The sequence below is a fragment of the Felis catus genome, chromosome B3 (assembly GCF_018350175.1).
Source record: "Felis catus isolate Fca126 chromosome B3, F.catus_Fca126_mat1.0, whole genome shotgun sequence".
NCBI classification, from domain to species: domain Eukaryota; kingdom Metazoa; phylum Chordata; class Mammalia; order Carnivora; family Felidae; genus Felis; species Felis catus.
Window position 1 is genome coordinate 45,301,812 of NC_058373.1, and position 245,346 is coordinate 45,547,157.

Below are 245,346 nucleotides of genomic sequence, written 5' to 3' on the forward strand. Positions count from 1 at the left end.
TCACGCTCTCTCTATAAAAACAAAACAAAACAAAACAACCACAACAACAAAACAAAACAAAACAAAAAATGTTTCAGAAAAGCAGCCCCATGTCATGGCTGGGCATTGTTCCTGGCTGTGCTCCAGAGCCTGGTCTATGGTCCTTCCAGAGATTCTATAAGCTACTGAATGTCCCTTAGGAAATCCATTTCTGCTTAAAACCAAATCTTTGGTACTGAAAATGTTGAGTACAAGAAATACAAGAGAATGGTTCTGAATAGGGACCAACTCCCGCTCAAGGACAGCTAAACACTTCTCAGTCTTCTTAGTATTCCTGTTGCTGCCATAAAAAAATAATAATAACCATGAATTTGGTGGCTTAAAATGGCACCATTTATTATCTTACAGTTCTGTGGTCCAGAGGTCCGATATTGGCCTCATGGGTCTTAAATGAAGATACTGGGAGAGGTACGTTCCTTTTTGGTGCCTCAGAAAAGGCTCCTTTCCCTTTTCTTCTCCAGCTATTTATTAGATGCTGCCTGAAGTCTTTGGCATGTGGCCCCTTCCTCCATCTTCAAAGGCAGCAACAGTGGATCAAGTCCTATTCAGATGGCATCTCTCTGATATTCTCTCTGCCTTCCTCTGCCGCCTCTAAGGACTGTTGTGCTTAGATTGGCCCCCTCTCAAGATCTCCTGATTAGCAAACTTAATGGCATCTGCACTCGTAATCCCCCTTTGCCATGTGCTATGACAGTCACAAGTTCCAGGGGCAGGATGTGGACATCTTTGGGAAAGCCACTGTTCTACCTGTCAGAGCCTTACAGCTGTTGACCCCCATCTCTCCCTTCTCTACGTAATGGAAACTCCTGGGCGGAAGCTGTTTGCAGGACATTTCCTGAGAAGTGGAGACTGCTGTCTACCAATGGCTCAAACAAGAACTCTTTTTTTTTCTTCTGAGAGACAGACAGCACGAGAGGGGGAGAGGGGCAGAGGGAGAGAGAGAGAGAGATAGAGAAAGAGAGAGGGAGAGAGAATCTTAGGCTCCACGCTCAGCACGGAGCCCAATGCAGGGCTCAAACTCACGACCACGAGATCATGACCTGAGCTGAAATGAAGAGTCAGAAGCCCGACCGATTGAGCCACCCAGGCACCCCAACAAGAAATCTTGCATGCAAATAAAGAACGGCTAGCAATGGCTTAGAACTCCGCCAATTTAGGCTTCAGTGGAGAGACTTTTATACGTTCCCACGTTTATGTCCCCTAAAATAAGGAAATGAGGTATTCATCCCAGGTTCACAAGGTGTAATATAGGTCTTTAAAATGTCGTCTTGGGGCGCCTGGGTGGCGCAGTCGGTTAAGCGTCCAACTTCAGCCAGGTCACGATCTCGCGGTCCGTGGGTTCGAGCCCCGCGTCAGGCTCTGGGCTGATGGCTCGGAGCCTGGAGCCTGTTTCCGATTCTGTGTCTCCCTCTCTCTCTGCCCCTCCCCCGTTCATGCGCTGTCTCTCTCTGTCCCAAAAATAAATAAACGTTGAAAAAAAATTTTTTTAAATAAAATAAAATAAAATAAAATAAAATGTCATCTTGACTCAGTTTGAGTGCCTGGCTAGAGGCCAATCAGTCCCCCTTCGTGAGCAGACAATTAAATCCATACCTCAATCACCTCCCTTATTGGACTCTTACACCCAGCCTCTGTCTACCCTCCCTAATCTCCTCAGGGCCAGGTACCAGCCAAGGAGGGACAGCCCCTATGCCCCAGAGCTGCCTGAAATTATCCAAATTAACCAGTCCTAACCTTCTTACCCTCCTCAGCTGTCCCTTCCTGCGGAAACCACAAGGTGCCTGCCTACCGTTCCCCCTGCCTCATGACTGACCCTGGTGCTTCCCCCTGAGTGGCCCTGGGAGACAGGCTGTTTCTCCCTAGGGAGCTCTGGGTGTAACAAAACTGTAACACTCTTTCCGGTTGCTCTCTCTTGATCTGAATCTACCTCACCCAAGGTAATATGGTTCAAACAGAGGGTAGGAATGTTTGAGTTTTCTTACTTTTTAATTTTTGATTGACTTTTCTCTCTGCAAGGGGCGTAGGGAAGGACCTTCTCAACAGGTTCAAGGCTAATTTTAATGCTAGACAGAGGAAAGTCCAGAAAGGCCCAAGGTGATTCTGCTGAGTGCACCCCTTGGATGCCTAGAGACTCCCCTCAGGCCACTCTGGAGCAGATGGCAGCAGAGAAAGTTCAGAGAAGGGTAACCGTAACACTGTGTTTTTGGAACTGTCTCTTGATGGGTCTGGAGACCAGCCTCAGGGATAGGAACCTGAATTCAGACCAGAAGAAACAGCTTCCCCTTCACAAATACCCCTAAACTGCTTCTCAGATCCATGATGCTCCAGCCAGTCTTTTCTGTTTCCAACAAAACGAAATCTCCTTCTCCATCATAAATGCGAAACCATCTGCCCTGAACTTCCAACCTTACCTCTTCATATTACAAACTGCAACCCCCTTTCCACTCAGGAGCCCTGACTTTCTCCAGCACACTCCCCACACTCAGGGAGGAGCAGAGAAGCTCGATTCAAGTACACATCTGGGCAACTAACCCACGGATTGGAAGTTCTCCCCCTCCCAGTTCCCCTCTACCCCTCCTACCTCTCTCTTCCCCATTCTTCCCCTTTCTTATCATCAGGATGGTCTCTCTTTCCCCTATTTGCTTCCTGCTCACTGGATGGAGGGCTGCAGTAGATTCCACTCAGAGGCATGGATGGAGGAGAGATACAGAGACAGCACTGGATTCCTCTGGTGGATGGAGGTCATCTCCTCTCTGTGTGGGATAGAGGGCAGCAACTTGGGCTATACCTGTGCTTGTCCCCTGCTCTGAAGGAGTAATTGTAACCTGGGTGCAGGGGTGCAAGAGAACCTGGCTACGGGGGCCCCCAACAGACCAGGTCTGGCCCACTGGCTGTGGACAACATCCAAAGGCAGAGAGACGAGGGGTGGGGAAACAAGAAAGGAATTTATTTCAGAGGCCAACACCAGAAGACAGCGGACTAACTTCTCAAAGACTGTTTCCAAAGTTCTGAAAACACTTCCGGATTTATGCAAGGAGAATGTGGGACAGAGGCTGGTGGGGACATGCAGGTAGGCTGTACAGGTCAGGTGGACCATCGCCTATAGGCGTCAGTCTTGCAGGGTCTTCCTGGCTCAGGACAGTCGTTATTGCTTGAGGGGGTAATTTCTGTTCCCCTCTTGGCTTGTTTATCAATTAGAAAGTACAGTCAGAGGTCAAAATGGAGTAGTTGAGGTCCTCTTTCAAAGCAGTGCGGTTGTGTTGAGTCTGTTGAATTTGAGGACTGCTGTAGAAGTTCCCGTTAGTACTCTGAGTAATCTCCTCCTGCAGTCATGCTCCTGGCTGAGTGGTTTGTACACTTTCCTCAGTGGGCGCTCCACTGGTCTCTGCTTGGAAGATGTGCACATGCCACTCTGTTTCTGCTGCCGACCGAGGTCCATCCTGTGTCTCCTTCTAGCTCTTGGAGTCCAGCTCTGGGCTCCCCACAGCCTCACCTGGGAAGAACCTCCCTCTGGATGTCTGCAACCCCGGCGATGGTGCCCAAAGCAAATCTCAGCCTGTGCTCTGTGCCGGACCCATGCTCCTCCCTGACCTATGGGAATGAGATCTGAGCTCATTCATCGAGCAAAACTCAAAAATAAAGTAACTGTAAAGCTAATATAATTCACATCACTGTCAAAAGCAAAATGAATATGTATGAATTGAATATGAATATTTGTATGAATGTAGTGTAGAATATAAATGTAAAATATGAATGAAGTGTAAAATCTATACTCAAGAAACCCCTGTTGCTTGAGCTTGAATGCAACATTGTTTCAACTCATTTCTTTTTTAAAAACACTTATGTTTGTTTGTTTGTTTGTTTGTTTATTATTTGAGAGAGAGCGAGCACAAGCAGGGAGGGGCAGAGAGAGAGGGAGAGAGAGAATCCCAAGCAGGCCTGCTATCAGCGTGGGGCTCTGTCCCATGTACCATGAGACCGTGACCAGAACTGAAACCGAGAGTTGGACGCCCAGCCTACCAAGCCACCTAGGCGCCCTAGTTCCAACTCATTTCTAACTTTTCTCCCTTTCTTTTCCTCCCGCCCCCAAGTAATCTCTATGCCCAACGTGGGGCTTAAACTCACAACCCTGAGATCAAGAGTTGCCTGCTCTACCAACTGAACCAGCCCCGGGCCCCTCATTCCTGCCTTGTAAAATGGTTTCTTTCTTCCTAACACAGGACGGTGGGACCATTTCCCAGGTGAATTAGTTACCCATTTCCCTGTTGGTTCCAGTCACCAGAATGTGCCAGGAGCTCTTTCTTCTCCAGTCTGTATGATTGTTTCTCCAGGGCCCCCCTCACCCTCCCACACTCATGCCTGCCCAGGAGGGAAGTTCAGGCCATGAGAGTGAGGACTGACTCATAGTTAAGAGTTAAGAACTCAGCTAGCCCCACCGCTAACTCAGTAAGCTTAGGGGAGTTTGCCTAACCTCCCTAAGCTCAGTTTTCTGAAAAAGGGAGCTAATAGTAATAGTATGATGCTATTTTCTGTGCTAATAATCTCTATACTATAAGAATAGTACTGGTATCATGTTTGTGCTTGTAATTTCTGAATCATAATAGTAATTCATTTCTGTACTACAATAATTGTACTGAAACTAATTTCCGTACTAATAATTTCTATATTATAATAATAGTATGATACTACTTCTCTACTAATTTCTGTACTACAGAAACAATAATTTCTGCACAAAATAGTAGTACTTACACTATTTTCTTTACTAATAATTTCTACATGTCAATAATTTCTTTTTTTTTAATTTTTTTAAATTTTATTTATTTTTGAGACAGAGAGAGACAGAGCATGAACAGGGGAGGGGCAGAGACAGAGGCAGACACAGAATCTGAAACAGGCTCCATGCTCTGAGCTGTCAGCACAGAGCCCATCACGGGGCTCGAACTCACGGAGCGTGAGATCATGACCTGAGCCGAAGTCGGACGCTTAACCAACCGAACCACCCAGGCGCCCTACATGTCAATAATTTCTATGCTAATAATAGTTACAATAAAAATTCTGTGCTGCTATGAGGCACCTGGGTGGCTCAGTCGGTTAAGCGTCCGACTTCGGCCCAGGTCATGATCGTGTGGTTCATGAGTTCGAGCCCCGCATCGGGGTCTGTGATGACAGCTCAGAGCCTGGAGCCTTCTTTGGAATCTGTGACTCCCTCTCTCGCTGCCCCTCCTCTGCTAATGCTCTGTCTCTGTCTCTCAAAAAAAAAAAATAAATGTTAAAAATTTTTTTTAAAAACTCTGTGCTGCTAATAATTTAATGATACTAATTCCGTAAAACTCCTATGCTAATAATATCTGCATTAATAATAATATAAATAAACTAATAAAATAGTTTTCTGTAAAATGAGGCTAATAATAATGTTGATCTTATAGAGTTATTCTGAGCATTATAGGACAAAAGAACAGATAAAGCATACAGAATACACAGTCTGTGCTTAATAAATGTGAGTTATTATTATTGTTATTGCTGCTGCTGTTGTTGTTAAGCTTCTAGTCAGTCTCTTCCTCGCCACACCCAACCCTTGCACAAGAGGAATTTGTAAATAAAACTGAAAACTGGCTTGTTGGTTTTTTATTGTTTATTTATTTATTTATTTATAAAGTATTTATTTATTTATTTATTTATTTATTTATTTATTTATATTTATAAAGTATATATAAAGTATATAAAGTATATCCCCAGCGTTGGACTTGAATTCAGGATCCCAAGATTGAGAGTCACAAGCTTTACCGACTGAGCCTGCCAGGCGCTCCCAAACTGGCTTGTTTTCAGGTTTCTCTTGATAAAGAAAAGAGCCCCTGAGAGCAATGTGACCAGTCTGACCTGTGGGGAAGGGAAAGCATTGCCTTGCCCTGGGGCCTCTTCCTGAGCCTTCTGCTGCCTCCCTCCTCGCTCCCCACCCCCCTTGGCAGCTATTTGTTCCTGGTAAGAAGAGAAAGAGGTGTGAGGGGGCTGGAATGGACCACAGGGTCATGAAGTAAGGGTTTTGTTACCTCTCCAGGCAGAATAGTAATTTCATTCAGAGGAACAGGAATGATAGTCGGGAGGAAGGAAGGGGTTCAGCTCCCTCATTTGTCTCTCCACCTCCAGGAGGTAACTTCAGCCTTTGTCCCAAAGAAAGGTGACTGGGGAGTGATGGAGAGTCCAGAGGCAGGACAGCAAGATCCCTGGAATATCAACTGCACTGGCCGCAGGTCCAGGGCAGAAATGAGAAGTTCAAGCCTTGCAGGGCGATCATGGGTGGTATGTTGGCTGGAGGGGGGGGGGGGCGGGCAGAGGGAAAAGGAGGTGCCCTTTTTGCTATTGTCTTCCTCATTTCCCCTCCCAAGGAGGACCTTCCTCACTGGATAGCAGTGGGCTGATGTGGCTTTAGGTTGGCCCTTTCTTTGGATTACATATTTTGAATTGGATTTGTAGAGCTTCATTTTGTTCTCTATGTTTTACTTAAAACGGAACCATTTCAGTAAGTCACAGGGATGAAAATTAATAAAATGGAGCCCTTCCTGCAACTATTTGGATTAGAAGCCCATGAATTAAGATGAACTATTTCACGAGGCACCTGGGTGGCTCAGTCAGTTAAGGGGCCGGTTCTTGATTTCAACTCAGGTCATGATCCCACAGTCGTGCGATCGAGCCCTGCATTGGACTCTGCACTGAAAGTGGAGCCTCCTTAAGATTCTCTCTCTCTCTCTCTCTCTCTCTCTCTCTCTCCCTCTGCCCCTCTCCCCAGCTGTCTCTCTCTCTCTACAAAAAAACAAAAACAAAAACACCCCAATTTCACATGTTTTAAGAAGTAAAAGAACAGAAAAATCAACATGTATGATTCCCCCACCTTGATTCTTCACTTCCAGACTGACAGTGCCCAGGTCTGTGTCCTCAGAATAGTGAACTCACAAGCAAAAACTTTCCCTCCAGGCCTCTTGCATAAATGGAGGTATGATCCCTTTTTCGAGAGCACACCTCTGAACTGCATGTGGAGGACTGAGCTAACCAGTCTTCACAAAACAAGTGTGATTTTTCGTAACATGAAAGATAATGCAGATGATTTCATTTACAGAGGCAGAAAATAGATCAGTGGTTGCCTAGGACTAAGGGTGGGAGGGGGATTAATTGCAAATGGGCATGAGGAAACATTTTGGGGTAGTGGAAATGTTCTAAAAGTGGATTGCGGTGATGGTTGCACAACTCTACAAGTTTACTAAAATCATTGCATTACACACTTAGAGTGGGTGAATTTTATGGTATGTAAATTATGCCTCAATAAAGCTGTTTTTGGAAGAAAAAAAAAAAGCCAGTGTAGGTGACTGGTTTAATTTGATGTGCCGAACCACATAGGAGTTAGTACCTACATTATGTCATGGCAGCTTGCACACACCACGTGAATGGGAGACAAGCGTACCACGTTTCTCACCCCCAATCTCCCCCTTTATCCAGTGGGGGATGATACCGCAGATCTCTAAAACAGAATGCCAATTAAATGAGATAAACTGGGACAAAGCCACTGCTTCCTCAAGTATTAAATGTTATCTTAGAGCTAGGAATGTGGGCATGCCCTGCAGGGCGGTGTGAGTGTTGATCATTCTTGACTTGGGGAGGAAAGTTCATTCTGGATTTTTCAATGAAAATGACCTGGAAAGAACATGCTGTAGCAATGTTTCCTGCCTCTCAGGCTCACCAATGTCCCTGTGTCCAGTGGTTCCACGGTTGGACCCTTCCTTTCCAGGGGTCTCTGGACATTGACGTTCACCTCCCCATGGGTCAAGTCTGTGAGGATACAAGGAGTGAGATTTGTTACCAAGCACATGAAAAGAGTGGAGGGGACAGGTGCTCCAGGCCCCTTGGTGACCGTCCCAGGCTGGCTGCCCTAGGAGATGCTCTAAGGTAGATATGATCTGGGCAATTAGATGTGCACACAGGTTCCTGTTGCCTGAGAGATGCCCAGGTGAGCCCAGAAAAGTCCAGTCTGACTGTGGGAGCAAAATGGGATTACTGGAGGTGCCTCTAGAAAGAGGCCATGTGGAAGGAAGGGGATGATCCCAAGACCCATTGGGAGGGCTTGTGTGTGTGTGGGGGGGGGAGGGGGACACTTTACTCTGAAGTTTGCAGAAACCAGGGATGGACAGAATGAAGTAGCAGTCATCCAGGGAGGAAAGAGGCATATAGTTGCATACTTCACACCCTCACAAACCCCATTTCCACTCTGTCCTTGGCAGGCTGACCTGCTCATTCAGTCATCCAACCTATGTCTATAGAACTCCCGCCATATTCCAGGGCTGTTCTAGACAAGGTACCTTGCTCTCAGAGACCTTATATTCTAGTGGGAGACACAGACAATGAGCAAGGAATGAAATGGATTTATATCGAAATGCTAGCAAAGGTAGCGTATGCAGGAGGCAGGGTGACTGGTTCAGATTAGGTGGTCAGGGAAGACCTCTCTGAGGAAGTGACAATTTAGCAGAGTCCTGAGAGATCAAAAGAAGGAAAGGTCTAAAAGAGGGCATTCTGGCAGAGGGAAAAGAATGTGCAAAGGCCCTGTGGTAGACATGAGTTCTGTGCCCTCAAGGAGCAGAAAGAAACCAGTGTAGCTGGAGTACTGACTAAAATTCATTTCTTGCATTTGACATCACAGATCTTAAAGACAAAACTGGGGGCTAGAGACCTGCCAGAGGAGCAAGGAACCCCAATATTTGAGCCCACCCCTGAGAATAGTGTTCCATTGGCTCAAGAGACCCAGCACAGAAGCCTTCATCATCTGACTAGGGTTAGGGATGTAGAAGGAGAATTGGTCTGAAGTCTCTTTCTAGGTGTCTTTTTTTCTTTTTTTTAATATTTATTTATTTTTGAGAAAGAGCACAAGTAGGGGAAGGAGATAGAGAGGGAGACACAGAATCCAAAGCAAACTTCGAGTTCTGTACCGATGGGCCTCAAACTCATAGACTGCGAGATTAGGACCTGAGCCCAAGTCGGATGCTCAACTGACTGAGCCCACCAGGCGCCCCCCATGCATCTTTCTTAAAAGCAGCAGACTTCTTTAGGTTTTTTAGGTCTACCTCTGTCTTTTAAATATTAAATTCCCTCTAGTGCCTCTCAAGTATTTCCATTTTTCATTATGGTACAAATTGAAACATAGGAAACATAGGTGGTGCAGAGCACAGTGAGTCCTGCTTCCCTTGTCCTGAGCTTATGCTTGTGCTTCTGGTTCTCTATAGAGCACAGGAACCTGTGGACCCCACGGGTGATCAAGAAAGGGAGACGTTAATCAAATCACAGTGAAAGTGAATTCACAAGGTAACATGTGCACTAAAGGAAGGAAACATGGGCAACGTGCAAACAGGATTCCTAGCTGACTGGGAGCTTCAGAATGACCTCCCCGGGGACAGCGGTGGGAACTGAGAGCAGAGAGAGGACTGGCACTTACTGGGGGAAGGAGGAGCATTGCAGCTTGCAGGAAAGCCCTGGATCAAGGGAGTGAAGAGCGTTGGCAGAGCTGAAAGTTGACCAAGGTGGCTGGATTGAGGGGAGAATGGGAGACAATGACACCTGCTTCCAGCTTCATAGCCGGAGAAGCATGGACTGGACAACTCAGTGCTGTAGAGGCACAGAAAGCAAGCCTCTTGGGTGGTGAGGGAGGGGGCTCACGATCATCTTGTGCTGGGAAATGGTGACACTGACTGTGGCATGATCACATAGTGAAGGGGTCTGAGCGGGTTCAAGGCAGCCGAAATGGCAACCACAGCCTCAAGTCAGGAGAGAGAGTAGTAGCTTGGGGGCTGTGGTGATGGTGTGGACGAGGCAGATGTGAGAGCTATGGAGGAGGTACAGTCACTAGAGGTGTGAGGGGTAGAATGAGAGGCAAGGGAGAGGGAGATACTCGACTAACCCTTGGCCTTCTCATTTGAGCATTGGGATGGGTGGAGGTGCACTCAGGAGGCAAGGAAAGCTGGATGAGGAATGCATTGGGGGTCAGCGCATGAGCCAGTCTTGGCCAAGTTGACTTGGAGGTGCCTTTGCATCTCCTGGTGACCCCTGGTCTCCCAGTTCACAGATTCCCACCTATAAAGGTTGCCATGGTAATGGACGGAAGCTATCTCCCAGGCATGAAGGGGCAGAAGAGAGCCTCTCAGTGATGGTCTCCCTCCACCCTCTACCGACCCTGTAGCTTCTCCAAAAAGTCCTCCGAAGATGCTTTGTTTTTCCTTCTGGTTGGAAAAGAAACTCAGTTCTCCTATTCTGGGAACAAAAGTAGAGGGCCTCCTTACAAAGATATGGTGTTCTACCTGTTCTCCCCTTCCTAAACTTTAAACTTGGAGAATCAGATAAAACAAGAGACAAGGGAGACCAGAGCACCAGACCCTTGAGAACATCACTGGAGAATGAGAACTGGCCTGAGCCCAGTGTAGGGAGTGAATCCTCCTGCCCCCAATCTATAATTCGGCCAGAACGAGCATCTTTTAGTTTCTCCAACATGTCTCGCTTCCTTCCTCTCTCTTATGGCCTCACATGTGCTGCCCCCTCCCTTGAAGCACTCTTTCCTTCCTCCTCTCCTACATCCCTTTCATCTGGACAGGTCTCTAATCATATTTCCGTCTGAGCTCAGACATCATTTCCTTCAGGAGGCCTTTTCTGATGTTCATGGCTGGGTCCAGTGTCTGTGGCAGGGACTGCTAACAACAGACACCCAATGCCCATTCTCTCCTTTCTTTCTTGGTACCAGAACCCCTAATTTTTAGCTCAGCTTAAGGTGCTGGCAATAAAGACTACATTTCCCAGCACCTTTTGCAGTTAGGCATGGACATTTGGCTAAATTCTGGCCATGATATGATAGTGGAAATGTTTGGAACTTCTGTGATATAATCTTCTCGGGGGAGGACATGGCTTTCTTCTCCTTCTTCCATTTGAATATGATGGCTGAGCCACCAACTTGGACCATGAAGACACAGGCCAAACCTTGGGGACAGAAAAGCCTTTAACTGGAAAAAGATTGGGTTCGCTTCCTAGTGACCTCACGGAGCTACTATGCATTCTGCACTGCCTATCTCCAGCCTTTATTTACATAAGAGAGAAATAAACCCCCATCCTGTGCAAGGTATGGATATTCCGGGGTTTTGGTCTCATGCAGCCAAATCGAACCCTCATTTATCCAACGTCTCTCCCATGCGTTTATTCCTATGGAAACACACCCTGCTGTTACTTAACAGAATGAAACAAAATCTGCCCTGCCAGAGTTTATTATACCTTATGCAGAGGGCTCCAGAGTTGCTCTCATTTAACACAGTCAATCACTCATACAACTGCAAGTGTAACCGGAAAGCCAGCCCGGTATCCAAAGGCAAAACGTGGAACCACTCCAAATGCTGCTTTACTGTCTCAGGGTTCACGGCCTGTAGGTGATGCCATGGTTAAGACCATGCCCATCTCTCCTCCAGTGCAATTTCTCTGTCTTGCACTGCACAGTCAAATAATACCACCAGTAAACCCACAGAAAACAAGGCCAACACACACACACACACACACACACACACACACACGCACGCGCGCACACACACACACACACACACACACACACACAATGTCTTGAAACTGGCCTCTTCTAGTCTACATGTCCTGATGTTGTGGTATTTGGCCAATCAAAAGTAATTTTCAAAACTCTGACGGTTTGGCATTTGGAATAGTGAAAGCAATCTGGAAAATCCTGATAGCCAGCATTTGTGTCACCATCACTAGCTGCAGAAACAGATTTCAGGGTGAATTTCAGTAGGATCAGAGGAGTGAGTGTATCTGGGCAGATCAGCTCATCTGTAGCAGTTTTGGTGATACACTCTTTAACAGACTCTAGCAGTGAGTCTATGCTGATTAATTCACCGCTTTTTCTCTCAGAGCCTTTCAAGAGGTCAAACACTGGGTGATGGTGCTTTAAACCTTTACACCAACAGTTTCCGGCTTTAATTGGCTCACCCGTACTCGATAAAGGCTTCAAACTATAAGCAAAAGTAATAATGGCCATGAGATCGATAAAAGCACAAAACTTGGACAATATCTGAGAAATCTAAAGTAAAAATAATTGCATATTATCAGTAGAATAATGTCCAAATGTCTGGACAAATCTGATAGTCTTACAGGGTTAAGGTCCCAGTTATGCTGGATTTTTGGACTTTCACGGTGTTAAACCAGCAGAAGCTTTAATAATACCTCTTTATTGGAGAAACAATGTTTAATAATTAAAATGACTAGTTAATTCACCGGGCAATATTCCATCTGATTCTCCTTTTCCAGCTCCAAACCCACAGTCACATGCCACAGCTTGGAACAAGAAAGAATCCCTTGTCCAGAGTTCCTGCCAAAGGAACTCCACAAAGTAGCCTCACTCCCGAGAGGATGTCCACGAGGGTTTGCGCAAGTTAGCCTCTACTGCAGAGGTCAGAGGATCCGACTTGGAAGCATCTATTCATGTCCAGTCATCAGATAATTCGTGTAAATAAATGAAAGTCAAAGTAACAATGCTGCAGGAGTCCCAATCAAATTACTTCCCTCCCTTACGTTATGTAAAAGCTTCTCTTTCCCTTGCCACTGAGGGCTCACATATTACTCAGATTTTGAACCTTCTACCCACCTGGCTCCAGGAGTTCCATTGTGGCCCATGTGGCAGGGCTCTCCTTTAAACACGGACTCCAGGCAGGGAAGGGCTATACCTAAGGGGGGATCCCAGCAGGGACTCGTGTCACTCAAGGTCCTCATACGTTCAGTTAATGTTGAGCGTGTATTTTGGGGGGAGCTTACTATGTGCCAGGCATTATGGTAGCTACTAGGGGTACAGTATGAAGAAAAATATGGGGTTTGTGCTCTCAGGGAATTGAAGCCCACTAGATGATAATGGCTGGTGCTGACTGACCAGCTGCTGTATGCTTCATATACTGTATGCTCATTCAATCTTCAGCCTTAGGAGGCAGAAGGCTATTCTCATCCCCATTTTACAGATGAGGAAGTCGAGGCAGAGAAACGGCTGAGGGCCAAAGTTTATATGCAAACGTGTGTCAGAGCTGGGTTTGATCCCAGGAGGCTGATCTGCACCCTTAACTGTCATCCTCAGCCTCCTCTCCACTGCCTTCTGATGTGTTGACTCTGGAAGCAGAGGGAGAGAGGGCCTGGGCAGTGAATCCACAAGACAGCCCCGGCAAAGCAGAACTACCTTTTGAAGACAGAGACAGGAATGAGGTGAGAGAAACGTTTTTCTAGGAGAAGAAGTTAGTAGAAGACAAAGGGCTTTTGAGATGTTGGGAATTTTTTTCCCTTTCCTGGAGGGAATTTATATTGCATAGGCTGATAAGGAGAAAGTGGGAGGGTGGAAGTTTTGTGCTCATTCCTCCACTTGTCTCTCCAACCTTGAGCTTGCATCTGAGGCAATGGGGCAGGCACATGCTCAAAAAAGGATCTGTGGCATCAGCACCATTGGACAGAAACCAGATTTGCCATATTGGTGGGAGGCCAGACTTGCTTACTTGACTGGCTGGAAGTTTCTCTAAGAATGTGGTCAGCAAAGTCCAAGTGCTTCCTGGAGGTAAAATTGAGAAAGTTTTTGCCGAGGCTGTTTTTCTGGCTCTGTGTCAGCTTCTGGGAGTAATTTGCATGAAACTTGTAAAAAGTGTATTTTCAAGGCCTGAAAACACAAAATTGCCAGATTTAAGGTAGGGACTCTGGTTCACCAGAGATCTGCCTGCTAAGGCTTTACCACGCATCATCTTCCAAGAACCAATAAGCCAGCTCCAAGATTAACATTTTGGGAGGCAAAAGGATCTGCAAATGCATTCAGCAATGTGAAACAGGAGGACTGGGAACACAATGTCAGGACCCAGTGGGTGGAGAGGCAGGATCAAAAGCAGCATTGGCTAATAGATGAGTCAGTGTTTGGGAATCAGCAGACCAAGAATGAATGAGTTTCTTCATCTTTAAATGGAGTTAATGAGAACACTGACCAATTGGAAGAGGCAGTGGTGATCACTGAATGAGTTCATGAATATAGCATGCTCTGTGCATGGGCTGGCACATAGTATATTCTCAACAAACGTTAGCTGTCTTCACCATCACCACCATTATCATCATTGTCATCACCATCATCCTGCTTTTCCACTTTCCACGTATGTGACCTAGAACAAGTTTTGTTTTTTTGTTTTTTTCTAACATCTCTAGGTTTCAGATTCCTCAGCTCTACACTGAAGATAAAAAATAGTTATCTTCAAGGGGATAGTGAGGATGAAACAAGATGGCACACGTAAGTACCTAACACAATGCTTGGCAAATAGCAGGTGCTCATTGACCGGGAGTTATTACTTATTGGTTCTAAGAGCGTTCCTTTTTTGATTGGTAATCAAAATGGGTATTCTGACAAAGATACGTATGATGATGAAGGCAGACACCAAAGTCTACTCAACAGGTAAAGTCTGCCTAAGAGATACTCTAGTTTTCAGTGGGAGTTTTTCTTTTCATTCTGCATAGCCCTATATGATAGCTCTCTAATACTTCAATTGTTTTTGGATTTTCAGTCTCACACATTAAAGAACGTTAGCTATTGATGAAATCAGAGAAGGTTGAAGATTTGGAGACTCACGGATGGAGGGCTGCCAGATTTAGCAAAAACAAAGATGTCCTATATATTATCCGGCAATCCTACGTGGATGCCAATTTACATTCTTGTAAAACCCAAGCTAGGGGTCTACTTGTGTTTTTGTGACTTTCTGTGAGATCACAAAAACCCATGTTTCGGATTTTTTTTCAGAGAGAGATGTTACAGAAGTTGCATATGCTTTCTCAGGGTTGATGGTCATCAGGGGGATCTTTTACCATGAATCATGTTGGGCATACACAGAAGCAAAATGGATCCTGGAGGTTATGACTCCAGTACAAAAGTCCTGAGATAACTTACTCAAGACTTCTGTTGATTATTATTTCCTATCCCTAATCGGTAGCCCCTCCCATTTCCCCTTTCCTACCATCCACTGTTCTCTGCCTCACTAATGGAAACACTGCAAGTTCTCCACAATGTAAGGCATAGAGTGAACTGTCTTCCTAACGATGATATTATGACGACCCAACGCAAGCCTGGCCTCCTGGGCTCCAGTCTGTTCAGCCCATAGTAATCAGGAGTTATACCATCTCTCTGCAAAATTCAGTGGTGCTTCCCAGTGACTTTACTTTGAAAGGAAAATGGAAGTGGCAGAGCAAGTATCAAGTTAATGACATTTAGCTCAAAACCAAGATAGTGTACTTCCTTCTAAGTGGGTTTTGTTGGTGTTTTGTTTTGTTTTGTTTTGTTTTGTTTTGTTTTGGTGGGGATTAGAAGAGTAGATTCAGAGAAAGGTCAAGCTTTATGGACTCTCTGTGACACCTCACCAACTACCCTACCCTAAAACATTTTCTTCTGCAAGGTATGCCTTGATTTAAGGATCAAGGTGTGTCTATATAAATCCCTCTCTAGAATTTTTGTGTCCAGTCCTTATTCCATTACTGGCTGAGATCACATGAAACACACAGCTGAGTCAGGGATATAGAATTGACTGTAGCAGCACATGCAGCCCCAGAGCATCCTACTCAGCTTCTAGGCCCCTGTTCCATCCCTTCCTATTCTGATGTTCTGAACTGGCCAAAGGACACTAGGGTTGCGGGGTAGACCATGGTCTACTGAGCTCCCTCATACTCTGTTGAGCAGAGGAGTCTAAGGCAGCATATAAAACCTTTAGAAGTCATGGAATCTACCCCCTGCCTCCTAGCAGCACTGGTAGTTAATACACAGTAACCTTGACTTTGAATTTTCCCAAGTCATCTAGAGAAGGACCTACAGAAATTATGAGTTAGGCATGGACTGTTTGGTATCACTTCAGTTTTTTGAATAATGCATGGGGTCCCAGAATTTTGTGTCCAACATTACCAAGCTTGCCTGCAAGCCAGAGAAGACATTTCCTAGGTCAGTCCTTTCTTTTTTATTTTTAAAAAACTTATTTTTTTAAATTTTTTTTCAATGTTTATTTATTTTTGGGACAGAGAGAGACAGAGCATGAACGGGGGAGGGGCAGAGAGAGAGGGAGACACAGAATCGGAAGCAGGCTCCAGGCTCTGAGCCATCAGCCCAGAGCCTGACGCGGGGCTCGAACTCACAGACCGCGAGATCGTGACCTGGCTGAAGTCGGACGCTTAACCGACTGCGCCACCCAGGCGCCCCTATTTTTTTTAATTTTAGAGAGACAGAGTGGGAGAGGGGCAGAGAGAGAGAGAGAGAGAGAGAGAGAGAGAGAGAGAGAGAGAGAATCCCAAGCAGGCTCCATACTCAGTGTGGAGCCCAACGTGGGCTCAACCCCACAAGCCTGGGATCATGACCTGAGCCAAAAATAGGGAGTCAGATGCTCAACTGACTGAGTCACCCAGGAGCCCCTAATAATAAGTAGAAAGAATAGTGGGCATCCATTTCTCTTTCCCCGGAGCTGACTGTGTAAAGGCTTCTGGGGAGATGAGCAAACATCTGAGACTGAAATACAGAGTAGCCACAGAAGGCACACTCAGGGCTTCCTGGAATATGAACTGAGAGATGAGCTGCATGCTTGGCCTCGGTCCACCAAAATCTCTGCTTTTAAATATGTGCTTTGGTTGTTTTTCTTTTCTGTTTTTACTATAAAAATAATCCATGCTCATTAAATCAAATTTGGGAAGTATAGAAAAAGTTAAAGGAAAAGAGAAACCATCCATGGTCCTACCATCTGAATCTCATCAATGTAAACATTTGTTATATTTCCTTCAAGGCTTTTTTTGTTCTTTGCATAAATGGTGTGTGTGTGTGTGTGTGTGTGTGTGTGTGTGTGTGTGTGAGAGAGAGAGAGAGAGAGAGAGAGAGAGAGAGAGAGAGAGAGAAAGAGAGAGATTTTTACAAAATTAGATCCACTTCCCTAAAGCCCTGTTTTCAAGGCAACAGGATTAATGTGATTTTAAAGTACTAAAATGAGTCATTTTAGGATTATTGAGCAACTTCAAGAGGTTGGTAAAAACAAAGTTTACTTTCCATTATCCTGTCATCAGGAATCACCTACTCTAATATTCAGCTGCTTTTCTTGTGGTCCATGTTCAGTGGAAAGGATAACAAGATACAAACGGAGAGATACAAAGATAAATACAAGTAAGGCACATTCTCTTATGACTTCACTATTTTAAGGAAATTACTATACAATCTTTTTTTTTAGTCTTTTTAAAAAATGTTTATTTATTTTTTAGAGAGAGAGAGAGAGAGAGAGAGAGAGAGAGAGAGGGAGGGAGGGGATGGGGGAGGGGCAGTTAGAGAGGGAGACAGAATTCAAAGCAAGCTCCATGCTATCAGTGCAAAGCCCTACATGGGGCTCGAACCCACACACAGTGAGATCATGACCTGAGCCAAAGTTGGATGCTCAACCAACTGAGCCACCCAGGCGCACCAGTAAATCACTACACAATCTTGATTCCCTTCATCACAATAGACCTATGTTTAGCTAAGCTTAAAGACGTTAAAGATCAAGTTTAATTATTTGGATTTTCCCTTAAATCCTGTCCCAAAAGGGATTAGGATTCAATTTTCATGGCATAAGTAACTTCACATTTACTTGATCACTTTTCTCAAAGATGAGCAATGGAGGAGATCTGACATATCTGAGGATGGGGTATTAACAGTATATAAGAAGCATCATGAGTTATATTTTACGTTGTGCAAAGACTGAAAAACCAGACTCATTTTGCAACAGCCCCAAAGAGAGCTCCTCTCAGCTCTATTTTCTCAATGAGTTTGAGAAAGTGGCTTGGGAAGAAATGTTTCCCATCACCCCAAGGCTTTTGCTTATAGGGATCCTAACACCTAGCCAATCTTATGCTAATTATCTACCTTTCTAGATTGATCTTTAAGAACAGCCAGCTCATATACCACCACTCCAAGAAGCCCTCCTTATGCTTTCAAAATCTGTTTATCTCACTATTCAGCCTTTGTATTATTCTGCCCTATGTAACAATGTATTCTGCAAAGCAGAAAAGCAAATGTTTCTGAGCAAAGTGTTTACAATGGTTGAAAAATCAAACATTAGAAAACCTATTTAGTGTACGGCCTATCCCTTCTCCCACATCTGACACTTTTTGTGTTTGAGTTTTGTGTCTTTTCCAAAGCTTCTTCATGCAAACATAAATACAAATCTATTGTTTTCCCATCCCTATTTTCTGACACAAAAGGTACCTTGATATACATACTACTCTTGAAATACATACTATTGTTTGATATACGTATTATTCTGTATTTTGCTCTTTTTTATTTAAACAGAGTAATACATCTCAGAAGTTTAGCTGAGATGTTTTTCCATATCAGTTCAGAGAGAAATTCCCCATTCTGTTTTAAAAGCTCTTCAAAATTAAAAACAATTTTTTCTATTATATGTTGTCATCTAATATATTTAGCCAGTTCCACTAATGATGGGCATTTGGGTTGTTTCCAATCTCTTGCTATGCCAATGATGCTTTGTAGACATATGTTAATTTGCATTGTGTATGTATATCTTTGGATAAATTCCAGAAAGCAGAAGGGCTGGGTCAGAGAGTGCACAATTCTGTAATGTTGCTAGATAGTGTCAAATTGCCATAGGGTTTCTACCTATTTATATTTCCATACAAAATACAGATGAAATCTGTCTCCTCACAGCCTTGCCAAGAGAGAGGTAAGGAGGGAGAGAAGGTTTAGGAAGGAGTGGTCGGTACCAGGAACAATAAGGGGACAAATGGATACAGGCTTACGGGGGCAAGGACAGTGTCAAATCTGACTGACATCTTGCTGAGGTGCAGCCAGCCTCTCCCCACGGTGTCTGGGACCTCTGGTGGCTCCGACTGAGCACATCTAACGTGGAGCTCACTGAACCTGGAGCCTCCTCTCAGTTTCTCATTTTCTACTAATGGAATCACAATTTTCTCACATTCAAAATCTGGTAGGAGAGAGTGTGGGCAGGTAGACATTCACTTTTCATTTTACAAACTCTAAATTCGTAAGCTTTATAACAAGAAGCGTATAGTTCTTTTGCAAGTTAAAACCAGTAATAATGTACTACAAGAAAAAGTGGAGGCCTAGTCATTTTTTTTTGTTTTTTATTTATTCATTCAACCACTTTCTATTCTGTGAGCTGTTTTTCTCTTTCTTTCATTTCTTTCTTTTCTTTTTTCTTCCTTCCTTCCTTCCTTCCTTCCTTCCTTCCTTCCTTCCTTCCTTCCTTTCTTTCTTTCTTTCTTTCTTTCTTTCTTTCTTTCTTTCTTTCTTTCTTTCTTTCTTTCTTTCTGCCAGGTGCCCAGGGGAATGGTTTTCAATCACTTAGCTTTATAGGAAAATTGATGAAGAAAAAACATTAATTCTAGTACTTTACACATTATTACCAAGCATTGCCACCACTCTCAGACCCACTCCCAGTTTTTTTTAAGTTTTATTTTTATTTAAGTAATCTCTATACCCAACATGAGGCTGAAACTCACAACCTCAAGATCAAGAGTCACATGCTCCACCGACCAAGCCAGCCAGGTGCCCCACCACTTCCAGTTTTTTGAGTGAAAAGAAATTAAGAAAAAAACTCTTAATGAAATGTTTAATTAATAGTTATAGGAGCTGGGATATTACCTCAGGGAAAATCTACATAGTAAGGATTTATGATATTTGTGTGGTATTTTTATGTGCCATAATGCAGTATGCATTATGCATAATGCATAATGCAGCATAATCCAGACATCCCTTATATAAGTACACACTTATATCCATTTTATTTATTTATTTATTTATTTATTTATTTATTTATTTATTTAAATTTTATTTTTTAAAATTTGCATCCAAATTAGTTAGCATATAGTGAAACAATGATTTGGGGAGTAGATTCCTTAGTGCCGCTTACCCATTTAGCCCATCCCCCCCTCCCACAACCCCTCCAGCAACCCTCAGTTTGTTCCCCATATTTATGAGTCTCTTCTGTTTTGTCCCCCTTCCTGTTTTTATATCATTTTTGTTTCCCTTCCCTTATGTTCATCTGTTTTGTCTCTTAAAGTCATCATATGAGTGAAGTTATATGATTTTTGTCTTTCTCTGACTAATTTCACTTAGCATAATACCCTCCAGTTCCATCCATGTAGTTGGAAATGGCAAGATTTCATTCTTTTTGATTGCAGAGTAATACTCCATTGTGTGTGTGTGTGTGTGTGTGTGTGTGTGTGTGTGTGTGTGTATATATATATATATATATATATATATATATATATATACACCACATTTTCTTTATCCATTCATCCATCGATGGACATTTGGGCTCTTTCCATACTTTGGCTATTGTTGATAGTGCTGCTATAAACATGGGGGTGCATGTGTCCCTTTGAAACAGTATCCATGTATCCCATGGGTTTATCCAGTATCCCATGGATAAATGCCTAGTAGTGAATTGCTGAGTCGTAGGGTAGTTCTATTTTTAGTTTTTTGAGGAACCTCCATACTGTTTTCCAGAATGGCTGCACCAGCTTGCATTCCCACCAGCAATGCAAAAGAGATCCTCTTTCTCCACATCCTTGCCAACATCTGTTGTCTGAGTTGTTAATGTTAGCCATTCTGACAGGTGTAAGGTGGTATCTCATTGTGGTTTTGATTTGTATTTCCCTGATGATGAGTGATGTTGAGCATTTTTTCATGTGTCAGTTGGCCATCTGGATGTCTTCCTTAGAGAAGTGTCTATTCATGTCTTTTGCCCATTTCTTCACTGGATTGTTTTTTGGGTGTTGAGTTTGATAAGTTCTTTATAGATTTTGGATATTAACCCTTTATCTGATATGTCATTTGCAAATATCTTCTCCCATTCCGTCGGTTGCCTTTTAGTTTTGCTGATTGTTTCCTTCACTGTGCAGAAGCTTTTTATTTTGAAGAGGTCCCAGTAGTTCATTTTTGCTTTTGTTTCCCTTGCCTCCGGAGACATGTTGAGTAAGAAGTTGCTGTGGCCAAGATCAAAGAGGTTTTTGCCTGCTTTCTCCTTGAGGATTTTGATGGCTTCCTGTCTTACATTGAGGTCTTTCATCCATTTTGAGTTTATTTTTGTGTATGGTGTAAGAAAGTGGTCCAGGTTCATTCTTCCGCATGTCTAGTTTTCCCAGCACCACTTGCTGAAGAGACTGTCTTTATTCCATTGGATATTCTTTCTTGCTTTGTCAAAGATTAGTTGGCCATACGTTTGTGGGTCCATTTCTGTGTTCTCTATTCTGTTCCATTGATCTGAGAGTCTGTTCTTGCGCCAGTACCATACTGTCTTGATGATTATAGCTTTGTAGTATAGCTTGACGTCTGGGATTATTTATTTATTTTCATTTGAGAGAGAGAGAGAGTGTGTGTGTAAGTGAGAGAGGGGGGATGCAGAGGGAACAAGATAGACAGAGAGACAGATAGAGAGACAGAGAGAGAATCTCAAGCAGGCCCCACATTTGGTGTGCAGCCCTATGCAGGGCTCAATCCCATGACACTGGGATCACGACCTGAGCCGAAATAAAGAGTTGGATGTTCAACCAACTGAGCCACCCAGGTGCCCCACATTTACATCTGTTTTATACCATTTGGAGAAAAACTGTAGTGGAATTGTACTACCTGAAGTTATAGAAGCTTGTAACTATCCTAGCTGCTTTTAGAATCCCATTCTTGGTGAAATATATCATTCATTTCTAATAATGCCTTATCAAAGCATCCTTTTATGGGAAATTATCATCAAGTTTATCATGTTTGGCCTTACTTTGGGATTTCCAGGAATTTAATATAGTGAAGAGAGGGGCCATCTCCTGGTGCTCTTGGTCTTTGTACATTCACTTTCACACAGATAAGGTCATTAGGCATTCATGCACCTGAGCCATCTTTCCATATGGCATCTGGCAATAAGCCAGGTAACAAAGGCACACTTTGATCCATCTCATGAGGGTGCTGTCTGATGACTCAGCTCACAGTTCAGTTCCATCAGTGTCACCATCTCTGTCAACCCAGTCGCATTTATTCAACTATGTTTCTACTACATTGCATTTAGCCTTGTTGCTTTATCAAAATTAGTGAAATATGGGAAAATATAAAAACAAACACCAGTGAACGGTAGTGTAGTTCTCACAAACTTAGAACAATTGAGACAGAGGAAATCCTAAGGTAGTCAATCTTTAGGCTCAATAATGACAACTCGTACTGAGAATTCTCTATGCATCAGTCACTATTCTAATCACTTTATATGACTTAATTCACTGAATTCCCACAGTTCTATATAAGAAATAAATGAGGTATTATTATTATCTCTGTCTTTACAGATAAGGAAAACTATTCATGATTTGTAGAGATGTAAGTAACCTGACTCAAATTGGAAAACTGCCTTCCTTTTAGACTTTAGATGGTCAACTCTGCTCAGCTGGGATAAGGAAGTCCAAATTTCAAGAATATTTATTGGGACACCTGGCTGGCTGAGTTGGTAGAGCATGAAACTCTTGATCTCAGATTCATGAATTCAAGCCCCACACTGGGTGGTAGAGCTTACTTAAAAGAAAAAGGGGGGCAGTGCCTGGGTGGCTCAGTCAGTTAAGCATCCAGCTCTTGATTTCGGCTCAGGTCATGATCTCATGGATCATGAGATTGAGCCCCACATTGGGCTCTGCACTGACAGTGTGGAGCCTGCTTGGGATTCTCTCTCTCCTTCTGTCTCTGCCCTCCCCCACTCGTGCGTGCATGTGCACCCAAGCACACGTGTGCACGCATGCGCACACACACACACACACACACACACAGGCATGCCTTCTCAAAAATAAATAAATAAACCTAAAATGAACATTTACTAAATTCTGGAATTATAGCCTAAGACGAGATCTAAGAGACAAGGCACGATTAGGGATTTTACACTACATTTTAGCCCTCTGGAAAGAGAGCCTTCTCCTTAAAAAGCACAATTCTGTTTTTGAATTTCATACATCTAGCATTGGTGTGTATTTTCAAAAACATGTTGTATATGAAAGTAGGAAGCCCTTGTGTTATTGTATATGTTTTTGATGTACATGGAAAAACGTGAATCCTTTGGGGACAGGGCATTTGTCTTATACTTCTCCAGTGCCTACAGCAGTGTTGAGCAAATGTTTCTTCTGGTGAGTGAAAACAGTAGTGGTTTGGAAACCATGCTGCCAACCTGCAAGGCACCAACACCAAGAAACACTCAATTCAAAGTAAATCCCCCTATTGATAATGGGAGAGGCTATGCAGGTGTGGGAACAGAAGGTATATAGAAATCTCTGTATCTTCCCCTCAATTGTACTGTGACCCCAAAACCGCTCTAAAAAATAGATATAAAAATATATTAATAAAACAAGTAAATTCCCCAAGTGTTTTTTACCAATATCTTGAAAAATATGTCATCCTAAGTACACATGCACACACATCAATGTGTATACACAAATATTTATAGTCAGGTCTATAAACACACATTTATAAGTGCATGACAATAAAGTCAGAACATATGTTACATCTTAAATATATAAATACATTTAGAGGTGCATGCTGATGCGTTGAAATGATGATTGTTGCAAAACCCACTCATTTTGTCCTGTTGAAGAGATGAATGGAACCGCCCTCATGGCCTCACCAAGATAATTGTGTATAAATTAAGGCAGCAGACAGACGAAGTAGGCAAACCACTGTGTGCTCCAAATTTCAAGTGCCTCCCATGTCCCTTCCTCAGAGACTCTGTCCCCACTCTCTATCTTTCCTTGATGGGGCAGTAGCTTTAGGGCACCACCCCTGTGACAACATCTGCTTGGAATGCAGCTGTACAGACACCTGGTCCAAGCAGAGCCTCGGATAGGCTTGCCAGTGACCTACGGCCGGGGTGGCATGGTTTGAAACGCTGAGCTGTGTGAGTCAGATTCTCTCTCTTTCTCTTCCTCCCTTTCTCTCTCTGGAACTTGAACCAAGAGACCAAGAGGAAAGTTTCCAGTTAGCTGTGGGCACGGTGGCTGAAAGATCGTCTGGGGGCCTGAGTCAGGATGATGACAAACTGAGGACATTTTGCAAGCTGAAATTATGGGAGGAGGAGCAACGAGGAGGGAGTTGCTTGAAGTAGGAAAGGCTTGACGAGACAGAGAACACCCATCCACATCCAGAAGCTGGAGAGCTAGAGGACAGACAGCTGCACAGCCCCACCTTCATTTGTGTTCTGTTTTCCCTGGCTCCTGGACATGTATGCCTTTAAACATTTTTTTCTCATGAGGTGAGATATCGTCTCAGATCATGATCTCATGGTCATGAGTTCGAACCCTGTGTCAGGCTCTGCACTAGGATTCTCTTTCTGCCCCTTACCTGCTCATGCATGTGCTTTCTCCCTCTCTCTCAAAATAAATAAACTTTAATATCCATATATTTAAAAAAAATTTTTTAAAGCTTTCTCATGAAGCAACCCATGTGCTTTTTTTCACCTTCTTGTCACTAAGAGACTACATTAGAACAGCAGATTGTCTCTGACAATGGAGGATATAAACTTAAAAAAAAAAATCAAGAGACACAAAATGAAAAAGAAAGAACTGTACAGGCACAGCGATACAGGACCATGAAGACTAGTGACAAACAGTCATTCCATTCAATCGTCCCCAAGGACCTCAGCTTGGTACAACCCTGTGTGATTAGTATTTATAGTGATGACCTTGAGCCTTCAGGCACAAGCTGCTTGACATTCAGCATATTTTCAAAAGCCAATGAAGCATGCAGTTTACCATAGAAAAAATTTCCTTCAAGTTACACAAAGTTTTGGTTCCTTAAAAAGGCAAGGTTCGTGCAGTTATTTGTTATGTTTTAGTTTCTAAAATATGTATATTTATTTATACATGCCTTGCCTTGTTCAAGCAAAGATTAAAGATGACTGACAAGAATACACAAAACCCAAGAAGGCAGTATAATTGACAGGAAAGAGGAAGAAGCAGCAACATCAGGGTGTGGACACAAAGCTGTTCCAGGAGATTCGGTTATCTGCAAAGCTCGCTTCTATGGAATACCTCACTCCTTGATAGATCATGGAACATCATAACTAGTATTACTCACTATTGAATCATTTTTAAATCTGGAAGAAGGTCAGGGTTTATATTCTGAATGTAAAAGTCAAATTGAAACTGGGAAAAAGGAAAAAAAAGAAAATATTGGCTTAAATCATAGAAAATATAATAATAAAAATGAATAATTAAAAAAATGTTTGTTTGCTTGCTTGCTTATTTATTTATTTATTTATTTATTTATCTATCTATTTATTTATTTATTTATTTATTTATTTATTTATTTTGAGAGGGAGAGAGAGAATCCCAAGCAGGCTCTGTGTTGACAGCTCAGGAGGTCATGACCGGAGCCAAAATCAAGAGTCAGATGCTTAACTGTCTGAGCCACCCAGTCGCCCCAACAAAAATGCATTTAATAAGCTGTTAATTTAAACATACGTTTAAATATTTTCTCTTCCTTTATTTTGGTAAAAATCATTCCTTTATTTCAGTAAAATAATTGTTACGTGATAACAAAACTTTTTAAAAAAAGTTTTATTAATTTAAGTAATCTCTATACCCAACTTGGAGCTTGAACTCATGACTCCAAGATGAAGAATCACAAGTTTTTCCGACTGAGCCAGCCAGGTCTCCTGCACTACTTTTTAAATGTTAATCACAAGTAGCATCACATTATGTTACCCAACTGTTGAAATTCTGCAATGTCCTTTGTACGAAGGAATATTAACATATTAAGGAAAAAAGATGTTTAAAGTTGAGTTAAACTCTGCATACAAAATGTAATTTTCTTATACAAATGTGAATTTTAGGCTGCATAAAAAAGCAAGAATTTTTCCAGGAGCACTGCCCTGGTTTGCAGAGGCTCCCAGGATTTTAATTAAGGTGTTCCGACTCATATTGGGCCTGCCTCAGGGAAAACTTCTGAAATTTGTAGTAGGACATTCATACTATGGAGTTACTGCTCATAGGGTAAGAGTTGGGGCTTCAGAGTCAGGCAAATATACAGATTTGATGCATAACAGCTGAGTGATAGCTTGGGCAAGTTACTTCAAACTCAGCTTAGTTTGTTTCTTCTTTTTTTTTTTTTTGGCAGTTTTATAACTTTATTTGGAATCAGAAGTTAGTTCTCAACCATATCAACTGTCTGTAGATTTTTTTAAAGTTTATTTACGTATTTTGAGAGAGAGAGAGAGAGAGAGAAAGAGAATGAGCAGGGAAAGGGCAGGGAGACAGGGGGAGAGAAAATCCCAAGCAGGCTCTGCACTGTCACTGATGCAGTTCTCGAACCCAGGAACCGTGAGATCATGACCTGAGCCAAAACCAATAGGGACACCCGGAATCTCCTGCCTGTAGATTTTTGGAAGTGGTGACAGGTACCTAGGTAACCTGAACTCGTTTGGTGAATCTTCATCCTCATTACATTTTCTGGACAACTGTATACAGATATGGTATGGGACATTCCTTATTCTTTTAGCCCAGACAGCTTTGTTGAGTCTGGTATCTAGGCACACATCTGAAGTTCCCACTTTCCTCATGGCAAATTTCTGGATCTCTTTGGGCACCCAAGGAGCACACTTCCATGGATGCACTTGTAAACGGTGATGGCGTCCTCTCTGGTCACTACCTTGTTGGTGGCATCATGGCCCTTCTTTTTCTTGCCACTCTTCTTTGTGGGAGCTGGTCTGTGGCCCAGGTTGCAAAGCTCAGCTTCGTTTCTTAATTGCAAATGAAGTTAATAGGGTTGTATGGAAGATTAGATATTATACGGTAAGCATTCAGCTCATAGCTGATACCTACTGAACCTAATAAATGCCTGTGACGGTAGAAGCAGTGATTGCCCAGAACATTCCACATTGATGTGACACAAGTCTCTGTTTCACTAGTGCTTTGTCAAAGATTTCTGGCCTAATTTTCCCATCAACAAATTTTTCTTTAATTGTATTGCTGCGAATACAGTTTGATGTTAGGGTTCTGACATGGAAACTAGTTTCGTTGCCTTCTATTATCTTCTTATTGTTTTCCAAAATGAATAAGCAGTGATTTTTTTTCCACTGAGATTTTTTCTTTGTTCATTTTCATTCAAGTCCAGATAAAACTGCATTTTTAATCATGCCCATGGATGTGTAGTCTCATCTGACTAGCTCCATCATGTGTCTATAATGAGTTTTACAATTTTAAAAGTTGTTTTCATTTCATTGCTACTATGACCTCGAATAACGATGACTATCTGGTAATATATTGGTGAGCCCTCTTAAAAATAGGTGTAAACCAAGAAAACTGGAAAACTTCATAAAGTGAGGATTTTTGAGGGGGGTGAGATTTGGTCCCAGATTCAGGGTCATCATAATCTATCATTCAAACTATCAGGGTGTTTTGGGAATGCAAGAGGGGTGCAATTAATAATTTCACTGAGATAAAAGCATAAACCAGGACTCTCCCAGGTAAACCAGGGCAGAAGACTGACAAGCCCAAACTGACAACGTATCTTCTTGAGATGAGTATGGGGCAGGGCAGGGCTTGAAGGATTCTTCGTGAAATTACAGGCTCCCTATCACGTGCTTATACTCTATATTCTATGTTTGAGCTGTGCGTTAGTGGGTTCTGCTTTGACAATCCAAGCTCTGCCCTTAGAGTATCGGACTCCATTCAAATCCCTATATCTCAAGAAAAATGCAATGACAAAGTCAAAGACCCAGAAAGACATAACTAATATGATCAAGAGCTGTGGGTCTTCATGTTTTAGCAGTTATGGCATCTTTGGGAATTTGGGATGAAAGCTATTAACTCTCTGAAGAAAAAGGCACGTGCAAAAGCCCCCATGATTTTGGCACTACAATTCAGAGGGCCACGATCTGTGTGATCGCACCCAGGGACCCAGATATGAATCCCTAAGCTAGAACACATGGTATAGGTGGCAGGGAAAAGGAACCAATATTTCTTGGCCATCTTTACACATATTTCATTTCATATTCACATCAATCTATTTTCTAGATAAGGGAGCTAAAGCTCAGAGAAATCAAGATCTCACAGCTAGACTTCAAATTCAGCTTTATGTGTCACTAAATCTTATAATCTAAGTACTGCTTAGATATAAAAATTAATACATATATTTACACTTCATTCTGGAAAATAATTATACTACAAAATATAGTTACAAAATGAACACAAGCATTTATGTCCATTTGAGTCGCACCTACTGGAATTAACACTTGAAACCGGAAAGAGGTTATGAGGGACAATAAAAGTAAGTATTAAAAAAAAAAACAACCTCAAATGTTAATATAATCAACAATTAGTGTCAAGATAGTTATAGATGAATCCAAGATCGATAAGTTGTTGATGAATTATTAAAAGATTTTTCAGTGTCTCATTGTATCCCTGGTTTAACCTTGGGGAAAACAACTACATCTTTGTCTGTATCCCGTGAAGCCCAAGTCAATCCGTGATTGGGATGGTGGCTTAGGCAACGTGTCATTTCCAACATAAGTAGTGTTTCTGGTATAACTGATAAACTCCAATATTCCCTTTGGTAACCTCTGTTCATTAATTCCTAAAATACCTGATCATATTCTGTCATGCCCCTGAAACATCAGATCTGTTTCTCTGAGAATTTGGTGGAAGATGTCTTGCTGTTTCCTTTCCAGTTCATGCTATCGATTGCTGCCATATGACTTCTCTACCCTAAACCATAGCTCCAAATATGGCAGTTCCTTGCACAAAACTACTGCCACTTCTCATTACATTTATACCTTTCCCATAAGTATCTTCTGTCTTCCTCCTTCTAAAATTGTAAGCTTGGTGAGGGCAGAAAGCAGTGTACTCACAGTTGACCTATAGTAGGCATTCAGTTATATCTATTGTCTCACTGTGTGGATGATTACTACAAGAATTTAGTCAATTTGATTTTCTTTCCATTTTTCAAACGGAGATACAATTTACATATCCTTCTAAAACATACAATTTAGTGGCTTTCAGTATATTCACAAAGTTGTGCAACCATCACGACTAATTACTATCTAATTCCAGAATATTTTCATCAGCCCAATAAGAAAACGCATACCCATTAATAAATTATTCCCCCCCCCCCTTCACCTGGGCCCTGGCCATCAATAATATACTTTCCCCTATAGATTTCCCCATTATGTACTTTTATGTAAATGGAATCATATGATATGTGGTCTTTGTGCCTAGCTTCTTTCGCTTAATATGTTTTCAAGGTTCATCCATGTTGTGGCACACGTCAGCACTTCCCTCCTTTTTAAAGGCTGAATAGTATCCCATTGTGTGAATATACCACATTTTGTGTACCTGTTCTAGACAAGATCATTTTTAACATCCATACAACTCTAGGATCCTATACATATGTGAAGGGCCACCGCCAAAATTCATAAGTAAATCACAATAAATCATTATGCTTCATACTTAATCCAGGCCCTGAAGTTTTCAAATCTTACCTAACACAGATTCCTGGCAGGATAATCCTGTTGTAACCAAGTTTACTTGCTAAACTCTTAAGAAACAATAAAACCAGAGCCCCTGCCTTTATTTCTGGATTCTCCCCCCACCTCCAATCTCGGCCTCACTGCCCACCCCCAGTCTTGAAAGTCCACACTCTGAAATAATATACGTGCGTCGCGACGGTTTCACTAATTGTTCTCAACAGACAGGGTTCACAGAGGTTGGAGAGTGCTTTCTTCCCAGTTATTTCTCCCGTCTCTCTGCTCACTGCAGTGCAACTTCTCCACCACCCAAAAGTCCAAAAGAAAAAAAAAGAAAAAAAAAAAAAAAAGCCTTCCTTTGTTTTCCAAGGAAATTCAGGTAAAAGGAGGGGTAGGGGAAACGATATTTTTGACTTTCCTCACAATCCAGACGTTGGAAAGAAAAAGGATTTCCTTTGGGTTGCTGCCACGACTCTGATCTTTGATGCTGATAAAATATTTCCTTCTTAAAAAAAAAAAAGTTATGGGAAAATCATACCACTTCAGCTTGGAAGCCACACCTACTGTAACTTACGCGTTTAAAAAAAAAAAAAAAAAAAAAAAGAGAGGCTTACCTCTCTTTCAGGGAGGGTTTTGTTCCCAACAGTTCAGGTCTTGCACTGCGGAGCGAGCCGGGTCAGCAGCGCTCTTTGGAGGCTAGCGTGGAGGACTACAGGATCCAGAGGTCTTTGGAAACTCCAGCAGCTCCAAGCTTGTTGGCTACCACGGTTTCCCTGAGGAGTGACGCTGTGAAAACAAACCCTGATTGGTCAGGCCTGAGCTGAATTCTCCATTTATGGACAGATTGCCCAGCCCGAGCCGAGGCTCTGCCGGAGGAGTACAGAGTTAGTGGCCGAAGAAAGAGGAGCGAGGCTGGGCAGCCAGGCAGACGCGCGGAGAGCATCGGGCTCACCTAGGCGGGGAGGGGGGCGAGCGCCTGGTCCGAGTGGACCCCTGCCCTCTGCAGCATGCGCCCCGCCTGCTGAGTCTCCTCCTTCTCGCCCTCACCTAGCGCCGCCGATCCCGCCTGGATGGAGTCCCCCCAGGGTTCCCATTGGCTCCTGTGAGTGCTTGGGTGTCGAGAGCCCGTTTTTGGCGAAGGGGACCAACTTTTGAAGTTCTCCCAGGAGCCTGCGTTCCAGCCCCAGCTCCCCGGCAGCCGGCGCCGGCAGAGGCGCGACCGCGGCGCGAGTCACCATGGTGAGTTGGCCGCACGGCGTCCCGGGACCGCCTGACCCTGGGACCGGGCAGGAAGCGTCGGCGCGGGGCACCCACCTTGGGCGCGCAGCCGAGGCCAGGGGTGGAGAAGGTGGACGCGGGAGTCGGCACGTCGCGAGCTCTGATTGCCTGCTGCTTTCCGTAAACCCTGGCTGGGGGAGAGGGAGCGAGGGGCCAAGGAAAACTTTCTTTCAAGCCGCTTTGGGCGCCGCGAAACTTTTTGTGGCCGGGTTGCTATGGCTGCCAGCTGTCGGAAGCCAGCGTGGGGGCAGCTCTGCGCTCGGGGGCACGGCCCTCGGAGGGGACCCCTCTCTTTCCGCGGGGACGGTGGGGGCAGCGCCGGTGGCCCCGCGGTCCTGCCCGCGGCGGCGGGGAGCGCGACACCGAGGCGCAGGAGCCGGCTCGCCGCGCCCCCTCCCCTGCGCGCGCCCCGCGCCCCCCTCCCCGCCGGCGGGCACGGGCGCCGGCCGCCTCCCCGCCTCCCCGCCTCTCCGCCCCCCGCGCCGCCAGCAGCTGTCCCGCCTGGCAGCCACACGCCGGCGGGGGCGGCGCGGGCCGCACAAAGGCCGGCGGGGGCGCCAGGTAGGGCGAGCACCTGGCGCTGGGCGGGCGGCTGAGAGCGAAAGTGACCGGGCGCAGCCGGCAGCCTCGCGGCTGGTTGGGTCTCCGCGCCCGCGAGGCCGAGTAAACACCCCCAACCCCCACCCCCTCCCCGAGGGCGAGGTGACTGGCGCTTTTCGGGTGTACCGCGAACGGGTCGCACGGGAGGAAGTCGAGTGTTTTGTTCTTTTTCCGTTGGCACTTTGGGAATACAGGGAAGTGGCCGACTTTTTCTCCCTCGGCTCTGACTTTCCCCCTACCCGCCCCCCAGCAACCCACTCCGCCCCATTAACCTGAGCCGCATCCCCCTGGGTTTGGGTATGGTGTTCGTTTCTATCCAAAGCACAAAGGCAAGGACTCGATTTTGAAGAGATTGACAGTCCATCCGAGAAAGAAAGAAAAAAAAAAAAAAGTGCTACTACGAGGCTTCATAGTTTCCACACTTGCTTCTTTTCAAAGAACCCTGCCTGGGTGGATGACCTGATCCTCTTCTGGTTTGTTTTGTTAAGTTTTAATGACTGTGAATGGGGAGCTAAGTCAAAATGGTAATTGGTACAGCGCTGATTTAAAAATCTATGCCGCAAGACCAGCCTGAGAAATGTAGCCAAGGCCCATGTGAACCTGTATACAAAACTCAAAAGCAACTCTAAGACCCAGTGAGTGCTGTGTTTATTCAAAAGAAGGCTTAAAAACAAAACAGTCTTTAAAAGGGCATCTTTGACAGAAGCTTTTTCTTTTTACCTAGTCCAGAGTTGTGTCACCTCTGCCCCTCCTTAAGAGGACACTTGATCTGTAAACAAATTTCCTCTTTAAGTTTCAGGGTTTAAGGAGTCAGTCTGCTCCACGTTATTTTTGGAGCCCCTGTGAGAGGACCATTTACTTACACTGATGTGTGGTGGGTGGATGAGCTACCTAATTGGGCCACTACCTAATCGGCCACTTGAATTTCAGCAATGTGATAGTCCTAGTACTTTAGAACGGCTATAATTATTTTCCATGGTTCAATATTTCTAAAAACAAAACAAAATCAATGTGTTTATGTCAAGAGCTTAAAGAAACTTACTGAATTCAAATACTTGAGCGCTACCTTGAGAAAGTTAACTTTGCCTCAGTGAATTCATTTTTCATGCCGGACACACTGCAAAAGTAGTCTCTGATGCCTGTTCTGGAGACCTCGGAAATAACGTGCTCAGTTCGGCCACATTGCTTTTGAAGTAGATGGTTGATCGAATGGATGCAGAGGAGGCATGTTCTAAGGAAGAGAATTGTTTCCAGAGTTGCGTGGTATGTCTGTCGGAGGACAGGGTGTGACTTACCTATTGATGGGTTCCCTGCCAGCAGCACAGATGGCGGTGTTGTGGCCAGCCAGGCGGCTCTCAGTGCATCAGAAAAAAGTTAAAGCAGCTGCTGCCCTGAAACAGGACATGCGCCATCGTTCCGTCTACTAGAGGTAGAGTAACGTGGCCAAAATTAAATGAATCATTTCTTCACTGGCTTGAGAAATTGTTCATTAGCTAGGTGAAGTTGTCTTAGAGCATCCCCCGTCCTAAGTCGTCTTCGGCAACCTCAGAATGTTTACTGTTGATATACGACCCTTTCAAGCCAAATGAGGCTTCATTTTGTGTTTCATTCACATCTGTGTGGGTCTGCCCAGCTGCATCCTTCAGCTGCTTAGAACAGGAAGAGAAGGGGCATTGCCTTCAGTGGGTGTGGCTGAGGTTAGCATGGAGAAGAGAATCTGTGCGGCCCTTGGCTGGGCTGTAGGGAGAGCTCCTGTATTGTTGTGTGTTTGCCTGTTTGTGTGTGTGATCTCTTAGGAAGTCTGGTAGCACACGAGGAAGACTCTCAACCTGTCCCTAAGGCCTTGCCAAGACTCATTCAGTTGTGACTCATGAGGAAGATTGTCATTTTCTGATTCATGAGCACAATGTCCAGTGTAGAGTTCACCTCCTATCTTTTTCCTGAAAGCTCACTTTGGGACACTTTTCTCCATCTTTGGAGAAGCAACAACTATGTTTGGAGACTTGACGAACTGAAAAAAAAAAAATCTCTGCATGTCTTTATAATTTAGTGCACCTTGGTTAGGATGGACCCACAATCTCCTTTGACTTTGATTAATACTCATAGCCTACTAAGATTTCCCGTGTCGAATTTGGCTTTATCGTCTACAAAGGGAGTTCTGTTTTAGTGGGCATGACAGCTTGGACTGTCCAATGGACTGGAACCCATGTCTGTAGCTCTGCTATCTATATATGTCAGGTGCAGAAATTATTATTCATAGGGCTTCTCTGACTTAAATATACTGAACTATTTGAGTAAATCTGAATTGGCCATCACCTCAGACGATGGTCAGGATATGCCCCTTTCCCTCACTTGCATATTATTTGTGACTAAATACAGATGTTATTTATAAAAAATACACAGGAATAGACTTATGTACTTAGAAATCTGTCAGACAGCTGACTACGAGGTAGGTAAGTTCCTTTGGGTGAAGGCATGGCACGTATTTAGAAAGTCTGGAATCCATTTCAAGTATGTTTTCTGGGAAGGTAACCTAGTCCACTTCCACTGATTAGTTTATCAGATTGCTAATAGTTTCCTGGCCAAAACGACATAGTACAAAGCCAAACCGAAACAAAAATGGGTTGAAGCACAGAAAAGTTTTGATGGAGGCAGAGGGGTTAGGGAAGGATATGGAATTCAGGACATTATCTAGGGGCAAGCTTGGGTTGGCCAGCCTCATGGGGAAAGTTTGGTCGGCCCAGGGCACAAAGGGAAGCCCGTGGAGCAGCAGATAGAAAGGGATGGAGAAGTGGAGGAAGCAGACAGTAGCAGAAGGAGTGAAAGTCGCCTCCTTCACACTCCTGCGGGGGATTTCAGCTTTGTCCGTGGTTGCAAACTCCAATGTCTGCAGAGGCCAGGATACATACAATTTTTGATGGGGTGAGGCTGTCCTCTAGAGAGTAAATATACCCCTCTAAAGAAGCACCATTACTTCACCTTAGGCCATGGTTCGTGACAACTACCACATTACCATGGTTACATTGATCCTATTACATATTTCAAGGGAAGCTGGAAATCCAAATTTTTGTGCCAGACCAGTTAATTCTTAAAAGTGTTCTGATCATTGCTGCAAGGCCAAACACCTGCAGGTCAGCTGTTTGTAGCCACTCTATTGTAAATCTCAAAGTGGTGTCCCTGAGAACCACATGCTTTCTTCCATTCGCTCACCAGCAGGAATGTCTCAACTTTAACCATATACCAGTAATGGTGTTTCACTGATACATCCACACCTTCCCACTGGGTTTCCTTTAAGAGAGGGAGTTCCCTGGTATTTTCAGCCTATGGAATCACCAGGCTATTAACAAGGAAAATCTGCATCCAAATCTGGAGCAATCTAAACACCAGTGTAGATGTGTAAGTTGTATGAGTGGTGAGACTGTGAACTGAACTTCTCTTTCTTAACCCATCACACCTGCCTCTCCACCCCCCCACCCCACCCCACCCCCGCCTCTTCTGGGGAAAATCCCCACCCCCCACAACCCCTTTATTGCATGCTAGACCTCTTTTATTACTCTTCTAGTTGAATCTCCTGGATTTGAGGTCTGTCTCAGGAGTTACCTTTGGGCCTAGATAATGAGCATTTTGGTAAATATTGACTTGGGGTATGACTTTTTGCTCCTGTACTCAGTGTTAATGTCATGAGCTCATGTGAGACTAAATGAAAGAGAGAACATGTAATACTTTGCATTTCCTAATGAGAAACGATTGGGTCTCATTACTTGGTCAGAACTTGTGACAGCTATTTTCATTGGGTTCAAAAAGCAGAAATAGTTTGAAACCTGTATACCAATGCAAAGTATTATGAGCTTCATTATGGAATATATAGAAATTATGTACAGTCATGATTTTCCAAGCCTGAGTCATCTACTATTTTTTTTTCACAAAGATACAGCAATTGTGTTTTCATCAATATGTTATTAAAATGGTGAGGTTTTAATATTTTTATTTTATTATTTTTTTTTACCTTGCTGGGACTTAATATTTACAGAGCAATAAGGGGTTAAAGGTTAAATGCCAAAGGTACTAAAAATAAACATCTTGGCCCTACAAGCACATTCTGTAATAATGGTAAACAAATTGTGTCTTGAATTTCAGCTTCACAGTTTATTTTGGCAGAGACAAAAGGTTTTTGGGCATCGTAGCAACGTATTTTTTTTAACCTATCTTTATGACAGCCACACTTGAGCAAAGTAGAACAGTCAGAGTGCTCCCTAAAATCGAGGGATTGGCTTTGACCAGCCCTGGAACTTTGCACTGTACGTCCCAGGGAGGTCAGCCCGCCCTTCTGAGTTGCCACCAGGGAACAATGTCATTGAAGTACGAAGTACCTCTGAGTGGCCATTTAAGAAAATCTGTTTGTTTTTTTTTACTTTTTTTGACCTAAAACTTTAGTGTTCAGCTTGATCGCCCATCTTACTCATACCAAGTCCCTTTCCGCTGTTTCCAGAAGTTACATTCTGCCCCAAAGAAGAAATTGGCCCTTCTGAAGATGAGAAATATCATACGATAGGCTTTGGAGGACAAAGAGGAGGTGGCTTTTTCCAGGAATAAATACAAGAAACTGCTCTGAAGGGGGCCATGGTCTCTCCCCTGTTTTGAGTTCTGATGTGTTTGTTAAAAGTTCATTCATGGGACTTATAGTGATACGCTACATTGTAGAAAGTAAAACATACTACATTGTAGAATGCCCAGAAGAGATTTAAAAATTCTATCCTAGGGGCACCTGGCTGGCTGGGTCCCTGGAACATATGACTCTTGATCTCCAGGTTATGAGTTCAAGCCCCATGTTGGGTGTAGAGGTTACTAAAAAAAAAAAAAAAAAAATCTTAAAGAATTCTATCCTAAATCCTTTTGCTGGATTTCACAGAAGAGTGTAGATGGGTTGACTTCTGAAGCCTCAGAAGTAGGATTTGACTGAACTGGTGCCAGGATTCATTTTCTGATCCCAATCAAATAAGGCTTTTCCCACCAAACCATAGTGTTGGATTAGGGTCTGTTTCCTTAGAGTCTAGACGTGACCGCGTAGTTTTCTTTCTTTCCTTCAGAAAAGCCTACTTGGAGATGGAAGGTCATTTATTTTTGATTTATTACTGTTTCAATTTTTGAAATAAATTTGGAGGATTCACCTGTAATGTCACTACCCTAATACTAATTATTTTCATGCTTTTGGGTTCCCTTCTAATCTGTCCAAATGCACACCCTTTTTATGTAGTTGTAATTATGGGCTAAATGTACAATTTGGGCTCTTGTATTTTTCTACCTACTTTATAAAACCTTTTCCTGGTAAGCATATTTATCACATTTTGGTGGTGGTATAGTAATTCCACGTAACCTGCTTACCCAGCCTGTCATAACTGTGCAGAGACTTTGCCTCTAGAGCTACGTACCAGGGAGACCCTCCCTGTCATTGATGAGCTGCTCAACTTCCTGTTGCTTTTGAGACATGTAGACCCCTCTCTAGTGCAGAATGTGAAGCAACACAGGCAGGCTTGGGGGACACTCCAAACTCCTAAGTCCTGCTTTGGGTGTTCTCCCTAGTTTATGGCGTTGGCACTCAAATGTGTAACACCAGTGGGTGCTCAGGCCTCTGACTGTAACTTGACAAGTATGAATGGTCTTATCAGAGAACGCAGGTAGTTGGAGGTGGGGAGCTTTGAACCCTAAAGTGGAAAAGACAACAGCAGTTACGAAAGATGTTATAGCGTACATGCTTATTGCTAGGTAGGAATCCTTACCAAATATGGCGGCAACCATTGGGAAATCAAAGATAAATTAAGCACTGCCTCTGGGAGGAGCTCATGTCTAATGGAGGAATGGTAACAAACAGCTTTCGTATAGGTGGATTCACTTCTTCCTGCACCAATGATGGTTTTTGTTGCCATTTTATAGGTAAGAAACCAAAGTGTAACGAGGGAAAGAGAACTGTTCAGGGGGCATACAACTTGTGTGTAAGGAAGCAGGTCTTTTAACTTTATGCTCTTCCACAAGCAATTGAATACATGATTTCTAATTTGAAGTTTCTGAATCCAAGCATCCGTATATCGCTTAATCATTTCACCTACTTTTGAAGGAAGACAAGGTTGGTTAAAAAATAATCTGTTTTGGGGCGCCTGGGTGGCGCAGTCGGTTGAGCGTCCGACTTCAGCCAGGTCACGATCTCGCGCTCCGTGAGTTCGAGCCCCGCATCAGGCTCTGGGCTGATGGCTCGGAGCCTGGAGCCTGTTTCCGATTCTGTGTCTCCCTCTCTCTCTGCCCCTCCCCCGTTCATGCTCTGTCTCTCTCTCTGTCCCAAAAATAAATAAACATTGAAAAAAAAAATCTAAAAAAAAAATAATCTGTTTTAGCTAATTTTACTCAATAGTGCCAGGGTGGGATAATTTAGACCTAAGAACATTGTCTGTCATGGGTAGTAAGGATCTTGGCTTTAATTTCCTTGTTTCGGAGACTTTGCATATCATAAAGTTTGGGTACTGGGTGATATCACACTGGGAATAAGGGTAAAATAAAAGTCATGCTAGAAAATGCTCTGATCACAATTAGGTTAAAAAAGTAGAAAATAAGGGAAACAAGATAACCACAAGAAACCTAGCCCATTAGTCCTCCTACATGAAAGAAAACAAATAAAAAATTAGGACCACATCATTAGTGGCTTAGTAATTTAATCGGCGTGACCAGCATTTGATGTCGACAGCAACTTAGCGTAGTATTTTTTGGTAACAGAATGATGTAGACATTGTCATTGTCTGATTGTAGGAATTTTCAGCAACAACAACAAAAATAAGGTTGCTTTTGGTGCCCCAAGTAGATGCAGACCTTTGTTATAGAAAATTTTGAAATTAAATGTAGAAGCATCTATTAAGCTATTTTAGAGTATGAATAAAGATGGCTTCCTCAAGACTTGGGAACACTTGAATACAGAAATATGTCTACAAAATCATAAGAATTCAACTTACCCCATCAGCTTGTCAAACAGAGACTCCTATTATTTGGGGGGTATCCTGAGGTCCTCTGAAAATATGTTGGAATCTATCGACCTGTGTCCCAACAGTGTTTGTAATAGTAAAAACAAAAATGAACCAGAACAATCTAAATGTCTGTTAGTAGAGAAATGCATAAATACATGCAACTTATTGGTAACCAAGTATCAGTATGGATAGATCTCACAAAAGTAGTGTTTGGTGAAGAAGCAAGTTGTAGAAAGATACATATAATAAAAACTAAGAAAAATTAAAAAAAAACTATACACAGTATATTGTTTGGGGATATGTATTCATACATATATATTTATGCGTATATTCTTTTAAAAATACAAATCAGTGGACTGGAAAGATACCAAATTCAATCTGCTAAAGAGGGAAGGAGGGGCAGGCCTGGCTGGGTCAGTTGGTGGAGTGTCCGACTCTTGATCCCAAGGTTGTGAGTTTGAGCCTCACCTTTGGCTTAGAGATCACTTAAAAAAAAAAAATAAATAAGAGGCATGGAGAAAAGGGAGAAGACTGGGGTCAGCTGACGAATTTTAACACTTGGTAGTGTTTCATTTACTTTATAGATTAGAAAATCCAAAGCAAATATAATAAAATAGTATCATTAATTCTGGCCAGTGTGTGTACATACATATTTATTTTATTCTCCATACTTTTAACATCTTTTTCCAATTAAACACATAAACAGACAATTCTTCATATAATCTTAAGAAGTTCATAAACCTCTGAAGCCCATATGATTTCATTCCAAGGGTTATAGCAAACATTGTGTTGAGATGAATATTAAGGTGTATGGTCAGTTGTGGATCTTTGCCTGATTATTCTGATGACAGTTGACATACAATCAAATCATTAGTAAGTCTCATTGAGTGTTATGTAAAAGAGTCATTAGGGATTGCATCCCAGGATGTTCAGTGTATTAGTCACCTTTTCTTGCCCTATTGTGTCTGCTGGCTTTTAGTATAATAAACCACCCCAGACTTGGTGGTTTAAGTAATAAACGTTTATTATTTCTCATGATTTTGTGAATTGGCTGGGCAGTTGTGGGCTGGGTGGACTGGCTCCTCAGATCCCTGTGGTCAGCTGGTGGCTTGGCTAGGGATAGATGATCTGGGATGTCCTCACTCCCATGTCAGATAGCTGGCACAATTTCAGTTGGGGCAGTGGAGATGACTTTGCCGTATATCTCTTGCCACAACAGGCTAGTCCTGGCTTATTTACATAGCAGTGGTCACAGGGTTCCCAAGAACAGCAAAAGAGAAAGCAAGCCCAGCACACACATTTTGTTAAACCTCTGCTTGCATCGTGCTTGTTCTTGTCCCACTGGCCAAAGCAAGTCTCATGGCCAAAGCCCAGAGTCAGTGTGGGAGCGGACTCCCCGAGGGCCGAGCTACGGGTCCCCAGCCTCAACCTTTCCTTTCAGCTTGCGGTGATTGGGTGGATACCCTGAGGCAGGAATAGATTCAGTGGCAGCTTCCGTTTTTCCCTGGCTGACCCTCTGAACCTCTGTGTTTGACAGAAGCCCCCAGGTCTATTATACATCCACTGCTGTTTTCCCAAAGCAATTCCCAAAGGAAATGGAACGGCAGTTCTTTTGCATTGTGGGCACTCAGGATGATCTTCAAAATTGCTGTTTTTTTGTTGGAGAAAAAAGTAAAAGCAGAAACTAACAACCAGAAGAAAAGTAATTTTCTATCTGTTAAAGGGAGCTTTGTGAAAGTACCAAGTGTTTTACAAAGAAGTCCAAACTGAGAGTGCAGTGAATCCTGCCAAACCAGACTGGGCTGGATGGCCTGTTGGACATGAGGGTGGAATAATCCTGTTGGGAACAGGTGGGGACAGTACTGCTCACTGCCTGATTCTGCCTTTCCAGCCAACCCTGAGCCATGATGTGGACAAAGCCTTTCTTCACACACACAAAAATACTTGTTTGTCTTGGTTGAAAGTCCTATCTTTTGGATTATTCCCCAAACAACCCCATGTCAATTCCATATTCTGTGAGCCACAGACTGTGTGCTATCTGTGGGCTCCTCAACAAGATGTGAATTGAGGACGAACTTAGCTTTAAACACAGTTCTCAAAAATGCATTAACCCATGGGTCTTTCACTTTGACTTCCTCTCTTTCTCCCTCTCTCTTTTTAAATGGAAAAATTTGAACTACACAAATGGGGAGAAAACTTATTCCCCAGCTTCAACAGTTGACAATTCATGGCCCAGCTTGTTTTCTCTGTTTTGTTAATGGGGTGTATCAATCACATTGATTAACTTGTTGACATTGAGCCATCCCTGAATCCCTGGAATAAATCCCACTTGATCTTGGGGTACGACCCTTTTGATGAATTATTGAATTTGGTTCGCTAGTATTTTGTTGAGGATTTTTGCATCTATGTTCACCAGGGATATTGGCCTGTAATTTTCTAGTAGTGTTCTTGTCTGGTTTTGGTATCAGGGTAATTCTGGTCTTGTAAAATGAGTTTGGAAGGGTTCTTTACTCTTCTTTTTTTGAGTTTGAGAATGAGCATTAATGCTTCTTTAAATATTTGGTAGAACTTACCAGTGAAGTCATCTGGTCCTAGACTTATCTTTGTTAGGATGTTTTTGATTACTTATTTAATCTCCTTACTAATAATTTAGATTTTCTATTTCTTCCTGATTTGGTGTTGGTAAGTTGTAAGTTTCTAGGAATTTATTTATTTCTTCTAGATTATCTAACTTATTGGCATATAGTTGTTCCAATCCTTACTGTATTCTCACCTTCCTTTGGTTTATTTGTTTATTTTGAAAATGTTTACTTATTTTGAGAGAGAAAGAGAGAGACAGACAGACAGGGCATGAGCAGGGGAGGGGCAGAGAGGGAAACACAGAATCCAAAGCAGGCTCCAGGCTCTGAGCTCTCAGCACAGAGCCCGATGCAAGGTTCAAACTCATGAACCATGATGTCATGACCTGACATCGGTCAGGTCATGAAGTCGGATGTGCAACCGACTGAGCCATCCAGGCACCCCTCCCTTGGTTTATTTTGGAACAAATCGTAGATGTCATTTTATCCTATCTCTGTATTAGGTTGGCTTTTACATAAGCTAAACTCAGCTCTTGGCACTAACTACTCTTTTGGTCTCCCTTTGCCTTTTAACAGTAGAGACTGTTTTACAGAATGATGTAGACATCTCCAGTCACTGGGCAGTCTTCTTGATACTTGTCCTGGTCCCATATCTAGGTATACATTGTCTTGGTATGTAGGACAGCGGTGGGTCCCCACTCTACATTCCTAGCCATACTCAGTCAGGCACTACCTTTAGGTAGGATTGGTAGAACCAGCTTGTGGTTATTGGTCTCTTCATTCCTTCTTACACAAGCCTGCCTCACGGTGATGGCTCTATAAATAATACTTGTTTCTTCCAATGATCAGATGCATTTAAATGTAGACTGTCAGGGTGCCTGGGTGGCTTAGTCAATTAAGTGTCCGACTTCAGCTCCGGTCATGATCTCACGGTTTGTGGGTTCTAGCCGTGTGTCAGGCTCTGTGCTGACAGCTCTGAGCCTGGAACCTGCTTCTGATTCTGAGTCTCCCTCTCTCTCTGTCCCTCCTCTGCTCACACTCTGTCTTTCTCTGTCTCTCAAAAATAAATAAATGTAAAAATAAATAAATAAATAAATAAATAAATAAATAAATAAGTAAGTAAGTAAGTAAGTAAATAAATGTATGTATGTATGTAGAATGTCAGGATAAGTAATATCCTGGAGACTACTTGGGGATTTCTATGAAGTTGTTTGCTAAAGTTTGTGTCTGTGTTCATATGTGCATTTTTTCTGGGAAGAAGATTCATAAATCCCCAAAGTGGTCCATGGCTTCCCCAGATGACCTTTGAGGGTCCAAAGAATTTAAATAGCCTGACCAAGTTCACTTGGCAAATTAATAGAAGAGGTGGCCTTAGAATTACAAGTCTTTTGACCCATAGTCCAGGCATCTTGGTCCTAAATCTGCCTTTACTAGAAAAGTTTAAAAATCAAACATAACAGGGGCGCCTGGGTGGCTCAGTCGGTTGAATGTATGACTTCAGCTCAGGTCATGATCTCACGCTTTGTGAGTTTGAGCCCCACCTCAGGCTCTGTGCTGACAGTTCAGAGCCTGGAGCCTGCTTTGGATTCTCTGTCTCCCTCTCTTTCTGCCCCTCCCCTGCTCACACTGTATCTCTCTCTCAAAAAATAAATAAACATTAAAAAAAATAATAAAAAATAATTAAAAAAAAAAGAAAATCAAACATAATAAAAGCACTAGGGAGAAAGGAGGTGGAAAGTGGTAAGTTAAATTTTTTTGTAAGATTCCCATGGAACTAAACCAATTTAAGTTACCATTACCATTACCAATGAAGTAATGGTGGGTATTATCTGTTGGAAACTAACTTAATTTTTCAGAATAATAATAAAGCATGAAAACAGAGTCGCAGTGTTGGCCTCGTATTTATTATGTTTTTAAATTCTCCACTGATCACAAAGAGAAGTCTGTACCTCTAGTACAGACTTCAAATATAAATCAAGGACCTAAGGTTTTGACTTTAAGTAAATAATTGAAAGCTCATTATTTTCCTGGTAGGGATTTATTATTATTAATTATAAAATTAATATTTATTAATTGAGGGTACATAATGAGAAGGAAATTACTGGACTCCAACCACTGGACTCTGTGCTCTGTGCTCTGTTTCTATCATCTAGGATTAAGGCTTGGGGTATAGAAAAAAAAAAAAGGAAGTCGGATAGCCTCTTCCTTCTAGCTCTTTCTCTCCCCTGCCTCTAAGCCCCCCCTGCATCCTCCATCTGTCTAGCATCCTGTTCTTTCCTCCTAAGGTTCTTGCCCTTCTAGATGGGGGAGCGATGAGGAGGAGGGTTGGAGAATGCAGGAAACAGAGTTTGCACTTGCTCAGAAGTGAGACACATAATTAAGTCCACCACAGGAAGGGCAACTCGCTCCTCCCACCTCGGTCGGATCCCTCTTTCTCATCCTGGGTGGAGCCTGCCTAGCACAGCCTCTCCAGTGACTGTGGAGTGCCAATGTGCCCAGCATTGTCTGGTCTACGGAGACAATAGACACTGTCATCATTGTTTGGGGCAATGAATCAGTCTTCAGTTTGCAGGAGCAGTTGTATGTAGGTGTCAGGTGGCAAAGGTGTTTTTTATGTAATCTAAATATAAGATGTAGCTAACTGAAAGATTCCATCGGTTGCCGAGTCCTATGGATTCGACTTCTGCAGTGTGGCTTCAGTTTACCTTTTCGCTTTGCCTCTCACCTGGATCTCCTGGCCACGTCTAGCTACCCGCTGTGCCTCTTACAGGCAGATGTTTGGCTACAGTCAATCCCCATGGTCTAATTCTGCTTTTAGGCCAGTCCTAATTCCACCTTCTTGAGTCTCAGAGTTGGAAGTTATCTTCAAAAAACCCATGGCTGTCGGTCTGCAGAGATTCCATGATTCGTTATGCGCGTTTAATCTTCTCTTCTGGTCAGTTACTTTTCAGGGAGAGCCCTTGTTTGTCTTTGTACCCCACCTCATTTTGTGATTTGTCCTGCTAGGTATACAGTGCTATTTTTATTTTTATTTATTTATCTCTTAAAAAATTTGTTTAATGTTTATTTATATTTGAGAGAGAGAGAGAGAGACAGAGAAAGAGAGAGAGAGAGAGAGAGAGAGAGAGAGAGGCAGAACTTGAGCAGGGGAGGAGCAGAGTGATATAGACAGAATCTGAAGCAGGCTCCAGGCTCTGAGCTGTGAGCTGTCAGCACAGAGCATGACGTGGGGCTCAAACCCATAAGCAGTGAGATCATGAAACCCATAAGCAGTGAGATCATGACCTGAGCTGAAGTTGGAAGCTTAACCTACTGAGCCACCCAGTCACCCCTATAGTTCTATTTTTTTTTTTAACATTTATTTATTTTTGAGACAGAGAGAGACAGGGCATGAATGGGGGAGGGTCAGAGAGAGAGGGAGACACAGAATCTGAAACAGGCTCCAGTCTCTGAGCCGTTAGCACAAAGCCCGACGCGGGGCTCGAACTCACGGATCGCAAGATCATGACCTGAGCTGAAGTCAGACGCTTAACCGACTGAGCCACCCAGGCGCCCCCCTATAGTTCTATTTTTAAACGTATTGGGGGAAAATGCTTGCGTTTCCTTCTGCAATGTGTGACTACAGTCTTTAAAACACACCGGTTTTAAAGACTTGGTCTTTACTTGGAGTAGACAGAGGGCAGAACTGCCCACACAGTGCAGCACTCCCCAAGTCCACACCAGAAAACTGCTGCTCTTGGTGACTCAGCTAATGGAGTGAAACAGGGAGGGGTGAATCAGGGAAAGCGCCCCGCGATTCAAATGTCACCGGAGCCTTTGATTTTAGTGGGGATGATGCAGTTGTCTGACGTGGGTGTCACCCCTCACTTCATTCAGCTCGCCTCTGGAGGGAGAGAAGAAGAATAAAGATACTTAAAAGGGCACCTGAAAGCCGAGCCGCTCATTCACCGAAGGCAGGAGAATCACTCTGCCCACGGGCACCTGTCCTCACTCGCCAGCCAGCTATGTAATGTTGAAACCAGGGCAGACACCCTTCCGCCCCTGCTGTTTCCGAATCTGTGAAGAAAGACAGCGCTCCCAGAAACTGGAATCTGTTGTATCCATTGCCAGTGATCTTTGCTAGTATGGGGGTTTCAGGAACAGGCAGAGATACAGATGGATGAAGGGACTGAAAGAATCGAAAGTGGGATTTTGAAGCAGACAGTATGCTTTTTTAATTGTGGTTTTGGAGGACAGGTTGACTTCAGATGTTTAAAATTCACAGGTAATCCAAATACTGGTAAATTCAGACTGTCCTCATGAGATCTGTGTGCGGGACCTCCACACCTAACACAGTGGGCAGATTTGTACTTTTTGAGCTTTTTGGAGTATGTTTTCCACACTCAGCTCCAGGTGGAAGGGATAAGGTATTCTAAGCTCTCCAGAGTGTGAAAGCAACGGCCTCCAAAGTGAGGCGGGAGGAAACCGACGTCCAGGTGACTGGTGGAGTCTGGAAAGATACGTATGATCACCAGTTAGAACATTCTGAATGATATTTTGAGTGGCTGTACACCAGGCATGGCAGAGTTGAGACAGGCCAGGTCAGTTGGGGCCCTCCTGCCGATGGGAGGTTTGGAGTGATACTAATTCATTAAATATTTGTTTATTGTTCTCTCCTGCTAGGCTGTAAACTCCTTAAGGGGGATACAGAGTCACATTCGTTTTTGAGTTTCCGTCACCTGGTGAAATGTCTGGCACGTGGTAGAATCAGCAACTTTGTGGAATTGAGCCCAGCTGTTCCCCTACTAGACCAAAAATGCATGGAGAGCTGAAGACCTTTCACTGCAACTCTGCAGTGATGTTGTAGCCTCCAACAGAAGAGTGATTGATGAGAGCCGGTGGATTAACCTAGACAGTTAACTAACTGTAAACTGGAAATGTTTTTCAAAGATAAAAATAGCCCCTTCAGATAAATCCAGTAGAGCTTCCTTTTGAGTGTTCTTTTAATAGAACAGGATATTAGCAACTCTCGAGCTCAGCTCCTGGAAGGCAGAGACTGGAGGGAAGCTGGTGGGCTGGAATGGCTTCTGTATAGGACTCTCTCACTCTGTTGATTACAACCCTTCTACCGTTGAGACCTGGAGAGGTTCTGGGATTGCCCAAGGCCACACAACCAGTCCCAGCTTGTCCCCCTCCAGGAGTAATGCTGCTCTTTCCAAACAGACAAGGAAACAAAATTCACCCAGGCCCCCGATGAACGTTCTCAACTGCAGGGGCGCCTGGGTGGCTCAGTTGGTTAAGCGTCCAACTTCGGCTCGGGATGTGATCTTGCGTTTCTTGGGTTCGAGGCCCACGTTGGGCTCTGTACTGACAGCTCGGAGTCTCGAGCCTGCTTCAGAATCTGTCTCTCTCCTCTCTCTGCCCCTTCCCTGCTCATGCTCGCTCTCTGTCTCTCAAAAATAAATAAACATTAAAAAAAAATTTTTTTTAAAGTTCCCAACTGTAAAGGGAAGCATTCTCAATCAGGTGTAACCCGTGACCTCGCTCTCAGGCCTTTCACTGCTGGAGGTTGTGCCAGGCTGTGGCCTATCACTACCAGATAGGATAAGAAGGTTTTCCTCATTCAGCTCTGTGGACCATCAGAATGTAAAATTACCTGACCAAGTTTAGATCTGTTCTGGTTTAAAGAGAATTCGCTGCCTTTGTTTTTCCTTAGCGAACTAACAACTCACCTGCCCAACTGGGATCTCAGTTTTGCCCTCTTCCCAAGGCCAGTTTGTCTCCAAAGAGACATGCTAATGGCTTAATTGTTTTGTTTATTCTGCTCCTCATAAATTCTGGTAGCTTCTTTTGCATTGAGAGTAGAACTTTTTTTTGAGTGTCTTGGCATTTCCTTTTGTTTTGAATGGCTCTTAACGTTTGCTCCTAAATGTTTGTTTGAAAGGTTGGTCAGCTCTTAGTGATAGGTGTGGCTTTCTCTAAATAGGAGGTTTTTCTGGGTGTGGAATGGAGAAAGTGAAAAGGGAGGGATTTTAGAAAGAAATCCTATGCACTATATCTATATGACAAACATCATTTTGGAGCCTGATATTTATGCACTTATGTTCGCTTGGCTCACATACTTGAGTTTTGGGGGTTAAAAGATTAATGCATGCAAAGGAATGTTGATATTTAGCCTGACAAAAACTGCATTTACAGAGCTGTGGTTTGCTTTTCAAAATGTAGAAATGTAGAGGTTTACTTCTTCACCTCTGACAAAGAATTTCAAGTATGAGACTCTTCTGGCTCATGTAGTAAATGCATTTTTATAAGTTTCATGTAAATGACACATTCTGGATCAAGAAACTTGATAATGCACTAGGAGAATAATTCTCAATGCAGGGTGGAATCTGACTTTGGTGAAGGGAAGACTCTTGCAAGGGAAGGTTGAAGAAGGTTAAATACACTGAGGTCGGTTAAATCGGGTATCCTGGCCCCTTGGAATAGAAATACTTTCTCTCCTACCAAGTGGAGTTTGGAAATTTCAGAGCTGGGAAATAATGTATTAGATTTTGATGTGCTAAATCACTTGAACAAGTAATGAAACTAATATTATACTATAACTTAACTAATTGGAATTGTAAATAAAAAACTTACAAAAATAAATCATTCTGACAAGTACATGATCACGCTATTTTTGGATGTGTCTGTAATTATGCAGGGTTACATGATGATAAAATTTTCAGTGGCTTTTCCAGTTTCTGAAGGTATTCTATCCTTTGCATTCTCAGTCAGTCCGCCTGGAGACCTTAGTTTTTTTGTGGGAGTATGGGTCTATAAATTTAACAGCTTTTCACACCCCCCAAGAGAAGAGAAATCTGCTATTGGAATGAACAATTACTGGGGTGTCTGGGTGGCTAAGCTGGTTAAGTGGCTGCCTTTAGCTCAGGTCATGATCTCATGGTTCATGGGTTCAAGCCCCACATCAGGTTCTCTGCTGTCAGCACAGAGCCCTCTTTGGATCCCCTGTCCCACTGTGTCTGTGCCCCTGACCCACTTGTGTGCTCTCTCTCTCTCTCTCTCAAAGTAAATTAAAATAAACTAAAAAAAAAAAAAAAAAAAAAAGGAATGAGCAGTTACTGAGGACCCACTCCGTATTGCTCTGCTTTTGTACCTCCTTTGAGGTAGGTATTCGTTTTCCGCCTACAGACGAGGAAACAAAATACCATCTGAAAAGTGGCAGAGGATGGATTTAAATTCAGCATCATCTGAATCTGCTGTGGAGAGGAGCTGTCTATTCCTAGACACGTGCACATTCAAGTTGTGGGGTCTATGGGCCAGCAGCATGGGCACCAACTGGGCTGTTGAAAGAACTGCAGAACTTCAGGCCCCACCCCAGACCTCCTGATTCTGGGTCTTCATTTAAATGAGACCCCAGGTGAGAAAGCACTAGTGCGCAGGAAACCTGCGGTCTAAGCACGGTGACATGACTCGAAACAGGTGCCCCGTGGAAGCCTGGTGTTGTCCTCCAGGATGCCGTCTTACAAGGACAGGGATGCAAACAGTCAATCATCTCTTATCTTGCTGAAGCAGAAGTGACATGGCAATGCTCAGGAGCGGGGTGGACGGAAAGTTTTCTCCATCTGAGGCAGTTCTGGAGTCAGACGCCTGGAATCAGGGGCTGCCTACAGCGTGATTGGAAAGCCCTCCACCCAGAATGACTCCTCCGAGGCTCCTGTCAATGCCGAGCTTTGCCATTACCGGTTGCTCTGAGCTGCTGCATCATTCTTGATAAAATGTTGGTTGGTTAATAACATCTCGCTGTAAACTAATCTATCAAACCTTCTAAAGCTGCCCAAGAACAGATTCTGTCAGGCTGGAGAGACAGAGAGAGAGATCCAGACTTGGGAATATCAATAGCGAAAAGAGTCCAGCCTCCAGAACCCTTCCAACCCTGGGGCTACAGAAAGTGTCCTTTGCCTTCTCTTCCTAATTCGTACAGCTAGACTGGAGACATCAGGGGCCTTTTCTGTCCCTCTCCTCCTTTCAGGACTCCTGCTGGTCCCAAACCTTGTGAAGGTGTCCTCCTTTGCTCAGCTGTCACCCTGGTTTGAATCTGCCTTGTCTTACGCTGGGACCATCACAAGGGTTGCCTAAGTGATCTTCCCTGTCTTCCCCCTTTAATTTACAGAAAGAGCAGTGCCAGAATCATTTTCCTGGTCATATGGCTTTACACCTGTCACTCTTACTCAAAAAACTCTCAGCTCTTACAGAGAAGAGGCTAAAGGCCAAAATGTGGATCCGTCTCAAATCTATTCCAGGCTGCCCCTGTCCAACTCTTATTTTCCAGTAGTCCTTCTGGAATATGTAAACTCCATGGGGCAGCCTGAATGCCTTGTCCCTGCTCTTAGCTCCTAGCATAGTGCCTGCACACCATAGGTTTTCAATAAATATTGATTGAACGGATGAATGCACAAGCTGATTCTCATGTTTTATAGTCTGGCTAGAATTCACTCCCTGGTCAGGCTGTTCTTAATGACTGGCCTTCCATTCCCTTTCTTGCCATTTGTCAGAATCCTCTGAGGCCCACATAAAGGCTCATTTCCTGGAAACTTTTGATTTAGCTCACTGAGTTCATTTCTTCTTCAAGTCGTAACCCTTGTCATGGAGTTATTTGTTTGGTGCTCAATTATATGTAATCTCACATTGCTATCTGTGTGTGAGTCACATTGTATAGATAGACTCTAAACCCCCTGAGGTCAGAAACAATTTGCATTTCTTTATACTTTTCAGGGTTTATCCTCTTTCCCTTTGGCCTTTTCTCATTTTCCTGCCTCCCCTCCTTGTTCCCAGGTCATTGGCCGCTCTTTGACCACACTTGTGTTGGGTATTCCCCTTGGTTGTGGATCAGGCACCCCTCCCCCCTTGAATGTGTGGGGTCCCCGGGGACAGGTACTGCGTCACCTGGTTTCTCCCTCTGTGAATGATGGATGCTATAAGCTTTGTCCTTCTGAATTTTCTGTCCCTCCTTTTCGTTCCGCCCAGTTCCTGGAACTCCTGTTTTTCCACTAATACAAATACGATCATAGTGAGTAAAAGTCAGTGCCCTTGTGACTCAGTGTAGTTTCCAGCTACAGTGTGAAGGTGTCTTAGAAGCCACCGGAGACAGCAGTAGTGGATCTGTTTCACTCTGAGGGGGAGGCAGGAGCCTGCCTGGGGATCAGGAAAGAGGTTTGTTTCCCCTTACGTTACCTGGAACAAAGTAGAACAAATTATTTAGCTCTGTACTTCAATTTCATTTTTTTAAAAAAGCAAGTAAGAGTGGTTTGCATTCTTTTTTCTAGTAGGTGCTGCATTGAGTATCAATAAGAACATAAAGTGCTTTGAGTCCAGTCCTTGTGACATGCACAGCACCATAGCCCTACCCCGGCTGAAGCTCTCTACTACGTGCCCCTCCTTTCTGGCTCTTCTGCCTCCCCCCAAATCTGGAGGCGACTGTTCCTAGTACATTAGCATTTTTCTTTTTTCTTTTTTTGTTTATTTATTGATTTCAAGGGAGACAGCAGGAGTGAGGGAAAGGCAGAGAGAGAGAGGAAGATGGAGAATCCCAGGCAGGCTCTGCACTAGCAGTGTAGAGCCCGATGGGGGGCTCGAACCAAGGAAACCTCAAGATCGTGACCTGAGCTGAAACCAAGAGTTGGATGCCTAACTGACCAAGCCACCCAGGCTCCCCGCATTAGCATTTTTCTAATAAACTTGTGCAGTCTGGCTTACTAAACTTTACGGAAGTTATTGCCAGTCTTTTCTTTGAAAGAGTTTCATGTTACTTGATAAGGAAATACATCAAAATTGGAATCAATTGAGTAAGGTTAGAAATGTTTGAAGACCATTCGCAACCACGTGGATGGAACTAGAGGTTATTGTGCTAAGCGAAATTAGTCAGAGAAAGACAAATATCATATGACTTCACTCATATGAGGACTTTAAGATAAAAAACAGATGAACATAATATAAAAACAGGGAAGAGGACAAAACATAAGAGACTCTTAAATATGGAGAATAACAGAGGGTTACTGGAGGGGTTGTGGGATGGGATGAGCTAAATGGGTTAGGGGCATTAAGGAATCTATTCCTGAAATCGTTGCACCGTATGCCAACTAACTTGGATGTAAATTAAAAAAATAAATAAAAACCCTGACAGGATTAAAAAAAAAAAAAAAAGTGTTTCAAGAAAAGAGACACATCTCTGACCTGCTCAGCTTCTAATTTTCACATCTTACTAGCTTGGGGAGCACCGTATGCCAACTAACTTGGATGTAAATTAAAAAAATAAATAAAAACCCTGACAGGATTAAAAAAAAAAAAAAAAAGTGTTTCAAGAAAAGAGACACATCTCTGACCTGCTCAGCTTCTAATTTTCACATCTTACTAGCTTGGGGAGGGATGAATGGCAGAGAAGAGAAATCACAGGATGAAATGAGTCAGTAATGAATTCATTGAATTTGGGCAGGGTAGCTTGCCTATTTGAAAAATTCTTGGCAAAATTTCTCATCACCCTCCTCCATAATTGGCTGGGTATTTTAAAGAAGACTTATTGCATTTGAATTTTCTGAATAGAGAGAGTTCAGCTCAGCCTTTTGTATATGGTAGGTTGTACAAAGTGCATTACTGGAAGTGGGGAAAGACACCGTTTTTTTCTTTATTCCTGGGCTGGAGGAGGGAAAGCCTGGTATAGAAGCACCCTAAACGCATGATTATATCCTTTTCATAAACATGACAGAATCTTCTGTTAGAAAATTATAACTGCAAGTAGAAATAATGAAAGAGCCATATATACATACTTAGATGTTCACTTGAGAAGTTATGGTGGAAAATAATTAATTACTAGCCAAAATAAGGTTTCTAATGATCCTTCCCCCCCCCCCCCCGCCTGGGTGCCCCCACTCCGTGCCCAATTCTTACCTACACTCAACAAAATCCCATCCCCTGAAGCCTTCTCAGACAGACCCCTTCCACTTCCATGTGTCCATGGCACGTGTTTAAATCGTCTTCCCCTCACATATCATGGTCTACCTGGTGTTAGAATAACTAAGGTTCTGTGTCTCACTAAGATGTGGAACTCTGGAAAGCAGGGGTTGTATTTGGACATTAGCCAGTGGTCTCCATCTAGTTTAGAAGCACCTGTGGACCTTTTAAAAATGTCAATCCCTGGGGGTGCCTGGGTTGCTCGGTCGGTTAAGTGTTGGGCTCTTGATTTTGGCTCAGGTCGTGATCCCAGGGTTGTGGGATCAAACTCACATTGGGCTCCGTGCTGAGCATTGAGGCTGCTTGGGATTCTCTCTCTCTCCCCGCCTCTGCCCTTCTCCCCTGCTCGCTCGCTCTTACTCTCTCTCTCTCTCTCTCTCTCTCTCTCTCTCACACACACACACACACACACACACACACACACACACAAAGTCAATCCTTGGACTCCATCCTAGACCAGTTGAAATCAGAGTTCCTGGGATGCCCTCAACTGTCTTCTTACCTTTCAAAGTTTCCTGGGTGATTCCTAAAACAAGCCAGGGTTGTGATTCAGTGTTAGTAGAAGATATTTAAGTATCGTTGACTCTGCCATAATTTGGTGCAACATCAAATTCAAACCAATCAGGAGATATATTTGCCATGCCGCAGCAAACCACTGAACTTACAGGAGATTTTTTTTTTTTTTTTTTTTTTTTTTTTTTTGGTGAGAGAATGGAGGGAAGGGATGGGGAGTATATTTGTTTAATGACTCTGACTTCTGTAAAAGGGAGACTAGTTCGCAGGGAACCTTATAAAAGAGGAACCTCTGTGTGAACAACACTTGGCATGACCCTGGCAGCCTTCTGCCTCTTCCCCACTGTGGTCATGTACCCTTGAGCAGAGACCTCCAGAACATGGCAGGGTATCAGGAGAGATGGTTTTCAGTAGGTTTGGGATGAGGTTCAGGCATCTGTTTTTCACAAGGGTTCCAGATGATTCCTGAGAGCTTGAGAACCACTGTTCTATAGGACCGTGGAACTGAAAACAATGTGGGTGTTGTATCATAAGCACTGGGTCTTTGAGAGGTGGAGGGGTTGGTTTTTCTTACCCCCTAATTGCACAATCATATACATATTTTGTCTAGAACTTTTGTGTAGTTTTATTTTTTAAGTATTTATTTATTTATTTATTTATCTATCTATCTATCTATCTATCTAATAATCTCTGCACCCAACATGGGGCTCGAACTCATGACCCTGAGATCAAGAGTCATGTGCTCCTCCGACTGAGTCAGCCAGGCGCCCCTAGAACTTTAATGTAGTTTTAAAGTTTAGCTTCTTACATGATCTGACATTTACTTTTCTGGTGTGAGAGACTATACCCCATAGATCCTTTTCCAAATGGATATTTAAATAATGATTCTGGTTTCTCTTCAGATTGTATAAATCTTTCGCGTTTAATAAATAATGATTCTAAAAATAATTTGTTAAAGAACACATTCTTCATCTTCTGTTTTTTTTTCCCATTTTTTAATGTTTATTTATTTTTGAGAGAGAGAGAGAGAGAGAGAGAGAGTGAGTGCCGGGGAGGGGCAGAGAGAAATGGAGAGAGAGAGAATCCCAAGCAGGCTCTGTGCCGACAGTGACGAGCCTGACCCAGGGCTCAAACTCAGGAACCATGAGCTGAAATCAAGAGTTGGGCACTTAGCCAACTGAACCACTCAGGTGCCCCTGTGTTTTCTTTTCTTGATTAAAAAAAAAAAAAGAAAAGCAAACAATTTCTCTCAAATGTCCTAACGTACTCTGTGTAGGTCCGTTTCTTCATTACTGAAACAGCTTGGACCATCAGGTCCTCATTCTGAAGACTCACGGCGGCCGTGTGGCCCATGACTTGCAGAAGCAAAAGGTGGACTAAATGCTTGGGTAGCAGGACACACCCTGCAGCTGTGCTTCTGAATAGATCCCTGATAGTGGCCAGATGTTCAGGGACGCATCTCTTCCTAAAGGTCAAGAAAGCACAGTTAAAAGTGAAAAGAAGACAGAAGTGTTTTCGTCGTGTTTAGAAGAATGAGGGATTCAGAAGTGGGAGTCAGGCTTTTTGGAATCTCAGTAGGAAAACAAAAGAATGATTCCAGGAATCAAATAATTCTAAGAACTAATTATATAAAACATTTTGCAAACCATAAAGTGATATTCAAATATATTAGGGAGTCCTAACTCCATGTGTTCTAGCTACATTTGAAAGACTTCCAGAAAATAACAATGTCATTGCTGAGTAAAACTTGGTCCGTCGACCCTAGGATTCTTGTTGTGGCTGAAAGGAAGTTTTACGAGAAAGCAGAGGAAACTGTAAAATAACACTTTAATTCAGGTACCTGTCTATAGCATGAACGACACCTAGAAAGCCTTCGGGATTCTGGTAATTGGTTGAATGTGCTATCTATTCTAAGTGTGCAGGCTAAATACCTATTCATTCCCCAAGTGAGGACATGGGATAATAATGTTCCATTACTAGCAATTAATTAATGATGTCCTATTCCTGGTGCCTCTCTCTTTGCATTTCCCTGTCTTTCCTCAGTCATCTTGTGTCACAGGGAATGCAAAAAGTAGTTGGCCAATTCTGTTTTCTGGCATTAAGATAAAAGCCAAGTTAAAGACAAATGCTTAACCGTTGGGTAATAACAGCTAGTGAATTGAGAGTTTCCTGTACAAAGGGATAAGTAGTCTGGATACCCAAGACATCAAATTACTCTTCTCATTTTCATATTTTCACATTATGTTCTGCCATGTGAAATAAGTAGATGTGAGATTTTTTTGGAATGTTCTAGTGGTTACAGGTTGGAGACGGTTGAGATGCCCTTTCCCTGGTCAGTCGGCCAAGTGGTCATCAGCCCCAACCCTCCTGAGAGCCCAAAGAGACAGTCCAGGTGGGAGTGGGATATGACTTGAGGAGCAGAGTTGGCTCAGTATCTCGTGGAATGATCTTAGCGGGAGGTGGTCTGAAACCACAGAGGAAACAACTCTTTGTGTACAACTTCCCACTTTATACTTTAGCAGACAGTGTGCCTTCATGGACTGATAGCGTAATCCTCTGTGACCAATGGGTTGAAAAAGAAAGTTTGCTGGACACAAACTGGGAGTCAGGAAAGTACTGCTTGCCGAGTAAGGCATTTAGACTCCTCTTTGACGCAAAAGGAAAGTCTTAACACTGACCTAGTTTAAGGGGTTATTGTTACTTGGGGGGGAAAAAATCCTGTTCGTGAAAATAGACATTTGGACAGAAATAAAAGAGGCTACCAAATTCCTAGGTCATCTATTAATTTTTTTTTCAAACTTAATTGCATTTTCTTGGCCTCACAGTGCAATTGTTGCTGTGGGCCCACTTTAGTTACACCTAGTAGCTGAATCTGCAAATACCACAAAGCTTTACTTCCGTCAGAAGGATTTCGTTTGATTAATTTACACTCTTGGGTGACATTTCTTAGTTGTGTAGGAGGGAAAAAACTAGCTTAATTTAACCACATTAGCCACATCATGGATGGGGAAATGTAGGGAGTGTGTAAGTGATTTATTTGCCTTATTACTTAAGTGAAGATGTTTCTGGCTTAGGTTTTTACCTTGTCCTTTAAGAGCTTTACGAGCAAGATATTTTAGGCTATGGTAATTTGAATGTTCTTTTAACTCCGGCACTGCAGGCTAAGGCTCTAATTTCTGCCAAATGTGAAATAGTGGAACAGAATAAAACCATGTGCTTTACATTATAAAAGTTATATCTGATGGATGTCCATGTTTAGAAAAATCACAATCAAGCTCACCATTTGTAGATATGGATAACACAACTCCTTTGCCAAACAAAGTTGGTTTCATCCTAATTGCTTACCTTTATGTGTTTTATTTTCGTATCTAGTAAAATAGATTTGTTTATACTTAAAAACCGTTCAGTGGAAATTTGTAGTGTGGAGCCTGGTTTGTTTGAGTCCTGGCTCTTGTAATTTTAGAGCCATATCTTTGATTTGTTCATAATATTCATAGTAATAAATCACCTCCCAGAGTTGTTATAAGGATCAAATCAAATCTAGTTATCTGGAAGTGTGTTGTAAATTATAAATAATTTAATAATTGTAAGGAAGTGTTATGTAAACATTGATTTGCTTTAAAACTAGGGGTACCTAGGGGCGCCTGGGTGGCTCGGTCGGTTAAGCATCCGACTTCGGCTCAGGTCATGATCTCACGGTCTGTGAGTTCGAGCCCCGCGTCGGGCTCTGTGCTGACCGCTCAGAACCTGGAGCCTATTTCAGATTCTGTGTCTCCCTCTCTCTCTGCCCCTCCCCTGTTCATGCTCTGTCTCTCTCTGCCTCAAAAATAAATAAGCGTTAAAAAAAAAATTAAAAAAAAAACTGGGGGTACCTAGGTGTATGCTGTATGACTTGCTGAAGGTACCAGAGAATTTTCCGGATGGTCCAACATGTGTCCAAAACTCAAGTCCTATTAAAGACACGTATTTTAAAGATAAAAGACATTTGTCACAGCATTCTGAGATCTAGATTTTAAAAGACATAAATTAACATTGAAGGATTTTTTTTAAATCCAGGAGAAAGTTTCAAGAATTTCTTTCGCTTTAGGTATTGGCTGGGTGTAATTGGGAAGAGGAGTAGCAAATAGGGAGCACCAAGGGACTGGTCCTCTGACATCACCAGAGAGATGCCCACATCACACAACCAGGATCTTATCATGTGAGAAGGGCATCAGAAGCATGTGTGCAAATGGTGCTGCATGTATTTTTTTTTCTTTTTTCCGAGAGAGTGCAAGTGGGGAGGGGGGTGGAGGGGGAGGGAGAATCTTAAGCAGGCTCCATGCTCAGTGTGGGGCTCGATCCCATGACCCTGGGACCATGACCTGGGTGGAAATCAAGAGTCAGATGCTCAACTGGCTGAGCCACCCAGGCGTCCCGGTGTATATTCTCAATGACATTTGTAACACCTTCTACATAAACTAGGGCAATCAACAGTTTCAAACGATAAAGGTTCTTTTGCACCATCCTCAAAGGGTGTCATTTGAATTTATTGGGTTTTTTTGTTACCCCATCGTGCCTGCCAAAGTTTATTGGTAAATAAATACTCAGGCTGCTTAGCAGTGGCTGTTCTCTAGGGCGTGGAGTATAATACACTTTAAGTGCAAGTCTGTCCTAGCCTCTAGCCTCTGAGTAGCTGGGAAAAACAGGTGCTGGACTTCAGAGAGATCTGGAAGTGAGCCTGGTCCGGCCTCTTGCAGCCCTGATCGTCATGTGGCATGTGCATGGGACAACAGTAAAACGCAGCCCTTGCTGCAGAACCAAGCAGTTTTTTTTTTTATTATTATTCATATTCAGCACAGATCTGTTGATGCAAAAAACATGCTCTCCTGATGTGGCCACTGAATCATCACTTGCTTCTTTCAAAATCCCCGAAATCTTGTATTCTGATGGTATTTGGCACATCGCATCTCATCCTGCAGCAGCCTATGCTTGCCAGCAAAGTGTCTGAGACTGGTTTCAAGTAATTTGAACAAACTCTTTGATGATAGTCCACCTTTTAGTACGTACCGAGAATAGTACATATACCCACACGGTTGTGCCAAATCTTGTTCCTTTTTCTTTTTTAAATTTTAACATCAGATTTGTGCTTTGTTTAATAATAAAAGTATAAGGCTGGGAGCTATGCAAGGAATGAGTAGAGATTATTCCTGGTGGGCTCGGGTCCCACGTGAATGCCCTTGTTTTTCTCTTTCACAGTTGGACCCATCATGGTGTGAATATTCTCTTTGATACAGTCTTCAATTGCATTACATTTTTCTTATAAGAGCTACTAAAGACTGTTAACACATTTATTTAAAACTTCCTCAGTCATATTCACAGCAAGGAGGGGTTGGTGGATGTGTCTTTTGTGAATAAATTCCCTTTGTCTGCCTAGTAATTTGCTTCCAGGTTTCTGAACGTGTAACCCATAAATGACACGTATGGGTGAATGGAGCAAAATGGAGGAGACATTTATGCCAGTCTGAGAAGTTAATAATTTTGATCATCAATGTTAACGAGTTGGCAAGTTTTTCTCAGATCCCCTACTATTTTTTGACTCTGCCGTCTGAACCCAAAGACCTGGCAGTGTGGCGAGAAGGGGCTGGTGAGCCCAGCCAAGTAATTTCTGGGTAATCATCTTATGGAGACTTCACAGACTTTGGCGAATATTTGGATGGAGTCGGTGGCGGTTTTATTGCTACCATCTGATTCTGCTTTGGGCCTGTAGCAATTTCTGCCACTTTGTCACCAATGGGGGAAAATGCTGTTACTAGAGTGGAAAAAGATGACATTCAGTAGCAGTGTCTTATATTCTGCTCAGAATTTGTCCAAAACGGTCCTGTGTTAAAGAGCAAAGCGTCCAGCTGCTGTCGGTTGGGTCAGACACTGATAATTTATCTTAACTTGAAATTATATTGTGCATCCTGAGAATGAGTAAGATGAAATAACAGAAGATAGCAGTGGGGATATGTTGGGGCCCCCATTGCCCCATCTTCCTTTTTGGTCTTCTGGTCTCACAAGCCTATGGGCCCCAGGGAAGCGAAGCTCTGTCTTGTTCACCACTGTTTTGCCAGGACTTAGTGCAGTGCCTGGCATAGAGTCGGAGCTCAGTTTGTTGAATGAATTAATTGGGTGAGTGCATAAAAAACCAAGTAGAACAGGAGTTCCTCGGAGCAGCTGCAAAAATAAGCAATTCCCACAAACCTTTGAATTTTGTGTGGGGTTTGTTTGTTTGGTGGGTTAGTTGGTTGGTTGGTTGGTTGGTTTACAAAGACCAACAATAGGGAAAATCCACTAGACTCCAGTCTTCATATGGTTATTATTTGTTGATGATGTGGTGGATGGAATGAAGGTGTTCTTTTCCCATCCTTAGCACACACACCTCTTGTGTTGGATCTTGAGTGTCACCATCAACCATCACTTTGTCCCCCAGTTGCTGCTGTTCTCTGCTATTCAGAGCTCATCAATGTTGGTGGGCAATTAGATTATTTCCATTTTTGTTAAACACTCCTGCTAATATTCCGTTAAGTAGATTCTGTGCAGCAGGATTGTTGATTCATAGGGTATATGCCTGTGACATTTTGAGAGGAACTCCATTAATTGGCTTCCAGAAAGGATTTGTCTATTTATGTGCTCACTGAGGGCATTAATGAGTAGAGAATTATGAAAATAAGGTAACATTTAAGATTACTGGAGGATAATTTCAAGTAACTGAAAACTAACTGCCTGTAAGCTCGCAAAATTTTTGAGAATAAGAAATTCTTTATATTTCTTTTATATCCTGCACCACATAGTAAACTGATTAATGTAATTGATCTTTACTGTCACGAAGTCTCTTACCTTTCATACTCTTCCCCATTACCTGGGCATATTTCCAGGGGTCTCTTAGGGAGAAAAGCTAACCCTTTCCCATGAGGATGTGCTCGTTCCAAAGTTTTATTTAGCTATGTAGTAGAAACTCAAAAGGTATTTATTGAACTCATTCTCATGGTTCAGCTTTCACCTATAAACATTATAGGAATAGAGGAAAAAAAGGAAGAAAAAACAGAGGCTAAAATCAAGGCAGGAAGAGAGTCGATTTAGAAGGAGAAAGTGGGGAATTAGTTTGCTCAGAGGAAGAAAGATATACCAGCAATGGGAAATAGGTCTACTGTGTGTGGTGGGGTATGGGTGGTAGCAGGAAGTCTTGGATTTTTTTTTTAAAGATTTCATTTTTAAGTAATCTTTACACCCAACATAGGGCTTGAACTCACAACCCTGAGATCAAGAGTTGCATGCTCTAATGATTGAGCCAGCCAGGGCCCCCAGTGACAGAAAGGCTTACAATGTATGTAGAACATTGGTAAGTGGATAGGCTATATTAGAAGTAGATTGAAATGAAGCTGGATAGTTACAACAGAAACTTGGAAAGCAAGACATGGAATAGGAATATAGAATTTCAGAATTTAGAAGAAATGTGACATTTCTTAGTAGAATTATACTTAGGTTGTGTTTATTAAGCAACAGCAGCTAGCAAGGTTACTATGCATGCCAGTACAGATAAATAAGACCATCAAGTCTTCATGGAAAGGAAAGAAGAATTTGTCACTCATATGTCTTCCCAGCTCAACTCCTTTTTTGAGGTATAGGGGGTATAGTTGGAGATGGGGCGGGGGGAGGAGGGTGCTGTTAGGTTTGTCTACATAATGGGAAACACCTGATTAAAAAACAATATGGAGCCAGTCTTGACAATCAAATTGGCTGCATCCAATAGAATGCCAGCTAAGTCAATTCCTAAAATCTCTTCTGTTAAATAGTGACATAAAGGTGACCTAAGTGGTGGGGAAATTTAGTTTATGTGGCTTTAGCATGAGACGGATCAATGACAATTCTCCTGTGGATTTATAGAACTGGGAGTACTATAACTAGAAATACCTGTCACCATAGACTCCTGGTATTATTTGGGGTAATCTATATTATAATGAAGGTGAACATCACTTCTCTAGTGACAACCAAATAATGGAAGCCCTGGATCAGTTGTTCTGGTCTGTGGTCATATTGGAAATAGTGGGTTTGCTTTTGATTTTAGAAGGTAAATGTGTTTGTGAGAGCTGTAGGAAAGCCCAGAACTCACTTCCATTAAAGTGACACTGTAATGCCATCATGCACTTTGTCTCACAAGAGAAGTAGCACCAATTAGCAGACCTTGAATACTTAACCCGTGACATTGAGCAGGTGATTTAACTTCTCTGAGAACACAGTTCCTCATCTGCAAAATGGAAATAGTGTCTACTCCCAGTCACAGGGTGGTTTGAGGGCTCAAAATGGTAAAGAAGAGAAAAGCCAAAGTACTGCAAAATTGTAGTGTACTTTTTGCTTTTAAATCACTTTGTATACTTACGCGTCAATTTTTATCTAGGGCCTAGATTCAAGACTAAGAAAGAGAGCTCTCAGCCTTCATTTCACTTGAATTAGCCCCACTTTATCTTTACTTTAAAATTAGTCCATTTACTTCCATCTCTTTTGAACATCACCCTAACCTTCAATAATAAAGGAGAACTGCAAGTAGTAAAATCAAACTGTGAAATTATAGAATTGTAAAGCCAGAGCTTCCTACAGGTAAAGAGAAAAGCAGTCTGATTGAAGTCACTCTTGTCAAGGTGAAAATGACTGACTGCTATGCCTCTAATAGGATTGTGTACATTTTTTAAGAGATGTGCTTCTGTTAATCTATGTAAATTTCAAATTGTGGAAGATACGGTGTACTGATAGTGTGGGACACAAATTTATTTCCAGCTCAATATTTTGGGGGGTAGGAGACTGATGTGTCTGTATAATTTCCCATGAAGACACAATCTGGGGCTGTGGTGCCTGGGTTGGCTCAGTCACTGGAGCACCTGACTGTTGATTTTGGCTCAGGTCATGTTCTCACAGTTCGTGGGATTGGGATTGAGCCCTGCAAGTGGTCTCTGTGCTGACAGTGAAGAGACTGCTTGGGATTCTCTCTCCTTCTCTCTCTCTGCCCCGCCCCCCTCGCCCCACCCCCCCCGCCCTGACCCCACAACTCTGTCTCTCAAAATAAATAAACATTTTTTTGTAAAGAAACAATTTGGGGCCGAGGTTGACAATCAAATTGATTGCAATCCATAGAAGAGGGATTCTGTCCCATCTTTTTCTTGCCTCCTCCATCTCATCCTAAAATATGGAGCAATTACTCAGTTCTAAAGTGTCCCTCCTCTGACATCTTGCTGACCTCTTAATTCCACATATCAGTGTGCTTTTTTTTTTTTTAGTTTATTTATTTTATTTTTGAGAGAGAGACTGCAAACAAGGGAGCAGCAGAGAAAGAGGGAGACAGAGAATCCCAAGCAGACTTGGCCCTGGCATCACAGAGCCTGTCACGGGCCTTGAACTCACTAAGCGTGAGATCACGACCTGAGCTGAAATCAAGAGTCCGATGCTTAACCGACTGAGCCACCAAGTGCCCGAAGGTTGTCCTTCTTTTCATTGTTGATTGCAATCTAAAAGAAAAAGGGGTTGTGATTTAAAAGGAGTTGTCACCTCTCCAGATAGTTCAGTCTGTACACAGTGTTTCCACAATATAATGAGCACAACTGTGAACTGTGCAGTGCTGCTCTAATACCTTTAGTGATTTTCCTCAATTTGTTCTTCTGCATCAAGTCAGCAATTTATGTAAAGGGTCATCTGGTAAATATTTTAGTAGACCATATGGTCTCTGTTTAGTTCCTTAATGGTGCCATTGTACGTGAATATAGTCACAGAGAATGTGTAAATGAATGGGCATGGCTGTGTTCCAATAAAACTTTACTTATAAAAACAAGCGGTGGGCCAGATTTGGCCCACAGGCCATAGTTTGCTGATGTCTATTCTACGTCATTTCCATAAAGACAGGACAGATGCACTTACAATGTTAAATGGGATACATTTAGTTAATTTAGGGATTAATTTGTAAATACCCTAAAGTTGAATCAAAGATCAATTTTTCAGTTTGCTTAGGAATTTGCCTACAGAAGACCGTGTTGTCACAATTTTCCATTCTTCTTTACACTGTGTACCTATAGATTGGAAAAGGCTAAGGCCTGGCAACAACAGGCTTGGGGAATATTTCCTTTTCTCAAGTGTTTACTTTTTCTCAAATAGTTTCTCAAGTATTTACTTTCCTACATACTTAGTCTGCCATTTTTCATACTGCACTGTCATTTTAGATTAATGCCACTGACCTAATGCCAACTCTATACCACTCTTAGAGCTGGAAACTAAGAGAGAGAGCAAGGAAAGACCAGGAGAGGAAACTTACCTTAAATGATCCTTGAGGTCAACATCAGATACCTTGAGAAGCCATTGCTGCTTGATTTTTAAGATCTTCAATTACAGTACTTTGATTTTTAACCTTAAGAAAATTCTCCTTCAACCATTTCAAGCCATGTGGAATATCTATTACTGCTCAGGAATTTACTGTGGTTTTTCATTGATCGCGGCCCCAGACTCTGGAATATGTATTAATTTATTTGGGCAGAGAGTGCAGGAATCCACATGCAGAATAAAGTAAACTTTATGTTGAAGCAGAATATTGAAGCTGGGAATGATTAATTCTTAAAAAATGAACCATCAGCATTAATAAATATTGAATTCTAAGAAGGTTATTTTGCAGTTTGCTTTTTAAAGGACTGAGGTAATCTGACTGACTTCCCATTTAAAAGCGAAGGCTTTTTTTTTCCCCCTATGAACAATATTTGTTTAGAGTCATTGGTAAATTATTAATCTGCGTTCCAGTGTTTCATGTTTGAAATACCAGTCCTCCCTGTCCATGGGGGATTTGATCTCGCTGTAATCAGCAGAGGGTTCTGGGAAGTGGGAATGGCTGTGGTTTGCTCTTTGAAAGACTTTAAGAGAGAATCAAAAAGCTGAGGTTATACAGGAAGCAGCCCTGCCCAGTGTTTGACAGCTGGCAGTTTCCATATGGAGTTATAGGGTGCCGTGAACTTGGAAGGAACACTGAATTGTGGGAACGTTTGGGTGGGCTTCCCCACCCCCCCCCCCCCCCGCCCCCGACTTGCAGAGGTCCCTAGAGTATCCTTTAAAGTATTCTTGCAGCTCCTTTGAACAGATGTCAAAATCTCTTTCGGTTTGGAGCTACTCCCAAATGTTTATATTCTGAGTCTCTGGTCCATTTTCCTCCCAACACTGCACATTGAAGGTCACTATTGGGGTATTTAATGAACTGGACTGGTCATATGATTCTAGTGAGTTCTGGCCCTAGTTCCACCCCACTTGTTAGCTCTGGCACATTAGGTAAGTCACTTAACCCCTCTGATTTCTTTACTGAATGGGGGTTATGTTAGTGTATCCAACATAGTGTTGCTTGAGGATTAGGAGGAATAACTCATGGGACCTAGCATGGGATCTCCTCCATGAAAATGCAAGCTCCATGGGGAAGCTGTATTTCCAGTGTCCATAGGAGTGCCTGGCACATAGTAGGAGCTCAATAAAATTTTAATTAACAAGTTAACTCCAAGCACTCAGTAGATATTAGTTATTATTGTCATTATTAATATTATTCCTATATTTATTATTGCTTATGTTACCCTCCCACTCAAGTTTCATTTTGAGTCCCTCTCCTTACCTTCTGCTGGTGACAGTCATCTTTATGAAGCTGTGGTATCAACAGAGTGCTGGGTTCAAATTCTGATCTACCCTGGTTAGCCATGAATCTTTGAGCTAGTTTCCTCATCAGTAATTGGGATAATAGTGCCCGCTCGCAGAGTGTAAGTGGACACTGCATCTTTGCGTTAGTTTTCTCAAGAATATATGGATACAAACAACCCTGGTACCTAGTCCTTTCCCCATTTCTTGGTTTGTCACATTCCCTAACGGCGTAACCCTGGAGGTGCTGTGTGCTCCCCACCAGAGCGCGTTGCAGATGGCTCCACGTCTGGAGGTCTGGTGAAGTCCTCTCCCCAGGGAACGAACAACCACATTGCTCCAAACGTGTGTGTTTTGATCAGGCTCATTTGTGAACAGCCAGAATAGTCCCTGTCCTTTAAGTTTCCATGGTTTGTCTTTACAAAAGACGACTACTACCACCACCACTACCGCTACTGCTTTGTGTCATGTGAATTGGAAAGATACCACCACCACCACCACCATGTGTTGGGAGGGGTTCACAGAGGCTGTAAGATGAACGTTCTGACACCCTCCCTTCACCCCTTGGGTTCAGTGTCTAGTTTGAGTCTGAAAATGGATCAGGTTCTCTCTCTTCCCACAGAGTCTGCCTTGCAGTCCACTCTAGGAAGTAGCACAGGTCCAAGGAAGAGCCACTTCCCTGGTGCAAGAAAGCAGACGGGTCTGCTCCCACCTCCTATTTTTGGCTTGAGCAAGGACCACACTCTCCCGGGGCTTCTGCTGCCAGTTAATCCCCAGGGGTGAACTTTCTCTTTCTCTGACTTTCTCTGCTAATACCTCTGACAGCTGGCCGTGTGCCCACTGAGTATAGTGCAAAGGATTCGGGAACTGTCACCACCCCAGTTACAGCTGATCTTGCTGGTACGAGCCCCACCATCTCCATCCCATCGCCCAACGTCATCTCTTCGGAAGTGGGAACCTCTGTGAGGCTTTATATTCTCCTCCTCTGCCTCCTTTCAGCAAGGGGCGAGCCCCCACACCTCCTGCCTGGGCTCTTGGACCCATCGCCTTCTGTCTCAAGACAGCACCCACAGTGCTGGGAAGAGAGGGGTGTGACAGGGTCTGTGTGGCTAACGTTCCTTTGCCCACTGACGGGGAGACACAGCCTTGCCTGGGATATGTCTGGAAATGCCTCCCAACCTGGCCTTTCCTTGACTTCATTCTTTCCCTCACCCCACCCCCCCCACATCCCAGCCAGAATGTCTTGTCATTTCTACTTATGAAGATAATGGAATCTGATAGCTTGACATCGCTCCACAGCTGCCACCCTCATTCAGCGACCACCACTTCTCACCTAGGAAGCTGTAGGATATTCCTCACGGTCTCTCTGTTTCCACACTCGCCCTCCTGCATTCTCCACAGAGTGGTGCTGTTTTTAAAGTAAATCAATGCATACATTTATATAATACTACATCTGCCAGCATATAAAGTGATACTTCAAGGACGAGATTTCCTGAAGATGTTCCCCCAAATGGTATAGATATAGGAAAAGGTGAGCATGTATCGAGTCTAGGCAGTGCCCAGTGGTGACTTGGGATAGCACCTGTGATGGGTGCATGTGGATGAGAGGCAATGCCTTGTCCCCCACAAGGTGGAGGACCAGATTGGAGATTCCTGCATAGAGGTGTGTGATTGAAAAGTCAAATGGGAAAATACTTCCCCCATGAGTCATTTTCCAATGTCCCTTCTACTATATTGACCAAGGGAGGAATCTATGTAGCTATTACATCATCTTTAATTAAAGCATAGCTCTAAAATAAGCAAGTTACAATGTATATTTTAACACAAAAGGAAGGTCCACAGACAAAAAAAAAAAAAAAGAATGATAAAATCATAAAAATCTAAATCCGTTGTATAGGAGCCATTTAGGCTGAAAGGATTATTTGTTTATACATTTTTGAAAGCTTTATTTACTTAAGTAACTTCTACACCCCACATGGGGCTCAGACTCCATGACCCCGAGATCAAGAGTTGCATGCTCTTCTGACTGAGCCAGGCAGGATTTTAAATAAAGGATTGTTTAAATTTTTTTTTTCAACGTTTATTTATTTTTGGGACAGAGAGAGACAGAGCATGAGCAGGGGAGGGGCAGAGAGAGAGGGAGACACAGAATCGGAAACAGGCTCCAGGCTCTGAGCCATCAGCCCAGAGCCCGACGCGGGGCTCGAACTCACGGACCGCGAGATCGTGACCTGGCTGAAGTCGGACGCTTAACCGACTGCGCCACCCAGGCGCCCCAATAAAGGATTATTTAAAAGCCAACAGACGTCACCAGCTGATAGGACCTTGAGAAACACCTTGTGATTTTAAATTGGGAGGTGGGTTCAGGCTGACCACCCACCTAATTCTAACCGCAGTTTTCTAGAGGAAGTGAGAATTATTCATGTATTGACAGAAATATATAGCTGTCTGGGGTTTTTTTTTTTTTTAGCTTTTTATTTTTATTTTTTCCATGCAAGCACCTGATAATAAAAACCGTACCCAATAAAGAGGAACTGAACCTTTGAGTTTGTTTAGAGTTTGGTCTCTAAAGTATCCAAGGCCATGGGGAATGTGTGGTGACTTTCCCGTTCCCATTCTTTTGAAAGTTCCAGTTGCTGTCTCTTGTGCTAACACCTCCACTTTGTGATTCACAGGTCACAGAATTCAGAACCAGAAGGGGCTGTGGGGGTCAATCCTTGTCCCCCATCTGACAGGCGAGAAAATCAAGTCCAGATATCGAGAGTACAAAGACTTCCCTAAACTGTAACATAGGGTCGCTATAGGTGCGGTGGAAATAACACCTGCTTCTACGCCCATCAGCTTTCCCTAGTCTGGATCCATCAGTTTAAGAAGAAAATGCTGGTTTCATTTTAATGAATTTAATTAATTTTAAAAACATAAGGAGGAAATGTTAAGTTAGTGTTTAAAAATAGCTATTAATATGCCTTCATGGAAAAAAGCTAACAAAGCTATTGGATGTATATTTTAGTACTTGTGTTTTAAAGGATATATTAGGGGATTGCACCGTCAAACTCCAGAAAACCCGGAGCTGGAATATGTAAATCATCTCAAGCACCAGTTTATGGTGGAGCTGTATGTGGGTCAGCTGACCTCACACCCTGCTGCCTGGGACTCATACAGGAATTTAAAGCCTTCTGTCAAGCTGTGATCATTTCTACAAAATCCCTGGTTATGTAATTAGGCAATTTTTTTTTTCCCTATTAGAAAAGGAAAATTGGATGCATTTACACTGTGAAATCCAGCTGAAGGGGAATATGGTTCCCCAGACTAAAGTCATTTCTTTCCAAAAAGCCTTAGAATGCTAAAAATAAAAACAAATCCAACTATTATTTTAACTTTGTAACTTGCAGTTGAGATAATCTGGATTCTTCTCTTTGCTTCATTACTCGGTTAGAAGTAAGGCCCTTAGAAGTCATTTAACATCTTTAGGCCATAAGACCCCATTTTACTACTGAAGTTCATTTAACTGTCAAGAGAAGTGGGTGCAACCTTTGGGCATTCTTTCAGCCAGAAATTGTGAGGGTCTGCTGTGTGCTGCTTTCTGGGCCTGGTGTTTGGATAGGGATAAACACAGGTTCTTTCCTACCTGGGCTTCGGGGACAGGAATGTTCAACTTGAACTGGGTGGCTCTGTCTGTCTGAGTCGCTTCTTCCCTACCCGTTCTCACCTTGAACAACCCAGACTCTCCGGCACCCTCATCACTCCTCCAAACCTGCCCAGTTCCCAAGACAGCCTGATTTTCTTGTGTTCTTTTTTTTAAAAAAAAATTTAAAGTTTATTTATGTATTTATTTATTTTGAGAGAGAGAGAGAGCACATGCAAGCAGGGGAGGGGCAGAGAGAGAGAATCCCAAGCAGGCTCTGCACTGATCCACAGGGGGCTGGAATGCCGAACCCATTGGGCCACCTAGGTGCCCCTCTTTTTTTTTTTTTAATTTAAAAAACAAACTATTCTGTTTTATGTAATTCAGGATTTCACTGATTTGATCAACATTTGCACTTTTGTTGTTGTCCACATAGGTATATGTGCTTGTCTGACTTCATGCTATGCTCTTTGACCTCAGAAAATCTAGTTACCCTTCCTTCTTCTGGCTAAGCTTTCTTTCCCTATTTATGATTTGTGGCCAAAGTGGATCCTGCCCTTTAGGACTGAGGGCATGTGGAAAGATGCCACAGTTCATTCAGATATACAGCTGGAGCTACAAAAAACAAAGCACACACACACACACACACACACACACAACCCATAACCAAAACAAACAAATATACAGCCAGGGTGAAAGGAGGTTCTCTCCTCCACCCCACTTAGATCCTGAACCTCAGGTATCTCTAGGATTCTGTTTTCATCCCGCTTTTTGAGGCTTCCTCTGTCTCCAGGCAGCTTGGAAGTCACAGTGGGCATTTCAAGGGACTTTGTAGCTCTGAAGTAAGGACACTAGAGCCCCAGAAGCTTTAGTAGTAATAGAAGGTGACAACTCCCAGGGCACCTGGCTGGCTTAGTTAGTTAAGCATCCAACTTCAACTCAGGTCATGATCTCACGGTTCATGAGCTCAAGCCCCATGTCTGGCTCTGGGCGGACAGCTCAGAGCCTGGAGCCTGCTTCAGATTCAGTGTCTCCCTCTCTCTCTCTCTGCACCTCCCCTGCTTGTACTCTGTCTCTCTCTCTCTAAAAAATGAATAAACATTAAAAAAAAAAAAAAAGAAGAAGGTGACAGCTCTCCAGATGCTTTTATGGGCCAGTCAGACTCCAGCCTGCTGCTTTTCCTTAACCGTGAGTCCCCCTCTCCCTCCAGCATGGCAGGGCCCCGTAAACACACACTAGTGCCCATACAGTCATCAGACTAGTGCATGGAGCCATTCTCCATATCGTCCCTAATTCTTAAGTTTGAATTTTATTTTATTTTACCTTTCAAGATTTTATTTGAAGTAATCTCCACATCCAGCGTGGGGCTTGAACTCACAACCCTGAGATCAAGGGTCATAGGCTCTACCGCTTAAACCTGAATTTTAATTCTCACGTGGAAATTGTTTCTTTATGCATCTTGTTTGGAAATTACCATATGTCGTTAAAACTAAGACTCCATTGGCTTATTTGTTTACGTTTCTAAGAAACTGATATTTACTTTCTGCCTTATTTCCATTTTCTATTGCCATTGATTTTTAAGAAGCACCATTTTTTATGTACCTTTAAGATAAGAAAGCCATGGGGCACATGGGTGGCTCAATTGGTTAAGCGTCCAACTTCAGCTCAGGTCATGATCTCGTGGTTCACACGTTTGAACCTCACGTGGGGCTCTGTGCTGACAGCTCAGAGCCTGGAGCCTGCTTCGATTCTGCGTCTCCCTCCCTCTCTGCCCCTTCACCGCTCGTGCACTCTCTCTCTCAAAAATAAATAAACATAAAAAAAAATGATAAGAAAAATGCTGTTAATCAAATGGAAACATGTCATGGGTTATAACATAGAGTCTGATTTCAGATATGTTAAAATGTAAAAATAAAACAGTGTGTCCCCCCTCCCACCCCCACCCTGCATTTGCCTCTTAGAATCAATAAGGCCTGGGTCAGGACTTGATCAGATTTCACCTTTCCTCTGACAGAGTTACTGATGTTTTTAGAATAGCCAGGTAAGCAGGACAGTTTCCTTTCAGCCTTTTGCTGTCGCTGGGTTTCATTCTCACCCATGCTCAAGGTAAGCAGTTGGAACCTGAAAAGTACTTGACTCTGTTCTCAAATGGTCTGGATTGCTTAACCACAAAGGGTTAGGGCTTCGATATCTAAAACTATGCCATAGACTTCTTTTTCCTTTTAATTTCACGTTTCAAAACTAATTTGTCAAAGCAATTTGTAGGTATAGATACAGCTTCACTGTGACGGCTTCTTTAAAACGTTAAGGTGACACGAGACACCCTTTCTCCGTAGAGTCTAACATCATCCTGTGAGAAGGGTAACACTGAGAAGTGACCGGTGAAGGAAAAACGAGGCGAGAAGGATCCTCCAGTTGAGAGATAGGTATCTCAGTGTTCTTATGTGACAACATTGCCTTGTCCAGAAATTCTTCTGACGGTTTCTGACAGCATTCTTGAATATTTCCAGTGAGTAAGAGCTCGTGTCTCAGAAGGGAGCCTGTTTATTTTTGAGTAGCTAAACTCATTAGAAATGTGAAACCAATTGTGTTTCTTTCATTTCTCTCTTTAAAAAGAATTTTATTTAATCCATTTACTTTTGAAATCAGAATAAATACAGGTTACCACAGAAACTTCATGTTTGAGCTAAAATTTAATTTTTTTTTTGTGGCACTTATCCATTTATGCTAGTTCTGCTTCTCTGGAATTCCCCAGCCATGCAAATCTTTAACCCATTATCATGTCTTCTGTTTCCTCTGAGACTTATAGGAAATGCCCAGCTTCTTATGAGACATGAAGTTACACATGTCCATCCGTTCAGCTCAAATTCAGCTCTGCAATTTACGCACTGTGTGATCTCAGGGAACTTACTCCATTGCCTCATTTTTAAAATGTGGATAATGGGGCTCCTGGGTGGCTCAGTCAGTTATGCATCCGACTCTTGACTTCAGCTCAGGTCATGATCTCACAGTTTGTGGGATCAAACTCTGCGTTGCGCTCTGCGCTAACAGTGCAGAGCCTGCTTGGGATTCTCGCTCTCCCTCTCTGCCCCACCCCTCTGCTCATGCTCTCTCTGTCTCTCTCAAAATAAATAAATAAACTTAAAAAAAATAAAACGTAGGGGTGCCTGGGTGGCTCAGTCAGTTGAGCGTCCGACTTCGGCTCAGGTCATGATCTCGCAGCTTGTGAGTTCGAGCCCTACGTCAGGCTGTGTGCTGACAGCTCAGAGCCTGGAGCCCGCTTCAGATTCTGTGTGTGTGTGTGTGTGTGTGTGTGTGTGTGTGTGTGTGTGTGTCTCTCTCTCTGCCCCTCGTGTTCTGTCTCTCTGTCTCTCAAGGATGAATAAATGTTAAAAAAATAAAATAAAATAAAATAAAATAAAAAATAAAATAAAATAAAATAAAATAAAATGTGGATAATGAAGAGTTTTGTGAGAAATAACTTAGTTGGCACATGTAATGCCCTTAGTACAGTGCCTGGAAAATGGTAAGTGCTCAATAAAGTTAGTACTCTTAGTCACCATTCTGGAAGTCTGCTCCTACTACATCCTACCTCCCAAACTCAAGTGAAATAATCTTGAAATCCTGATCTTGTTTCTTTGTTTCTCTTCTATTCTTTCCTTTCTTTTTTCTTTTCTTTTCCTTTCTTTTTTCTTTTTTCTTTTCTTTCTTTTTTTTTTCTTCAATCTTTCCCTTGATTTCAGTGTCCAGTCAGTCATCAGGTCCCCCACCCAGCCCTTCCTCTAATTCTCCTGATGAGTCATTTTGACAGTTTAAAAAAATCTACTGCTTGGTTTCCTCGCCTCAAGCCTTTCTAGGACACTGTGGTAGGAATAGCAGGGACTTTAATGGTAGCCTCACCTGGGTTCAAAATCTGATTCCACCATGTACAGGAATGAATGTGCAAGTTACTGAACCATCTTGAGACTTAGTTCCGGTATCAAAATGGAAAGCTGCCTCTTCTGGAGTGATTGTTAGATAATGAGGTAGAATTATAAGATAATGTCTGAAGAGGTCTGGGCACACCTGAGGCATTCATTAAATGCCAGTTGCCTTCCCCTTTCCCCTCCAGATCCTTCTCCGCTCAGTGACTACATGAATTCCAAAATCAATGTTTTAATTACGTGGTATCTTGCTTAAAAATCCTCTGTGACTTCTCATTTTTCACCAAGACATGTCTGAAATCTTTGACACGCATTTAATATGAAACAAAGGTTTTAGAGCCAGACTAGGTATGCTTGAATCCTGGTGGCATGACTTACTAACAACCTTGGGCAAGTTTTATAACCTTTCCACCTCAGTTTTCTCATTTGTAGAATGGGAGTGATAATAGTAGCCCCTGCTTTATAGGGTTATCCTTAGAGTTAGTTAGCCTGTGTCCAGGATTTGCAAAAGTCCTGACTGTAACTATCCTACACTTTCTCCTATGCCCCACGAGCTCTCTTTCCTGGCATAGCTGTCATTGCTTTTCTTAGGATTCCAGGCTCCTAGCAAGCCAGACAATTTGTTCTCCTAAGTGTCCATCACTTCTCCCTCCCCCTCTTGATGGTCTCTGTCGCTGCTCTCCTCCCAAATTATTTATTCTGTTGGTTTGCTTTGGTGATCGTGAGTTTAGAATTTGTCCCCAGAATCTTGACTGTTTCCATGACTTGACATCAGATTAAGTTCTTGTAGGCTGTTGTTCCAAGCTTCTCTAGGGAGGAGAAAGAGGAGAAGGGTGTGTCTTAGCATACATGACTCTTATCAAACTGTTGGAATTGTGTGTTAACCTGACTCTTTGTCTTATCGGGCTGTAAGCTGTATGGAGGCAGGCAAAATACCTGTGTTCACCAACTCCTGGCAAAGTGCCTGGCACATAAGAAGCCCTCAGTAAATATTTATTGACTGGATGGTTGGATAGAGCAAGATTGGAAAGTATAATGCCCCCTTTGGATTACCACATTGCGAAAACATCAGATGCACTTTCTTATCTGCCTAGGGAGGAAACCAGTTCTATCAAGAATGCAAGCTCCAAAATACTCTTGGGCCCTGGAGGTTATTTTGGGGCTCTGCTACTGATAGAGCTGTGGGAAGTTAGTTGTTAGCATTTATGAGTGATAGCTTAATAATATCAACTTTCACCAGTCCTTGGACTGAATCCAGATTTGTTTTTCCTAGCATAGTTTCAATTTTTAGTATGCATTATTTGCTTTGTATGACCTTCCTTACATAACACAGTGCTTTCACAGAAATAATAAAACAATTGCTAACGAACCCAGAAGAGTCACAGAAATCCTCTGTGAGGTTGGCTATTGAAAGCTACAGAACCAATATCCAGTCCATACACGATGAAATGATTTTGCCATTGAAAGACCCGTTTATATTGGCAAAAAGTGATCAGAAGTGAGGTAGGAAGGGCAAATGTGAAAAACCACGTGTGATCGTGTGATGTTAATATCAGAATTCTTTCTGGATTCTCTTCACTTCCATTCCATTTCTCTCTTCTTTCTATTATACTGCTAGAAGGAGAGAGTACTACCCGCAAATTTTTTTGGCAGACTTGGGTATTAGTGAATTAGCATTTTGGCCTCCAGTCTGGAGAGCAGACCCCATTCTCTTTGTAATGGGTGTTGTCAAGGAAGTTTTTCAAAGGCAGAGGGAAAAAATGGCACCCACTCCACTGTCAAGGATTTTTATGAGGGTCAAGTAGCCTTGGCAAGAGTTCAGGCCAGAGTGACTTGGCTGCAGCAAAGAATGCCACAGCCCTTGTGACAGGTTGGATTTGCCATAAACCTGAATTCACTAAATTCTTAAGATGGTGAGAGATTGTTGCACTCCGGCCCAAGAATTTCTTGTATACTTTTTTTTTTCTCTTTATGCAAGTGGTGGTTGGATGGTATGACCGTTACCCTCTCCTTGCTCACTGTCTCTCCTGCTGTTCATGCCCCTTCTCACAAGCCCCATAAGCCAAATCACCCTGGTGCTCGTTGGTCCACCATACATCAACACACAAAATATTCTTTGGCATCCGCAACGTGTTCCAAAAATGTGTCTAAGTAACTGATGAGACATGGCTTATTTGTCCTGGGAAAGTGATTTAATGTTCAAGTTCCACCCTGTGTGAGTTTTTAGGCTCAGCCTCAAACAAATATTAGCATCCATCTTGATCTACGTGTGCTGGTCTCATTATTTATTTTAACAGCGGCAGTAGCATTGGAGCATTATTTCCGAAGGCTAAGGATTCAAGAAGGAGGTTAAGGTGATATATGAACTTACTCAATCTTCCTAACAGCCTGAAGATGTATTCTTATTATTACCCAAGTTTACAAATGAGGAAACTGAGGCTCAGAGAGGTTAAGTAACATGTCAAATATTTTTCCTGGCATGTCAGGAATAGCCCTTTTCCAGGGTCTCTTCCAACCCTAAGGGATTGAAATTCTTACTTAGGTGGAGGTGGCACATCAGGTCAAAGACGTAGCTGAAGAAGTGAATGTGTGAGAGAGAGGGGCAGGGGTGTGCCCTAAAGAAGGCTTTTGGTGTGCACGGGACCTCCTGGGCTATGTCAGAAATCCCACGAAGTGGAGGGAAGAGCTAGTAAGCTTCCAGGGGTCCAAGTAAACGAGGATTTGGATCTTGTCTCCAGATCAGAGGTTGTAAACTCCCTGCCCCCACCCCCAGCCTCCATGAGGCCTGGAGATGTATTTATTTGGCCCATATGTTTCAAAAAGTTCGAGCCAGCATTTAAAAAGCAGATTTCAGGGGGCGCCTGGGTGGCTCAGTCGGTGAAGCATCCGGTTTCGGCTCAGGTCATGATCTCGTGGTCGGTGAATTAGAGCCCCGAGTCAGGCTCTGTGCTGGCAGCTCAGAGCCTGGAGCCTGCTTCAGATTCTGTGCCTCCCTCTCTCTCTGCCCCTCCCCTGCTCTCACTCTGTCTCTCACTCTCTTCCTCAAAAATAAACATTAAAAATTTTAAAAAGGAAACAAAGTTTTTAAAAGTCAGATTTCGCTTGAAAATCCAGTTTTCCAGCTTCTCTAGAAACCAGGACTTGAGGTTTCCCCTTGATAACAACTATTGGTAACAACTGGCTGGAGCCCTCCAGAAGAATCAGACCCTCCATTGCCCGTCAGCCCACTTCCCCACTGCCTGAATCATCCCTCCTTTTATCTGCCTGGCCCCTGGGGCCATTTGCCTTGTGGCCACTTTGCCAGTGCAGGGCTTCTCGGGCTTGATACTACTGACGTTTGGGGCCAGATAATTCTTTGTCATGAGAGGCTGTCCTGTTCTTTGGAGGACATTTAGCAGCACCCCTGGTCTCTACCGTCTGGATGCTAATAGTGCTCCCTCTTCATCGTGACAGCCAGGAATGAATCCAGACATCACCAAGTGCCCCCCGGGGAGTAAAAGTGCCCCTGCTAGCAACCACTAGTGTAGTCTCCCCCATAAATTCCCGGGAATGATAATCTCATTGGTCTGGCTTGGGTCAGGGGGGGGGTCTTCTACTGGGGCCAGGTGGCGAGGTCTTGGTCATCATGGCTGCCACCTCCCACAGGAAGGGAAGCAGGGCGGGCAGCCCCGTAGGCATCCACCGTAAGAAGAGGGGTGCAAAAAGAGACTAGAAGAAAACCAGAGTCCAGGATGACTCCCAATAGTATAACAATCTTAACTTCCCCGAGGATGTTCTTTGCACCTTTTTCCTTATTTGTTTTCTCCTATTCTATGAAATAACCAAGGCACATATAGCATGCCTTTCTCTTTCAGCAGAGGAGGAAACAGAGAGAAAAGTTAAGATTGCTGCCGGAGTGCATATAGCCACTGGAGAGAAAAGACTTTTCTAGAGAAAAGACTAGAACCCAGGCTTTCTGGAGCCCACCCCCTGCCCCTCTAGTTACCCCTGAGCCAGGAGCCCTCTGTAACATACCACCTTGTCTACTCCGGGGAGATCGAGGGGGAAAAGCCAAGCCGGTCATCACCAGACCCAGCCCGGCCCTGACAACACCAACGGGGCCGTCAGTCATGTTTGCAGGTTCCATTGGCAGGAGGCCGCCCCGTCTAACTCCTGCTCCAGTCGGTCTGGGTGTAACCCAGCCATTATGGTCTCTCTCGGGTTTCAGATGCACAGGAACAATGAAGTCATTCTCATAATTTCATGTGGTACAGAAAGTCCCAAGCCAAAAATACCATCCTTGCTTCCTACTTTTAGATTTCCAGGGAACTTCCCCCTCCTTCCCTCCCTACAATTCACTTTGATTCCCTTCTATTTTTCTCTTCTCGAATGCATTGGCCAGACGCGGAGTCCTAGTTTACTTAACGAGGAGCTGCAGACCCAACACAAATCAAAATAAACCCAACCTTCATCTGGCTGGAGTGGTGGATGTAGGGAATTGTCAACGGTCCTCAAATACAGAAGCTCAAAACCCAAAAGTGTGTGCGGGTCTTATCCCTGGTGTGTGCACATAGGAGAACTGGCCACCAGATGATCACAGAACGATGACAGGGTGACAAGGAAGGTAGCTGTATCTATGCTCTCATTATTATTTCTGGGGCCTCGGTAAGCACAGTAAATCACTTTCTTCATCTTTAGTATATAAAATTTCTTGTTCCACAGGACTGTGACATCAGGCCTGTGCTGTTTCCTTAAATAATTAATTTTTCTAGATGTTTCTCAGATGTATATTAGTTACTTCCTGGCGGTCAGAGGGCTGTCTTTGTGCACACACCTATTCCCGTGTGCACACTGGTGTCTCTGCCTTGTGCTTGGCACATGCCACAGCTCTGCCATTTAGGTTCTATCAAAACTCAATGGAATGAATTAAAAGTTAGGGGCCATTGGAAAGTTTCTTCTATAGGAATATATATCATACATTTATTTATAGCAAGTCCTCTGCCGAGAGCAGTGGTTCTCAAAAACTTTAGCTTTCGGGGGTGCCTGGGTGGCTCAGACGGTTAAGCGTCCCACTTCGGCTCACTGGTCCTGATCTTGAGGCTTGTGAGTTTGAGCCCGGTGTCGGGCTCTGTGCTGGTAGTGCGGAGCCTGCTTGGGATTCTCTGTCTCTCCCTTCCCCAGTTGCACTTTCTCAAAATAAATAAACTTGTTATGTAGCCTGCGTTGGAATCACCTGGAGAGTGCATTGGACTCGCACAGATTCTGGGGCCCCACCCCCACGCCCAGAGCCCCTCATTCAACTAGGTTGGGGGGCAGGGCCGAGACTTGGCATTTCTGAGGAGTTTCCAAGTGTTGCTGAAATTGCTGATCTGGAGGCCCCTTTTGTGAACTAGACTAATCAAGAATGGTGCTTTGAAAACTAGGTTTCACCAGTAGTAGTGATGTCTGCTCCTTCTGCTTTTATACCTTCATTTGTGTTGTCCCTCTAAAGTCTCCCTCCTCTCATTGGCCAAGTAAGTCCTCGGCATCTGCTGGGCCCAGACTCGGTTCCCATTCTTCCACCTACTCTTTCCTGATTGCTCTAGTCCACTGAGGTCACTTCCCGTCTCAGAACTCTTCCAGTTTTGAAATTAAACCCCAGAATTGAATCTGCTACCTTGCGTCATATGCGCGTTGCATGTTAGTCCTTTCCCCAGTTAGAGCCAACTGATTGGATTAATGAGCTTGACACACCTCATACACTCTTCTTTGTGTCCTTGCACTGAGTGCAGGGCTAAGTGCATTGTAGATAACTCAATAATTTATTGATTGATGAAGGTTCAAAATGAATTCAGAGAGGAAATAGAATGTTGCATATACCATCAAGTGGTATTGCCTGATATATATGCACCAAATTATGCCTCTGATATGGCAAACCCCTCTGCCTTCTGTGCCCAAAGCCACAAATCTTTCTTCCTGATTCAGCATCGCTCTGCTTTTGGTCTTCTAGAGAAAGGGCATCATGGGCTTGCTCAGTATGGTGGACACCCAGGCCCACTTTCAGGGCCACCCTGGACAGTTGCCTTCACCGTGCCTGTTGTCTACTGTACATGAGAATCAGTCACTGGACTCTGGGGCAGTGTGATGGCTGGTGGTCAACATGGAGGGAGGGAAGTTAGGGTGGAAAGATGCAGGTTGGGATCAGACTGTGAAGGCCCTACATGGCATAATAGGGGCTTAGACTTTGTCTTATAGAAAATGGGAGGCTTTTTAAAAAAGAGAATGACATAATCAATTATGTTCTTTAGAATCATAATTCTGGAGGTCACTGGCTTCTGACGGAGCAGATAAGACACTAACAGAGGCATACATATGAAGGAGCTTTAACTTGGAAGGTTCTTTCTTGATGGTCAACTCTTCTCACCTTTTTAAAGATACTGTGTTAGTGTCCAATGGCTACATTAACAAATGACCACCAACTAGGGGTTTAAGACCAGAGAAATTTATTCATTTACACTTTTAGAGGCTATCATCTAAACTCAAGCTTTCAGTCGGACCATGCGCTCTCTGAAGGCATGAGAATCTGTCCCATGTCTTTTTCTTGGCTTCCGGTGTTGTGCAATTCTTGGTTTCTAGATGTATCACTCCCATCTCTGCCTCTGTCATCACATGGCTTCTCTGTATGCCTGTCTTTTCTTATAAGGACATCAGTCATACTGGATTGAGGCCCACCCTAATGACCTCATCTTGACTTTATTACATCGACATAGGCCCTATTTCCAAATAAAGTCACATTCACAACTATTGGAGGTTGGTAATTCAGCATACCTTTTTTTGGAGGAGGACATAGTTCAACCCGTGACAGACATTCGCTTTGCTACTTCTTATCGTTTTAGGGCTTAAGATAGCAATGGGCTTGCTGCTATATGCAGCTAGTCAACTCTTCTGTGAAATGTGCCCTTGAGGAGTTAAGAAGCTGCCTTCACCTTGAGTAATAAAGCAGCTCACGTAAGTAATTATGAAGGAAGGGAACACAGGACCAAAGCAACAGGAGGTCGGCCACTGACCCAAAGACCAATTAGGATGCTATTGCAGGTGAGAAATAATGAGACCCTAAGTAAGGCAGTGAAAATAGAGGCCTGAAAATAGAGGAGGGGTAGAGTTGAGGATATAACCAATAGGTTTGGGTGTCGGGGGAGGAAGGGCTCAAGGGCAAGTCTTAGCCTGTGGAAAAATGTGCATGTGAGTTTGTGTAAGTGTATAGGTATATAATAACTATCTAGATGTTATGTATATATTTGTTTCTTGAAGATAAACAAGTCTTTATGGACAAGCTTCTCCTTCTTTGTCCTTCCTAACTACCTCCAATTACGCTTTATTGTCCTGGAAAGGAGAGTAATAAAGAGGAAATCATATGGAAGAAAGTAAGGAGCCATCTTGGAAATCAATGGGAATAAAGATTATTGAACTAAAAGTGGACAAAAGACGCAAATTTTGGCCCGCAATCTCCTAAGAAGATTCTTGTAAATGCAGTGTGACTGTCTAGGGAGGTGGCGGCCACAAACCTGCTAAGTGCAGCCCTGCAGCCCTTTGTTCAAGTCTGTTCCCAGCCATCCTCGAACCTGACTGGCTGACCTGCAGGGAGATTCAGACCTTCTTGGAGAGCATAAGTTGCAGGGTCCTGGCATTGCCATCAGAATATGCTCTCACTCTCCAGTAGCTAGTTTTTGTATTCATTATCTCATTTGTTTTTCACAACTGTAGAACCATGGAAAATCCCTTGCAGGGCAGAAGGCTTGTTGTTGTTTTTCCTGTGTGGGGGTTAGCATTTGGACAAGTCTCTTAACTTCTCCAAGCTCCATTTCTCATCAGTAATGGACCAACAGCACCATACTTACAAGATGATGGTGAGGACAGATATCAGTTAATGTGTGTTAAGTGACGGCTCAGAGCTGGCACAACACGCTGTTCTTTCCCTTTCCATTCCTTTTCAATGTCCCTTCTCTGTTTTCTTCCAGGCCTTTCTGACTCTTAGGGCCAGGGCTCTTTCTGCCATTCTATCCCTCAGGAAATAAAACATAAATAAATAAAGAGAAATAAATTATAAACAGATTCCTATAGGGAATTTGCTTTAAACTCATTGGAATCATTACTGATTGCATACTCTCACCCAAAGGGCTGAATAGGGGACTTGAAGTATATGTAGCAAACCGTGGGAGTGAAGGTAAGAAGGAAATGTCAGAATTCTCATTGGCATTAACGGAGATCCAGTTTGAGAAGCAGAATCTGGTGCTCATTCTGTCCCGTTCCTTCACTGCTGGGACCCCTGCTTCCTCTTTGTCAATAGAGAACTCTGCAGGACCTCATCCTTCCGGGACCTCAGGTGTTGAGGCAGCTACTGGTACACCTGTTGGACTAACCCATCCTTAGGTGCTACCTGAGACGCTGGAGAGGGCCTGCTGCCCAGGTCATCCTGCAGCTCCTCTGGGTGACACGCACCTGGACTTAGTTTCGCTCTGAAGTCAGAAAGCAGCGGCCCACACTTGCAGCTAAATAAAGCTGGGAATGATGATCTGCTCAGGCCTGCCTCCTTGACTTCATTTCCCCGCCAGGAATGTTTTCCCAGTGCTCTCTCTACCTACTCGACATCCCATCCTCAAATCCTAGACCAGAGGTTCCACATGAGACTTCATCCCACAGAAATGTTAGCCCAAGGGGCAAAAATACAGGTATGAGAAGGCTTCCTGCAACATTGCTCATAGTGGGGAAACCAGGAATGTAACCCAACGGGCCATTTACACAATTTTTTTTTAGATGAATGGCACCGTGAGCAAGTGACTCACCATCTCAGAGCTTCTAGCTTCTTGTTTGTAACATATAAATTACTAATATCCAGCCCGACTACAAGGACTATGCGACGATAAGTATGAAAGCACTTTGTAAATTGCAAATGGTTTTACAAATGTAAGGGATAGGATGACTCAACGGTGAAAAAAGTCCTTTGAGGCCTTTTACAAATAAAGGCATTTTATACATTTAAACTCTTGGCACTCAAAGATTTCACATTTGAAGCTTTGCCAACCTGGGGAGCAATCCCATAGCAATTTGCAGTTTAGCTGGGGTAGATGTTTTCATCCATCCATGAACGTGAATATCTCACATGAGATGAGAAGAGGTGAATAGCTGAAGTAGTAGACGTTAAGATATAATTGCATTAAGGAGTCTTTAAAGGCTCATTAAGATAGACGTTTGTTCAGTCCCTTTATGCCCCATCCGTGGGCTCTGTGTTATTGGGAAAGAGTGAGACAAAAAGGTAAAAATTAGAAATATATTATGTAATTAGATAAAACATAAATATACTCATTAAATGGTGAGTATGGCAATATACAGCAATGTCATACGCAGGTTTTATTTACCTGTATTGTGCAATACTGAGGAGAGATGGGAGATTTCTACTGTATGGTGCCTTACTGAGGACAGGACTAACACAAAGCAAAGGGATTCAAGCAGGGAAGATCTGTGGAAGCTTGGAGCTATAGAAGAACTTCTGAGATTACCTTTAATTTTCCCACATTCAAATGGAAAAAATTTCCACCTGAGAATATGCAGCAGCAATTACAAGTGAATTTATTTTTTTTTACTTATTAATTTATTATTGAAGTATAGAGGACTTGAGTGAGGTTTTTTTTTTTTTTTTTTTTTTTTTATTACTGTGGCGTGTGTGTTTATTTTTCTCCCACTTAACGTCCCAGACGTAGGCAGTGCTGTGTTGGTACGAAGCACTGCCGTTGGCTGGGGTGCAGGCTACTTCCTGTTTTCTGCTCTGCCACCCTAGGGTGTGGCACTGGTCTTTATGGGCCCACAGGGAACTTTGGCTACCACCTGCCAGTTTTGAGCAAGGGTGGAGTAAGGAGGTCATGCTCCCTCCCCGACTCTGTGAGATGCCCTAGAGCTTGCACACTCTTCTTCCACTTACATCACCGGCCACGCCTAGCTGCACAAGAATCCCGGAATGAATTCTTTTTTTTTTTTTTTTTTCATTTATTTTTGAGAGACAGAGAGAGCACAAGGGGGAGGGGTAGAGAGAGAAGGAGACAGAATCCAAACAGGCTCCAGGCTCTGAGCTGTCAGCACAGAGCCCGACATGGGGCTCGAACTCACAAACTGTGAGATCATGACCTGAGCCGAAGTCGGATGCTTAACCGACTGAGCCACCCAGGCGCCCCACCGGAATGAATTCTTTATTCTGAGGAGCCATGTGCCCAACTAAAACCCAGAGATCGTATTACTGAAGGAAAGGAAGCATAGATGTTGGGAGACAACTTGGGGGTGCTACCACTGTTCAACCCCTCTCTGTGCCCATGAACCCGTTGTTCAGACAGGAGGGAATCTGAATGGAAGAGGAGACAAGACCATGCAAGAAGATTGTGACTCAAGGCTTATTGCATCTGTGAGGGAGTTCCCGGGGCAATTGAATGCTGGTTGTGTTTTTGGTTTCACAAAACAAAGGTTTCATTTAAATTAAATTATTAGTGAATGATCTTCCTTGACTTTTTGTTAGATATAAAGGTCGCTCAGAGGAAGTTGCACTCGCAGCTAGGCCATGTTCTCTGTTGGATACGCGCAAACACACACCGCACTAGCCTCAGACAAGCCCCCTCTTAAACCATGGTCAAGTGAGACCAAATACTGTGTGATTTTGTCTAAGCAAGACTAAAACAAGGCTCCTTTACAACCCATTAAATACCTGCCAAACACTCCCCGGCCTGGCTAAAAGGAGTGTTCACTCTTGCTTTTCCATTTCACTGCTCTCTGCCCTCCGGTCAGCTCCCTACAGATAACATTTATTGAGATGCACAGTCACTGAGCGCCCATCTAGAGCAAACCCTTGCCTCTTTAGACCTCCCCACAATCTACCCCCCACCCCCACCTCCCAGCTCAAATCCTGTAACAGGTTGTAATACCCTCTTACTGAGGAGGTCCATGCAGCTCCATGGTCGTACTCTCTGGTACTTCGGTGAATAATGAGTGCAGCTGTGCAGCTACAAGTGAGTTCCTGGTGGTCTTTGGCTGGAAGACATTGGCATGTTGCATAGTGGAAGGGGAAGTCCTGACCTATAAATTCAGAAAATCTTGGTTCGCTTAGAGGAGACCTCAGTGCAACGTTGGGCCAGTTTCTTAACCTTTAAAAGCTTCGGTTTCCTGATCGTGGATAGTGGATAGTGATCTCAACCTCACAAGGTTGTGAAGATTAAATTCTAGGGATGAAAGTGCTTTTGAGAATTACAATGCACTCAGTTTTGACTCGGATGGGGAAAATAATGGCAAATTCTATGTTTCTAAGATTTTCTTTGAGCTGAGGTTAGTGAATAGCTCAATGTAGAGCTTCATTTACATCAGTAAGTAAGTTTGCATTAATAGTCCCCACTTTTTCTGTACTTGGAAAGGAAATTTGAATCAACCACCTGACCCCTGGGCATTTCTACCCAAACCAGAGCGGTTTCAACAGAGCCTTCTTGAAAGAAAAGTTCCATTTCATTTGAATGGAGAAAACAAAAAAAGGCAAAAAGTCACATTATGACTTCTGTAGTGTCATACCTAAATAGCACTTTTCCCCAAGAGCCTCTGTGAAGCCCATCTTTTCAATGGGCTTCAGAGGTCTAAAGGAATACTCTAGAACCAAGACCTATTTCAGCTCTAGCTATTTCCCATGGTCACAATCACCCACTCTTACCATTTGTGAAGAGATGAAAAGAAGCTACCTGAAGCAGCTGAGTAAGAATCCAGCTCTGCCTTTCACTTAACGCGTGATCTTGGCCAAGTTCCTGACCACCACCTTCCTTGTTTTGAAAATACAGATAGGGATGGCTGCCTTAGAACTACATCAGGCATCACTGTCCAACTGTGAAGTGCCATATATTCAGGAAAGGAACCATTACATTCCTGGTGTTGTTATTTTATTAGGAGAGGGTCCTTCTTGGTTTAGGATAATAAGCAGTTTCTGAACACCGATTTTGTTTCACTAACCACTCTTTCAAGCTATGTAGGGGGCCAAATTAGAGATGTTTATATCTCAGGGCTGCTGCTTGCAGACATGAACCTAGCTGTGGTGTTATAGTTCCCACTCCAAGGGGTAACCCAAAAGGCACCATTGCCTCTTGCTTTTGTGTTTCAGTCAATAGATTTTATCAAGTTGGAAGCTGCTTCTACCAATGAGATTTAGATTCTACCGGGGTCTGGAAGTGAAGGCTTTATTTGCGGCATGGAGCTTACCTGTCAAGCTGGATGGTGTCTAGAAAAACAATCCAGGGCATCATACTTTTATGTGGAAATCAGTTGAGATGGTAGGTAGTTTGGAGTGATGCTAAGGGATATTCTCCACAGACAACACCTGAGATTCCTTTCTCCATTCTAGAGATGCCCTAGCCTAGCAGACCAATTTCATGGGTGTCCTGGTCACAATGTCACACTTTATCCTGGGCAGAAGAGAGACCCTCACCAGTCTTTACCTTCCAAATACCATTTTCATATTTTAAATTGGCAACTGTCCTTTGGTTGCTTTCAAACCTTACCTTCATATGATTTACAGACCTTTATATTCAGTTTATAATGCACTTACACCTAGCTGTTTATAAATTTAATAAAGTTGATCAAGCCCTGAGGAGTGCCAAGCACTGAGCTGGGCAGACTAGGAATTCAGACAAAAAGGGACAGATGTCCCTGTTCACAGGGCACTCATGGTCTAGTCAGAGAACCAGTTGTATTCATGTCTAATCAGTGGCAAGACAGCCTGTCAAACCTAACAATTGAGATGGGTCCCAAGTATAGCACATTTGTCTCAATGGCCCTGTGAGTTTGGTTGTGACAACCTTTTCAAGGATATAGAACATAAGACCAAGTTGGCCTTAAGTGGCTGCTGTGGTCACCCAACCAGGGTGTCTGACTTGTAAGCACTGGCCTTCTCCACCCCAGCGTGCCTCTCCATCTCTCTTGCTTTGTCAGTATTCCTTCACGGCAGGTTGCCATCTCAAGATGACAGACTCATTCCTGAGAATTATATAGAAGCTATTTTTTTGGGTTGACTGTTCTCTGCAGCCATTTAGAAAGTGCCTTAGGTATCTGGACATGTCTGTCCCCAAATCTTCCTTTAGCAGCCAACTGATCTCCTCCTTGGCATGCTGGTTTCTGTTAGCTACAAGATGTACCGTTTTAACCTTTTCTTGCCTCACCTTTTCCCACATCTGAAGCTCATCCTGCCCAGGACATTACTGGAGTTTTAGCCAGATCCCCTCCTCTGTTATTACCTGCAGGGGAGGCTCTACGTCTGGCAGGCAGAGCACAAATTTACTTTCATTTAGGTGTTCTTGCATTTTTTTTTTTTTTTTTTTTTTTTGGAAACAGGTTTGAGGATGGGGGAAGGTAAGTTCTGCAAAGTATATCACAAATTAGTATAAGGGCATAAGTTAGGAGAAACTAACAAATTAAATTGTATCCTCATTCTATCTTGGTGTTATCAAAATAACACATTTATATGGCACCATAAGATTTGCAAGGACTTTCCTGCCCTTGGTCTGACTGGTCTCTCACCAACAACTCTGAGAGGTTAGAAACAAGAGAGTTCAAGTGAATCCCTCAGGCCACCCAGCCAGTACGGGGCAGAAGAGGAAATTGGAGTCTGTTCTTCAGGCTTCAGTCTTGGGCCTTTGCTCTCTGCCAGGTCAGGGCAGAATACGGACTTTGTGATAATAAAGTTGGCTCAAGTACTCAGAGTGGTTGTTACTTTATTCCTCCCAGCATCCAAGAGAAACTTCTCAATTATGAATTAGAGCCTTCAGGATTAGCCCTGGAGACACTAAGTGCTTTCACCATTGAGGCTCCTCCTGTTAGTAAAGAGGGGACTGAGTGCATCACAAAGGAAGGCTAGCTTTCAGGATTATAACATATGGGTAAGATTTCCTAGGAATGAGGCTAGTTCTGAGGGAAGAGAGGGTGAACCCTGGTGACAAGTTGTCATAATATAAATGGGGAATTTTTCTATTTTAAAGTACTTGGATGTAAATATACACTCTAATTTGGAGTCCAGATTTTCCTCCCGTGGATGCTTCCTGGGCTGTGGATACATTAACGAATGTAGGTCATTAACTAGGGAGACATTTTAAACAAATTCTGAGGAGTCGTGCGCTTTTACTGCTGAAATTTTAAAAAGGTACAAACAAACCCATTCAAAGAGTTTTTTTTTTTCTTTTTCCTATTACTCTTGTTATTAGGATTTTATCATTTGGATATTCTCTTAGAGCTCGTCTATAAGCCCTTGAAGAAAGCCTGACAAAATTCTTCAGAGCCATACCTCCAACCAAAGAGAGGTGTTTGGGAAATGTCTTTCTAAAATTTTTTGTTTGTTTACTTTTTTGAGACAGAGGGAGAGCAAACCGAGTGGGGGGAGGGGCAGAGAGAGAGAAGAGAGAGAATCCCAAGTAGGCTCTGTGCTGAGCATGACATGGACCTGATCTTGACCTCACGAACTATGAGATCATGACCTGCGCCAAAACCGAGAGTCTGACGCTCAACCGACTGAGCCACCCAGGCGCCCTGGGAAATGTCTTTCTAAATTAGAACCCTGGAAGATTTATAACTGGAAGGCAATCACAGGTTTCTAGACCAGTGTAGCGACTCATTGCCTTCCACCAATGTTTAACTTCCTTTTACATCATGGGACTCACTTCCAGATTTCAAAAATTATGATAGCATCAAGGGTAGATTCACTTCCTCTCTTGATGAAGTTGACAGTGAGGGGGCGGGTGGGAAGGATGGGTGGCTGAGAATGGTGGTAGATTTTGTTAAATGGGTCTAAGTGCTTGGTAGTATCTTTTGCCATTAAAGGTGTTGGAAAGGGAAGAGGCCTCAGCGTGGGCCGGCAGGCAGAGCCCTGGGAACAGGAAATCCCAGTCCACCCTCAGCCTTGCTCCGAGGACTGAGGAGCTCCGAGGTCCTGCCCGACCTACTGGCTGGGAGGAGCTGTCCTAGATTCTCCTCTAGAAGAGATTCAAGAGAATCCAAAACCTGGCATTTAACACTTAGTGCTTTACCTGGTGATAAATTATGGAGTAGCTAACGGGTCTGTAGTAAACAGTTGCTCAAATGCCTTTTCAACTTCTTTTTCAGCTTCTTTTCGGTGGCGACAAAGTATATCTGACAGAGATCTAACATCGCATTAAAGATTTAGGGACTTCAGTTAGGATATTTAAAATCTCCTGCCAGAGGGGAGATAGTATAGCATACCTCGCACCAAATTTCTGAGTCTCGTGGTTGGGCATTGAAATTTTTTAAAAAAAACAATGTTTGAGGTGGAAAAAAACCAACTTTTTTTTTTAAGTTTATTTTTATTTATCTTGAGAGAGAGAGATGGAGAGCAAGCGGGGGAGTGGCAGAGAGAGAGGGAGATACAATCCCAAGCAGGTTCTGTGCTGTCAGTGCAGGGCCCGATGTAGGGCTCAAACTCACGAAATGTGAGGTCATGACCTGAGCCAAAAACAAGAGTCAGATGCTGAACCGAACTGACTGAGCCATCCAGGCATTCCCCCCCACCCCGCAAAAAAACCCCACCAATTTTTAGGGAAAATCTAACCAACTTAATTGAAATGAAGTACATGATGTCTCACTAATCATTGTCTGACAGAACTTGGGCTGGTGTTTCTAAAATGAAATTAACTACAGCGTTCTTAAAATGGGGTCATTCAGGTTGGAATTCACTTGTCAACGAAGATCAAGATCAATGCATTGTGTGAACTCATGTCTTCTCAGCTTACCTGGCAGCCAGGGTAATATGTTGCAATTAGGTGTGAACTGCACGGACATTCTTCCTAGGAGTCATCAGCTCATTCAGTATCTTTATGTGAAGAAAGAACGGAATCTTATGTCAACACAAGTCATTCTTCATGCTAGGACTACAACTGCAGACTTAAGTAATTAAGTTGTAAGCCTCTGTATCTCTTATATCCCCAGGGGCTGGCACAGTCCCCAGCACAGATGTTGTTGCCTGGGTTAAATGACTGAATCAGTAAAATCATAGGATATGGTTGAAGAAAAAGACCACAGAGTAGAGTTGTTATTAAAAGAATGCCATCCCTGGGGCGCCTGGGTGGCTCAGTCGCTTAAGCGCCCAACTTCAGCTCAGGTCATGATCTCGCAGTCTGTGAGTTTGAGCCCCACGTCGGGCTCTGTGCTGACAGCTCAGAAGCTGGAGCCTGCTTCGGATTCTGTGTCTCCCGCTCTCTGCTCCTCTCTTGCTCTCTCTCTCTCTCTCTCTCTCTCTCTCGAAAATAAACATTAACAAAATAATAATAAAATGAAATTACTATCATTGTTGCCAATTCTTCTTTATGTTTATGAACGCTTCAGAATTCCAGAGTATGCTAGCAATACTTTATATCTCATTATTCTAGCTAGGAGAGTAGATATGAACTTTTTACCTGGAAAGCATAAGGCTTATTTTTCTAGTGTTGGTTCAGCAGCAGCTGTTAAAATCACTAACTTACACATACCTTTCAGGAATGGGCACCAGGCTATAATAGTGACAGGGCAAGGAGAATCTTTGGTCTGCAGATAAGCTCACTGGTCTGTATGTCTGTGATAATTTGCCATACAGAGTGCTCAGGGCTTCTTTCCGAGGCTCTGTCTCAGCTCTGGTTGTGGAAGTGGCCATCTACTGGTGGCTCTTATATAACAAAGTCCTCTGAGGTAATAGTTCCACACAGTAGTTATTAGCAAAAAGAAAATGTTTGAGGACTATCCCAGGTGGTAGCAGATTCCCTTGTGGGAACAAGAATGTCTGGAATTTAAGGTCGGTCATAAAGGTCTTCCTTCTTTGTGGCTGAGGAACAATTGTTGGCAGCCTCTTTGAACTGACTGGTTGGACTTCATCCTTTTTACTCACGTTGTTCTTTACCCCCAACCCACTTGTCTCTCCCTGGCTTCAAGCTTTCTGGTCCAAAAGAACTTCCTCCAAGTCCACCATCCAAGTAGACAGATACTCATTCGACAACATTGGAGCTAAAGAGAGGAGGGTTGGGATTGGGGGTGGGGTGGGCGTGGAGGGGGGAGCAGGCTCATAGGCACACTGATAAAGGAAACCAGAGATAAACATCCCTCATGTAATAGCATTGCATATGGGCAGACCTGATTTCCTTGTACACCTCTTTGCATGGTGCTGTCTGGGCCATTAACAATCAGCTTGACTCATACTTCTGGTTTTCAGTTCAGCTTCTAGGAATGCATTATTTCATGTCCTGTGGAGGTGTAACTTGTCACAGAGGAGGAGCACAGCCACCCAGCAACCTCAGCCTACCTGGAACCCAGCAGGTGTGAGGAAACCAGCTACCGTGTCTCTGAGAAGCCCACATAGATGCTCCATAGACCTTGTCTGTCTGTGAAATACTCAGTACATGAGAGTAATGCATTCTCCCTGAATGCCAAGTAACTGGGTTTAAAATTTTAGTTCCATTGGGGGTGCTTGGGTGGCTTAGTCCGTTGGGCATCTGACTGGCTCAGATCGTGATCTCATGGTTCGTGATCTCATGATTCCAGCCCCCACATCGGGCTTGCTGATGTCAGCACAAAGCCCTCTTCATATCCTCTGTCCCCCTCTCTGTCTCTGCCCTTGCTCTCCACGCACGTGTGCGCGCACTCTCTCTCTCAAAAATAAATAAACATAAAAAATTGTTTTAATTCCCTCGAAGTTGGTTGTCGGAAGTTTGATAAGGAACAGGATATTTATATCGTCTCAAAGTATCTTCCCACATGTTGCTTGGCACTCACAACAGGAAAAATAGCAGTTATGCAGTGGGGAAATGGGACAGTGCTTAACCAAGTGATAAACACGAATATCACCAACAAACATCAACAAACATCATGTACCTTCAGACGTGATACCCTGAGAGGGACGCAGAATCACTTGACCAGAATTCTAGCAAAAAAAGCAAAAGCTGAATCTAATTATGAGGAAACATCAGACAAACCCAAACTGAGGGAAATTCTATAAAATATCTGGCCGGATTTCTTTTTTTTGTTTGTTTTTATTGAATTTATTTTTTTAAATTTACATCCAAGTTAGTTAGCATATAGTGCAACAATGATTTCAGGAATAGATTCCTTAATGCCCCTTACCCATTTAGCCCACCCCTTTCCCACAACCCCTCCAGTAACCCTTGTTTGTTCCCCATTTTGAAGAGTCTCTTTTGTTTTGTCCCCTCCCTGTTTTTATATTATTTTTGCTTCCCTTATGTTCATCTGTTTTGTATCTTAAATTCCTCATATGAGTGAAGTCATATGATATTTGTCTTTCTCTATTTTCGCTTAGCATAATACCCTCTAGTTCCATTCACGTAGTTGCAAATGGCAAGATTTCATTCTTTTTGATTGCTGAGTAAAACTCCATTGTGTGTGTGTGTGTGTGTGTGTGTACATCACACCACATCTTATTTATATACACGACACCACATCTTCTTTATTCATTCTCTGTCGATGGACATTTGGGCTCTTTCCATACTTCGGCTGTTGTTGATAGTGCTGCTAAAAACATTGGGGTGCATGTGCCCCTGCGAAACAGCACACCTGTATCCCTTGGATAAATACATAGTAGTGCTATTGCTGGGTCATAGGGTAGTTCTATTTTTAATTTTTTGAAGAACCTCCATACTATTTTCCAGAGTGGCTGCCCCAGTGGCTGCTGGTGGGTTTACATTCCCACCAGCATGCAAAAGAGATCCTCTTTCTCTGCATCCTCACCAACATCTGTTGTTGTTAGCCATTCTGAAAGGAGTGAGGTGGTATCTCATTGTGGTTTTGATTTGTATTTCCCTGATGATGAGTGATGTGGAGCATTTTTTCATGTGTCGGTTGGCCATCTGGATGTCTTCTTTGGAGGAAGTGTCTATTCATGTCTTTTGCCCATTTCTTCCCTGGATTATTTGTTTTTTGGGTGTTGAGTTTGAGAAGTTCTTTATAGATTTTGGATACTAACCCTTTATCTGATATGTCATTTGCAAATATCTTCTCCCATTCTGTCGGTTGCCTTTTAGTTTTGCTGATTGTTTCCTTCGCTGTGCAGAAGCTTTTTATTATGATGAGGTCCCAATAGTTGATTTTTGCTTTTGTTTCTCTTGCTCTGGAGACGTGTTGAGTAAGAAGTTGCTGCTATCTGGCCTGATTTCTTAAATATGTCAGTATTATAAAGGATGAAGGAAAGCTGAAGAGCTGTTAGAAATTAAAGGAGACTAGAGAAATATTAAAACTAAATGCAATACATGATTATCTGGCACCAAACAAAAAAAAAAATCTTGTCATGGGACATTATTGGAATCATTGATGAAACTGGAATATTGACTTGGATAAAAAGTATGGTATCAATGTTACATTTCCTGAGGTTGTTTACTTTGGTTATATAAGAAAATTCCTTTCCTAGGAAATACAGATTGAAGTATTAAGGAACAATAGGACATGATGTGTACAAGCTATTTTCAACGGTTTATATTTTTTAAAAATCCACATATATAGAGAGAGGGAGAGAGAGAGAAAGGAAGCAAGGGAGGCAAAATGTTACAAATTGGTGACAAGTAGAAGAATCCTTTGTGTGTTTTTTGGTAACTTTTCTGAAATGGCAAAATTATTTTTAAAAAAGTTTTTCGAAAAACCATACTTCTGTGTGGTGCCTGGGTGGCTCAGGCCGGTTAAGCATCCAAGTCATGAACTCGCAGTTGGTGAGTTCAATGCCTGCATCCGGCCCTGTGCTGACAGCTCAGAAACTGGAGCCTGCTTCGGATTTTGTGTCTCCCTCTCTCCCTATTCCTCCCCTCTTTGCACTCTCTCTCTCTCTCCCCATGATAAATAAAGATTTAAAAAAAAACAACAACATACTTTTGTTATTCTATGATCATAAACAAAATGAACAGAAAATCCAGTGGTCCCTCTATGCTGGGATGGGTCAGCAATGTGCCGAAAGGGCAGGAAAGATATTTTTGTCCCCTTTCTGCCCCCCATCCTGACTCCTGAATCAAATCCTCCCAACCAGATGTGGACGATTCCTGTGGAGACCGCATCCAGCAGGTCCCAACTCTGTTTCAAGGGCAATCAGCCTGGGGAGCTGCTAGGCAAGCTGGCTCTTCTAGAAACCCCATCTTGCCCCCCAGAGAGCTGTGTGTTCTCTCAGCACCAGTAATGGTGGTCGCAAATTGGACAGTAAGAAACCAGATCGGTTTTGGGTTGTAATGTTGCACATAATGCAATGAGTGAACAGAAAAGAATGTAGCCCAGTGAAAGGGCGGCCTGTGAACTCTGGGTCTGGTTCTGAATATCCTTATGATGCCCAGCATAGAAAACAGGAAACATCGGTTAAAACGGGAAATCACTGTGGGCTGAATTACTGTAATTCCTCATTTCACTTAGAAGTTGGCATGGAGCAGGGCCTTCATCCACAGCCTGAAGTCTCCTTCTTCTCCGTGCCTTGATAATTTTGCCCTTTCTCTAGGGGGGTGTATTACCAAGCTCAGAGGCTTTTAGGCTGGAATTGCTACCTTTAAGTAAGCTTAGAAATCGTGTTTTTAAAGAGCTGCTTGTTTTCTCCCTGTCTCTAGGTTTAAAAGCAGTCTAGCTCTGCTGCTGTTCTGGTTCCCTCCTCCTGCCCCCTCTTTATTTCTAAGTAGGCGAGACACAGCACACGGAGACACTCACAGCCCAGCTTAATAATATCCCACGATGGGTGACATAGCCATTATCATGCTAGACGGAGAACACAGAGGCTGTTCCCCAAGGCTGATGAGCCCAACTGGAAATTAGCTCTTCTGCCCTCCCTGCATCTTTACCACTCCCCCTAAAGTACCAGGAAAGGTTTACCAGTCTGTCCAGGCTGAGATCCTTATGCTGCTCCCTGCCTGCCTCCTAGAGTTACTTTAGGACTCACCTGGGATGATAAACAGCCAAGGAACAAGACTGGAAGCAATAGACACAGTAGAGGGGGCGTTATTTCTCTTATCGGATGGGGACCCGACTACAGTCGTTGGGCCTGTTTCCTTTGGAAGGCGGATGGTTTTTCTGTGTGACCCGGGCTGCACCCTCTGATGGGGATTCCATCTTGGCTGCCTGTTTCCTGTCTCTGGTGCCAAGTACTCAGCCTTGCCCCTCTGGCCTTCCTTGGTGGCTTCTATTTTTTCTTCCTGTCTATTCTCATGATTTTCTGCCTCACCAATGAAAGTATGCTTGATGAAAATAGGAGCCTCGTCTGTGTAAGTCTGCAGGTGTTATCCCTGCACCTGGAACAGTGCTTGGCTCCTAGTAGGCACAGAACTGTTGGAATGAATGAATGAATCGGTGGACAAACACACAAACAAATGGATGAAATGCTTCCTATCCTTGGTTTTCTTATCTCCTGCTTGCTTCCTGTTTTGCGCAATCTCACGCATGCCTTATGGCAACAGCTTTTATAGCCAATGAAGGACTCTTAAATTGATGTTCCTGGCCCATTTCTTGCTCCCAAGCTCCAGAGTTCCAGATTTGAACACCCAATGCCTGATGTGGACAAGTTCAATAAAAAAGAGATTATGAGTATAGGTTCTGGCAGGAGAATACTCACTGGTATTGATATAACTTCTTTGTTCTTGGGGTTTCTCATCCTTAAAATGGGGGTTTGGGGCACCTGGGTGGCTCAGTTGGTTAAGCATCTGACTTCAGCTCAGGTCATGATCTCATGGTTTGTGGGTTCAAGCCCCATGTCGGGCTCTGTGCTGACAGCTAGAGCCTGGAGCCTGCTTTGGATTCTGTCTCTCTCTCTCTCTCTCTCTCTCTCTCTCTGCTCCTCTCTTGTTCACTCTCTCTCTCTCTCTCTCTCTCAAAAATAAATAAACATTTAAAAAAAATGGGGGTTAATAATAATGCTGACTTTACAGGCTTGTTGGGTCAATTAGGTAAGTTAATATATGTAAATAGCTTAGAATGTTGCTTGCTACATAGTGAGCCATCCATAGAGTTTACTGGACAGGCGTTTCACTCCAGCTTAGTATGTCTGGTAAATTGAGGTGATTGCTTTCTGCCTTTTTTCCCTGAAGGAATAAAAGGGGCACTGCTGAATCCTGAATTGGTTTTCCAAACAAAGTGTAGACTTATTCTTTGCTTGTAGCATTTGGACCATGGATACCCATGCCTCCCTGCTCAGCACCAGAAAAGTGGCTCTCCTAACCCAGCAACCACGTGGTTGAAGTCGCTCATGCACCGTGAGGCCCCTGCCTTGGTCTGCACACTCCTGGTTTCCCACCGCTTGCACACCAACGGGAGGGATCCTCCATTATGGTTTACAGGTTCACTTCTCCGACTTCTAGAAATTCAGTCCCTTCTTTGGCTCTGTGGATGACTCAGGCAGCAGATAGCGGGTTATGTTCAGATAAGAGAAGACCCTCTAAATGGGTAGGCCCATGCTCATTTTGCAGTCTTGTTTGTAACTATAGTAATGTCACAATTCAGTTGAGATTTTCATCCCACTGGTGAGGAAATTCATAGTGAAGGTTACTACAGCAACCTTAACTCTGCTGGGGGAAAGCATATCCCTTACAATGGGGCCTTTCAGAGGCTGGGCCCCAAAGCTGGGCAGTGATTCAGTCTATTCAAAACACAATGGGGCAAAACAGAATAGAGAGGAACGACACATTGTTTTAGACCTCACATCGCCATCTCTAACACTGTGCATGCTTGTCCATCCTGGTGCCTAGCTTCAGTTTTATTCCTCCTGAATACGCTTTTAATTTCACACCTCACATGCCTGCCAGTTGAAGTGCATTTTATGGAAGTTTAAATAATAATGACAGTTCTACAGACAGAAAGTGTACAAACTCCTAGCCAGAAAGTGCTGCAGAAATACTTTTAAGAAAAGGTGATACAGACTTCTATTTGCAGACCGGGGAAACGCCAATTGAATATGTTTGAAACTATTCAAACCGCTCTTCAAAACTGAGTCCTGGGGGCGCCTGGGTGACTCAGTCGGTTAAGCATCTGACTCTTGGTTTCAGCTCAGCTCACGATCTCACGGTTTCGTGAGTTCGAGCCCGATATCCAGCTCTGTGCTGACAGCACAGAGCCTGCTTGGGATTCTCTGTCTCCTCTCTTCCTGCCACTCCCCCACTAGCACTGTCTCTGTCTCTCTCAAAATAAATAAATAAACTTAAAAAAAAAAAAACTGAATCCTGTAAAACCACCATGGGGTTTTTGTTTTTTGTTTTTTGTTTTTTAAGGATAAAAATTTTAAATTACAAAAAGATTTTTTTAATTTTTTTAAATTAAATTTATTTTATTTTTTGTTTATTTATTTTTTGAGAGAGAATGCAAGTGGTGAAGGGGCAGAGAGAGACAGAGAGACAGAGGATCCGAAGCAGTCTCCACTCTTTCAGCAGAGAGCCCGATATAGGGCTCAAACCCACAAACCTTGAGATCATGACCTGAGCCGAAGTTGGACATTTAACTGACTGAGCCTTCCAAAATTTTTAAATAAAATCACCCTTGCCTTTATTCACACCCACTCAAAACAAAGCCACCCACCAAACAAAATTTACCCACCGACAGGCAACGATTGGTTCACTTACTGGTTTTTTAACTAGAGAATGTTACATAGGCTTTTCAAAGCTGAATATAGCCGTCTGGCGTGTGAACTGTAGTTGTATCAAACAAAAAAACTGTGGTTTTCCTAGAATGGAAGTCGGAAGGAAACTTTTTTCTTAATTTTTTTTCCTTTAGAGCGTTTGTAGTATTTTATTTATTCACACGCTTGCCCGATGATCAAACAACTATTCTTAAGTTGTATATTTAGATCTCTAGGGTTGTCTTATGTCTTTTTCTTCTTTAATGTTTCCCGCATGTTTAATTTAAATCATTTTCCTTTTATCTTTCCCAGGATTTCAAGCTATTTCTCTTGCCTAACCTTGTGCTCTTGCTCCACTGAATTGAAAAAAAAAAAATTCAAAATGAGCTTTTCTTGTATATGCAAAACCAGCAGCTACTTCTGAACCTTAAAGCCAAATTTCATCAAACAAACCATGAAATGTTTTGCTTTTGGTTCCAGTGAACCGTAATTGATAGTGTGGTCACTTCCAGGTATCTTAGGGTATCAGCTATTTGACCAGTAAGTAATACTGTGCTTTTGGCCCAACTCCCAGGAAGTGAAGGGGTCACAGCCAGGGAGAGCATATTGGGACCACTGGTGCTACTTGTCCTCATATTTTGGGTCTGGGACTCAGGTAGAAAGGGATTTTTGTGCCCTTGGGAGCAGAGTGTAGACAAATCTTCTCAGCATTTTTGCAACCAGAAACCATGCAAATGTGTTTGCAAATCCACTTGGGGTCTGGCTGGCAGTTTTTGAGCACAACCCTCTTTGTGAGGTGGTAATGTTGATCTCCATTGTCCATTCACTGCCCTGCCCAAAACTGAGTGCACTGTTCTCTCCATAACTGGGTGGGCACTCTCTACCTAACACAGAGAGCAGCTCTCACTTGGTCTCACTTCCTTGTCTAAAGTGATTTCTTAGTAATACTGCTTTGGGATCATTTGGGTGTCAGTCCCAGCCCCCTTGACTCCCATTCCTGTCCACACTATAAACAAGATCAGAGTTTGCTGTCCGCTCTTGACTTTGCAGGGCTGAAGGTGGCATGCCGTTAGACCTGGGAAGCTCTCTAGTATGTTCCTCCCGCGGCTCCCTACTGGTGACTGTTTTGGCAATTAGCATTTGTCTTGGCTGTTTTGTCTCAGAGAGAATTTCTGTGGGGTTATTTTTAACATGTTTGAATGTCTTCATTGTGGTAAAAAGCACCTTTGCCATAGAAGGAGACCAGCATCTATTCCCCAAAGAACAGTGAGTGAGAAGCCTGCCCTTACTAAGACCCAGGTGTGGGGCTCTGTGTTTGAAGCAGGCTATGAGGAGTACTTTGAAGGAGAGGGGGCAGAGGCAGAGGCCCAGTGTCGCAAGGTAGCTCCCACCCTCTGGCCTCCCAGCTCCACTGAGGCTTCTCACAGCACCCGTTATCCTTCTACACGTCAGTCCTATCAGTGTGCCTAAAATGCCCCTAAAATGTGTAGAGTGGCGATCTCTGTTCCACAGCCAAGGTGATCCTTCAGCCAACTTGCCGTGTGAGATCTAAGGGCAGTGTTCGGTGCTGCACCTGAAACCTTGCCGTCGGGTGATGGGTCTCCCTGGAGGGATTTTCACAGTGTGGAAATCTTCTTTTGTCTTCCACCATAGCCTCGATGGAAGCTCCTGTGGGTTCCTAAACCCACCAAACCTGAGAACAGATCTGGACTCCATGACTCTCTCTCTGGCCAAGTCTTTCATCTGTTACCTGGGGATCAGAGTACCTCACTGGTTCTACAGTCCTTTGGAGTCGAAGTGAAAGAAAGCACCTAACATAGTATTTAACACATAGTAGGTGATCAAGAAAAGCAATGCCCGTTCCCTGTTCCCGAAGCTTTGTGGATCACACCTTTTGATGGCATGGGTTGCCTTTTGGATGCTATATTACATTTTGCAGAATACAGTAAGCAATGGGATTTCTTGGATTTTCTATGGTGTTGTGAACGGTGAACTGCTGTGACCCACCCATGCCCCACAATCACATCAGACATGGTTAGGTTGTGTTTTGTTTTCAATTTTAGTGATTCCGGCAGCAAAAATTCCTACTGGAAGGGGCACCATAGAATTCTACAGCCAGAGATCGCTAGTTAGATTATAGCTTTCCAATTTCTGCTGACATTTCCCTCCCATATTCTGGAGAGTGCCTTTCTCCTTTACCTACTTGCCTCTGAGTTTTAAGCCAATGCCAGGACTTCCCCTCCCCACTCCCAGCCCTCCCCACTGCCCATAAACAGAGGCCTGTGGAAGGCAAGGGGTCCCAGGAAAGTGGTCCTCAAACTGTGCGATCTCTGTACTTTTGCATGCATGATAAGCCCCCTGGAAGGCAAATTTAAAACTTCTATTTATGGGGCGCCTGGGTGGCGCAGTTGGTTAAGCGTCCGACTTCAGCCAGGTCACGATCTCGCGGTCTGTGAGTTCGAGCCCCGCGTCAGGCTCTGGGCTGATGGTTCAGAGCCTGGAGCCTGCTTCCGATTCTGTGTCTCCCTCTCTCTCTGCCCCTCCCCCGTTCATGCTCTCTCTCTCTGTCCCCAAAATAAATAAAAGTTGAAAAAAAATTTTTTTAAACTTCTATTTATGTTTATCTTAATTTTTCAAATATTTAATATCTGGATGGACACAAGTGACCCTCATACAGTCTGTTTGCCAGAGGGTCAAGGTTCACAAATGCTAATGTTTATTATTTGAGAAATTTCAAATATTTACATGCCTAGACTTATTTGTTCTTTCCAGAACCTCTGTGGGTGATAAAAACCTTTGCTACAGGTTTGCTCAAGAGTGGTTGGCAGCAGAGGGCTGCAAAGTGCTGCACGGAGGCTGGAGGACCCAAGTTCTAGCCCTGGTTCTACAACTAAGTAGCTGGAACCACGGGCACGAATCACCTCCCCAGGCCTCAGATTCCTCATCGGTACAGGAAAAGCTTGGACTGGTTGACAGATAGGCGAGGCCCCTTCTAGCTCTAAAATTGTAGGATTTGGAATGTGAATATAGAAGCATTCTGCCTGTTCCTGACCTTTTTTTCCTTTGTAGTTGGTTTAAACACCTTTACTTTTTTCCCATAAGGTACCAATCTGTTACTCAAATGGTCCTTACTATACTTCTTCATTATAGGCTTCCTTTTTAGTTAGCCTGTTAAATCCCCTATTTGCCTTCTCTGGCACCAGCTGTCTTTCTTCTTCTCCTTTTTTTAAATTAAAAAAAAATTTTTTTTTAATGTTTATTTGTTTATGAGAGAGAGAGAGCGCACCAGACAGAGTGTGAGCGGGGGAGGGGCAGAGAGAGAGGGAGACATAGAATCTGAAGCAGGCTCCAGGAACCGGCAGCACAGAGCCCAACGCGGGGCTCGAACTCACAGACCATGAGATCATGCTCTGAGCCACGCGCCCCAGGGCAACAACTGTCTTCTGTTCTGCTGCAGTAGATTCCTATTCTCAGAATCTGGGTTCAGACCATTCACATATCATGCAATTACACTTCACTTGAGTATCACGAAACTTTAAAAATTCTGTATTTCATGGGGCGCCTGGGTGGCGCAGTCGGTTAAGCGTCCGACTTCAGCCAGGTCATGATCTTGCGGTCCGTGAGTTCGAGCCCCGCATCAGGCTCTGGGCTTATGGCTTGGAGCCTGCTTCCGATTCTGTGTCTCCCTCTCTCTCTGCCCCTCCCCCGTTCATGCTCTGTCTCTCTCTGTCCCAAAAATAAATAAACGTTGAAAAAAAAATTCTGTATTTCATTATTGAATCCTGTCTCTGCTATTATCTTATCAGCCCAATGAGACGACAGTTTTCCAGTTTTCTTGGAACATCAGATATCCAGTCAGAGCACTATTCCTGGCTCCCAGTGTTCACTTGCTACTGGTGACAACTTACTATTATTAACAACTTAGCACTTGTGTTGGGCCAGACAGTGTAATATGAATTCTCCATGCATTATCTTACTTAATGCCCTCAAAAGCCCCCAGGAGTAGCTACTGTTATTATCCCCATTTTATAGAAAAAGAAACTGAGGCTTAAAGATTGGTAGGCTTACAGTGCTGCTTTTACTAAATATCCTTGAAACACTTAACTTCTTTAAAAGTCCTCTTAGGCCTAAATGTCCATCAACTGATGAATGGATAAAAAAATTGTGGTTTATATACACAATGGAATATTACGTGGCAATGAGAAAAAATGAAATATGGCCTTTTGTAGCAACGTGGATGGAACTGGAGAGTGTGATGCTAAGTGAAATAAGCCATACAGAGAAAGACAGATACCATATGGTTTCACTCTTATGCGGATCCTGAGAAACTTGACAGAAACCCATGGGGGAGGGGAAGGGAAAAAAAATGAGGTTAGAGTGGGAGAGAGCAAAAGCATAAGAGACTCTTAAAAACTGAGAACAAACTGAGGGTTGATGGGGGGTGGGAGGGAGGGGAGGGTGGGTGATGGGTATTGAGGAGGGCACCTTTTGGGATGAGCACTGGGTGTTGTATGGAAACCAACTTGACAATAAACTTCATATATTGAAAAATAAAATAAAATAAAATAAATAAAGTCCTCTTAGTAGTAGGGGGTACTAAGACCTCTATTCTGTTAGAATGTCTTCCCCTCAGAAAGTCGGTTTTCTCTTTCTCTCTGCCTTTCTTTACCTCCTCAATTTCTGTAGTTTTAAAAATCTGAAGAAGGGGTCTGGGTGGCTCAGTCAGTTAAGTGTCAGACTCTTGATCTCAGCGCAGGTCTTGATCTCAGGGTCATGAGTTCAAATCCCACATTGGGCTCCACGCTGGGCATGAAGCCTACTCAAAAAAACATAAATAAAGATCTGAAGAAAAAGAAACTTGTATTTGCTTGCAGTCGAGCCTTTAGTAAGGATTTTAGGTGATCAGAGGAGGACAAAGTCCTCCACCTGTGGGTGGCCTCCCCCAAACCTGGAAGGACACCATAACCAGGGTCCGGATAAGCTCAGAGTGAAGCTGTATTGATCTCCCAGATTGGTTTTATTGCAAATTCATCCCCATGACTTGCTTACCGAACTGACAGTGAGGGTGCACAGCAGGTAGGTGGTAAGCCCCTTGGAAATTCTGGGGACAAGGGACACATAAATACAAGATGAAATCTGTCTCTGCTTCTCCTTGCTGCACAGACACCCACACCCTTGTGCTGGCCTTGGACAGTCCCGGGTGTGGCTTCTGAGAGGTAAGCTGATAACAGAGCTTCAGGAGACCACAGCCTGCTTTGCTGTTTACGCTGGGGCTTTTAATTCTCCTCACCCCCTCCTAAATTCCATCAGCCCAGCCCCATTGATCCTTTCCTGAAGTCCAAGGTGTGGGTCTTGAAAAGAAATGGCAGGGTGAGTTATATGTCCTCTGCCAAGTGATGAAATGGAGCGAGACACGGGACTGAGTATTTTACCTTCACACCTGGAGCTGTTCCGAGCCTTCAGCACCCTTGATGACGCTGATCCTTGATGTTGATCATGTCTGCTCAGGAGGCCCACAGAACCCTCCTCTCCTATCAGCCTGCTTCTCTGTAGCCTGAGATCTCTCTGGATCTAGTAAACATGCCTTGTTTATACCCGAAAAGCTGCTAGAGCAATGCCTTTTGACTACATTTTGCCCTAGAGCAACATGGCATCAGTGTGCCATAGATCAGGCAAGCAGAGGGTCCAGTTGTGCCCATGCCAAAAACAGAACATTCTTGGAAGGCACTTCTCACTTCTGTACTTTGTTGTTTAGTGTTGGCTTGTGACTGTGGTGCTCAGGGGGTGCCCATCCCCCTGACCTCAACTTCTGGACTTAGTAGTCCCATGGCTAATCCATGCCAAAGGCTGCCCATGCCCCTGAGACACCCCTGATCACATTCCAGATCCTTCTCTTAGCACATCCTGAAACAGCAGCCCTAAGTAGAAGATGACATATTAACACCTTACCTGTTGTACCTCCGCTTAAAATCCTACTCATTATACCCTTTTGGTGTTTCCACACGGACTTTAAAAACATATAGGTAGGGACACCTGGATGGCTCAGTCGGTTCACTGTCTGACTCTTGATTTGGGCTCAGGTCATGATCCCAGGGTCAGGGGCTTGAGCCCTGCATCTAGCTCTGTGCTGAGCATGGAGCCTGCTTAAGATTCTCTCTCTTCTCTCCTCTCTCTCTCTCTCTCTCTCTCCCTCTCTCTCTCTCTCTCTCTCTCTCTCTCTCTCTCTGTGTGTGTGTGTGTGTCTCTCTGTCTCTCTCTCTCTCTCTCTGCCCCTCTCCCTCATTCACACACGCTCTCTCTCCAAAATAAAAAAAAAAAAAATGTATACATATATGTAAGAAAAGAATTCCCTCAACCTTTTTGTAAATTGAATTTTCCCATTCAGATATGCCCAAACAGTTCATTTTCCAGAAAATTAAATAATATTAAAACATAAAATCAGTTATCTTAGGTTGTCATACCACCACCATTTTGTGTGAAATAAATAATGCATCTTTTGCAATCAGTATAGAAAGATGCTGTAAACGATAGTGAGTTCTGGGAGACTATTTTTAATCCGAATGATATCAACTCTGCTATAGTCTGCTGGTAAGTGTCTGCATATTTATTTTTCCTCAGATCAACACTTAAATTAGGATTTCTTTCTTTCATGGTACAGAGCAATAGTTCATTTTATGTGTCAAGAGATTGTTCAGTTGCCCCCCCCCCTTTTTATTTCCATAATTTTCAGACCCAAAATCAGGACACCTAGTCTGATAAGATTTTTTCTTGGTTTATTAATGAAAACCCTGTCTGTAGAGGTACAAACCCTAGATGATGTTTAGGTATTGAATAGATGGCCTTAATTGTGGAGAATAAAATTCCAAGAAACTGACCTTGCCCAAGGTCACAGAGGTAGAGCTTGTCCTTAAGCTCAAGTCTGTCGATTCTAATCAACGGCTGAATTACTGAGAGGAATTGCATTCCCCAACCTTTGTACTCGAAAACGGAGTGTTGACACCAAGGTCCCAGAAAGGACTGGTAAGTGCTTGAGGATGTTGTCAAGCTGGCAGACCCACAGCTGCAAAGAAAGACTGACATCAGTGTGAATCTTTATCGTTTGTTTGATTGAAGTATAGTGACAGAAGTCATACCAGCATTTGTCTTATGAAGGGATTTCAACCTTTTGATTCATTTTATTCTGTAGCATGAAATGTACTCATCCTGTGGTCAAGATTAGCCTTTCTTCCCTTGCTGGATGACAACGGACAATTAAGGAGAGCTGTCTTTAGGGGCAACTTCTCTTCCCTTTGATCACCAAGGTGGGGGCAATAGGAAAGCTTTGGAAACTTCTTTCTTCCTTGGGGCAGACTCTGGTCTCAGAACCCCTATGCCCCCACTGATAGTCGCCACAGTGACATACACCTAGTCCTGAGATGAGCCACCAGGCACTGCCCTACATGCTGGGGACGTGGCAGGGAACAGATGGGCTCCCAACGCTGATTCCATGGCACTGAGCTTTCTCTGACTTGTGCAGGGCCCTGTTAGAGCCAGGCTGCTTGCTCTGCGGGCTCCCAGATGCTGGGCTTTGCACAAGGTGTCCTCCATACCAGTTATAGGTGTCTGCTTCACGTGCAGCTGAAAGAGACTGTTGCAGCATGGACAGTAATAAAGCAATTACTGTTTCCAACAGCCGCTTACCTTATTATAAGAAGCAGTAGGTATGATGGTTAAACGCAAAGAATCGAGAGCCTGATGGCCTGGGATTGAAGCCCAGCTGTTGCAGCTGGGCAAGATACTTAACCTCTCTGTGCTTCAGTTTCCCTGCCTGGTAAGGTGGTGGGGATCAAATAAATGATCATGTATAAAATATTCAAAACAGTGCTGGTAGGTAATGAGAAGTAACGGTGGTGTGAGAAGAAAAATGTTCTCCCAAAGCAGAGAGAGCCACCATTCTAGATTTCCTAGAGGCTGAGAGGCAAAAAGAGCAGTGCTGGTAATACTAGGAAGTGCTTCCCTAAAGAGAAAGGATAAATTGCAGGTGCCCAAGAGAGAATTACCTCCTCCACCTCACGATGAGCCCTCACCCTGGGGGACCACTAAAATGTCCCACGTGTGGTTTGGAGGGTTTTCTGAGGAAAGGAGACTGGAGGAGGGGTCTTAGGACCCCTGATGAAAAGTGCAGGACATTCGGTAGAGTAGTTTCTACTTGTGAAAACAAAACCTAAGCTCTCACCTACTATCCAAAAGGGAATCTGGTCTTGCCATTGGAGATTTTCCACAACAGAGAACAATACATCTGGGAAATAGAAGGGCAGCCATTTAAATTCTGTTTGGCTAGACTTAAAATTAGTGGGAGAGGATCCAGAGAGAATGGCAGCCAGCTCCCCATGTATGGAACATGGCACCATGATAAACGATGAGATGGGTATGGACAACCCCACGGTGTGAATTTTATTTTATTTTTAAGTTTATTTGTTTATTTTGGGAGAGAGAGAGACAGAGAGAGAGAGAGGTAGTGAGTGCAAGGGAGGGGCAGAGAGGGGGAGGGAGGGAGAGAATCCCTAGCAGTCTCTGCACTGTTAGGGCAGAGCCCAACGTGGGGCTTGAACTCACAAACCGGGAGATCATGACCTGAAACTTAACCTTGAGAGTCTTAACCCACTGAGCCACCCAGGTGCGCCCCAAAGTGTGTATTTTATTTTATTTTATTTTATTTTTTTAATTTTTTTTTTCAACGTTTATTTATTTTTGGGACAGAGAGAGACAGAGCATGAACGGGGGAGGGACAGAGAGAGAGGGAGACACAGAATCGGAAACAGGCTCCAGGCTCTGAGCCATCAGCCCAGAGCCTGATGCGGGGCTCGAACTCACGGACCGCGAGATCGTGACCTGGCTGAAGTCGGACGCTTAACCGACTACGCCACCCAGGCGCCCCTCAAAGTGTGTATTTTAAATTGAACGTCTTCGTTATTATTTTAACACATACAGAAGAAATAAAGCTAGCACCCCAAACTAGTGATTTTATGGAGATGATTGTTTAGGATTTAGTCAAATTAAAAAGGGTAGTTCATAGAAAAATTTGAAGCATGGTTCTGGTGGAACTTGGGTAATGAAAAGTTGTGAAAGTAGTTAAGGGTTTAGGAAGCCCTGGAGTATAGCATCTGTGAATAAAGGTCACAACTCATTGTAATCCCTCCAAGGTCGATGTATGGGGGTGGGGCGGGAGAGGGGCAGGGACCTTCCTGCTTCAAATGGTCTTAACACTGAAAGAATGTTAGGTTGAAAGAGATATAAATCAGAACATGCCTTTATAAATCGAAGAGGAAATTACCTTGCTGTTGCAAACATTTTCATAGCAAAGCCTCTAGAACTGGGCAGTCATCAACCCACTAGTAAAACTACCATGTAGTTCCTGAAATGACATTGATACATGGTATGATGCTTCCAGAATGATCTAAATCTTTATAATATTTTATATCTTTGGCGGTATTAAACAGTGACTTAATATTTGTAAAGGGCATAGGATGGTGACTGGCCCCTTACAAGTTTTACGTGCCATAAGTCATCAAGCCAAAAGATGCTACTGGTTGAAACAGAGTCATCATTATTTTATTTTTCCACTTTAAAAGAACCCAGAAAACAATGGAACACCTGGGTGGCTCAGATAGTTAAGTTTTGGACTCTTGATTTCAGCTCAGGTTATGATCTTGTCGTTCGTGGGACTGAGCCCCGCGTTGGGCTCCGGGCTGACAGAGCAGGGCCTGCTTGGGATTCTCTCTCTCTCTCTCTCTCTCTCTCTCTCTCTCTCTCTCTCTCTCTTTCTCTGCCCCTCCCCAACTCTTGTGCACGTATCACGTGCACCCGCACACTGTCTCTTTCAAAATAAACATTTAAAAAAATAAATAAAAATTAAAATTTAAAACCCAGAAGATAAAACCCACGGCCAGTTAAGCTGTGACATGATGCTGATTATAAAGACACATCCTGGGGCACCTAGCTGGCTCAGCTGGTCAAGCGCGAGACTGTTGATCTTGGGGTCGTGTGTTAGAACCCCAGGTTGAGGATAAAGATTACCTAAAAATAAAGAGACACATCCTAATTTCAGAGTATTAGACTATGAAAAAATGCATCTTGGAATTGATGAACTGTATTAACTATTCATTTAAAACATCTTCGATTGTTCCTTGATAAGAAAATAGTCCTTTGGAAGCAACATTTCAGGCCGACTAAATAAAAGAAAGGCCATTTCTTTTCCTGCTGGCGGCCTATTGCTGTTTAATGAAGAGTTGGGGTGTTGGCAGCTCAGAGAAGCGTGCGCCTCTTGATCTCAAGCCCCAAACTGGGTGTAGAGATTACTAATAAACAAACAAACAAACTTTAATAAAAATAAAGAAGAGTTTACTATGGCTGCAACATGGAGTAGATGGCAAGAATTGGAGGTCTGAGCTGGCATGGAATAACAAAACTATGGAACACAGTGTCGTGTGTGTGTGTGTGTGTGTGTGTGTGTGTGTGTGTGTGTATTTCATTTCACTTCACAAAGTGCTTTCATATCCCTTATTTGATATTTTTTCACTAAAAACATATGTGTGTGTGTGTGTGTACATTTTATAAATATATGTTCAGTGGAAAAATAAAGCCATACAGAAAGGACACTTAGAAATATAACACCTGCAGCATTTTAACAACCATATTTCTGTACAGAGATATTTTATATAAAAATATCACATATACATTTAAAACAGAATTTAGGCACTTTACCAACTCTTATTTTTTTTACAAACCTTTTTCCCCTCCCCCACTCAATGTTGTCTGCCTGGTGTGCACCATCCACAATTTGCCCCCTGATCACGTCATCATGTAAAACCAACTCTACCTAGAGGCATTGGGGGTTGGTGTCATTGTCAGTCTTATTTGATCTTCGAGATCTTCATGGCAACCCCTGCGGGCAGTGTAATGTCAGGAACCTCCTTCTATTGAGCAGGCAGCTCTGAGGCCCAAGAGGCTGAGCGATTCATGAGAGATATGTGGGTAAGTAGCACAGGATACTGGCTGGGAGGGCTTGTCTTTGAAGGCTGCCCATGACTTTTCTGAGATCAAGTTGGTCACAGATACAGCCATGCAACCCGAGACAGACCCAGTTCATGCCTCATGTTCCAGCTTTATTATTAACAACACTCCCTTCTGCACTCAGAGTGGCCCCGTTTGGATGATAAATTATGTCTGCTCTAGTCACTTCCAGAAGGTTGACTCAGGCCAACCCTGGCTAGAGACCACTGGACCTAGTGATCCTGGAGCCAGCATCTATCGACATTTGACCTTGACGACGGTATTGGAAGTGAATTGTGGTGTAGCAGAAAGAACAAAGAAAAGGAAGTCAGCCCTGGCGCTTTGTCACAGAGATTAACTGATACCATGTATGTGGAAATGTTATACAAATTCTGAACTCTTGGTTAGGTCACATATACTTAATATGAATGAAACCAATGAGCATATCTTCTGTACTCTTTGAGGGCTGCCCATACTTTATGTCCCAAACCCCCAGTGTACCGTCCCTTCACCCCTCCAAGCAACTTGGTACATTATAATCCTAGGACTCACTTTACCACTTGTAAAATACTGACAAGGGATTATAGTGTTCATGACAGCAGGGCTGTGAGAATTAAACGAGATCATGTGAGAATATCACGTCTTTATGTGTTCAGTAAATGTAAGTTCCACTTACCCCAAGCGTTGAGGGAATGAGATTATTTGTTGGCTATAGACTGCCTCAGCCCCACCCCACCCCCCACTCTTCCAGAAACACTTCTTTGCACTCTGTTGACTGCAGTTCAACATACCCACACTTGCTTGCTTCAAACATACATGTTCACATTACTAAAATAGTGGTGAGGGGGGGTCTAAATTCCATGAAGTTGAAACCAATTGCAAGCCCAGTGTGGGTTTACAGTGCCCAGCTCAGAGGAAAAAATATTTAAGGTCGATGTTTTTTCCACCATTTGCAATGGAAGTGTTTCATTCCAGTCAAATAGCAGAACTGCAAAAGGTAGAAATCCTAAACAGTCAATTAAAAGATTAAAGTACAACAGAGAGCTCTGTTCCTTTCCTGTTATGACTCACTAGGACAGAAAAATCCCATTAAAAAAACAAGTCCCGGGGCGCCTGGGTGGCGCAGTCGGTTAAGCGTCCGACTTCAGCCAGGTCACGATCTCGCGGTCCGTGAGTTCGAGCCCCGCGTCAGGCTCTGGGCTGATGGCTCAGAGCCTGGAGCCTGTTTCCGATTCTGTCTCTCCCTCTCTCTCTGCCCCTCCCCCGTTCATGCTCTGTCTCTCTCTGTCCCAAAAATAAATAAACGTTGGAAAAAAAAACAAAAAACAAAAAACAAGTCCCATTGAACAACAGGCCAGAGCATTACCCATTGTCCATTGTGCACAATAAGAATATGGTTTATCTGCTGGTTAGGGTGACACACTTGAAACATTGGGGGTATTCGAGTCCCAGGTTTTTTTTGGAAATCAGATCTGCTGTCCTGTTGTGCTCATGGACCAGCTAACCATCACAGATGTGATAATATCTTGTCATCCAGGCAACATCTCTCAACCTACTTTTCAAATCTGGAAGCAGCACAGAACCCAGGCTTACAATGATGATCCCAGTTTGGGGAGAGCCCTGTCAACACCCAACCCCACCTCCAGAAAATTCTCGAATATAGTGGCATCATTTTCCACATTTCTATTCATTTTGTTATTTTACCAACACATGCATATAGGGTTAAAAAAACAAAACAAAACTGAACTGCAGAAAATTTTAAAATGGAAAGTAGAAGTCACCCTTGTCCCAAAAACCCGAGGCTTTCTTCCCAATGGAAACTTGTGTATTTTTCAAGAAAAGAAACACAAGTCTTTTAAAAAATTTAGGCAGATGCGGTCATTCTGTACTTCAATCCACATATAGGTTGCTATTTAAATGAAAGTGGGTATTTGAAGATCTATGTCACCATGAGCAGATTCCTTTTGTTTTATTTTATTTTATTAAAAAGATTTTAATGTTTACTTATTTTTGAGAGAGAGAGAGAGAGAGGCAGAGTGTGAGCAGGGGAGGGGCAGAGAGAGGAGACACAGAATCTGAAGCAGGCTCCAGGCTCTGAGCTGTCAGCATAGAGCCTGACGTGGGGCTCGAACCCATGAACCATGAGGTCATGACCTGAGCCAAAGTTAGATGCTTAACCGACTGAGCCACCCAGGCACCCCAGCAGATTCCTTTTCATGACTGCCAGAACTCCTTTGTAGGGGCTGCCATATTCTCTTCCGGCCCCGAATCATGTGCCCACTTTCTCCATCACGGACTTTGCGACTTTGCGACAGCAAGCAGGCCTGTACGTACATCATGGCATACATACTTGGTATATCTTGAGGTAAATTCCTAAAAATAATTGCTGGAACGAACAGAGTGTGAGTTTTATTTTTATTTAAGTCACTGTTTATATATTGGTCTGTGTGACTAGAATTTTGATACCTGTTCCCACATTGCTCTCTAAAAATACTGTGCAGGATACTCTTCCTGGAAGAGTAGAAGGTATTTATGATCACCCCCTCCCAGCCAGGCCCTGCCCAACACTAGGCCTATTGTATTTACACAGCACATTTAATGGCCTCCCTTTTCTGGGTGTCTGAAGAAGGGAGTTGCAGACTGTAGTTACCCAGCATATGGTCTCCTTCTCTCTCCTGGATGAACCAAAGAAGAAAAATGCTCACTGACACACTGGTGAGAAGGTCTGCAGCACCGTGGCTGTGGCAGGCAAGGGCTACCCCGGGGCTGACTGAAGGTAGGGTTTCAGGCTGGAATAATCCCTGCCTTTGTGACCTGCCTTACCTTTGCTCTTCCTGGTCTCCACCCTGGTAAACACACACCAGTTAGTGACACTCCACATTTTACAGAGAGTCAGAGAGTCAGCGAGCAGGCTTCTTCCTCTGGGTGAGGGACTCCTATGTCTTGGTGCCGCGTCCTAAATGTGAGGAACAAACCAGGCCATCATGTGAACGTGGATATAGTCCACTTCCTAGAACTTGTGTGTGAATCCACTGCTTTTTTTTTTTTAATTATTTTGAGAGAGAGAGAGAGAGAGCGCGCGCATGCGTGAATGTGAGCAGGGGCAGGGGCACAGGAAAAGGGAAAGAATCCCAAGCAGGCTCCATGTTGTCAGCGCGGAATCATGAGATCATGTCATGAACTGTGAGATCATGACCTGAGCCGAAATCAAAAGTTGGATGTTTAAACAACTGAGCCACCCAGGCTCCCCTCCATTGCTTTTTAATAAACTGAATCATCATTAGAAACCAAATATGGGCCCAAGAAAGTCTGCGCTCAATCCTTATCTAATGGGAAATATCTCACTCATAATTTATAATAATTGTCAGGGCAAACAGTAACTTTTATCATCATCATCATCATCATCATTATTTTCATTTTTATTTCCTAGCTGGCATATCAGCAGCTACATTCCTTCCTTTGTACAATGACACCACACTCTGCAAGGACTGTTGCAAGTGTAATTGCTAGGTACCCCTACTTGTTTAAAATGTTCCTGTTTTTAGTACGGGAACAAAAAGAAGTTGCCCACCCAAAAAGAAGCCAACAGAAGAGAAGGAAGCTGACTCTTGTTGAGGGCATATCCTGACAAGCCAGGAGTTTGCCATCTGAGGAAAATGGCCCTCCTCAAACAGATAGGGAAGCCCCCATCGCTGTGCTTCCTCCTCCCAGCACACATGAGAGCCAGTCCTGCCCATTCCCTCCCAGTCAGGAGTGGGAGGAAGAAGCAAAGGGGTCAAGGTTATTTGCGCCAGAAACACAATTCATGGTCTTGCAATCATAGCTCCGTAGTTTGTGGTCTGAAGGTCACTTTCAGCCTCTGCTTCTGGGAACATTGTCTAGGATTGTAAAATGATAATCATTTCCCACTGTGTTCCCCACTTGTTCCCTGTCCACAGCTATGTTCCAAGAAAGACATCTAGAAAAGTCATGCTATGATCAAACTCTGATGTCCCTGTAGATAAACAGAAAACAGTTTTCTGTTCCACTGTGGGGAACTTTCAATCTTCCCTGGGGTAGGGTGAGAGCCCATGCATCCATGTTTGGTTTCCAGTTTCCCTGATAAAGTTCTCACCCTGTGTTAGAACTGCCCAGACCGGCCCTACCCCAGCCCTAGCCCAACCCTAGCACAGCTTTCATTTACCTATCAGGTGCGTTCTGGTCTTGTCCTTGACAACCCAAGCAGGTCAGTTGTTCCCCAAAGGTTCTGATTGCTCCCACCCTTTCCAGCTACCATTCCTCCCTCCCTCTACCTCCTCTGAATTTTTTTTTGGGGGGGTAGGGCAGGGAGGCAGTTATGGGGGAAGAGGAAGGAGAAAGGCATAGTAAGGTGGGGGGTGTTAAAGACCGAAAAGTTACAGTTAGAGACCTTGGGCAATTTACAGTTTTTTCATCAGTAAAATAGAGATGATAATATACAGTATGGGAGATGATTGTGAAAGTTAAATGGGTTCACATATCATTGCCTGGGGGAAGAAGGGACACAGAGGTGAAGAGGGGAAAAGGTATTTGTGACCAAATGGATATAGGAAATACATCAAATAAAAAATAATTTGAGTGTTTTAGTCTTTGATACTAAGAGAAAGTCGTCATTAGCAAAGATTATAGGTCTTTTTAATGATGAAATCAGTTTTGGAGACAGTCTATCCTTCTGTGGCCATCTTAAACTTAACAGGTGGAAATATCCAGTCGAGTCACTGGGGAGGCCATGTGGAGAAACCGTGATGTCTGAATGAGTTCATAATCATAGAGAGTTGGGTTCACTCATTGCCTTTACTGTAAACTAATTGGGAAGTCAGTTTGCGTCTACATAGCATGGGAATGTCAACCCCTCTCTCGTAGAGTTGATTGCAATAGTAAGAGGAGCGGCCACCACAAATCAGATGGCTGATTGCTTTGCTTCTGGTAACTGCCCAGTCTCATTGTTGGTTCCTTACCCTTTTATAGGTAGAGGTCTGGAGACCCAGACATGGGACTCTTCAGTGTCAAGGGATGTTTGAGACTATGAGAGTCAATGAACTCCACAAGGAGCCCTGTTTTACTGAGGAATAACTGCCATCAGAAGGAGGACACTGCCTCTGAAATGGGACAGATCTAGCCATCTATCACTCTGCAGTGAGACAGAAAAGACAGTTGGATTGGATACAAAGGCCAACTTGGGTCACCTTGAGAAGGCAGTTTCTGTGGAACAGTACCAACACATACACTATGACACAGAACCCGTCCACTTCTTGTCCTTTGCAGAAGTTAAATAACAGCTTGTTACTACCCCTTCTGTATTATTAAACTGTGCTTACATTTTTCAAAAAGAAAATAAAATTTTTGGCCTCTTTTAAGTAGGTGAATATTTATTGGGGTTAAAAGGAAACAAACATACCTAACAGTTAGTTACTCTGAGGCCTTAGTTTTCTATGCAGAATAATTTTTGTGAGTGCCCAGAAGAATGATCAAGAAAAGAAGGGAGGGCAGAGGCAGGGCAGGAGTGGCCGGGAATCTTCATGTGGTTGGAAGTAGACTGTGGCCATTTGATTGAGATCCAGTGAGTCATGCTGCAGCCAGTGCCTTTTGTCTCTTTCTGCTTTGCCACAAGGGGAAGAAGGTGTGGTGAGGTCCGTGGTAGTTTTGTAGAACTGATGCTGCATGTGGTTCTGCAAAAGCCAAATATATCCTATAAACAGTCCCTCTGTAAGGCAGCATGGATGCTAAGGCTTCCAGAGGTCTTTTCTGGAGCTTGAGCCCATGGCACTGGTACACCTTTCCTATGGTAGGTCTTTCCTGGCTGGTTTTCAAAACTGCTTTTGCCGGAGCCTCTTAGAATTGCTCTTATGAAGGACCCATGACTCCTACAGAGAAAACGTTAAACGATTTTTATTTATTTTTTAATGTTTATTTATTTTTGAGGGAGAGAGAGAGAACACAAGCGAGGAGGAGCAGAGAGAGGGAAATGGAGAATCCCAGGCAGGCTCAGCACTGCCAGCACAGAGACTGATGTGGGGCTCACGCTCACGAGTTGTGAGATCCTGAACTGAACAGAAATCAAGAGTCAGACGTTTAACTGACTGAGCCACCCAGGTGCCCCAAATTATACAATTTTTAAAAGTGAAATTTAAAATGGTATTTATCTGGTTTCCTTCCACCTCCCTTCTCTTGAAGGACCTTTTCTCATTCCAGTTTTGACATCTGAACATGTGGCCTTTCTAGATAACCCTTATTCAGAATTTTTCTCTCCTTTATCTAAACTCCCCAAAAAGCGAACTCCCAGGAAGGGGGCAGGAACTGTCTCACTCAGGTCAATGCTCACCACACTTGTGCAGCACATGACATCTTCAGTAGGATGCATGAAGGTTGTGAAGGGAAGGAAGGATCTTCTAGTATCTTGTCATGTATCATTTGCCATTATCTCATATGTATTAGATTCTTGCCCTAGTGAATGTAGATTATAATGGATAGCCCTCCTTGTCTCGTCTTCTCTGGCAATTCAACATATTTTAGATCCACTACCAATGGCACCTTCTCCAGGAAATTATTTCTGTCTTTCCTCGGACCAAAAAGTCTTCCACCTTCCTGAAACACCCATTTGACATGTGTTTACATATTGACTGTTGTGTGAATTACTTCTGTCAATTGCTAGGTGTCCTTCAATGGACATGAGGTTCCCAAGTGCAACCACTGTGGTGCTCCCATCTGCAAGACTTGGCACATAGCTAAACATGTGGGGGATCCCACTACAGAAGTGCCGAGTGAAAGAAGTCCTGCAGGCCACAGAGTGTTCAGAGGCCACCCCTGGTGTTAGGTTGTAAACCCAGTAAACCTACAAGGACTATAGCTTCATCTCTCCAAGGAGGCCACGGGGCTGGATGAGGTCCTCCTGTCCACAGCACGTTCTATAATCACGTTCAGGCTGTCTTATCCATTTCCTTGTTTATATAGCAGTGATCAGCCATCAAAACGTAGCTTATCTAGGGGGGCCCGAGTGACTCAGTTAGTTGAGTGTTCAGCTCAGGTCATGATCTCACAGTTCATAGGTTTGAGCCCCGCATCTAGCTCTGTGCTGAAGCTTGGAGCCTGGAGCCTGGAGCCTGCTTCAGATTCTGTGTCTCCCTCTCTCTCTGCCCCTCCCCCTGCTGGTGCGCTTGCTCTCTCTCTTTCACTCAAAAATAAATGAACATTAAAAAAAATTTTTTTTTTAATGTAGCTTATCTTCTGAATCTTGAGGCCAATATTACATTGACAGTGATAAGTTTTTGGAAGGAGAATGATTTAGATGATTTGAGAAATTACGACAATATGACCTAGCCATTGTGTGATACATATTGCTTCTGCTTCTGAGCTCTGTCATATAATTTGCAAAATAAATCCAGAAAGTTTCTCTTCCATTTCTTATTTTATTTTATTTTATTTTTCAACGTTTATTTATTTTTGGGACAGAGAGAGACAGAGCATGAACGGGGGAGGGGCAGAGAGAGAGGGAGACACAGAATCGGAAACAGGCTCCAGGCTCTGAGCCATCATCAGCCCAGAGCCCGACGCGGGGCTCGAACTCCCGGACCGCGAGATCGTGACCTGGCTGAAATCGGACGCTTAACTGACTGCGCCACCCAGGCGCCCCACCATTGCTTATTTTATTGTTACTTCTACAAAACGATAAGGTTGAGGAATTATTGGAGACCATTGAATCACTTATTGTGTTATACTCTAGATACTCTTCGGCACTTGATGTGTGTTTTTTTTATTCTATCCTTACAGCAACTCTATGGAGTGGGTCTTAATTTCTCCCATTTTACAAATGAGAAAAGAGAAGCTTCCGTGATACAGTGAGCCTAGATGACTTTTCCGCACTTCTCTTAGTTTGTAGGTGGCCAACCTGCAATGTGAATCCAGAGCTATTGCTAAAAAATCTTTGTTCTGCTCGTTCTGCTTCATTTGATATGAAGAAGATACGGGAACTTAGTGATTTTTTTTTTTTACACTGGGAGAAAATAAACCATCCTAAGAACTGTGTGTTTTATGTTCACAGGGAAGCAAAGGTGCCTACCGGTACCACTGGCAGAGCCACAATGTTAAGCACAGTGGTGTGGATGACATGGTCCTGCTCTCCAAGATCACAGAGAATGCCATCGTGGAGAATCTAAAGAAGAGATACATGGATGACTACATTTTTGTATCCTTTATGAGCTTCTTTGGGCTTTTCTGAGTAAGATGACCATATCCCCAGGAAAAGGTGGCTGGTTCCTAGGGTGAGAAGATCCATCTGAAATTCTGAATGGACAAGAGGTCCTCGAGTCATTTTCACCATTTCAGAACGCGGTTTTGTTCTTTTCTGCCCCTTCGTTGAGGTTGTGGGAAGGGCACAGGTGATGCTAAATCATCTTCCTGACATTTCACAAAATAAAGATGCAGCCAGTATTCGTCTGTTTCAATCGATGGCACTGTACCTTTGACGTGCTTTAGCCAGGCACGTGGCATCTAAAACCTCTGCCGTTCCTAGGGAAAGTCCAGGTCTGCAGAGAATTCTGTCCATAGATCTCCTTAATTGCAAAGCAGACAGTTCAGTCCGGACCTAAAAGGTTTTAAAAAGATTGCCTCATGCAAAAAATATGCAATTTTGCCAGTTTTTCTGCATTCTTATGTTTACTAATGGAAACATGAGATGGGAAGATCAACTATTGAAAATGCCTGACATTCTTGCGTTGTTCTTTATGTTTCAATTTTAGCTTGCCAGATGCCATTTTTTATAGGGCTTTAAAAAATTCAGAATGGAAATTTGATTTAAATGTGTGTTGGCTTCATTATACACAGAGAACTGTGATATTTGCCTAAGTTCCTACAGGATTCGATGTTGTTTGGTGCAACTGTACAAACATCTCTTCATGAAACGTTTGGAGAGTTGGTTGTAGATGTGTAAAGATCGGTGGAAATCTATATGACAGCACCAGAAGGTTCAACTGTGGTGCACTTGGTGACTTCTGAAGCCATGGTGTTACGGAGGACCAGTGATGGGGGAGTGTTTACGACTGCTGTTGCATACATTTTAGATTTTAACCCCCAAAACTTGAGGAGGTATAGATTTCTGTAGCTTCTGTTTGTTACTTATACCACTCGTGTGACTATTAGTTAAAAACATCCATACATATGCAACAATACTTTTGCAGGGATTGCTTGTCTCCTCATCGGTGAGTGGGGAGTTCAACGCACCAGGTCTTTAACCAGCAGTACTAATGAACAAAACTATTCCGAGACACTTGGATGGCTCTGACCGATACTGGGCCATTTCTTATTCACCATAGGAAATCTTACCAAATGTCTGGATCGTTAAAACCCTAAACCCCTGCTTTTTAAGCATTAGCAGATATATTTGGATTCGTTAGCCACGTTAATAATAGCATCTTGACGGGAGAGGCAGCCTACCGCCTGCAAATGAAATCTGCCCACTGCCCATTTTGTAACAGAGGTCTTCTTGGAATGTAGCCGCGCTCATGCTTTTACTTATTGTCTGTGCCTGCTTTCGTGCTACAAAGGCAGAGGCGAGCGGTTGCACCAGGACCATATGACCTAAAATAATTACTTTCTGGCCCTTTAGAGAAAACAGTTTGCTGACTGCTAGACATCTCTGCAGAGTTTGCTCTAATTGTATGGAAGCAGTTGTATTCAGTGGGAAGTTTTCATTTTATTTGGTCAAAAAATTGACATATGCTGACTTTAATCTGGGCTTATCATCATGATAACACTTCTGTGTGCAAGTCCCGTGCCCCCTGAGAACTGGCAGGTGATTAAGAGTTGGGTGCAGGACGTGGTTCTGGACTGCCTGGCTTCGAACCTTACTCCGCATGGGCCCGGTGACCTGATGCGAGTTTTGGGATCTGTGTGCCTTGATTTCCTCACCTGTGAAATGGGGGTGGTAATGAAATCTCCCACCTGAGCATAATGAAATCTCCCAGATGAGCCTATTGTAGGGCTAAATGAAATAATGAACGCAGTAAGTAACAGAAAGCATTAGTTATTACCATATACTAAGGCAAGTGTGTATGTTCCTTCCGTATTTCTGAGTTATGTTCCAAAAATTCAACTTTAAAGTTGCTTATTGAAAATTCAAACGCATTTTACCATAGAAAGTGTTTTAAATGGGAGATTGGTTTATCGACAAGCCCATTAAAGGAGAATTTCCACTGAATATAGTTGAGCAAATTATTTTCCATGTGCTTAGTACATGAGCTTAGCTTATTATGTTATTTACATAGAAACATGGTTTTTTGAAAAGCTGAGTAAGAAAAAAAATGATGTTAGTGGTTATCAGCAGCCAGTCCATCGTCAAACTGGACAGACTCACCCTTCTCCGTGTAAAGATCATTTACCCCTAAAACACCAGAAACTCTTTGAGGATGGGAATTTTGTTTCATGTATCTTCTTAAAAATAAAAACAAAGACTCTTTAAAGCAATACGTTCATTTAATATGACTTATAAAATGCAGTCAACCAGAAAGGAGATTGTCATCTATAATCCCACCATAACCTCTTGGTGTATAATTTTCAACTTAACATATATATTAACATATATCTGCATGTCTAACGTATAAACGTTTGTGTGTGTGTATGCATGCTTTCTTGTTAATTTTAACAGAAATAGCATCATCTTGCCTCATATATTTCTTAGTTTCCTGCATAATTCTTGGCATGGTGCATTGTATTAAGTATTCATTGAAAATCTGTTAACTATCAAGACTTGCTTTTTATATTCAGACAGCAGAATTTTTAAATGACTCACACAGAGGGGGCTGATTACAAGCCTTTGAATTGATGTCTTTGAATCAATGGCTGACTAATCGTGTGTTCTACCAAGGAAATGAGTTAGTTGACCATTAATGGCTTCGTGTTTTAGAAATCTCTACCCACTCAATACACGAGAAACAGCATCCGTGTGCTTTCCATCAAGAGCACAGAGCAGCTTTCGACTTTGAGGAAGCTTGAGGATTCTTTTGGATGTTTATGACGTCATAGCGAGTGTCTAACTGCAGATCTTTTCCTCTGTTAAGTGATAAAAGCATCCTTTATCAGTTCAGTGCTATGGGAATATTATTATGATAGAGTAACATTATTTTAAATAAGAGGATTTCTTCCCTCTCTCTCCTAAGCTTAATAGTTAAGGCAAGAAGAGATTCAATTTCATGTTAAGTTATAACATTGCTTCTTTTGCCTCCTCTACATCTAATACCAGCACATTGTTTTGTATTGAAGGTCAGCGTTTGGAACAATCAATCGTTAATGCATTCAGGCTGAATGCACATTTCTTTGTTCTACATTAGGAAAAAAAATCTACTTAGAAAATGCAAACACTGTTTTCCAATAAAACCCCATAATTTTCAGCTATTTGTCCTAAGGAAGGTTTAATTTACCATCCGTTTTTTTCCTGAATGTTGCCACACTTCTTAAAATTACATTCTAAAATATATGAGGAAAACACCGCAGTATTCGTTCTTGTGCTTGGCGAGACATCATTTATAGCCACTTCGCTGATGAAAATAGTTCCTGTGCAAAGCGCTCCCCGCTCATTTGCTCCAACTTTCTCCCAACTTGTTTTTACTCAAAGACCACACTCAAGTGTGTTTGGCATTTTCAGCCCTTGAATTGGTTGAGACTTTTGTGTCAGAGCAACTGGAGCCCAAGGCAGTGCAGTAGTTCCGAGGTTTGGCCCTTGGCAGTCAGCTCACACGGAGGGGGCTGCGTGCTGCGGTGACAGCCTGCTGCGGTGACAGCCTGCTGCGGTGACAGCGTGCTGCGGTGACAGCGTGCTGCGGTGACATGGATGTTGGTCTGGTGGCCGGAGCCAGGGGCTCAAGTTCCACGTATGTGGCTTCAGGAAGTCACCTCACCTCCCTGTTCTCTTCAGTGATACATCCAGGGAAGTCAACTAGATCAGTGTGGGTGGTTTTGCAAATTCACTTGCTATTAAAAAAAAATTTTTTTTTTAAGTTAAAACTCAACTTTGCCTATAAGACCCTTAAAAACAAACTTACAGAACCTGTGCTATCATCACATTTCATAAAAGAAAGAATATTTTAGGGGGCACCTGGCTGTCTCAGCCAGTAAGACATGTGACCCTTGATCCCAAGGTCATGAGTTTGAACCCCATGTTGGGTATAGAGATTACTTAAAAATAAAGTTAATAATAATAAAAAAGAATGTTTTAACACCCCAGAAGTAGAAAGGAAATTATCTACAAGTAAAAAACAGTCCTATATAGTCAATGTATTGAGCTTCATGAAAGATTCAAGGCGTGTTTGTCTTTCTGTTATCCTTGCTGCAGAACAGTGAAAACTCATGGATCCACAATAAGTGTTTGGAAACCAATCAATTAAAGATCTATTGGGTCTCATCTGTCTTGTACATTCTGTTGGATAAGAGGATGTTTATTTTATTTTTGTCTGGTTAGTATGTGTGTGTATATAGTGTCATAGCCTCATGTCTCCATACATTTTGAAAATTAACCTTGGGCCACACCTTCACAACCATAAATTATGTGGGTGGAGACAGGTTACATTCTGATTCTGCTGAGCAGCTTTTTCCAAAGGCACACCTGAATTATGTAGTAGAGAGTGGGAGTGAGTATTTGAGTTGTCTGGGAAAGGGCCCCACCTAGTAGGAGACCTGGGATCTCAGAGAAGCAGCTGGGGTCTCTGCAGACCAGGTGAAAAGCAGGGCAGGCCATCAGATAAACAAATTAGGCCAAATTCACACCTGGAATAACTAAATTATGTTTGTTTTCTTCAAATACTAAATTCATTCTCTTCTCTTAATTCTTTTGATTTAGTTAAGTCTGTAGCTACTTAGCCAGGCCTGACCTGCATTATTCATCTCAAACCAAACTTTATTTTTCAGGAATCCTCCCAAATAATATTGACCTTGAGAGCCCTACTGGAAGAGTGAGGGAATAGCTATAGTTTTCCCTCTTCTACTGCGTCACTGATGCAGGATTGGCCTAGAATGATCCGAAAGAGGGTTTTTTTGTGTGTCTTCTTCTTCTTCTTTTTTTATGTTTTATCTATTTTTGAGAGAGAGAGACAGTGCGAGCAGGGGAGAGGCAGAGAGACAAGGAGACACAGACTCTGAATTAGGCTCCAGGCTCTGAGCTGTCAGCACAGAGCCCAACATGGGGCTCAAACCCACAAACTGTGAGATCATGACCTGAGCTGAAGTTGGTCACTTAACCAACTGAGCCATCCTGGCACCCCTTTCTGTGTCTTCGTACCAGAATTTATGTACACTACTAAGTGAAAATCAAGACATTCTAGGATGTCTTTTCACATAGCTTATTATTGAGAGTAAAAAAAGTATTGGTTCCTATAGGAGCTCTCATGCAGCCCAATACATGTTTATCAGATGGCCAAGGGCTTGGGTAGGAAGGGGTTGGTGGGGAGCTGATATTTTTAGCTTATGTCCTCAGGCTGCTCTTTCTTCTTTGTGTGTGGTGCCGATCTGTCCAGGACAGGTTGCATTCACAGCATTCCCTTTACAACTAAGGGAAGGCTCACCTTCCGCCATGCACAGATCGTACATACTTGGTCAAGTTTGTTTTCACCTTGAGTTAAATGTAGATCTAGACATCTCCTCTTCTGAAATGAGGATGGTTGTAGCAGTGCTGTATTTCTTGAAAATTGGGTTTACCATAAGGATTACTGTATTTTGGGGGCACCTGGGTGGCTCAGTCGGTTAGTCCTCTGACTCTTGATTTCAGCTGAGGTTGTGGTCTCACAGTTCATGGGTTTGTGGGTTCGAGCTACACTGGTGGTGCAGAGCCTGCTTGGGTTTCTCTCTCTCTCTCTCTCTCTCTCTCTCTCTCTCTCTCTCTCTCTGTCTCTGCTTCTCTCCCCCCCACCCCAGATAAATAAACTTAAAAAAAAAAAAGAATTACTATATTTGTTTAGCATGAGACTCAGAATGAGGGCCAAACCACATTCACTGAGTTTTGATTTAGTTCCTACAATGTGGAAAGGATATTTAAAAAAAAAAAAAAATCAACTAAGGGTTATATAATTTCAAGTCCCCAAAGAATCACAGAATCTAAGTTATAAGAGACCATAGAGCCCTCTAACTGAACCCCCATCCATCCTGCATGAAATTCTTGTGCTGTCAACTTAGGATTGCCAGATAAAATACAGGATGTATGGTTAAACTTGAGTTTGAGATAAATAACAAATTACTTTTTAGTATAAATGTGTCTGAAGCACTGTTCAGTTCATCGTGTATCTATTTGTTAAATGAGTAAGTAAATACATTTTTAGTATACCTAAGAGATATGAAAGTTCCAGGAAAAAATGCTATTCGAGAAAAGTAATGATACTTGCTTTCACTTCTAGGTCACTTCTGTTTTGTTTGTTTTGTTTTGTTTTGTTTTGTTTTGCTTCCTAGCCATACCCGTCCCCTGTCTTAAAAGGATGTGCTTCAATTCATTTAAAATAATGGTTTCTTTTAGTAGCACCTTGGTAATTTATCTCATTACTCTTCCTGGAGAGGATCAGCACCTGAGCTAGTTGGTAATTGCTTTTGTCTTTATTTGTAATCTTTTGGAAAACAGGTATTTGAGCTTTTTGTTTGGACAGTCATTATGAATTCCTGATAACATCTGGTTACTTAATTTGAAAAGTGTGTAGCTGTGAAGATTAATGCTGGACCTTAACTGGATATAAATTCAGACATATATAGGATCCGTATTAATCTCAGTCAACCCTTTCAAGCAGATGCCATATTTTGGGGAAAAGGAAATTGAAATGTACCAAGGAGCGGTAAGTAACATGCCACATAAATTACTGTAGTGTTTGGGGCTTTTATGACGCATGGGTAGTTTTTCTTGAAGTTGGTAATACATTTGCATTTTCTTATTATGAATTATTTATTGGGGAAGCTCAAGTAGGTGACATTGTTTGTTTTTTAATGTGCTGCTGGTTAGAATGCAGCTCAAAAAAGCGTAGGGCTATCTAATATAGTACTATTATATACAAAACTAGTCAAATAGGATGTAGGACCTACAGCGTGTGTCGGGGGCAGCAGGGGGGAATTCCTCTTTCCACACAGGCCACAAAATTCTAAGGACTAAAAAATCAGTAATGGGTAAAAAATAAATAGGGCGCTGAGAACCAGTCTCTCCAAATCAGAACCTTAGTTAAGCTGTGGCTATGAATGGAACATGAAAAATGAATCTTTTCATTATTTCTTTATTAATGTGACTCTGGTCCCTATTCAGATCCAGCTCCATAGCCATTTTCGTTGTGTGTGATGAAAATAGAAACTGTAATTCTAATTAATATATTTCCTTACGGGATTCAGTATTTCCCCAGGCCTCTCCTTCTCTGCATCTTTTTCCTTCCTTCTTTCCTCCGCAGCAGAAGCACGAGAGCGTTCATTAATCCTGACCCCTGGAAAACAAACAAAAGAGAGCCCACACAAATTCATCAGTTGAAGTGGAAGGCAATTTACCCAGAGCAAGAGCCCACCCCATTGTTGCCAGATGAATGGTACTGGTAGCTGGAGCCCAAGGAGGCTGCCACGCGAAAGACCTTTGATAATGCTGCCTTTATGGGAGCCCAGCACAAGGGAAACACTGTCAACAGAGGCTAGCCCTGCCCTGGCGCCCTGATCAGCGGGGCCCCGGGGGCAGCAGGCACGGAGCTGGCTTGGCATTCTCAATCCTGGCCAAGGCCAAGGCGGGGCGGGTGCAAGTGCTGTGCATTCACGTTGTTTCTTTCCAGTTCTCGGAAAAGCATTGCTACATGAGTCCCTCTTAGACCATTTATCTTTTAAAGAGTTCTCTTTAAAGAAATGCCCTAGAATTGTAAAAAGTGTATTTATTTTTAACTGCGAATGGTCAGAGGTTGTAAAATTGGTATTTGCTGAATGCCGGGTACTGTGGTAGCTGCAGCAATAATAAAACACCCCCCGGGTGCTGACTGTGTATCACTGTCCAACCCCATTTCACAGATGAGCAATCCTCTTTCACAGATGAAGAAACTAAGGCTCAGAGAAGTTAAGTACTCAGATCTGTTGACTATTGGACAATATTATCCCTACTTTAGAGATGGGACCAGTGAGGGGTAAGACAGAGTCTAAATGTCTTCTCACTGGATCTGCCATGCTCACTGTTGGATGTTAGATGGTCTTAAATGCAAGGAAAATTCTTCAGCTTTGTACCACATGAAGTATTTTCCTTTTTAGTAATATTTGAGGTAGTGGTGTTAAACTCCAATGAAACTGAAGAAAGTGGGGCTGAAGTTGTCCTGACACCATGAATTTCTTGGTGAATTTGTATTTCTGCATAGCTAAGCTAGCCCAGGAGAGGAAAGCAGAGTACCCCGGGGAGGAAATATCGAGATGTGGTAGGATTGTTTTCATCCATTGAGATGAAACAGACTGGTCAAACCGGTTCATCCCTTTAAAGGACTATACCTCTTGCCCTTTCATGGGAAATGTTAGGTTCTCTCCTCATTCAGAGATAGTTTCACTTAATTTCGTCTAGGGTTCCAGAGTCTCTGCCTTACCTCTTAGAAGAAAAATTATGTAGGGATTTAGAATTCTAGTAAAAGTCAGATCCAGGTTTTTAGTAGGCCTCTCTTGAGACCTGTGGCCCAGGTGTCTTCAGAAACATTTAGAAATAGAAGGTCGTCTGCAGAGGCGTGTCAGGTGGAAGGGTGTGGTGCTGGGCATCTGAAGACGTGGTTCACTTCTGAAGGCTGAGTCACACACTTTGGAGACAGAAGAGTCCTTCCCAAGCCCATCTCCATTTTGTTAGGTGTAACTCCTGATGACCTAGGCAAGCTTAGGAATTCTTGTGTTATGCAACCCTTAAGACTGGAACTTTACAGTGGCGAATTCATTTCTGAGACCGGGAAAAGAAACGCTAATGTGTTGCTCTATCTGACCATGGTTTTGTTTCCGTTTTGTTTTTGCTTCTCTAGGCTCAGTATGAAAACCCACCACATATCTATGCTCTCGCAGATAATATGTACAGAAACATGATCATTGACAGAGAGAACCAGTGTGTCATCATCAGGTATGGGAAAGAACCTTATGAGGGCGTGAGATCATGCCGAAGTTAGCATTCTGTCAAGGAACAGTGCTTTTTCAATAGCTGCTGGGGTCAGAGGCTGGTTTAGGTACCTGGGTAACAAGCAGGCGATCTGCTTTGTGTTGGTTTATTTTATAACTCCACATCATAAAAGCTTCGTGTTTTCAGGGGATTGTGGTTCATACTTCGGTTGCTTAAGGCGTTAAGGCTTTAGGACACGTGGTTCTAACCTGACCTCTCTCTGATTGTCACTGGGCTCTGAGCTAACATCATAAAATATCTCCCCTCCCATTTGGCTGCCTTCCCTCTGTATTGGAGACCCTTTATGTTGTCGGTACAATAAGCGTGTTTCACTATTTTGTCGGCTGGAGTCCCTACGTCCCTCTTTTTCTTTTCCTTAGTAACTGAGTAGTTCACATTTGAACTTGTTTTAGTATCCTTTGTCATCGACTTTTAATCTTCTGAGGGCATCACTGGCAAACACCAGCTTTAAGTGTCTGTGGCTCCATTTCAAAATCCTTTCAACCTTTTAGCCAATTCTGTGTCTTCGCTGGGTTGAAGTGCTTTTACCATTTTGTTTACTATTATGAACATTTTCAAACATATGGAGAATGTAAGCATCCATGTTCCCATCACTTAAAACTTGACAGTTGTTAACATTTTGTCATATTTGCCTTCATCTTTTTAGAATTTTATGTATATTTTTTTAATCAAAAAAAATTTTTTAACGTTTACTTAGTTTTGAGAGGCAGAGAGATTCAGAGGATGAGCAGGGGAGGGGCAGAGAGAGAGGGAGACACAGAATCTGAAGCAGGCTCCAGGCTCTGAGCCGACAGCACAGAGCCCAATGTGGGGCATCAAGTCACCAACCATGAGATCATGGCCTGAGCCAAAGTCGGACGCTTAACTGACTGAGCCACCCAGGCGCCCCCTATATATATTCATTTTTGAGAGACAGAGAGAGATAGAGAGAGGGACAGAGAGAGAGAATACGAACAGGGGAAGGACAGAGAAAGAGGGAGACCCAGAGTCTAAAACAGGCTCCAGGGCTCTGAACTGTCAGCACCAGAGTCCAACGCAGGGCTCAAACTCACAAGCTGTGAGATCATAACCTGAGCCCAAGTCAGACACTTAACCAACTGAGCCACCCAGGTGCCCCAGTTCTTCTATTTTTTTAACCGAAGCACTTTGAAAAATTTTTGAGGTCTGAATATTTACAAACATAGACAAAATGAGAACGAGTATTATAATATAATAATTTCCTGTGGATCTATCACCCAGCTCATACAGATGTTCCTATATGGCTAATCCTCTTTACCTTGTCCTTCATCCTGCCCTCACTTGGTTATTGAAAGCATATTATTTCACTTGTCACTGATTTAAGATGTGCCTCTAAACCATCGTTCTTATCATACTTGATAAATGAATGATTCTTTTAATATATCTAATATAACCAGTATTCCAATTCCATGTCTGTCTTACAAATTCTCTTTTTTAGTTGGTTTATTTTTACTCAGGTTCCAAACAAGGCTCACACATGGCACTGGGTTATATGTGTCTCAAGTCTCCTAATCATTAACGGTTTTCTCTTATTCTTTTTGTTTTCTTGGCATTTACTTGTTAAAGAAAACATTGCTCCCCTGCAGAATTTTCCACAGTCTGGGATTAGCTGGTTGTATACCATGACGTTCCTCTGTCCCCAATATTTCATGTAAATCTCCATTTAGATCTAAAAGCTTGATCAGGTTCAGATTTAATGTTTTGGCAAAAATGTTTCATCCATGATGCCATGCCCTTAATGCTTGTTGGTCTCTCTTCATGTGACGTTCAGATTACCAGTGGGTCCATCCATTATGAATTCTCATTTCACATCATGGTTTCATTTGTGGTTGAAAAGCAGTTATTTTCTAATTCTGTTATTCCTTCCACATTTATTGCTGGAATTATTTAGTTACCCTAAAATACAATTTATGTGGGGAAACTAGATACAAAGCTTGATTTGTTGTCTTTATTTACCGATTTTCTTTTTTTTTTTTTTTTAATATTTATTTATTTATTTATTTTTAAATTTTTTTTTTTCAACGTTTATTTATTTTTTTTGGGACAGAGAGAGACAGAGCATGAACCGGGGGAGGGGCAGAGAGAGAGGGAGACACAGAATCGGAAACAGGCTCCAGGCTCTGAGCCATCAGCCCAGAGCCCGACATGGGGCTCGAACTCACGGACCGCGAGATCGTGACCTGGCTGAAGTCGGATGCTTAACCGACTGCACCACCCAGGCGCCCCTATTTACCGATTTTCAAAGCAATGAGTTGATGCCCTAGCAACCTCCCAGGATAAAGTGTTATTTTCAGTATCATTCCAAACTAGTAGATTTTAAATATCTTGTCTGTTTACTTACATTGCAGTTTTTCTTTGGGGCTCAAATGGTCCTGTTTTTGGCCATAGGGAGCCCTTTGTATTGGCTCCTGTGTCCTTTGACATGACCCCAGTTGTCTTTGATAGTTTTCTTATCCAAGACATCAGGCTCTCAGGGCTCCTGGCTGGCTTAGTTGGTGGAGTGTGCGACTCTTGATCTCAGGGTTGTAAGTTCAAGCCCCATGTTGGCTGCAGAGATTACTAAAAATAAAATCTTAAAAAAAAAAAAAAAATGATGTCAGGCTCTCTTGTACGTTTTCTCCTGATCCCTAGAGTCAACCGTTTCACCAAAAAGTCCTGGTTCATTTTACTGGAAGATGGTACTTAGAGACCATCAATCTAGTCATTAAGAGTGCTAACAGGCAAAGAAAAAGAACATTTTTAAGAAAAACAATGAAACATGAGTTCATACTGATAATTTCCAGTTCATTTTTAAGATTATAGGATTTTTACTTCTCTGGTTTTTATATTTGTACCCCATTTTTTCTTATGCTGAAAATCTTGGTTCCTGGTGACATTATCACAATTATTTGCTTTATACTGTGTATGTAAAAAGTATAAATATAAATGAGTAAACATATATAATGGATAAAACACATAAGTAGTTTTGTTAATGCTTTAAAATAACTACCAATATTATTAATAGCAAAACTGAGTTCACTTTAAAATTTGTTTGTTACTCTTTTTGTCCTTCAGATGTACAGGCAAAATATTGAGTTTTAAAAGTCACTTAAAAGAATCTATTTCTGTGTCTTTTGTGCCAGTCTAACCTAACAGTTAGGTTCATTTATTTTATTTCGGATTTTAGTGGTTTAAAAATTTTAATTTTGGGGCGCCTGGGTGGCACAGTCGGTTAAGCGTCCGACTTCAGCCAGGTCACGATCTTGTGGTCCGTGAGTTCGAGCCCCGCGTCAGGCTCTGGGCTGATGGCTCAGAGCCTGGAGCCTGTTTCTGATTCTGTGTCTCCCTCTCTCTCTGCCCCTCGCCCGTTCATGCTTTGTCTCTCTCTGTCCCAAAAATAAAAAAAATAAACGTTGAAAAAAAAAATTTTTAATTTTAATTTTGTTTTATAATTGCACAAAACATTTACATGATTCTGAAGTGAAAACTATAAAGCAAAAACACTGAAGCCTTTCAAGGGTAAATACAGGCTTCAAGTATTTCAAGGTAAATACAGACTTCATGACATTTTGCCTCTAAATATTTCCATATATATCTCTGGAAAATAAAAAACGCTTTCTTTTTTTGTACCAGGATCATTATCACAACTAAATAATTAATAATAATTTCATATCATCTAAAATTAAACAGGTCCACATTCAAATTTCTCTGTTACAAACATGTCCTTACCCACAGATTTATGTAAATCAAGGAATACTGGTTGCATTTTGTCATGACTATTCTTTTTTTTTTTTCTTATTCTACCATAGTTCTCCTCCTGCCCCCATTATTTTTTCATGCCATTGACTTGGTGAAAAGAGCAACCTCATTTCCTGATAGGCACCTTGTAGATTTGTCTAATTGCTCCCTCATGGTCTAATTACACTGAGTCCTTCAACTGGACTTTCTGTAAATCGGAAGTTAGATCTAAATACTTAATTAGATGCAGTTAAGCTCCTTTGGAAGGGGATACTTGGATGATGATAGTTGTTGCTTAGCAGAAAATGCTTCTGTTTGACCCCAAGTGGAGCTCACTGGCCAATAGATAATAGATAGGAGGCGTTTCCTTGCCTGGCATTACGTTAGAGAGTATTGGGTGGGTTTTCAGACACACTCCCTTGCCCTTTGTCCTTCCTCCCGGGACTCTAGTGAGATGAGAAAGAAGGGACTGGTCTTGTTGCCTGAGCTTCACAAGTCTGGAAACTGCTTCAGTGACCCAGCCCTCCTGTCTCCCACTCTCACCTCCCCCTCATCCATCCCTGCAGGTGCACGGGCACTGGAGCAGGACCTGTGTTCTTTAGGATCCTTCTCCCCGCTGTTCAGGTGGCAAAGACTTGAACACCCTGCTCTAAGGATTTCTGTTGCAGTGGCTATGCTATAATTCAGGTGATGGTGGAGCAAGGATCTGCTTTGGCTTCTGACACTACCCAGAGTTAGGGCACCCTTCACAGGCTAAGGGACAGTCCTTCACAAGACTGCTTGCCCTTTGGACGCCAGCTGCAAGTTTGGGGGTTTCAGGTCACCCTCACTTCTGCCCAGCTAGATAAAAATTCAGGGGTTCCCAGCACCGTTGGGTCCAATAATTTACCAGAATAGCTCACAGAACTCATAGAAGTGCTGTGCTTACAATTATAGTTGTATTATAGCAAAAGGATACAAATCAGAACCACACAAAAGAAGGTCTGGAAGGGGTCCAAATGTGAAGCTTCTGCTCGTCCACTCCCCCTGGAGTCATGGATGGTGTTACCTCCTTCCATTCATGTGTGAGTTGGTGGTAGCGTTGCCAACCTGGAGTATGGCCAACCGGGAAAGTTTACACAAAATTTGTTGTCCAGAGTTTTAATTTGGGCTCAGTCACACACGGCCTGCATGGCTGACTTTAGTGTCCAGCCCCCCATGAGGCTTCGCGCTAACACCTATAGTCTCTAGTTCCTCCAGGGGTCAGTACTTATGTGATGCTTCCCAAAGCCCTTATCATAAATCATTGTCCAGTTCCAAAGCCCCCAGGCAAACAGAGACACTCTGTGAGGCAGGATATTCCAGGGCCCTAGGGATTACCTCCTGAGACAGAAGGCAAAAACCTGACCTCTCTTTACTACCTAAGAGCCATAGTTCATCTGCTTTGAGAAAGTAGATTTGCTATCTGCGTGATGCTGTGGCTCACTCTCACCAGCTCTGTGATCCTGGGTAGCAAACCTAACACTTGTCTGGGCCTTGGTTTCTTCATCTGTGGGTGGACGGATCTCCCAGTTTGGGAACTGTCTTCCAAATAACACTAGAGGAAAGCGAAGGCAGGGAAATGCCATTTGGAGTAGAGAGGCCCAAGTTTGCAGCCACTGACACTGGGAGAGCTGTGTGCTTGTTCACTTGGGGCTGAGTCAGATGCTGTTGGCCTGAATGCATTTGGGAAGAGAAAACAACCTAATTTTCCTGGGGGCTGGAAGGGAAGCCTTGTCCTTATGCTAAGGGCTTCTGCCATAGCTGGTCAGACTAGGAATTTTTAGTATCATTTAATTAGGAAGTACAGAATTAATGACCTAATCTCTCCCATGTTCTTTTAAGAGACTTCACCGCCCAATTTCCCACCAGGTGTCACTTTGTCTACAGGATGAAATGCACACTTCACATGGGATGGATGATGGCAGCACACAGAGGCAGTATTATCAGTTTCCTCCCAGATTTACTCATATTTTCATAAGACATGGATATGGTGACAGGATGGACAGATGGCTGACCATTGCAGGACAAGAAATCAGTGTAACAAATTGAATTTAAAAAGAAAGAACTCAAGGAAGAAGACAGGCTGCTTTCTCAAGTATAGGCCTCCATCAAAGTCTTGGTCCTGAGTTTTGCAACTGTCTACAGACTTGATTTGTGAAAATAGCTGGGGTTGAGCAGGATCAGGTAGACTGACGCTGGCCAACCACACTCATGAATGAGTATGGATTAGACTTTAATTCATGATTTTATAAGGAGAATTCTGCCCTGGATGGTCAGTTAATTGTTTCCCAGGAACACAGTCCACGAGGAGAGCCAGATTCCCGTTTCCAGTTTGACTTCAGAGCAGATGGTTGAGCATCTTGGTGAATGTCCTCAGATCATGGCCCCCATAACTATGTGGAGACAGGGAAGGATATTGCTCTACTCCTGAGAAGTCTACTTACCTGGGGAAAACCCATAATTTCTGGTGTTTATTTTCCTGTCCCGACTCCCTGGTAGGTTAGGCCCCTTTCAGTAACCTACATTGTCCTGCCAACCCCTGCCATCCGTCAGGTTAAGTCTTAGGAATAAACACCCAGGATTTGCCTTAGGTGTTCCCCCAAGTCTTCCTCAATAGCTCACTGGCAGAAAGGCTGGAAAAGTGGCTGCTGTAGATGCTAATTTCATCCACCGTGCCTTGCATTCTCCAATTTAACTTTCCAGGGATAAAGATTTCCAATTCCCGAACTGCCTTTATTAGTTCAGCGCCTATAAAGAAATCTAGACTCCGCATCTAGAAATCCTGTTTCAACTGATTTATGGTGGGCCCAGAACATCAATATCGTTTTTTTTCAAGCTCTCCAATTTTTCTAGTTGAGAACCAAGACCAAGGCAACTGGAATCCTAATTCCCAGTCCTCTTGTCCACTAGTGCAGGTGGATGCACTTCCTGAATGGCTGCCCTCTGCTGGGCGCTCTCCGCAACAGGATGTTTTCCCATCAGCCTCACAGCCACTCTGGGTGTCGGCATTATTGTTTCCCAAGGTTTCATCCAGGAACGGAGGCTTAAGAGAATTCTAAGATCCTCAAATTAGTAAATGGCAGAGTCTCTATTTGAACTTAGCCCTAGCCTGACTTTAAACCTCATGCACTTTCAATACACGCTACTGTATTTGAGCTAAGTGCTCAAATGTCCCACGTTTCAGTGGAGGTGTTAAAGCTACCATCTACTATGAGGTGAGGTTTGTTATCCAGGACTTGAGCTCCTAGGGTAAAAGTCTCCCCGCCCCCCACCCAAGCACAGATGTTTGTTTTAACCTAATCCTTTATAGGTTGTTGGCCATGCAACCCAGGCAGCTGATGATTATGCTTTGTCATCAGTAGAGGACAGACAGATGGACTTAATGAAAGATCATGACCTTACTAATATGTTAATCTCAGTTTCTTAACAAGAATGCATATATAAGTAGGTGACCATACCTGGGTCATTTCTTTATCTTGATTGACTTGTTATCCCGGGGCATGTGTGAGGGGATTATGGATGTATATTGATGCATGCATTTGGTGTGTTCTGTTAAAGAAGCCCTTCATCAGTGGAGGAAGCCAGCAGGCCAGCTTTACAGATAACCCTGCTTTTCACCCCGCATTATGTTCCATTCGAGCCATGTAGTTTGAAGTGTGTACGTTTATCATTTGTATTGTTTTTAATGTTTATTTTTTGAGAGAGCAAGAGACAGAGTGTGAGCAGGGGCTGGGGGGCAAAGAGAGAGGGAGACACAGAATCCGAAGCAGGCTCCAGGCTCTGAGCTGTCAGCACAGAGCCCAACACGGGGCTCGAACTCATGGACCACAAGTCATAAGACCTGAGCCAAAGTCAGACACTTAACTGACCGAGCCACCCAGTCACCCCTAAATGTATGCACTTATCAAAGATACCCTGATGTGCTACTGAAAACTATGCCTATTTGGCACATAAAAATAAAACAACTGTGTATTATAAAGTGGACCTTTTTGAAATAATAGAATTCTTATATTAAGTAAGCATTGAATAAATATTCATTTTGTTCACACTTTCAGACTTTAGGAAATCTTGATGATGTACATGGTTAATATCTGTTTAAGAAGCTATCTTAAGTTTCAATGGATACGTTCATTTGATCAATTTATAAGGAGATGTATTTCAGTTATTTGAGTTCTTCTCAACTAAAAGTTGGGATCATTCTTTATCACATGGGCATTAACACTGTCATATTACAAGAAAACGTGAGAAGGTACTCCAACTGTGAGAAGCAAGAGAGCCTGTATCTCCAGTGCTGGGCTTTCTCCTAAACGGTGGGTTCAAAAACTGTGGCCCAGGGGCGCCTGGGTGGCGCAGTCGGTTAAGTGTCCGACTTCAGCCAGGTCACGATCTCGCGGTCCGTGAGTTCGAGCCCCGCGTCAGGCTCTGGGCTGATGGCTCAGAGCCTGGAGCCTGTTTCCATTCTGTGTCTCCCTCTCTCTCTGCCCCTCCCCCGTTCATGCTCTGTCTCTCTCTGTCCCAAAAATAAATAAACGTTGAAAAAACTGTGGCCCATTGTTGTCAAAGTTTGATCGGAACAAAGCTACGTCCATTTGTTTCACATTATCTCTGATTGTTTCTGTGCTTCAGTGGCACAGTTGAGTAGTGACAGAGAACATACCTGGGCCTGTACAGGAAAAGTTTACCAACTCCTGCCTGAAGCACAAATGTATCATCGTAATAGTCTCCTTTGTGTGACATACCAGTGTCTCAAATTGCACAAGTTCATAATGGTTCTTTTTTCATTTTACCCCAAAACTTACACCTCCACAACTCTCTTCCAAACATGTTTGCCAGATAAATGCTCCTATTTTATCATTTATTTAATTTTTTTAATGTTTATTTATTTTTGAGAGAGAGACAGAGCACAAGTAGGGAAGGGCCAGAGAGAAAGAGGAGACACAGAATCCGAAGCAGGCTCCAGATGCCCCCGAAATTATTATATCATTTAAACTATGTTGCACTTCTGCTAAAACATCTCAGTGGCTCTCCATTGCCTAGCAGAGTCCAAAGTCCCTAGCTTGAGACACCTCTCACTCTATTTCCTGCTACTCTAACCAAATTGCTCTACTCTTTTCCCTCCAGTGGGTCAGGTTCACTTCCATCTCCAAAGCCTTGCCTGGGTTGTTCTCTCCGCCCCCCACCCAAACCTTTCTCATCAACCTCAACCCAGTGATCTCTCTACTTTCTGAATTTCAGTAGCAACTCATATAGTCCTCACTTTCACCACCTATTTAATAATATTATTATTTGATTTGCATGTGCTCATTTTAAGTCGTTTTTCAATCTTTGATGACTAGAAACTGTTGTTAGGCTTCTGGGTTTCTCTGGTACACACAATAAATGTTTATTTACTGATACTTTTGAAGCTGAAACACTTGAAGTGAGCTCTAAGTACAATTTGCATTTAGATAAGGGGGAGATCACTTTGGACTACAACAGTCAGCAAAGGGGTCACAGAGATGTTGGGTCTTGATTTGACTCTCCCCCCACCACACCCCACCGCCAACCGAATGTGTAGAACGAAGAAAACATGAATGGCCTGGGATCTTCTGGAACCCATACTGTGTGATGGGGAGAGAGCGGGGAGGATGTCATTGTGGTTGTTAAAAGTTTCTGCTGACAAACTGTCCTTGTAAATTACCTGTGGGCCAGAACTGGGCCTTCCACTTCTGTTTCTATATTATAGCCACATTGCTTTAGTGCCGGACTGGTCGATTTGGGGAGGTAAGTGTGGTTGGGTGACAGGTCCCTCTTTGAATGACAGGCCGGGTGATCTGAGACAACCCTGCAGACCTTGGCAATGTCTTGCAGGTCTCTGAGCAGAGACACGATGCACAAAAGTCTGGTTTGCAAAATCGAGTCTGCTGGTAGAAAAGACATGGGACCTTGAGAGGATACAGATAGCGAGTGAGGTTATGAGGGCCTGACCTGAGCTGGACAGGCAAAGGGGAGACTGATGTGTGACATTCAGTAAGCCTGTGAAGCACTAAGAGAATAGGAGGTAAACATGGACTCTGGAGAGTGCCAACAGAAAAAAACACAACGGCTCTGGCTGCATTAGTATCATTGACATCGATGAGCTCCTGAAGACTCGAGCAGACACCTGCGATTCCAGTGAATGAGCAACCCGTAGCTGCTTAGCTCATTCATCTTCTGTGCTACAAAATCCAGAATTCAAATTTGTGTTCTAGAATTACATAGTGTTACCTTCGGCTCTCTCAGAGGCATCATTGCCAATCTATGTAACAAAATAATCATGGTGTGATAAAAGAGAAAGGAAGACCAGCAAGTTTTTCGCGTATTCGTTATCATCTCTATATTACCTTCTTGGCAGTATGGCCAGAGGCATTGCTAGAGCCTTTGCTAACTGACCTCTGTGGGGACTTACGGGGCCATGGAGAACATTGATGTGGCAGTTTTATTGCTGCCATCAAAGGTGAATTCCTACCACTTTTGGCCCACGTCAGCTCTTGCCATCCAAGCTTGTTTTAAAGATGTGTTGTCAGTTGGAAAGCATCACGTTGGGTGCAAGTTCCTAATTTTATTTTTTGCTGGAACTATTCGGATGCAATTGTTTTCTACAGAAGAGGGCATTCCGTCCTTGATGGATCCAGCACTAGTTTGCAAAGTCTTCATAGGTGGCATCCTGAGTAGGTGCCGAATAAATATTGTTTCAGGATTAAATAAAGGGATGAGAGGGATTTTGAAGGTACATCAATAGCATTTGGTGACTGAATATGAAAATTTTCATAGAGGAAAAGGAGATGGGTGTCACTATTGGGTCTCAGATTTCTCAATTGTCTGCTTCAAAAGACATCTTGGATTTGGACCCCTAAGGTTTGCAGTAGTAAAGGTTAAAGATTAAAAGATTTGGGGGCACCTGGGTGGCTCAGTCGGTGGAGCGTCCGACGTCAGCTCAAGTCATGATCTCGCGGTCTTGTGAGTTCGAGCCCCGCGTCGGGCTCTGTGCTGACAGCTCAGAGCCTGGAGTCTGCTCCTGATTCTGTGTCTCCTCCTCTCTCTGCCCCTCCCCCACCTGTGCTCTGTCTCTCTTTCTGTCAAAATAAATAAACATAAAAAAAAATTTTTTTTAAAGATTAAAAGATTTCAAAAACTCAGAGCACCTCTAATATTTGGCTTATACCCCGTCTCTGCTCTCTGCTTGTGCACCTTCAAATGTCTCAGGGATTCTCAGGCTGCCTTCCTGTCTTTGATGTATTTCAGGAACCTTTTATGATTAGCATTGGAACTCTTCTGTGTCTGTTGGTCCACTCCACTTCTTGTTTATCCCAGCGGCGTTGGCCTTCGAGGCTCCCTGTCCCTCCAGCCTGGCTTTGGGAGGCCCTGTCAACCCACACCCCTGGCTGGGGTCGGCATGAGGACTGCCCTCTGGCTGTGGGCTTGAAGAGCAGGGCCTCAAATCTACCCTTGCCCCCCCGCAAGCTTGCTGCAACTCTTACCTTCCAGCTGGTGTGATTGTTGAAACTCCTTTATCACCAAAGAATGTTGTTCAGGAAGGCTGACTCACTAGCTAATTAATATATTATCCCAAACCATAAGAGTAGCTTTTTTTTTTTTTTTGAGGATGTGCTTTGAGTCTCAACATCTTTCACTGTCCCCCTTTACGCGTTTCAAGAAATTGAGTCTCGGACGTAAGGAGCCGTGTTAAACACCTCACATTTGAAATGTGGCAAAGCCGCACTCCAAGCCCGGGCTACCTGGCTCCATTATTATAGTCTTTCCACTTCTCCCTGATGCTGTGAGCCAGCAGGTGTCAGATTGTCTGGGCGATAATCCGTGAGCACCCACTGTCTTGTGGTGTAGTGGAAAGAAAGACCTGAGGGCTCGAGGCACAGGGTGGACTCTATTCTGTTCTGTATAAACTGTGTGGAGTGTGCAAGCTTCAGTCACTTCACCTACAAAATGAGGATCAGTGCCTTAAAGGGAAAGCTGAATAGGAAATACCCATAAAAATGTTTTTAAACTGTTAAGACGTGATGTAAAATATTTGCTAATAACATTGAAAAGAATTTCAAAGCTAGTAAGTAGCTGAGCTGGGGTTCAAACTTGGGTTTCAGACTAAACATTGGGTTCTTGCTATCACATCAGTCTGGGCCAACAAGAGCGTGGCTGTGAGGCTGTTTTCTTGGCAGACTAGAGGGGAGATTTTGGTCCGCTTGACAATAAAAATTGATTGGGAAGAAATAAGAGCTCTTTGTCTCGTTCACGCTTTCCTCATTATGTGAAAGAATGAATTTTTATCATTTACTCAGTAGCTTTGGCAAGTCTGTTTAATTTTGTATTTTACATTCTTAGCCATTGCATGTACTTGAGGATTTATTTTTCGATGTCTTGACGGTACCTGACAGGTGACCCCTTTCTCCTCAGCCCCGGAATCCCCCAGGTGGGCAACAGAGATGCTTCACCTCAGACTTCCTTCTTTCCCAGATCCAGGAGGGCTGCCAGGAAGGGAACGTGTGAATTGAATCTTTGAAGACAGCTGTCCAGAACCTTCTTTGATGTGTTTCTCGTTTTTTTGTTTGTTTTTGTTTTTGTTTTTGTTTTTTTTTTAAGACAGAGAGAGTGACAGGCATGAACAGAGGAGGGGCAGAGAAAGAGGGAGACACAGAATTTGAAGCAGGCTCCAGGCTCTGAGCTGTCAGCACAGAGCACGATGTGGGGCTCAAACTCGTGAATTGCAAGATTGTGACCTGAGCCAAAGTCAGACGCTTAACCAACTGAGCCACCTGGGCTCCTCTGTTTCTTGTTCTTGATCACATCTTGTCATGTGATCACAGGGATGCAGGCTATTATTTGTTAGTTCCCTCTGTGTGTGAGAGATAATGAATGTTTTTGGCAGAAGCCTTCAAGAAGTGTCTATCAGCAAAGACTCAGGTGTAGGTAAAAATTTGACTATGCTATGAACTGTGCTATTCACGGAGTTACTTTGTGGAACACTGTTGATTTTAATTGACGGGGAAACCCATATGAGGATTTAAAATATATGTCCACATTTGAAAGCAGTAGAGCTCAGGCATTGCCAGCAATGCCACTCACTAGCTATGTGTCCTGAGCAAGTTGCTTAGCCTGTCTCATCAAAGAATGGGGATAAGAATAGCACCTACCTCACTGGGCTATATCACTCAGATCAAATGACTGATATATGTGAAGCCCATACAACAGTCTCTGACGTGCCTTAGCTGCCCACTGGACAGTGCTATAATTATCACCTCCACTAGTTTGCTCCTTTCAAATCGCCTATGGAATCGATGTTATTTCTCACCTTCTGGATTATTCTTCAAACCCAAATATGTTCATCCTTTGAACTCTAGAATTAGAGAAAAATATATTTTGTTTTAGCTATCCCTGTATTTGTTATCCTTAGGTTATACCTTTTGAAATAAGAGTCAAGTTCAATACTAATAAGCCCCTCTCTCAAGGAAGTAGGGTTTGAGAGAATCGGTCCCAGTGGGAATTTTTCAGAACTTCATTCTCTTATGAATCTCCCTGCCCTGTTGACACCATTGACCTCCAGCTCCCTTGGCTTCCGTGATGATTCGTCCCCCTGCTTCCCCTCGTGCCTCTTCATCCTTTCCATCTTGGGCAGTCTTGAAATGTCAGTGTCATTTAACATGCTTTCAGCTGCCAACAACAGAAAATCTACCTCAAACTGGCTTAGAATTTAAGGAAATGTATTATCCCACATAACAAAACATGCAGAGGTTGTACAGACCTCAGGGCTGGTTGCTCAGTGGTCCATTGATGTCATCAAGGACTCAGGTCTTTTCCACCTCTCTGCTTCACAGTCTAGACATCCTAAGATTGGTTCTGGTTCTCCTTGGTGGTTCCAGGTGGCAGCCAGTGGCAATTAGAGTGATATATTTCCTTCTTTACCTCCTAGAAGAGAGAGAAGCCTCTCCCATTAGTCCTTCCCTTCAGTCTAATTAGGTGACTTTGTTGATATGGACTCTTGAGTTGCTGGGGGTGGGGGGCAGGTCAGGTGCAGATGGGTTTCGCTGAGCATGGGACCAGCTTCTCTAATGCCCTATGCCTGGTGTGCCAGGCAAGATACCTGAACCAAGTCAGGAAATTGTCAGGGAAGGGGGGGATGGAGGAAAGAGCTTGAGTGGGACCCAACAGTGGCCACTATGGTCCCAGTGTGGCCGGTGCTCAGTCACGCTTCTCCTTGGTAGTCTGACTTACTCTCACTCATATCATAGTATTTATTTTCATCCAGAACATTTCCCTTGCTTCAGACTCACATTTTTAACTATCTGCTAGCCATCTCTATCAGCCACTGATCCAGACAACTTAAAAGGGATATATATATATATTCACATGTACACAAGTGAACAGATATTCTGTTTACTTTCTCCCCCCATCCTCAGACTTGCAACTTTGCCTGTTAACACTCTTTTAAATGATTTATTTTGAAGTAATCCTAGTTGTACAGAAAAATGGCCAGAATAGTTCAGATAACTCTTATATCTTCTTTACCTAGCCTCCCCTAACATTTTACCACATTTAGGCTCTCTCCCCCCACTTCCCCCTCCATACACACACGTACTCATAATTATTGATATTACCAATGATATTACTTATTTTTCTCAATCTTTTAAGATCAAGCTTCAGACGTGATAACTCATCACCCCTAAACTCTCCAGTGTGTATTTCTTAAAAACAAGAAGCTTTCGTACATAACCAGTTATAATACTCCAAATCAGGACGTTGATAATGGTACAGTGCTACCTAACCCATAGGCCCCATTTACCTGTTACCAGTTCTCCAGGTATCTCACTTTCCCTTTTCCTCCAGGCGTCTTTCCAGGAATACAGTATCTCTTCAGACTGTCATTTTGGAACATTTCCTCAGATTGCAGGTGACACATTGTGGGGTTTACTCAATACCTGTCAATGTTTCTGCTCTTTGTAGTTTTAAATAAGAGTTCAGGCATTTAATTTGGTCGGGTGGCCTCAGCTTGGATCTGTCTGGTGATTCCTGCTGAGCAGGACTTCAAATCAACACTGTGCTCTTGATCAGCTGGTTGGGCCTATACATGTCTACAATGTTTCTTCTGATTAAGTTTACCGTATTTTCTTTTAAGACATGTTAGCGTTTTGTGGGCATATTCTGAGATTATGGCAGCACCCTGCTCCTCATCAAACCATGTATGGACTATACATCATCCAGTATTAGCAATATCTCGATCCGTGCAAACCCTTTCATACTGGCCCTTGTGTGCTTGACGTGTCCACATCAGTCTCTGTACTTTTTTACTCATTGACACAGTGACGTGTTCCAGGCTCAGCTTGCGTTTCCCCTGGGCCAGCCCTGGAACTGGCCATTTCTTCCCTTTAATTTGTTTATTATAATATATATATATATATGGGGCGCCTGGGTGGCGCAGTCGGTTAAGCGTCCGACTTCAGCCAGGTCACGATCTCGCGGTCTGTGAGTTCGAGCCCCGCATCAGGCTCTGGGCTGATGGCTCAGAGCCTGGAGCCTGTTTCCGATTCTGTGTCTCCCTCTCTCTCTGCCCCTCCCCCGTTCATGCTCTGTCTCTGTCCCAAAAATAAATAAACGTTGAAAAAAGAAAATTAAAAATATATATATATTATATATATACATATATAATATATATATATATTTATAATTATATATATAATTAATATATATACCACACACACCACTCACATACTTATGACTATTTCTGTGTGTGTATGTACTGATACTTTTCATTCCAACAGTTAAAATGGATGCCTTTCTTTTTATGTTTATTTATTTTGAGAGAGAGAGAGAGAATGAGAAGAGGGCAGAGAGAAAGGGAGAGAGAGAGAGAGAGAGCGAGAGAATCCCAACGCAGGGCTCAAACTCACGAACCATGAGATCATGACCTGAGCTAAAATCTAGAGTCAGACGCTTAACCCACTGAGCCACCCAGGCGTGCCAAAATGGATGCCTTTAATACCAATCCAACCCCTCGGGGTCTTTACTCTTTTCAAATCTATTAATACTTTCTCTGACAATCAGAGTCTTGTTTTGCCTTATTTTCAATGTATTCATCAATTGCTCGATCTAATTTGTTTGCTCAGTCTGATTAGTCCCCTGATCACCGGCCATCTCTTCCATTCATTATCTCTATGCTCCCCTCACCACCCCCCCTCACGGCTCTGAGTCCCGGCCCACCAAGCCCACTGGCCCTCACCTCTAGGTGGCCCCTCAAATGCCCTTCACTACTCTGCATCCTTAGTCTCTGGGCTCCTACGACCACATGATTTCGCATCCCTGGCCTGGGGGTTATTTAAACTCTTATCTGAGTGATATGGCATCCACCAGCTCCCGAGGCCCCAAACTGAGATGTCACTCTTGATTCCTTCTTATCCGTCTTCTGCCGTACTCCATCCCTTGCTAAATTCTGCCAGTTGTACTTCTAATAGGGCAGGAGTTTACTCCCTCCCATCTCTTGACACCCCTTCATCTCCTTCACCTGGCCCCTGCACACCCTTTGAACCTGGCTGTCTCCTTCCAGTTCAGCCTCCATGCTCCACACGTGCTTCCCATTAATGACTGCAGCACTTCCCAACTGTGCTGAGCACCGCTGGGGTGTGCGAGCTGGCTGCAGGTGGCCCACTGCTGGGCATACATAATATTAAAGAATGTACGGAGGATGATCCCATGTTTAGTTTTATTTCAGTGTTCCTGCTTCAGTCAGAGAGTAAGTCTGTTCTGTGCTCGTATGTTTGTTTTTTTTTTTAATTTTTTTTTTCAAGGTTTATTTATTTTTGGGACAGAGAGAGACAGAGCATGAACGGGGGAGGGGCAGAGAGAGAGGGAGACACAGAATGGGAAACAGGCTCCAGGCTCTGAGCCATCAGCCCAGAGCCTGACGCGGGGCTCGAACTCACGGACTGCGCGATCGTGACCTGGCTGAAGTCGGACGCTTAACCGACTGCGCCACCCAGGCGCCCCTGTGCTCGTATGTTTTAAAGCCTCTTGCTGATCTCTTTTTTTTTTTTAAGTTTATTGATTTACTGGGGGGGAGGGGCAGAGAGAGAGACAGAGAGACAGAGGATCCCAAGAAGGCTCCATTCTGTCAGTACAGAGCCTGACTTGGGACTCGATCCCATGACCCTGGGATCGTGACCTGAGCCAAAATCAAGAGTTGGACACTCAACTGACTGAGCCACCCAGGCACCCTGAGATATTTTGAGACTAGGAAGGGAGAGATAGGAACAGATGGGTGAATCTTCCAAATGACTGACTCTCCTTATGCTATGGGATATCTGCTCAAAAAATATGACTGAAATGTTTTCACATTTGCTGGAGTAAGTTGAAGTGAATTGAAAACACTATTGACCTTTTTAATTTTTTTTAATGTTTATTTTTGAGAGATAGACAGACAGAATGCAAACGGGGGAGGGGCAGAGAGAGAGGGAGACACAGAATCCAAAGCAGGCTCCAGGCTTCAGGCTGTCAGCACAGAGCTCAATGTGGGGCCCGAACCCATGAACCGTGAGATCATGACTTGAGTCAAAATTGGACTCTTAACTGACTGAGCCACCTAGATGCCCCAAAAACACTATTGATTTTTAAGTGAGGAATAACTTTTAGACTTCAAAACGCAATTATGGTCCTTGAATCCAATTATTAATATACCATTGTAAATAGCGTTTTTATCCCCAGAACATTCTTTCCATTTCTTTGAAATTTTAGCATATGTTTCTATTTCTATAGCTAATGCACACAACATTATTTCCTATTTAAATTGATATTTCCTATGAAGTCTGTCTTGACTTTGTTCTAAATTTGTTTGGTTCACAGCCAGCTATATAAGAACTAAGGAGTTAGTTAAAAATCTTATTTCTAGGCACTGTCCTTGGAGACTGGGATGCAGCGGGTCAGAAGTGGAGCCCAAACATAAGCATTTTAAAAGCTCTGTGAGGGGTGCCTGGGTGGCTCAGTCAGTTGACTGTCCAACTCTTAATTTTGGCTCAGGTATGATCCCAGGGTTGTGGGATCAAGCTCCGCATCAGCGTGGAACCCACTTGAGACTCTCTTTCTCTCTCTCTCTCTCTCTCTCTCTCTGCCCCTCTTCCCCACTTGCTCCCTCTCTCTAAATAAAAATTTAACAAAATTTTTAAAAAGAAATAAAAGTACTATAAGGATTCTCGTTGGCTGCTGGATTTAGGGACCAATGGGGCATTTTTCTAATTTAAAGCACATATAGTTCTAGAGTATTTTTTTTTTTGTCCACTTTAGAAGTCAAGTGAAAGCAATTAAATTAAGAAAGACTGCCTATAACTGTAAGCAGAGCAAATTTCCCAACTGCTGTGAGATGCAAAGCAAATAATTTTGGATATGCTGTATAATGTCTGATACTTTCTTTTAACTTGGGTTTTAGTCCAGGGGAAGAAATGATATTTTCCCATCCCAAAGGGCCAGTATAATTATGGTTGTATATATTTTAAGCTTCAAATAATTGTGTGACATTCCGTTATTGTACCATATTCTGAGCAAATTACCAGCCTCTGATCAATAAAACGTTTTTTAAGTGTTTATAAATGGAAACCAAGAAATGAAAATTCCAGTCAATATTCAGCCAGAACTAATTATTTAAAAAAATTTTTTTAACGTTTATTTATTTTTGAGACAGAGGGAGACAGAGCATGAACGGGGGAGGGTCAGAGAGAGGGAGACACAGAATCTGAAACAGGCTCCAGACTCTGAGCTGTCAGCACAGAGCCCGACGCGGGACTCTAACTCACAGACCACGAGATCATGACCTGAGCCAAAGTCGGACGCCCAACCGACTGAGCCACCCAGGCACCCCCAGAACTAATTATTTTAAAGCTTCTGAAAAATATCACAATTTTTAGAAAGTAGAAGTTCTATTATTGGACCTGGCTTATTTATCTTAATATGTGAAATGAATTACGTTCTAGTATTAGTCTGTTCTTTTGCTTCCAACAAAAGAGATAAAATATTTCATGTCTGATTTCACTGATAATCAAAGACACAATGGGGGAATCACTATACTTTGATTTCATAATTCTGCTCAGATTTGTCATTTTTCCTTTTCTTTCTTACACACACACAGACAACTTTCTTCAAGGAATTCTAAACATGAAAATATGTTTACTCATCCTGATAAGGGAACTTGAAGAATAATCTAAAGAAATCGATCAGTGTTGATTATCACTGTGGTGTGTGGTTCCACTTTTTCTAGAAATGCTGTTTTTAAATATCTGGAATATATAGGTAATTACCTGTCTCGAAACTTTTAAGAATTGAGAGAAATCACATCAAAAGAAAAAAGAGTCATCTACATACCAGCCCTTCAATAAGTCAGAAGTGTTTCTTTTTCTTTTTTTAAATTTTTTATGTTTATTTTTTATTTTTGAGAGAGGGAGGGAGAGAGAGAGAGAGAGAGAAAGAAAGAAAGAAAGAAAGAAAGAAAGAAAGAAAGAAAGAAAGAAAGAAAGAAAGAAAGAAACAGAGACAGAGCATGAATGGCGGAGGGGCAGAATGAGAGTGAGACACAGAATCTGAAGCTGTCAGCACAGGGCCTGACCTGGGGCTCGAACTCATGAACTGTGAGATCATGACTCAAGCCGAAGTTGAAGTGAGATGCTTAACTGACTGAGCCACCCAGGAGGCCCTCTAATTATTTTAAGTGTCTGTGTGGTATTAGATTGGGTGGTTGTACCTTTGCTCTCTTGGGCTTTACAATATCCTTGAATGTTCACATTATTTGCAACATTATAAAATGGAGTTTCGTTTGTTGACAAAACGTATGCTTCAGATGAGCAAGAGTGCATGATTTGACCCTGGATCTAGCATGTAAATCATTTGATTACGTGGACCATTGAAACAGATCATTTTCTTGTTGAAAGTGAAATATTTACTACCCCTCCTTGTGCCTTCGAGTAAGCATGTCCTCTGCAAACAGCGTGACGTTTCATCCCAGACTTTCTGGTTTTCTACCTGCCGCCACACCTTAGGGAATTTCAGTTTGGTTTCCCTCATCATGTGACCTGCAAGCCGGGAACTGAGTACTGGGATGGTGAATGGTGGGAGTTGTATTGGTGGGTTCAGACCTTTAGAGACCCTCGAAGAGTTCCCGCATTCTTCCCTATAATCTCTCTAATTAAACATGTATGAGGTCAGGGAAATTCAACTAACTTCTGAATTTTCCTCTGATGGCTACCTTAATCCTCTTTGTGTTTGTTTTGTTTCAAAATATCCAAATTATTTCCAAATTTCACTTTCTTTTTGAAGGTAAGGGGTCACCTAGCTTGGATGGACCCTAAGCGGACCTTGCCCCTTTTCTTGAGTAACCGGGCAATTGATAATAGTTCTTGAGGTTGGGTGTTCATAGACAAACATTTGCTCTGTACCCCGAAATTCTTGACCACCAAGAACAAACAAAAATAGTGTCTCATGAACTCTTAGCAGCCTGAAGTTCTCATACTAGCCTTCACCATTATTTTACATGATCTGCCCTCCGTTAATTAATTCTATCATGGTAACACAGAGGCAACCAATAGAGAGAGGAGAAATCTGACTGACTTCAGCGGGTTTTGAGTTGAGGTCATCATCAATTCGAGGGGATTTTGAAGGAAGAACGGGTATTTTCAAGAGCAGACTATACACTGTTAACAAAAGGGTTTCCCCATGCAGTAAGGCCACCAAAACGGAAGGTAGTCTTTGTTATGCAGGATGTGATTAATATTGCCTCATTGTTTAATTTTAGAACTTCTAAAATAAAGTTGCTTGCATCAGTTCAAGGCACATCGTTTGAAACCTGAGAGTGCCTACGTTTTCCTTTTTTTTTTTTTTTTAATTACAGAAGTAATAATATGCATTACCAAAAGTTTGGAAAATAATGAAAGAAAGGAGTCTTCCACAGTATCTTTTCCTTTACCAAAACCTCTGCTAATATTTTGTGGTAGTTCTAGTCTTTTCTTATGTATTTTTTCCTTTACGTGTGTTCATACGTACGTATGAACGTGTTTTCTTTCATGTGTTCATATATCATTTGTATATCCGATTTATTTTACTTAACATTACCTTATATGCTTTTTTCCATAAGTTTATCATCTTTATGTCAGTTGTAATGTCTGTAGAATATTCCATCCTTCTGATATCCCAAAGTGTTCCTAAGCATGTTCTCTGTTCACGGACACTTAGAAGGCCTGATCGTCTATTCTGGACATGGCCCTTATCAAGACCTGGGTCCTCAAACCATGTTAATATCACTCAGACAAGTCAGGGAGCAACCTGCTGGGATTTGCCTTTCTCAACCAATATTGTGCATTTATTACTGAATTCCTTCATGTTTGCTTTCTTTTTTGTTTTTGTTTTGTTGGGGGAGAGAACTGGTTGTGATCCCCTTCACGGGTGGTATTTTTGTCTTTCTTTGCTCAGTGGTGAAAGTGGTGCTGGGAAGACAGTGGCTGCCAAATACATCATGAGTTACATCTCCAGGGTATCTGGAGGAGGTCCCAAAGTCCAGGTGAGTTAGTGATGGGGGCTGTTTCGAAGCCCTGTATTATGTGAAATATGAAAGTCTCCACTGGCTTGTTTAAAAAACAAGAATGTTTTTTTCCACAGAAAAGACATAGGTTCTATAACCGAGAACCTTGAAATCAGCAAAGAAATAACATGGGATGGAGATAGCTAATATATAATGAGCTCTTGCAAATCAATAAAAAGGGTCAAAAATCCAAAAAGGAAATAAAGGGTATGAAAGACAACTCATAAAACATGAAAATATGCTCACTCTCAGGATAATAAGGGCAGTGCAAATTGAAACTTCACAAAAACTATTTAACTGTCAGAATGGCAACAATTTTGTAGTGTTTTGAACACTCTTGGTAAAAATACAGGAACACAGTCTCTCTCATACATTGTGGTAGGAGCTCGTATACTCTTAGTGGAGGGCGTTTCAGCAAAATCTATCAGCTATATGTGTATGGGCCCTTTGACTCATCAATTCTGCTTAAGAGAATGTATCCTTTAGATGTGCTGAAATACATGCAAAATGATAGCAGTTATTTGGTATGGCATTTTTTAGTAATGTCAAAGACTGCAAACCATTTGAATGTTCATCAGTCGGAGACTGGTAAAATAATTCATGGCTCATAATAGAGTAGAATTATGAGACAGCCTTCAAAATGAAGCTTCATAGACTGATGGGGAATGATCTCCAAGATAATGATATATTGCAAAAAGCAAGATTTAGAACATTGTGTGTCATGTGTTGCCATCTGAGAAGAAAAAGAGAACATATTTCCCTATTTGTTTGGATATGTGTAACATACTTCTGGAAGGATATATAACAAGCTGATAATGAGTTCTTCAGGGAGGGAAACTGGGAGACTGGGGGAAGGGCACACTCTCCCCAATATCCTTTTGAAACTTTTATGGTTTGAACTAGGCGACTACATTTTCAATTCAAGAAATTTACAAAAATCTTAAAATAGAGAAGGGGGAGGGAAAGACTAAGGAAGAAGGAAGGATCAGAGAGGAACATTAGGAAAGCAGGGAGATCCAGAAAATGAGGACACAGGAGAAATGAAAAAAAAAAAAAACACACACACACACACACAAATGGAGGGGAACAGGATATGGGCAGAGAAGCAGCACACTTGAGAGTACAGTATGAAGAAGGTAGATGCGCTTCATCTGTCTTTAGTTTCACTCATCATGGGAGCAGAATCAGCATCAGCAGGAATGGGCAATGGATGATGGAGAAGGTAGGCGAGGGTCCACAGGGACTGCCCAAACTCATAGTGCTCATCACTGGCACGGACCGCCGGAAACATTTTTTTTTTATTGGAACTCATGCTCCCAGGTAGATTTCACCATAAAGATTAATTTTTTGATCAGAATCATTGTTATATGTAAGTGATGAATCACTGGAACCTACTTCTGAAGCCAAGACTACACTGTATGTTAGCTAACTTAATAAATTTAAAAAAATCAGCATCATTTAATAAGTGATATTATTGCTGCAATCATCTGTAGCCTTTAAAAAGATACATCAAAATTCTCTTTACCGTGGTTCTGTCTGCTAATTCAATGAAGCTCTGTTATGTCCCAGTGGGTCAGAAAGCTTATGGCAGCATCCAAAATTCCTTTCACAGAGAGAAAGGGTCTTAGAGTGGTCTCTTTCACTGAAGGAAAGCAATGTAGAGTAGCCCTGTCCAGTGGCAAGATGGTACAAATCACATACATAATTTAAAATTTGCATTGTAAATGCAGCACTTTTACATTTTTAAAAAGGTAAAAAGAAGCCTATGAAAGTAATTTAAAAATATATTGTGTTTAACATATCCCAAACATTACCATTGCAGCATATAATCTATATCAAAAACCTAATGAGATATTTTACATTCTTTCTGATATTAAATCTTTGAAATCCAGTGTGTAATCTACACTGAATATCTCTGTTGGGACTAGCCTTCTTGCAACTTAATGCAACATGTGGCTCATGGCTTCCATATTGGACAGTCAGTGCGATTCAAGGACCTGGGATGGTGTGTTGCCATTTGATTATCTCCATTCATGTGACCATACCCTAGCCCCAGAAGGTTGACATGAAGACAGAAACTCGGGATGCTGTTTTGTGGGTGGTCTGCACCTTTATATTAATTTGTTCTTTGTCTTTTCCCCAATATGCTGACCCCAGGCCACAAAATTCTGTGGGACATCTTAATGGATGGATGATGTGTCGATTCATGCATAAGGACGTTTAACTGAGGTTAAAAGTCAGTAATTAAAGAAGGGAAGAGACAAGGAAGAGCCTTTGTTTTGTTCTACCTCTTTGAGAAGCTGAGTGTTGATAAATGGTGTCAAACAACAGATATAAAAGATTAATGAAGAGCCACAAAGTCCAAATTAATTTTACAAAGAAAGCACCGTTTGTATAAATCCATGAGTTGTTAAAGGAGAGTAGGAAGCTTGGAAGATGTTTCTAAGCTTTGAACTTGACCCCATGGAGGAACCAGTCAGAATTTGCCTTTGGCGCCGTTGCTCATGACATGTCCCAGTTAGTGAAATTCCTGTTCTCGATCCTCCTCTGAATGTTAAGGTGGGGGGGCCAAAGGAACACTTCAGCTGTTACATAGTTAATTAGTAGTTTGTCCCTTCATCTAGTCCTATCTGCTGCAGACCACGACCTAGCGACCAGACTGCAGACTTTTAATGTTGACTTTTCTCTTCCTGTTTTCCTATGAGGACAATGATACAGAGCGCTTGGCTTGAAATTAGTCAGTAGCTAAAGAGCGCGGACCAAAGACTTGTTATTTCTGGAACATGTTTAACCGTAGCATGTGAATAATTAGAAGTACAAGGAATGACTCACTTGTTGAAAGACCTCTCCAACATCAACTCCTATCTGTTGAGCTGTCTTGCCCATGGAGTGTTTTGCACACTTTTCAGTCTGGCACGGAAGTGGGATGTTTGAAAACCAAATTCTCCCCCTCTAGTAGGCCAGGAATTGTTCCATACAATCCAGCGTTGGCCCTTGCTGCTCGAAATGTGGCTTCCTGCTGGCCAAACCAGAAGCACCAGGTAGCTGGTTAAGAATGCAGAGTCTCAGGCTGTGCCTCAGACCTACTGAATCTGCATCTGCTTTTCAACAAGATCCCTTGGTGATTCACACATGGGAGTTTGGGAAGCACAAGACTATGTTCCCACAACCTTGCCTGGGGAGCAGAAACTATTTCATTTCCCTTAAGCCACCTCTCCCTTGCCACGAAGAGGGTAGAGATGGGCATGCAATAGGCATGTGGAGAAGTTGGGTGGGAGAGAGGGAAGGACAGTAAAGGCTGATCAGCGTGGCAAGGAGATGCCCCTTCCTACTTCCCTCTCCTTCCTGCTGTGACTGCCACCATGCCTGTGAGTGTAGGGTCAAGCTACAGCGTCCAGTTTGGACACCCAGTCCCGGGATATCTGTAGATCCTGTTTTACTGGTGGCTTCCTGGCTCCAGAGAATCATGCATCAAGGGAGTTGGAAGACAAGAGCACACAAGCTGGTTGAGGTCTGTTGAGAAGAAAGCATAAATCCTCAAGAAACCCCAGGAACATGTAGATTCGAGGCCTCACCTCACTGCATTCAGAAACCACGCCCTCAGGGAGTTTGGCTACACGTTGTGGTGGCTGGTGCTTGCACCTTCCTAACCTCTGGCCTGTTTGCTGTGACAGCACGTCAAGGACATTATCCTGCAGTCCAACCCGCTGCTGGAGGCCTTTGGGAACGCCAAGACCGTCCGGAACAACAACTCCAGCCGATTTGTAAGTCTCTTCCCTTTTTCAGAAAATGTCACCTGATTGATGATGTTGATATTCCCGATTTAAGTCCGGCGTCCCCAAGGAAATGGGAGCTTTTCACATATCGTCAGGAGGCTGCCTTTTCGATCCTTTCTTCCTTTTCTATCAGCCTGTGCTGTCAGGCTTCCATTTGCCCTTTAACTGAGGTTATTTTTGAGCCTCGGGATATAAGATAATTTTTGAAAACAGTTCTCAACTTGAGTTCCCTTACTAGGGAAAATAAAAATCGATGAAAGTGTCAGTTGGGGTCCTGGAGGAGTTTTCTTTGTGCCTTGGAGAAAAGACCTTCTTTCTCAGGCAAATAAGTGAGTCGACTAGATTTGCAGGTCATATTGCCTTGCTTTTGCTTCACGGAACTTGGGCTGTGAACGTGGAAAGGCGCAGACACTTCGATCTTGCACCTTGGAGAGAACCCTCCTCCTCTCTGTCAGCCAGAGTGAGCCAGCTGTCTCCCCACCCCTTGAAGCTTGGTGATTTGTTTTAGATATATTTGTGTAACATGATAACATCTAAAAGCAACTGGATTGACCTGTCAGACAGCCTCCTAACTGGTCCACTTACCCAAGAGAATGAAAATGCCAGCCAAATGCATTGTCACAAATGCCCATGTAGACATTTTTCTGCCTGAGTGTCTCCTGAAGGGGTGAATTGGAAAGCTGGCAAGGATGAATATGAATATATTCTCCTTGACAAAAAGCCACACTGACAAAGAAATGAGTATTTGGCCAGCATCTTTGATTTATGTGGATCTTATATCTTGTCTCAACCATAGATTATGTCTGGCAGTAAAGCACTTAAGGAGCCATCTGTGAGGCCGATTCAGGACCATTTTAAAATAAATAGTGGGAATTTTGGAGAAAAACAATTTCTTTTTCACCCTTCTATTTTGGAAGGAAGCTTCTATTTCCAAGAGAATTCTTACGAAGTTCTCATGCAGTGATTGTTAAATTCCCTGCTGAGTTATATCTGCCGGAACTGCCCTCACTTTCGTTGCCGTTCAATATTATTCAGACTATTTACTCATTTGTTCACCCCTCAAATTTTTCTGCTCAATGCCTAGGTTGTGTTGTCTTGAAGAAGTTTCTAGATAATGAAATGTGAAGAAAAATGTGAATGAATTTTCCACATGACCTTTTTTTCCTAATTGTCAGTCTCCGTCTGCCTTGTAAAAATGCACTTGACCAACTTTAACTCTCTAGCTACCCATCCCCTACTCGTTGCCTTCCTTCGAGAGGAAAAGAATAATTGCATCGGTATTTTTATTTTTTTCCCCAATATAAACTATACTTTATCCTTGGACAAAAGGATACATCGGTCATTTTTTTGTAAAACAAAACAAAGCAAAAATATCCAGCCTTTATTAGTTTTCTGATTATAAAATTTTGTAGAACCGTGATGGAAAGATGAGAAAGAGTATGGATGGGCAATTACTGCCAGACATAATCTATGGTTGAGATAAGATATAAAATCTACATAAATCAAAGATGCTGGCCAAATACTCATTTCTTTGTAAGTGTGGCTTTTTGTCACAAGTACGTGCACACACACATACACACAGATTAATGTCTGATGGGGCATCAAGAGATGCTTCCATGAATAATGAAAGGAATGTAAATTAAAACCATATATCATTTTCTGTCTCTCAGATGGGCACACATTAAGGAGATTGATAATCCTAGTGAAAAGACACTATTGGTTGAAGCCTAAATATTCTCCCCTGAGAGCAGTTTGGCAATTTTTATCAAAATTTAAAATGCTTGTTTTCTTTGACCTAAGAATACTTTAAAGATGTAATATCTAAGTTTCTTGTTAAGAATGATTTATTTAAATTTTTTTTTATGTTTATTCATTTTTGAAAGACAGAGACAGAGCACAAACAAGGTTGGGGCAGAGAGAGATGGGGACATAGAATCAGAAGCAGGCTCCAGGCTCTGAGCTGTCAGCACAGAGCCCAACTCAGGGCTCATACTCATGAACCATGAGATCATGACCTGAGCTGAAGTCAGACACTCAACCAACTGAGCCATCCAGGTGCCCCAAGAATGATTTATTTAAAAAGATATCCAAAATATATTGTTAAATTTTAAAAACAGGTTATAGAACAAAATCTATAATACAGTCCCATTTTTATTTCATTTTATTTATTTTATTATTACTTTTTAAAAAATATTTACTTTTGAGAGAGAGAGAGAGAGAGAGAGAGAGAATGAGCAGGGAGTTGGAGAGAGAGCGGGAGACACAGAATCTGAAGCAGGCTCCAGGCTCTGAGCTGTCAGCACAGAGCCCGATGTGGGGCTTGAACCCATGAACCGTGAGATCATAACCTGAGCCAAAGTCAGATGCTCAACCAGCTGAGCCACCCACGCGCCCTTCCTTCAGCTTCCTTTAAATACCTCCTTAGTTTCGTTTTTTGTGTTTTTTGTGACTCCTAAGGGAACTTTTAAAAAATGGTACCAAACTCCTTTGCCTTTCTCTTACATGGATGGTATCCTGCCCTACTTTCCAGGGTCTCCCACAAAGTCAGGAGGCTTTTGTTTCTTAAGTTAGGCCTGAATTGGGGATGTTGATCAACTCTAATCAAGGACATCTGCCAACCTGCCAGAACTGAAAATACAACAAACAAAACTAATTCATCTAGCATCTTGCACTTTTTTAAAATGTTTATTTTTGAGAGAGACAGAGACAGAGCATGAGTGGGGATGGGGGGCAGAGACAGAGGGAGACACAGAATCCGGAGCAGGCTCCAGGCTCCGGACTGTCAGCACAGAGCCCGATGCAGGTGTGCACCAACAAACACTGATGTAATCCCTCTAAAACATGCCCAAAGGAAAAGACGGTGAAGGATAGTCCTCATAATAGGAAGAACGGGGAACCTTGTTCAGCAAGCGTTTCTCAGGAACCACTGTGATTCGGGATCACAGTGGCTTGTGGCCTTGTCTCTTTCCGGTGTTTCTAAGTGTTTGTTTTTGTGTTTCTTTGGGGGAGAGGCTGGGGGAGGAGTCATCAGAATAAGACAAATAGACAGTTAGAGGGCCTTGTTTTGTAGTCTCTCTGATACCTGGAATTGTCAAGCGACTTCACAGGACACAGCAGGTAGTGGATGCTGGAGGCAACAGGAAACAGGGCGCTTTTCTGGTTTTTAATGCATTTACGGTTCTGGTCCCAGACTTGTGACCTGGCAGGAGCCAGCCCTGAAATGGGTGGATTCAACCAGCATACACATTTAAAACATATTCAGTGTTTTAAAATAATAACATTTAAAAATATTAAATGCAGTTAGGTGGGGCATGCTCTCCGGTTTGATTCTAGGCTGAACTTTTGGTCTCTTGTTAGGGACTCCTAACACCACACTCCCTCACACCCACCTTCTCATCTTTTGTTTCGTTTGCATTTACCCTCCTGGCCCTTTCTGAGGTTGGGAGAGAAACCAGATTCTAGTGAGAAAAATAATGCCATTTACTTAACAATCTAGACACCTTACCCGGCTAAATTCCAGGGCTTTCTTCTCCTTTGTTCCCTACCAGCAGTAATTTAAAAGGAAATAATTAACAACAACAGTAACAAAAATCTCCACACCTGCAACTAGCTGCAAAGAACTTGATTTATAATCAAGTGTTTTTATTTTATACAAGAATGTTAGATGATCCAAAAGTAGAAGTGATGACTTTTGCCCAAAGCCATGAAAATAAGTCCGGCAGAGGGAAAATTTGCCTCCCCTGAAAGAGGCTGATAGAGTTCGCTCTCGTTAGATCAAGGGAACCTTGAGATTTTCTGTCCCATTCTTTACCACTTCCGGCTTCACAGGCAAGCACCCACTGGGGAAAATGGGCAAGGAATTCAGCATATCCTTATTTAGTCGGGCTGGAACGATAGATTCTCTCTCTCAATACAGAATCGTGTGACTGGACGAAAGCCCTGGTTATTGTCTGATAGGAAGAAGTGAGGAAGTCTAGACCAGAACTGGGAATCATTCAGAACGTATCTTTCATTAATGAATTTCCTTGAATTATATACTGTATTGAAAGCCTATTTGGAACATCATGTTTCTGTTCACCAACCATTGAAGGAAATCCCCAACTTTCTTACAGGGAAAATACTTTGAAATCCAGTTCAGTCCAGGTGGGGAACCAGATGGTGGAAAGATCTCCAACTTCCTTCTGGAAAAATCCAGGGTGGTGATGAGGAACCCCGGAGAGAGGAGTTTTCACATATTTTACCAGGTTTTCCTTTATATTTTTTCTTTCCTATTTCCTTATTCCTTCTGCACATTAAAAAGATTTTTTTTCTCTCAGATCTCAGGTTTAGACAATCTAGTCTGTCAAGCCAAGGAGTATTTATTACTATAGTATGTATAAGTCAATGTGCAAAAAATTATGAGAATGTCCCTACCCTCAAAGAGAGTAAGTTCTTGAGGAGAGATGACAAAAATTTCCCAAAAGTTAAATATTCAAGACAGTGTTAATATCACTTCAAAACAAAAGTAGGAGTGCTGGGTTCTTTGCCAGACAGGAATTCACACGGGGAGCTATGGCTGAGATGCTAAGGAGAGTTATTGAGGGCACATAGGGGAACGTGGTGGGGAGGCTGCTTGGGCAAGTCAGGTGGCCCGAACAAAACTGTGGAGGTGATGGCCGGGCCTCAGCCAGGTAGGTGGCAAGGGTGGAAGTCTCCCGGAGGGGAGCTGTCAGAGGAAAGACTAAGGATCTTTAATCCCAGGTCACGAAGTGTTGACTTGGGTGCCCAGAACGGCCACAGAGTCTGGTGCTAAAGCAGTGTGCAGGGTGCTTTTAGATTGTGTCCCAAGGTTTCAGGAATCCTCAGATTCAACTACTTTAAAAAAAAATGTTTTTGAATATTTAAGAAATATAATGATACCTAAAACAATTTCTTTATGTATGGGCTTATATATTAGCATATACATTGGGGGTCCAGCTCAGAATTTCTTCGAAGAAAGACCTGCGGGTCTTTTTTGTGTTAGTTTTACTTTGTTATCGTTTGAAGATCGCTGGATTAGAAGAAAGTTAAACTGTGTTGGGAGCTCAAACACAGTCTTTTCAATTCGACAGCTGTCTCAGATGATGGCACTTCATTCTTCCAGGTGGCTGGCGCGTGATGAGGAAGTAGATTCTGCGACTTGCAGAAGTTCAGAGGCAAGGAAAGGCTTACGGCAAAGAGCAGCACGTGTCTGTAGATGGAAGAGACTTGAGAAGGGGGGCTGAAGATGCAAATGAAGGACAGCGTGGTGTGAATGGGGGGGAGAAACAGAAGGGGAAAACTAGGAAGGGGGTGACACAAAGCTCTTTTGAGGAGACGGAGGAAAGCTAAGGGACCCTGATGTTATGGGTGACCTAGAACTTATCTGTAATGGACGTGAGGTTCCATCCTCTCGGGTTGTGGAGCTGAGAGGACATGTTGAGGAACCTGACCAAGATGCAGAAGTGTGGCTGGGCTATCTCTGTTTTCCTAAATCCTGCAGGGTTGGAGCTGACAGTTGCTGGAGTCAGCTTGCACGGGCCGTGTGCCTCTCTCCCCACTTCCTCCTTCAGTGGTATTTTCTTGGGAGTTTGAAATCAGTCGTGGTAGTATTCACACCATGACAATCGGCAAACACTACACATCCATTTTTCTCCCCTAGAGTTGATTACTGAATATTTTTCTAGCACACCACGGATGGGAGCCCTTTAAGAGGGTCTTGCTCAGACCTAAGGCAAGGGTCAGAGATGGAACAGAAAGCTGTGGGACAGTGCACTGGTTAGAAGGTTTCAGAATGGCAGGGAGCGGGACCCGGGGCTGCTGTTTTCTCTGCGTCCTGCAGAGAGAAGCATAGAGGGGCCACCGTACTTTATAAAGCCATAAGCAAGTTGAGTAGGAACGAAATAATTACAATCTGGCTTCTCTTCCCCTCTTCTGAGGGTCTCGCGAGCGCCGCACTGTGGTTCTCTTTATTGGACAAGGGGAAATTCTCAGCTCTTGCGGGTCTTACCAGGAGTTGAGAATTAGAACTTGCAGAGATGATCTGGGGCTACTGCAAGGGGAGCAGTTATCCTGAAACCCATCATTTTAGAAGGCGGGGTCAGAAAGTGCACACTACCTGGGCTTGGGAGTGCTGCCTCTGGTGCCTCTGGGTGGTGGGCCACACTACAGCCCTACAGCCCCCCCCCCCCTGCCCCGCTTCCTCTTGCTCCAGCTCATCGAGGGCGCCTCTGAAGAGCAGAAACACAGCCTCGGCATCACCAGCATGGACTACTACTGCTACCTGAACCTCTCTGGGTCCTACCAGGTGGATGACATTGACGACAGGCGGGAATTTCAGGAAACGCTGGTAAGTGCTGGCACGGGGCCAGGCAGGATGGACTCTCCGGACCCAGTGTTGCCTGTGCTAGAAAGGGCAGGGAGGGTGAACCAAGCAAAGAGCAGCATGGAATTTCCACCTCATTCTGCCGTAAGCATTGCATTTCCTTAAACTCGCTTAAGCACCATTCGATAGCCATGTGCCCAGGTGCCAGAGGACCACTTAATAAGTTGAAATGGATAAAAAACGTGAATTCCTCATTCCCCTCCCCCGGCAGGTGCTCTGATGAGTTGGTAAGCACTGTTGCAGGTAACAGATTTACCATCCCTGTTTGCCTAGAGCTTATGCAGTTGCTGAGCTGTTTCCTCAGACAGGTGAAGCAAAGACCACCCTTCTGATCTTTTCCAACACCTTCAGGGGCTGGTCCAGTGCTCTCCCTTCACCCCTGCACTGAACGGTCAGAGGGCGACCCTCTAACTCCATGTCCTTCACTCTGGGTGCATGTTGTGGTATGAAGTATGAAATTAGCTACCTCATCGAGGGGTCACATCTTCAGGGAAACAAGTTAATAAGTCAATCTAGAACTTTCTGGAGCTGGGGTGTTCACCCAAAAGAACCTCAAAGAACCACACCACCTCTGCCTTTTGAGTCAGCTTTCTGCCAGGCCCATCCCTCAGCCCAGACCCAGGCGCAAGAAGGGGACCCCAACAGGGCAAGTCGGGGTGCAGTTGGAGGGGAGCTGTTTGGAGGGGGCAGGCTGCTCAGGCAGGTACAGGAATGAAGACAGCATCAAGGGGCCAGATGACCTCAAAGGAGCTGGGAGAAGAAGTGCAGATGAGAGGCCTGCATTGGTCCTAGCATATTGTTCTCTTAGGACTCCGATAAATAAGTCTCGGCATTTTGGCTGTGTTTACTTAATTTAACAAACCTGAGAAACAAAACTTTTCTAACAACGCTTTTATTTGATTTGCTGGAGATTTATAATCAAGATCCTTTCGCAAGTACAGTCTATGCTCAGCCCTCCTGGTGAGGCGAAAGGTCTCCAAGGTCTCCTTGGAGTAGCTGGAAAGGGTCTCCTGGAGTAGCCCTTGGAGAGAGGCGGGTGGCATCAAGGGCTCCACAGGAGACAAGGACAGGTTGGTGACTGTGGGGTATAGCTGCTGCTCCCTGTGTGTATCTTTGCTCCTGGAGCTCTCCTGCCCTTACCCCCGGGGGATCATGTACTGGATCTAAAGACAGAACTGCCTTTCCAACGCGACTCAGACTTCTCATGTGAGTGTGTCGGTCAGTGACGGTGTCCTACAAGGCCTTCCAGCTGCCACTGCCAGCCAAGCCCCGTGTGACTCCACACAACTCAATCTCAGCTCTGGCTTCTTTATCACATGCTTACAAAGCTGGCGACCAGCTCATCTGGATCATTTCTCTTTTCTCTCCCAGCACGCGATGAACGTGATCGGGATCTTTGCCGAGGAGCAGACGCTGGTCCTACAGATAGTGGCAGGGGTCCTCCACCTGGGGAACATCAGCTTCAAGGAAGTTGGCAATTATGCGGCTGTGGAGAGTGAGGAGTGTGAGTAGCTCCGGCATTGGACGACGGTTGAATGTGGGTGATCAGAAGCTGCCTGCCGTTTTCCTTTTGCTAAGGTGTCAGCCGAGGATTTAGGGAAAAGATGAGGAGTCTTGTGTCCTGCTGAGACAGAGCAAATGGGCTTAAGAGAGTCTGGGCCTCTCCTGTGCACCTGCCCTCCTCACCATGTCCCACACCAGTAGACCATTCATGAGATCATTTCCGTTTCAGTTTACCATCACCCTTGGGGGAGTCTGGCAGAATTTTGCATCTAGGTTTAAAACTAAAGTGAGATTTTAATGAAGATTAGAGTTAATAGCTAAATAATCCAAAAGATTTGTCTCCTAATAACTGGCCTTGAGGGTCTACCTCCACCTAAAGGTCCCAAAGAACAAATGATCAGGTATATGTCAATAAGGAAAGCTCACAGATTGAGCTCACCTGTGGGTTGGCTTAGATTGGATTCTGAAAACAGGGGGAAAAAAGCAGGGGGCAGGGGCATTGGCTGTTGTGTCGATATTCCTGAGATCATCTTTCACGGTCACCTCTGTGGTAGTCAGAAGCCTGAAGACCTGAATGATCGTGTTTACTCTTTGAGAAGTCGGTCCCTCCCGCAGAGACACGTTATTGGTTGTGCATGCCACAGTTGGCCACAAGCACCGTGTTGGGTGACTTCAGCCTCTGAGGCATCAGCTGGCTCTCCAGGCGGCTCTCAGAACCCACACAGCCGTCAGCCACCCAGGAGGACATTTCTTCCTTTCTCAGCATTCTTCCAGGGAGATAAATTTAGATGCTTAGCAATAAATAGTATCCCACTCATTGCTGACAACGCAGGGAGGCTATTTCCATTCCAAATAAGGTCCTTGTTTTATATCTTTGTTTTCTTTTGTGATAAAAGAGGGAAGTTCTGCTGACTTCTGATGTCTATCCGATAAAGAGAAAGATGAATCATGTTGACCAGGGAAGGGAGCGGGGTAGAAAACAGTAAATATATGGGTGTGCATAAAGTCTAGAAACAGGACCTAATAACAATAACTATATTTCTAGACTTACGTATGTTTTCCATCACATTTAACAAATGTGCATATGTATCCAGGAGGGTCATTAACACTTGTCCTTTTAACGTTGACAGTGTGGTTGCTGGGGAAGTAGACTGAATTTCTCTTTCTTGGATAGTACACTCTTTTATCACTTCTTTATGCTGGAGAACAAAACCACTCTGTCACAGCAAGCATGCCCCCGTATGCTTGAGCCAAGAAGTGGTTCATTGCACATTGATGTCCGGAGGAAGTAGCCTCCTCAGCCAACTGGGCAAGGCCCAGGATTGGCAACCAACTGCCTTGACATGTGCCCTGATTGGAGGTGGTGGAGTGACAGAGATCAGGAAAGGCTGTGCTTGAGACCGAAGAGATCTAACAAAGAATTGGGCCCTCCTTCTGATAATTTGTTTCCTGCTCAGTTGGTATACCTTTCTTCACAGGAGTCATTACCTCAGCACAGTGCTCTCACCTACCCTTCTGCTCATCCACTTGTTCCCTTCTCTTGAGGGGACCATGGTTTCCAGTCTCTTGTATTCCTTTCAGAGCAACTGCACTCGGCCATTCTTCTTCTCACTTTTGTGCATTAATGGGAGCATTAAACGTAATGTTCTACAGTTGCTTGTTCACTTATTATATCCTGAAGATTATTCTGTCCATTAAGGAGCTTCATCCTTTTTAGCTGCATAGTATTTGGTTGTTTGGCTATGTATACTTTTATTGAATCAGGCATCTGTTGGTGGGTGTGAAGGTGGTTTTAGAACTGATGCTATTACAGTACTGAAGGAACACATTAAAATGAATAACTCATGTTTGAGTCTATCTCATGGAATAAATTTTTAGAGGGAAGTGTTAGCCCGTGTTCTTCTAGCAGAAGAAAGCAGACATTCTCCAGCTATTATAGTAAAAAATGGTAAGATTCCTTGCCTAATAAAGCAAAACAGCCATCAGGGATGACAGATTTTGCTGTTAACCTGACCTTAGACCAGTGGAGCTATAGAATTTCCTGAGTCAGACCTTTACACTGCTGAGAAGTCAAACAAACCTCACGTTAGGCACATGTGTGTCTGTCATAACCTCTATAGTAAGATGACATACTTTTGGAAACAAGTCTTCCTTCAAAGACAATCACCTTTGAATTTTGTTGAAAGAAAAAAATTACTATGTAAAAACTACCTGAAGTACTAAGGGACAGCCCCACTCCTTTTACTAATGGATTAGAAAGCACAGTAATCACTGAATTCTACACCTGAAACTAATATTACACTGTATATTAACTAACTGGAATTTAAATAAAAACTTGGGATAGAAAAAAAGAGAGGGGCGCCTGGGTGGCGCAGTCGGTTAAGCGTCCGACCAGCCAGGTCACGATCTCACCGTCTGTGAGTTCGAGCCCCGCGTCAGGCTCTGGGCTGATGGCTCGGAGCCTGGAGCCTGTTTCCGATTCTGTGTCTCCCTCTCTCTCTGCCCCTCCCCCGTTCATGCTCTGTCTCTCTCTGTCCCAAAAATAAATAAAAACGTTGAAAAAAAAATTTAAAAAAAAAAAGAAAAAAAGAGAGAGCAGAGAACTTCATTCACCACCAAAGACAGACCACATTTACCTTGCCATTTCTTTTGTATTTGTAAAACGGAATTTTGTTTTGCTACATCTTTTTAGTTCATCTTCTCTGTACTTTAGATGTAAACAGAAAAATTAAATCGAACTTTGCTTTACACTTTAATGCAACAAGAGAACTCTATTTTCATTATCAAAATGCATTGAAACATTGCTTCCTAGCAGGTTCTTTTATGTTCTACATAACTCTGATGAACATTACCGGGGTTATTATCAGCTTTTTGAAATTAATCGATGCCTCCACCCTCCTTCCCTCCCCACAGCCTCCAAGCTTCTGCACTGACGCTCTTCTCCAGCCACACCTGCACACACCCTCATGGAAATTCACACCCCAAAGGCAGTCAAATATGAGCAGCCCTGTGATTTCAGCACCAGGGCAGCCTCTGAAGAAAATACAAGGCCATAAAAGCTTGTATTTGAAAAACATGGCATGGATTTTCTTCAAAGCAAGTACTAGATTTCTTCTCCCTAAGCTTGTGGCTCTGATTCTTGGCCAGATTCCATGCCTTGTTTTTCAAGTGCCTGTGGTCCGTCACTCCTGTCTTCTTCTAATAGAAGCAGTGGGAGACATGGAAGTTAGCATGTCTCTTTTTCAGTCTCAGATAAGGACCCGAGGACTTAGCCCCTAGTGTTGTATTTCTTTAGTTGAGATCATAGAGATAAGGGCGTAAACATTTTTACCAAGTATTTGAATTGTGTCCCTATTTTAGCATGGTTAGGGGCTTGGGAAAAGCCCATATTTACAGAATATACAAATAGAGGCTAATTATTCATTGTATCAAGGTATTCACTGCATGGTTACCATAAACAGTGAGGGGCCATTGCTAATAATATCCACTTTATTAAGTGATGCATGTATGTGCCTAACTGCCTGGCAATGGTGATAATAACCCACATTGTAGCTTCGCCTTAGTAAAGTCCTCTTCTATGTCACTTCGGTAAATGTCTCTTGTTCTCACACCAACACTGCACGTGTCCAGTCTGAGTTATTATGGACATCTTATGTCCTTGCTCTGTGCGAAGGTAAGTTTCACTTTAGTGGAAGACACATCCAGATTCTTTTTTTTTTAATTTCTTTTTTTTTAATTTTATTTTATATTTTTTAAAATTTATACCCAAATTAGTTAGCACATAGTGCAACAATGATTTCAGGAGTAGATTCCTTAGTGCCCCTTACCCATTTAGCCCATCCCCCCTTCCCACAACCCTTCCAGTAGCCCTCAGTTTGTTTTCCATATTTAAGAGTCTTTTCTGTTTTGTCCCCCTCCCTGTTTTTATATTATTTTTGTATCCCTTCCCTTATGTTCATCTGTTTTGTCTCTTAAAGTCATCATATGAGTGAAGTCATATGATTTTTGTCTTTCTCTGACTAATTTCACTTAGCATAATGCCCTCCAGTTCCATCCACGTAGTTGGAAATGGCAAGATTTCATTCTTTTTGATTGCCAAGTAATACTCCATTGTATATATATACCATATCTCCTTTATCTATTCATCCGTCGATGGACATTTGGGCTCTTTCCATACTTTGGCTATTGCTGATAGTGCTGCTATAAACATGGGGGTGCATGTGTCCCTTTGAAACAGCACACCTGTATCCCATGAATAAATGCCTATTCCTGCAATTGCTGGGTCGTAGGGTAGTTCTATTTTTAGTTTTTTGAGGAACCTCCATACTATTTTCCAGAGTGGCTGCACCAGCTTGCATTCCCAAGACACATCCAGATTCTTAAACATATGTGCTAACATTAAAACCAAACTAAAGGAAATGGCCATTGGCAAATGAGTGCACTTGATCTTGTTCACGTGCCCTTTGTAAAAGGAAGCCCTTCTACTAGTCAGAGCATTGTTGTGGAACGCTAGCATAGATAATAAATACCTTGTTCTGGCATTACACTTCTTCAAAATGCATTCACTGACTTAATATCATTGGAAGGTATATACTGAAAATGTCAGCCCGTTCATTCTAACACCATCTGTGAAATTCAGATTATCCTTTATTGGGAGGCTTGTGATTTTTGAGCATTATCATGAAGTCTTGGACAAAAATCCTTTTATCAGAAACTTTTGATACAGTTTTATGCAGAAAAAGAAGACTGCTACCCAGGTTTAGAGTTTGGATTTGTGTCCATGTAAATCTTTCATTCATACTGCAAAAAATCTGAGCATTCTTTCATGACCCAGCATGGTGTCACTTATTCACATTACAGTGTTTTGAGCAGAAATCAAGAAAATCCATTTATATCATGAGCCCTCCTCTTGGCAAGTTCCATGGCTTAAAATAAGTTACTAAGCCATCCATTCAGCTCTTCTATTCGAAGACCAAAACTATGTTACTACATGTCCTTAGGATGGGATGGATGTGCTGTGACATGAATAACACCGATGCTCTCCATTTCGCTCCAGACACGTCTCTCAGAGAAATCTTATAAACCACACCCTCCCACACACAAGAAGCCATCCAGACCCCCTTTGACTCCAGGCCAAATTTCATATACCATTCAAGGACCTCCCCTGTGGGAATTCACCCCTACCTTGTAATCACCTACCTTAACTTTCAGCTGTAGCCAATGTTGGGCCCTTTGCTGTACCTTGACCGTGTGTCCTAAGTCACTGCTTCCACACCTGTGCATGTCCCATTGCCCTCCCCTCGTCTCTCTCTTCCCCTGCTTCTGTGCAAATCCTGTTCATCCTTTTTTAAAAAAAATTTATTTTGAGAGAGAGAGTTTGTGACCCAGGGGGCGGGGTGGGGGGAAGGGGAGATGGGAGCGGGTAGAGAGAGGAAGAGAGAGAGAATCCTAAGGAGGCTCTGTGTTGTCAGCGCAAAGCCCGATGCAGGGATCGATCCCATGAACCATGAGGTCATGACCTGAACTGAAATCAAGAGTCAGGTGCTTAACTGACTGAGCCACCCAGATGCCCCAATCCTGTTCATCCTTTAAGGCCCCACCCAAATCCCACATCTTCCTTGACTACCCCAGCAAGTTGTAACAGCTTCCTGTTCTCAATTCCTCTAGGACTTTATTGTCTGCCTGTATTACATATTCAGCTTTTAGTAAGCTTCTGAATTTGGTACAGTGTCCAGGCCTCAACTAGATGGGTCTTCAAGATTTTTTAATATTTTGTGTTCTGTCCTCTCTAGTAACACTACATGTGGTAAGCATTCAGTAAATATCTGATTGCTTGTAATTGTTAGTTTCATGATACCAGGTGCTTCAACATTTTTGGGAATGATGCTATGAAAACACCATACCAGAAAGGAAGAAAACAATTTTTGGAGCCAAAGAAATGTCTCTTGATTTAGTTCCTTCCGGGCTGCCTTGCTGCAAGCTTGGAAAGATGTCCATTTTAGGCATTTAACTGGGATCTCAGTAGGGGAGATTGGTTCGCCATCCTTCTTGGATCACTGATTTGTATCATTGGAAGTTTCAGTCATCATAGGAATTGACTCATGTAATAGAACAATTGAGAAAAACAAAGTGGATGGATGTGTGTGGGACTGCTGATAAGCAGTCTTCAGTAGAGTGAAAGTTTTGGGGGGCCAATGATGGTGTCTTGTATGTGCACATGTGTACCCATGCACATGCACACACACACACACACACACACACACACACACACACACACACACACACACAAATGCCTGCACATGTTTGTGAAGTGAATTGTTAAAATTCTGAAAGAAATCATGCTTTATTTTGTTTTCTATAGTTTTGGCTTTTCCTGCATATCTCCTGGGGATAAACCAGGACCGGCTGAAAGAGAAGCTCACAAGCCGGCAGATGGATAGTAAGTGGGGAGGCAAGTCAGAGTCCATCCACGTGACCCTCAACGTGGAGCAGGCCTGTTACACCAGGGATGCACTTGCAAAGGCCCTGCACGCCCGGGTCTTTGATTTCTTGGTAGATGTAAGTAATCACAAGTTCACATTTTAGCTATAAAAATCACTAAGGGCTTTGTTTTCATGTTTTGGCTTATTCCTTATAACCATTATAATGCTTACTCCTCTGTTATCCTTTTACCCTGGGATCACTGAATCCCACTTTTACTTCTAGAATTGCCCAGCAAGATGCTAATATGGTAACAGCTTCATCTGGACAAAATACTCAGTAGAGCCAGAACTATAGAACAGAAAAAGGGGAGACCCGTGGTCATGAAACTTTGTTGACTTTCGAGCCTAAAGCTTTAGAATACTGTATTTGTTAAATATTGCTATGTTACACATCAGCCCCAAATTAGTGGCTTAAAACAATAAGCATTTATTCTGTCACAGTTGCTGCAGGAAGTGACTTAGCTTGGTGATTCTGATTCAGGGACGAGGCTAAAGTCAAGATCTTGACTGGAGCTACTAGTCTTCCATCTAGAGTTGGAAGATCTACTTCCAAGATGGTACATTCCTATGGCTGTTGGCAAGATGACTCACATCCCTGCTACATGAGCCTTCTTTGGGGATGTTTGAAGATTGTCGCAACATGGCAGTTGGTTCCCCCCAGAATGAGTGATCTAAGAGAGAGAATAAGGAAGAAGCCAGAAATATTTTAATTTGTAAACTTGGACTGAAATATTGACACCCTGCCGTACTCTATTCACTAGAAGCAAGTCACTAAGTACAGCCCACAGTTAAGGGGAAGAGAATTAGGTTCTACCTTTTGAAGGGAAACATGTCAAAGACTTTAGATATATTTTAGAACTATCACAGGCTGTTTTTATAATGGCATAATCACATATACTTCTATCTATCTATCTATCTATCTATCTATCTATCTATCTATCTACCTAGCTATCTATCACAGATTCTGAAAATTAGTCTTTCAGAAGTATAGAACTGCCAGTGACAGTCTCTGAATCACCATAGCCTCTAAATGGTAGAACAGTAATAGCAAACACTTACGTAGCCCTTACTATGTGCCAGATGCCATTCTAAGTATTTTAGAAAAAATAACTCACGTCATTCTTACAGCAACCATGTGACTGGGGTATTATTATCCTATTTTACAGATAACTTGGGCACAGAGACGCTAAGGAACTTCCCCAAAATCACGCTACTATTAAGTGATAAATCTAGGAACTATACCCAAGTGATTTGACAGTGTTCTAGCTATATTCTGCTTCTCTGTCTTTGATATATTAAAGCTAGAAAGAACCCTAGGGGGACCCTAGTCAAAGAACAATATGCCCATTAGATCCAAACAGTTTGTGTTTGAATCCAGCCACCATCTATATGGCTTAAAGTGTGGTTAGGTGTGGTTAGGGTTGAGTAGGGCAGGGCAGGATAGGGTAATTATTCTGTGTACTTCTTGTGGAAGGTCAGGGTCATACTAAACATTAGTCATGCTTTTTACTTGTCCAGACTCCTCATTTTATTGACAAGGGAATCTTAAGCCTAAGTACAAGTGCATCTGCCCAAGGCCATTCAGCAAGAGAGTGGTGCAGAATTGACCGTAGAACCCACATCTCTTGTCTCTTTATTCAGTGTGCCTTCCAGTGCTAGACTTACCACCTTATTTCCTTTTTGCCTGCCCTTTATGTTTTGTGTGGTGAAAGCAGACGGATGCCCCATGTAATTCGAGCGGACATTTACTGGGCATTGACCATGTGCCAGGCACTGGGCTAAGTGTTGTGTGTCATTACCCATTAGCTCACAAAAGATGCCACATCATTTTTTTGGCCTGGAAAACACTTCTGGTGCTTCCATATTCATCCAGGTGTTCACCACCTCCAGGAACCTTTCTCCTGTGCTCCTCCCTGCCCTGCAGCCCTCCCCAAGCCCCTAGAACCTGCACCCACCCTCTCTTGTTCAGTCTAGCCATTGGCTTGCGCATCCCTTCTCACAGCGATCCAGAACACTAGGCCTAGACCCCTAGACCCTGCCTTTAGCCCATGGCGGGCTTAGGGATTCTAATGTTATCGCCATTGTTGGGAAAATTGTAGCAAGAATTAATGGAAACACATGGAAAGCACTGAGCAAAGCCTGCCACCGGTGAATGGTAAATACACGGAGGCTCCTTTTATTATTATCACTTTAATAATAATTACTGGCATTATTATCTGTAGCTGGCTCACCCTCTCTATAAGCTCCTGGGAACAGAGATTGTCTCTGCCTTGATATCCCCCCTCCCCCCCTCCCCACCCCATGCTGTGTTAGGGAAGCATTAAATGGCTCCTGAACAGGATCAACAGAAATAATATTTATGGATGTTGTCTTATTGGTTTTTTTTATATGAAATAGGTTTGACTTTCATCATCCAAGATGACATTTTCTTCCAGTTCTCTAGACTTCCTGAGAAAAACTAAGTGCCAGAAGTTAATGGCTTTCATCATTAAGCAACAGTAGCTTTTTTGCATCCTGGTGGTTTCCCAGCGTACTTGACCTTGCACCAAGACTCTTTTTTTAAGCTGCAAATCACCTCTCGTCTTGCCATCCTGTTTCCAGCAGGCAGTAGAATTTGCTGTGTACAGTCTTGCTTTCCTTTCCCGCATGCATGTCCCTTTCTAATAGGAAAGAAAAGTTAATTGCCATGCTGGTTACTCTCTCGTAGTCCATCAACAAAGCAATGGAGAAGGACCATGAAGAATACAACATTGGTGTCCTGGACATCTATGGCTTTGAAATATTCCAGGTAAGACCATTTTGAATATCTGGGGCCCCGGGAGGGTGATGCATTTCATCTGGCTTGAAATAAAGAATTCTAGGTAATGGGGGGGGGGGGGGAACCCACTGCAGTTCATTTTTGCCTCTGTACGTTCTTCATGTACCTTTACTGAATTAGTTTCCCCTAAATATAAACTATGTTGCTGTCTACTGATGCCTCCAACATCTCTGTTAAGACTTTTCACACTGAAACATTTCACTAAATCACTTAAGAAATGACTTCATAATGATTTTGCAGTAACAATTACATGCAAGTAACCTTTTTTTCTTCTAGAAAAATGGCTTTGAGCAGTTTTGTATCAATTTTGTTAATGAAAAATTACAGCAGATTTTTATTGAACTGACATTAAAGGCAGAACAGGTAAGCAGTCGCTCTTGTTTCATCTGATTTCTAACTTGTTTCGTTTAAAAGGTATAAATGTCTCTCTTTTCTTACTAGATTCAACTTTTAGCCTTGTATTAGGAAACGTACTTAATAAAGTCAGACAGAAAAACCATATGCCAGTGTGACATTTTAGTCTATGAATTGTAAACACCATCTGCTACAGTTTCTTTCTCCTTTAAGCAAATGATGTTGTGAAATTGGACTTCTTACTGGCTGCTGTTACTACTCTGACTCATTGACCGAGTGGAAAATGGAAACCCAGTTCCAACCCCAATTGTCTATGGCATGGACTGTGTTCCAAAGGAAAAACTTGATTTTCTCAGATCCGCTCGACTCCCAATCTTCCTTAAATACAGACAAAGCTGGTGTTTTTCATTCTAATGTGAAGTAACATGTCTTACTTCTAGTTTCTCCTCAAAGTCCCATGCAGGTTCGCTTTTAATCTGGATACCATGTTGTTCTGGATTTCTAGGATAGCTGTTAACCAAGTACCGTCAACAGAGTGGCTTAAAACAACAGACATCACTTCTCTCATAGTTCAGAAAGCTTGAGTCTGAGGGTCACTAGGACCAGACTCCTTCCTTGCCTCTTCCAGCTTCTGTGGCTCCTGGTGTCTCTGTCCTATGTCAGCAACTCCAGTCTCTGCCTCTCCCTTCACATGCTCTTTCTCTCTCTGTGTCCCTCTTCGCCCAAATCTCCCTCTCCTTTCTCTTGTAAAGACACCCGTCACTGGAGTAAGGGACCACCCTAACTCCACAATGATTTCATTTTCAAGATCCTTAGCTAAATATATCGCAAAGATCCTATTTCCAAACCTCGCATTTTGAAGTTTTAGGCGGACATGAAATCTCGGGGACACATGCAACCTGCTGCACTATGAATGGTTGTTTGGGGGGACGTTAAGTCATGGAAGTGACCAATGGTTTCCACATAAACCCCTGCCCTGGTGTTGTAGCCTTCCACCACGTCAGAGCGGCTAGAGCAGAACAGCCAGGGGAAGGCGTGGTAGGGCTGAGACCGGATGAAGTAGGCAGAGGCTCGATCATACAGGAATGTTGTAGGGCGTGGTGGAAGCTTCAGATTTTATAGTAAGTATGACGGGAAACCCTGGGGGAGTTTTGAGCAGAGACTGACCTGGTCTGCTTTGTGTTTTTGAAAAGATTACTTAGGCTCTATAGACTTCTAGAGTGAGATGAGGGGAAGGCAAACAGGAGTGGAAGTTGAGGGGCGCCTGGGTGACTCAGTTGGTTAAGTGTCCAACTATGATCTCATGGTTTGTGAGTTCGAGCCCCTCATCGGGCTCTGCGCTGACAGCTCAGAGGCTGGATCCTGCTTTGGATTCTGTGTCTCCCTCTGTCTCTGCCCCACCCCTGCTCAGGCTCTGTCTCTCTCTTTCTCTCTCTCTCAAAAATAAACATTGGGGGGGGAAAAGGAGTGAAAGTTTAAAAACCAGTTAAGAGACTGGGAAAGAAATGATGGGGGTGTAGATGATGATGATAGCAGTAGAGGTGGTAGAACAGTGAGAGGTGGTCCAATTCGATATGTATTTTAGAAAGAGAGTCAATGTCACGTGCTCAAAATAATTAGCAATGAGCTAAGAAGGAAAGAGGAATTCAAGATGATTTCTTGATTTCTACCCTTGTTGCTTGAATAATAGGGCCCATGGTGAGGCTATATACTGAAGATTAAGACTAGGAGAACAGTTGGTTGGCAATGGTGGGGAAATGCAGAATCAGAACTCCACCGAACAAGTTACATTTGTAAGGCTTGACACATCTGAACACAGACTCTAATATAAATGTCATGACCCTGGAACTCGGTGGGGAAGTCTAGACCAGAGAAATAAATTTGGGGGTCATTAGCCTCCAGGTGCTATTTAAAACCGTGGGATTGATTAAAATCCTCTGGAGAAGCAGGGCTGAGAATAGAGGAAGGGCTGAAAGATGGAGCCCAGGGTCTCCCCATCATATGAAGATCTGGAAAGAAGCTAACAAAGCAAGACTGGTGAAGAAGGAGGGAAACCAGGAGAATGGGGTGGTGCTCATCAAGTTAAGTGAGCAGCAGGCTTAAGTGAGGGATGAGCCCTTGAGTATCTAAGGACTAATCTGTACTGCTGTTCGTAGGTTAAATTCAAAGAGATAATTTTGTAACTGGACCTATGGGTTAAGCCATATTAAATTGCTATTGTTTGTATATCAAAAATGATAGTGTGGTAATAAATTTCATATGGTTCAAACTAAATATAAAAACTACTAAGCATAGGGCACCTGCCTGGCTCAGTCAGTAGAGCATGTGACTCTTGATCTCTGGGTCGTGAGGTAGACCCCTGTGTTGGGCATGGAGTTTACTTAAAAAAAAAAAAAAAAAAAAAAACAAGCAATGAAATGTCCCTTTTCTATCCCTCTTAGAAAAACAAAGAAAATTCCCATTGTATGTTGAAGGGCATTCAAATTTCTCTTTCATGGTGACCTGTGTGCCTTTGATAGTCATCTGGGTTGACCTCCAACTAGCCTTCACTGGGTAGTAATGTAAATTCTCGCTTTCTGTCCCTCAGGAAGAGTATGTTCAGGAGGGAATAAGATGGACACCCATTGAGTACTTTAATAACAAAATCGTGTGTGACCTCATAGAGAACAAAGTTGTAAGTATCAGTCTGCTGTGTCCCTTCACTGCACACAGGTTTACGTCGAGTAGGTTTCTGTTCTCTGTGTCATTGTTTTAGGATGGGGGAAGTGACAACTCTGATTTGCAGAGAATGTTTACAATTACATCAATTTTGTGTATAGACTTATGTGTAGTAATACCAACATGTATATATGAATAGAATGTCAATTTACAATTGGAAGTTTTTACTGACTTCTGAGAGGAGACAGTGAGAACTAACGTGGATGGCATAGGGTATGAAGAGACATAAAATTGGCCCTGCCTTCTGACCATTTATACATCTTCACCAAGAGAAAACAACAGAGATGTAGGCAGAGATCTCCTCAGTACTGTTTTGTTTTGGTTTGGTTTTTATAAAAGTCCAAAACGGGAAACCGTAAAAACATCCGAAGACAATTCAGTCGTTGAATAAACTATAGCATAGCAGAGCAGCAAAATATAGCCATTAAAATATTAAGTATGAAGACTGTGTAAAACATGAAGACTGTTTATAAACCAGTGCTGTGTGAAAAAAAAGTCACACATAGAATGTATAGAGTCTGTAACTGTGTCAACCATGCCTCTGTGGGTAACAGGCTGAAAGTGAATATTAAGAAATGAATTAAGGTCAAAGGAAAATGTTTTCATTTTTCTTTTGGGTTTTGAGAATCAACTTAGTACAAATAGGAGTCAGCAGATAGTGATCTGTGTATGACTCTGAATAGAACTTTGGGAAGTTAAGCAATTTTTTTTTGTTTTACATGGACTTTCCTCCATCATTAGATCTAAGTGGCAACTCCCATTTGGGATTATTAATGGCATTTTTGCTTAGAGGGAAAGACTGATTTTCAAGATGGTATCTTGAGTCTAGGGAACTATTTCCTTGCTTAAGAAAAGACCCCATAAGCCACGGAACTGGGGCTTTAAACAGTCACTGAATTGGGACTTTGTCTTCTTGGTACCACCAGAACCCTCCTGGGATCATGAGCATCCTGGACGACGTGTGTGCCACGATGCACGCAGTGGGGGAGGGGGCGGACCAGACCCTGCTGCAGAAACTTCAGATGCAGATTGGGAATCACGAGCACTTCAACAGCTGGAACCAAGGCTTCATTATTCACCATTATGCTGGGAAGGTATGTCCAGAGAGCAAGGGTCCCATGGGAAAGGAGAAGTTACCCTTTCCAACACCTACCTTAATGTTTTAAGCCTTTGGGTCTGTGATCTGTTTTCTCATGAGCCAACTGATAACAATATCCCTAGAGTTTCACCTGCTTCACTGTATTTTATTCACTCAGCATTCATTCATTCATTCATTCATTCAACAGCATGGGACATATGAAGTATGTGCAAAGGCAGTACAAAGGATTGTATACACTACTGCATGTTTTTAAATCGTGAATCACCCTGCTGAAGGAATGGATTTGTGTCTTGCCTCTTGCTGCAGTCACAAGCCTGTGTTCCTTATCTGTAAATAAGGCTTGCTTTTGATGTTTGTTCTCATAAGACGCATGGTCATCAGGTGCCTGCTGGTTACCAGGTTTGTCTAGGTGCCGGTGATACAAAGTAAGTTGAGGTCATGATATTTAGAGTCTTCTAGTCCTATGGAAAATCCACTGGTCTCACCTTTCACCCATCTAATTTCTTGTTCACCAGGGTCCCTGAGCATGATTTTTTGGCTGAATTGATCTAATTGTGACACCATTTGTAGAAAAAAATTGCACTCAGATGACGTGCTCCATTGCAATGGATTAATGAGCAAAAGGAGTTTTATTTTATTCTGTTGTAGTGAAAATTTAGGGAAAGAATTCAGTTTATTACTTAGATACTCCCATGGCTTCACTGAAGAAGGGCTATGTGATCGTGGTAGCTGACGTCCTGGTCATAGATCATCTGAGCCATGTAGGCAGCGGATTACATCCATCAGCATCCACAGACCATCACCACCTAAGTCAGCTAACAAGTTAAATAAAACATGCACAGCCTTAATGTGACAGTTCATGATGAAATCCCAATTGTACATCTGGAAATATTCACACTCTGGTAAGAATAGCCGTGCCAACTTGGATTTTTTTGTTCAATGAAATACTTACAGGATAAAATTAGATTTCTTTCTGTTCTTGGCCAGGTATCTTATGACATGGATGGCTTTTGTGAAAGGAACCGTGACGTGCTGTTTATGGATCTGATCGAGCTTATGCAGAGCAGTGAGCTGTAAGTGTGTTTTACCTTACCTGACATGGGATGTAGGTTTGATAAAATGTTCAATATTTAAGAAAAAGCTTGTGGCAGTTAGTGGTCAGCACTTTGTTCCTTTCAGCTCATTGGACAATTTGGTTTTTCAAAATAACTTTTCCTCTCCAATCCCATGTACCCCTAACACTTTCTGCCTCCCAATTCCATGTGCTGTGTGCATGCCTTCAGGGCCCCTAGCTTTGTCATTTTCAGTAGTATTATCAGGGAGAGGTGGCTATCCTGGGGTTGGGTTGGGATGGCCATTTCTGGCTGTCTAAGAAGGGAACATTCTGGGTCTCTGATACTTTGCCCTTAGAATATCATCCCAAGAATTTTCCATGGTCACTCAATTTTTTTTAATGGCTAATGGCTTTGCAGGATGTGAGATAACGTGTCCCTGAAGCGCTTGGGAAATGGTTCAAGAAACTAGGGAGGGGCAGTTCAAAAGGGATTGCCTCAGAGATTTAACTCCAGAGACCCTGTCTAAGCTATAGGGGTAGGAGCAGTAGGGGCCTCCATTTCCCTTACAACCTTCAGGAGCTCCCAGGACCAGCCCTGCTATGTCCTTCCCTCCCCTCTTCCCTGCAAAGTTTCCCAAGACCTTAGGTAATGGATATAAAGAATAATTTACATGGTCAGGCCCATATAAGCCAGGCAAGCACAATATTGTGCAGTCTTTCAGCTTTTGCAACTTTTAGAGTGACCTCCAAATAATAGCTGCCCTTTTAGTTCCTGTTACTTGAACTGTTGTAATATCAAGGTTAACTTCCTTAGTTAACAGCCCCAAGTCTGCTCATTTTCTAAGAAAACCAAGCATGCTTTTCAGGCTTTGGCCAAAAGTTGTTCTTCTCCACTTAGTTCTCTTCCCCCCACGCCCATACCCTGGCCCTCATCTCCCCATGATCTCTCCATGCTGAAGTTCCCTGAAGCCCCCAACTTTGGAGATTCTGAATTTGTTTTCATTTGAAAACACATAAAATCGATTTGCTCCTGTTAAAAAGTCAGGTAAACCACAAGTTCTGCCTTGTGGGTTTTATGACAGTCAGGTGCAGACATGCTTTCAGATTTTTTTTTTTAATTATTAAAATTTATGACAACTTTGAGAGCTATTGACGCTTCCATGTAAAACTCCTATCCTATAGACACAGTCTATTGTTTATTAAACACACTGGCTTCAAAAATCTATAATCATGTCTGATCAAGTTAAAAGTAGATTGTTGGGAGACTTCCTAGAAAATTTGAGACAGCCCAAAAGCCATTTAGGAGGAATTGAACTTGGTGTCAGATTGCTGGTTTACATGGGTGACTTTATTCGGTCCTTCACCACATACTGATTGAGCACCTGCTATGTACCAGGCTGTGTTCTAGATACCAGGGGCAATGAGGTGACATTGTCCCTGCCCTGTGTCCTGGTGAGGCAGGTATTTGAACAAAGGCAGCTCGATTAGATGGACTAATGAAAATATATTCAACTGGCAAAGAATTGGTGAGTTCCTATCACTCCACATAAAATTACTCCTACTTAAAATAAGTTTTTCAAGGTTTTTTGCAGGGGCAGGGGGGAGGTGCAGTGTACTAATGGCATCGAGTAGGCAAAGGTCACTGATGCTGCAAAACGTCCTACATTGCGTAGGGCAGCCTAACCCTCCCCGCCCCAAGAAAGAATTATCCAGCCCTGAATCCTGGTGTCAATAGCGCCGAGATGGAGAAACCCTGCTTTCAATCAAAGCAGAATCTGTGGGGCCCCTGGGTGGCTCAGTTAGTTAAGCATCTGACTTCGGCTCAGGTCATGATCTTGTGGTGCGTGAGTTCAAGGCTCGTGTCGGCCTCTGTGTTGACAGCTCAGAGCCTGGAGCCTGCTTCGGATTCTGTGTGTCTCTCTCTCTCTCTCTCTCTCTCTCTCTCTCTCTCTCTCTGCCCCTGCCCTGCTCATGCTCTGTTGCTCTCGCTTGCAAAAATAAATAAAAATTAAAAAAAAAAAAAAAAAAAGCAGAATCTGCACTGGACCCCAACAATTCGTACACTTTCCTGAGCTCTGGTCTATCTCACTTAACTCGGTAAACCGGTACCAGTCCTCTCTGTGTGTCCTCTTGCCAAGGTGTACCTCTGTTCTAGTGAGCAGGCAAACTCAAAATGCAGAGTTTTTAATTTAATTTTTCAGGCTTAGACACTAAGATGCTTCTATCTTAGAATTCTTTCTCCGTTTCTTCTGTTCACTGCTTATTTCCCGGGTCACACCTTGATGGCTGGTGCTTTGAGTCAGATGGTCTTTCTGGATCCAAGGTTATGTGCTTCCGGACAGCCCTCTTTCCCATCCTCTACAGAAGCAGGCTTTTGTCCCCCCGAGGTACCCACTGATTGCTAACCCCTTCTCTTTCTCCTTTTTCAGACCTTTTATAAAGTCTTTATTTCCGGAAAATCTGCAAGCTGACAAGAAAGGGCGCCCAACTACTGCCGGAAGCAAAATAAAGGTTTGTTCTATTTGGGGAAGTTTATAGATTCCTATAAGAGGCAGGGATTTCTAGGAGTCAGAAACTGCACCCTTGGGCCAGGATGAGGTCAGTGAGATATAACAGAATGGTTACAGAAGATGCGCAGAAGTAATGTTGCTGCTTGAAAAAAAGTGATGGATATTAAGTACCCCATAGCTTCATAGTCAGCAGATGCTAATCAGCTACTTTCTAAGAGGAAGTGGCTTTAAACAGAATCTGGAAGAATACACATTAAACTATCAGAGAAGATTTTATGATTGAGAGCCACATTCTGGATTTTAAAAAAAAATTTTTTTTAATGTTTATTTATTCTGGAGAGAGAGACAGAGCCTCAGCAGGGGAGGGGCAGAGAGACAGGAAGCATAGAATCCGAATCAGGTTCCAGGTTCTGAGCTTTCAGCACAGAGCCCAGAGTAGGGCTCGAACTCACTGGCCGGGCTGCAAGGTCATGACCTGAGCAAAGTCGGACACTTAACTGACTGAGCCACCCAGGCGCCCCCCAAATTCTGTATTTCGATGACTGTTTTCCAGACTGGACCCCAATACTTGCCAATTATGGAACTTCACGTACCTGAAATTCTGCTGGGTATTATGGGGGCAACTTATGCCCTCAGTGGATCTTGCAGGCCCCTCCTTCTGCAAATTACAGGCATCTCTGACCCCGTGGTGTCTTAACATCAGGAGTTCTTAAGGTGTTTTGGGGGAGTCCCTGTGGAGAGTGCACTGTATCATCTGAGCCTTTGTATGATGAAATTCATTGTCCCTAATTACACTCTGAATTTAAAGGTTGTGTCAAACACACTTAATCATGTCATTCTTTGAGAAAGTCACTAAACTATTTTTTTAAAAATCAGTTAGTGGCGCCCGGGTGGCTCAGTCGGTTAAGTGTCCGACTTCAGCTCAGGTCATGATCTCGCAGTTTGTGGGTTCGAGCCCCATATCGGGCTCTGTGCTGACAGCTCAGAGCCTGGAGCCTGCTTCGGATTCTGTGTCTCCTCCTGTCTCTGCCCCTCCCATGCTCATGCTCTGTCTCTCCCTGTCTGTCAATAATAAATAAACACTAAAAAAAAAATTTTTTTAAGTATCAGTTAAATACCACCACAGTTTTATAATCAATAGGATCATCAAATGATGAACAGCAGGGCTCTGGGGGGGGTCCATTGCCTGTGTTGAAATCCCAGCTCTGGCTTTTACTAGCTTGTGTTTGCCAGCAAGTTACCTAAACTCTCAGTGCATCATTTGCTTTATCTGTAAGATGGGGATCTTTGTACCTATGTCAAGGTGGGGTTGTGATATTAAATTCAGTAATCTGTCAAGGCATTTAGTACACTACCTGAAACATCATAAGCACAAAATGTATCTGATCGGCTACACTGCTCCTTCAGTGCCCTCCTTATGCCCCGTGCTTATTCATCTCTGCTTCATTCTTAGTGAACTCCTAGATGTGCCTGTTTATGCCTCCTCCCTGGCTCTGTGTTTGCAAATCCTGCTCATCCTTCTCACAGTGCCCTCAACAACCCCAGCCTGATGGAAACGATGGTTGTTGTCAGTTCTGGTCGTTGGCTTTCTTTCCTGAGTGTTTCTTGTATGGAAGCCTGCCTCCCCAGCCCCTGAGGGCAAGAACACTGCCTGGAATAAAGGAAATGATTTTTAAAACCTCACAGCATAATGAGAAGATTCTAGTCAAGAGAAGACTTCCGGTTTAGAGAAGGATGCTAGGTGCAAGCTGGGTTTTGAACTAAAGGATAGAGTCCTCTCAGACTAGGGACAGTCATGTTCACAGTACCAGAGACATTTAGTAGCCCTGGACGATCTCTGCATTGAGTTCACTAGAGCAGAGAATGGAAGGCAGAGAGCAGATGCCATTCTTATGAGGCCCCAGCTAGCAATGTCTGTGTGAAGCTTCTGACTCATGCCTTCACTTCAAGGTCCTGGATAAGGATTAGCTCTGGGCTGGAAAATCTAGTCACAAGACTGTCACATTCAGATCCAAGGGGCCCAGATCATCAAGGTTACAATGACTCACTTCCAAGTGGTCTGGATTCTCAGTTGAGCTTATTCCCTAAAAAACAGAGGGTGGAGGTAGGGGCATTTTTCTCCTCCTTGGAGGACTTGGCTTCATATTCTGGTCTCGTTGAATGCTCAAAATTGCCACCTTCTGGGTATACTCAAAGTATTCAGGATTGCAAGGACTGCAAAGATTGCTATTGTCTGGGGAGGTCCATCTCAAGTCAGCCAGCTTAAGTAAGATGATAACACTGTCCATGTCCTCACCCCAAGTGGTACTCTGCTTTGTGGATTATGTTGTCCATGTCTCTGTCTGATGTTCCTGTCCTGCCTCCACGTAGGAGTAAAATTCTCCCTGCTTTGTAATCCCCTCTAAAACACCTCTTAGAATTGCATAGCCATGGCCAATCTCTTACACCTTCCATATCCACAGCATTTTGTAGACATTCAGTATCATCTTCATGATATCCCTAAAGTGCACACATTTAAAGAGATCTATGGGTGCATGGGTGGCTCAGTTGGTTCAGCGGCCAACTTCGGCTCAGGTCATGATCTCACGGTCCGTGAGTTCAAGCCCCGTGTCAGGCTCTGTGCTGACCACTCAGAGCCTGGAGCCTGCTTCGGGTTCTGTGTGTGTGTGTCTCTCTCTCGCTCCTCCCCTGCTTGCTCTCTGTCTCTCGCTCTCTCTCAAAAATAATAAACATCGGGGCGCCTGCGTGGCGCAGTCGGTTAAGCGTCCGACTTCAGCCAGGTCACAATCTCGCGGTCCGTGAGTTCGAGCCCCGCGTCGGGCTCTGGGCTGATGGCTCATAGCCTGGAGCCTGTTTCCGATTCTGTGTCTCCCTCTCTCTCTGCCCCTCCCCTGTTCATGCTCTGTCTCTCTCTGTCCCAAAAATAAATAAACGTTGAAAAAAAAAATTTTTTTAAAAATAATAATAAACATTAAAAAAAAGAGATCTAAAATTCCTTGGAAGCAAAATTAAGTTTATGTTCAAGGTAGTTTTTGTGTTGGGTATTTTATTATTTTCTAATACTTTAAAATTTCAAACCAATCTGTAGGATCTAACTAATGAATATTCATTTGGTGAGAACTGTTCTCTTGTTTATAAGTAATAGTATTCTATATTTAATAGTGCTTTTTGATTTTGAGGCTTCACTAAATTCTGCATTGTTGTGGCTGGAAGGGACCAGTTTTGAAATAAGAGCCAAAGATCAGTGCTGTTGGCAAATGGCACCGAGCTCAGCGCTGGCAAAGTGGACGGGATTGCGGCTTCATCCAAGTGAAAGCGGAGACTCTCTGAGGAGTGGATACGGCAGGAGATGAAAGCACCGTGCAGGGACTGGACTGCTTGACTTTTAACATTTTCTCCAACCTTTAGGTTAAGATGTTAGAGGTCTTCTAGTTCAGTCCTCTTCGTTTACAGATGGAGAAACTGAGGCCCAGAGAAACGTAGTGATTTGTCATAAAGCTTGCAAATAGTAGAGGCAAGACCCCGCCTGGAGCTTGCTAGTAATCTGTGTTGAGGATAAAAGGAGGAGCCTCACCCTGAGCCTTTTCTCACTGCCCCGTCTGCGTGTTTTGATTTATGCTTCTGTTGGGCAAGTAAGTGCCTTTGGTCGCCTTCTGTCCTAACTCATGGACTGTTCTTGTCCAGAGTCAGGATAAATCTGGTCGCTGCTTCCCAACCAGCTCGGGAGACATCTAAAGTTGACTCCGTAACTAAATTCAGGATAATTTTGATGGGTGAGGTGTAGTCCTATTTGCCGAAATGAATTATCCCACAACCTAAAGACTTTATCTACTCTCGGCTCATTCTGTTCATTCCTTCTACATCACACCAAAAGATCTCCTATCTTGCTTAGGAAGGCAGGAGAGCATTGTGGTTAAGGAACAGACTGGGTGGTATGCACATTTGGGTTCAAGCCTCAACTCTGTTATAATTTGTGCCATCTGGAGCAATACTTTCTTTATGGTCTGGTTTTCTTGTCTTAAAAATGGGAAGAAGAAGAATAATAGTAGCTCTCTCTTAGAATCCTGAGGCAGAAATGAGAGGATCCATGTGTCTAGCCCCTGGTGCATATTCAGTAAATGTTAACCCCACTACTACTTTGAGCTAGAGAGAACTAAGTCAAGGGGCAGGTAACATAAATCGCACTTGCCCCTGTATGTTCTCACGCTAAGGTGAAAAGAAGGTATGTTGTGAAATGCTTAGGACGAAAGGTCTGCCAAGTTATTCTTGGAAATTAAAACGTTTTAATAAAGTTAAAAAATTAAAATAGAAAAAATAAAGATTACAAGTTTGGAGACTTAAAGCTTTGTTATAAGCACGCCCTGCCCAGCTGCACCTCATGTGTTGCAAAGATCATCAGGTTTGTTCTGAAATACAATCTCCATCGAAAAGGGAGATACGAATCAATTTACTTTTTCTTTGTAGGGCTTTGCTTTGGCCATACAACCTCTGCAGCTTTGTTCTTCTAAGCATTGCAAAAAAATGCTATATTCGGCACATCTAAACAGAGCACATAATTCGCCAGTGCACATCTTGCTTTGAATATACTCAAGCGTCTTTCTCAAGGGTTTCAGATTTCCCAAACCCATGAAAACAGAAAAGCCCTAATTGAGAGAGAGTTGCCTACTGGAGGCAGTTCTCTTCTGCTGACTTTGTAATGGTTTTCTGGCTTTAGAGATCCCTTCTCTCTATTTTCCTTTAGAGGTTTTCTCTCTTCACACTGATTTGCTTAGAAGGAGGGTTTGCGTGGACCCCATCCGGGGCCCCACGAGTGCACAGCTGTGTGGTGTTGGGAATGCTGATGTGGGCCCTGCTGTTTCCTCCAAGTTTGAGATACTCATAATTTTAAACACATCATAAGCAATTGCAGCTTTATTTATGTGGCTTTCTCTGCTTGAGCACAGTTTCCTTTTGGGTACCCAGTGCACAGGTAGTGAGAGAAGATTTCATATTGGATATTTTGTGAAGGAGTAGGTTATATGGCACACCAATATGGCTCAGATGCTGCAGGTTTGTAAAAGGACATGCTGAGGAAGCAGGTGAGCGAAGTGGCATATGGAAAGATGTATAAGGGACACCTGGGTGGCTCAGCCGGTTAAGCGACTGACTCTTGGTTTCTGCTCAGGTCATGGTCTCACTGTTCGTAGCTTCAAGCCCCGCGTCAGGCTCCATGGTCACAGCATAGAGCCTGCTTGGGATTCTCTCTCTCCCTATCTCTCTGTCTCTTCCCCGCTCATGCTGTCTCTCTCTCAAAATAAATAAATAATTTTTTTAAAAAAAGAAACAATTTATAAATTCTGAGCTTATCTATCTCTCACTCTTTATTCATTTCCATCATTTTAATAAGGTGACTCCACATTCGTTGAATTGCCTGGAAAGAGAGTACAGGGGCCTCTAATGCTTTAATCTTGCAAATAATTTCTCCTCCCCACCCCACTCGAGCACCAAAAAAGGCTAGGAGAACAATGTGTTTGTGAAGGCCCTCTATCAGCTTAATTTGCTAATAACTGTCATGCTTCCTTGTTCCTCATGAAAAGAATTGCATGCGAAGATGTATTGGTTTTGGTTTTTTTGTTTTATTTTATTAACTATACTGAGAAGACCTGATTGTTTTCAAAAATCTAACTTCCAACCCATTTGCGGATGTTAGAATCATCATAAAAGTCAGTAGAGCCTTAAGAGAGTATAGTCGAGCAGAGGGAAGCCTAACGAGCAAGTCCTGAAGATTAATTTCTAGCTATAAATGTCTGCGCTAGAGTTTCACAGATCTCTTTGGAAAGTTGGTCTGCTTGAGAAAAAGTTCCGTGTTTCCACCTGATGTGATTCTTCCTTTCTAGAAACAAGCCAATGACCTCGTGAGCACCCTGATGAAGTGCACACCTCACTACATCCGCTGCATAAAACCGAACGAAACCAAGAAGCCCAGAGACTGGGAGGAAAGCAGGTATGTCAAGATGGCAGACGGGGAAGTTGAGGCCGGCAGGGGCGGGCCCTGGTACATGTTCCCGCTGCTCAAAAGGGCCACCCTACGCCAAGAGCAGTAGCAGTTTAAATTGTTCTCGGGTGTGTTTCATGTCTTTGTGTCTTAACTTTTTCATGAGGAATGAAGCTTCCCTCCCCCCTCCCCTCTTGTCTTCTCCTAAAATGTTAGCTGTGCCATTCAGTCCAGAGTTAGCATTTTACAATGTTGAACTTGGCTAGTCTGGAGACAGATGGAAAGAAAACAAAAAAACCTTAAGACCGCAGAGTCAGGATGGTTTTAAAATTAGTGTGAGGCCCCGTGTAGACATTCTTAGTGCACTCAGCTCCTCATCAGTACCCACAGGATGTGGCCTGGAATGCTCACTCAGGGTTACGAGTGAAGGTCTGAAGAGCTGGTGGAAAGCAATCTGTCATTTTCTGGGGTCTTGGGGGGCATGCTCTAGGTTCAGTACCTGCCTCTGAGGACTGTGTTCGTGAGCAGAGTGACTGCGTCTGGGAGGGAACAAGCCACAGGGAGACACGTGGTGTGTAGCAGGCAGTGAGCCCTCCCCTCTCTGACTCCTGAGGAATCCTGGGTCACCGTTCCTCCCGCAGCTGGAATTTAGGGATGTGGCCTGTGCAGGATGAAATGGGGGTGTTGAGTAGGCAAATGTTAAGGATGACTAGAAAATACAATTTTATCCAGCTGGAGGATCCAGATGCATGTTCCTAAGAGGCACCGTCCATGGGCACACGGGGAGCAGGGCCCCAGGCAAGGAGTTATGACGACTGGACTGGAGGGAGAAGCCCACAATTGTCACCAGTCTGGTCCCTAGACAGGAGCGTACAGAATTACTATCTTTTGTCTTTTCTCTCTTGGCGAAAACTAGATAAACTTAGGTATCAAGTGACTTATCGAGGTTAAACTCCACAATGGCAAGACCAGGAGGGAAAGTCATGGCCGCCAGCCACCTCCCCTGAGAGATATGTGTAGGTCCATTCCTGTCCTGCCAGCAGGATCCTTTCTGAGCATTCAGGCAGCTGAGACTTGATCCATTACAAGAGGGGAAAAAAATGAGTGATGAGGAAAATGCCCAGGCTCCAGCAATCAGTGTCTTCTGGTCCTTTTGTATTTTCCCACTGCATGTGCAGCTTGAGTCTGTTTTCTCACCTTTTGATGCTGCAGGACATAGCAGCCTACCATCTTGTCAGTCTACAATATTCTGAGTCCTCTCGTCAATAGATGCATGTTCCTGGGCACCTGGGTGGCTCAGTCGGTTGAGTGTCTGACTCTTGATTTCGGCTCAGGTCACGATCTCACCGTCATGGAATTGAGCCCCACACTGAGCTTTGTGCTGAGCATGCAGTCTGCTTAAGACTCTGTCTTTCAGGGTGCCTCGGTGGCTCAGTAGGTTAAGGGTCCAGCTCTTGATTTCAGCTCAGGTCATGATCTCATGGTTCATGGGTTCAAGCCCCACATTGGGCTCTGTGCTGACAGCGTGGAGCCTGCTTGGAATTCTCTCTCCCTCTCTCTCTGCCCCTACCCTGCTCATAGTCTCTCTCTCTCTCAGAATAAATAAATAAACTTAAAAAAAAAAATTAAAAAAAAGATTCTCTTTCCTCCTCTCCTCTGCTCACACATACTCTCTCTCTCTCTCTCTCTCTAAAAATAAAATAAAATTGAAAAAAAATAGGCGAAACAGGTGCACATTCCTAAAGTGTCAATTCTATTGAATTGCCAGCAGAGATTCCTCTTAAACACTCTCAGGTAGCTATTCCAAGGCTCCAGTGAGAGCTCACTCCCCCTGGGTGATGAGTCTGGCCTCGGGTGACTCTTGTATTAGCAAGTCTTACAGTCTTTCTCCAGATCAGTTGGACCCTGATCCAGCGTCTCTAATCTGCCCTGGGAATTATTCTTGTGACTTACCCATTTGGTGGCTGTGTGGTCGTTCCCGGCAGTTACCAGGTTTCCCTGGGATCTTCTCTTCCACTGCAGTGAGCTCCTTTGAAAGGGTGGACCTGACCATCCCCTTCCCCTTGAAGTACTTAATTTGCCTTCTGCTTTTCTGAAACACATCACTCAGTTTCTCCATTGAGGCCAAGACAGCAGCAGCAGCATCACGTGACCCTTCCCCCCTGAAGATAGAAAATGTCTTTTCTTGTTTTTGTTTTTGTTTTTGTTTTTTGTTTTTTTGTTTTTGTTTTTTTTTGTTTTTGTTTTTGTTTTTTGTTTTTTTGTTTTTGTTTTTTTTTTGTTTTTTTTTTTTTTGTTTTTTTTTTTGCCTTCCTATGCTAGTTCTCAAGCTTATGGATGCACCAAAGTATCCCTTAGGGGGCTTGTTAAAACTCAGATTGCTGGGCCCTGCTTCCAGAGATTCAGTGGGTCTGGGGGGGGTCCAAGAATGTGCATTTTTAAGAAGCTCCCAGGTGATGCCAGTGCTGATGGTCTGGACCTCATACTTTGAGAACAGCTGATCTAGGGCAACGGGCTGGACTGGATCTGGAAGAACTGTCTTGTGGTGCTGGCCTGCCACTAAGTAGTTTCAGTAAGACACTTTATCTCCTCAGTCCTCCATTTCTTCCTCATTAAACTAAGAGGGTCCCAGCAGTAGCACTGCTAGGAATTTACCCAAGGGATACAGGAGTGCTGATGCATAGGGGCACTTGTACCCCAATGTTTATAGCAGCACTTTGAGCAACAGCCAAATTATGGAAAGGGCTAAATGTCCATCAACTGATGAATGGATAAAGAAATTGTGGTTTATATACACAATGGAATACTACGTGGCAATGAGAAAGAACGAAATATGGCCCTCTGTAGCAACGTGGATAGAACTGGAGAGTGTGATGCTAAGTGAAATAAGCCATACAGAGAAAGACAGATACCATATGTTTTCACTCTTATGTGGTTCCTGAGAAACTTAACAGAAACCCATGAGGGAGGGGGAGGAGAAAAAAAAAAAAAAAAGAGGTTAGAGTGGGAGAGAGCCAAAGCATAAGAGACTCTTAAAAGCTGAAAACAAACTGAGGGTTGATGGGGGGTGGGAAGGAGGGGAGGGTGGGTGATGGGCATTGAGGAGGGCACCTTTTGGGATGAGCACTGGTTGTATGGAAACCAGTTTGACAATAAATTTCATATACTGAAAAAATAAATAAATAAATAAAAATAATAAATAAGTAAACTAAGAGGGTCCATTCAGAACGGGATCTCCTTCAGTCCCACCGAATGAACTCTCCCAGACCTGGCCCCACTTCTGTCAGCCTGCCTCTGCCTGTCTCCACATCACTCCCACACTCCCCCCTCATGTGTTTACACAAGTACACACTGCATCACATCTTGCACGTGTATGCACACACACTAGAAGGGTGATGACACAGGCTACCTCAGAAATAGATTACAGGAGTCTTGGAAGCAGAGGTGAGGCTGAGGGGAGCTTTAGCCCACCCTTCCCCCTACTCCGTATCCCATCCAGCTTCCCTTCCCCAGCCCTTTCCAATAAACATTATCTTAAATGAAAACATCTTGCTCCCCCTACAAATACAGCCCCTCCCAGCCCACTCTCCCTTACCCCGTGGAGATCTCTCTCTGCTCAAAGTCCCTCTAACGTAGAAATTTTGCAGTAGCTACTGGTTGAAAGTTTCACGTCCCTGATGCTTCTTTCTCATAAAATCCAAACTGAGTCATAGAAATATCAGAAAATGGAGAAGTTGAGACTAGCAATACATTTATTCGGTAAATCCTCGTAGAATCCCCCACAGTGATGTTTTCGGTTTTTTTTTTTTTAATTTTTCTTAATCCCATCAATTATTTGTATTGAAGTAAGGAACTTCAGAACATACATCCGTGTAAACAGGCGTCAAGAAGCCTAAGGTATGTGTTGGTCCGGTGTTGATTCGTGTTTCCAGTAGGATAGCTTCCTGAGCGGCGTCCCCGTGCCCCTGATCCTGTTTCAGGTTTATTGTGTGACAGATGGTTTTGCTTCTGAGTGTGGAGAGTCAAGGGCCAGGAAAGGCAGTGTGCTTCGCTGGCAGGATTACACGGTCAATTGAAGTTCTCGGTGGACAGGGTTACTCATTCCACAAGTTTATGGGGTGTGGTTTATTTTTCTTTTCCTGTTGAAAATGTGTTTTTGTTTGGCTCCGGCGAAGTTGCCTGCCCTGGGTTCGGAATGGCTGCTCCAGCAGGGCTCTCAGGCCTTGACCTACTTGCGTTAATGGCCAAGGAGAGTTGTGAAGAACTTACCCCAAGGGGCGGAATGGTGTGACCCAGGGAAATGGCACAACTGGGCATTGGCAGCCTGGCTGGTGTTCACTGAGGAGGTCACAGCGCTGCAGGGACACGAAAAAAATCACCTTGGGTCCTTTGATTACAGAAATCAGTACAGAATTTGCTAACCAGATTGTCCTGTTGGAGAAAATTCTCATAAGGAAATTTCCTGGTGATGGAAGTTACAGTGAATGAAACCAGTTTTTTAACATGAGGCATATTCTTTCAGTTGTGGAAACTGAACATTTCTACTTGAATCAATGGGTGATACATTCCCTTGCCCCAAAAGCTTGGGAGGAAGCCAATATATATGAAAAACACTTAAAATGAGCACGTACCTCTAACTGACACCCTCATGTGTATTGTTCTTAATAGAGAAAAGGCTAATGGTGAGTTTTGGATTTGGAGGATATGAGAAAGGAACATTCATTATTTCTACTCCCTTAGTTAACCAGATATGTGTCACACATCAAATGTGGGTATTGAATTATTACTTCTTTCTATAAAGGTTGTTTAATTCTTTTTTAACTTTATTTATTTGGGGGCAGGAGGGGCACAGAGAGAGACAGAGAGAGAGAGAGAGAGAGAGAGAGAGAATCCCAAGCAGGCTCCACGCTGGCAGCATAGAGCTGACATGAGGCTCGAACCCACGATCTGTGAGATGATGACTTGATCTGAAACCAAGAGTTGGACTCTTAACCCACTGAGCCACCCAGGTGCCCCTATAAAGGTTGTTTTAAAAAGTATTAATCTTGGGGTGCCAGCGTGGGTCATTTGGTTAAGCATTTGACTTTGGCTCAGGTCATGATCTCATGCTTGGTGGGTTTGAGCCCCTGCATCGGGCTCTGTGCTGACAGCTCAGAGCCTGGAGTCTGCTTCAGATTCTGTGTCTCCCTCTCTTTCTGCCCTCCACCACTTGGGCTCTGTCTCTTTGTGTCTCTCAAAAATAAACATCAAAAAAAATTTAAAAAAAAAGTAATTATCTTGAAGGAGTTGACATTTCTGGATTCTGGTTCAAGTAGGAACACTGGGACTTGAGGCTTTTCTCATACATCCCTCCCAGGGCAGTCAAGACTGTATCCCCACTTCCAGCTTAGTTTTCTACCTGCTCCTCACCCACCCATGCCACAGACTTTCCCATCATTGTGCCTTCGCTTCCACTGTGCCCCCTGCCTTTCCCTCCTCTGCACTTGGTGAGTTCAACTCATCCTTCCAGACCCAGGGACACGTCACCTTCTGAGAATCTCCTCACTATGAAAAATCCACCTCTTTGTCTAGTCTGCTGTCCTGGTTTACTTTTTGCACCTGTGTGTATATTAGAATAACAGCAGCTTTATGTCACGCATGCCAGGAGCCAGCTGAGTGCTGTACGTGGAATATACCCAACTAGGAAGAAAGAACTCACATCAGCATCCTCACTTAATAGGAGTGGAGAGTGAGGCATAGAGAGGTGAGGTAGTGGCAGAGCCAGGGGCATACCAGGAACCCAGCTCCGGAAGCCAGCTGTGAACCACTGTGCTGCCTGCAAGGTCTTCTGCAGGAACCATGGCAATGGCCTTTTCTTGTCCGCTAGCACCTTGCAGTGCACCGTGCAGACTGACACATGACAGTATCCGCAAGCGTGCATCCTGGTTGGAAATGTGGCTTTCGTGAGAGCCCTGCTGGAGAGACAGCTGTCGGGCACCTACATGAAGTGGTAGGGAGGCTGCTGCTAATTGTCTTCCCAGGGCAGCAGTTGACCAGGGGCCGTTCTCCGGGAGCAGGAGCCATCATTAGTGCAGATGACCCCAAATGTGCTCAGTGGGGAGAACGGGAGCTGCCTCCCTGCCACAGCACAATGCTGACACCATGTCCTCAACAGAGAGAGCAAGCGTCCTTTTTATTCCTTGTTTCCCTCAAATATCATGTTTCCAAGTGTCTATTCAACCAGCCCACATAACATCTGCATTGAAGGCCCCGTTTACCTCCGCGAGGGGCGATCAGAAGCTAGTGTCCAGGATCTGCCACTCGGCTTCTGGGACACCGTGCTTCTCAGGAACGGGCGAGTTCTCACAGTTGACAGGTCTGTGCACCACCCCAGACCTCCCAGGCTACTAAACTAGAATCCCCAAGGTGTGGGGTATGGGGCGTTTTCTCTGATAAGAAAATCCCATGTGGGAACATTAATCTAGTAGTGCCTGCATCCATTGTCCAAAACATGCGGACAGTTATAAACAACTAAAACTGTAATTTCAATTGTTATTAGAACGTTTTTAATTTGGGCATTTCAAATTCATCATTTTGCATGCCCTTTCTTACACTGTATCTGAAAAGCTTTAGAAGTATAATCTCACTAGGTGTAGAGTTACTATTAAGTTAAGGTTGAAAACAAAAATAGCTCTACCGTCATTTAATTACAAAGTTAAAAGTTGTATCCTTGAGAGGCACCTGGGTGGCTCAGGTGGTTGAGTGTCCGACTCTTGATTGTGGCTGAGGTCATGATCCTGTGGTTGTGAGATCAAGCCCCGTGTTGGGCTCTATGCTGAGTATGGAGCCTGCTTGACTCTTTTCCTCTCTCCCTCTCCGACCCTCCCTCCCCCTCAAAAAAAGGGGGGAAACAAATAAATAAATAAGAACCTCACCTTTAAAAAAAAAGTTCTTTCCTTTAGTCTTTTGAAAAACTGATACTTTTGTTTATAATTTCAATGATAGGCATACGGCTTTTTGTTATACTATTTTTTTTAAATAGATTCATAAAATCTTCTGTAATTGCTGTATTTGACAATAAAATATTTTTTAAGTTTATTTTGAGAGAGAGAGAGACCACACATATGTGGGAGAGGGGCAGAGACAGAGAGACAGAGAGAGAGAGAGAGAGAGAGAGAGGGAACGAGAGAATCCCAAGCTGGCTCCAAGCAGCACAGAGCCCGACGTGGAGCTTGATCTCACCACTGCGAGCTCATGACCTGAGCTGAAGTCGTGAGTCAGAGGCTGAACCAATTGAGCCAATCAGGTGCCCCTAAAATATTTTTTAAGTTAATATTACATAACCTGATGATCAGTTCAGACTCTGAACCCTATAAATTACAGTCTTTTTTTTTTTTTTTTTTTTTTTTGGTAACAAAATTCAACTGAGTAAATGTGAAGATCAAATTGACTTTATTCAATTATTCATGAATTGGGCAGCATCCCATCTGGTCTGTTTTCATTAAAAGCAGCTCTTGGGGCGCCTGGGTGGCGCAGTCAGTTAAGCGTCCGACTTCAGCCAGGTCACGATCTCGCGGTCCGGGAGTTCGAGCCCCGCGTCAGGCTCTGGGCTGATGGCTCAGAGCCTGGAGCCTGTTTCCGGTTCTGTGTCTCCCTCTCTCTCTGCCCCTCCCCCATTCATGCTCTGTCTCTCTCTGTCCCAAAAAAATAAATGTCGAAAAAAAAAATGTTTTAAAAAGCAGCTCTTAAATTCTAATCTTTTCAGTGTTTCCCTGTTGCTTGTGATTGGGGGTTTGAGGGGATAGTGGCTAGGAGAGTGAGGTGAAAGAATTATCCAGTAATGTCTCAAGTCCTTTTTCTTCTTTACAGAGTGAAGCATCAAGTAGAATACCTGGGTCTGAAAGAAAACATCCGAGTGAGAAGAGCTGGTTATGCCTATCGGCGCATCTTCCAAAAATTCCTACAGAGGTAAGAAACTGGTGACTGGAATTTTTTTTTTTTTTTTTTTTTTTTTTGCTTTAAACAGGTTTATTGAGATACAATTCACTTACGTATAATTTACTCATTTAAAGTATACAATTCAGTGGCTTTTAATGGTTTTCTAGAGTTGTGAATCCATCACTGCAATTCATTTGAGAACACTTTCATCATCCCAAAAAGTAACCCGAGTTCCCTAGCCACCACCCCCCCAGTTCTCCCCTTACCTCCTGCCCCGGGCCCACGCTTCTTTCAGATAAAAAGACTTCCAAAATATTGCCTATTCTGGGCATTGTGTAGATGTAGAATCACACAACATGTGTCCTTTATGTCTGGCTTCTTTCAGTTAGCATAACATTTGTATGGGTCATCCATGCTGCAGTGAGTATCGGCACTTCTCTCCGACTCACCACCCAGTAATGTTCCCTTGCACCAATATCGCAGTGTATTACATTTAACCTGTTCATCCGTCAGCTAATAGGCATCAGTTGTCTTCACTTTTTGGCTGTTGTGAATGACAAATAATGCTACTGTTAATGTTCATGTACACATTTTTGCATAGACGTATGGTTTTATTTCTCTTGCATGCTTACCTAAAAATAGAATTACTGGTCGGGTGCGGGGGGCATGCCTGGGTGCCTCAGTTAGTTGGGCATCCGATTTTGGCTCAGGTCACAATCTTGAGGTTCGTGAGTTCAAGCCCTGCGTCAGTCTCCGTGCTGACAGCTCAGAGCCTGGAGCCTGCTTTGGATTCTGTGTCTCCCTCCCTCTCTGTCCCTCCCCCACTCACACTCTGCCTCTCTCTCAAAAATAAATACACATTAAAAAAAATTTTTGAATTACTGGGTTCCATGGCAACTCTGTAACTTTTTTGATGAATTGAGATTGGTTTCCAAAGTAGCTGTACCATTTTACATCCCCACCAGCAGTGTTTAAGGATTCCACTCCATCTGTATCCCTGCCAGCATTTGTTAGTATCTGACTTTGATTATAGCCATCCTAGGGAGTATGAAGTGGCATCTTGTGGTTTTGATTTTCATTTCCCTAGTGGGAAATGACGTTAAGCATATTTCTTGTGCTTTTTGGTCACTAGATAAATGTCTGTTGAGCTCCTTTGCCCTTTTTTAAACTAAGCCATTTGTCCTTTTTTATTAAGTTGTAACAGAATTCTTTTTACCCTTGTTTATTGTAGAATAAGTCAGCAGCCACAAGTATTTGGTCTGTTGAGTGTAAAACAGAAGTGCAAGAATTCATGATAATTTTGACACGGAAGGGCTGAGGTTTAACTTGACTGACCAAATTAATAGTATGAAGATAATTTCAGGAAAACATTTAACCTGTTTAAGAAAATAAGCTTAAAGGGGCACCTGGGTGGCTCAGTCAGTTGAATGTCCAACTCTTGATTTTGGCTCAGATCATGATCCCCGGGTCATGGGATCCAGCCCCATACTGGGCTCTGTGCTGATAGCTCAGAGCCTGCTTGGGATTCTCTCTCTCTGTCTCTCTCTGTGCCTCCCCTGCTCATTCGTTCTCTCTCTCTCTCAAAATAAATAAATATTTAACAGAAAGAAAATAAGCTCGAAGTACTTAACCTCAAAATTTTTGTATAGCCCATGTATAAAAAACTGATTTTCACATTTCCAATAAAGTGTATTTGGCAGGACCTGTACTTAAATTGGTCTTATTTTGTGTTATTTGTTTTTGAAAAAGGTAGAATTTAGTGTCTTTAAAATATTACATGATTTTAACTTCTCTAACAATTCTACATTAGTGGGGCCCCGCTGTATTTTCTACATCTATTTACTTTCCTTGAAGAAAGAAGGAAGCCTCGGGGCGCCTGGGTGGCTCAGTCCGTAAAGCATCAGACTTTCGCTCAGGTCATGATCTCACGGTTTGTGAGTTCGAGTCCCGAGTCGGGCTCTATGCTGACTGTTCAGAGCCTGGAGGCTGCTTCACATTCTGTGTCTCCCCCTCTCTCTGCCCCTCCCATGTTCATGCTCTGTCTCTCAATAATAGGTAAATGTTAAAAAATTTTTTAAAAAATGGTTTTGTGGAGGGGTGCCTGGGTGGCTCAGGCCGTTAATCATCCGACTTTGGCTCAGGTCATGATCTCACAGTTTGTGAGTTCAAACCCCGTATTGGGCTCTTTGCTGACAGCTCGGAGCCTGGAGCCTGCTTCAGATTCTGTGTCTCCCTCTCTCTCTCTGCCCCTCTACTGCTCATGCTCTGTCTCTCTCTGCCTCTCAAAAATAAAGAAACATAATAAAATTTTAAAAAAATGAAAGAAAGAAAGAAGGAAGCCATATTTAGTTTTTAAACAGAAAATAACTATGTCTTCCTGGTATAGATACAGGGAAAGGGTTTAAGAATTTTTTTTTTAATTCAAATTTTGTGTAGCAAAGAAGGAGCAGGCTGAGTAAGAGCTTCATTACGGTCTTGGAAACACAGTACTTGTAATAAAGGAGTGTTTTCCATGGGATTGTTCTTGTTTCTCGTGTCCTGAGATTGGAATGGCTAGCCTACTGGTCACCAGCATGGATCCTCATCTGTGAAAGGTCACTGATGGGGAAGGTCAAGAGAGGCTTAACAAAAGCGTGGATCATCCCGTGTAATAAAGTCCCATTGACTCTGTCTCCACACAGTTGAGATTCCTGATAATTTTGAAGGCAGACTGGACTAGGACTAAACTTCACCCTTGCTGCTCTCTGAATTGATTAAAGGGGCCACTACACCTATAGCGAAAGCAGAACTGTATGAAAAGAAGTATTCAGGAAGTGGAGAAGATACATCTGTCAAGTTCTTGCATGATTAGAGCAGCAACTTGTGCTGACAAACAGCTGAGATATTAATTATGAACGACTTCTCTCTCCTTTAAACAAATCAATAGCACGAGCTAGAGTGGGGTTTCTCAACCTCAGCTATTGACATTTTGGGCTGGATGAGTCTTCGTTGTGGGATGCTTAGCAATTCCTTGGCCTCCACCCACTACCCTCTATTCCCCCAAGTTGTGACAACCAAAAGTGTATCCAGACATTGTTAATGTCCCCAGGGAGGCACAAAGCCAGATGAGAACCATGGCTTAACTAATCATTAAATTTTTTTTGCCAAACTGTATATCTTTGAAAATGTCCTTTTTCTTAATGAGAAAGAAATTAAATACAGAAAATAGTGAATGAAAAGTATTTCCTCCATCTTTCCCTAATTCAGAGAGACTTGCCCTCAACAATGCCAAAACATTCATAATTTTATCCTCCTTCAGTATTTTTTCCTGTATTTAAAAACTCTTGATTTGATACCTGTAAATTCTCCCCAATTGATATCACTATTGAAAACTAATCAGCTATTTTTAAAAAGTTAACCATGGTTTTTTGTGGGGTTTTGTTGTTACTGGTGTTTTCTGTTTTTGTTTTTAAGAAACCAATTCTAAAAAACCTCTTTCCTTCCATATTATTTAAAAAAACGGGTGCCTGCATAGCTCAGTCAGTTAGGCATCCGACTTCAGCTCAGGTCATGGGTTCCAGCCCTGTGTTGGGCTCTGTGCTGACAGCTCAGAGCCTGAAGCCTGCTTTGGGTACTGTGTATCTCTCTGCCTCTCCCCTGCTTGTGCCCTGTCTCTCTCAAAAAAATAAACATTAAAAATAATAACAATAATAAAAAAAAAAAACAGACAGGGGTGCCTAGGTGGCTCAGTCGGTTAAGCGTCTGACTTCAGCTCAGGTCATGATCTCACAGTTCATGAGTTCAAGCCCCATGTCGGGCCCTGTGCTGACAGCTCAGAGCCTAGAACCTGCTTCGGATTCTGTGTCTCCCTCTCTCTCTGCCCCTCCCCTGCACTCTCTCTCAAAAATAAGTAAACATTAAAAACAGACAAGCCATCAAACTTAACTTCCATAAGCAATGCTGTGAGCACGCACACTGGGGAGGGCAGGAGTCCATGCCCCCTGACAAGAACGTCTAAGCCACCATGGACAGGCTGTGTTACATGTTTCCAGCAGCTCCTTCAATGAGCTGTGAAATAACCTTGTTGGTAACAATATCTGGACCTCTGTCAAGTGCCATGCTAGCTTCTTGACCCCGTGCCTGGTCCTTTCTTCTGTGCCTGCCACAGAGTGAACATTTAGTGACTCTCTGTTACGCCCTTTGCGTTGAGGGACTTTGACTGAAGGGATTCTATCCTTGGAGGCCTCTCCTCTAGCTCTCCTGCTGTGTCTTTTCCTTTCAGAGGAGACAAATGGGCAGTCCTGTCTTACACAAAGCAGGCTCTTTTGATGTCCTGTGTCTTTTGATTTGAGAATGCTAGGGGAGGAATAAAAATAAAGTTTGGAAGGAAATTTGTTTTTCAAGAAAAAATACTCAAAAAGGGCTAGAAGGCCATCTATGTCCTTGGCAGGGAATATTTTTCCAGAGACAATGCTGTTTTCCATCAGGTGTGTGTCTGAGATCCTGTTCATGCAGAATATGTCCACAGTCTGCCACTATCTGTCTTGTCCTGTGATCCTCTGTAATTCAACCATGTCAGACCTTTCTTCTCCTTTAAAAAAAAAAAAATTATTTATTTTTTTATTTTTTTTTTTAACGTTTATTTATTTTTGAGACAGAGAGAGACAGAGCATGAACAGGGGAGGGGCAGAGAGAGAGGGAGACACAGAATCTGAAAACAGGCTCCAGGCTCTGAGCTGTCAGCACAGAGCCCGACGCGGGGCTCGAACTCACGGACTGTGAGATCATGACCTGAGCCGAAGTCGGACGCTTAACCGACCAAGCCACCCAGGCGCCCCAAAAATTATTTTTTGATGCTTATTTCTGAGAGAGAGAGAGGGAGGGAGGGAGGGAGGGAGGGAGGGATTGGGAGACATAGAATCTGAAGCAGGCTCCAGGCTCTGAGCTGTCAGCATAGACCCTGATGCAGGGCTCAAACCTATGAACCACGAGATCATGACCTGAGCCAAAGTCAGACGCTTAACTGACTGAGCCACCAAGGCACCCCAGACCTTTATTCTCCTCGTGGCTGAGAGGAGTTTGTAACCTCGTGGTTTACAAAGCTGCTTTCTACATATCCACAGAAATCCCATCAAGTGAGTAAGTAACAACCTGAAGGAAAAGGATGTATTAATGCGCAGCATGATGCCTGTGTGCACACCTCCTACAGCCCTCCCTGGGAAGGAAGCCCACAGGTCTAAACAGAGAGTGGTTCAGACACAACCTAGAGCTTAGAAAATAGGCTTAGCAAGTGGGAAATGGGCCTTTGTGTGTATTCATTTCCTCTCGGAAAAATGCTTTGTATTTATCAAAACCATCCCTCTTGACGGAGAATTAGAGACTAAAAACCGGAAGATGCCTTAGTAGCCTCACCGGTGGTTCGTGTGCTCTTGAACTAAATCCTGCACTGCCTTCAGAAGGAATACCCTACTCACCACTCCTGATAAAACTGTTATATCTTTAGAAAGTGTTAAAAAGCTCTTAGAAAACAACTTTTAGAGCTAAGCAGCATGTGCCCCTTACTGTGGCTGGAGGAATAAGACCAAATGTGGATCCTGATTCTTAGGAAGAAAAATCTGGTAGGAATAGAAGAGCTTTCTAAAATGTACCTTTTTAAAGTTTATTTATAATCTCTACACCCAATGTGGGGCTCAGACTCAAAACCCTGAGATCAATAGTTACACACTCCACCTGCTGAGCCAGCCAGGCGCCCCCTAAAGTTTATTTTATGGCACCATTTACACTTCCTCACTAGCATACTTCCCTTGACCTTGACCTAGACTCTCAGAATGTAGGGGTGGAAAAGGGACACTTGTGAGGAAAGTCAGTCCATATCCTGGGCAAGAGAGAAGAAAGAATAGAAGGCTCAGGAATACATGAGGTGGCGAGAGTGTCCTACTGACTAGCTACCAAGACCTTTGTGTCCTTGGATGTCAGGAACATCCTCAACTCCAGTGCCAGCAGCTAGAGGTCAGTGGGGTCTGGGCTGCATTTCCTTTGAGGAGGAAACATCAGTTGGTCATCTGAGAGGTAATAAGGAGCCTACCAATCAGAGGTGAAGAGAACAACCAGTGCACAGGCTTGAGATGAAATACTGGCATAGTCGGGTCTTAAACTAAAAATACATGATGAAAGGAATGTAAGCCATGATCCTCACATCTCCAAAATTCTCACAGGCACCAGTTAGGTATTGCCCTGTGCACCCTGTTCCCAGCAACATATCATGGAGGAAGATAGTGACCTGGGAGTGGGAGAGCCTTATACTAGAATTAGGCCCTGGTCGACAGACTTCAGCTTAGGTCATGATCTCATGGTCTGTGGATTCAAGCCCCACGTTAGGATCTGTGCTGATGGCTCAGATCCTGGAGCCTGCTTCGGATTCTGTGTCTCCCTCTCTCTCTGCCCCTCCCACCCCCCTTGTGTTCTGTCTATCAAAAATAAATAAACATAAAAAAAAAATTTAGAATTAGGCCCTGGTGTCTCCAATGAAGACAAAAGGAAATGAGGAGGGCACATCAGCCTTGAGGAAAGCTAGGGGCCCACTGCCATGGTCCATGATCAGAGGGCCTGGAGATGCCACTCAAACCCCATGTCTTGCCCAGACTCAAACTGTTAGAAGCCTTGTCAGGAAAAGGGAGAGAAAGTCTCTGGAAAACAAATTGCTTACTATAAAAAAAATCAAATGAGGCATGTAGCATTATTTTAATGGGGGTGGGGGGGTGTGTGTGAAGAGCTACCTGTTTGTGTTTGCACAATACAGACTGTTTCCTTTCAAATTTTGATTAGATTAAGCCAGGCCTGAACTCTTGAAGACTTGTCACGTCAGAGTCCTAGTTTTTTCTTTATCACCTATAGCCGGCATGAATTTTTCTCCCTCACCCATTTAGATTGCCAGCACATTGCTACTTGTTCACCAAGCCCCCCAGTGGCATCTAGAAAGGTTCTGCTGTCAGTCATTTATATGTGGCTTCATTTGTTTGATTTTATTATGCCACATATGAAATAAATTCAGGCAGATGTGTGGCTTCAACTAGGTATTTTCGCTTTTAAGCTTTTTCTAAACATTAAAAAAATATGGTTTTTTTTAATGTTTATTTATTTTTGAGAGAGAGGAAGACAGAGGATCCAAAGCAGGTTCCGTGCTGACAGAGCAGAGCCCCACACGGGGCTCGAACTCATGAAGTTGAGCCAAAGTTGGATGCGCCACTGCCTGAGCCACCCAGGTGCCCCTCATTTTTAAGCTCTTTATCTCTAACTAGGGAATAGAAGAATTGGCTTCTCCAAGACATTTAAGACATTATCAAGCAAAATACGGGTATTTGGGAGGAGGAGAGAGGCTCCCTAGAATCATCTTAGTCCCAACCAGCTGACCCTAAGGGTAATACCGGCTTTTGTCTTCTTAGCAAGCTCTGGATCCTGAAAGCATGGCCGCTCTTCTTGTTAAGATTCCCTTCTCCCTTAGATGCCATAAGTCTGTCTAATCCTGGTAGTAGCTTCTGGGAGCAAAGGAGGACCTGGCTTCTCTAGAGACCTGGAGCCCCTTCACTGCTGTGTCTAGATGTGCCTTCGCACAGGCCATGCGCTCCAACTTCTCTCCTGCACTCCTCTCTGATTTCTCCTCCTTCCCTCCCTCCCTTCCTTCCATGTTAAGTCTTTGAGACTTTCTGTATTTGACATCATGTAGTGTGCTTCTGTCTCTGTTATGTCAGCCTCTTACAGAATTACAATGTTTGTAACATAAACGTGTAGTAGACTGTATGACCTTTAAAAAAGATATTTACACATAAGCCAATCCGTGGCTTATATGTAGTATTGTGATTAAAGAAACAGATGGGGGTTCAAATCTCAGCTCTGAGAGTTACTAGCTAAGTAGCCTTAGGTGAGTCTCTGTTTGCCTCTGTTTCCTCCTCTGTAAAACGAAAAGACCAACCTGATCAGGTGGCTGGAAGAATAAAATGAGACCATGCACCTAATGCCCCAAGAACAGCAATTGATTCAGAGAGAGCACCCCGTAGATGTTAGCCACCTACTGTTCCTTGTTGCCGCCGAGCCCCAGGCTTTGTGTGAGCTGCGGGATGTGCACTGTCACCTGCTCGGGTGTGGCTTCCCCTCATGGAGCTCTTGTCCTCACAGAGGGGGCAGAAATAAAATAAGTACAAACATGAAAATAATTACCAATTATGATATATACTCTAAAGGGAAAATACTATTTTCTATGGGAAATAACAGTGGTGCTATTCTGGCTTGGGTAGTCTATAAAGGCCCCTCTGCAAGTGTCATTGAGGGACAGTGCCACGGAAGCCAGCCACGTGAGGCGTTCCCAAATCAGGACACCCGGTAAAGGGAACAGCATGGGCAAGGCTCTGTAGAGGGAAAGAGTTTAGGGTGCATGAAGAAGCCATCCTCCCAGGGACATAGTGAGCAGAAGAGAAAGTAGAGAGAATAGCCAAGGACCAAACACCAGGGCCTCTTGACTCTAGATGAATGTTGATACTTAGTAACAACTGCTGCTTACAGGGGGCTTTATAAAACTCTTTGCATTAACCCTTAAGCACACCAAAGAAATCAGGGGAGATCACCATCGAGGAAAGAACGTTTGATTTTGTCCGAAGATTGTCACTGGCGACCTTCAGCAGTGCTATTTTTAGACAGTAGTAGAAAGGAAAAGCAAATTTTCCCCCAGGGTGTTAACATGGAAATAGATAGGGAGTGGGTAGGATGGATGCTCCAGAATGAGAATAACAGACCCAGCGGATTTTTCAGCTGTTGAGATCCATCCCCAAGCCGAGAGCAGAGGTGAATGGATCACCAAGAGACACAGCAGTGGGTGTCTTTGGTGGGCAGTCCACTTTGAGGCTGAGCCTTCCCTCCCCAATTGTCCTCACAGGTATGCCATTCTGACCAAAGCCACCTGGCCCTCGTGGAGAGGGGACGAAAAACAAGGTGTCCTCCACTTGTTGCAGTCCGTCAACATGGACAGTGACCAGTTCCAGCTCGGGAGGAGCAAAGTGTTCATCAAAGCCCCCGAGTCTGTGAGTATGCCGCTGCCCTCCGTCATGTCCTCAGTGCCCCCCACCCCTTCCCGCAGCGCTTCTGCTGCCCCTTCTCACGCGTGCTGCCTTCATTTTCTCACTCTTTGGTTTATGCCTTCGGTGTCCTCTCCCCTGCTCCCAATGTAAGTGTAGCTCATTCCCCATACCCTTGCTCTGCAGAGCCTTCAGAGAGCTCAGCATGTATAAAAAGATGTCGTCATCTTGTTCCTTTTCTTACTGTCTCTCTCCCGTGCTAGATGGCCATCTCCTCAAGGTCAGGGACTCTTGCGCCTTTGGTATGTTTGTGTACTCAGAGCCTTGTACAGAAAGTGGCTCACAGCAGGTGCCCACCAGTTACTTCTAGTATCCAGTAGAGTCTCAGCGAAAAGGGACTTCTTTGTCCGACTAAGGAGGCTTGGGTAAACTTAACATCCTCCACCTGGGTGACAGCAAACAGGTCATTTGCACACACAGATTTCCTCCTTGAAGGTGGAACAGAGCTCTGGGGTGGGCAGTCTTAGGACTAGATCTTGAAGACCGTGAGGGAGCTTGGAAAGAACTTTGAGGAGCTGAATAGGGAAGAGGAGAAATCTCTGGGTTAGTAGAACACAAATTTTTACCAATAAGGAGCTCAAAACTAAGTTCTACAATTAGCAAACTTACTAGATCTCCACGATCAATTAATAATTCCTGATGGGGAGGTGGTCACTGTGAGCCTCATGAATGTCTATAGGAAGTTCCCAGTTCCTGTGTTGGATTCCTTATAGCAGAATCCCTCAGTTCTTCTGCCCAGGTAGCTCTGGGACTATGGAATGAAGACATTACTTTTTAAGATGGAGAAGCTGCTGGAACTAACCAGGGTTGGACATCATCATTTCCTGAGATTCCTTTGCCAATCACAAGACTCCATTTCAAGAGTCTCTGGTGAACTTGACAAAAGTAGTCATCAGATCCAGGGGAAATACCATGTGAACCGGCAGTGTTGGTGACCGCGGAAACACTTGACTTTAGACAAACCCCGGTTTTGCAGTGAGTTCCGTCCTCTAGAATGGGCCCCACAGCTGCTGTTCTGCCTCAGAGGATCAGACGGAGACTCAGAAATGGTTAATGGCTGGGACTGAATGGCTTTAAGAGCCATAAAAATTATTAAATAAATCAGTGGCACACATCAATAGAACCCGTTTATGAAAAGTTTGTGGTAGCGTTTTCCACTTTTGAGTTATTTGTAGTTTCACAGCAATGTCATTTCCAAATATAAAATGAAAATGTTGTGTCATACACCATTAAGCAACCCACAGAGCAGTTCCTGTTCTTTCTAAAATGGGATGGAGTGATTTATCAGTACAATGCAGAACTCCTCTGTTGCTTTGTACCCGCTTTTACTTTTTTGTCTTGCTAAATTTCCACGTATAATAAGGACAGCTTCAACATTTTTTGTACCTTTTTTTTTTTTTTCTGATTTAGTTGAGCTGTGGAGTTTTACTTGCAAAATCAAGGTTTATTTTGGGTTTTCTTTTCCTTGTCTTCCTCCTGAATGCTTTATTGCCGTCACTCGGTTCTCCTTTTCCCCATCTTTTTACACACTGGCACACACCGCACACGCACCTTCACTACTCTCTCCCCTCCCCCATCACTCAGCCATCCACGTCTAGTCCGGACGTTGCGAATACTTCTACAAAAGCTGGTTTTTAAGAATCTGCCTTGTGATTTTGCCTTGACGCTTAGCGTAGATGTGCTGAATGTACGAAATAAGCCATTTGCCTAAAGAACCCCCATCAGACACCAAAGGGTTTGGTTTCCATTTACTTGGTACATGTGTACATGATTTGGGGGTTTGCGGTGGGGGGAGCTCTCTCTCTCTCTCCCTCTCTTCCTTTTTTTCTTGAAGCTCCCTGATTGCTAACCTCCATGGCTTTTGGAAAAAACCTAAAACCCAGCTAATGTTTGATATCATCTATAGGAGGTTGGGAATTGGTTGCCTCCTCCTTTCTGAGTCACAAGTGCATTCTCTGTGACACTCCCAAAATAGTTCTGGGAACGAAAGAAAACAAGGCTTACTCAGAAACCCGACACACCAAGATAAGAAAGACCAACGAATATTCTTCAAAGAGACAACCACAGGGCTCAGATTTTAAACATTCTGTCCAAATGTTAAACCACGTATTCCTCTTGTTTTCAGAAATATGCTCCCCGTCCCTGTTGTACGTGGCAGTGACAGCTGCGGAATGAAGCGGCTCCTTCCCTTCTGAGTTTGAGATGTTGTTTTTGCACAGCTAGGGCTGTGAGAAGCAGAAGTTTAGTGACAGGAAGGGACGGATGTGGCTCCTGAGGATAGATCCAGATAAACAGAGGCACCAAATCGAGCCTGGCTGCCTTCAAATTCTCCTATTTACTTCTGGAACATTTTCGCAGTGACTTTTCATCAGCTTTACTTGTTTTCATTGGTACATTTTCTTTTGTTTCCTAGAGAGTCATGAAAACCACTGCCAAGGTGAGCGAGAAAGTTCCCCACCATCTCATGAGTTGACCGCATGCAGATTTACAGAGACAGACTTATATGCCAAAGTGAGGAAGAGCCTGGCAAGGCCCGAAAGACCTTGGGTCACTTTCCATTCCCACCCAGTCTTAGTTCCAGTTTTCTCCTGTGTGCAATGGAGATGATGGACCTGTGTGGCCTGTGTGGTTGCTGCTGAGTTGAATGAAATAATGTATTCTAGAATGTCAGTCTAGAATGATACCTGACCCATAGTGGGCTCTCGGTACATTACAGCTATTTGCTATTATCTTCGTTATTCCAGAGCTTCTTTGAGTAGGGTGCAGCAGTCAGGATTGTTAAAGGGGCCTGAGTCTCAAGACCTGGGTCCTTACACAGAACAGTCCCAGTTCCACTAGGTGAAGTCATGTCCCGACTATACATCTTATGTCCAGCTCCAGTTGCGCTGGTTATAACCCTCTGGCCCAATGACTCCTTGGAGAATCTATGCAGCCAAAAGTCTACACTTTCGTGGACCTGAAAATCAGGCAGCCCTCTTCCACAGCAGCACAAGGTCTGCTCCTGCAAGAGCTGGAAACTCTGTGAAGAGGCTGCGTGCGGCACTAAACGGTGGCTTCCTCCAGTTCATTTCATCTAGCATCTAGCATCCCCTTTGGATCAAGGCAGAAAACTAGGGGATGAACGTGGAACCACCCATTTGATTCGCAGAGATTATGATTATGAGCAAGGCAGAGCATACATTGTCAAGGCCCGACTAACAACCAGATATAGCTGTTTTCTGTTATGTGTTTGGTTAAATGAAGAAAACAGAGAGAGATAAAGATGTTATAGTGATTACAGGGCCACCTGGGTTAAGCCTCCACCTCTTGATTTCGGCTCAGGTCATGGTTCATGGGTTCCAGCCCTGAATCAGGTTCTGGGCTAACAGCATGGAGCCTGCTTGGGATTCATTCTCTCTCTCTCTCTCTCTCTCTCTCTCTCTCTCTCTCTCTCTCCCCCCCCCTCCCTCCCTCCCTCTCTCTCTATCCCTCCCTCTCCCTCTCCCTCTCCCTCTCCCTCTCCCTCTCCTTCTCTCTCTCTCTCTCTCTCTCTCTCTCTCTCCCTCCCTCTCCCTCCCTCCCTCCCTCTCCCTCCCTCTCTCTCTCCCTCTCCCTCTCCCTCTCTCTCTCCCTCCCTCTCTCTCTCCCTCTCCCTCTCTCTCTCCCTCCCTCTCTCTCTCCCTCTCTCTCTCTCTCCCCCCCTCTCTCTCTCTTTCTCTCTCTTTCTCTCTCTCTCTCCCTCTCTGCCCCTCCACCCCCTCAAAATAAATAAACTCAAAAAAAAATATTTAAAGACATTATTGTAATTACAAACAATATGCCCTAGTAATCATTTTTTCACTTTTGTTCATGAGTCAGAGAAACTGCTCCCCATGTTATGTCCTTGACTAAACTGGGTGACCCCCCAAAAAAGTGATGCTGAGGTCTTATGAATTGGCTCACATCTTCCCTGTGTACATTCACAGCTATTTCTTCTAGAAGAAATGAGAGAGAGAAAGTATGATGGATATGCTCGAGTGATACAGAAATCATGGAGGAAATTTGTGGCCCGGAAGAAATACGTCCAAATGAGAGAAGAAGGTATTCTAGTCATTTTGTTTCATGCATTTAACAAAGCTCCAGAATGATTTTGAGCTCCAAGTTACAAGTTCGCTTTCCTTTGCCTATAATGTCACATGTTAAAATCTTGCATTCATTTTGAGTTTCTCTGTGTATTTCCACACGATATTCCTCCTCTTTCTGGGGCCCTGGCCCTTCCCTCTTCTCTGGCCTTTGGGGAACTGCAGCCTCAGACCTCCTGTTGAACAAGAAGGAGAGAAGGAGAAACAGTATTAACAGGAACTTCATCGGGGATTACATCGGGATGGAGGAACACCCGGAGCTCCAGCAGTTTGTGGGCAAGAGGGAGAAGATCGACTTTGCAGACACAGTGACCAAGTATGACAGAAGGTTCAAGGTACACACTGACCGCTGCCCATTGTGGGGAAAGTGGCCATTTTGACATGTCCGCCCACCTTCTTAAAGCACCTCTCCTTACAGGGTGTAAAGCGAGACTTGCTTCTTACTCCAAAGTGCTTATACTTAATCGGACGAGAGAAAGTGAAACAGGGCCCGGACAAAGGCCTGGTGAAGGAAGTGCTGAAGCGGAGAATTGAGATGGAGAGAATCTTGTCCGTGTCCCTCAGGTGAGCCGCGAGGGTGTGAGGCGAGGCTGCCTGGTCCTCCTCATCTTTGCCTCTCCGCTGTTCCAAACAGCAGGGAGAAAGGCCTGGCCGGGAGCCCCCGTTGTCAAAATCCTGGTGAAGAGAACTGAGTTTCCTCTTCTTCCCTGAGAAGACCCGACCTTCATTGGTCTCAGGAATGAGATTCCAAGAAGTGGCCTTCTGGTCAGCTCCACTAGTCAAGGGGAGCCCAGATCCTTTCTTCCCACAAAATGTAAGACCTGGTATCCAAAACAGAGTATAAATGCTTTTACTGAAGTGGGGCCAAGGGACCAGAGTCCCATCCTGAAGCCCACCTCACCCGCCTCGAAGACCTGACCCATTTCACCAGCAAAGGCCCAGGCAGCCTGGAGTCATTCCTCAATTCCCCCTTCAACTCCCAAGTTCACAGGCAGAGGCCCCAGCTTTCTTTTGGCAGAGGGGCTTGTACGTGTAAGGAGACTTGTTTTAAATCCTGCCCTGGTCAGAATTCCCCAAGTTCCCTCTGATGAGAGGAAATCCTCTCAGTCACAGAAAGCTAAGAGAAGAGGGAGAAAGGCCCCTTTGAGCTCAATGGCTTCCCCCTTGAGTGGCATCCCTGGGCCCTTCTGAGGAGACCGCTGCTTCTGTGGGGGCAAGGCTATGGGCTGCCATCGCATTGACAGTCGTGATGTCCTGGTGGTCTATGAACATGTCTTCCTGGAATCGGGATACCTCTAAATTCTTACTCCACACGGAGGACAAAACGGCTGCTCTCAGGAAAAAGCCGGGGTTTTGTGTGCTCGGGCATCCTATCTACCAGGCTGGAATCCTGGCTCCAGTGTGATAATCCAAAACAGATTTCAAAGTTGTGTCCATTCTTGCCTATGTCACGGTGGTTTCTGATTCTCTCTGTTTCCAGTTTTCCTGATAAAGGGCCAGGTGGTGCTGTGAGGTCAAGGGTTTAAAACATCGCAGCTCAGGATGTGGGGGAAACTTGTAAGCAGAGGAGTCCATCGGCAGCCTTTCTGGCAAACCCCACCTCAGGTGGGTCTCAGTGCCGTGGATTTCAAGCAAGAGTTCCAGGCACTGTCCGGTTTCCAGAAGATCTTCCTGAGCATTCACCTCACCAGCTGGGCCACAGCCTGAGCTGGGCAGCCTGCCGGCCACACTTCCTGGCGAGCTGGGCGCTGAGGCTGCCCTTGTTGTTCCAAGGAACCCAACAGGAAGCTTCTTTTTTTCCTTGCATGGGGAAAAGCCACCCCTGGGCTAAGCAGGGTTCGCCTAAACCTGCTGTTTTCTCTTGACAGGGGCAGTGGCTGAATGCCAGGGAATCATAGCTCCGGGCACATGTGCTCGTTACTCTGAGAGTGATGATTATTCTTCCTGTTGTTATTGCCAGGCCTGTGTCTTCAGCCTTCAGACCACTCAGGCGGTGCTTGATCATAAATAATCATATGTCTCCATTTATATAAGGCACTTTGACACCTTCCTTTTTGTCTAGGCCTTGAGGTTTATCAAGGTGTGGGATATCCCCCCTCAAATGTTTTGCTTCTGTCTTGTCTTGTCTCACAGCCTCTGGGGCTGCAGTGTCTCGTGCTAAAACCAACTTCTGCTGCTGCTTCCTCATGGTCTGGACATGTGCTCCCTTATGGCCTTTCCTTGTTAGAGGATGTAATGAAATGAGGTGCTTAGCCCAAAAGTTGTTCTGGCTCCGGGGAGAGAAAAGAGTCTGAGTCATTGTAACTTGTGATCTGTGCATGTTGCAGTCACTGAGCCTCACCCTCACCAAGATTCATACTGTTCGCTCATTTCCTTCAACTACCGGGTTAGGCCAGTAATCTGAGTGAGGAATGCCACCACATGGGTGATGGTATGTGCAGAATCAAAACCAGGGTAGTGTGTGTGTGTGTGTGTGTGTGTGTGTGTGTGTGTGTGTGTTCTCAAAATATTTCAACACTGGTATAGAGAAGGATTTTAACAGACGTCTTGCACTTCAGGGAAAAAGTTGTATTGTGTGTATGTGTGCTGAACACTGTGAGGCTTAGTGCTTGACTCTGGCTGCAGTGACTGCCCCATGGTTTCTTCTAGTTAAGACCATCACCGTGCCCATAAACTGGGTCTTCTGGACCACCTCTAACTCTTATAACCACCGGGAAAGCAAAATGGGCTCGTAGCTCCCAAGCAAACCAACCAGCCATGCAAAAACAACTATGCAACAGTTTGGAAAATGAGAGCATGACCAAATATTTGATATGAAGGATTTAGTGTTCATCTCCTTAGGTGTGATCTCGGTATTGTGGTTATTTTGGTCTAAAGAGGCTTTGTCTGGGACTCCTGGCAGGCTCAATTGGTAGAGCATGGGACTCTTGATCTCAGGGTCATGAGTTCAAGCGCCATGTTGGATGTAGAGGCTACTTAAAAATAAAATCTTAAAAGAAAATTTTAGGGGTGCCTGGGTGGCTCAGTCAGTTAAGCGTCTGACTTTGGCTCAAGTCATGATCTTATGGTTCGTGGGTTCAAGCCCCTCATCGTGCTCTGTGCTGACAGCTCAGAGCCTGGAGCCTTCTTTGGATTCTGTGTCTCCCTCTCTCTCTGACCCTCCCCCGCTCACCATCTGTCTCTCTCTCTCTCTCAAAAATTAAAAAACATTAAAAAAAAATTTTAAAGACTAGGAAAGAAAATTTAAGCTAAAGAAAAACATATAGGCCAGTCCCAATAGCTCAGGTGTAAGAGCCTGTGTTCTTTGCTTTCCCATTGTAGGTAATGAGATTGGTACCATCAAATCTCATAATTGGGGCTCTGTCTGGTAAGGTTTTTATTTTTTTTTAATTTATTTATTGTTTAATTTATATTTAAGTTAGTTAGCATATGGTGCAACAGTGATTCAGGAGTAGATTCCTTAATGCCCCTTCCCATTTAGACTATCCCCCCTCCCACAACCCACCCAGCAACCCTCTGTTTGTTCTCTATATTTAAGTCTTTTATGTTTTGTCCCCCTCCCTGTTTTTATATTATTTTTGCTTCCCTTCCTTTAGGTTTATCTGTTTTGTATCTTAAAGTGCTCGTATGAGTGAAGTTGTATGATTATCTTTTCTCTGACTAATTTCGCTTAGCATAATACTCTCTAGTTCCATCCATGTAGTTGCAAATGGCAAGATTTCATTATTTGTCATTGTCAAGTAATACTCGATCGTATATACATACCACATCTTCCTTAGCCATTCCTCTGTTGATGGACATTTGGACTCGTTCCATACTTTGTTGTCAGTGCTGCTGTAAACATTGGGGTGCATGTGCCCCTTTGAAACAACATACCTATATCCCTTGTATAAATACCTCCTAGTGCAATTGCTGGGTTGTAGGGTAGTTCTATTTTTAATTTTTCGAGGAAACTTCATACTGTTTTCCAGAGTGGCTACACCAGTTTGCATTCCCATCAGCAGTGCAAAAGAGATCCTCTTTCTCCGCATCCTCACCAACATCTGTTGTTGCCTGAGTTGTTAATTTTATCCATTCTGACAGGTGTGAGGTGGTATCTCATTGTGGTTTTGATTTGTATTTCCTTGATGGTGAGTGATGTTGAGCATTTTTTCGTGCGTCTGTTCACCATCTGGATGTCTTCTTGGAGAAATATCTGTTCATGTCTTTTGTCCATTTTGTCACTGGATTATTTGTTTTTTGGGTGTTGAGTTTGATAAGTTCTCTATAGATTTTGGATACTAACCCTTTATCTGATATGTCGTTAGCAAATATCTTCTCCCACTCTGTCGGTTGCCTTTTAGTTTTGCTGATTGTTTCCTTCGCTGTGCAGAAGCTTTTTATTTTGATGAGGTCCCATAGTTCATTTTTGCTTTTGTTTCCCTTGCCTCCAGAGACGTGTTGAGTAAGAAGTTGCTGTGGCCGAGGTCAAAGAGGTTTTTGCCTGCTTTCTCCTCGAGGATTTTGATGGCTTCCTGTCTTACGTTTAGGTCTTTCATCCATTTTGAGTTTATTTTTGTGTATGGTGTAAGAAAATGGTCCAGGTTTATTCTTCTGCATGTCACTGTCCAGTTTTCCAGCACCACTTGCTGAAGAGACTGTCTTTATTCCATTGGATATTCTTATCTGCTTTGTCAACGATTAGTTGGTCATACATTGGTGGGTTCTCTATTCTGTTCCATTGATCTGAGTGTCTGTTTTTGTGCCAGTACCATACTGTCTTGACGATTACAGCTTTGTAATACATCGTGAGGTCCGGGATTGTGATGCCTCCAGCTTCGGTTTTCTTTTTGAAGATTGCTTTGGCTATTCGAGGTCTTTTCTGGTTCCATACAAATTTTAGGATTGTTTGTTCTAGCTATGTAAAGAATGCTGGTGTTATTTTGATAGGTACTGCATTGACTATGTAGATTGCTTTGGGTAGTATTAACATTTTAGCAATATTTGTTCTTCCTATCCAGGAGCATGGAATATTTGTCCATTTTTTGTCTGTGTGTCTTCTTCAATTTCTCTCATAAGCTTTCTATAGTTTTCAGTGTATAGGTTTTTCACTTCTTTGGTTATGTTTATTCCTAGGTATTTTAAAGTTTTTGGTGCAATTGTAAATGGGATTGATTCCTTGATTTCTCTTTCCATTGCTTCATTATTGGTGCATAGGAATACAACCGATCCTGTGCTTTGGTTTTATATCCTGCCACTTTGCAGAATTCATGGATCAGTTCTAGCAGTTTTTTTGGTGGAATCTTTTGGGTTTTCCATATAGAGTATCATGCCATCTGCAAAGAGTGAAATTTTGACCTCCTCCTGGCCGATTTGGATGCCTTTTATTCCTTTGTGTTGTCTGACTGCTGAGGCTAAGACTTCCAATACTATGTTGAATAACAGTGGTGAGAGTGGACATCCCTGTCTTGTTCCTGACCTTAAGGGGAAAGCTCTCAGTTTTTTCCCATTGAGGATGATATTAGCAGTGGGTCTTTCATATATGGCTTTTATGATCTTGAGGTGTGATCCTTCTATCCCTACTTTCTTGAGAGTTTTTATCAAGAAAGGGTGCTGTACTTTCTCACATGCTTTCTCTGCATCTATTGAGAGGATCATGTGGTTCTTGTCCTTTGTTTTATTGATGTGATGCATCACATTGATTGTTTTGTGGATATTGAACCAGCCCTGGATCCCAGCTATAAATCCCACTTGGTTGTGGTGAATAATTCTTTGTGGAAGAAGAATTATTCGTGGATCTGGTTGGCTAGTATCTTGTGGAAGATTTTTGTATCCATGTTCATCAGGGAAATTGATCTATAGTTCTCCTTTTTAGTGTAGTCTTTGTCGGTTTTGGAATCAAGGTAATGCTGGCTTCATAGAAAGAGTTTTTAAGTTTTCCTTCCATTTCTATTTTTTGGAACAGCTTCAAGAGAATAGGTGTGAACACTTCTTTAAATGTTTGGTAGAATTCCCCTGGAAAGCCATCCAGCCCTAGACTCTTGTTTTTTGGGGAGAGTTTTGATTTCTTTACTGGTTATGGGTCTGTTCAGATTTTCTATTTCTTCCTGTTTCGGTTTTGGTAGTTTATATTTTTCTAGGAATGTGTCCATTTCTTCCAGATTGCCCATTTTATTGGTGTGTAATTGTTCATAATATTCTCTTATTGTTTTTATTTCTGCAGTGTTGATTGTGATCTCTCCTCTTTCATTCTTGATTTTATTTATTTGGGTCCTTTCTTTTTTGTTTTTGATCAAACTGTCTAGGGGTTTATCAATTTTGTTAATTCTTTCAAAGAACCAGCTGGTTTCATTGTTGTTCTGCTGTTTTATTTGTCTGTTTGTTTTTGTTTTTGTGTTTTTGTTTCGATCACATTGATTTCTGCTCTAATCATTGTTATCCTGTCTTCTGCTGGTTTGGGGTTTTATTTGCTGTTGTTTTTCCAGCTCTTTGAGGTGTGAGGTTAGGTTGTGTATCTGAGGCCTTTCTCCCTTCTTTAAGAAGGCCTACATTGCTATATACTTTTATGACTGCCTCTGCTGCATGCCAGAAGTTTTGGGCTGTGGTGTTATCATTTTCATTGCCCTCATGTACTTTTTAATTTTGTCTTTAATTTCTTGGTTAGCCCATTCTTTTTTTTTTTTTTTTTTTTTTTTTTTAATATGGGACACTTCATGAATTTGTGTGTCATCCTTGTGCAGGGGCCATGCTAATGTTCTCTGTTTCATTCCAATTTTAGTATACGTGCCGCTGAAGTGAGCACCCCATGCATTCTTTAGTAGGATGTTCTTTAGTCCCCAAGTATTTGTTATCTTTCCAAATTTTCTCTTGTGGTTGATTGCGAGTTTCATAGCATTGTGGCCTGAAAATATGCACAGTATGATCTCAGTCTTTTTGTACTTGTTGAGGGCTGATATGTGTCCCATAATGTGATCTGTTCTGGAGAATGTTCCATGGGCACTGAAGAAGAATGTGTATTCTGCTTTAGGATAAAATGTTCTGAATATATGTTAAGTCCATCCTGTCCAATGTGTCACTCAAAGCCATTGCTTCCATGTTGATTTTCTGTTTAGATGATCGGCCCATTGTTGTAAGTGGGATATTGAAGTTCTCTACTATTATGGTATTATTATCAATGAATTTCTTTTTGTTTGTGATTAATTGATTTATATATTTGGGTTCCTCAACATTTGGAGCATAAATGTTTACAATTGTTAGGTCTTCTTCATGGATAGACCCATTAATTATGATATAATGCCCTTCTTCATCTCTTGTTATAGTCTTTATTTAAAATAAAAATTTTTTTGACATTTATTTATTTTTGAGAGATAGAGAGCAAGGGAGGGGCAGAGAGAGAGGGAGACACAAAATATGAAGCAGACCCCACGCTCTGGGCTGTTAGCACAGAGCCCGAAGTGGGGCTCGAACCCACGAACTGTGAGATCATGACCTGAGCTGAAGTTGGATGCCCAACTGACTGAGCCACCCAGGCACCCCTAAGTCCATTTTAAAATCTAGATCATCTGATATAAATATTGCTACTCCGGCTCTCTTTTGGTGACCATTAGCATGATAGATGGTTCTCCATCCCCTTATTTTCAATCTGAGGGTGTCTTTAGGTCTAAAATGGGTCTCTTGTAAACAGCATATAGATGGATCTTGTTTTCTTATCCCTTCTGTTACACTATGTCTTTTGAATGGAGCGTTGAGTCCATTGACATTTAGAGTGAGTACTGAAAGATAGGAATTTATTGCCATTATGTTGCTAATAAATTGGAGAGTTGGAATTTCTGGTAGTGTTCTCTGGTTCTTTGTTGCTTTTGGTCTTTTTGTTTCTGTTTCTGTTTTTGTTTTTTTTTGTTTTGTTTTTTTTGTTTGTTTTTTTTTTCATCTCTTCTCCCTTCAGAGAGTCCCCCTTAAAATTTCTTGCAGGGCTGGTTTAGTGGTCACGAACTACTTTAATTTTTGTTTGTCTGGGAAACTTTTTATCTCTTCTATTTTGAATGACAGCCTTGCTGGATGAAGAATTCTTGGCTGCATATTTTTCCGATTCAGCACATTGAATATATCCTGCCACTCCCTTCTGGTCTGCCAAGTTTCTGTGGATAGGTCTGCTGCAAACCTGATCTGTCTTCCCTTGTAGGTTAAGGACTTTTTTCACCTTGCTGCTTTCATGATTCTTTCCTTGCCTGAGTATTTTGTGAATTTGACTATGTTACGCCTTGTTGCTGGTCGGTTTTTGTTAAATGTAATGGCAGTCCTCTGTGCTTCCTGGATTTCGATGTCTGTGTCTTTCCCCAGGTTAGGAAAGATTTCTGCTATGATTCGTTCACATAAATTTTCTACCCCTTTTTTTCTCTCTTCATCCCCTGGGACCCCTATCATTCTTATGTTATTCCTTTTTAATGAGTCACTGAGTTCTCTAATTTTTATTTTGTGCTCTTTTGCCTTAGTTTCCCTCTTTTTTTCTGCTTCAGTATTCTCCATAAGTTTGCTCTGCCTCATCCATTCTTGCTGCCATGGCATCCATTCTTGCTGCCGTGGCATCCATTCGAGATAGCAGCTCAGTTATAGCATTTTTTATTTCATCCTCCCTAGCTTTTACTGCTTTTATCTCCGCATAAAAGGATTCTGATGTATTTTCAACCCCAGCTAGTATTCTTATTATCACGATTCTAAATTCTGATTCAGACATCTTGTTTGTATCTGTGATTAAGTCCTTGGCTGTCATTTCTTTCTGTTCTTTCTTTTGGGGTGAATTCCTTCGTTTTGTCATTTTTGAGGAAGAAAAGAAATTAATAAAGTAAGAAAAATTAAAATTAAAAATTAAAAACAACACAAAGAAATCAAATAAAGGATGCTAGATCCTAGGTATGTTTTGGTCTGGTTGTTGAAAGAAGCTTGATAGATTAGAGAAAAAAGGGAAAGGTAAGAAAAGAAAGGAAAACCTTTGAAAATTTGAAAAAATGAATACAATAAAACAGAATAGAATGAAATGATGAAAGTAAAATAGAATTTTAAGAATTTATAAAAGAGTAAAAAAAACTAGTAGAAAAAATTGAAAAGTCTTTTTAATAAAAATGGAAAATAAAAGTAGATTTTTTTTCTCTTTCTGTATTCAAGAATAAGAAAAGAAAAAAAAAATTGAATAAAAGGACCAGCGAACAGAATGGAGTATGATTGAAATTACATCTGGTTTCTCATAGAAGTCAAGCTATGAAGCACTTTATAGTCTGTAAACTAAGCAGGCAGAGAGACTTGTGTTTGTCAAGAGTGCTGTTGGCCCAGTTGGGCAGGGCTTAGTGTAACAGCTATGTCCTCCATAGATGGCACTGCTTAGCTTACTGGGGTGGATTGCTGTGGATGGCACTCGTAGGCATGTATGTGCATATGCGGGAGGGGTGAAAATGGCATCACCCTGCTACCCAGTCTCTAGTATTTGAACTCTGTGGTCTCCACGACTGGCAATCGAGCACCCTTGCTTTTTCTCTGGCTTCCATCCACTCCCCACTTCTACACTGTCTGTAACCAAGCTGCCAGGCGGCACCTGCCTCCTGAGTTTTATCTCAAATAGGGTTTTTTCCCAGCCCCTCACTTCTGAGGGACTTCAGCTTTGGCCCACTCACACCTTCTGGAGGAGGGTCTCACCAAGCAATGGCCGGGTGCCGGCTCACCCCCAGGAATGTTCATGAGACCGCACTGCTGATGGTGCCCAGAGACTGTGGCCGGGTACCAGCCCAGCCCAGAAAAAGTTCATGCGATTTTGTACCAGCAGCAGAGTTTCAAGGTTTACGGAAAATCACAACACACATCTGGCTTCGGGCTTCACCCTCAATGTCCTTATTCCAGCACTAGTAAATGTGGTTGTTCTCCGGAATCTGCTGGGACCTTTGCCTGTGGGGATGCCGCACAGCCTCTACCAGATGTCCTCCCAGCAGGGGAACTGCTTCTCCCCATGTGGCCCGAGAACCTCTTGGACCCCACTCTGCTACTGGGGATTCGCCCTTCCCACCAGAGCACCACTAGGTATTGAGCTGCAGAGTTGCAGACTCTGTGCTCCCCCTGTTTATAGAGTCTTAATGGAATTTAAACCCTCTCCTTTCTCCTTTCTTCCTTTTTTGTTCAGTCCCTGTGGCTGTTTCCGCTTTTCCACTTTGTCGGCAGCTGCTTTTGGTGGTGGTGGGGGTGCTTTTCCCATACTCTCTCCCCATCTCCGTCCTCTCTCCACAAGCAAAAACAACTCCCTGACCTCCTCAGCTTCTCTCTCCCCCAGTTCACCTCTTCACGCCGCGTACCTGCCGAGTTCTGTGGTTCAGGTTGTGCAGGTTGTTGTGTTAATCCTCAAATCAGTTTTCTAGGTGTGCAGGATGGGTTAGTGTTAATCTGGCTACATTTCAGCCACGAGAGACGCAAAAAAAACCTTCATGCTGTTCCGCCATCTTGGCCCCTCCTCTGGTGAGGCTTCTCATAGTCCTTGTCATTTTAATAGCTGATCACCAGAGGCCCAGGACTGAAAACTACGTGGCTCCCTGTCTGGTTCGGTAGATTTTCCAAAATGACTATGTGATGGGAAGATCAACCTGAAAGAGGGCTTTAGGGAGATGCTCCAGTTTCTCTTGTTGCAACATTCTTGCCTAGAATGTCGCATTGCCTAATTGGCTAAACCTGGCAATAAGAACAGCCTACTTTACCACTGCGCAGCTGACCCAAACCATTACTGAAATCTTGACTTGATGTAACCTTTGGGATTTGGGAACCTGGACGTTGTCAGCATTTTTGAACTGAACCCCTACCTTCTGTTCAGCTCTGGAATTTGGAGGTGAATGCGAACATAGTCACTGCCTCAAGGAGCTCCCTGTCATCCTGGAAGGGAAGCAAATACCTGAGTAGGCCTTCCATATAACCTGCCATACAGGTTATGAGTGTTAGGAGATGTTACACAGGATACTCCTGGGATACAAAAGACACGATGAGCCTTCTCACTGGGGGTCTGTGAAGCTTCGCTAGGAGACCCTTGTTTAGGTTTGACACAGCCTGTGTCTGCACTACAGGGAAGTCAGGTTGCCCCAAAGCTGGTGTCACTGGTTTCTCTGTATGGTGGAATTCTGGAGAAGGTTTATTTTCTTCTCCTTCTTCACGTTTATTTATTTTTGAAAGAGAGAGACGGAGAGCATGTGTGCAAGCAAGCAAAGGAGAGGCAAAGAGAGAGGAGATAGAGACTCCCAAGCAGGTTGTGTGCTGACAGCAGAGAGCCTGATGCAGGGCTTGAACTCATGAGCCATGAGAGCATAACCTGAGCCAGACACTTAACCGACTGAGCCACCCAGGCACCCAGGTTTTTTTTCTTCTTTAATTACCTCTGTACTTTCCAGTTTGCTAAAAGGAGTACATATAAAGGTTTAAATAAAGGCAGGGCTGGCCTAGGAAATAGCCTTTTCAGCATAAGGGCCGGGGGAACCTCCTTTAAGTCTTTACTCAGTGTTTTGTAACAAACATTTTTTTGTGAAAGAGATACTGGTTAAGGGAGTGAAACAAGATTTTCTAGTATGGTCAGCAATATAACAACAAGTCACAAAGATGAGATAAAAAGCAAATAGAGAGCCAAAGCAGGGACTAGTAAAGGATCTTTCAGCACAGGGGACTACATCAAACATCTGTAAGGAATTGCAGCTTGAGCATATGAATAAGACAGGGGTGAGGTCCAAAGATAAGTCTGAATTTTTAGAATAAATAAATGTAAAAGCTTTGTTTTTAGCCCCTGGAGCGTGGGCTGAGGAGAGGCGAATGAACTTAAAACTCTGGCCTGAGGATGGTTTCACTGACTCCCATGCCTGGGTCACCCGAGGGAGGGGTTTCTGAATTTGAGGGCTAAAGTCAAAGTGTCCAAACACTTGTTCTCATTTCCAGACTCCTGCTGATAATTGGCCCTGAAGTTTTGGCCTGCTTGCTTTTTTTCTTTATGGTAATGAAACTCCTAAGCGCATTAAACTACTCAAGGTTACTTGCGTTGGGCTCATTTAGCCCAGTTGAATAAGCACTGTCCCGCCGAAAAGTACAGCCAGGCAAACAGACGCATTCAGACATGCCCAAGAGTGCTCTGCATCAAGCAGAGTTTTGTTTCTCACCCCACACACCGAAAAGTGGGGCTTCTCGTTTTACTCTTTGCCTATTGCATCCACTCCCTTCCTCACGCAAGTCTTCTTACCCCTGGGCTAGGATGCCAGGATGCTTGGGGTTTTTTTTTTTCATTAATTCCAAATGATGTTTACATAAGTGCCTTTGTGTGGAGTTCTGCATTGCCATAATTGAATTGATCATGACAATTCTAGACTTTGCATCTGCCTAGAGACAGGAAGATCATAGTAGCTTTGTAGCTAGACCGTCTGTGGTACATTCTCAGACTCGACGAAAAGATTCCATTTCCTCATTTAGAAAAGTAGAGATTTAGAAATAGTAGAGATTGTGAGCTGCCCTGCAATGCCTCTTTTCTCCTTTACATAGGAATGGCTGACAGCCTCCCCTCAGACTGCATTTCCCAGGCTTCCTTGCAGCTAGGTGTAACCATGTGACGTAGTGCTGGCCCATGGGGTGTGAGCAGAAGTGACTGGTACAACTTCCCGGTCCTGCCTGTAAAAGGAAAGAGTAAATGCCTAGCCCCCAGGCACTGTAGAATGGTCCTGTTGGTCCTGAATTGCTTTTGCAAATGCTTTTGACGAGCAAGAGACAAAAATGCAATCTTGTTTAAACCGCCAGTTGCCACAGTCTTCATCACGACAGAAAAACCTATATCCCAACTATAACAAGAGTATAAAGGAAACTAGTTGTGATGTAGGAAAGTTTGAAAACAAAGGCTTGAGGTAGTAATAATGACCAAGTGTTCCACCTAAATGGCCATTATGTGTTCAAAAATGCCCGTAAAGTATTCTGACTTCACATCCAAGAAGAACTCTTGTGCATACTCATCCTCATTAAACAGGCTTTGAAGGGCCAAGCTCCCTCTCCATGTGCTGTTGTCTTGTTGCTTCTAGTTTACTCATCTCTCCCCTGTGGTTTGTGCATGCTGCCATCCTGTGCCTTTAAATTATAGGTGGGTGGTGGGCCTACCTTAGATCTCTCCTCTCCTGTACATTACCAAGCTCCTTTCATGTAGGAAGACTAAGGGGCTGAGGTTTCTGGAAGAGGCTATGGCTAAAGCTACTGACTTAATCAGGTACAGGTCGTTAGCTTCCTTCTGTGCCCAAAGAGAGAAGGTTCCTGACAAGCCACCAAGGCTCTGGCTGCCCGAAGAAGTCAGAAGGCTCAGACTGCCTCTGGTCTACCCCGACCTCATCATATTCATGGGACTGCCCAGAGATACCATGGGGGTTGCAGTTCAAATGGATCAGAGTCTACATGGAAGAAGAATGCTTAATCTCAAAGCTTCTCTATGCCCTAGTTCTTTCTCCATACTCACCTTCCCGTCTGGGTTTGTAATCTATTGGTGCAGCGGTACCTGGGGTCCCGAGAGCAGGCCCCTGTGTGATACAGCTCAGCTCTGGTTACTAAAAAAAAAAAACAAACAAGCATGTTGTTGGCATTTCCTGCACTTGGAGAGATTAAAATGTTATTGTGGTCAGTTCATTGAAACAGCTTTGCTTTGTTTTTAATACCTGGAAAAACACTATCCCTGATGAAATGTCATTCTTTAGAGGGGTGTCTTAGATAGTTTAACGGCGGTCCAATGGAGGTCTTTGTAAGTGTGTACATTATGGAACCTTTGGGGTTGGTGGCCTCCTTCAACTGAGCTATACCTCTAACAACTGGAGTATAAAAGGTCTTAATTATATGTGTGCTGTAATTTCCATGAAGTCTAGCTGGCTTTGGAGATGGAACTGAGTCTAATCAATCCTCTCTACCAGTAAGCATTTTCCCCAGAACTGGGTTTGCCTCAGCCTCTTCCACTCTTCCTGCAGCATCTCATGTTTTCTCCCTCCTGGCCTGAGTTTGCCCACAGCCCTACCCTATACAAACACGCAGTTTCCGCAGAGGTGTGTTCTCTCCCTGTCCCACGAAATTCACTAGCTTGAAGTTGATGCTTGTTCTTGCTTGCTGGTGGTCCACCTGTCTTGTGTGTCTGCGTTTCGTGTGTTTGTGCCTTCAGCAGCTCTTGGCACACAGTTTAAACAGAGCACCCAATACCCAAAGACCCGTAATAAGTGCTTACAAAGCCCAGGGTGTTGGCGTCCCTTTTGGTAACTGAGCTACAATTCTTCAAGTTAGGATTTGTTACAATAGCTACAACCATATTGTAAATTCTACTAACTTGGCACTTATGTGGAATTGTTCACTTTCAGCCACATTCTATTCATAACAGTTGGGATTTTTATGATCCTAAGAACGTAGAAGTTGAATTTGAAAGTGTTTTTTTCTTTTTTAATACAGACTAAATTGTCCTTAAATTCCGGATTTTGAAAATCATGTGGGAGATTTATTTTGATGATACTTTTGGTGGGTTATAAGCTTCCTTCGAAAGCAGATTGCAGCAATTTTGTTATGTAATTTGTAGCTGTTGGGTTTTGTTTTGAAGCTTAGCACTTAAAGACTGTAGAAACCTAATGCTATCTTACAGAATTTTTTTAAGGGAATAAACAGACGTGCAACTTTCATTAAGTCTTTCCAATCTCTTTGCAGTACCATGCAGGACGACATTTTCATTCTTCATGAGCAAGAGTATGACAGTCTGCTTGAGTCTGTCTTCAAAACTGAATTCTTAAGCCTCTTAGCAAAGCGTTATGAGGAAAAAACCCAGAAGCAACTACCTCTGAAATTTAGCAATACGTAAGTGGGGATCTGGGGCCCAAAGTTGTGAGTAAAAATTGATCTCCCTGCTGCAGTCAAGGCTGAGAAGAGAGGAGGCTTGTGGGGTGGAGCAGGGGGTCTGACCGGCTTCAGTGGCTTCAGAAAAACCCAGCCCTGTGTGCCTCCATTTCCCCCAGAGAGTCCTAGGGCCTACAGAAGACAGCCCTGATGGATGTTACAGACCTTGAAAGATCACTTTTGCATTTTTGTGAAGTAATATGGACAGCTACTTAAAATTAGGATTTTTCTGCCTTATGACATGAGAAAATGTAAGTTAAAAAAAAAAGCAGACTATGGAATTGTGTTATGTAAGCCCATAAGCAGTATGAAAAATAAAAACTGGCTGGGCATTTTAGAGTTGTGGATGAATTTCCCATCTATTTGGGTTTTGGTTGCTAGTGTTGAATGACATTTCATTAAGTAGTAACCACCTTCCGTGCCGGGGAGACATGGGCTATCTTGTGTCTGGCATCTCTCAGTTCTCCACAAACAGACCGAGGGAAATCAGAGAGGCACAGTGACGCGCCACAATAGCGTGGCCTGGAGAGTGTCCCTTCCCTTTCGTCCGCTCGGCAGACCCACCTGAGTTCACCTGATGGAGTGACATTGGTACCTATAATGGGGTACCTCCCTCACCAACTGGTTTCTCACAGATGCTTGCTGGGCCCCAGATACTTCTGCCTCTGGTCGGGGCTTAGCACGCCGCTGTCCCACACCCATGTACGTTGTCCGCGTTCGAGGGCCCCGGGCCGGCTCAGATGACCTGGGTTTGCCTAGTTTTACAGCACGCTTGCCCAGCAGCAGAAAACTCCATGTTGGGGTCTGCGAGCACCATTTTCTCACTTGTTACTAACAAATATCCTCGTCACAGGCTTGAACTCAAGTTGAAAAAGGAAAACTGGGGTCCCTGGAGTGCAGGGGGCTCCCGGCAAGTGCAGTTCCACCAAGGCTTCGGTGACCTGGCCATCCTCAAGCCCAGTAACAAAGTGCTGCAGGTCAGCATCGGACCAGGCCTGCCCAAGAATTCCCGTAAGTGTGCACGGGGCCCGTGGCAGGACCACCGCCTGGCCCTCCCTCACCCTGCTCGGGGCCAGACTTGTTTCCTACGAGATGCTCACGGGGCTCTGCGAGGCAGAGAACCAGTACATTTACTGCTTCCTGGGGCTGGGGTTTACTTGACATTGAAGCATTTCCAACTAAACCGACATCGAGGCAAATGAGCAGGTTAAACCTTTCTGGATAATTTCGCACTTAGGTATAGCAATCCTGGCATTACAAATACTGTGTTTAAAATAAATCAGGGGAGCCTGGGTGGCTTAGTCGCTTGAGCTTCCGACTTCAGCTCAAGGTCATGATCTCATGGTCTGTGAGTTCGAGTCCCACGTCGGGCTCTGTGCTGACAGCTCGGAGCCTGGAGCCTGCCTCAGATTCTGTGTCTCCCTCTCTCTCTGACCCTCCCCCATTCATGCTCTGTCTCTCTCTGTCTCAAAAATAAATAAACATTTAAAAAATTAAAAAAAAATAAATAAATCAGCTTGTTAGCTTCACATGTCCAGCCCATTCCAGTCAGATCTTGTCAACAATACAAACATTACCTTTTCTGGCAGTTAGAAGAAATTGACCACGTTTTACCAGCCCTTAGCCGGGTTTCACTGTATTACTGTGCATCAGAGCTAATGGCTCCTCCTTCCACCATAGAACCAGCACTTACCTAAAAAACCCCTCCTGCCGCCGCACTGCACTAACTCCTTCACCAACCTTTGATTCTTTTTCTATTTATTAGCAATGTTTGTAATGTACAGCATAGAGTAATCATGTATGCTATGCTTTCATCTACTGTAGATATCTTTATAGAATTTTTTCCATGCGTACAACAAATGGATGCCAGGTATAAAGGAGGCCTTTGTGAAATCTGTCTACAAAGGTACACGCTGGCATGTGCTGTAAGTCACTAATACAATACAGACAAATAGCCACGCAGAACATGTTGGTGTGTCTGTATCAGTTGGTACTTACAGAAAACAGACAGCAGATCTTTTGGGTTTTGTTTTAATTTTTCTCTCTTTTTTTTTTTTTAAGTTTATTTATTTTGAGAGAGAGGGAGGGAGAGCACACGAGGGGCAGAGAGAGAATCCCAACCAGGCTCCACACTTTCAGCGCAGGGCCCAACATGGGGCTTAACCTCACGAACCATAAGAGCATGACCTGAGCTGAAACCAAGAGTCGGATGCTTAACCAGTTAAGCCACCCAGGCGCCCCCAGACAGCAGTTTTTGAAGACGCTTTTAAATACACGGATTCTTGGGATGCCTGAGTGGCTTAGTCAGTTAAGTGTCTGACTTTGGCTCAAGTCATGATTTCGTGATTCATGGGTTTAAGCCCTGCGTCAGGCTCTGTGCTGATAGCTTGGAGCCTGGAGCCTGCTTAAGATTCTGTGTCTCCTTGGCGCCTGGGTGGCTCAGTCGGTTGGATGACCGACTTCGGCTCAGGCCATGATCTCACGGTCCGTGGGTTCCAGCCCCGCGTCGGACTCTGTGCTGGCAGCTCGGAGCCTGTAGCCTGCTTCGGATTCTGTGTCTCCCTCTCTCTCTCTGCCCCGCCCCTGCTCAAGCTCTGTCTCTGTCTCTCTCAAAAATAAATAAACATTTAAAAAATTAAAAAAAAAAAAAAAGATTCTGTGTCTCCCCACTCTGGTCTCCTGCCAATACCTCCTCCTGGCCAAACCCAACTGGAATGCAGAGGCCTCTTGGCCCAGGTGAAGCAGTCCTTTGGGCTCAGAGCCTGGCAAAGAAGAGCAACAGATAACCAGCGGGTTGTGAACAGTGTTCAGTAGGCCCCGAAGTGGAACGTCCCCTAATCAGGAGGGAAGGAATCTAGGTACTGAGAGGGAAACCCTCACCAGGCCGCTTCCCCTTGTCCCCGGACCTCAGGACCTCCTTCATTTTGTGTTATTCGTGCCTTCTCACCTCCCATCCTTCTCAGTTCCTCGGCCCTTCTCTTTGCAAGAAATTCCCTCTGCACCCCTCTTCTGGTTTGATCCTGCCTTCCTTCATGTCCTACTGGAGACCTATCTGTTGGTTTCCTTTGTAATACATGTCTCTGCAGAGGTGCCATCTCCTCTGCCCGGCAGTGTTCTTTTGGCCGCCCCAGGCCCAGTTCTGACCCACAGTGGGGTTCCATGGACCACCAGTTCATTTTCTAACTCCTCACGTCTGTGTCAGAAGTACAAGTCTTCTACCCTCTGTGGTCTCTGTTTTCATCGGAAGGCTCTTGACCCTACACTGATGTACAGTGAGCGCTGAGATGTGCTTCTTGCCAGTGACCGTGACGGGCAGCACTCACGGGTTCATTCCGTGCTGTGTTCAGACCACGAGTGCAAACGTTAAAATGTCCCACCCATCTCTTTTGAAAGCCCACAGAAATAGAAACGCTTTTGTAAGACTGTAAAGCCATTGTCTCTAACATTTCAACACCGTGGGTCCATCGACATGTCTTCCGGCCCCTCCTGTCCCACAGCTACTAAGACAGTACTTCCCTCAACTGTCCCTTCTGTATGCAGGCTCCTTGCATATCTGGCTGGAACCTGGATTCCACACTTCTCGAAAGTTTTCCATAAGCAAGAAGCCATCAGAAGCCATAAAACCAACCAGGGGTACTGATTTTGACTTTGTCTTGTTTGTTTGTTTCAGGTCCTACCAGAAGGAACACAATTCAAAACAAAGGTTATTCCGGTGGGACGCACAATGCCAACTACCCAATGAGAGCCGCCCCTCCCCCTCCAGGTAAATCCAGCGTGTGCCCGAGACCAGGACCACTAACCTGGACCCATCATTTGTAAAATGTATCTGGGAAGAAACCCATTAGCAGATAAATGCGCACATATTACCCGGCCATGAGCCATTGCAGTGCCAGATGCACTCCCGCCAGCATAATGGCCCTGCTTGTGACCCCAAAATGCAGGAAAAGCATGAGCTCGTGAGACTGAACTGAGGCTGAGTTAACGATCTGGATTTCATTACCTAGCAATATTACTCCCAAAGGGAAGACTTCTTACATCAGTAAAAGAAAAAGGAGTTCCTTGTCCATGGCAACCAGGATGTTGTCAGCTTTTCAGTTGGGAGGATGTGGCCTTTGTGGGGCTAGGAGTTCGCTGGCGATAACCCCTCCACCAGCACTCTGTTCCCGCCAAGTGTCACGATGATATTTTGCAACTAGTTAAGAGCTTCATGAATAAGTGGAAAATTTTTATTTTCAGTCAGATAGGCTCTTTATTCCAAAAAACAAAGGAATATCTAAAAGAATTACAAAATTGATACAAAAAAAAATTTTTAAACCTTAAGTTTCATATTTCTCATATTTTATGATAAAAATACAGCACGCAGGTCAGTAAAATCCAAACCTGAGTCAATGCAAGACTCTTTGCCTGGAAAAATCCATTTAGTGTTTTAAGAGCACTCTCAAAATGCACAAGATGTTTTTCCCTCACTCACAAAATTCAGTTAATAAAGAGCTGCCCCCAGAATATTGGGTGTTTGTAAGTTCAGGAGTCTGGGTCTGAAACGGTCACCTTAGGACCACACTTAAATCATCCCAGACAAGGAAATAGCAGTGTCTGAAGTAAGCAGGGAAAAGCATTTCTTTCATCTCCTGCTCTGCAATCTCGAAGCTATATGCTAAAATATGGACACCCGTGCCTAGTAGGAAAAAACTCATTCAGATCTCTTTGGGAGTCCCCATGCTTTCTGCCCAGCTCTCTTTCCTCCCCTCTGCCTTTACCCTTAAAGAAAATCCAAGCATAAAGGAACCTAAGAGAACCGCTATAGTATTGTGTTACTACTTACGTGCTGGCGCCCCCCCCCCCCCCAGCCCCGTCCCACCCCTGTGCAGAATCCTGGCCAGACCACCTGGAAAGTTCATTTGCCTCAGCTTAGGTTGGCCAAAGTTGCCTCAGACCAAATACCCGACCTTGAGCTCGGCTCCCAACCCCTCTACGTGACCGTTTTCGTCAATAAAATGAGGCAGTTGGACCTGAATCCCTTTTATCAGCCTTTCTCACACTATCTGTGGTGAAGGGACAAGGTTGGGTTTTTTTTTCTTTCTTTTCTTAATTTCTTGTTTTGTTTTGTTTTTATTTATGTTGAGAGAGAGAAAGGTGAGCAGGGGAGGGGCAGAGAGACAGAGAGAATCCCAAGCAGGCTCTGCACCGCCAGTGTGGGGCCCGACCCGGTGCTTGAACCCACGAACTGCAATTTCATGACCCAAGCTGAAGTTGGATGCCTAACCAACTGAGCCGCCTGGGTGCCCCTTAATTTCTTTCCTTCTTTCTTTCTCAGCCTATCACAAACCATGCTTTTATTGTAACATATAATAAAAATGAGTAGAAGGATGGAATTTTAAAAGCATTCAAAATAGAAGCCAGAATTTCTTACTGGATTCAAAAGACATGAAATAGGTCTACGAAGCTGCTGTGAACGCTTCTAGGTGCTTATCCTTAATTTCTGAACTTACCGAGGGTGAATGGGTCATGCGCAGCATGGAGCAGCCCATCTGTGACACCACCCCCCCCCCTTTAATTTCATAGCCCTACAGCACGTCCTGCTCTGGTTTGCCCCTCTCCTTGGCAACCACCAAGCTCCTTGTTTCTTTAATGAAGAAACTGACACACTGAAAGGTCATATGTCTTGTTCAAGGTCAACAGAGCTAACCTAGGCAGAGCCCAATCTGACCTGCTGGTCTCTCTTATAAACTAACGGTCATCCCACCTGTACCAAAGAGTTCTTTTCTTAATTCAGTTGGAAGAGGTTTTATAGGAGGTTTACCAAAACGGGCCTGGGGAAGTCTTGTTCTCCTTCATTCTTGCCCAGATCTGTCAGTGAGAGAAGAAGTAAGGGAGAAGAAGAGATCACACATACAATGGAAAGATAATGCCCCTTTTGGCCAAGGCCTGTGGTTTGGAGCCCATCACCATATTCCATTACTTAACAGATAATGTGATCTTGACTAGGAACAGTTGTTTGGCTACGAGAGTTTGCCCTATCTGGATTGATCCAACCAGTGGCCACATTTCCCTGCCTGTGTAGAGTGCTCCCTCTACCTCCCACAGGGGACTCCTGCAGAGGACACCCAAGACTGACCCCTTGAAAATGGACGTCCAACTGTTTAAACAGCTGCCTGCCAGCCCTCTTGAATCATAGCCTCATAATTTTTCTTAGATCTAAGAATGTGCCTGCCAACTCATTGCAAGCTTACCTTTCCTTGCATGTGGGCTTTGAAAGCCTGAATGAACATCTGGTGATTCTGCTACCCAATTCAACAAGCATGTGTGAGTGTCTGCTATGTTCCAGGCACTTGCTAGGCAGCTTACAGTGTATCAGCTCTGTCCCTCACAACATATTTGCAGTCATGTCCTCTGTATTTTCAGATGGGAAAACTGAGGCCTGGCGAAGCTAAGTGACTTGCTCTTGGCTAATCGATGGAGAGCCTTTAAGCAGATCAGAAGATGTAAGCTTTGTTTTCTCCCATTTTTCTCTCCCTAGGTTACCATCAGAACGGAGTCATCAAAAACCAATTTGTGCCACATCCCCACGCTCCTGGAAACCAGAGGTTAAATCAGAAAAGTCTCTACACCTCCATGGCCCGTCCACCCTTGCCACGGCAGCAGTCCACCGGCTCAGACCGAGTGTCACAGACGCCGGAGAGCTTGGATTTCCTTAAGGTCCCAGATCAGGGTGCTGCCGGGTAAGGGTCCCACCCCCTATAGATGAAGTTGGTGACCTCTATCTCCATCCATCACAGCAAGGTCCGGGGATTTCTTTGGGCTGTCTATACATGGTTCTAAAGTCGTTTTCCACCTGCGTGGTATAATCCAGGACCCAAGGCCATGAGGCTCGTGGTTGGCATTCGTAAAAGTACCAGCCAGGTTGACAGCATACAACTCATTCTCTGGAGACGGCTTATCATGATCATCAGAAGAGGGTCCTAAAGGCGACCCTGAGATTCAATTACTCTGTGACCTATCTTGCTCTCTGGCGTGGCTGAGGAATGATGGGGTTTTGATTTATGTCTGTGCCTGCTGCTGCATAAACACTACAGCTCGAAGAGCCATTAGGAACACTAAGAATAACATCCCAGCATTGTACGAGGTATAGATGCTTTTATGAATACATATCTTCAGGGCTTTAAAATGAGAGCCTCGTAGCCTTTCTAGAACTGAAAATGAAGAGTGACAAAAAGAAACCCCGGGTTTTTAGCTGGAGGAAGTAAAGACTTCTAGAACTCTGTATTGATATTCAAAGAGTTATTAGTGTGGAAAGGCGGTTGGACACGTCCTGTGGAGTCACCAGGCATAAAACAGGCCCACTCAAAGACGTGTAAGTGATCTCTGCCAGGAAGTAGCTTTTGGCATCAGTAAACAAAGGGGCATTCTAGAACCCCAAAGATGAACTGCCCTAGGATGTAAGGAGTACCTTGCCCCCAGAAGTATTCAGGCATGGGGTGGATGGAAATAAGCAAGCAGATGTACTGTAGAGTGAGGTTGTCAGGTACCAGATAAGGATGAGGGTCTTATTTCAGTCCCTATTACCTAGCTAATATTGGACCTGCTGCTCACCCTCCTTGAGCTTTTTCTCCTCATCTATACACTGATGTAATGGCCACCATGCGTGCACGTTGTTGGGAGGACTAGAAATAATATACATTAAATACCCAGCATGATACTGGGCATGTAGGAGCCACTCGGTCCACGGGGGCTTGATGACAATGATGGTGGTGGTGGTGGTGATGATGATGATAGAACCATTATCTCACCGAGGCTGAACTAGTGACTTTGAAGGAGTCCTCCAACTCCGCGTGATTCTCCATGGTAGAGTGGTTTTCTTCACTGAACCCAAGAGTGGGCCTGCTCCAGCCCAGTCTTCCCCTTTCTCACGCCTGCCTGCATCTTCCATTCTCTCCGTGGCTCCACCATGATGGAGTTTCAGATGTGGTCGGGAGACTCGTGGATGCAATAGAGCAGTGCTGGGAGAGAGACAACAGCTCCTGCCATTCACCTCCATTTCCCATTACAAGATGTTTTTCCTGCCTTGTCAGCTTCCTTCTAAAGACCACAAAGCTTTTACAAGCTTAGCCATGTTCTCCTGGGGTTCCTCTTCCCCTGGCAAGTCTCACCTCATTTGGGCTCCAGATAGGAAAACACCTTAGTTTGGTACAGATGGCTGTCAGTAGAGATGATGCCACTCTACCCTGGATCTCTCTCCGCACCTACCCCCCACTTTTGTGTAAGTCGCTGCCTCCCACCAGTTCCAACGATCACGGCCTGCCTGATTGGCTTGATCAAAAGCAGTAGTTCTCCGACTTTAATGTGCACAGAATCACCTGGAGAACTCACTGGCCCACTTCCAGGGTCTGACTCAGTAGGTCCAGGGCGGTGCCCAAGAATTTACATTTCTATCAAGTTCTCAGCTGCTGTTGCTGCTGCTACTGATCCAGGGACCACATTTTGAAAAGCACTCCTCTAAAGGCATCTGTTCTCTAACTGATAAAGCCAGGAAAGATTCTGTGTACAAGTGAATTGAGAGGGTGCTGTTGAGGCAGAATTAAGTTTTTTTACTCCATAACCCAGACCTACACTATTCAGATGGATGGACCTAATGAAACTAATCAAACAATTCTTCCTGGGCCCGGGTTGAGGTTCGTGTCCCAAAGTAGGCCGAGAATTAAAATCAATCAATCAACAAAATGCATCAAATCTCTTAGCTCTGTCTGTCAGCTTCCTACTTGCATTGGCCTTGGCAAGCAAAACCATCTTTCCAGCCCTGCTTTGCAAGTTACAGACTTGCACACCAGCCAACTGCTAGCATCTGTCAGCCAAAGGCAGGCAATTTAGGAACATAGTGTCTTAACTGAGGCTGCTCCCTTCCAGCCCTCAGCTGCGTGGCTCCCTATTTAAGTCTTAGCGCACCCTTTGCCACCTCTGGGTCTAAAGATCAGGCGTACATAATGTGGCGTGGCGATGGCTATGAGGCTGGACAGAGAGGGCACCTTCACAGCTGGCTACCAGGCAGTAAGATTTTCCTGACCTTCTGTTGTCTGTTCTCTTAGTAGGCACACTGAGTCCAGGAGCTGCAAGAATCCCTTCTACCCTCCTCCTTGTACACTTAAATCTGCTGTAGTGCAAACATTCCTTAGAAAATCGTACTCTGGTCAAAGGTCTGAACTTTTTCTTCATATTTATTTTCTGAAACACATCAAGTGAAAATTAAAATCATTTCTAATGTGGCCAGTGACCTTCGGCATGCCTTAGACATTTCAGAAGCCTCGGGGTCACCTGCATTTAATAGCTCCTCTTGGCCAAGAAAACATGAGCTGCCTTCATTTCACAGCAGGTTGTCGAAGCAAACAGCAGACTTTGGGATCCCAAACTTAAGCCTTTCCATAAACACAAAAATTCCTGTAAAACGTCACAGTTCCAAACAGTGACCTTGAAGGTGCCAATCTATAAAGGCAAGGTTTCCGCGGTCTTTTGCTCCTCGGGCTTTCGTACTCTTGGGCTTATCTTTCCTTTCCCTCTCCCACCCCCAATGCACTTTTCTTTATAGACGTATTTAGCATAAGCAATCATTTCTTTTGGATCATGTAATGTGGATAAAATCAAATGGTATAATTAGCACCTCAAGTTAATTCAGGAAAGTCTTTGTCAGTTTATTTTAGGTTCAGCCAGGTTTTTTTGGAGAGAGCATGAAGCCTTTGCTAAATTAATTACCATCCCAACTGGATCCTTTACCCTTGGCTCGCCACGTTTGGGACATGGTGGCTATTCTTACTGTCGTCCTCATTGTTATTGTCCAGGGAAACTAGGAAAGATGTAGAGGGAATCGTTACCCTGCAGTCTCTTAGCATACCTTTTGAAATGTCTGAATCAGGTTCAAGGTCTTTCCTGAGAATCCAGAAAGAGAACAGGTTAAGCAAGAATCATACAAACATTTCATTCATCAGCCTTTGCTCTGATTTCATAGGAACACTTGATTTGCCAGTCACGTGTGCTTTTGGTTGTCCCTCCTATAGCTGAGACGTACATAATCTGACTCCATTTCATCACTGGAAGCATTAAAACCCAGACTGGAAATACCTTTTCTGTTGGCCTCTTTAATCCTGTGGTCCATTTCATGGGAGGGCAACTTCAGGAAATTTCAAGATACTCCAGAGATTAATCCAACTAGAAGTAGGAGAAATAGAAAAATATTGAAAGTGCTCAGTGGTTGGGCTTCTTGCCATACCACAAAGGGGGAGGGATCGATAGAAAAATTCAAATGCTGCCTGTATGTCTCTTGACAGGATTCTCCTAATGGAGTCATATTTTCAGGGGGCTTAAAATTTCCAACAAATGTCCAATAGCAATATTTCTCAACCCATAATCTACAGGAGCAGCAGCCGTATCCTGGCTGAGGCAGACATGAGGCTTAGGAATTCCTGGCATCCATTCCCACATTTCCAGTAATGTTTATAGATTCAACCTTTTGGAATACAGCATATTTCAAATAGCCAATGAAATAAAATGCCATTATTTTCCTTCTTGGAATTTCAAGACATAAATCTCACATCTGCAGAACCAAGCCGTGATCTTAGAAAGCTCAATCCCAGCTCCCCCTGGCATAGACTAGCTACACCCAGCCGCCCCAGAGGTGTGGGAGCTCTGAAACGTTCACAGAAGGTGGCCTGGTGGTGGGCAGAGAGCACAGGGGTCACAGTTGCAGGAACCGGGTTTCGGTCCCATTTCATTTGTCCGTTCCTTCACTGATTCGTTCCTCAAATATTTACTGAGCCACATGCCTTTTCTGTGCCACACGCTGGACACTTACCAGCTGTACTTCCTCACGTTTGGCACCTAATCTTTCTACACCTTGGTGTCCTCAACTGTACAATAGCAATAATAATACAATGTTAAAGCCCACTCCTCGGGGTTTCTTGATTAAATAAGGGCTTTGTAAACCACAAGCATGATGCAACTTGAAAGTTCATCTGTATTGGTTTTACTACTGTTACTCATGTCCTTCGGTCTTATAGGGAAATGTTAATATTCTTTTTTTAAAGTTTATGTGTTTTGAGAGAGAGGACACATGTATGCATGTGTACATATAAGGGAGGCGCAGAGAGAGAGGGAGAGAGCGTCCCAAATCCCAAGCAGGCTGTGCGCTGTCAGCACAAAACCAGAATTGGGGCTTGAACTCAAAAACCGTGAGATCATGACCTGAGCCAAAACCAAGAGTCAGACACCTAACCGACTGAGCCACCCAGGCACCCTGGATAATATTAATATTCTCCTAGGATCGAAAGGCGGCTTTAGTCTCAAGAACTCAAATCTCTGGACCCCTTGAGGGTCTAAGCTTCAGGCATTGCAGCTTTAACGGGGGAAATAGGTGGCCTAGGAAAGCCAGACAAGGGGACAAGTGAGGGAGACACCTTCCCCTTCACACACGTATGGAAGAGCTCTGCCGCTCGCTGTGGGTGCAGAGCAACAGCAAAGCAGCCGTGAGGAAAAGCTTGCAACAGACGCTCTGGCATTTGGACCATGTAAAAAAGTCCACAACCTCTTCTCCAGCTATACTACGACTCCATCTTTTTCTAGTTGAACATCCTCTGCTCCAGTCACCGTAACAGCTAACATCCCATGGAAAGTGACAGACGTTACCAGGAAAGAGCAAACGCATGAACACTCACTTTAGGGAGCCTTGTCACCATTGACGTCATTTGGGGTTTTGCTTTCTCATGGGCTTTCGGCATCTTGTGAGATCGAGCAGTTGTCTGTGAGGGTTCAAGTGTCAGTCGTTATCCTGAGGTCTCAGGGCAAAGGTCTTCCTCAGTCACTAGGACAGGACTTCTCTAGCAGCGTGGTTTTTCCAAAGCAGCCTGGATGGAAGGTGCTTGATGACTTGGGAAACCTCGTGGTGTGGGTTATAATGTGATGGCATCGGAGGTCTGAGGCCCAACTCCGAAAATGACCTGCTGTAAAAACAGGCTGCTGTAACTCGGTTTCTTCCTGTGTTTGTCTTCTTACTGGGGGAGAGATACGCTCAAGTGGGAAGTGTGTACAAATTCTCCCAAAATGATGGTCAAGCAGTAACAGGAAAACTGGATTACATTGTGCAGAAGTTACCTAGAAGGAGACAGTTTGCTCAGTGACATGGCAGTTTCCAACTACGTGTTAATATGTGTAACAAGAACACTTATTATTGAAATGGCAACAAGAAAAAGAACCGTTGCTGTGAGTCTGAAATTCTTGCTCCAACCCCCATTAGCCCAATGAAATGATTGTTTTTCTGACACGGTTTTCAATCCTGTAACGCTTAGTAGGCGTGCAAATGTCACGTGCCAAAATTACCTGAGTCCCGCATGTGTGTTACAGAACACATCCAGGCGGAGCACAACAGTGTGAGGACAGCAGTGTGCTGCTGAACGACTGGCTGTCCACACACCAGAGGGCCTGAGTCGTGCTCAGTTTGCCAGTTTCTACTCGCCATGGCCAGTGCCAGGCTACGGGCATGACCACACCGGCCTCGGGCTTGGGAAGAGATGTGCAGCCACACACCGTTACCGAGTGTTCCCACCAGACTTAAGCAACCAGACGTTTTTAACCTCGAGTGCAGAGACAGAAATGAAATGTAGCAAAATAATTAGGAAGGGTTGAGTGATGAGTAGTTTTTGCTTGTGCTTTTAATTTTGTCACTTGTAAGTGTGTTCCGTTTAATCTTTAACAGTGGCCGGTGTTTAACGACTCACAGAATTCCCGATGGCCTAACAACCCTCTCTCCTGGGCTGGACGAGCCAGTGCCAGCCGCCTGAGCGGGAGGGTCGTGTTTGCTGTGTGAGCAAGTCTGAATCCCTCCTTCGCTGCATTGACCAACCGCCCCTTGGCCGCAAGTGGAGGCTCCAGGCACCTAAAAGGCCTCATTAATCAATTTCTGGCAGCTCCTAGTCATGATCTCTCCCCATTATTGATTACACAGGATCGCCACCTAGTGATGCAAAAGAGATTGTGTGGGTTTAAGGCTGCATCGGTCTAAGATAGAGCTAGGAAAATGGCTGTCCCTCCCGACTGCTTTCTGCGATGGTTTCTGGGTCTGCAATGTGGTGAAATGTGGAGGCAGCAGTCTCTTCATCAGTACAGTCTTCCTGTGTACCATGGTACCTCTGACCGTAGAGATTTTGTTGAGAGCGCTCTAGAAAGCATTCTAAGAATTAGAAAAAGAACCTGGACCATTGCCCGAATCTCCCTTTTTTACAGATGAAGACGCTGATCCTTAAAGAGGTGAAGCGACATCCCCAAGCCACATGCCCGCCAGTGGCCAAACTGGGCCTCACACCTGGCGCACTGACTCTTCAGCCAGTGCAGTGTCCCTCCTACTCCTGCACACGGTCACTCCATGAGAATGTGCAGACTGAGGCCACGCAGTGTTCCTGGGCCTGGTGCCAGGTCCGGGGGCTAGAGTGGTGAGCATGAAGAGGCCGAGTCCCTGCCCCCATGGAACCTTTGGTCCTAAGAGCGAGTCAGCTGAATGGTGACATAGGTCCCTGGACTGCCACATGGACCCCCTGCTCTGAGCAGGTGTGAGCTGCCCAGGATGTGGTGGGGGGTTTGAAATGAGATCTGAAGGCTGAGAAGGAATTAGCAGTGCCGCTTAGGACAGGGGTGGGCCTAGGGGACATCAGACCAAGGGACCTCAAGGATTACTGGGGGATTTGGGTTCCCATGTAGGTCCTTGGCAAGTTGGTTTCAAAGGTCTGTGTGGCTGGAGCTCTGGGAGCCTTATGCGTCTGTTACTGTGACGTCTAGGGATGAGACCGGCAGGAAGTCCCAGGAACCTACAGTGGTCATTTCACAGGAGTGTTGTGAAATTAAATGAGGCCACGTCTGTGAAAATGCCTAGCACAGTGCCTTGCCCAGCACAGCCACAGCCCAGGCGAGTTTATATTTCATACAGCTATAGGCAGGGGTTCCCAGACAACGTCCCTTCTGCCCACACTCACAAGAGTGAAACCATGCTCAGATCTGAGAATGAGGCAGCAGGAACCGGCCAGCAAGATTTTGCTGTCACTGGCTGCCCTGCTGGAAGAGTTGTACTCCGTCCTGGTCACAGAGGACATTTAAACAGGAAAGAGCCAGACCATAGTGACCTAAGGGTTCGTTGTCTAAACAGACACTTCCCTGGGGGTGCCTCAGTGACTCCATCAGTTAAGCGTCCGACTCTTGATTTCCGCTCAGCTCACGATCTCACGGTTTGTGAGTTTGAGCCCTGCCTGGGGCTCTGCGCTGATGGTGTGAGGCCTACTTGGGATTCTCCATCTCCCTCTCCCTCTGCCCCTCCCTTAGCCACACTCTCTCCCTCTCAATATAAATAAACTTTAAACAGACACTTCCTTAATGCAAAATGCAGAGCTATTCCCAACCTCCACATCTATTCCCCATCAAACACAGTCTTCCAGTCCACCACTCTTGTTCCGCAGCAAACAATGCCCCATCTCAAAGCTGCCTGGACTCTTTATGCTCCCACCTGGGAAGCACAGTGAACCCCGTTTAGCCAAATAGTAAATAACCAGATGGTTTTACGTTGGTAAAGCGTGGGAGCCGCTGTCTGGGGCCTGGGACGATCAAGCCAACTGCTGCCAAGGGCCTACAGGGGAACCCAAATCCGCCAGTAACCCTTGAGGTTTTACCTTGATTGGGTTTTCTTCGATTTATCCTCTGATGCCTTGGGACCAAATACCACGCAGTGGCTGTGTTCAAATAGGTGTTTCAACAGTCCTCCCTACCTCCATCTCCTTCTCCAGCCTGCCCCGGTTCTGGGGCACCTGGTGTCTGCCGTCTCAGAGTGGCTGAGGTCACTCTGGGTGTCAGCAGTGTGGTGCTGAGCCAAAAGGGGTCTGTGTAAGTTACTTTTTTTTTTTTAAGCAGATTGTTTTGAGATACAATTTATATATCATTAAATCAACCTTTTTAAAGTACCATTCAACTGTTGGGGTTTTGGGTTTTTTTTTTTTTTTTTAATTTTATTTAAGTAATCCCTGTACCCAGTGTGGGGCTGGAACTCACAACGTGGAGATCAGGAGTCACATGCTCTACCAACTGAGCCAGCCAGCTGCCCCCATCAGAATCTAATTTTCGAATTTTCATCATCCCCAAAAGACACCTCCTTCCCATTAGCAGTCACTGCCTCCAACCCCCAGCCTCAGCCCCAGGCAACCACTAATCTGCTTTCTGTCATTATAGATTAACCTTTTCTGGATATTTCGTAAAAATAGAATCCTTTCGTTAAATTGGTTAAATGGAATTGTTTTCTCCGTCTTGTGTTCTCTAATCTTGCTGAACGTGTTTATTGGTTCTCCTAGTTTTTTAGTGCAGTGCATTTCTTAGGATTTTCTATATGCAAGATCATCTCATCTGCACATAGAGGTATTTTCACTTGTTTCCAGTGTGAATGCCTTTTATTTTTCTTGACTGATCGTTCTTGCTAGAGCTTCCAATGCAGTACTGAACAGGTGGTGAGAGCTGACCTCCCTGTTTTGTTCCTGATCTTAGGGGGAAAGCATGGTCTTTACCAGTAAAGATGATGTAAGCTAGAAATATGTGAACTGAGTGTCCTAACGCCAGTCAGGGGTCCTAAAGGTAGGAAGACAGCAGCGTGGCCTGTGGCAGGACATGAGGCTGGGAACCAGTGGGGACCACACCTGGCAGGGACTTTGTAGGCCTCATGAAGGGTTTTGGTCCATTTCCCAAGAGCAAGGAGAAACTGTTAGTATTTTTTGTGGAGGGTGAAGTGAACTAATAGACACTGAGTTGGGGGGATATTCAGGGAGCCCAGAAAGGAAACAACCGGACATGGAGGAGGAGGAAGTGCCAGGGCTGGGTCAGAGCTGGGGGCGATGGGCAGAGGAGCCAGGAGGTGACTCCCAGGACTGCTGCAGGGAGGATAGTCCTACATTTCAGAGCATCACCCAGTTTTGTCTCCCCACTAAGAGGCCCCCCTGGCCCCCTTTTCCCAAGGACAACACCCAAGTCCCAGTACTCTTGGGCCCAGAGGCCTTATCAACCTGCACTAACTAATGTTTGTAGGTTTCCTCCCTGGACATAAGAGAGTCCAAGTCTTCTCCTTCTATGAATATCTGGGGGGGGGGGGGGGGGGGGGGGGGGAGAGTGTGTGTGTGTGTGTGTGTGTGTGCGCAATGTTCCAATCCTGTGCCCTGCAACTGCCAGGCTGGTGGCTTCTCCCTCCCAGGGTATTCTAATGCACACCCTCCTCCACTCCCCCTTCCTTATTGTTGGGAAATCAGATGACTTCTGGTATGCAGGCTAATGGCTCTTATTAACCAAATGCTGACACATCCCTAATATATAGGTTGCTTAATTAAGAGCCTGCTTGCCTGGCCAGCTTTCAGAGAGGCAAGCACTTCTCTAGGAGGGAATGGGGATTTCCAGTGGACTAGGGAGGAAATTATGTCAGGCTAATCATCTATAAGATACTTTTCCTCCAGGATAAAAGAAAAGTGCTTGGTGGTAGGTGGGAAGATAGGGATGGGGGTTGACCTAAGAGGAATGGAGCCTGAGTAACCTTAGGGTTTGCTCCCTCCCACACAGGGTGCCCCCGAAATCCCACCCTGACAGGAACAGTCCTACCCCCCCCAGGTGGCAGCCAGTCCCCCCTCCCCACCAGATCTAATTCGCTCATCAGCACCCATCTACTGTCATGGGGCCGCAGCAAAGACAGAGCAGCTCTGGCCTCCTGAGATCACAGATCAAAACTGGGTGTGCTTTCCCTTCCAGGACGCAGGCCCAGGGAAAGACCCTCCCTTTTCCTTCTTCCTTCCACAGGTGTCAACAGCCACCAAGTGGAGTGCCACCCAATTCCTCTGAAAAGAAATCTTAAACGTAACTTTCTCTCCCCCCTTTAATTATTTTTTTAATTTACATCCAACTTAGCATATAGTGCAACAATGATTTCAGGAGTAGATTCCTTAATGCCCCTTACCAGTTTAGCCCATCCCCCCATCCCACAACCCCTCCAGTAACCCTCTGTTCTCTATATTTGAGTTTCTTATGTTTTGTCCCCCTCCCTGTTTTTATTTTTGCTTCCCTTTCCTTATGTTCATCTGTTTTGTATCTTAAAATCCTCATGAGTGTAGTCATATATTTGTCTTTCTCTAATTTTGCTTAGCATAATACCCGCGAGTTCCATCCACATACTTGCAAATGGCAAGATTTCATTCTTTTTGATTGCTGAGTAATCCTCCATTGTATATATACACATCTTTTTTATCCATTCATCCATCGATGGACATTTGGGCTCTTTCCATACTTTGGCTATTGTTGATAGTGCTGCTATAAACATTGGGATGCATGTGCGCCTTCAAAACAGCACACCTGTATCCCTTGGATAAGTACCTACTAGTGCAATTGCTGGGTCATACGGTAGTATTCTATTTTTAGTTTTTTGAGGAACCTCCATACTGTTTTCCAGAGTGGCTGCACCAGTTTGCATTCCCACCAGCAGTGCAAAACAGATCCTCTTTCTCTGCATCCTCGCCAACATCTGGTGTTGCCTGAGTTGTTAATGTTAGCCATTCTGACAGGTGTAAGGTAGTATCTCATTCTGGTTTTGATTTGTATTTCCATGATGATGAGTGATGTTGAGCATTTTTTTCTTGGGTCTGTTTGCCATCTGGATGTCTTCTTGGAGAAATGTCTATTTGTGTCTTTTGCCCATTTTGTCACTGGATTATTTGTTTTTTGGGTGTTGAGTTTGATAAATTCTCTATAGATTTTGGATACTAACCCTTTATCTGATATGTCATTTGCAAATATCTTCTCCCATTCCATCGGTTGGCTTTTAGTTTTGCTGATTGTTTCCTTCACTGTGCAGAAGCTTTTTATTTTGATGAGGTCCCCATAGTTCATTTTTGCTTTTGTTTCCCTTGCCTCCAGAGACGTGTTGAGTAAGAAGTTGCTGTGGCCGAGGTCAAAGAGGTTTTTGCCTGCTTTCTCCTCGAGGATTTTGATGGCTTCCTGTCTTACGTTTAGGTCTTTCATCCATTTTGAGTTTATTTTTGTGTATGGTGTAAGAAAATGGTGCAGGTTCATTTTCTGCATGTCGCTGTCCAGTTTTCCAGCACCACTTGCTGAAGAGACTGTCTTTATTCCATTGGATCTTCTTTCCTGCTTTGTCAAAGATTAGTTGGTCATACATTGGTGGGTTCTCTATTCTGTTCCATTGATCTGAGTGTCTGTTTTTGTGCCAGTACCATACTGTCTTGACGATTACAGCTTTGTAATACATCGTGAGGTCCGGGATTGTGATGCCTCCAGCTTCGGTTTTCTTTTTGAAGATTGCTTTGGCTATTCGAGGTCTTTTCTGGTTCCATACAAATTTTAGGATTGTTTGTTCTAGCTATGTAAAGAATGCTGCTGTTATTTTGATAGGTATTGCACTGAATATGTAGATTGCTTTGGATAGTATTAGCATTTTAACAGTATTTGTTCTTCCTATCCAGGAGCATGGAATATTTTCCCCCTTTTTTTGTGTGTGTCTTCTTCAATTTCTCTCATAAGCTTTCTATAGTTTTCAGTGTATAGGTTTTTCACCTCTTTGGTTATGTTTATTCCTAGGTATTTTATAGTTTTTGGTGCAATTGTAAATGGGATCGATTCCTTGATTTCTCTTTCTGTTGCTTCATTATTGGTGTATACGAATGCAACTGATCCTGTGCATTAGTTTTATATCCTGCCACTTTGCTGAATTCATAGATCAGTTCTAGCAGTTTTCTTTTGTGGAATCTTTTGGGTTTTCCATATAGAGTATCATGTCATCTGCAAAGAGTGAAAGTTTGACCTCCTTGTGGCCGATTTGGATGCCTTTTATTCCTTTGTGTTGTTTGACTGCAGAGGCTAAGACTTCCAATACTATGTTGAATAACAGTGGCGAGAGTGGACATTCCTGTCGTGTTCCTGACCTTAGGGGGAAAAGCCCTCAGGTTTTCCCCATTGAGGATGATATTAGCAGTGGGGCTTTCGTATATGGCTTTTATGATCTTGAGGTATAATCCTTCTATCCTTACCTTCTTGAGGGTTTTTTTTTTTTTTAATCAGGAAAGGAGGCTGTATTTTGTCAAATGCTTTCTCTGCATCTGCTGAGAGTATCATTTGGTTCTTGTCCTTTCCTTTATTGATATGATGAATCACATTGATTGTTTTGCAGAAATTGAACCAGCCCTGGATCCCAGGTATAAATCCCACTTGGTTGTGGTGAATGATTTTTTTTTTTTAATTTTTTTTTCAACGTTTATTTATTTTTGGGACAGAGAGAGACAGAGCATGAACGGGGGAGGGGCAGAGAGAGAGGGAGACACAGAATCGGAAACAGGCTCCAGGCTCTGAGCCATCAGCCCAGAGCCTGACGCGGGGCTCGAACTCACGGACCGCGAGATCATGACCTGGCTGAAGTCGGACGCTCAACCGACTGCGCCACCCAGGCGCCCCTAGTGATTTTTTTAATGTATTGTTGGATCCGTTTGGTTAGTATCTTGTTGAGGATTTTTGCATCCATGTTTATCAAGGAGATTGGGCTATAGTTCTCCTTTTTAGTGTGGTGTTTGTCTGGTTTTGGAATCAAGGTAATGCTGGCTTCATAGAAATAGTTTGGAAGTTTTCCTTCCATTTCTATTTTTTGGAACAGCTTCAAGAGAATAGGTGTGAACTCTTTAAATGTTTGGTAGAATTCATCTGGAAAGCCATCTGGCCCTGGACTTTTGATTTTTGGGAGATTTGTGATTACTAATTCAATTTCTTTTTCTGGTTATGGGTCTGTTCAAATTTTCTATTTCTTCCTGTTTCCAACTTGTTTCTTTTGTAAGCAAATGATGTAGGCTTAACCTGGTTTGTCCTTGATGAAAATGTTTTCTTCGTCCCTTTTTTTTTTTAATTTTCTTTTTTTAATTTACATCCAAATTAGTTAGCATATAGTGCAACAATGATGTCAGGAGTGGATTCCTTAGTGCCCCTTACCCATTTAGCCCATCCTCCCTCCCACAACCCCTCCAGTAACCCCAGTTTGTTCTCCATATTTATGTCTCTTCTGTTTTGTCCCCCTCCCTGTTTTTATATTAGTTTCCCTTCCCTTATATTCCTCTGTTCTGTCTCTTAAAGTCCTCATATGAGTGAAGTCATGATATTTGTCTTTCTCTAATTTCACTTAGCATAATACCCTCCAGTTCCATCCACGTAGTTGCAAATGGCAAGATTTCATTTTTTTTGATTGCCAAGTAATACTCCAGTGTGTGTGTATATACCACATCTTTATCCATTCATCCGTCAGTGGACATTTGGGCTCTTTCCATACTTTGGCTATTGTGGATAGTGCTGCTGTAAACATTGGGGTGCATGTGCCCCTTCGAAACACACCTGTATCCCTTGGATAAATACCTAGTAGTGCAGTTGCTGGGTGGTAGGGTAGTTCTATTTTTAGTTTTTTGGGGGAACCTCCATACTGTTTTCCAGTGTGGTTGCACCAGCTTGTATTCCTTTTTTTTTTCTCTAAATGCTTTTTATGAACATATTTAACAGATACTTGTTTCGGATATAAGTTTAAAGATCTCACAAGCTATAGCTCTATGCCTTTGAGACAATGTATGCATGGAGACTGGAGGCAATACAGTGTATACAAAGAATACATTTAAAGCTAGAAGATTCAGATTAGGATTCTAGTGCTAGAGCTGTTTTTCATCATCACCATGGGTGGGGGGGGATGCTACTGGCACCCAATGGCTAGAGTCCAGGAATGCTGCTAACCACCTGTGGTCCATAGGACAGCCCCACAACAGAGAATTATCTGGCCCCAGAGGTTAGTTGTACTGAGGTGGAGAAATTGTTCTGGTTAAATTCTTGCACCAGAATATTCAAAGTAGAGGGCACCTGGGTGGCTCAGTCAGTTCAGCATCTGACTTCATCTCAGGTCACAGTCTCAGTTTGTGAGTTTGAGCCCCACTTCGGGTAAGCCTGACTTCTCTCTCTCTCTCTCTCTGCCCCTTGTGGAATTCTGTCTCTCTGCCCCTTGCTCACTTACACCCTCTCTCAAAAAAAAAAAAAAAAAAAAATTCAAAGCAGCATTTTTTTTTTTTTTTGCAATAGTAGAAACTGGAATCATCCCAAACAACTATCAACAGTGCAGTCGATAAGTAAATTGTGACATAGTCATGCAATGGAAGAGTATAAGGCCATTAGAATGCATGGCCACTACATTCATGCATCACCAGGGTACATCTCGAAAATGGAGTGAGTGATAGAACATGATTCCTTTTATACAGTTAAAAAAAACAGGCAGACTACGTGTACTGTTTGGGGATACTTGTGTGTGTGGTAAAACCACAAAGAAAAACAGTTATTAATACAAAATGTAGGGTGGTGGTTGATTCTGGGAAGGACTGCTGTTGAGGAGAAACACCACATGCTTCTATGGCACTGGTGAAAAGTTCTGTTTCTGAAGTTGGGGGGGGGTGCATTTTTAATTTCAGAGAAAGTTTACAGAGTGGCGTATCTTATAAGGACAGAGCTGGATTTGAACTTGAGCAGGCTAGTGCTGGCCCCTTGCTCCAGACCACCATATGGTGCTGCCTCCTGTTAGGTCCCTTCTCTTACCTGCCTCCACTCTCTCCACAGTGTCCGGAGACAAACGACCAGTCGGCCTCCCCCAGCAGGGGGCAGACCCAAGCCCCAGCCCAAGCCTAAGCCTCAGGTGCCACAGTGCAAGGCTCTGTATGCCTACGATGCTCAGGACACAGATGAACTCAGCTTCAATGCCAATGACATTATCGATATCATCAAAGAAGGTAAGTGCATGGCTGGCTGAGACAGCGTCCTAAAAACATTCAGTGTCATTGCCATAAAAACTAGTTTAAACATGAAGGGAATTTATAGGTTCCTCTAACTGAAACTTGCAGCGATAGGCTAGGGCTTCATGCTCAATTTGATCAGGGCTCCAGCTATCTATCGATCGATCTATGAGCTCTGCTTTCTTTGTATTTGCTCCCTTCTTAGGCTGTTTTCCGTCGTGGCAATGAAATGGTTGCTATGCAAACAGATCAAATTGTGTCTGAAATCTGCTTTATCCCTGAAACTTCTCTTAGCCATTGGACAAAAGTCCTAGATTTTACTCTCATTAGACCCAGTTGCTCATGTGCCCATCCCTGAATCTCTAGCAAGGCAAAGGCTGTACCTGTGGTAAGTTAGGTGTGGCAGGGACTTCTTTGGAAATGGTTGTTAAGACTATCCCACCCAAACTTGGTGGCCTCCTCATAATGATGGTAGATGGAATGGAAGCCAGGGAGACAACCTGTAATATCTGTTATAAAAGTAGTCTGGGGGTGTCTGGGGGGCTCATTCGGTTAAGCTTCCAACTCTCGCTTTCAGCTCAGGTCATGATCTCAAGGTTGCAAGATCGAGCCCTGTGTTGGGCTCCATGCTGAGCATGGAGTCTGCTTAATTTTCTCTTTCTCTCCCTCTCCCAATCTCTCTTGGGAAAAAAAAAAAAAAAAAGGCTGTGAGCTTGGCTGAATGCCTTATTAATTTGGTAGAGAATTAGAATGTGATATACATATGACCAAACATTAGTGCTTATGGAAGTACTTTTAAAACGAGAACTCCTGACTTAGGATATTCAAAAACACCATGAAGGAAATGGCATTTGTGAGGAATGGGACAGAGAAGCCATGGAGAGCAGAAAGAGCAGGTCACTTTACAAAAGTAAGCCAACACTCAACCACGGTGCAAGATCTCTCAGGAGACAAGAGGAAGCCAGGAGTGGCCTGGTAGTGGAGGACCCTAAATGTCAGGCTGAGGAGGACTTGTGTACAGTGTGGAAGCCATTACGAACAGAGCAAGGACAAACTGAGTGAAACGGGCCTTGGTAAGACTAGCCTTTGGGAAGAGGTGGCCAGGACACACAGTTCCAGGAAGGGGGTTATTATCAAACTCCTTGATCACATGAGCTCATAGGAGACTTCTAGGTCCCTGGACTTACCTCCTTCTAAAAGACCTCTGGACATTATTTTGATCTCATCAAATAGTTTGATCTATCATGAAACTAGATAGCCATCTAGCTTGCTATAGATTTTAATATTTTAGCCATTTAGTATCCTTCCTCCAAAGTGTCGGAGTAGAATTAAGGGCTGAAATAAATGCTTAGTAAACACAAATAGAATTTTTATCACCAGCTTTGTTCAGCAAAAATACTGGAAATGACCAATTACCCAGTAACAAAGATTGGGTAAATAAGCTTTGCTATATCCATTTAGTGAACTTCAATGACAAACATTTTTATTAAAGATAATGATGCAATACTGTATTTACTGAAATGGAAAAATGTTCATGAGAAAAGGCAAAAAGGTTATATAGACTGTAGTCTCATTTTTGTAAGAATGGAAAATAGATGACTATATGCACGTATGTATGTTATATATAATATATAATATATATAAGATACCAAGTGGTCTCCTTAAATGTTGAATTTTTATTTCTTTTCAGTTCTCAATATTTCAGATTTTTCTAGAAATACCATGTATTTTGGGTATAATCAAAACAATTACATATTTGTGTCAAGTGTAGGGTCCTAGAAGTTCTCAAAAAATGCTATAAATTATCACTCTCATTTATGCAGTGTGGTGTGAGTGCAGGAATAGACATATAGATGAGACAGAATAGAATCCAGAAATATAGCCATGTGTATACAGATATTTAATATATGATAAATGTAGCATTTGAAACCAGGGGAAAGGATAGGCATTACTTTCCATTTTGATAAGAAAATAAAGTTCAAGCTCTACCTCATACACAAAATATCAGACTAATTAAATATCTAAATTATAAAAATCTTAGAAGGAAACCTAGAATATTACATTAATCTTTGGGGGTGAAAAGTCTTCCGATGGAGAACATCAAACCCAAAAACCATAGAGGATTTAAACCTCATAAAAAGGCTAAATTAAAATCTTCTGTATAGTGAATTGCACCAGCACAAAGTTAAATTATAGAAAACAGGCTAGGAAAAAACATTTTACACCTCTAAATAGCTCCCCCACATGAATAAAAAGACACAGTCCAGTCCAAAAGTGGACAGAGGCTCCTGAGACCGTGCATGGAGAGGTTCCCTACCCTTTACCCATCAGTGAAGGAGAGCTAACAACTCCACCCGTGACACCAGCAGAAGATTGAAATAAGATGCAGGTCACACTCCCTTTTCCAAATCCTTAAGTTCTGAGTTTTAGAAACCAGAGACGGTTAGAAAGTCGATAATGGTGTGTGTGTATAGGAGGTATTACCACCTATTAGGACACTTGGTGGTCCCAGGGCAACAGCCTGGGTCAAACTCAGCATCTCTGCTGTGCAACATCTGAGCATTCACCCTCTGTCGGAAGAGACATCATAAACAAACTCAGTTCAGGTCAGGTTTTGCCATCAAATGAATTACATGAGCCTTTAAGTTTTAAGAACTTTCTGGATTTGGTCATTGCAAATAGTTTGGACTATAGTATCTGTGGTAAGTCAGGGTGAAAGGTACCTTCTTTCATAGCTTACAGCTAGAATAGACTTGGGAAGGAAATTTAACACTTATTTATCAAAATTTTAAAACCCCATGTCAATATAATTACTTTGAATTTACATTTAACCACTTCCATCAAGATAAATCCTAAATAAATAAATATTTAAATGTATAAACAGAAGTCCTAGAAGTATGGGAGAATTTTCTTTTTTAATATCAGTGTGGGAAATATTTATAAAAGTGATAGAAAATCAAGAAGCTGTAAAAATATCATTTGCTTCAACTACTTAAATATTAAAATATAAAAAGTTAGTTAAAAATGGGAGGGGGGGATATTGCAACCCATATGACAAATCCACTAATATATAAAGAATTCCTAATTAAGAAGATAAACACCTGGGAGCCTGAGTGGCTCAGTCAGTTAAACATCTGACTTTTGATTTCAGCTTAGGTCATGATCTCAGTTTGTGAGATCAAACCCCATGCTATTAGCACAGAGCCCTATTTGGGATTCTGTCTCCCTCTCTCTCTGCCTCTCCTCACTCACTCACTCTCTCAAAATAAGTAAACATTAAAAAAAAAAGTAGGGACCAGTGGCACCTGGGTGGCTCAGTCGGTTTAGTGTACATCCTCAGCTCAGGACATGATCTTGCATCCATGGGTTCAAGCCTTGCGTCGGGCTCTGTGCTGACAGCTCAGAGCCTGGAGCCTGCTTTGGACTCTGTGTTGCCCTCTCTCTCTGCTCCTCCCCTGCTTGCGCTCTGTCTCTCAAAAAAATGAGAAAACGTTAAAAAAATTTTTTTTTAAATAATGGCCAACAACAGAGAAGGTGGCAAATAATAGTAAGTCATGCAGCTATTGGAAGAGAATATGGAAACTCTTTATAAACTGATATGAAATGGTCTTTAGTATATATTATTAAGGTTAAAAACAGTGCAGAATGTGTAGTTTGCTATTGTTTGTGTACAAAAGGGGTAATTTTTATAAATACTTGCTTTTATATACATGAAATATCTCTGAAAGTATAAAAAAAATATATAATATTGCATGCCTTCAAAGAAGGGATCTGCTCATGGTTCATGAGATTGAGTCCCATGGAGGGCTCTGTGCTGACAGCTGACAGAGCAGGGCCTGCTTGGGATTCTCTCCCTCTCTCTCTCAAAATAAATAAGCATTTTTAAAAAGAACGGATCTGGGTGGCTGTTGTTACTGTTTATGCTTTTGTACTTTTGAAAGTACATCTAAGAATATTACCTATTACAAAAATGAATCATATTGTCTTACAAAATAAAACGTCTGTATTCTTTGAAGGGACTTTTTTTTTTTTTAATGTTTATTTTTGAGAGAGACAGAGTACGAGCAGGGGAGGGGCAGACACAGAATCCAAAGCAGGCTCCGTGCTCTGAACTGTCAGCACAGAGTCCGATGCGGGGCTCTAACTCAAGGGCCGCGAGATCATGACCTGAGCCAAAATTGGCCGCTTAACCATCTGAGCCACTCAGGTGCCCCAAAAGGGCTATATTCTTTGACCCAGGAATCTATCCTACAGACCTACTTGCACATGGACATAAAGATATATATGTGAAAGTTTATTCCATCAATAGTGAAAAATTGGGAAAAAATGTCCATCAGTAAGGAAATGGTTCTATAAATCATGGCATACAGTGCAGCCCTTTAAAAAATGAGATACAAACATGGAAAGATGATAGCGATTAAGTATTGAAAAGCAAGATGCAGAATAGTAAGATACAGAATGGCTGTTTAAGATGAGTGTGTGTACAGTTAATATCATAGAGGAGGGTCTGGAAGAACATTAGCACATACTTCTCACTGGTGGAGGGTCTGGCATTAACGTGGGAAGTGTTGGGCATCAGTTTCTCCCCAGAGTAGATTCTGCACTGGAGGAAGGAGCGGGAACGGTGCAGTGGAGGAGTAGCCCCCCATGACGAAAAGTTGGGGTGGGGGGGGCAGGACCATCCCACCACAACCCACCAGCCTCCCGTGGCCCCACCACGCACTGGGGCTGCCAGGCCTAGGCCCTGAGGGGCAGTCAGGCAAAGCCTCAAGGTGCAGGAGCAGGATCTTCCTAGAACGGGGCCTCGAGTGCTATGTCTGCCGAGGGGGAAGGGCTCCTTTTTACAACGGACTCTTTCATGTAAAAGAAAATAAAGAAGGAAAAAGAACGTAGAAGGAGCCAAACCACCTTTGCCCTGTGATGCGCCCACAGGACAGGGTGTGTTTGGCCCAGGCACAACTGCCTTGCTCACCCTCACTTTCGCCTCCTCTGTCTCCTGCAGATCCTTCTGGCTGGTGGACGGGTCGACTACGAGGCAAGCAGGGCCTGTTCCCCAACAACTATGTGACCAAGATCTGAGGCGCACAGAGACTCTAATGCACAGGCAAAGGAGCTCCAGACAGGGAAGGGGACATTTGGGGGCTCTCCTTCTGATCCATAGCGAGCAATTGCTTCCTTCTCCAAGGCCTGGAGTTTCTCTGGCACCTTCCCCATGGAGGACATTGAAAAGCTGGGTTGGGGACAGGGAGTGTCACTGCATAAATGATCCTAAAAGGTAGCTTCTTCTTAGGAGCCCAGGAGGGCAAAACCACCACCCACTAAGATTTATTTATTGTATTTAAACCTGGTGAGAGGACAGGCGAGGTCCACTTGGACCTTGTTGGCTCTATCAAAACAGCACCCCGCTCGCTCACCAGGCCCAGGGAATGGCTGTAGGCGGCCGCTGACAAGTGCCTTTAGTCAAAGAGCACATTTATTTCCTCCCTCTTTTCCTTACCTGACACACACATTCCTCTCTGCCACTTTCCTTCAGGGAGGACCTGCCCTCTTTGCAGGCCGGGCTTGACATGAGCGGGCACTTCCCATGCGAAGGCCAAGGGCCAGCGTGGCCTGCTGAGCCCGCAGGTGCAGAGGGCAGCTGGTTTACACTTTGCCGGGACCCATCAGGCTGCCAGGCTAAGCAGGGGCTGGGCTGTTGGCCTTGCTTTCTCTGGGTCTTCAGTTGGAATGTGGCTGGCCCATGTTGGTTTTGTGTTTAATGCTGTACCTATTATAAGAAGGATCTCTTTTTTTCAAGCTGTACATTTATAAAAACAGATCATATACTGTATATATAAAAATCTCAAGATGGTAGCAACATGTATGAATGTACTAAGTAGTATTCCACTGTACTTATTCATAAGGTAGGTTTTATTACAAAACTCCCACCAGGTACTTACAAATGTGCACTACTCCTTTTCAACTATAGAATCAGTGTTACTGCTTTCTAGCCCAGCCCCTGCAAACCCTTCCCAATCCTTTCCCCGTAGGTAATTTTCCTCTGCCCCCTGTGCCCCTCCCCTTAACTCCTAAATAAATAAAGGAATCATGAACTACCTGTTCTTTTGTGACATTTGTTATAGGGTAAATGGTGTCCCCCACCCCCAAAAGACATGGTGAAGCCCTAACGCCTGTGACCTCATAATATGACCTTATTGGGAAATACAGGGTCTTTATAGAGATGATCAAATTAAAATGAAGTCATTAGGGTGGGCCCTGAGCCAATATAACTGGTGTCCTGATAAAAAGGGGACATTTGGACATGCATGGACACGCGGAGGGAAGATGATGTGAAGGAACAGCCGTCTACAGCCAAGGAGAGGGGCCCGGCCCAGATGCGCTCCCTCACGGCCCTCAGGAACCAGCCCTGACCACACACAGATCTCGAACTTCCAGCTTCCACAGCTTGTAAGACACTGAGTTTCTGCCGTTTAGCCACCCAGTCTGTGGCGCTTTGTGAAGGCAGCCCTAGCAAACCAATGCAGTGTTTATTGCACTAATGGTGAAAAGTCAGAAATGATGTAATATCTATTGATAAGGGAATAGTTTTCAGGGGACACTCACCTTTCTGCCTCTCCTCCAGGTTGCCTTGGTCATTCTGAAGCTACTGGGAAAGTAGGGTTTGACCAGCACACACCTTTCTGTCATTCCAAGATCCTCGAGTCCGTGGGAAAAATTATCAGGGGTTTCATATAAGGAAACAAATGGATCTGAATTTGGAACAAGTAAACCATTTGATTCTGCATTTTCAAGAATAGGGAGCAAACTTCATTTGGTAACAATAACAACATTTAAAGTAGATTTCCGTTCCATTTTGTGACCAGTTGAAAGGAAAATAAAGCCATAATGTGATGACACGAGGAAAGGTAATCCCTGTTTACACCAAGAGTCTCTTAATATTTGACAAAGGATCTTCACATTCCTGGACTCACGCAAAGTGGGAGGAAGGCGCTAGAACCAGAATTCGAACGAAGGAGCATCCTGGACGCCCCACAGCCTCAACACGCAGGCGGCTTTCTCACAAGCAGGACTGCCAAGATCACCTTCCACTGTTACCACACACCCTTGGCGGGCTCGTTTTTCCCCCCTGAAAATCAGTCCTGGGATAAAAGAAGACCAACTTTAAAAGAATTTGGGGCCAAGTGACAGGACAGCCTGAGTTGAGCATAGGTTATTTTGAAAAGGGCTGTCTTGAGGATAAATATTAGCTCAAGCTCTGGAGGAACTAAGGTGACCTTGATGGGCAGTGGAAGGAATCACTGAGAAACTCCTTTAAAAAAAAATGTATTTATAAAAAAAGGATGAGACTGTACCATTTGAGACAACATGGATGGACCCAGAGGGTATTATGCTAAGTGAAATAAATCAGACTGAGAAAGACAAACACTATATGATTCCACTCATCAGTAGAATCTAGGAAAAAAAGAAACAAAAATAGACCTATAAATACAGAGAACAAACTGGTGGCTGGAAGAGGGAGGGAGGGAGGGAGGTTGGGGGGACAAAATGGGTGAAGGTGACAGGGAGATATACAGGCTTCCAATCACAGAATGAATAAGTCATCGGAATAAAAGGCACAGCATAAGGAATACAGTCAATGGTACTATAAGTAATGTAATGGGACAGATGGTAGCTACACTTGTGAGCACAGCATCATGTATAAACTTGTCAAGTCACTAAGTTGTACACCTGAAACTACAGTAGCATTGTGTGTTAGCTATACTGAAAAAAAAACCTAGTGGCTTTACATAATTTTCCTAATGTTATGCATTAAAGCATAAAATAACCCAGGGGCGCCTGGGTGGCTCAGTCAGTTAAGCATCATCTGACTCTTGATTTCGGCTCAGGTCATGATCTCATGGCTCCTGGATTTGAGCCCCGCATCAGGGTCTGGGCTGACAGTGCAGAGCCTGCTTGGGATTCTCTCTCTCTCTCTCTCTCTCTCTCTCTCTCTCTCTCTCTGCCCCTCCTCCCCCACCTC

The 245,346-nt window shown here is 43.5% G+C and overlaps 1 protein-coding gene, 1 long non-coding RNA gene, 1 other non-coding gene and 1 pseudogene across 3 annotated transcripts; 1 reads left to right on the plus strand and 3 right to left on the minus strand.

The window, feature by feature from the left end:
* Window positions 1–25,699: 25,699 nt before the first annotated feature.
* LOC123386236 lies at window positions 25,700–30,811 on the minus strand (annotated as a pseudogene).
* Window positions 30,244–243,421, plus strand: MYO1E (myosin IE). The gene is made up of 28 exons (XM_011282905.4): window positions 30,244–30,812; window positions 114,402–114,545; window positions 121,072–121,161; window positions 123,328–123,422; window positions 144,702–144,789; window positions 148,485–148,574; window positions 152,699–152,830; window positions 154,798–154,932; window positions 156,340–156,472; window positions 162,833–163,029; window positions 165,661–165,741; window positions 166,048–166,134; window positions 168,713–168,799; window positions 169,770–169,937; window positions 170,930–171,015; window positions 173,426–173,507; window positions 179,383–179,489; window positions 187,329–187,427; window positions 196,303–196,447; window positions 200,446–200,560; window positions 200,767–200,936; window positions 201,020–201,165; window positions 215,290–215,436; window positions 216,329–216,486; window positions 219,146–219,238; window positions 221,993–222,194; window positions 237,154–237,323; window positions 242,329–243,421. The coding sequence occupies exons 1-28, from the start codon at window positions 30,810–30,812 to the stop codon at window positions 242,403–242,405; spliced, it is 3,327 nt and encodes a 1,108-aa protein (XP_011281207.2). The 5' UTR covers window positions 30,244–30,809; the 3' UTR covers window positions 242,406–243,421.
* On the minus strand, window positions 207,276–207,382 carry LOC111561040. Its single transcript, XR_002743410.1, has one exon. It is a non-coding gene; the product is annotated as a U6 spliceosomal RNA (small nuclear RNA).
* Window positions 224,667–231,621, minus strand: LOC111560817. The gene is made up of 2 exons (XR_002742913.2): window positions 227,172–231,621; window positions 224,667–225,669 (listed from the first exon to the last, which is right to left on the minus strand). It is a non-coding gene; the product is annotated as an uncharacterized LOC111560817 (long non-coding RNA).
* Window positions 243,422–245,346: the final 1,925 nt, after the last annotated feature.

Bases quoted from the DNA above. Each gene is read 5' to 3' on its own strand.
- MYO1E (XM_011282905.4), top strand. The intron at 121,162-123,327 runs GTAAGTAACATG...TTGCTTCTCTAG, and splicing joins TTGAAATGTACCAAGGAGCG to GCTCAGTATGAAAACCCACC. The intron at 152,831-154,797 runs GTTTTCCTTTAT...CTCTTGCTCCAG, and splicing joins GTTTTCACATATTTTACCAG to CTCATCGAGGGCGCCTCTGA.